At 38.9% G+C, this 288358-nt stretch overlaps 1 protein-coding gene and 1 long non-coding RNA gene across 8 annotated transcripts; one reads left to right on the forward strand and one right to left on the reverse strand.

Moving 5' to 3' along the window:
• The first annotated feature begins 9287 nt into the window (after positions 1–9287).
• Positions 9288–169239, forward strand: FAM110B (family with sequence similarity 110 member B). 6 transcript variants are annotated; one of them, XM_081265799.1, is made up of 6 exons: positions 9288–9573; positions 77096–77145; positions 99234–99340; positions 105651–105738; positions 109010–109124; positions 164518–169239. In XM_081265799.1, exon 6 carries the CDS (start codon positions 164861–164863, stop codon positions 165965–165967), a length of 1107 nt encoding a protein of 368 aa, XP_081121925.1. In that variant the 5' UTR covers positions 9288–9573; positions 77096–77145; positions 99234–99340; positions 105651–105738; positions 109010–109124; positions 164518–164860; the 3' UTR covers positions 165968–169239. The 6 variants fall into 6 exon arrangements, with proteins under 6 accessions (XP_081121925.1, XP_081121924.1, XP_081121923.1 ...); XM_081265798.1 differs by lacking the exon at positions 109010–109124; XM_081265797.1 differs by lacking the exon at positions 99234–99340.
• LOC308633264 lies at positions 90120–100291 on the reverse strand. 2 transcript variants are annotated; one of them, XR_014018737.1, is made up of 4 exons: positions 100182–100291; positions 97354–97521; positions 92666–92767; positions 90120–90186 (listed from the first exon to the last, which is right to left on the reverse strand). It is a non-coding gene; the product is annotated as an uncharacterized lncRNA (long non-coding RNA). The 2 variants fall into 2 exon arrangements; XR_014018736.1 differs by lacking the exon at positions 92666–92767.
• Positions 169240–288358: the final 119119 nt, after the last annotated feature.

Genomic DNA, 288358 nt, shown 5'->3' on the forward strand with positions numbered 1-288358 from the left:
TGAGTAAACAAAACAAGTCGGTCTCATTGAACTACCCCTCAACAGATTGATTTGTGCCAATTTGGGGAATGGAAGAATGATCACAGATAAGGTAAAAAAAAAAAAAAAAAGCATACTTGACTAGCTGTGTGATTACAGTTCAACTGGGAAAGCTATTGTACTAAGTGCAGATAAGATGTGAATGATGAGATGCATGAGTGAAAACACTGAAAATGAGAGATTTGGTGACAGAATGCAAGAGGGTGGCATGCGTGGGTGAATGAGCTAAAATTCACATCTGTACCAAGAGCATTCGACATTTTGTTAAAATTTCCCTGTAATTCGCAGGTGATTTCCACAAACGTCAGAAATACTTTGCTCATCTTTAACATTAATACCAGATGACTGAAAACCAGAAATTCCTACCTGAAATCCCTCACCAAACATTTACAAGTCATATCATACACGTTACACAGAGTGGAGGAAAATATACACATCAAACCCCAAGATATACAAGTCTGTGCACCTACTTTAAATGTATTGTAAATAGAGGGAAATGGCTATTATGTGTTGGTACCATCTGTGGCTCAGAGACCTAATATTCCCTCCTTGTCCTTTTCTCCTTGTTTTCTCTGCTTGTTATCTATTTTACTCATTAGCATCTCCGCTATACGATGGTGGAAAGGAGGAGAAAAGTTTAAGTTAGTTCATTTATTTTCCTGGCCACTAATAATCACAACTGGTTTAATATTTGATTAGGAAGAGGTCTGAATAAAATTAGAAAATTGAGTTATTTATGTCACCTCTGCTTTTTGAGTCCAGAGCAAATGAGAACCAGTGAGCTCCGCTCCAAAGAAATGGAGTATAGTCCTATTAAGTTCGCACTCTAATGTTCCAAGTTCACCTCACTGTGAATAGTTTAAAGACATTCCACGTATTTTGTACCATATTTCACACTGTCTACAAGAATATGGAAGGAATGTATGTTAAACCAATATTCCACATATGATATTAGCAAATTCTAACAGCATAATCTTTTCCAAATATTTTAAAATCTGAAAGTAGGTAGATGTCTTGACCCAAATAAAAATAAGAGCTCACATATTTATTTCATATAAGTGGATACAGCATCATGGTTCTCAAGTATAGATCAATTTTATGTCTGGAAAGGACCTGAACAGCTTCAAATCCTCTCTGCATAATGACCATGCTGTACAGTGTAGGCCCCTCCCTACTTACTGATTCCATATCCAGGCATGCAACCAACTGCAGATCAAAAATATTTGGAAAAAAAGATTGCATCTGTACTGATCATATACAGACTTTTTTTCCTTTCCATCATTCCCTAAACTGTATAATATAACAACTGTTTACATAGCATTTCCATTATATTGGGCATTATAAATATTCCAGAGATGATTTAAAGTCTACAGGAGGATGTGCATATGTTACACATCATTTTATATAAGGAACCAGAGATCTGAGAATTTGGGGATCTGTGGAGGGTCCTGGAACCAATCCAGGGACCAAATGATTACTGTAGGTAACTATTTGGCAATCAAGAGTCCCACAGGAAATCTTTTTATTCTGTTCAGTGTCAATAACAGAATAGGAAAATCGATTCAGTTCAGTTCAATTAAACAGACAGTATCTGTGTTTTCTTCAGAGTCTTGGCTTCTGGGGGGGGGTTGTCCTTGTTATTCCCTGATATTGATCAGCTCCAGCTCCCCCATCTCTGTGTTAGTGACACTGCTGCCTTTACATTTGCTCTAAGGGTAACAGTTTCCTGTACCTGTCAAAATCTAGGTTGACTCACCTTTCAGTTTTTGATTTTTCAATTTCTGTAGCACTTTTGTATATAGAGCCCTTTATTAGATTCCTTGTTTTGCACTAGTCCCTGACTCATGCATTTGGGAGTACTAATACTTCAGTTATTAACAAGTTGTAGTGATAAGCATTGGGGGCGTAGATGTGTTAGTCAGCCTTTTGTCACTGTAACTAAAATACACAACAAGAAGGAAAAGATTAATTTGGGTCATGGTGGGCCAACTTCATTGCTGTGGACCTAACGTGAGGCAGAACATCATGGCAGAAGAGAACATCATGCTCAACTCGTGGTGGTCAGGAAGCAGAGAGAGAAGAAAGGGCTACAGAGAAAGTGCAGCCTTCCAGGTCTAGCTCCCCAGGGACCCACCTCCTCCAGGCACGTCCCACTTGCCACCCAGTTAGTCCATTCAAACTAGGAGGATTGATTGGGTTACAGCTCTCATAATGCAATCATTTCACCTTTGAATATGCCTGCATTAACATAGGAGTTTGGGGTAGGGGAATACCCTGCATCCAAACCATAACACTAAGAGATAAACTGGTGGAGTGTTGTGAGCAAGATATGCCATCAACATAGACCAGACACATTTGTGTCATTCCACAATGTCGGCCATTATTGAATAATAGTGAATTCACAAACTGCATCGATTCACTGAATACTGGATATTTGGTTCACTTGCTAGCCATGGCAGGAAATCACAGGTTCTTTTATTCCATTTTAGTCTTAATTACTAATATCTATGCCACTCAAATCATACATAATGCTTTACACAATTGTGTGTGTGTGTGTAACACATATTACAGAAAAGCTAAGAAAGGTTCACAGTAGCCAGAGAATTTCAAGAGGCCTCACTGAGAGCAGTCAGAGAACAAACAGAAATCCAAAAGGACACTTCAGGTAGTCAGATTATGAACCAGCTAAAGAACTTGTTCTGGGCACAGAATTTATTCTAGGCCAGGTCTAGTTGGCAGGCAGTTTTGAAGTGGGCTGCATCAAGCAGGGAGATGGAACTGAACTGAAACCCTGGGGAAAGAGTAAGGAGTTCACTCCCTATCCGCCTGGTGATACACTTACTGTATGATCTGATAAGATGATGGACTGGTATGTGCCACAGTACGACTATCTTAGGTGCTCTTCCTTTTATGTGTTTCAGGTAAGGATTTGCATCATTCAGTGGCCTGGTGTGTTTGATAAACCTGTGGGCCTGGTTTCTCTCATATGGGTTTGATATCTCCCTGCATCCATGTGCTTCTGATTCAATTCAGTAAGTTCAAAAGTAGTTGTTTTTTATTAGTTGTTTTATTTATTATTTATTTATGAATATGTGCCTTATTATTGTGCTATGTAGCTGAGGTTTATTTTTGTTGATAAATTCTGTAACTCAGGAATTCTGTAACATGGAATAACTAGAAACATAGCCTACTCTCCACAGTATAGTATCTGTTTTCAGTGATTTATTTTTATTTTAGACTCTGTTGTAGTCTGTCATTTACACAAATACAGTAAAATACTGCATCCTAGCAATGTCAAATTGCTATAAAAGTTTCTAAACAGTCTTTCACTTTCTAAACTCATGTTGTCCTAAAGCATTCAAATAGTTCATAGGCCCTTCCAGTCCACAGATGGCTCCTGAGTTGCACTAGTCTAGCAGAGAGCTAGGGAAAATGGAAAACAAAACAAAACAGAAAAACAAATGAAACCAAACCCCCAAAATAAACAACTAGCCTCAAGATCAAAAATACAGGAGGAAGTTGGAGTGGAATTCCAGAGTCATGGGTGAATCAGTGGTATAGTCAGCCTCCCGGATCCGTGTGTTCTGCATTCTGGGATTCAACCAACCATAGATCAAAAACATTCAGGAAAAGAAATTATATCTCTACTTAACATGTATAAACTTTTTCTTATCATCATTCCTTATAGTACATTAGAACAACTATTTACATAGGATTTACATTATATTAAGTATTTTGAAAAAATGTGGAGATGACTTAAAATATATGGAAGGATGTACTTAAGTTATGTGCAAATACTATGCTGCTGTATATAAGGGACTTGAGCATCTGTGGAGTGTGGTATCTGTGGAGGGTCCTGGAACCAATCCCTGATGGACACTAGGGGATGACTGTATTTGGAGACATCACATGGACAGATGGAAACCGACTGGGGACAGAATGTCAACAGGCACCATAATTTGGTCAATGGCAGGCAAGCAGGTATTCTGTGAAGAAGAAATAAGGATGGCAGGCAAAGATTTCAGAAGGAGGAGGAAGAAGCACAGGCTCAAAAGCATGCCATATGGGCCCATGAAGAGAGGCTCCTAGCCCTGTATACTTTCCAGGGACACTTAGTTCAGTATGCTCTGATCAAAGCAGATACAGAAATAAATTATACTTTTTAGAAAAAACTATAATCACAATAAGTAGCATAAAGGGGTTGGAATAATTGTTTTGGATAATTTTCTGTTACAGAAAATACTGCCATCATTGATGATACCAACAACTATACAAGAGAAGTTTTTGCCATGATAAAAATGTTTTTATCTTGGCCATCCAGAAGGACAGTTATTGGCTATTGAGCACTTTGAAAAGTAAGTATGTGACTGAGAAAAATTTTAATTTATCAGCATTTAAAATTCAAAAAAATTACTGGGTGCTGTAGCATACACCTGCAATCCCGGCAGCTTGGGAGGCTGTCACAAGCAATTATCATTGGCACAGTCTGAGGCGCAGTTAGATTCAATCAAACCTATTTTATTGATGCTCATCACACTTCAGACACTCATCCTAATCCTAAATCCTGAAACTACACCTAAGGGTGCCAGGTGCTCACCTGTGACTTGTCTTAAGTCCAGGTCGCTGGAAATCTATCCTGGCCAGGGGAGTCTTGTGTAGTGGGGACATCAGCAACAGAGATCTCAGTCTTTCTGTCCAGCTCCTGTTAGTCCCATCTCCCCCCAGAAGTATGGGTTTTAAGTCCTAGTTCAGTTATGCTTACAGCTGATAACTGGGTAAGGTCTGGGGTGTATGCCCCAGGTGCAGACTCTTACATCACTAACTTAAGTCTAAGTTTTGCAGTTTATCTAAGTTCTGTAGTTCACATTACACTTATATCACATTACACATTACAACAGGCACACTGCTATAGTCATTTACTCATTCACTCAACACACACACTAATTAATAGAATCAACAGTGAATAATCCTATAATATTTCTGGTACTCACATCAGAGGCTGAAGCAGGAAGATCACAAGCTCAAAGCCAGCCTCAGCAACTGAGAAAAGGCTTTAAGAAACTTGGCAAAACCCTGTCTCAAAAAATAAAAAAGGTCTGGGATGTGGCTCAATGGTTAAGGCCTCCATGTTCAATAGCTGGTACAAAAAAATAATGTTTTTAAAAAACTAATTAAAAGAATTATTTTTTTGGGGGTGGGTGGGTGCTAGGAATTGAACCCAGGACCTCGTGGATGCTAGGCAAACACTCTACCATTGAAACACATCCCCAGAGAGAAGATGGGAGTGGAGGGGAAGGGAGGGGAGGGGGGGATAGTAGAAGATAGGAAAGGGAGCAAAATACAACATACACTAGTATGGCAGTATGTAAAAAAGTGGATGTGTAACCGATGTGAATCTGCAATATGTATACGGGGTAAAAATGGGAGTTCATAATCCGTTTGAATCAAGTGTATGAAATATGATACGTCAAGAGCTTTGTAATGTTTTGAACAACTAATAAAAAAAGGAAAAAAAATAAAAATGCAGAACTCTTATTTTGAAATTCTAAAAAAAAAGAAATTTAAATGAAACTCAATGATTCTGAATGCCCTCAAAGTTTAATCCATTTTAAATTTAAATAGTCTCCCATGGGTAGTGATTATCTCCTTGGATGGATGTTGTGTGATTCATACGCAAGTTTTGTTTAGAGTAAAAGATATATAGGCTTTGGGGGTCTCTTGGACCAGCCTTTCAATCTTTTAATACTAACTCTGTGCCCCTGGATATTTTACTCAACTTCTCTGGGTCTGAATTTCTTGTTCATAAAATGAACATCATAATATTTATGTTCAGGGCCCTTGTGAAAACTAAAAATGAAGCATGTGAATTGTCTAGCACAGACTAAGGATTTAATAAATGGCAGCCATTAGTAGTAAATGGTATAGATCAGTATTCATGAAGATAACTTAGTTATTTGGCTTCCTCTGATCCTCAGCCTGACCGATTGCAGTAAACTGTGAAACAAGCAACAGGAGATAACCCCCAGGGGCTGTTGCTAAGGGTGGAGTGGCCTCTGGGTCTAGTCACTGACAAAGCTTCCCAGTTAGCAATTCTCTTATCAGCCTTACTGTGAGCTGTCTTTTTTCCTTCAGTGTGATTGCTTCTAGCAAATCCTCCTACTCCTATGCATTCCTCTCCTTACTGCTTTTTCTATAACCATGGAAGAACCGGAGGCTGTAAGGGAAAAAGACAAATGGAGATTGTTCAATCAATAACTTTAATTTTACATACAATTCTAAGTAAATGGAGCCATCTGAGGACTGAGGGTTTCTTAAGTCTTTTTTTCTGTGGGAAGAAGAGCACAGATTGCCAGAGCTTGTTTACCTTAACCCTGACCAATTGCTGCAATCTCTTGGGACAAGTTTTTTTTTTTTTAAATATAAATGCCTATTCCTCCTCCCCCAACCTGGAGACCTGACCCTGTTGGAACACTCCAGGTGATTCTGTACTGTTTGAAAATCAGTACATGATTCCAGGGGGGTTGTTCTGGACAGACAGGGCTATATGACCTCTAGTTTACTTAGAGATCTTGTACCATGCTTGGGCAAGCAAACAGCTCAGACAATACAGGGATCCAATCCATAAGCTTTGGGGGAAATCTGAATGTTTTGGCTGAAATTCCCCCTGGGGAATCAGAGCCAATCATTGGAGCAAGTGCCACTCAGAACTGGGCTCAGAACCAGAATGTATTTTTTCTTTCCTTTTCCTCTTAAGCTGCCCTGTCATGATTCCAGAGATGGTTCACTTCTTTGTATTCTCCTTTTGTGGAGCTCATATCTGTTTATGATGAATTATTATTCAGTTCATGAGCTTTTATACATTTGAAATTTCACTAGTGGTTGACACACTAGGTACTTACCCAATTAGAGAAAGACTCCTAAAAACTTTTATCTCCTATCTTTTCAATATCACATTTTCTCATAAGAAACAACTCCAGCAATTAGATTATGACTAATACATTATCTTCATGTCCTTCAGCCCATTCCCACAGGAGGACTAGGGCCACTATTCACAGTGACCTGTGAGTAATGTCTAATTAACATACTGGTTAGTGTATGGATGATTGTTTGGGTACTAATCAACTACTATTATATACTTTTAGAGAAAAAAAAATCTCTGTGAGACAAAAGAATTCCAAGCATAGGCCAATGGCCCACTTCTGAACAATTCTTAGCACAAGAAAATTCCAGTAGAAAACAATTTAATTTCAAGAGTGCCTTGAAGTTTTGTCTATAAAAGAAAAACTATACAATATCAGCAAAGAATGGGGATTATAACAGCAAGTTTTGTTGGAATAACTGACAGGACAGAATTTTACTGGGATGTTCTGGTTTAAGTATCTTACTGTTTTCTCTCTGGTTCTGTAACTGCATTTTTATTGACTTTGGTTTGGAAGAGGGCAATATGGGGATATTAAACCCACGCTGGACAGTAATAATGACCTAAATGAGAACCTTAATCCTATTAAAAAGTAGGGCTTCTTGATATATACTTTATCAAGAAGTAACTTAGGTAATAAAAAGCTAGAACTCATTGGCTACATTAGTGACCCTCAAAGAATGGATCATAGGGGAATCTTTTTTTTTTTAATTTTAAAAGTGAATATTTCGAATGAAGTCTACCCCCAAATAGTATGAGGAAGAAATAAAATGTATTGGTGTACTTCTGCAGAAGTCAAAGAATTTTGATTGGTTTGGAAGATGGCTGCCTGGAGAGGGGTCACTGATGTCATCAAGACTTCTGCCTTTATCACACAAGGAGCCTTCTTTCTGGTTTGGCTTGGTTCTCTAGTAGGTTACCTGAGCTACAGAGGGCTTATAAGGCATGATCTCAGGTACTGCCATATCAGTCAGGAAAAAGGACCGCATTCTTCCTAATTAGATTATGTGTCCTCCCCTTTTCCCATCTCTGTATCCAGAGGATGTGATATAATTTAATTGGCAGGTCTGGGTCACATGCCACTGAAATGGCAGGGAGATTTGTGTTTTGGTCTTACCCCAAGGAGGAAGCAATTCCCAGCAGGAAGGAGTTGGGGCAAAGAAGTTTCTTTTAATAGTTGACTTTGGAGGGAGTAAAGCTGGTTACATTTGCTATGGCAATGATGGAAAATAACTTCATTCCATTGTGACATGAACTTTGAACTTCTGGAGTAAATGGAGACCACAACATAATCTGGGATCACCAGGAATGTATTAGTATGACAAAGGGAAGTGCCATATAAAGCTCAGAATCACATCACTATTTAAAATGGCACTCTTGTAAACAACCAAAATTTAATACAGAGTTTTATTTATTTGTTACTTCCTGAGTTTTATTTATCTGTTAATTTCTGAACTGGAATGAAACAACAGCCACCTGACTTAAGTACATACAGGTAGATGGCTTTTCTGAAAAAAATGAGATGAATGTCACCATATTTCACATACACTAAAGGTGAGAAAAAATCTTTTCTGAATATTATTGAGAAGAAATCATATTTGGTGAATCCTTACCTTGTTCAGATTCAATCATTTTGATGAACATGGAATTCATCTTTTAGAGTTCCCAGGAGCAAAAGCAAAACTAAGTGAGTCAGTTTAGCTTTCCCAAAACAACTCTGTCCCCCAGAGAAAACCAACCATGTTATTAAGCAAATAATAAAAACTAAATATATTAAGCCAATAATACGTTGAGATGAATATGATGCGCCCCTCCCCCCTCACATTGACTTAACTTTGAAACATCAGCTGGTCCACACTCCAGAGGCAGTACCTCACCTTTGAGATTTTTCTAAATTCTTTATTATTTTCTCCAAATACTTACTTAATACTAAAACACCCATCTGAGTCTGTGAAAGATAGGAAAAAGATCAAGAGTCTCTGGACTAGCTGATGAAGTTATGACATCTGCAACCAGGCTCTAGTCGCCAGTAGTGACTGGTCTGAACTGGAGCGGCAAGCTCAGATCCAGGGGATCCTTCATCAGGGTAGGAGCTGGTGGGCAGGTGCTGGTTTGGCAAGGAGGAGGATGGGATGGGGGATAGGGGAAGTAGGAGTCGGGATGGAAGTGGGCGGGGAGAAACAGGAACAGGAGTGGGGGTGCGGGAGGGGGTGGGGACCAGGCAGGTGGGGTTGGGGCGGGACGGGGGCGGAGCGCTCTGGGGGCGTGCACGCTCGCTCAGGGACACGCGCTCTGGGCCACAGCAACTAGCTCCAAGTTCCCTCCCTCGCTCTCCAGCAAAGCCTGCCTGAGCCCTCCCACTCTGTGCAGAGCGAACGGTCGCTGCAGTCGCCTGACTAACCCTCCCCGGCCGCTAGTGCAGGGCCCGCTCCGCAGCCCGCTCCGTCCCGTTGCCCCGCGGCGGCGGCGGCGGCGGCGGCGGCTAGAATTCGGCGGCCCAGCAGCTCGCGCTCCGCCCGCCTTCCCTTGCGGGTCCCGACTCTCCCTCCTCATCTCTCTCGGGGTCCTGGAGCCGAGCTCGGCCCGCACCTCCCGGGGCCGGTAGCGCGGCCGAGGTAAGACTGGGCCGTGGGTGACTGCTGGGGGGACTGCCGGTCGGAGTCCGGGATTCGGGTCCCGCGGCCCCTGCCGCGCGGCGACTGCGGACAATGCCCAAGCCTCCGCGGCCGGGCGGCGCGCGCGAAGTGGGTGTGCGCCGGTGCCTCCGCGCCTTGCGTGGGGCGGTCTACCCCGGCCTGGGGGCCTCCATGGTCCAGTGGACCCTGGTGTCGCTCCGGGCCGCCTGGAGAGGCGCTCTGCCACTGCCCGTATGGCGCCCCCTCTGCGCTGGGCTGCTCGTCCTGGGCTAGGTGAGGAGGCCGGGCACGGCGCCGGGGCCCGGCAGCGGCCGAGTGGAGTCTGGCCGCGCTGCGAAACCGAGGTGGGCTAGGAAAGCGCGCCCGCCTGCAGCTTGCTGCTCGGGGAGTGGTCCTCAGGGACGGGACCTCCCTCGACCCCCCCCCCCCCACTCCATGCTTGGTGGCCCATTTTCGTGCTAAATAAATACTTTCAGAGTATCAGTACGTCCTGATCCCTGGCTGGGAGTTTTTTCAAGAAATGCAGATCCCGAGGCTCTGAAAGTTTTATTTTTGATTACCCTTCCTGTCCCTCCCGTGGTCTCAATTGTCTCTACTTTCTTTGAAAGCATGCAGATTGGAAATTGAATTAAATTCTCCTAGCCTCACTCGTGCGCCCATAACCCAGCGGAGCACATAACTTGGCAACAAAGCCGCGTGCAGGCTGTGGGAAGCCCGGGTGCCCGCCTGCCCAGCCTGGGTGTCCCCCCCTTTTGTTACAACAGGAGCCGCACACTGTAAACGGCAGTGACAGGTTACCCCCCAGCCCTCCAGACTGGCTGGTGAAGAAGGAAATGAGAGATAACTTTGCTGTGTGCTTAAATTACTCTGGAAAGTGGAAAGAAAACACCTGGTGCCCGGATTTTTAACCCTTTCAGGTTGTTGTTCCGATTCACAACAAAAATGAGCAGGCTTTCTTTCCTGCCTGAAATTCAGGCGAACTCTGGGTTTTCCTCACAGCCAAGTTCCGTCCTGTGCAAAATCTGGCACACATCTGTGACAACATTATATGGCTGGCCTTGTGAGGACTGCTAACGAGTCTGTTTTTGCAAAGAGGAATATGATAGTAGAATCAGCATTTTTGCAGTATGAGTAGTATGACTTCCATTTTCTTCATTTCCCCTGTTACTGTGGGGAGATATTTATTTAGCGTTTCCTTCCTACTTTACTCTTAGAGTCATTCCCCAGGAAGATACCTGGGGTGATTTTTTGTTGTCCTCATTTTGTGACTTTGAGACCCCTGGCCACTCAAATGAGTTACTAAGCGTAGTTATTTTAACACAAAGATGTTTAGGGTGAACCGGAATTCTTTAATGATCGATCGTATCTCATTGATTTAACTTATAGGTATTGGTATTGTGATAAATTGTATATCATAAAATCAGTCACTGAGTGAACACAGAGGTGACGATGCTTTCTGAACCTGATAATCCGTCAAGGGCCTTCTCACAGTGCCTGGTACATAGTGCTAGTGTCAGCTTGTATTATTTTTGTTTTTAAAAATCATGGTCCATTTTAGGCGCTCAGTTAATTTTAGTTCAGTATTGAATTATTGTTTTGCTTAATATTGACAAGCTGGTCTGTGTATTCTTAATGCCCGGTGTGGGTTAATTTGGTGCCTCTTATGTATCCCACCATAAGGATAAGACAACAGTTCTGAACTCTGTCATATCCTGGTTCATTTCATAATGAGAATTGCTTATGCTTAAAGGGTCTAATTGTCCAAGCAGAGGTCTAGACATTTCAGAAAATCTGGGGCTCTGAACCCTATCCCCAAGTCATCCTTTTTATTTTATTTTTTTTCTGTCTAGCTTTAGAATAACATTTCCAATTCCTAATTGAAAGAACAGTGTTGGTGTAAGCAGTTAGGTAACTTCCACTCTTAGAAGATGATAAAAGATAAATATGTTTACTATATAAACATCTACCATCGCATGTAATTTCTTATTTGTTCTTTAAAATCTTCAGAGCTGCATTTATATTATAGTCTAAATAGCTAAGAAAAATTAAAACTATTTACTTGCTGCTTGTCAATAACTGAGACAGTGTTTATAATTTAGATATTTTATAAGATATCTTATTTTGAGCTCTGTCCCACCACTTGACTTTGAAGTGACATCTTATTCGTTCCTAAATAACTTATGTAGCAAAACCAGTGCTTTGCATTAACTCTCAGGGTCCCGCAGAACCTAAGCTGCTGTAGGCACAGTGGTATGGCAGTAGGTGGTGCTGTGGATAATGCTGGTGGCCCCCATACAGGTAAGTGGAATTGGAGGGATTAATTGACTAATTCCATTGCTTGTCCCTGCCTTTTACTACATAGATATCATCCTGTTTTTTTTTTTTTTAATAAAATCTTTTTTTAAAGTTTGCTTTTTGTAGTTTCAGCTTTTTAAGATACTTCCTTGCCCTAGTTATTTCTTTCTGCAAGCCATAGTATTCTAGGTTTTAGAATAAACGTTGCTTGTTAAAATTAGACAACTGTACCCTTATTTTTATTTTGCCATCCTTGCTAACCTGAACTCACTCCCTACACACACTTAAACTTTTAACAGAGAGAGACTAATAAATTAATTTAAGAAAACAACTTCCTAGGGTTATTTCCTTTCTCCCGCTCCCCTTCCTGATTTTTTTCTTGGTTCCTGATGTGAGGCAATGGGAATTGATGTTCAGGATGAAGACTGTGAAACTTTGCAAAGTCATGACTCATCTGAAAAAAAAATATATTAATTCTACGCAGTGCAAGACACTAAGTTTAGAAAATGGATATGTACACTCAGAAAAGGGGTTTTCTAGTTAATAATAAGTTACCCTCAACGGCTGGGTCTGTCTGGGAACTGCACATCGCTGTAGGCAGTTAAGGCATCTCCAGGCAGCTGACAATGGGTTTGTTCTCTTTACCCCGCCAAAGCCTAGCAGTTACTGTTATCTGCTTAAGTGGCTTGTCTGAGTCACATAGCTCAGAAGTAGCAGGGTGTATTTGTCTCCGGAGCCCAAGGATCTCTCCACCGAAACATGAGGAATAGTTTCTGCCTTGTACACTCAGCTGCTGGAAGTATCTGCCGCCTTCTTTTGGGGTTTGGCATCAACAGTGTTCTGGGTAGCATTTGTTCATCAAAGGGTCCCAAGTAGGAGAAATGAAGCTGTTTTTATTTTCAGAGGAAACCTCAAAAGATTTTAGCCTACCTTGTTTAAAGGTTGTTTGTTTTTGGAGAGCTGAAGGAAGAATGGCCTAGTTTATCTTCTTTCAACTGTGTGAAGGCCAATAAAAATGGCTTAGATGTTGAAGTCAGGCATTACCTTGTGGTTCCTGGCTTTGTTGCTCAGGTGGTCTAGGAGCAGTCAGAGCTCTCCTCCACCCAGTAACTAACTTTCCTTTGGGTCAGAGAAGGCTTATTCATTAGGTTTAGTGAATAAACCATACCACTGTGCCTTAAGTACATCAGAAGGGATTATGATGAAGCCTTCCATCAAATCTCCCTTCTATATTGTCTTTTAAATTTTTTTTTTTAATTTTACACTTTAGGCAGAGCCTAATTTTTCAAAAAATGCTGGCATTTTTTGAGTTGAAAACTTTTTAGAAATACTAAAGCAGTGATATTTGAAAATCGTTAAGAAGAGCAAGCAAATTGTATCCAAAGTGTTTCTCCAAGAAGCTAAATGCAGCATTGATTCTAGACTTTGGGAGGGAAAGTAATGGGGTAATTTCTATGGACAATTTTGGAAATAGTTGTAGGAAATTTAGTTTTTCATTGTAGGTAATTATCATCATCCAAATGAGCGGCTGCAGATAATTAAGATAAAGGCCAAGATTCTCCACTGCTCCAGAATCATTTTTCTTCTTCTTTTTAGACATCCTGGGTTTGTTTCTGAATGACCCTTTTGTAATATAAAATTAATGAATCTGAATCATGCATATGAGGAAAAGGGACTAAGAGGGACTTTATGTTTTTAACATTTTGGAGTTTGTCTCACAAGGAGAATCACCTAAGATCCTCCATTCAGAGACATATGAGACTTGGTTTTGATTTTGGTCATTATATTCTTTAAGGAAATCTTAGTAAATGAAGCAGATCCCTTGCTTTTTCTAGACTGGTTGGTGATAAAAATAATGAATGTGAATGATTAAGCAATTTTAGACAAATACTAAAACTGGGATTTTGAACATTGTAAATACTTTAGAGACAAGTTCAAAGGTCAATACCTAAGTAAAAGGAAGGTGAATGTCATTTGGCAGACGGACTTCTGCAAGAATTAATTGAATTATGCAGTACATTTTATGCATCAAGCCAAGATCAATGGGCTTTGAAATTGCAGTTCCAGATAAGGACTTTGAAAGTTCAGATCACAAGCATGTGGGAATTTTTGAGTGCTTATGTTGTAATTCAAGGCATTTTTTTCCCATCATAACCCCCTGGAAATTTGTTTCATCTTTTTTTTTTTTTAAGGAGAAATTACAGATATTCTTCAAAATGATCATTCTTGCCAGTAATTTATTTTTGTCCTATTAACAGAAACTTAATATAAGAAAGTAATTATGCAAAAGAATGTGGTTTAGTCATTTCTTCTATTACGATGGTTCTATTAAAAAGAAATTTATGAAGGGCTTATTGAGTGTCAGGTACTTTGTATAAATAGTAGCCAGGGAAGATATAGTCCTTACTTCTTTGGGGCTTTATAGTGTAAAGTGGGAATGTAGATAATTAATTATATGAATAAATAAAAAGCTAATTTAAATCAGTAATAAGTGCAGACAAGAATGGGAGCCATTTTCCCCTTTGAGCTGGGTAGTCTGGGGAGGCTTAATGGAGGACTTTAGAGCTAAGAGTGAATTAAAAAGAAGGCAACATTTGGAAGGTCTCAGGGCATAAAATGTGGCTTATGCAAAGGCCCTGTGGCAGGCAGAATCTGTTTTTGTGAGGAACAAAAGATAGCAGCAAAGCAACCAGGTCAGCAGGGCCTTGTAGGCCATGGTGGAGTGGGGTGGAGATTTTCAGTTTATTCTAAATGCAGTGGAAACTACTAGAAGATATGATTCAAGGAAGACCAGGCCTTAATTTACAGATTTGGAAACACTGTGTGTGTGGAGAACAAATCGTTGGGGAATAGTGGCATCAGGGAGCCAGATAGGAAGCTGTTGCGTCGATCAGTGCCAGTTGGCCTGGGATAACGCAGAGGACATAGAAGGATCTCACTGAATGCAGGATTTTGAATTTCTCCTTACCTAACACACCATTGCTGTTAGGTGTGTCATCAATTTCTAGACCACAGAGAATAAAACACATGCCAATTAACTGTGATGCATGACCCATTGTGATATGAATCCTGATTTTAGGTAATAAAACTAAAAATTAGGTGTGTTTTGTAGTCGGTGATAGATGGCATATTCTGGACTTGAAGCTGAGAGGTCTTGCTCATTTGTATTTTATTTCTGTTGTACTTGACTGATGACAAGTTGAATCCAGTGTTTGGAAGAACTGTAGGGAGGAAGCTCCGGTATTGTAGAAAGACCTATCTGTGGATTGGAAGCTTGGTCATGGTCATGGGGATCCCAGGCCAAAAATGTAGTTGTAGGCCAGCAGATGGCCAAGTAGTTTCCTGTGGGACAGAGAGATATGTCCTGCAGTTGAATCTGTCTGGGTGAACAGACCAGTTCTGGGTAAAGTTGAGCAAGTTATACAGGCTTCTGAACTTCAGTTTGATGGTTTGCAAAATGGGGACGGCTGGACTGCCTATTTTCTAGAAACGTTAGGGGCTTAAGTGAGATGATACTTGCAAAATGTGGAGCACCGTATCCAGGTTGTTGCTGTTACCTGTTTCTGTCTCACGAGTTTCCTATGTTGTTCCATCTGTCTCACTCTCACCATGTAGGTCACATGTCAAAAGTTATTGTTTTAGACTTGGCTGGGACTGCCAAAGCTAGAGCTCCCCTTCCCCAGCTACTCCTCTGTTCCCTGTTGTCCTGTCTTATTCTCAGCCCTCATCACTAACTGAAATGGACTAATTTGTTTTTATGTGGGCAGTACCTTTCCCAAGTTGAAAGGTGCCCTGGCATGTCTGCCGCTGTATCTGCAGGGTCTCCCTGGCCAGCTGAGTTGCATGGCTGAACAGATGGTTGCTGAGTGGCAGGTGATGCTGCCGCTGCTGGTTACGAAGACTCTGCCTTCTAGGATCCTGAACACACCTGGAAGGCCTACTCTCAGGCAGTGATCTTGTCTCAACTTTGTTTTTGAGCTATGATATGACTGACTTTCCAGTTGAGCTGTATATATCCGAGGTCTAGCCAGGCAGGTTCTAAATAGTTCTTTTGAGGAAGGGGTTGGAGGAGAGGAAGCATGAGTTTCCTGGGGGTAGTAGGACATGCTTATGTATTTTGGTGTGGCTTTCCAGAAAAAAGTCACTTGCTTGGTCTTGAAGCTGAATGTTACCTGAGGCTTTGCTAATGCCTGAGATGCTGTGTACAGGTACCCAACTCGTATGAAAACCACAGGAGTACATGACAGAGAAACGCATCCTTTGTAAAAGAGCCCAGTGCTTGTTAAACTGCCCTGGATACCCCAGAAGTCAGAAGGACTACGTTCTCCCAGCACTGAAATTGGGGCTTGTGTTAGCCAGCTTCTCATCACCATGACCAAGATACCTGACAAGAGCAACTTAGTGGATTAAAAATTTATTTTGGCCTATAGCTTCAGAGATTTCAGCCATAGCTGCCCAACTCTGTTCCTTGGGGTTTGAAGTGATGTAGAACCTCATGGTAGGAGGGAATGGCAGAGGAATGCTGCTCAGCTCATGGCAGCCAGGAAGCAGACAGAAAAGAACCAGGGACAACATATAGTCCCCAAGAAAATGCTCCCAGAGACCTAATTCATCCAACCATTCCCCTACCTATCCACATTTTCTATTACCTTCTAGTATTCCATTCAGCTCTCAGTGAATTAATCCATTTATGAGGTTTAAGCCCTCATAATCCAGTCACTTTCCAGAAAGCCTTACCTCTCAATATTGCTGCTCTAGAGATCAAGTTTTCAGCATGATTCTTTGGGGACATTCCAGATCTAAAGCATAATGGGCTGTAGCTAGTAGCCTGATAGACCCTCAACTGGTGCTCTTGACTGTGGATTATTTCCCTGGTTTCTGCTAAGATGTTACTTATGATACTGCATCTCATTGTGATGTCTGTTTGGTGCATTGATTTTGATGCTATCTGTATTTTTCAAGAAGAAATCCTGTTCATTTTAAAGAAAGAATGTTTGTGTATTGTTTTCTAGGCTTTTAATTTTTCCACAATGTTTACTTATTTACTAGTCTTTGTGTGAAGTTTAGTAAATAAAATGCAAAAAAGTTATTGAACTTTTACATAGGTACTCCATAATCAAAGATGTTTATCTACATTTATTCACTATACATGTGCAAACATATTAGTCAGTTTTGTTTCCCTGGCTTCTGGGGGCGGGGGCACAATTGACATTCTTGGTCAAAAATAGAGAGTTGGAAATTGAGCACTTGGCAGTAACAGGAAATAACATTGAATCCTGATAGCAGTTCTGTGTTTTGTCCACATAATTAGAACAGGTGAATTAGGAAGTTCACTGACTATAAATTGGGGATTTAAAAAAAAAAATCCTTTTATTTTCTCTGTTATGGTTTGGATATGAGGTGTTCCCTTCCAAAGCTCCTGTGTTAATGCAGGGATGTTTGGAGGTGACATGGTTAGATTATTAGAGCTGTAACCTAATAGTCCAACCTAATTTGCATGGATGGATGGGGTGGTAACTGTAGGCAGGTGGGGTGTGGCTGGAGTAGGTGGGTTGCTGGGGGATTGCTCTGGAAGGGTCATCTTCGCTGTGGGCCAGTCCCCTTCCATCTCTCTGCTTCCTGACCCAACCATGAGTGGAGCAGCCTTCTTCCCATGTACCTGTCCACCATGATGTTCTGCTTTACCTTGGGCCCAGAGCTATGGTGTAGGCCAACCATGGACTGAAGTCTCTGAAACCATGAGCCAAAATAAACTTTACCTCCTTTAAGATGTTCTTGTTGGATACTTTGGTTATAGCGATGCAAAGCTAACCCTCTATCCCTGGCCTGTGCTCTTTCAAATGATCATTAATTGGGATGTTGTGACTTTTCCGAATCAGATGTTTTTCTTCCTAATAGATTTTCTTCTTGTTTAGTGATGATGATTGAAGGGAGGAAATCATTGTGTTGCTTCTTAATAAGACAGGCCATGGGTTCTCTTCACAGTTTCTGTTGGCAGCCACATGAGCCAGATGTGCTTATTATAAAATGTGTTTATTATAAATATATATATAAATAATATAAAATGGGCTTATTTTAAAATAAACCATTTAAACCATTTTATAATATTATGGCCAAAGTGAACCCCATCTTTAAGAGGATAGACTGACTGAATTCTGTTCTTTAATCCACTGAAGAATTTATTTTCTTTTAGTTCTTGGTTGTATATTTATATTTTTTGTTCTTAGAAGGAGAGAGTATTACTGCTGTGTGGATGTGTGTATTTTTAGGTAGCTGAAATATTCTTTTAGGTAGAGAAGATTGGGAGATTAGTTCTAAATGAATTTTTCTTAGAAGTGTTGGGAATCCCCTGCATGACACCAAACAGTGTGTGTGTGTGTGTGTGTGTGTGTGTGTGTGTGTGTGTGTCTCCAGAGTTTAGTATTGAGCATCACAGTGGCCACATTTTTCTAGTTGAAAGTGATTCTATCATCACAGTGTGTCATGTGTTTCAATTCATGTGGACTGATTTGCTTCTCTGATTTCTCTTACAGATATTTTTCCTTCCAGAACTTACCAGCACAGGGCTGAATAATATTGGTTGTCAATACCCTATTGCCATTTCCATAAGCCTTTTCCAGTATAATTTTGCTATAAAGCAGCCTGCTGTTCAGAATCTGAGTTAGTGCTAAAGAAATTATATCATAGGCCCTTTTAGTTAAGCTTATTAACACACCATTAAATGTCTTTGAAATATGTAAGCATCTTCATCTTACTTTGGATTTTTAATTTTATCTCATAACATTGATATACATGCCTTGTGTTAGGACAGAACCAATGGGATATACACATTTAGAAAGGATTTATAATAAGGAGACATCTCACATGATCAAGGGAGCTGAGAACCCCCATGATCTGCTGTTGAAACCTGGGGACTCAGGATAGGCAATAGTGTAAGTTTCAGTCTAAGATCAGAAAAACAGATTTCTAAGCAGTTAGGGTGGAAGAAAGAAAGAATTCAACTATCTCCTACCTTTTGGTTCTGTTTAGGCCTGCACCTGTTCGATAATGTCCACCCACACTGGAGAGGGCATCTGCTTTATTCAACCACCAATTCGGTGCTAATATCCTCTAGAAACACTCACAGCCACAGCCAGAAATAGTGGTTAACCCAAATATCTGGGCACCCCATAGAGCATTCAAATTGACACATTGCATTAAGCTGTTTGCAAATCATTTATAAAAAGTACCATTTGTCCATTTAAATGAACTGCCTCCCAGAGTGTTGAGGCCAGACCCCCTTCTCCACGTCCTGCTTCCCCATGAAGCCTTTCTGGGTGATGCTAGCAGCACTTCCTTCGTCGATTCAACCTATCGCTGCCTTTTGTGGCATGTTCTTGGTTTTGCGTGTGTCTCTTCTGTGAGCCAGTAAGTTCATCGTGGAGGGAGACGGTTTCTGTGTCTTTCCATGACAAACTTTGTCTATAGGCAGAGGAGTAACGCCATTGATGCCTCACTCCTTCCCACTCCCTGTGTCTGCAGAACGCAAGGAGATGGCTTTCACGCCATGAGCAGCTCTTTCTCTGCAAGGACTAAGTGTCCCTTTTTAGTTTTTCCTCAACATAACTGTGAGTCTAAACTCATAGTGGTTACTTTGTACAAGTCTCTGAATTTAGTTTTTATTCTTATTCAATCTCACATTTCAGTTGGGTGGGGGACTGCTTTGAAACTCTAAAATGTACATTTTCTGACATCACCAGAAGGTAGCTGTTTGACTTGGTGATAGACACTGTTTATTACCTTACATGGTGAATATCAGGAAGAAACTATGCTGTACTTTTTTTTTTTCAAACACACTTGGTTATTCACAACTGATTTTTCCCCTATTACCTCATATAAATAGTCGTAATAAAAAGATCATATTATTATTGAAGCAAAACTTACATAGTGCTTGCATTTCCCTGACAGTATTTCCCTGTTTCCAGTGCTTGACTGATATTCCTTGTATTTGCACGAGGACTCCATTATCTTGTTGTTGAAATAGTTGATGGATTTATGCTTATCAAATGAAATGGTAGCTTTGCTCTCTGAGACATTCAGCTTTAGGATGGAAGGAGCTGAGTAGTGGCATGGATGTAAAACTTCCTTGTTTTTGTAAGAGTTCACTTTTAGATTCACTTGTTTAGGGGTCTGGGCTTTCCTGTGACCCCCTCCCCCCATCTGTTCCTCTTAGGGTCCGGAGTTTCAGTCTGAAATTTACTTTGGGAGCAGCTAGGTACAGGGCCCAGGGGAACATTAGTCATGGGTGGCCATGTGACCAGGTGGAGTAGCCACAGCAAAGTCAAGTAGGTGGACTATAGGTCTTCATCCAATCCTGGGGAAGAGTCTACCTAGAAACCTGACCTCCTAAGGTGAGATTGCTGGGTCCAGGTGTACATTGAGCTAACTAATCTTGTCAAGGACATTTCACTCTTAGGACATAAACTCTGTGTTTGGTTTGACTCCCTTCCCCCACCCAGAACTAATGCTCACATTTCAGGCAGCTGATATGGTCTTCGGTGCTGTTGCTACATGCTGCCACCTCTTCCAGTCAGGGAATATTTGGAGGCCTGTTCTGTGCTGGGCGCCATACTGCTATCTGGCAGGGTGACATCAAGTCTTCGCTTGTCCTGCACTGCCTGGCTGCCTTTCTCTTCAACTTCAGCCATCTCTTTGGTGTCAAGCTCCTTTGGTTCTGAACCCCAGGTTGCTGGCAGGTATAAAAGCATTGAAGTGACCCCCCACCCAGTGCTTCTGACCTTGTGCATCCTCTGAACTATCTGGTTGCCTTGTAAAGAGATGGTGTTAGAGCCCTGTTAACATTGTTGAAATTGTCCATATGCCTTGGGAATAAGATCGCACGTGACCCAGTGTTGCCTACCACACATGTACCATGCAGCAATAATGGAGTTAAAATGTTTTGATTATTGGGGGGAAATGAGGTTTTATAGCATTTTCTTTTCACAGTTTTTTTTTTTTTTTTTGGCTGGGAGGGGTGGGTGGGTGTCTCTCCCTACTCTCTGCTGTGATCAGAATGTTGTGTCTTTCCAAAATTCATAAGGTGAAACCTAATCTCAAAGATGTTATTAGGACATGGGGCCTTCGGGAGGTGATTAATGAAGGAGGCCAGAGAGAGATCCCTCCACCCTCCACCATGTGAAGACACAGTGAGAAGGTCCCAGCTGAACAAGGAAGTGGTCCCCTTTGAGACAGCAGGTCTGAAGATGCCTAGATCTTAGACTACCAGCCTCTAAAACTGTGAGAAATAGCTTTTCTGTTGCTCAAAAACTACCCTGTTTTTTGGTGTTTTGTAACAGTGGCCTGAATGGATTAAGGTACCCCCTTTGGGGGAAGAATATAATAATACAAACAGAATGTTGTTAGAAAGGTCTTTCTGCAACATTTTGATATGCAAAGTAACAATTTTTTTTTCTGCCAAGGAGAGGGTAAATTCCCCAAACCAAAAATAGAAGATATAGTCACAAGCAAGATAACTTTTGTCTGTGCTCAGAGATTTATAGTAGGTTAGTTGCAGCTCGATGGTCTCTGAAGCCACGGTGTAGGAGACATGGAAAGCTTGCCTTGGAAATGAATGAATTCTTCCCCACCTCTGAGCTGGGGCTAACAGGAGGCATGCATCCTGTGAACTGGAGGCCCCCACCCTGGAGGCAGAGGCCAGGCCCATGTTCCTCAGATTGTATTTCTGCCAGTTCATGCTTAGCAGCTCATCAAAACCTGAGACCCCTTTGACGTCCCCTCTTCCTCAGTTTCCCCTTTTTTTGACCCTGAAATGTCTCCTGCCTGTTCCTCCCTGTATTCCTGGTTCACCCTTCACCTTGGCTTTCTTTCCTTTCCCTCTGATCTCCCTGCCTCTACTCTACCTGCTTCTAGGATGAGCTGAGACAGCCTGTTACATTCCTCAGCTTCTGAAAGCCACCCTGACCATTGTCTCCAGAACAGAGCCCTTCCAGGTCCTTTCTGGCTGTCCTGGGTGGCCCCAGCCCTCTGTCTGGAAGTCTCCCTATGTTCACACCTGCTCTTCCCTTAGTTTGAAGTACCATTTGCTGCTTCTCTGTTTTTCCCTCCCTGGTCACCCTAAAATCCTTTATTTGCCTCTTCTCTAGTTATTCTTCCTGACCTTCTTTGGTCTGGGCGAAAAGAACAAAAGGATCTATCACATCTTCATGATGCTCAAGTAACTTGACCACAAAGATATAAAGTATATCTCTGCCTGGCCACTAGGCTGGGACACTCAATGGGGTTGTCAGTCCTATTTGAGTCAGCAGAGTCTGGGTGTCTGTTTCAGTCTTCCCCCTCTTCGCTGCTCTGAGAGAAGTCTGTGTCTGGAGGTAGAGGTGAATAATCATTTCTCTCAAGTACTAAAGGAGTTTGCGAATGCAGTTGACGAACCCACTGTTGATAATTCCCCGAGAGACTGTGAAGAATACTAGAGTTGCCCCAGTGAAAGTGAATGCCCTGATTGTTCAGAAGGGACCCAGAAATCCTGCAACCTGTGCTGTCCACTATGGTGGTGGCGGAGTCCTAGAAATGAGATTGGCCTGATTAGAAATGCCCTGTAAATGTAAAAAACACACTGGATTTTGAACATTTAGCTTGTAAAAAAGAATGTCAAATAGCTCATTTGATGATTTTTATATCAATTACATGTTGAAATGATAATATTTTGGGTTTATTGGGTTAAAGTAAACATTTTGTTGACATTAATGTCAACTGTTTCTTCTTACTTTTCATATGGCTACAAGAACACTTGAGAACATGTATGGTTCACATGTGTGGCTTGCATTGTATTTCCTTGGGACACTTCCATTCTAACTCTGTAATTCCTTGACTCTGTTTCATCTCCTTGGCAGCATTCTGAAACATACTGCTAAGCAGATGGCTGTGTACTGGTAAAAGAGAAAGTAGTAGTAACTCAAAGCAAGAATAGTTCCAGTAAGAATAAGTCATGCCAAGCTGATTTCATATTTTTTTTCTTCTTTTCATAAGATTACTGGGCTTCAAGATGAGAACAGTTTGGTAGCTTTGGATTTGGATTTCTGTAGTACATCTGAAATGTTTCCTCTGATTAGCTTGAGGACAGTTTAGAGAACAGAGAGTAGTGGTTGGTAGTGTGATTGTATTCGTTGCTAGAGAAACTCACTTCTCAGAATATTGAGTATTGATTGTTGTGTCAGGAACAGCTTGGATGCTCCTGAGCTTCCCATGGAACTTGTGAAGGAACGTTAACCAGTCTCATTCCTGAGGAGGTGAAGTTTGGTCTAAAACAGGATTATGCCCCAGGAACCATACTCTGCTGAGTGGTCTGGAGTTCTCTCATTGAGCACATTTCTTGGGCAAGTGTGTGGCCAGGTGCTATGTGAGGTGGTGAGAATAAAGATGAATAAGATATGGTCCTGAACCTCAAAATTTTGTCTAGGGAGAAAAAAACCACTTAAATAAACTCACACTCCTCTTTGTAGATAGCTCTGATAGAGGCATGTGTGCTACGGGGCCACAGAAGGGATGTCACTGCCAACTCTGCAGGTTTGCTGACAAGATTCCACTTGGTCCTCATTTCTAACTCTTTCCTCAAAGAATGGCTTTGTATTAATTGGCCTAAAACTAAAATCATCATCTTTAAGATTCATGTTCAATAATTATTATGTATAGCAAATTATATGAATTTTTTTTTAATTACAGGAAAGTTTGTTAATATCTGTTTTGCTTTGAAAAATTTCCAAGGCAGAATCATCCCGACCATCTATTTGGGGAAATTTACTGGGCTCCAATACTGGAGTGACCTTGAAAATATTATTTCTCCAAAGAACATTCTGACTTTGCCCACGAGGTACCTCTTTGGCCCCATCTCTATAGAAGTGAATAATTCTTTATTTTGATTAGGTGTTTTCAACTTTAGATAAAAGTTAGGAACCTACTGGCTGTTAATCTAAGGTCTGTTTGTTCTGGAAGATTCTTTCAAGGGTTTATGTAGCCCACAGCTTTGCTTCTATCAACTTTGATCTTTCAAGTACTCAGTAAGTGACTCTCAGCAACCTCTAGGGGGGAAACAGTTATCCCAGACCCTCTGAGAGTCCCATCCTGACTGAGCAACCCTTACATCATGGGCTCCTCCTTAGTTAAAGGGTATCCCAGAGATGGCCACAGGACATCTCTCACTGTGTTTGGAGCAGATATTATGTGGCTCCTCATGTATTTTTTCCATGTGGCTGGGCTTTATTTGCCAACAAAGATTTAAATATCTATCAAAAATGTGCAAGACAAACAATTTGTTTAAAACTATAAATAGTAAACTTCAGGCAAAGTCCAGACACAAATGTAGCAGTGATTTTTCTTCTCTGTCTTGACCTCTGAATGCTTAAATTTTCTCTGTGCCCTGAAATTTTAATTTTCTGTTTTCTTCTGATTTTACTTGCTTATTTCTCTTGAAGGCATTGCATGTATTTTTGTAAAAGAAGGCAGTGCTTAAAGTAGAATTAGAAGCTTTTGTAATGTTATTTTTGGTCTCAAGTTTGGTTCTGATCAAACTCTTTATACCAGGAGGTATATGACACTTGCATATTAAATGTTTCAATCAAAGATGGTGTGTGTGTGTGTGTGTGTGTGTGTGTGTGTGTGTGTAGAAAAGAAAAAACATGACCTCAATATTTTTTGTATCATATATATATTCAAAATGAAAAGTTTTCAGTCCTATGGAAAAATATAATTTCACAGCACTGAATGTTCTCTTTTGGGTAGAAAAATATAAAATGGGACTTGGTGCTGATTCTGGAGGTGAACATGGCTTGCTTTGGGCTGGTTGGGGTGAGCAGTGTGTGGCAGCCATGGACCTGTTGGTTCCCGTGCTCATAGAGGGTTCCTGGAGGACATTTGGGATTATTCCATGTCTTTCTCAGAACAATCCTTCAGGATTGGTATTATTGATGGAGCATCCCTAACCCCAAAATCTGAAATGCTCTAAAGTCTGAATTTTTTATAAATATACCCACTCAAAAAGTTTGAGATTTTATTTGGAGCATTTGAATTTTCAGTTTCCAAACTAGAAATGCTCAACTGGTAAAGTCCATGCACATATTCTAAAATCTGAAAAAGTCTCTGAAATCTGAGACTTTTGGTCACAAGCATTTTGGATATAGGATACGCAGTCTGTACTGTGGTCCCACAATAGTATCAGGGACTTTGGGGCAAGGAGGTGCGATGGAGTCTTCAGGTCATTTCAGGAGTGGCACCAGTGGTAGTGGACATGTGTTGGGTGGCGTCTTCCCTTTCCTGGGGTCAAAGGTCTCATTCATCTGAACATGGCTTGGTGGAGTGGGCATTCCAACAAGCTCACCTTCCCAGCTGGTGCCTCCCTGTCTGGGATGGAGCTCAGATCCCTGGCTTACATTCTGCCTGAGCTGGCCCTTCTACCATCTCTCCCCATGAGTCTGGGAGGGGCTGACGAAGACCCCCAGGTGGGATTTTTTAACAGGTGTCCTCAGTTTAAAAGGTTGTGTTTGTAATTCGTGTTCTGTCTCTGGAATGGAGCCAGCTGGGCTTTACTTACCAATAAAGATTTCTCACCATCTGGAACTAGATGGTAAATAATTGACTCGACAGAATCTTTACTCTAAGTGGTTCACTGGTGGAATATCATAGCAAGAAAGGGCTCCCAGCCTGGCACATACTGGGGCTGAATCAATAGTTGTTTCCTGTATCAAAAAGGCCTTTGTAGGATAGAGGTATCAGTGAATCATGTGTGTTCCCATTGCTGAGCCAACATCCATGAGGAAAAGTGGTAGGAGGTCAGATTTTGACCTCATGTAAGATTGTGGGTGTCCCAGACCAGATGGGCTGCCCTGTTATAAAGGGGACTATATTGTTACCGGTGGGCTTAAGGATCCAGTGAAGCTGTCAGTCATCTTTCTTTCCTACATGCCCAGAGTCTGGTTTGTCCTGACACCTGCCAACCTCACCTATACCCTACCTTTGCTGTTCTATTTTTAGCACCACATTTTGTACTTACACTTTGGGTTTATTTCATCATGCCTTAGAGCCTGCGAGTCTGCTCCACGGTAGACTTAACAAAATCTATTCAGGCTCCTCTCAAGGGCACAGTGTTAGAAAATAAGGTCACTTCTCCCTTTAACACTGAAATAAACTGATAAACGCTTGTAAGCAGAACACAGGAGGAATGCAGTCCTCGCCTTCCGTTCTGGAATATCTCTTTCTGAGCTGTGAATGTGACGGGGACATGGGCCTCCTGTGAGCAGGGCTTGCCAGTGCATTAAAATCCTGACATCTGCCTGTGGGAAGAGTTATGGTTTTGCCTTCCATTCTCTCTGTCTTGGAAAAGGCTGAAGCCAAATGAGAACTGTCAGGGCTTCATTGGCATAACAGATCCGCTCTTTGTCCAGAGGCCCTTTCAGGTGACCTGCTTTAGTGGTCTTGTTGACCCATGCAGAACACTTGGGTTTCCATAGCTTCTGAGATCTCCTGTCATGCATGAGGTTGGTGGAACATCCAAGGGTGCTCCCTGGTGATGCTCAGGCACAGGTCACTTTGGGAACCTTGAACCATGTGCTTTATACACTGTAGCTCAGCAGAGTCTCCCACCAGGAGGGCTGTTCAAATACAGATTATCAGTCTGCCAGAATTTCTAATTCAGGAGGTCTAGGGAAGGTCTGGGGTTTTTATTTATCATGGGTTTCCTGGTAATGTTGAGCTGGCCTGACCTATATGTCTCTCACTTAAGTGGTACATAGATCTGAGACTCCAGGTATGGTCAGCTGTGGGATTCTGAGCAGGAGGGAGGGTGGTGAAGGTGGATGTCTGTAGAGAAAAAGCTGCAAAGGGCAGAAAGGACCAGTGGAGTCCTCCAGAGAAGATGGTCTGCGATGACATAGGCTTTAACTTTCTCATTGAGAACCTCCAGTGCTGTCCTGAATTTTTAATTTTTTTTCTAATATTTATTTTTTAGTTTTCGGGGGACACAACATCTTTATATTATTTTTATGTGGTGCTGAGGATCGAACCCAGCCCTGCGCATGCCAGGTGAGCGTGTTACTGCTTGAGCCACATCCCCAGCCCCTGAATTTTTCTTAAGTTTTAATATAACTCTTCTGTTTGGTAAGTGACATATATTTATGTTTTTCCCCAACCACTTTGTACTTGCTTGTAGTATTAGATTTCCATATTTAAAATATCAGTTCAGTTATGATTTGCATTTGGGGAATCATTTATTGAACATGTTAGACACTTGAACAAACCTATGATCTTCACTTTTTATTTTAGAAGAAACTATTTTTTGTAGTGTATTTTGCCATAATAAAGTATTTTAAAATATAATGGTTGTAATTGTTTTTTATTAACATCAAAACTTAAGTCCTTGTAATTCTACTTACTTCTTCCGTATCGATCCAAGATGGCAGGCCAGAGGGAGGCAGCATTCTGTGTTGCTCCGTGACCCAGGTCTCAATTAGTAGGAATACTGCTGTGCTGAGAGTGACAGAGGACCTCTCCACAGCTGATCCCACGCAGGAATCATGGTCGCCGTGCCACGCAGGCTCTGAGCCTCAGCTTTAGAAAAGGACTCATGACTACTCACCCATGCAAGTCTCAAGGGTGCCTTAGCAGGACCACTGGCATCAGCACTGGTGCGGAATTCCCAGACACCACCCCCGTGAAGGATACCCAGCCACTCCGCAAGTACAGGAACTCCAGCTGCCCCTCCCATGTGGACCCCCATCTACTAACATGGGACTCCCCCAGTCACCTCCATGTTGGGACTCGGCAGCTAGTGCTATAGTCCCCTACTCACAGTAGCCTGCCTGCACCTGGGGACATCACAGGCTCTGTGATGTAGTCAGAAAGCTGACCACTGCAACACAGAGCTCATCTCTGAACACATCACACAACACCATCGCCCAGCTGCCCCCACCCCTGACTGACACCCCAACCCTGAAAGAGCAGCGTCTATCTTGTGTCACCATCTTTAGTCCGGCCAACTACCAGGAACACCAGATAGCCAGGTACCCCTAGTTTTCTAATTCCCCCCAATCCCCAGCAGCCGCCAACTCCACAGAGTGACTGCCCAATTCAAAACAGCCCCCCACACCATGACAGGTACACAGCCACTCATGTGCAATACACAAGACTCCCCAGAGAACAGTTCCTGATTATGAAATAGAAAGAGGGTAAAGGACATGCACTTTAGAAACTAAGGTAGAGGGCAGGAACTCTGAGGTCTACAGGTGATCTGAGGAGATAAGACCTGGCACCCACTGCACAGGAGCAGACCCCAAAAGAGATCTTTAAGGTGCAGTCTCCCGATGGGACTTGCGGGTGCCATACCCCACTTCCATGTACCTTGCACCCAATACCAACCCTCACAACCTCATAACCCCCGACCATCCTGAGGGTGGAAATACTAAGAACAGACAACATCACCTATTGGATGAGAAGGGAAGCAGGAAAGATACTGATCTCTACCCAAAACAACCCTTGTTTCTTTCTTGAGATTTTTTTTTCTTTCTTCTTCCTCTTTCTTCTCCTGCCTTCACATCCCCAACATATGTGAAACCAAGTACTTTGCATGAATTAGGATATTGAGAACTGAGATGAATGAATAGTATATTACAGTTATATTGTATATTCTTTTGTTTCTTATTTTGTTTTTTATCTCCAAATTTTTCTATTTTAACATTTTTATTTTTCTTAATATGTGTGTGTGTGTGTGTGTGTTTTATGTACTCTACTGTCTTCCCTCTTACTTGTCTACCCAAAATTACTACCCCTCTATTCTGCTGCTACTAACCTTCTTCTTTAAATTTCTCTTTCACACTTCCTAAGATATAATAACACTATATCTTCATCTCATACCTCCTCACCATATCTTCCTATATCTCACCTCAGGTTCTTTGTCCACCATCAGAAACGGTGAACCCTTTTACAAGTTTGATGATTATATTGTATATAATAATTGAATTCACCATTTCTGTACATTGTGACCAAACTGTAAAAGGTCTTAATAACAACTATTTGTTTTTAGGTGATATTTTGTTTATATTGAGATCTGTTTACATTGTCTTTCCCCTCAAAGGTGAGGTATTAGAACCCTACAGGGGCACTATAGGGTCAAAATGGTAATGCTTCAGATCCATAGAGCTAGAAGGGAAGACCCATGAGCAATATGAAAAGACAAGGGAAGAATGTGTCCCAACAAATCAAGATACCACATTATTAGAATCCATGGCCAGCACAGCAGATGAAATTACAGAGAAAGAGTTCAGGATGTACATAATCAAAATGTTCTGTGACTTAAAGGATGATATAAGGAAGAAAATACAGGCAGCAAATGATCATTTCAACAAAGAGCTACATAAGCAAATACAGGAAGCAAAAGATTACTTCATTAGGGAGATGAGGGTTCTAAAGGAAAACTGAACAGAAATCCTTGAAATGAAAGAAACAATAAACCAAATTAAAAGCTCAATTGAAAGCATTACCAACAGATTAGACCACTTGGAAGACAGGACCTCAGACAATGAAGACAAAATATATAATCTTGAAAAGAATGTAGACCACACAGTGAAAATGGTAAGAAACCATGAGCAGAACATTCAAGAAATATGGGATAGCATAAAAACACCATATTTAAGAAATTTATTAGGATAGAGGAAGGCATAGAGTTTCAAACCAAAGGAATGGACAATATATTCAATGAAATAACATCAGAAAATTTTCCAAACATGAAGAAAAAATTGGAAAAACAAATTCAAGAGGCTTACAGGATGCCAAATGTTCAAAACCACAACAGATCCACACCAAGGAACATTATAATGAAAATGCCTAACATGCATAATAAGGAGAGAATATTAAAAGCCATGAGAGAAAGGAATCATATCACATATAGGGGAAAACTAATTAGGTTATATGCAGATTTTTCAACCCAGACCCTGAAAGCTAGAACATACTAGAACAACATATATCAAGCTCTGAAAGAAAATGGATGCCAACCAAGAATTTTGAATTCAGCAAAATTAAGCTTTAGATTTCATAATGAAATAAAAACCTTCCATGATAAACAAAAGTTAAAAGAATTTACACCTAGAAAACCTGTACTACAGAACATCCTTGGCAAAATATTCTATGAAGAGGAAATGAGAATCAGCAGAGGGAGGCATTACACTAAATGAAAAGCGAATCAAAGGAAAAACCAAGTCAAGTTAAATAACAAGTTAAACAAAAATGACTGGGAATACAAATCATGTCTCAATAATAACTCTGAATGTTAATGGCCTAAACTCACCAGTCAAAAGACATAGGCTAGCTGCTTGGATCAAAATAAATAAATAAACAAACAAACAAACAAATAAATAAATAAATAAACCAACCAACCAACCAACCAACCAACCAACCAACCAATAATATGCTGCTTCCAAGAGACTCATAGGAAAAGACATATACAGACTTGAAGGTGAAAGATTGGGAAAAATCACACCAATCACAAGGACTGCAGAAGGAAGCAGGGGTTTCTACCATATGAAATAAAGTAGACTTTAAGCTAAAGTTAATCAAAAGGGACAAAGAAGGACATCTCATACTCTCAAGGGAACGACACACCAATAAGACATAACAATTATAAATATATATACCCCAATCAATGGAGCGTGTATGTTCATCAGATAAATTCTTCTCAAATTCAAGAGTCAAGTTGACCACAAAACAATAATTCTGGGTGACTTTAACCCACATCTTTCACCATTGGATAAATCTTCCAAACAAAAGTAGAACAAAGCAGCCATACAACACAGTAATACGATCAATAACTTAGACTTAATTGACATATATAGAATATTTTCTTCTAACACATGAATACACTTTCTTCTCAGCAGAACATGGATCCTTCTCTAAAATAGACCATATATTATGCCACAAAGCAACTCTTAACAAATACAAAAAAGTAGAGATACTACCCTGTATTCTATCAGATCACAATGGAATGAAATTAGAACTCAATGATAAATGATAAAATAAAAAGTACTTCATCTGGAGACTAAATAATATGTTACTGAATGAACATTGGGTTGCAAAAGACATCAAAGAGGAGATTAAGAAATTCTTAAGAGGTAAATGAGAACACAGATACAACATATCAAAATCTCTGGGACGCTATGGATGCAATACTAAGAGGAAAGTACATTGCATGGAGTTCATTTCTTAAAAGAAGAAAAAGTCAACAAATAAATAACCCAACACTACATCCCAAAACTCTAGAAAAAGAAGAACAAATCAACACCAAAAGCAGTAGAAGACTGGGAATAATTAAAATCAGAGATGAACAATGAGATTGAAACAAAAGAAACAATTGAAAAAAATTTGACAAAACAAAAAGTTGGTTCTTTGAAAAAATAAATAAAATTGAAGACCCTTAGTCATGTTAACAAAGAGAAGGAGAGAGAAAACTCGAATCACTGATGTGTTGAAAAAGGAAATATCACAACAGATATTACAGAAATACAGAAGCTAATTAGAAATTATTTTAAAAACTTGTATTCTAATAAAATAGAGAATATCGAAGGCATTGATAAATTTTTAGAGGCATATGAGTTGCTCAAATTGAATCAGGATGATATGCACAATTTAAACAGATCATTTTTAAGCAATGAAATAGAAGACACCATTAGAAGCCTACCAACAAAGAAAAGCCCAAGACCAGATAGATATACAGCTAAGTTCTACAAGATTAATAAAGAAGAACTAATATGTATACTCTAAACATTATTTTATGAAATATAAAAAGAGGGAGGACTTCCAAAGTCATTCTATGAGGCCAATATCACCCTGATTCCAAAACCAGGCAAAGACGTCAAAGAAAGAGAATTTCAGACCAATATCGCGAATGAACATAGATGCAAAAATTCTCAATAGAATTCTGGAAAATCAAATGCAAAAATACATCAAAGAGATAGTGTATCACGCTCAAGTGGGGTTCATCCCAGGGATGCAAGATTGGTTCAATATATGGAAATCAATAAACATAATTGGTCACATCAATAGACTTAAAGAATCACATGATCAACTCAATTAATGCAGAAAAAGCATTCAACAAATACAGGACTCATACATGTTCAAAACACTAGAAAAACTAGGGATAACAGGAAGATCTCTCAACATCATAAAGGCCATCTATGGTAAACCCATATCATTCTAAATGGCGAAAAATTGAAAGCATTCCCTCTAAAAACTAGAACAAGACAGGGATGCCCTGTTTCACCACTTCTATTTAACATAGTTTTTGAAACACTGGCCAGAGCAATTAGACAGATGAAAGAAATTAAAGGGTATGGATAGGAAAAGAAGAACTCAAAATTAGCACTATTTGCTGACGATATGATTCTATACCTAGAAGAACCAAAAAATTTCACCAGAAAACTTCTAGAACTAGTAAATGAATTCAGCAAAGTAGCAAGAAAAATAACCAGCACCCATAAATCAAAAGCATTTCTGTATATCAGTGACAAATCCTCTGAAAGGGAAATGAGGAAAAACTACCCCATTGACATTAGCCTTAAAAAAAAACAAAACAAAACAAAAAAACCAAAACTTGGGAATCAACCTAACAAAAGAGGTGAAAGACCTGTACAACAAAAACTACAGAATGCCAAAGAACGAAATTAAAGAAGACCTTAGAAGATGGAAAGATCTCCCTTGTTCTTGGATAGGCAAGAATTGATATTTTCAAAATGACCATACTACCAAAAGCACTATACAAATTTATTGTAATTCCAATCAAAATTCCAGTGACATTCCTCATAGGAATAGAAAAGGCAGTAATGAAATTCATCTGGAAACATAAGAGACCCAGAATAGCTAAAGCAATTCTTAGCAAGAAGAGTGAAGCAGGTGGCATCACTATACTGACCTCAAACTATATTACAGAGCAGTAGTAACAAAAACAGCATGGTATTGGTACCAAAATAGTCTGGTAGACCAATGATACACAGTAGAGGACACAGAGACTAACCCATGTAATTTCATTTATCTTATATCAGACAAAGGCGCCAAAAATACATTGGAGAAAAGATAGCCTCTTCAACAAATGGTTCTAGGAAAACTGGAAATCCATATGCAACAAAATGAAGTTAAGTCCCTCTCTCTTGCCATGCAGAAAACTCAACTAAGTGGATCAAAGACCTAGGAATTAAACCAGAGACACTGCACCTATTAGAAGAAAAGTAGGCCCAAATCTCCATCATATAGAATTAGACCCCAGCTTCCTTAATAAGACTCCTATAGTGTAAGAATTAAACTCAAGAATCAATAAATGAGATGGATTGAAACTAAATAACTTCTTCTCAGCAAAAGAAACAATCAGTGAGGTAAATAGAGAGCCTACAAAATGGGAGCAAATTTTAACCACTTGTGCTTCAGATATAGCACTAATCTCTAGTGTATATAAAGAACTCGAAAAGCTAAACACCAAAAAATTAAATAGCCCAATCAATACAGGGGCCAAGGATCTGAACAGACACTTCTCAGAAGATGATATCCAATCAGTCAACAAATATATGAAAAAAATGTTCAACATCTCTAGCAATTAGAGAAATGCAAACCAAAACTACTCTAAGATTTCATCTCCAGTCAGAATGGCAGCTATTAAGAACACAAACAACAATAAGTGTTGGCAAGGATGTGGGGAGAAAGGTACACTCATACATTGCTGGTGGGACTGCAAAATGGTGCAGCCAATATGGAAAGCAGTATGGAGATTCCTTGGAAAACTGGGAATGGAACCACCATTTGACCCAGCTATCCCTCTCCTCAGACTATACCCAAAGAACTTAAAAACAGCATACTACAGAGACACAGCCACATCAATGTTTACAGCAGCACAATTCACAGTAGATAAACTGTGGAAGCAAGCTAAATGCCCTTCAGTAGGTGAATGGATAAAAAAATGTGGCATATATACACAATGGGATATTACTCAGCAGTAAAAGAGAATAAAACTATGTCATTTGTAGGTAAATAGATGGAGTTGGAGAATATAATGCTAAGTGAAGTTAGCCAATTCCAAAAAACCAAATGCCAAATGTTTTCTCTGGTATAAGGGGGCTGATTCATAGTGGGGTTGGGAGGGGGAGCTTGGGAGGATAAGAGAAACTCTAGATAGGGCAAAGGGGTGAGAGGGAAAGGGAGGTGGCATGGGGGTAGGAAAGATGGTGGAATTAATGGATATCATTACCTTAAGTACATGTATGAAGATACGAATGGTGTGAATATACTTTATATACAAACTGTGATATGAAAACTTGTGCCATATATGTGTAATATAAATTGTAATGCATTCTGCTGCCATGTATAACAAATTATTATAAAAAATAAATTTTATCAAATAATATTCTTTTCTTAGAATTTTAATGTTTTTTGCTGATCAATTGATGTTTTTTGTTTTTGCATAGCTTCCATGATTTTTGTTTTAAGGTATATTATATGGAAACATTGGAATATTTTTCTTATTTCTATAGAAATGGATATAGGTAAGGATGATGTTGATTTAGTTTGGAGGAATATAATGAAGATGATTTCTAAATTTAGCCTTAGGCCATTAAGTAATAATGCCTTCCATGAACTAAAACATGATTTTTAGAAATTATAAGGATTTCAAGTGAAATCTAGTGCAATATATATATTCTAATAATTTATAGAAGTCCTATTTGGAAACAAATTGAACTCCTTGAGTTTTGAATTGTTTCTTTTTATGTTGTTCCTTCTATTTTATAATTTGATTATATAGTTGACCCATTTAATCTGAATCTCTCTCAAAACAAAAACTAGCTGGAGTATCTTTTAATGAATTTTAGCCTTTGAGAAATCGGATGTCTCTCTTTGTAAGTGTGGCTGGAGGGAAATAGAACATGTGTTCTCTATGCTGCTTTGATGATTTGTTAAATCTATGATAGATAAGAGTTTATTCTGGGCAAAAAGAAAACTAGGAATTTAATTAAAATCTGCATTACTTATTGTTCCATTAGAAATGATCCCCAAACTTAGCCATTCAAATGCTATCAGTTTCCTTATCTTTTTTTTTTCCTTATCTCATCTTTATGTGAGAATTCAGGGCATCTTCCCTGGAAATGGTCTTTGTGGAGGTTGCTGCCAAGGTCTTGCTAGGTTTGTGGTCATTGGGCATCTGGGCAGGCTGTGGCTCCACATCCAGGGTGACTCATTGAGGTGGCTGGAGAGTTGCTGCTGGTTATGGGATCAGGTGAGCTTGGTTCCTTCCCGTCTTGAACCTGGGGGTAGTGCTTGAATGGTCTCCAGTACAGGCCACAGTCTTGATCAGGGATATCTTTCCTAATGTCCCAGGCCAGTTAAGCTATCTGATTCCACAGATTGAGCAAGTTTTTCCTGAAGTGCCTGGAAAGGCTTCAGGTATTGCCCATAGCATTCAGTGCCACGTGGGAGCTCAGAAGCCACCAGGGAGAGGGTTGAGCCCAGGGGAAGACATTGTAGGAGGCAGCCTGCACATAGCCAAAGTTGAAGAAGGAGAGTGTCCAGAAAGGCTTTCCTGAAGACCAGAGCTTAGCTGAGTCAGATCCACCTACCTTGTAAGGGAAGTTAGTGTTATCTAGGTGGACACCAGGGCTGGGAGTAGGGATGAAGGAAAGACACCCAAGGGAGGAAATTCTTGGAGACAGGTCAAATCAAGGGACTGAGGCATGAAACAGCATGGCATAGCTGGAGAACTTGAACGCTAAGACTGGCAGTCAGGTGAAGCATTTGATTCATTTGGGCAAAGAAAAGAGGGACAGAGAAACCTAGTGTGGCAGGTATTTTGGACTTCATCCTGGGAAGTCCTACTTTCAGCTGTGCATATTGCCCTCCATGCATATTTTTCTCATTCCTTCAACAAAGATTTGAGCGTCTTCCTGGTTTAAGACATCATACTGCTTTAACAGATCCTGCTAGATGGATGTTTCTGCATATCCTAGATGAGAGATGTTGAGGAATTTTCAGTGACTTGCACAAGATCATGTGGTCATTGAATAGCAGGACTGAGTTTTGACCTACATTCGTGTGGAAACCTGAAAGTACAATTAATGTGCAAGTGAGTGTTTCATAAGGATCACTGGAACACATATTTAAAGAAAAGATTTTAGGGCCCCACCTTAGACTTATTTATGGCTGACAGGTGCTTCCAGTGCTGTTTCCTATGGGCAAAGCTGAGAGCTTTGCATTTGGCTTGAACTTGGCATCAATCAATGAGGGTGGAGGAGTTGGGTTTTTCCGTATGGGCTGAGGTGCATGAAGACCAAAGGATGGAAAACTCTGAGGCCATTACAATTATTTTCTTTTTTTGTTGTGTAACGTTGGGGCTCAAACTCAGGGCTTGTGCAAGCACTCTACCACTGGGTTGTTCCCTCAGCCCCATATTCTCTTTAAAGAGATTCTTAGAGCATCCCAAAAATAAATTGTGAAGGAAGAGACCTATAAGCCTCAGTATCTTGGAAATCAACAATTTGGACTTTGATCTTTCATTTGATTTCATAGTTAGTATTTGTTTTGATTTGGTATTTCATAGGTAAGCTGAAAGGTGCTAATGAGTTATTTAATAGTGGTACTGGAACCCAAAGCTGAAAAATACTTGAATAAAAGAGCTCAGATAAGTAATAATGTCCTAGGGTTCCTTAGTACTGGAGAAAGAACATCAAGAATAGAATTACTAAGAACTACTCAAAAAGTGTACTTTGTTTTTTCAAGGTTGCTTTGTATTTCATAATGTACTGTTCTAAACTCCTTACATATGATTTTCAAAATCATTTTATCTTGAACTACAAAATGTTCAACTTCTATGTTCATTTTATTGGCTATAGAAAATGAAGAAAATAATGTGCATGCTAGTCATTCTTATGTTTTCATTATGCCTAATAAATGTACTTAAAATTTTCATATCTTTATTCTTTTTTTAATCTACTTGCTCTTTCAATTATTGAGTACAGAGTGCTAAAAATCTCTACCTCTGCAGATTTGTCTGTTTCTCTTTAGTTCTGCATTTTCCGTTGTTTTGTCATTTAGTCAGAGGTCCTAAAATGACGTACACAGGTTTAGAACTCCTTTGTCTTTGTGAAGAATTGCCTCTTCTGTTTTTATGTAATTTTCCTTCCTTATCTCTGGGACTCCTTCTTGTCTTAAAGCCTATCTAATATGATATTAGTATTGCCACACCAGATTTCTTAAGATGAGTGCATACACACACACACACACACACACACACACATACACACACACACACAACCATTCTCTTTTTTGCTTACCTCATCCTTGTGTTAAAATGTGTCTTTTATGATAGCATATAAGCTTTTAGTTAGGTGTTGTTATTTTACCCACTCTTGCCAAACTCTGTTTTAATTGAGGCATTTAGTACATTTACATTTAGTGTAATTGACGTAGATATTATTACATGTTGATATGGTTGACTTTCATATCTGTTGTTTTCTTATTTGTATCTTATTTGTCTGGTCTGTTTGTTCCTTTCTTTCTGCCACATTTTGGACTGATTAAGTGTTTACTGATTGATCTAGGGATTATAAAAAGATATGTAGATATTATATACAGATATAGAATCACCATTTAAATTGAATTTATACTGTCATACTTTGCATTCAATGTAAGTATCCCACAATTGTGTATTTCCATTTATTCTCCTCTTGTCCTTTATACTATCATTATATATATTCTGTATGTGTTAGAAATCTTACATTAATTCTTTGCTTTATAGCAAATAATTTCTGTGCTGTTTATTCCTTCTTATAGATCTGGGATTTTCTGCTTGGTATTATTTTCCTCCATCCTGAAGAACTTCCTCTATCACTTCTAGGTTATCAGCTCCTCCACCCCACCCCCCTTTGCGTACTTTTAATATGTTGTTCTGTTCTGGCCTCCCTGATGAGAAGTTGGCTGTCATCATTTTCTTTATTCCCCTGTACATAAAGCCTTCTCTTTTTTCATTTTATTAAAAAAAAAAAAAAAAACACTTGTGTTTTATTTTCAGAAGTTAGGCTCCAATAGGTGAGTTTTTTCTTTGTATTTATCTACTTGAAATTCTTTGAGCTTCTTAGTTAGTGGGTGGAAGTTTTTCAAATCTTATCTATTCCATCCATATTTCTTCAAATATTTTAAATTCAAATCTAAATTCAAATAATTTTACTATTATAGTTCTTCCTTTTCTGGGTAGTCATTCAAATTTTTATTGTTTGATGTTATGTTGCAAATCATTTGATACTTCATTTTTACCTGTCTTTAATTTGGAAAGTTAAGTTTACTGGTATCTCTCTCCCTGTAGTATCTGCTTAGCAAACCCATTCAGGGAATTTTTTATTTCAAATATTGTTACTTTTAGTCTTAGATTTTATTGAGTTTTATTTTAGTTTCCATTTCTACCCTAAACTATTTCATTTCTTCTCCCAGTAGATCCATATTTTCCAATAAATTCTCTAACATATTTGTTATGGTTGTTTTAAACTCCTTAATTACTAATCTCATTAACTGAGTCATCTGCAATTCTGTGCTTATTGAGTATGTTCACTCTTAATTATGGATCATATTTTACTGTTTATATGTTTTGTAATTATTTTTACTATGTTCCTGTATATAGTAGAGACTACACACACACACGCGCGCGCGTGCACACACACACACACACACACACTCTATATAATAATGTTTTGTTTCATCTCAACAGTACAAGCTCTTTCTTAATGGAGATTAGGGTAAGGGGCTGCACATTCGGATTCCTAAGAGTTAAGCTAAGGTTCAAGTTGTACTTTTAATTATATTTACTTCACGTAATGAGGCTTTTAAAAATTATTTGTCAATATTTCAGCTGGAAGAGGGCTGAACTATAATTTTTGATCTTTTGATTGAACCATGATGAGATTATATGGGTCACATAATTTCTCTCAGATCTCTAACCTACCCACAGTTTGTGGCAGGTGGGATAGATCAGAAAGCTTATTAGTAAACGTAATATGCTTTGGTATTTGTTGTTCTTTCAGATTGTAGGCCAGCCTTCCTGTTCATAACCATCCTGTAAGGGCTGTCTGTTGCCTCAAATGTGGGCTCCATCCTCTGGTACAGTCAGTCATCTGATGTGGTTTTCAGCTCTCTGAGGGAGGACTTGTTTCTTGTTGTGGTCCTCAATACTTCTTTGCTTGACCCATAGGAAGGTACATTTTTATTTGTGCCAATGAAATTACTTATAACAATGAGATTTGAGACCGTTCATCTGCTCCTTATTCTTATTGCATATGGAAGTCTCACATGCATTTTTAAAGTATGTGCCCCAAAAGTATGAAGTGGCAGTGAATTCTCTTCCCTTCCAAATTCTGGGAATTTGGGCTTCACTAGTGGAACACACTGGCTGATGATCAGTGCCCAATTGCGTATGTGACATTCTTCTAATCTTTATTTTATCCAGGTCTAAAATCTGTGATATCTGTGCTAATTTAATGAGCCACTACTGGTGAAAGATCCTTGCCAACAGTATTGAATATCTAAAAGGGAATAAAAAGTAAAACCAGACATTCTTCTTTGGGCTTGTCTTGAAACACTGATTTTAGTTATGAAACCTCCCAATCACATGGAGCAGGTCAGAAAACATGAAAAAGATAAATATATATAATTGATTAGTATTACTACTACAAGTGGTTGCAATGTATTTGATTATTTACTGGTGGTAAGTAAATTATTTCATATTTAGAACAACCCTGAGTAGAAATGAGATTTTAGTTTGGGGTTGACTACAAAATGTATACCTTTGCACACTAAACTCTAAAAGCCACCTTGATCAGCAGTGTTTTATTCAGTATCTACTGTGAGTGTTGATTTGAGAGTGGAGCATGATAAATATGAAAGAATTCAAAGACTCTGTTTGTGAAACATGTAATATAGTTGGGGAAGTAAGGCTTACACAAAACAGCTAAAGAATGCTACAAAGGATCATATGACAAATTCTAGAGTTTTATAGAGTGAGTTGTATTTTTTTAATCATGCAATTTAGTATAGGCTGAGCATCTCTAATCCAAAAAGTCTAAATGCTGCAAAATCTGAAACCTTTTAAGTGCCAAAATATTGTCAAAAGTCTGATGCTTCAGTGTGTGCAGACTTCATTTCATGCACAAGAATTATTCAAATTATATAAAATTATCTTCAGGCTATGTGTATAAGGTAATGTGAAACATAATGAAATTTGTGTTAAGAGTTTTTTCCCATACCGAGGAATCTCATTGTCTATATGCAGATATTCTCAAATCTGAAAAGAAAAATCTGAAATCTGAAACACTTCTGATGTCAATCATTTCAGATAAGGGGTTTTCATCCTTTGCTATCATTAAGATAGCAAAATTGCCTTTAATGTAATGAAGGCATTAGTTTGAAATCTGCTCAGTCTCTTTCTTGGCCATTTACTTGTATCAATGTTGACTTCCTTAAAGCCCTTAAAGACAGGGTATATACGACAGATGTTAAATGTGGAACCTCAACTTTCAGTGAAACGCTGTCCTTAACCTATGTTACAGATGTACCTTGTAGCCCAGCTCACATACTTCTCTTGCTGGTTCTGCCATTGAGGGGTTCTGGGGTGCACCAGTGAACAGCCTTCTAGGGTGCTATCGATGCTGTCAGACTATTGTTTTTATAAATGCAATCCTTTATATTTAGCCTGCCCATTCTCAGGGGCTTTGTTGGTGATATGTAGCTGGCTCTATCCTGAAGGTTCATTGCCCCCTGGACACACACTAAAGTATGGAGAAAGCGAGGGGACATTGTGCTGAGTGAAATAAACCAGCCACAAAAGAACAAACACTACATGATGACACCTAGACCAAATACTGAGTAGTCAGTGGTGACAGAAAGTAGAATAGTGGTGGCCAGGGCAGGGGGAAGAGGAAGGGAAGATTTGTTCACTGGGTACAGAGGTTTTTTTCAAGATGTGAAGAGGGTTCTGGAGATTGATGGTGGTGATGTGAGTGTACTTAATGGCACTGAATGGCACACTTAAAAATGTTGAAGATGACAAATATTACGCAATGTGTATTTATCACACTTAAAAAAAATATGATAGATTTCCATGTCTCAAAATCTATGTCTAAGTTTTTAACAGGAAAAGAGAAGAGTCCAGCAGATTTTATTCCATTTTGCTCACATTGTGCAAATTCTGGTGTTGATGTTGGCGTAATTCTACACTTGCTTATTAGTGTGATGAACAGCTTTTCTTAGGGAAAGCCAAGAGTAGAGATTCTCCTGCCTGCCATCGTTGCCACCTGTTCTGGAAAGCACTGAGGAGGTCTCCAGTTATTCTCCTAAAACACACAAGCCAGGCTCAGGCTGTTAGTGCTTAGTCTCTTAAGAAACAGAAAATCAGTGTGGGAAAGCTGAGCCCTCCTGCACGAGGAGTACCGGAGCCTGTGTGTCTTTCAGACAGCTTGGGTGATCCCAGTTCCTGGCCCAGATTTTGAATTTACTGTGGAGATTAATTTTTGTGCAGTGCTTGGAACCCAACTCAGGCTACTGAGCTTCACCCCTGCCCCTAATCTTATAAGGGGAGGAGGGGAAGGGATACTTGCATTTCATCAGAATTCTCTCTTAAGTGGTATTTGACGGGATGGAAAGTTGCCAATTTATAATCATGGAAAACAGAAATTTGTTGACAGAATTTCTTGGTATGATACTCTATGGTTCCTTAAATATTATAAAACCTTTAATTTTTTTCCAGTGACACAATGATTGATTTAATAAGTAGTCATTTAAAAATAATCATTTAAAGATCAGCCTTGAAAATACCATTGCCTTATGCCTTAGGCAATTGTGAGTTCCTTATTTCTGTGTTTTTTGAAAGGAATATTTCCTATAATTTAAGTTAAAAAGGAATTTTTGCATGTGAACATTTTATTAACTACAAAACACATGTTTTCTTCAATAGTTTCTGCTGGATAAAGAAGTACAGTGACTTTGAAAAACTGTGCTGACCATAAAGAAAATATCTGTTAGTGCATTTGGATGTTGGAAATCTCTAGGGTTATAAAATTTAAATATTTTTAAGGAATGTGGCTCCTTCTTTCTTCCCAGAATGGCATGGTCATCCCACAACTATTTCAAAGTCACTCTTGCTTACGTTCTATATCAGGATCTAAGTGCCAATTGATCCTGGCAGTTTGGCAGTGAACTTTATATAAACTCTAGGTTTTCTTTATGATTCTATTAACCTTTTCTAAATGAGTTATTATTTCCAGCTACTGACTCATAATCTTTGAAACCTTAAGGAATGACAAAATTATTAATTGAATCATCTCCAGCTAATAATGTGCTAGTTTTAAAATCGAAGATTTGTATAATAAGATGTGTGTTCTGAGTACCACTTTTAGGAGTGTTAAAAAATTAATGTTTGAGATATGTAACACTCTTTTTAAAAAATATGTTCTTTGCAAACAGGTGCATTTATTCTAATTTGCAGCCAAGTGCATTTATCCTAAAAAAAAATAATAATAAGTGAGGCTGATAGTGTAGTAAGCACTTTACAGGCTTCCCTGTCATGCTGTTTTTAGAAATTTCTGTCTTGGACAAAAGATTTCTTAGACCATATGTGAGTTTGCTAAGTGTTGTTTAAAGAGAATCAGTGAACAAAAGTGATGGGCTACATCTGAGTAAATTTAATGAAACTTCTCAGTGTGCTTTTTCTTTTTTTAATACAACCCAGAGGTTGTATTTACAGGGGTCTATGTCAGCTCAGTATAAATAAATTAATTATTAGGAGACTTACAGGGCTTCTTTTAAAGGTGCTTTTGCAGCATGTGGGGAATGTTACAGTGAGGTGATTATGGTCTTTTTAATTTGAACCTCAAGAACATGTCTTTCATTATACAATCCTGCCTTTCTTGGAAAGATGAGGAAATTTTCCAGATGGCTCTGAAATTAATGATCCATAATCAAAAGGGGGATAGAAACGACTTCTCTGTGCATAGCATTTTTAGTTATGTTCTTTTGTCAGAATACCTTTCTCCAAACTAGGAATTATTTTCATTTGTTGATGAAAAAGCCAGTTGACTGTTAGACTTGTCCAAGGCTTGTAAGTAGTAACAGAGGCCAGTATTGAGTCTCAACTCTGCTTTATTCAATACCACTGGGGAGCAGTCAGCTGGCATTCAGGGAGATAGTGTCCTGTGTGGATTGCTTTGCCAAGTCCTTCTAACACATTGACATCTAGTTGTCACAGAGACCCTTGGAGGTAAGGACTTTCAGTATCTTCATGTTATAGACCAAGAGACTGGGCCTTCAAGAGGTTATGCAAGTTATTCAAGGTCACATAGTGCCATAGAAACAGGATTCAACCCAGAAGACTTCAGAATGCCCAAGAGTGTTCATCTGGTGACCATTTTGGCTCCTATACTGTATCCCCACCACAGTTGCCTGGCGAGTACTTACCTTGTATTATCTGTAGCCTCAAGATAACAGTATTTGCAGGGGCTTACTCTGTACCTGTTGCACAACCAACATTGGTAAAAGTATGGCTAACTGTGCTGTCTTGGAATCCCTGACTCATTTATAAATTTCTATGAAGTGTCATATCCAGAACGAAATCCCAGGGATTGAGATAACCAGGCAGAGGCTCATGGGTTAGCAGGGTGATACAGCTGTACCTAATCTTTAGATGTGGGGGAATGTTTTCATGGAGATAAGGTGCCAGGTTATACAAAGGAGGAAGGGGTAAAAGTTTGGAATGCTTCTCAAAGATGGGATTGTCTGAAGGAAGGATGAATGAACTGAGCTCACACCAGGACACCCAAGAGGTGTTTCAAACAGCAGATGGCATGTGCGCAGCATGAAGGCAAGAAAAATGCAGCCTGATAAGCGAGCTTTGCAATGGTTGTGAATAGCTGGGACACAGCACCGGAGGGGCAGTGGCTCATGAGGTTAGATCCATAGGCAACCTGGTCTGTCATCCAGGAGGTATTTTTACATCAATCCCGGAGGTGAAGAAGAGCCCTGGAAGAGTGTTAGGATTGTGGACAGGGGCAAGGAGGGCTGCCACGTGGAGGTTGAAAGCCTGGATGTTGGGAGGTGAGTTGTGAGGATGGTAATGATCCAGGAACCACATCAAAGGTTAAATATTAGTATCCTAACTAAATTTGTAGCTGCTGCCAGGTCTCTGTGCTTTATAAGGCTGTCCATCCAAATGTGAGATTGTCCAATTGCTGGAACACCATATTGCTTCTCTATAACGCCTACTGCTCAGAACCATGTGGCAGTCTACCTTCCACTCTGCGGCCCTTCCCTAGAGGATTTAAATATTTCTAGGTCCCCTAATATATGCACATGTTTCAGTTTGTCAAGATCTGGTAGTTCTCAGCACTCCTATCAGCTGGGAATGTCTAGTAGGTACAGATTCATGCATCCTCTTTGGTATTTAGTAGTAGAGAAATGGTGACACTATAAAAGATTCAGGCACCTTTTGTTGGTGTTAGATGGGGGACTTGTGAGTTCATCGAGATCACACTAGAATATCACCATTACTCCCTAAATAAATCGATTAGATCAAATCATAGTACTGCTTATATAGATTTGACTGGAACTCCCCACTTCTGATAGTTCAGCCTACAATTTCACTGATAGTTACGTTATTATTAATAGCCGAGGGACAAACTCAAAACTTTTACATCTTTTTCACATATTAGTAATTTTTAACTTCTACCACAGATGGCAGGGCTTGTTTTTTCATATATGATGGACTTTGTGTAGGTAAGAACTTTCTTATTCAATCTTGGTGTCTTTTTCCAACTAGTATCGTAACCACCATGTGGTAGCCCTGCAAAAATATTTGTTATGTGAACACAGTTGTATTATTTTTTGACTGAAATTTGACATGAATACTATAAAATCATTGCTGCAATTTAGCTATTTAGACAGGAAGCTGTTGTGCAACATTTTAACCATTTTCAACCTTGAATCACCTATAATTTTGATAAATTTGTCTATAGTCTTACATTATAAATAAGTGTGTCCAGTGAACTCAAGGACAAAGCCTTATGGGTGCTAAGAGGTGTTTCCCACTTAAGTGTTTATTTTTTGGGGAGGTGGGAGTTCCTGGGGATTGAATTTGGGGGCACTAGGCCACTGAGCCACATCCTCAGCCCCGTTTTGCATTTTATTTAGAGACCGGGTCTCCATGAGTTGTTTAGCGCCTCACTTTTGCCAAGTCTGGCTTTGAACTCGCATCCTCCTGTCTCAGTCTCCCGAGCCACTAGGATTACAGGCATGAGCCACCGCTCCTGGCACACTTAGCGTATTTTTAAAAGTAGTGTTGGACTTGATTACTAATCTGGCTCACATTTCTTAAAGTATTCACACTTGTTTTCTTCCAACTCATTTCTTCGGCAGTCTTCTGTTTCCCATATGTTACCCTCCACAGATTATCAGTAGTTTTAGGAAGTTTATCCTCTTACATTGAAGAAACTAATCCTAAACTAAGTATTCTTAGGCCACTTTTGGGAAATCTTTTATAAGGCTACAATCCATGGGAAGTAGCATTGTGGAATAGTTTCATTTCGCAGTAAGCAGCATTATTTGTTGGTTCTTTTTTGGTGGTCTCTGGGTATTTAGCCACCACTGATTGCTGGAATCCTCATTGAATATTTGGATATGTTGAATACCATACACTGAAAGACTTCTAGGTCTTAATGATGAAGTTACAAAGTTTTCATGTTAGATTATGGAGGCATTGAGGTTAATTTTAAACCACATTTGTATATATAATTAAATTTACTGATTTTCAATGTATAGCTCAATGAATTTTCTTTTTAAAAAAATATTAGTTGTTGATGGACCTTTATTTATTTATATGTGGTGCTGAGAATCGAACCCAGTACCTCACACATGCTAGGCAAGTGCTCTACCACTGAGCCACAATCCCAGCCCCAGCTCAATGAATTTTCACAAGTATGTGCAGTTACGTACCCTCTGCTACAACGTGAGCACGTCCTCTTTTAAGCCTGTTTCCAGTCATTCCCGACCCCACGCGGATCCTGACATTCCTTGATCTGCTTCAGTTGCTGCTATTTTGCTTTCCTTCTGATTTCATGTAAAAAAATAAAAAATTTAGTCCTTTGTATTTGGGTTCTTTCCCATAGGTAGTGCTCTTTAGATTCATTTATATTGTTGTATGTTTCAATAATTGTTCCCTTGTATTGCTGAGTAGTATTTCCATAATTTGGTTATGCATTCAACAGTTGATGGACATTCGGGTTCTTGTAAGTTTGGGACTTTGTTTTTAACAAGGCTGCTGTTAACATTTTCTTACAAGTCTATGTGTGGAACCTGTGTGTCTAAATTCTCTTGGGTTTATGCCTAGGAGTAGAACTGCTGGATCATATGGTAAACATGTGTTTTAGTAGATGAGTAACTGCCAAATGGTGTTTCAGTATGAGAATCCCTTGTAAAAACTTAGAATTTTCAGAGTTTAAATTCATTCATTCTAGTTGTAATGGTATCTAAATGTAATGGTATGTAAATAAATCCTCATTAAGGATTTATTTTACTTTTTTTTTTCCTGACTAATTATGTTGAAAATCTCATTCTGTGCTTGCATGGTGTTTATTTTTCTTGTTAAAAATGTGTATCGAAATCTTGTTTCCCCCACCTTAATATGGTTGTTTGACACTGAGTTTTACTGTTATTAGTGACTTTATATAAAGACATATAAGGAAGTTATCATTGTTCCTTTGTGTCTGTGGGGTATTGGTTTCAGGAATCCCCTTGGATACAAAAATCTGAGCATGCTCAGATCCCTTATATAAAATTGCACAGTATTTACATGGAACCTATGCACATCTTCTAATACATTTGAAATCATTTCTAAGTGATTTTTAATACTGGTATGCTGTAAATATTATGTAAGTAGTTTTTAATGCTGTCTTGGTTTAGATCTGTACACATTCAGTAAAGATGCAAATTTATTTCCTGAATATTTTTGATCTGCGGCTGGGTGCATCTACAGATGGGAAATCTGCAAATTTTCCATCATGACTGAATTTAATTGCTTTCATAGTTTTAAGAAAGAGACCATCCTTAATGGATATATTGTTTCTTGAGCTGTTTTTGCTTTGGTGGGCAGGTGTAGAGGGGTTCTTCTGTCACCCACTGGCCTGTTTTAGCTTGTCTGACCTTGCTTCCTTACTTCTACTCCTTAACTCATTGGAATCTGTCAATTCATAGTCCCTGGGAAAACCACCTGTGGATTTATTAACTACAGCCTCTCTTGAACACACCCTCACACGTGCACACTCATCCCACACAAACTAGAGCCACTGGGAGGTCCTCCCCAGCCCTCCTCATTCAATGAATCTGCAGAGGGCAGTGCACCCTCTCTTGCTGTTTGGATCCCGCATACCAGCACTGTGCCGTATAAATAATGGAGTAGTCAAGTACCCATGATAGTAAACTCCTTACTGCGAAATCGAGTGCCTTGAGTGAGTTCCAGTTTTACAGAATACAGGTCCTGTCTGATGTGATGGATCTAATACTAAGTCATTTTGAAATTCTTAGTTTAAAAACTGCTTTGACTATAGAATAACTTCTTTTTGCTTCATACCTGTCTGTAAAATTTACTGAAAAATGGATTGTAGAAAACTTATTTTGATTTGACTGTAAATAAGAGAGGAAAATTGTGTTTTTTAGAGTAACCATATCTATGTTAGACAGCCCAGGAGTATCCCAGATTTTATTGCAAATTTCTCATGGGCCTTAATCACTTATTAAGCTTTATCAGTGGAGTGAAAGATACAGTCTGCTCTTGAAAATTTTAAAAAGTGGTTTATATTGAAATAAAGTTGAGTTGACTCATCTAATGATGTTTGTGCTAGGTAAAGTCATTTTTTTGTTGTTTTATGTTAAAATAGGTGAAAATTTAAGCTCTTAAGAAGTTATTTATGGAAATTAAAGATCAGCTATGACCTAATAGAGCACGGAATTTAATCGCTTTCATAGTTTTTAGAAAGAGATCATCTTTAATGGATATTTGTTTCCTGAGTTGTTTTTCCTTTGGGGGGGCAGGTGTAGAGGGGTTCAATAGAATCTAGGAAATCATGTGACAGTACTTCACCACTCTGGGGTTTCACTTCTTCATCTGTGAAATTAACCAGCTGGAGTATATGACCATAAGGTTCCTAAGTCTTAAGCATATTTACTTTGAATTATTTTTATTAGGAATGGTTTTAGTTTCACATGACAATCTTGAAGATAAATCCAAACTTGAATTTCTTCATTTGTAGTATTTTTCCCATTGCAATCATAATTGCATGATTTCTCTAGCTCTTCATTACTTTCCCTCTTAAAAAATGTGAGAAAGAAAAGGCAAAAATAATGATAAAGATTAAAAAGAATTTTTGATTCAAGTTTTGTTCGAAATGAAATACTGGTTGCAAAATATTACAGTATAAAAACATTTTCTTTGTTTTGGTGGGCCACAGTGAATTTAAATGGGCTTAAACATACATTAAAATGCTGCTAGGGGCTGGAGTTGTAGCTCAGTGGCAGAGCACTTGCCTAGAGTGTGTGAGGCACTGGGTTCGATCCTCAATACTACATAAATAAATAAAATAAAGGCATGCTGTCCATTTACAACTATACAAAATTTTTTTTTTAAAAAAATGCTGCTAAAGTAGTATTAAAATTATATGATCCTTTTTTAGTTAGAATTTCTGAAATCCCATCCACTGTATTTCAGCAGGCAAATAAAGACTTAAATTGCATATCCAGAAGCAACCAAAAAAGAGACATGGAACTCGGTGTCTCTATTTCTGTTTTAATCTAATACTAGATATGGTTCTGTGTTATTGTTGAGCATTGTTAGGCAATGGAACGCAAAGTAAGGATGTGTTTTGAAAGTTTTATGGGTGAAGAGTGGGAAGTATTAGCCAGGCTTTCTCTCTTATTTCTCTAAAGCTATAAAAAATCTAGGTCAAGATTTCCATCCTTACTAATACACTTCAGACGTGCCATTCATTACACATGGCTCCAGAGCGGAGTTAATGATGTTTGGGAATCTGGCCTAGATCTGAATGAAGTGGTTCTTTGCCATCATCTGTCACAGTCCCAAGCATGTCCTTAAAAATATTTTTTCTATTGGTTACTCCTCTAACCGTGCAAAACATACAGTGAATCTCAATAAAGAAGATATCTACGGCAGCCAGAACATTTTCCTTCCCTGTCTGCTAGCTCCCACTTTCAAGTAAACAAAGATTCAGTCATTCTCGCTGATGGCATCCAACAAAAGCAGATGCGAGAGAGGAGAAGGCAGTGGAAATCTCCACCAGAGTCTTTTTCTCTGAGTTGCCAGATGTCCAGATAACATTACTTTCATGATTCCGCCAAGTGTCTCCAAATACAGTTAACAGCAGTTACGCATCCAACAGACCTGGGGAAGGGACGTTCCTCAAGGTGCCTCTGTTTCTCATGTCCTTTTTAAAATGGAGCCGTATTCTTTCTGGGCTCTTGACATGCTTGCTCAGTGTACATTTTTTTCCCCTTTCTGAATACAGAATATTGTGTACTCAAAATTTGGGGTGGTGTAGTTTTCTAAATCTGTCCTCCATGCAGGAAGAAAGCACCCCAAGGACAAACAGGATTGTGTTCCTGTTTGTGAGCTGAGGTCAGGATTGCATTTGGAGGGCAGATCAGCTCCAGTACTTGTCTCGTAATATTTTCTTCTTTGGCAACATGAACCAAGTTCCTAAAGTACAAATCTCTGTTCCCTTCCTCAATTTTGCTGTGGTTTGTCAGGAGGCTTCATTTCCTGCCTGATTCTATGGGCTGGGAGGGCTGACAAGTTTGGTTGGGGCATGTTGGGATTGGAAGGATGCAGAGCCAGGGTCTTTGGGCTCAAGCAATCCACTGTCTCTCCTCTGGGCTGTTTTCCGTTCAGTACACAAAGAAAGCCTATCCCATAGTTGATTTTTGTTTTCTTCTGCAACCAATTTAAAGTTTACTAGACCAGCTAAATTAGAAAAGGGCTTTGAACCCAACTTTTCCCTCGTTGTATTAGGAAACCTACTGTTATTCCATGAAAATTGGTTTCCTTTTAATGCTACTTTTAAATCACTTTTATTCTTCAGCATAATTTTTAATCCAAGTAAACATAACACTATGGTTTTTTTTGATAGTCTTTCTAATTTTTTTTTTGCCTTTTCCATTTTGATTGACTTTTCCTTCCCTTTTTCTCCTTCTGTCTCCTGACCTCCTTCCCTCTGCTTTGCTTCCTTCTTTCCATTTTCGTTCGGCACACATTTGTGAAGTCTGTGCCGGGCCACACCCACTTGACCCTTCGCACGCTGGCAGGCATGGGCAAGATTGGCAGAAATTGCCTCTGTGAACACAGCTGTCCTCATTCCTGTGCCTGCTGGGGGGACAGTGCTGCTGCCATTGGTGTGGTTGAGAGGCATGTCCTAGCACCTGCCCTGTTGCCCCCACTATCCCTGTTGGCCCTCAGATATATACTTCCCCCCCAGCTGAGTTTGCCTGGGTATTTGACTGCAGTGACTTTTTCTGAGAATTCTAAACCCTCTTTCGGGTTACATTTAAATTCCCTAATTTGGAATGTTAGAATCAAAATTACTGAAGGAATTAGTAAAGAAGCAACAGTGTACTGTTTCCCAACTAGTGAACATGGGACTGTTCCCACTGGACGCAAAACCAGGTATGTTTTTCCCAAACACTAACATATGTTGCAACAAAATTAATTGTTGCAGATACAGAACAGAGAACATCACTATCTACTTGAAAGCCATTTTCCAGAGAAAGTATTGATTATAGATTTATGTGTATATATCTTAATTATTATTCTTTTCATGCATATATAGTATTAATAAACATGTTTGGTCTACAATGAATGTTTTTATCCTGTGAATGACACATATTTGGGGTAAAGGTGATCTCACAGTTTTTGCTAAATATTGTGCTGTATTCTTGTTCTTGACCCTTGCTAGCTTAAATGGTAATTTTGGGGAGTTTTGGGCCACTGACTTGGGTTATTTTGATTGTGTATTTTTTTTTTTTTACAGCTGTCCTTTATCTGCTGTTTTACTTTCCAAGGTTTCAGTTACCTGTGGTCATCTGCATTTGGAAAATAGTAGATGGAAAATTCTAGAAGTAAACCATTCTAAAGTTTTAAATCATATGCTATTCTGAGGGAGACTTGAACACATGAACTGTGTTACTGTAACAGTTGATTTCTGATAACTGAGAAGGCTGCTAAGGGACTGACAGTGCATCTGTGATGGACAAAGGGATGGTTCACCTCTGGGAAGGGATGGTGGGTCAGTGCAAGATGTCACACTCCACTCAAAATGGCTTTCCAGTGATTAACAGAGAAGTGGTCAACAGTAGCCTAACCCTACATCACAGTGCCCACTCATTCACCTCGCTTCATTGTGTCATCTCATATCAGCATAAGAGGGGGAGAATTGTGTACAATAAGAGAGAGAGAGAGAGGCCAACCATACATATGTAACTTTTATTCATATATTGCTATAACTGTTCTATTTTATTATTAGTGGTTGTAAAACTCTTGCTGTGTCTAATTTATAGGTTCAGACTTTACCACAGGTACGTGTGTATAGGAAAAAGCATGGCGTGAATAGGGTTCTCTACTCTCTTCAGGTTCAGAATTCCTCTGGGGGCCTGGGAACATCTTTAGGGGGACTACTGTCGTCAGCTCACATGGAGGATGCCGACTTCCCCTTGCACTAATGCATTCCTTGTTCCAGGGCTCCCCAGAGAACCTGGACTTGGGGGTTGCTCAGTCACAGTGAGTACCCTCGTCCTGGGTGCTGGGCAGGAGGGGTGAGCTGCCCAGCTGTGGTGCTCTACTCCCATGTGGCTCTGGAGTTGCTGGTTTCATTCCTCGCAGGGCTTCTGTCTGTCCTTAGGTCAGCCGTGTAGGTTACCCAAGCCATTGCCAGCACAGTGGTTTCCTTCTGCAGCAAACTGCAGAACAGTGCATTTGAACCTATTATACATGCAGGAAGTATGGTTTACTCTAATTAGGATCCCATTCCTGTGGTTGTACGTGATGTGGAGATTCCCTATGGTGTATTCATGTATGAACATAAGAAGGTCATGTCTGATTCATTCTGCTGTCTCTCCTATTCCTAATCCTGTTCCTGTCCCATTCCTACACCCCCCATTCCCCTTTGTCTAATCCAGTGAATGTCTACCCTGTCATCTCCCTTCTTCTTCTTCTTCTTTCTTTTTTTAATTATTCATTTTTTAAAAAAAACCTTTATTTTATTTATTTATTTTTATGTGGTGCTGAGGCTCAAACCCAGTGCCTCGGACGTGCTGGGCGAGCGCTCTACTGCTGAGCCACAACCCCAACCCCGCACCTCTCTTCTTTTATTCAACCTCCATCTTTTCTCCCTTTTAGCCTTTATTAATCTCCTCATATGCCCTTATAATTGATCCCCTCATCACACGGTTTTCCCCAGCACACCCAGAAACAGTGTTGGCCTGATTTCAGAATTTCATATTTGTCTGGGTCCCTGCTATGTCCCCTCCTGAGGCAGTGTCTGCCTTCACCAGCTTAGCTACCACAGACCTACTATGGTCCAAGTACAGACTTGTCCTTAGTAACCAAGTGACAGATGACTGTTGAGTGGACATGTGAGCTCTTTATTCTGGGATACTCACACTTCAGCCAGTCAGAAGCATTGTCCTTTGGTTCATTTTTCCAGGGACCATTGAGCTGTGCCAGTTTTGTGGTAGGACTTATGTTTTCCTGTGGTGAGTTTCTGCAGGGAAACCTGGGGGAGGGTGACCAAGCCAGATATATCAGTTGACTGGTGGGTTGAGGACTGGCTCTGCCCAGACCAACCCTGACCCTTGGCCATCTGCAGTCGTAGCTCTTCTCATAGATGGGACTGAGGAGCCATGGTTCTTACCATAGTGGATGAGAGTGTGGGCTCTGGTGTTGAGGAGGACCTGGGTTAGTGCCCAAGCTTTGTCATAACACATGTGGCCCTGGGAAGGCTGTTGACTCTCTTTTTACCCAGTCTTTCATCAGTCTAATCAGGATAATAACAGTGCTCATATCACAGGATTCTTGTGAGAACAAAGTGAGTTAGTTGCTCCATGGCCTGGCACATGGGAAATGTTTACTCTAGTTTGAGAATTTCTAATCTGAAAATCTAAAATGCTCCAAAATCTGAAACTTTTTGAGCAGTGATGTGATGCCAACAAGTGAAAAAATTCTGTACCTAACCTTATGTCACAGGCACAAGCAGGCACACTAAAAATATTGTACAAACTTACCTGCAGGCTATGTGTGTAAGGGGTATATGAAACATAAATGAATTTCATGTTTAATCTTGAGTCCCATCCCCAAGATATCTCATTATGGAAAGCAGATAGACCAAGAAACAAAACGAGAACCCCAAATCCAAAATACTTCTAGGCCCAAGTATTTCTGATAAGGGATACTCAACCTGTACATGTTCATAGTTTTATTACTATGATCTTCTACAGTACAGATGATAAAACCTACTTTGTAAATGTCACTCTGAGCAATGAATGAGTTGGTGTGTACAGAACATCTTGTATCATGCATAAAGTGCACACTATAGAAATGAGAGCTCTCTTTGTTAATGGTAAAATAATAATAGCTTCATTAAAACACGTGTTCATAGGACAGATATTGTGACCCTGCATGCTGGCTAATATCTAAAAGTGTTAGAGAAGGATGGCTACACATTCAGTAATCATTAGTTTATTAAATTATTATCTATTTTGTTTGCAAATGTTTATAAAAGTTTTGGTTATGATTGACTTGGAGTGAATAGTCAAGTTACATACTCATAAAATCCTTTTATTCTTACAAATGCCCATATTTTAAATATAAAAGAAAACATATTCTTGGGTTTTTATGAAATTTTAAAACCAACTAAATAAATATAGATCTTGAATAACATTAGACTACATGATCCTACACATCTTTGGTTATACTATATATGTGTAATTATTTTGGTCTGATTAGATGATGTCTTTTGTTCTTCTTAAATGTGAAGTATACTAAAGTATACTAAAGTATCATCCCCATTATAAGGTTGTTCCAAAACTTATAAGAAGGGAAACGAACTGAAACCTAATGACATTCGAATCTTCTATACCTAAATTAAATGAGGCTTATTTAAAAACGTTGGCATTCTTTCCTCTGTCTTTGAACCAGAAACACATTTGAGTCCTTGGCGTATTAGGGAATTTTCTCACCACTTGTTTCACACATTTGCTTTGTGTCATTTGAAGCAAATGACATTACATGTCTTAAAAATGTCTTTTAGGGCTGGAGATAGAGCTCAGAAGTAGAGTATGCTTAGCATACATGCAACCCTGGGTTCAATCCTCAGGACCACCAAGAAAAAAAATATTTTAAAGAAAAGAGTATAAAATTGTATAATTCCCTGTGAGTCACCTTAGCAAGTGAATATGTCCAAGCCTTTCTGGTAGTGGAGACCTGTCTTGTTATCAGTGCCCTGCGTCTGGCATCGGGCTTGTGGAGTGCTGAGCAGATGGGAACTGAATTGACATCGCAGCAAGGGAATTGGGCAAGTGAAAACCCATTTGCTAGAATGCTGAGAACATGATGAGTTTTCAAATTTGCCTTTAGTATTACTGCGATAACAGTTTAAACCACAAAGAAAGACATTGCAGGCAAGCACCCTGTGTTGGTGAATGCAGTTAGCCTAGTTCTTTGTTGTATCCTGTTTAGGATTCTGATGGGCTGGAGTCCCTGCTTTCCTTCTGCCTTCTCTGCCTGCTCCCCTCCTTCCTTCTTTTGCCCCCTTAACCTCCCTCCTGCTTTCTTATAATTGAAACCTTAAACAAAGAACCCTGCTCTTGCAGTGCTTCAGTGGCATGAGCCTCTTCAGAGGAGGTCCTGATAAAATTCCACCTCGAAGCAGCATCCAGCCTTGAGTCATGATGCCACTTCCCCACGTTTCTGCTATTGTTGTGGCTTGTATTCTGGAAGGCCCCTTACATGTCCTGCAGGGGAGGCTGCAGTCAGCCACTCTGGGAGTCCAGGGTGGCACATCTCTGCTACAGACTTCAGTCCACTTCTCTGAGTGGTTTCATCAGTGCCTTTGCTACATCCTCTCTCAGCTAATTAGGGAAGAATTCATTCTGCCTCTATTAGCATCACTAAATTCTGGCAGAGAACAGTATTGTGGTTGAATTTCCGCAAGTCTGTTTGCATTGCACGGGAAAGGACTAGGCTTAGCCAGGGATTTTCTGGTCTGTTTGAAATCAAGATTTATGATCTTACTTGATAGTGCTCATTCCTCATGGTGGAAACCTAAAACTGAGCTTGCTAAGATGTGTTCTTTTTCCCCAACAAGAGACACCAGCCCCTATTTGTTATGATTTTATGAAATAAATTTTCACAACTTTAAAATGTGTACTTTATTACATGACTGCAGGCAGGTTACGGTTTGTTCTGAGATTCAGCCAGTAAGAACAATATGGCTAACTTATGAAAATCTCTAGAAGTGCCAGGTAAAAGTTTCTGCAAACTGGGGGGTAGTTGAGTTGCTGCTGGGATTGGAGTAGATTAACCAAAAGGACGCTCACCCCAACACACTCCCATAAATTAACCTTTGATTTCAGTTCTCATTAAGTTTATCTCCTTATTTGTTTTTTGGTATTGATCTGACATGAGTTTCATCAAAGAGCAGACTATGTAAGCATGAATACATTTTAATAGGTAGTAGGACACAGTTCTTAAAATCCTTCAAATGCTAAGAATTTAAATTATTTTCTCTTCAAGTGCTAAGTGCACTACTTTTTTTGAATTTCTGTAATACAAACATTGATTTTCAAGACTGAGTTTCTCTGATTGATATCCAGTCTTACTTTCATTACTGTGATCCCCTCTTATCCACAGGAAACCTGTTCTAAGATGCCCAGTGGATGCCTGAAGTGGCAAATAGTAAGGAACCCTATATTTACTATGTTTTTTCATATATATATATATATATCTGTCTACCTCTGATGGAGTTTAATTTATAAACTGGGTACACTAAGAGATTTACAACAATAATAGAACAATTATACCAATACACTGTAATGAAAGTTTGCACTTTGGGGCCATTTTTAAGTAAAAAAGGGTTACTTGAATATAAGCGTTGTGATACCCTGACAGTCCATCCGATAACTGAGACAACTTCTAAATGATGAAAATGAGTGACAATAGGTGGGTAGTGTATACAACATGTATACGCTGGGCAAAAGGAAGATTCACTTCCCAGGTGGAATGGAGCGGGATGGCATGAGATTTCATTTCACTACTCTGAATGGCATGCAGTTTAAAACTTAGGGATAGCTTATTTCTAGAATTTTCCATTTATATTTTCAGACCATGGTTGAGTATTGGTAATTGAAATTGTGTAAAGTAAAATCGCAAAAAAAGGAGGACTACTGTATGATTATTGTTAACCTTATTTCACAATTTGGTTGAAGGAGAAAAACAGCTGATGATATGTTTTGATTTTTCAGGGTTTTGAGGCCATTGAATTTTTAATAGGCCTTTCATATATTAATGGCATGAAGGTACAAGTATGTTAAATTTTTAAAAATATAGTCTATAATCTAGGCTGATTAACCTTCTACAAATCCTGCTGTGTATCATAAATGAAATCTTACATGGAATTCTTTTTTAAAAACATACCTTCATTTTTTTTTTCCGGATGTTTGTACACAAATGTATAATTTTGCTTGCCTTTTCCAAAAAGAAATGCTTTTATTTTACTGATTTAAAATGTTTTCAATTTAAGTTGCACACATAATGATCAAGTTCTGTTTTAACAAGGAGTATTCTTTGCAATCTGTTCAATTTTTTAGTGGTGTCTCCTTTCAGTGAGTACTGTCCTTGGCTAGATTTTCTGACTTGTTTCCTCAGTTAATTAGAATTGGAAAACAGAATTGTCGTCAGGACCACCAGACCTCCCTGTCTTGAGTTTTCCCTCTGTCCCTCTACCCACTGCAGTATGCATTTCATCTCAGGCTGCTCTTCTTTCTTTGGAGCCTGTCAGCTGAGCAGATTGGCATCACCACAGCATGACTGAGGCGCGGACTGTCTGCGGTTGAAATGCAGGACGCGGCAGACCAAATGAATTCTAGATTGTTCTGCTGAGTAGCTTGCCCAGTTTTTGTGTCTTAACCTTCAAAAGGTACTCCTTGGAGGATAATTGCACCTGTTGAAAAATCATGCCAGCTTTGTCTCCCTGAATGATTGATTGCTGGTGACACAGAAATGCATTGTAGCATCTTCACTTAAATATTAAATCTTGGGTGTTAGTCACTTTGGATCAGGTAACAAAGCTGCCATCTTTTCTGGCCATCAGCCCTGGGACCATTGTCAATGACTGCTCTCTGCTCAGAGCTGCCATATTTTGCATATAGAGATGTTCCAGATTTAACACAAATGCCTTGATTTTACAGTAGAGAAAATTGAGATCATTTTGTAGTTGTCTTTTTTTTAAACATCTTTATAAGAATGCAGCAAGGATAACTTTTTCTACATTTATTCCTTTAAAATTTTTTATTGATGTATTATGATTATACATAATAGTGAGATTTGTTGTTACCTATTCATACATGCATACTACATAACAAGATAATTTGGTGTTAATTTCATTCCCTAGTACCCTTCCTCCTCCCTCCTTCTGGTTCCCTTCCTCTATTTTACTGGTATTCTTAGTATAGGAATTCTTCATGCAATGAATGTAGCTATGAAAAGTAACAAATGCATCAAATCATATTAGAAGTGATCAGCCCTTATATTACCCATAATGGTAGGAAATAGATTTGCTTCATCCAGATGTGCACAGAGCTTGGCTTTCAGGAGTTTCCTAAAGAGCCATGTGTTTGTGTTTGCCCATCCTGTGGCTCACATAACTGATATACTGGATATCTGCATCACCATGCTGAGAAGACATGGCTCTTATCTTTGAGAAGCTTATAGGTAATCTGCTGAAGTTGCTATCTAATCTTATAGTTCTATAAATTTAGCATTCAACTGGGATAACTGGGATTTTTTTGTTTGTTTGTTTGTTTGGACAGAAAGCCCCTGAGGGAGCTGTTTTACTCAGCTTTTTTGCTGCTGTGATGAAAAAAAAACCTGACCAGAACAACTGTAGAAGAGGAAAAGTTTATTTAAGGGCTCATAGTTTCAGAGGTCTCTGTCCATAGACAGCTAGCTCCATTCCTAGGGGCTCCAGGTGAGGCAGAACATCATGTAGGAAGAGTGTGACAGAGGGAAGCAGCTCACATGGTGATCAGAAAGCAGAGAGAGAGAGTGTCTCCACTCTCCAGATGCAAAATATATACCCCATAGCAAGCTCCCAATGAACCACTTTCTCTAGCCACACCCCACCTGCCTCCAGTTATCACTCATTCCCATCTGGGATTATTTCACTGATTAGGTTAAGGCTATTATGCAATAATTTCTTCTCTAAACCTTCTTGCATTGAGCTTTAGGGGGACATCACATCTAAACCATAACAGGAGCCTTGGAGAGCATGTCGGAACTGCCAGAGCCTTTGAAATGGCATTCCTGTGGATTGTCCCGAGATCTTATGGGGGCAGTTCTGCTTGGTGATGGCTGCTTTGCTTGGGATGAGGTTGGGGTGACCTGGCTGGGCTGTCTCTCCTGGGCCATCCTCATTCTGAGAGCCTTCTTGTATTTGGGTTCTGCTAACAATGTAAAGAGCTATTTTAGATCAGCCTGAGTCTGACACAAACACAGAGTCCCATTGCCTAAGTGATATAATTTTCAGTCCACATTGGACGAGGCTGAGGCACCCTGAAGCACCCTCTGGTTATAGCCAGGGCCCAGAAAGTCTTTGTCTGTTCTCTTTTCCTTCCCTTTGAATTTCTCCTCACCGATGCAGAGATAGTCTTATCATTGCGGATCCACTGACTTTACATAATCTTGAAATTTTATTCCTTCTTACTTCTCTCACAATTAAATATAATATTCATTTCATAAGTTATTTCTTTTAATAGCCAGGCTAGGTGCCAGACCTGTTTGGAGGGTTGAAAGTGCTGCAGGGATTTCAGAGCTGTGTTTCTGGTTTGACCTCTGATGGTGCCTCGGGTCTCCAGAGGGAGGGCGTCTCCTCCTTTGAAGGTCACCTTGAAGGTCACCTCCTTGACATATTATATATACCCACTCCAGCTCTCCTTGGTTAAACCTGTCTGCCCTCTTTGTTTATTTTTGTGCAAAATATTTACCTTTTCCTACTTTGCACAAATAATTCTGTTCCCAAACCAAATTTGTCTGCATTTTGTGACTATTTATTGGACACAGACAAGCAAAAATAGCTTGCTCTAAATACTCCATTTTGCTGATATGTGAAGTATAGTCATGAAAAGGGGATGGTGATGGTGGCCCTGGGAACATTGGGCTTGTGTGCATGGCAGCAACTCTCTGAGAGGATGATTTATGGCTCTTGGACCATTGTCATCTTGTCACTATCACAACCATAGAGACCAGGTGCTCCTGGATGGTGTCCTCCTAGATTTGTCCCGGAAGAAGAGGGAATCCAAAATCTACTATCAGTGACCATCCAACAAATTACAAAGACTGCCTACACTAGATGCTTTTAGTTGTAGGGAATATGCTTGCTTCCATGCAATTCCAGAAGCATGTTCTTCTCCCTTTACAAATGCTTATATTAGAAACTTTAAAACTAGCTTTTAACTTGAAAACCCAGAGACTTATGTTAAGTGGAAAATGAATTACAAGAAGGCAGCACCAACATTTTTTTCTTTATTTAAAAACCCGTTTTTTTAAATGAAGCTGAAAATGTCTACTTAGGTTACTTTTTCTTTATGTGCTACCCTTATTTCAACAACCTTGTCGGCATATATATGTTGGTTTATTGCTCAAATATATTGTAGCAATGAATGCACCTGTGGGGTTTTTTCCCCCTTTGAAGTGCATTTAGAAGAGGAATATCTTAAATGCTCAGGCACAACAAGGTAACATAACCACATGAATGCAAGTTGAGAGGAAGTGTTCATTCCAATGAGAAATTTCACCTCTCTGTTAAATCTAAAATGTGAAGACATTTCCTATTTTTCCCCTAAAGTCCACATTTATCCAAATTTGAAACACCCTATCATGCTTATGTATCACCAGTGGGTGGTCCTTTCAATTAATTGGTGGTGGTGTTTCAGCCAACATGTTAGCAAATGTTCCCTGTCTCCCCCTCCCACATTTTAATTTGTCATTATTCTGTGGCTTCTGCCTGTTTGGGTAAGCCCCAGTCTGAGAAAATCAGAACAGATGGGAGTCTTGTTGCCAGGTAGGGAAAACGATGAGGGCATCATTCTGGATGTTGAAATTCATTCACGATGGTAGCCACCAGCTGCCATCACTCTGACCTTGATGTTTTGTGCTATCCTAGTTGGCACATGAAGATTTGGGGTGAGCAGCATTTCCAGCTGTTAACCAATTAGTATGTCAGGACTTTTCCTAAACTAGCATATGTGTCTCCATTCCCTTGGTTTTAACTATAGGACTTGATAATCCTACAGTGACCTGTCCAATGGAAGGTTGACAGACAGCTAACTTTAGCAGCTCAGGAAGCAGTACTAAGAATTGAAATTGTTTTCTTTGTCTCACCTGGGGAATGGAGCTGGCTGTATATAGACTGAGACATCTGAAACTGAAGTCTTGTATGAAATTAGCAGGAGTCTAGCTTGACTTTTCAGTGGGATTTGGTCTTATGTTATGTCAACTCCCCAAGCCTCGGTTTCCTATAATTTGCTAGGGAGAGGCTGGATTAAAATAGAGTATGGTTTCTTTGTTTCCATCAGACATCATTTTTGATTTGACTTCTATAATCAGGCCCCTAAGTTAGAACAAATAATGCTATTGGACTGAAAACTCGGGTTTCTTCTTTTTCAGAGAATGCATACTGTATCTAATGAACTGTATCAATTGCATTTATGATAAAGAAATTCTAAAATCACAGATGTTAATTAATTTTAAAAATAGAACATATGAATGTTTATTAAGCTGTTGAGATCCAGGGCTGGGAGTGCTTCTTCCTGATCTTTCTGGCTCAACCCAATAATAATGAGAATTGGGGTTGCAGTGTCAGCATCATGCAGAGATGATATTGTGGCACCTGTTTGCCCTGTGGCTGCTCTTTGCACAGATTGTCTTATGAAGCGTATCTGTTTGTAATCCAGTCAAACCTCTCGTTTACCTGTGTGGATTTTACTGTTGCCCAGTGAGATCATCCCATCTCATTTCCTAAGAGAGGAATTAGCTGGGCAGTTGATTTTAAGAGGCAGTGTGCACCGTTTGGGTACAACCAGACAATGCGTACGCTGCTGTCTTGTGGGTACGCTGCACTTTTCTAGAATGCTAAGTGTGGGTCTGAGAGAAGCTTGAATTGTTGCATACATATATTTACTTTTTTCTTTTTCTTTCTTTTTTTTTTTTTTAGAAAACATATTTCCTGTGTCTGTTATTCTGTTTTGTATTAACTAAAAACTACTATCTGCATCAAAACCAATTAACAAATTTCTTGGGGATCCTTGTATAAGATTGGAATAGATAAAAAAAAAAAAAAAGCATCTGCCAGTTAACAGGCAGGGACTATTTCTGATTTCTAGCTGTCCCACTTCATGCTGTGGAAATGGGCCTGGTCCCCTCCAGCCCAGGAAACATTGCATCTTCATAACACATTCTTCTCCCCTGGGGCACCAGGAACCCGGCGCTGTTTGCACTGCAGTGAATGAGATGATGTTCTGAGGTATGAGAGCAGTGCACCAGGGATTGGCTGATATTTAAAGAACATAATTGATAGCAGTTGCACCCCACCAGGACAGGATGAAAGAGCCTCTGGACACTTACTCTCTCCTGGGACTGAAGTCCAGCTATGGCTGATTATGTACCATGGAGTTGTTTGCCCACTGGGTCTGTCTTCCCAAGAGGAGAGGCCGCCAATCAGCATCAGCAGGTGGCAGCTATGCAGCAGCCAGCCCCTGCTTGGTGTGGGGAAGGCCACATCACTAGGGGATGCACTCAGGGGTATAAGCTGTGCTTTTTGAATTAAGTATTACTCCAAGCATGCCTTTGCCTTTGACGGAAAGTTGTGGTCTCGTGACACTTTCCTGCAAATAAGGAGCTTTTTATTTTTTTCATTCTGGAGTAAATCACTGAGCAATTCTTTATCCATTACAAGTCAGTTAATCTCTTTTGGCTTTAATTTATTTAACAATATTAATACCAAATCTAAAAACTTACATAGTAATCACTATTACAAGGTCATGTTCTAGCTGTTTTCTATATATTATCTCATTTCATCCAGCACAACAGTACTGAATCTTAGGGAGGGTAAACCAGTATGCCCAATATCACACAGGTACTAAATTGTGACAGGACTTGGATCCAGTTGTCTTGGCTCTAGGATTCTCTTTCTTTACTGTTCTGCTATACTTCCTGTCTTTCTGAAAAATTAATATAATATTACCTGATTCTTTTGCATTTGTTTTGATTGGATGAATAGACATTTATCCTATTATGGGAGGTGTTTGAACCAATGAATGTCAATACTGTTTCTAATACTTACATGTGTTTGGGGTCTTGCATAAAATTTCTTGTCTGTGTTTCTTAGGAATTACTTGTTTTGTTTGTTTGTTTTTCAGGCAAGGTAGTAGTCTTTTTCTTTTTTTAATATTTTGTTTTTAGTTGTAGATGGACACAATACTTCATTTTTATGTGGTGCTGAGGATCGAACCCAGTGCCTCACCTGTGCCAGGCAAGTGCTCCATGACTTCCCACAGCAGCATGAGTTCATACCTAGACATCTGTGCTGCTCAGAGATGACACACGCCTTTATACGAGTGAATTGTGGAGTCCTAGAGATGTTACTCACAAAGACTACCAGTGTCATGACACTTGAGAGATTGCGCAGTATTCACCGTTCATAAACTTCTTGACTTCCTTATTTAGATAACTTCTGTTCATAGGCAGAAACATTAGAAGATTATACTTGTGAGGATAATTCATGCTTTATAAGCTCACCTCAGTGTACCAATGATATCTTTTAGTTAAAAATGTCTGAATGAAAAAAATAATCGTATGGTATTATGTACCACACTTCTCTGTGTTAAAATGCCCACGTAAAAGCAACTACCATGTAAATAAAGAAGCTTTCAAAGTTGCAACAGAACCATCAAATAAATATCTGTACTGATTTCTAATGATAGGTAGACATTAGTTGGCCAGACATTATTCTCAACAAAATAATCAGCTTAGTAGTTTTACAAATCATAGACTTCCACAATAAAATAATAAAAGCCAATTTTAGATATTTCAGCCATCATTTACCTTCAAACCTTGCCCATCCTTCAGATTTTAGGGACTCAAGGGTACTGTTTAATCAAGTACTAGTTGTTAACGTCAAGTGGGAAATTCTCATGAGACAAGGTAAAAATACTTTATGGATGAAGAGAAAGAGCTCTTGAACTGTTTCATCAACTAATGTGCTCAGTATTAAATTGGGTATGTATGTAGAATTTATGAGGTTTAGTTTTTGGAAATAATGGCTAGTTGGCTGAAAATTTTTAAAAACCTCTATTTAGGTAGTTTTGCTTAGTTAAAAGTCAAAGCTTAATAGTGTTAGAGAGTCACTTTTTAAATTAGTTAAATGAATTGTAATGTGACTGTAAGATGATGTTTTGTGAATCTGTGCAATCAGGTTAATTTGTTTTTTTAATGTTAAAACTTTCTATTTTAGGTTTTCTTTTTAAATTTTTATTCTTTTTAGTTATACAAGATAGTAGAATGTATTTTGACATATCATACATACGTGAAGTATAACTTCCTGTTCTTGTGGTTACACATGATGGGGAGTTACACTGATCGTATATTCATATATGAACATAAGAAAGTTATGTCTGATTCCTACTACTGCCTTTCCCATTCCCATCTCCTCTCCCTTCCCTTCATTACTCTTTTTCTAATCCAATCAACTTCTTTTCTTCCCTCCCCACCCCATTGTGTGTCAGCATCTGCATATCCGAGAGAATATTCAGCCTTTGTTTTTTGGGGGTTGGCTTTCACTTAGCATGATAGTCTCCAGCTCCTTCCATTTTCTAGCAAAAGCCATAATTTCATTCTTCTTTATGGCTGAGTAATACTTTAGTGCGCATATGAACCACATTTTCTGTATCCATTCATCTGTTGAAGGGCAGGTAAGGTGGTTCCATAGCTTAGCTATTGTGAATTGAGCTGTTATAAACATTGATATGTTGTCACACTGATTAAGGGGCTGCAGAAGCACTGGACCTCATATGTGTGGTCTTGGATCCCAGTCTCTTAATGCTCAAAGCATTGCAGACTGTGTCAGCAGGAATCCAGGCCACACAGCTGGGAGTCCAGTTTCTCTAGTGTAGTAACCACACTCCCCTGCTGCTGCATCTTTGTCTCTTCAGTTAAACTAGTAGAACTGGAGCTGGAGTTGTGGCTCAGTGGTAGAGCGCTTGCCTAGCATGTGTGAGGCACTGGGTTTGATTCTCAGTACTGCATATAAATAAATGAACAAAATAAAGGCCCATCAATGTCGAAATGTATTTTTAAAAAATAATAAAAAATAAACTAGTAGAACTGACCATTTAATCATCTTGAGGGCAGGAAATTTTGTGTAATTAGTGACTTTGCTGTCTCTGGATTGTGGTCCATAGTAGGTGTTCAGTGAATATTCCCAGTGTGAATGACCTGAGCTGTTGACTGATCTGATTGCATGCTGTGTACTCAGGAGGGATAGCTCTTCCACATTTTTATGAACAGCCTTCCTGCATGTGATACCTTTTGATGAAACAAGCCTATTTTACCTTGTGCCTTGAAGCCGCTGAACCCTGAATTCTCACAGCTAGGTCTATTTGTTGACTACAACTGTTTAAGTTTTATTGGTCAACTAGAATTCAAGGACTGGATTGGAGGTATAGCTCAATGAACACTGGCGTAGCATTTGAAAGGCATTGGGTTGCATCCCCAGTACTGCCACAAAGAAAATTAAGGACCATTAGTCATCTGTGAAAACTACTCTAGTTTTAGTCATAAACCATGGGATATTTTCATCTTATAAGCTATATTAAGATTGTAATACCTGAATACAGAGGTCAGGCATTCATTCCTTCAAGGAGCATATCATAGTCTGTAAGGCTGCTATAGCAAAATACCTTAGACTAGTAAATGATACACCACAGGAATTTATTGCTGACAGTTCTGGAAGCTGAGATGACAAAGATGGATGAACCACAGATTCTGGGACTGGTAAGGACTTGTTCCTCATAGTGGAACCTTCTGTGTGTCCTCACAAAGCAGAATGAGAAAGATAGCCCAGGCTTCTTTCATAAGGGCTCTGATCCCTTGTGGTTAGAGACCTAATCACTCCCCAAAGGCCCTATTTTCTAATACCATCACCCTGACCATCAGATTTCCACCTGAGATTTGGGAGCCATACAAATACCCAGATTACATCAGAGAAATTATCCTTTTTTCAGCTAAGAGCATTTTATTAACATAAGAAAAGTAAGGGCTAGGGTTGTGGCTCAGTGGTAGGATGCTCACTTAACATGTGGGAGGCCCTGGCTTCAATCCTTAGTACCACATAAAAATAAATAAAATAAAGGTATTGTGTCCAACTACAACTGAAAAATGAATATTAAAAAAAAGGAAAAGTAGTGGCCAAGGTAGCATATCAGATTAGCTATGATTGAATTCTCATATTTTTTGCAAATTCAAAACCAACCTTACTATAGTTAGTAAGATACGCTTGTAGACTTTGGAATAAAATCATAATAATTCACTCTTCTAAGACTTCTAGGTTGTCAGAAATCTTTTGTACATTTTGTGGACACTGTGAAAAGTGCCCATTTTACAGATGAGGTGTTATGGTTTGGACATGAAATGTCCCTCAAAAACTCCTGTGTTAACATGGGAGATGAGATGATCAGATCATGAGAGCTATAATCTAATCAATGGGCTGATATATTTGCTGGATTAATGAATGGAGTAACTGAGTGGTCACTCTAGGCAGGTGGGACCTGGCTAGAGGAGGGGGTCACTGGTGGTGTGCCCTGGAAGGATTTGTCTTCTCCACACCATGGGCCCGCCCCACCCCCTTCCTGATTACCAGGAGATGAGCAGCTTTCCTGGCTATCCATTTCCGCCATGATGTCTTTACCCATCTCAGGCCCAGAGCAGTGGAGTCAGCTGTTGACTGAATTTCTGAAACCATGAACACACAGGTACTTTTCTTCCTCTAAGTTGTTCCTGTCAGTTATTTTGGTCCCAGAAATGAAAACTTGGCTAACATACAAGGACATTGAGTCACGGAGTGGTTATAAAGAGCCAGATGTTAAACTGTCACATATAAAACTCAAGACTCATGATTTCATGTACTATATCCTTTCCACTATACTATGTATATCCAGAATTCTCCTTACATACAGCATGGTCATCCATTAACACAATCTTGAGATGACCAGAAAAATCTTAGGACCATAAATGTACCTGAATATAAAATTTCCTTTTTGCCAGTTCAACTTTGGAAACTCACTTAGAGCGGGGATCCAAAGAAAGATATTTGCATGCATAACTTAACCCAGAAATGGCAGCATTTCTTAATCTTCATCTTGTATCACCTGCTCATTACTGACTTTCGTGAGAAGAGTGATTGATGTGACGTAAGGCATTAGTGGCCCAGTACTCTGTCTTCAGTCCTGAAGTAGACTGTGCCATTCTGCTGATGATGGTGATGGCTGTGGGGGGAGAGGGTCACCATTTACTATGAAATCATGGTCCAATTGTGCAGTATTTGGTGACTTTACAAATATTGGAAAGAACTTGCACATCGTACATAGGTTCTTAAGGTCTCGTGTCTCAAACTGAGGTACATGACAGATTTCTAGAGTTGTTGTTGACATCTGTCATGGTAACACACTTTCAAAGCAAAAAGTGTTGGGTGGGAAGAGTTATGAAGAGAAAATATCAGTAATGGTAGGTGCATTTCCAAACAATACTGAAATAATATCCTAAGAGTGAACCTCATTAAGCAGAAAATGGAAACTCAGTACATTTCTTTTGTTTGCAACAGTGAAGACTGTACAAGTATGAGATACTCTATAATTTTTAGAAACAGTGAAGTAGAATTTTAAGCCACTTCACAATTCTTAGGCGGGATGAGCTAGTCACGGAGCCCCAGCCTATATGTAGAATAGATGTGGATACTAAGTACCTGAAGCTTTGGGTCTGTGGTTTGTGTTTGGTGAGGATGTGTGTAGTCAAAGTTTGGAGTTATGGGATTTTTTTTTTTTCAGGAACTGTAGCTATACGTGAACTATGCCTGAAATATGCCAATTTTGTCTCCTCTGGGAATTATGTGATGGTCTCTTCCTGTTCTTATATCCCTCATCAGCAACTTCCCTGAATGCCACACTGGGCAGGGCTGTAGTTCTAGTCACTGATACTCAGTGGATGACCAGAGACACTGTGGACTTCGTTGGACTGTGATTAATTGTCCTCTTTTCTCTTACCCGCTTCTCTTGTGTTCCGTGTGTGTGTTTGTGTGTGTGTGAGTGCTTGTGTGTGTATACCTGCCATAGTACTTATTATCAAATAACAATAGAAGAAGTCTATCTTTGTGCATATTATGCTTGTTTTGGTAAATGATTTAATTTATTATAAACATGAGGGTTTTTTCCTGGGCTCTTAAAAAGTACAGAAGAATATTGAGCTTTTAGGGTTTTTAAAAATATTTTCTTCTTGTAGAAATGAAATGAGTGCGCTCGGTGACCAATATGTGAATTATGGAAAAAAAACCCCATAAGATTAATGTCAAAGTAGGACTTAATTTAAATATTAGCTTCTTTCACTGTCTTCCAACTTCTCCAGAAGTTACTAGCACGAAAGCTTCATTTTTCACATTCCTGGTGTTATGTGTGTGCTGAGGAAACTCAGTGCTAATTCTAAATACTTGCTTTATTATTCTCAAACCCTGCGGAAACTGTAGGGTTTGTAAGCATACTTCAGCATAGTAGAAGGCAGTCCTTGGCGCTATATCCTTCAGCTCACAGTACTTTGCAGTGCCCCCTCCCACCCCACAACTTAATCCCTTTCAGAAGCATCTGCAAACGTTTTTAGGAAAATCATCTATTCATACTGTGAAGATAAAAATAGAAGCCTTGACTGTTCCTTCAGCACAGGTTTTACGGGGTTCCTTTGGTGTGCTGAATCTTCTTCTATTTAAAAGGAATATTACTATCGACCTCCCCATGGTAGTACTTGGAATTTCTGATTCTGGACACCTTCACCCCCACAGGGGAGTTTCCCTTTATTGGATAGGGACATCCAGGTTCCAACCCCTTCCTGCCTCTCCTTCTTACCAGGTCTCAAGGGGTCCTAATCTATCCCTGCCTTCCTTCCCTCTGCCCTCCCTCCAGTTTAAACTAAGAACATAAAACTTGTCATCTTAAGTATCTATCTAAATTATTTCTAAGTGTATGTATAGTTCTTGGTGCTGATTTGTTTTTGTTTTATGTCAGTCTTTTTTTGGGGGTGGGGGGGATGGGGTCTCTGTGTTTTTCACTGGCCTCACATTGGTGACCTCAAGTGATCCTCTTGCCCCAGCCTCACTATAGGTGGGACTAAAGGAACACACACTGCACCTAGCTTATGTTCTTACCTTTTAATTATTTTTGTGTTTATCTGCCACGATTTTGTATATGGTTATGAACCACTGAAGGGTTTGGGCCAAGATTGTCACTTTTTTTCTGCATTGGATCAGTGCATTCATCACCTGGCTGTTACTTCCAAGCCTGATGTTTTTGCATTCCTGACTTTGTCTAGAAAACAGCAGATGTTAAACGTCTGATGCTGAGTTTATTTCTTTTAGGAATAATTTTCAGCTGTGGATTTAAAGACGGTTTGTGTGAGGAATCAATGTCTCAGCCTTTTAAAAAATAAATGCCTTAAAATAAGACACAGATGATTATGAGGAAAATTCTCACTGGGGGAAAAAATTATTGTAAAATAATAGAAATTAGGATTTTTTATTTCCTTTCAGCAAAACTAGTGTGATCAATACTATATGTGTATGCCTATGCTTGTTTTTTTCCTAAACCGTAACATTGAACACTTTGTATTAATCATTCTGTCTTCTCAAGACTATAGTTATTGTCAAGTGTGGTGAAGCATGCCTGTAATCAGTGACTTGGGAGGCTGAGGCAGGAGGATAGAAAGTTCAAAGCCAGCCTCAGCAACTTAATGAAGCCCTGTCACAAAATAAAATACAAAAGGGACTAAGGAACTGGGGATGTGGCTCAGTGGTTAAGTGGCCCTTGGTTCAATCCCCAGTACCAAAAAAAAAAAAAAAAAGAAAAAAAAATGCAGTTATTGTCATTTCACATTGCTTGGTCAAGAGTGAAAGTCTTGGTGCATTTGATTTATGTCCAGAATGCTCATGTGCTATACTCTGTGAGGAATTAGATTGGTTTTGATACAACTTTCTTTTTGGAAACTTTAGAAATTAAGTGAGTAAAATAGTGTCCTTTGCAAACATAGACAAAATTTCATGGTATCCAGATACGAAATTTACTAGTAACCGATTAAGAAACTGTCATTTGCTTTCCATATTTAAGCAGCTAATGGATAGAAATACTCCTTGACAGCTAGTTTTCTTCTTTAAAAAATGTAGTTTGATTGTTGGGCATGTACAAGTGTCAGAACTGCTCTTTATTAGGTCAGATATTTTATTATATTCTTGGATGGATGGATGGATGAAGATAAACACTTTCTGAATTAGCCTCTTCCTACCATTACATATAATTCCCATGCTACATTGAATCTTAAACGGTACACATACCACTAATGTTGTACTGATTTAAATTGCTTGTTTCAATTCCTAATAGGTTTGATTTTCTCTATCTTTTAATAAAATGTGCCTAGAGAGCAGGGACTTGCTCACTTACCTGTATTTTGTAAATGCCTGCTATGGAATAGACAGGGAACAAGGATCCACAAATGGAATAATTGTAAGCTTGCTTACAGAAAAATTATATTCAGAATATTTATATTTTAGTAGGTAATGTGTACTCGCAAAAAAGCAGTGGAGAAAAACCATCCGCTGATGCTTTTTCTTATAATAATCTGTGGATTTTTATTAGCATTCGAAACAATTTTTCTTCTATTACAAACGATCTTGTATCTATAGTGGATAATCAGTTAATATTTTGATGAATAAAAGATAAACACTTTTCTGGATTCACCTCATGGAAACGTGAGTAAATTATGTTTTTAATATTCTTATCATTGATATTAACATTAATCAAATATCACAGAAGGGCAGATTCCCATTTTAATATCTCTGAGAAAAGTGATTTATACATTATGGTCTTTAAAACAGTGTATTAGGAAAAACGGAAACAAACCAGTCACTGTCATAACAGATTCCATTTTCTCCTTTTCCCCAGATTTCGTAGTTCTATAGGAAGGATGGACTTTTCCTCCAAGGCCTCTTATGCATTTCTTTCTTTTCCGCCTGTTAGTTGGGTGTTCACAGACAGTGCTGTGCTTTTGGGATAACAGTATTTTTGTAAGAACAGGGGGTAGGTCTATAGGAAGCATGTCAGTTTTCTGTTACTGTATAACAAAATTCCACAGCAACATCCAGTTCCCTGAGTTGGGACCTCACGTGGTTCAGCTGGGTCCTTCCTGGAGTCTAACACTCAAGGTGCTGGCCAGCCTGTGTTCTCAGGTGAGGCCCCGGGGAAGAATCTAAGCTCATTCCAGTTTTTGGAAGGGCCTCAGTCCCTGTTTCCTGGCTGTTGGCTAGGGACTGATTTTAATTTCTAGAAGCTTTTAGAAGGCATTTGCAATTTTATGCCATATGGATCATCTTGGGAATATTGTAGCCAGTAGGAATATGCCTTGTCAAATCCTTCAGGTATGTTTAGTTTCTCTTCTGTGATGAGCCAGGGAAAATTCTGTTTTAAAGGGTCAGAGGATTAAGGTAGGCCCATCTAGATAATCTTTCTATCTGAAGTCCAGTGGGCTGTATAATATCTTAAAAATGACTATAAAATTAGAGTTCCTGATATTTACCATTGTGGGGAGGTGGGTGGTGATCCTGGGGCCATTTTTAGAATTCTCCCTCAGTTCAGTTAGGCTGCTCGGGAAATGCCAGATTGACCCCGATGCTTACACAGTCACATGTTGCTGAATGACAGGACTTTTCTGTGAACTGCATTGATAGGTGATTCTGTCGTGCGAGCATGACAGAGTGTGCCTACCCAAAGCCAAATGGTACAGGTCAATCACATGACATGGCCTCTTGATGCAGTCAGGTGACACAGTAAATAGGAGATATATGAGGCTGCTGCTGGCATAACACTGCATATTGAAAAACTTTGTTTTTTTCAATAAGTAGTACACTCAAATAATGATGAAAAGTGTAGTTAGTAAATACATAAACCACCAGCAGGGTCATTTGTTATCACGGTCAAGAATTACATACTGTACATAATTGTGTGCCAGCCTTTTTGATGACTGGCAGCATAGTATGTTATTCACATTGGCATCACACAAGCATTGACTTGACAAGGGCTGCGAGGTCACTGGTGGATAGGCATTTTTCAGGTCTGTTTTCAGATATGTGTTCATGATTGATCAAAATGGCGTTATGTGGCACATGACCATAACACCATTACTTTGAGTTGATGAAGACTGGGTGTTCCAGATTTTTTTTTTTTTTTTACTTCTTAAACTTTGTTTTTATGGCGAAGAGAAGCAGTTCTATCCTTCACACATGGAGATGTTATTACATTTTCAATGGTAGGGCTGAGAATTTGATGTTTGTGATTTTCATTTATTGTTCTGTATCCTTCATCCACTCACCCCCAGGGTAGTGGTGGCCCCATGAGGCCTGGAGTCAACTATGCAGTCTTGCAATTAACATAGAAACCCAATTGATCCAGGCTAAGGGCTTAACCTAGGTCAACAACTTGACAATGAGGGTCATGGAAGAGAAATGAACTTGACAAGCTGGGCCGCGGGGGAGCCACTCTGAGTTGATGATCAAAGGAGAGTGACTTGCCAAAATCATCGTTTTTGGCAGATTAACCTGGAAATTATGTGGATGCTGAGAGTGGAGAGGCCAGACACAGGAACTGTCAAGCAGTTCAGAAATGAATGTTCATTTGTCAGTGACAAGGGAGATTTAGAAACATATTCTGCTCCTGAATTATATTAATAGCAGTAGTTTTGTTGAAATGGAACGAGAAAGCATAAACAAGACACAAAAGAAAAACCAGGCTGTTTTTCAGGACCTGCCATAGCTAGGGTTGTCTCCTCATCTTTGGGTACTTTTGGGGGGACCACGTAAGTGTTCACCAGGTATGTTGTCAGGTAAATCATCAGTTTATTATAGAACTTGCTTTTACAACTAGGTTTATGAGTATTTAAGGGATTATACATTTGTGGTTTTTAAAATCACTTGAAAAAAGTTGTTAACCAGAGGCACGTAAGTTAAAATGCATCTCAGATAACATGTTTTATAAGGAGTCATGTTTTATGTTCATGGCTCTTGGTCTAGCATTCTCCTCCACCTCTTGCAAAGAAGCAGCATTCCTTTAAATGAGATGGATAGTGGATCCGTAATATTGATTCCTCCAGTGATAGATGTTCATTGTTTCTGAAATTCATACTTCTCTCTGTTGGAATTACAAATGATCTTTCTTTTTTTCACATACTTGTGGTTTTTCTTGGAGTCAGTATTCAAAGAAAGTTGGGCACACACTTCCTATTCCTTCAACTGTTCGACCAAAGAATTTTTAAAATAATAAAAAAAAATCAACAAAAAAATTATCTGTAAGCCTGGGAAACAGAGAGTGAATACATCTGTTTTTACATAAGTCCTAAAATGCTGGTTTTCCAAATATGCCATGTGGAGTTCTCACCACATAGTTGGGTAAAATTTTCCATGTTTTCAATGGAACTTGACGTGAAAATAAAACTGTATGTCTTTGTTACCATGGGAAGGATAACATCTAATTTCATCTTGTGTGACTAAACAAAGTTCTGATGCAATGTGGTTAACTGTAAATAAAGGGCATAGGAATTTGCAATTTAGCAGCAGAGATGCTGAAGTCCTGATGATTTTAAGGCAGCTGATATAGTAAATAATGCACTGGTTCGAGTTTACATGTATTCTTAGCTCACTCTGAGCCAGGCACTGTTCTGGAGACTGGAGATATAGCAGAAAATAGAGAGACAGTCGGTTCTGTCCTCCTGACACTTAGACATTAGTGAGATGAAATGGAGAACACAGAAGAAAAGTACATAAAGCATTTAGTTTTTCAAATGGTAAAAAGTGTGATAGAGGAAAATAAAGCAGGAACAGGGATGGATGTATGTATTACAGGATGTGTGGGGGGTGGCAGCTTTAGAGAGGCTGCAGGGCAGTGTTCTAGATAGCTCTTGTTTGAGGTGAGCGGGCCAGGCCTTCCAGCATGGTGAAGATGTGGGGCTATCACTCTGTGACTCGCTAACTTTCTGGTGGACCCCATCTCAGCAGCCAGAATAGAGATTCTGCTGCTGGCTTTCAAGAAGTGAGCTGCCACATTTAACAGGGTCTATGAGAAGCCACAGAGCCGGGGACTGTGAGCAGCTTCTGGGATCTGAAAAGTGGGCCTCGGTCTCTCAGCCACAGGGAGCTTGATTTTTTTTTTTTTTCCAAGTGTACCGACTCCAGACCTTCAGAAAGGAAGGTGGCCCAGATGACACCTTGATCAGATGACCTAACTAAGCCATGCCTGGACCTCAGCCTATGGAGACTATGAAATAATAAATGGTGTTGGTTTAGGCTGCAGAGTTTGTTATATCACAGAAAACCAACACACTTGGGGTCAGGGAAGTATTCACTAGGGATGGGATGTTTGGGACAGGGCAGGAAGGAGGTGAGTCCTGTAGACAGAGGCAAAGTCCCTGGGGCAGAGGGTGGCTGGCATGTGCAGCCAGAGCAGCCAGGTGGGAGATGCTTATGTTTTAAGGAGTTGGGGTGATATCATGCCGCTGGTGGTTAGGTCAGAGTTTACTGGGAGCCACAGTGGAAAGGGCCATTGAGCCATTGGAGGTTTCTACTTTTGCTTAAAGGTGGTGGGAAGTCATCTGGGAGTGACATGGTTCGACCTCAGTTTTAATAGGCTATCCCGAGGTTGCTATGCTGAGAAGACTGTGGAGCTGCTAGGGTCTTCAAGAGGGCACAGGCAAAGAGATCACAGGGATAGCATCTTGGACCAATGTCTAGCTGTATAGGTGGTGAGGAATGTTCAAGTTCCATAAATTCATTGAAAATTGAGTGTATAGGATTTAATAACAACCTGTGTCTATGATGGGACTGAAAGAGGAAGGTAAGAGATGACTTCAGGATCTCTGTCCAAAGCAACCGGTAGGAGAGGAGTATGGTAGTGTGGGGAGGTGGAGGGCTCAGGAGCTCAGTTTGACATGCTGTTGACATTGTGTGGAGCCTTTGTGTTCGGCGTTGGTTGTACCAGTCTGGAGTTCAGGGGAAAGGATGGACTGGAGGTGTAAATGAGGGAGTTGGTATTGTGTCCCAAGCCACACGGGTCCCTAAGGCTGCCCATATAGAAAGGCAAAAAGAGGGTTAAGACCAGAGCCTTGGTACCTCAGTAAAATATTTTAATTATTTTGTGTCAATATTTTTTTTTGATTTATTATAAGCTTTTGTTCAATATTTGACCTCACTTAAATTATTTTTTCTATTACTTTCTGGAACTTTAGCTCACTTGAACAATTTTTTTTTCTGCTTTTGTTCAGTATATCTTGTTATATGTTGTAAATTGGGAGTTGAGGGCATGAAATCTCCTGATAGGAAAATTCTAGCATAACTAGGAGTAGTTGGCACCCACAAGACCAGATCCCATTTTCTTCTAGGAAAATTCTAGCCTAACTAATTGAGGTTGGCACCTACATGACCAGATCCCCTTTTCCTGAGAACAAATAGAGGTATGAGTCTGAAGTTTCCTTTCATCCCCAGTTGAACAAGAGCCAACACAAGTTTTATATACAGTGTCCCTTGGAAGGCTGAGGATGTAGCTGAGTGGTAGAGTGCTTGTGTACCACGTGTGAGGCCTTGGGTTAGCTCTAAGTACCTCAAAAAGAAAAGAAAAAGAATATAGTGTCCCTCAGAACCTATAATAGAGTGGCTCCAGGACTTCCTGAACATACCAAAATCCATCAAGCATCAAATCCGTTGTTCAAAATGACAAAGTGTTTGCATATAGTCTACAAGCATCTCTAGATGTTCTATAATACCTAATACAATATGGATACTGTGCAAGTAATTTTATATTGTATTGTTCAAGGAATGATGCCATGGAGGAAAAAAGTCTGTACATGTTGAAATTGAAAAAAAAAAAATATTTTTGATCTGAGTTTGGTTGAGTCCAGGGGTAGGGAACCCATGGGTACAGAGGACTGATTGTATTTTACCCTGGGCCTCAACTTCATTAGTGAGAAATAGGTCAACAATCACTGTGGCTTTTCAGAAGGAGAGTTATAGAATTCCCATTATAGTTTGCTACATTTCCTCAGATACACACAACTAAACAAGTAAACAAAAGAGTAGGAGGGTAGACTACGAGTTTAGCAGGTAGAGCAAGATGGAGGATGCAGAATAAAGGAGGAGGTGAGAATATGCTTTCTGGATCCCTGGTAATCTACACTGACTGAGAAGCCCTGGGACCAGTATATTTGAAGGTGGATTTTCGATGGGAATGGGGAGACCCATGTCCTTCAAAAGCGAAAAGCTTCTACGTGTAGGTAGATGTATTTTTATAGAAGTAACCCCTTTAGTTCATCAGTTCTTTTGGGGGGCTACTTATATATTTACTCATGTGTCTTAAACATTATTTCATAACACTTTTGCAGTCCTTTTTTCTGTCCATTTTTCTATGCAGCATTACCAGGTGGGCTATTTGATTTAGTATTCAATTACTATGGATGACAACTAATTCTCCAAGTGGTACCTTTTTTTTTGAAAAGAATCAAACAGAAGGTGAGAGAAAATATTTGGGAACTCAGATAGTTATTTATACCCTCTCATTCCAGAAAGGACTCCAAGCAGCAGCCTTTGGGATCTTGGGTTTCCAGGAGTTTGCCTACTGTAATGAGGTCAGCAGCCCAAGGCAGCCATACTGGCTTTGCCATCCAGGACTGTTAAAAGCAGGGTCAGAGGGTAGCAGGGTGTCAGTGTATGCACTGACATACTAAAAACTGCAGTATTAAAAGTCCAGAGCAGCTACCTGCTGGACCTCCCGGGATGCAGCATTTGCTCAGATCTGACTAGTCCATGTGTAGTGCTTGGGGTCTTGTTTGATGTCTCTCTGACCAAGTTTTATTTTTGCTTCAACACTTGTAATGAAGTATTAATTTCATTGTGAATTTATATAGTAAACCCAGGAATCCTTCATATTCATTTATATGTATTATAGGGAGCTATCATCTTTCATTATAAATTTGTGAGGGTGGCTCTGTAATGCACTTCAAAATTGCAAGTGCTGAAGATCATTTTATAGCATAATTGAAAAATACAAACTCCAATCCATACTCTGGCTTTTTAATTAGTAATATTAGGAAGACATATGGTCAAATGTGAGCAGATTACAGCGTGGATTCGTACTCCCCCTCTGCCTTTTCCTGTGACTCTTGTTTTAACTGACTTTATTTGAATAGGTTTGCTGTATTTTAGGTGATGCAGTGTCTTTTTTGCCTTTTTCTTTTCTCTTTCCCATTTGGGCTTATGCTCCTTCATGATATTTAAATAGTTACCATTGCTGGTCCGATGATTACATTTTAATTAGTGTTCCTTTAGCTTGTGAATACGCATTCTTTTGTGTCATTTGAGAAGGACACATTGTGCTTTTTCTCTGCTCCCTGTACTGTTTTGTGTGTTTTTCCAAGCATGGTATTTTCAGTGGTCTTTTGAAGTTGAGTGAATCAATTGTGCTCTTAAGTGACAGAGTGATTTTTTTTTTTTCTTTTCAGGGTGCATAGGACCTGTTAAGAATCAAACCTGGTCAAATGAATCACCTCTTGTAAGTAGCTCACTTTGTTGAGACATCTCATATCACACGTGAAACGTACTCCAGCAGTGATCAGCATTAACACCTGTTAATGGGCACTGTACAAGAAAAGATGGTGTATTGGTCAGCTTTATGTCACTGGGACCAAAATGACTGACAAGAACAACTTAGAGGCAGAACATCATCTTAGAAAGGCATGGCAGAGAAAGGCTGCTTATCTTAGGGCAACTAGAAAAAAGAGATGGGAAGAAGCCAAGGACAAATTCCTTCCATGACCTGCTTCCTCCAACCATGCCCCACCTGCCCACAGTTACCACCCATTGACCCATTAAAATTAGTAATCCATCAAGTGGATTAGTCCACTGATTTAGGCTACAGCTCTCACAATCAAATCTTTTCATCTCTAAACATTCCTGCATTGTCTAACATGAACTTTTCAGGAGACAACCTCATATCCAAATTCTAAGAGATAGACACCCTCAAATCTTACATTTTTTGATGAAAACTGGCAACTTCCAGAAACTCAGAAACTTTGACCACATCTACAATTATAATTTGCTTATTTTTGGTTCTTTTTGGCTTTGAAGTTTCAATTTGCAGTATATATTAGAGACTAGATTCTATACATTATTTTAGTTTAGTCTAGATGAGGGGTTACGGACTATTGCCTTTGGGGGACAAATCCAGCTCATTGTTTCATAAATAAAGTTTTATTGGCACATGACAAGATACTGATTCATGTGTCGATTATGGCTGTTTTCACACTGTAGTGTCCTGCAAGACAGAAGGTATTTACTCTTTGGTCTTTTATAGAAAAGTTTGCCAACTGCTAGTATAGAATATTTAACTCTTTTAAGCTAGAAATTTTGTCATTAATTTTGGAATAATTGATACTTACAGCTTTTTTGTCAAGAAGAGTCTGTCTAGAAGTTAGGTAATGGTTTAAAAAATTAAAATTTAGGTGTTAATTTGCTTTCTGGTACCATTGCAATTTCTACAATTTATTAAAGTGTGTTTAACTTACAAAACATAATGTGGAGAAATGTTAAATTGCCGCAGTCTTGGCTGGGCACAGAATCACGAGCCAGTCAAGCAGGAACAAAACTTTATTTTGAAAAAGCCGCCGCAGGCAAGCCAAACCCGGTCCTCCCACGCGGGCGTCTGCCGGAACCCGCGCCTCCCGGAGCCAGGGTCCCGGACCTTCCCCGGAATTTCCTCCTACTATCTTTCCCCAACCAATGGGAACTCTCCAGCAGTCCGGTAACTTGAGTCCTGTAGCAAGCCAAGGTGAACAGCAGGAGCCCAATTTGCATATGAATGTAAATCTTAGCATAAAAATACCTCAGTGGCTAGTTGGCGTCACTTTACAACCAAAGGTGCCATTTATATTTTGTTTGTGGCTCCTAGCATCTGCCCCCTTCTGTTTAATTAAGCAACAAGCAATGTGGCTATGGACCGTGCCTGGTAGGTTGTCCAATTTAACATATGGTTCTTACCCGTCATGGGAGAACTGACCTTTAGGCGTCAGCTTCCTGTCTTAGGTTGAATCCATTGTAATCAGATCAACCCGTCACTGACTACCGGTCCAGCATTCAGCCATGCTTGTGGATAGGCCTATGCACCAGTGGGGGGGGTGAGGTTCTTGCCTCACCTCTGTTGGCCCCCAAATTTTGCCTTGGTGCCAGTGGGGGGGTGAGGTTCTTTGCCTCACCTCTGTTGGCCCCCAAATTTTAGACCATCACTAGTAGAAGGGAGGAGGATACAGAAATGCCACGACATTAAGCCAATTGATGGCTCCTTGGAAAAATTGCGTCACTGGTGACACCATCAGCAAAGATATGCCAGTATTACCACAATAAACATGGGGTGAGCTGGCAAGGAAATTGCATCACTGGTGACACCATCAGCAAAGATATGCCAGCAGTACCACAATTCGGTGCACCAGATGATATTTCACAATGTATGCAACTGATATATAGTCCAGGCAAGTTCTGGAAGCAGTTCAAATTGGAGGAGTCTATCAATGTGTCCATTTCCTCCCAAAGTAAATCAAGTCCTTGATAGCATTACTTGTTGAGTTATATTCATTGATGCATCAGTTTATACAGTTTACTGTGATTGCTATCATAGAAGCTGTAGTTTGGTTTTATCTTAGTCTTCACCGGCACTGGGATGGAGATGGGAATTCTGGCAATGATGCTAAAGAGACATTATCCTGAACAGAATTATTAAATATAATAAAAAGGAAAGGTGAAAGTAAACAAACAGATCTGTTAAACTCCTTTAAAAACAATCCTTAACAGCTGTTTACCAAATTTAAATTAGCAAACAAACAGATCTGTTAACCATCTTTAAAAACAATCATTAACAGCTGTTCACCTAATTTAAATTAAACCATATAAATCACGTGAATAAAGAAAAAATTCGGATCCATTTTTTCATGAGCGCTCCTCATATAAGAAATATGGACATACATACATACAGACATACAACACAAAACAGAAGTGTGCACACAACATACAACACATAAGACAATAGTAAATAAAGGCCTTGTAACTATACCTAGGTGAAATCTCCATTGCAATGTTTAAAAACTCCACAGTCAAAAAATAAAACACAGTCAAAAAATAAAACTGATCAGAAAAACATTAACCTAGGTTTGTATGAGCTCAAAAAATAAATAAATAAATAAAATAAAATAAAATAGAACTTTATGGTGTGGGAAAAATGCAATAATAAAATAGATATTGAAAAAAAAAAAAAACACCTTGGTTAATCACTGCCGCAGATGTAAGAATAGCCAAGCTGGAGCTCTGGATGTCAGCTGTTATGAATTTGAGTCAAATCATCTTCTTTTTCTGTAGAAATTGTTTTAGTTAATCTCTCTGGAATCCAAATCGGTTGTTGTTCATCCTGTGGGAAAACACAGACAGCACCCCGATTCCATACTATGACTGGATCGGGGCCTTTCCATTGTCCTGTTAGAATATCTTTCCAAAGTACCTTAGGCTTATGTACATTTTTGGGGTACAAGTGTCTTTCCGCAGCACTAAGTCCCGATGAATCTAAATTTAAAAAGTTTAGAGTAAAAAGGGTTATTTTAAGTTTATCTTTGGGGGATATATACCCCTTTCCAATTCCCTCCTTTTGTTTTAATAAGTACATTTTAATAGTTTGATGAGCTCTTTCAACTATGCCTTGTCCTTGTGGATTGTATGGAATTCCTGTTATGTGAGTAATACCAAATGATGAGCAAAATTGTTTAAAAGAGGTGGAAGTATAACCAGGACCGTTGTCCGTTTTTAACTGTTTTGGAACACCCACAGTGGCAAAATTTTGTAAGCAATGAGCTATAACATCTTTAGTTTTTTCTCCGGCATGAAGGGAGCCCATCAAAAATCCGGAAGAGGTATCAACTGTAACATGTAAATATTTTAATTTTCCAAATTCTGGCAAGTGTGTGACGTCCATCTGTCAAATATGGTTAGGTATCAGTCCTCTAGGATTGACTCCAAGATTAACTTGTGGTAAAAATGTCACACAATTTTGACATTGTTTTATTATATGTCTGGCTTGTTCTTTAGTTATTTTAAAACGTTTTTGTAAAGTATTAGCATTGACATGGAACCTTTTATGAAAATTTATAGCTTCTTCTATTGTGGAGAAAATATGTATGTCATGTGTAGATTTATCTGCTAGTTCATTGCCCATACTAAGGGCTCCAGGCAATCCTGTATGTGCCCTGATATGACCTATAAAGAATGGATCTTTTCGGTCCCAGATTAGACTTTGTATAGCAGAAAACAAAGAGAAAACAGTAGAAGAAGGTGAAATCCTACCAGCATCTTCAAGGGATATTATAGCATTAACTACATACTGACTATCAGAAAATAAATTAAATACAGAATCTTTAAACATCATAAAAGCTTGTAATACTGCATTAAGCTCTACCTTTTGAGCTGATTGTTTGGGAACTAAAAATGTAAAAGTTTGATCAGGAGTAACTACTGCTGCTGTACCATTGTTTGACCCATCAGTGAATATATTTGGAGCATTTATGATAGGGGTTTTTCTTGTCATTTTTGGAAAAACTACAGGATGCTTAGACCAAAAAGACAACAAAGGATTAGATGGTAAGTGATTATCAAATGAAACACTAGTTTTACACATGATTATTGCCCAAGTATTTAACTCATTAGCTAACTCATCAATTTGATCCATAGTATATGGAGTGATAATTTTATTGGGAGAAATCCCAAATACTCCCTTAGCTGCTTTTATTCCTTTGAGTATTAATTGTCCTACAGCCTCAGGATATCTAGTAAGAATAGTGTTAGGAGAATAAGATAAATGTATCCACAATAATGGACCTTCCTGCCAAAATACTCCTGTAGGAATATTTTTTGTTGGTAGTACAATAAATAATAAAGGCAAACTTATATCAATTCTATCCAAATGCATATTTTCCATATACGTTTCAATGATTTTTAATGTTTTTCTTGCTTCAGGCGTTAACATGCGGGGTGAATTTGGATCTGATGGACCTTTTAGAATATCAAATAAAGGTCCTAACTCTCCTGTTGGTATGCCTAGATAAGGCCTTATCCAATTTATGTCTCCCAATAACTTTTGAAAGTCATTAAGTGATTTGAGTTGATCTACTCGTATTTGAATTTTTGGTGGACGGACCATGGTTGAGGATAATAGAACTCCTAAATAATTAATTGGAAGATTTAATTGTACTTTATCTATTGCTATCTCTAGATTATAATTTTTCAATAAGTTTGTAAGTGTGGCATAACATTCTAGTAATGTGTTTTTATCTTTATGTGCCAATAACACATCATCCATATAGTGAAATATTTGTAGTTCAGGATTTTGGTTTCTAAGTGGCTGGATTGCTTTATTAACATAAATTTGACACATAGTTGGGCTGTTAGCCATCCCTTGAGGGAGTACTTTCCATTCATATCTCTGATCAGGACCTTCATGATTCAGTGCAGGGATAGTAAATGCAAAATGTGGACTATCCTCGGGATGAATTGGAATTGAAAAGAAACAATCTTTAATATCTATAGCTAAAACATGCCAGGTTTTTGGTAAAGCAGACAATTGAGGAATCCCTGATTGAGCAGGTCCCATAATAACCATCTCATTATTAATGGCTCTTAAATCTTGTAATAATCTCCATTTACCAGATTTCTTTTTAATGACAAAAATGGGAGTATTATGGGGAGATACGGAAGGTTGTATATGTCCTTCCGCTAATTGTTGTCTGACCAAGTCATGGGCTACTTGTATCTTTTCTTTAGTCAGGGGCCACTGAGGAACCCACACTGGTCTTTCTGATTTCCAAGTAATTTTGATTGTCTCAGTGGCCCTTTCTGAAAACCCAATTCGTGTCTATTTATTTCTTGATCTATTTGAATAGGTGCTGTTATACCTTGTTCTTGTTCTCTTAATCTTTTTTCTTTCCTAAAGCCTTGTTTAGCCCTAGTAGTGGGCGCATTAGGATTGATGTTATTTGTTAATGTCAATCCTAATTGATCTAGGACATCTCGTCCCCATAAATTTACGGGAAGATGATCCAATACATAGGGCTGTATAGTTCCTTCACATCCTTCAGGATCCCTCCAATCTAATACCATAGCACTTCTATGGGGATTAGTCGCCACTCCTAGGCCTCGAAGCGTTTGAGTGGCTTGTTGTAATGGCCAATGTTTTGGCCATTCTTGACGAGAGATGACACTAAGGTCAGCTCCTGTGTCCAGCAGCCCATTAAAGTTATGTCCTTGTATATTTAATTTTAGCATTGGGCGAGAATCTAAATTCAAAGACAGCATAGCCCAATCTACACCTGTGGAGCCTAATCCCTTGGAACCTCTTTCTACATTACGACTGGAAAATTTATCATGCAGGCTGGGTATTATTAATAACTGTGCTATTCTATCTCCTGGTGAAATTACTGATATACCTCTTGGAGAACTAGCTATAATTTTTATTTCACCCTCATAATCGGGATCAATTACCCCAGGACTTATCGTAAGTCCTTTTAGTGTAGAAGAACTGCGTCCCAATAATAAGCCTACTGTTCCCTGGGGAAGAGGTCCTTTTACTCCTGTGGGAATGATTTGAACTCCCATCTCTGGAGTTAGTACTGCTCTGGCAGAGGAGCAGATGTCCAGCCCTGCGCTCCCTCTAGTTTGTCTGATGAGGGATTTAATGGATAATGCGTCCTGGGCACTACCTTGATGGTGCTGTTGGGTTCCTCCATTGCCCCATATATTTGTGGTTTTGGGCCCCGGGGCATTGGGCCCTCTAGTCCGTTTTTTGGCAACGGAGCCTGATACCTTTCTCCATGATATCGTGGGTAAACACTTGGTCTTTGTCCGTTTTTTGATAACGGAATACCCTCTATGGTGGTTTGAGAACGGCATTCATTAGCCCAATGTTTCCCTCTATGGCATCGTGGGCAAATACCCGGTATTCTATTCCTTTGATACCCCGCTTTGTTAAACCCTCCTCTTATGGGGCAACTCCTTTTAAAATGTCCTGTTTGATTACAATTATAGCATGTTTTTGGCCTGGCATCTAAAGCCTGTTGTACTGCTGCTAAGACTTGCCCTTGTTCATTAATGTCTCTACATAATTTAATATATGTGTTTAAATCTTCATGTCTCCATGGTCTAATGACCTCTCTGCAGCAACGATTTGCTTGGTCATAAGCCAGTTGTTTTATAAATGGCATTACCTGTTCTGTATTACCAAATATCCTAGAGGCTGACTGAATAAGTCTATCTACAAATTCAGCGTAAGGTTCATTAGTTCCTTGTATTACCTTAGATAATTGACCTTGTAAGTCTCCATGCCCCTGTAAAGTTTTCCATGCCCTAACTGCATCTACAGCAATCTGTGCGTATACGCCAGGGTCATATTCAATTTGCTGTCTTTGACCCTCATAAGGTCCCTTCCCCAAAAGCATTTCTATATTTCTTTGAGGATAACCAGCTTCTGCATTTCGCCTAGCTGTCTCCATGCAAAATTCCTCATTGGCAACTTTCCATAATAAATATTGTCCTCCGTTTAGCACAGATCGACACATGTTAGCCCAATCTGCTGGTGTCATGTCCAAGTTGGTAACAGATTCGACCATGCTTATTGTGAAGGGAGCTTGCGGCCCATAGGTCGTTACAGCCTCCTTTAATTGCTTTATTGTTTTGAAATCTAAAGCACGGTGAATTCGTTGCCCTCCTGCCTGCTCAAGTACAGGGCATGCTAATCTTTGGGGTCCTGCCTCAGAATTCCGTCCATCAACTACGGGAGTTGAGGGCCGCTCAGCGGTAGATGGAGCTGTTGGTTGAATTACGCCCTCTGGTGATAGAACGGAGTTAGTAGCAACCTCCTGTTGTAATTCTCCACCTGATGGCTGCTTTTCCTCTAAGCTTGGTTTCTTTAAATTTTCCTCTGTCTGACTAGCTTGAGAGACCTTCTCTTTTGCTTGACCTAGCGTTTTTTCTACCATAGTCTGGACCTCTAACAATTTACTTAGCAGTTTTTCGGTTTGTTTTTTACTGGATTCTAATCTACTATAAAGGTAACGTAACCCAATAAGATAGGATAAAACAAAGCCAAAACAGAATGAAACAAAAACGGAACAGACAATGGTTGTATCAATTTTCTCTTTCTCAGGGCCGAATAACTTCAAACCTTGAGCCAACCATTTTTTCCAGTTCGCCTGAGAAAATTCTAGGGCTAGGGAGCTTGAAATAAAAACAAAATAAATCAAAACAAGAACACATTGTTTTTCTAAATGTTCACCCATTCTGTCGCCTTCCCTCAGGGGCGAGCAGTTTTACTCACCTCTAAGTTTCAGGCGTTCCCCGTACGGGCCACCAAATGCCGCAGTCTTGGCTGGGCACAGAATCACGAGCCAGTCAAGCAGGAACAAAACTTTATTTTGAAAAAGCCGCCGCAGGCAAGCCAAACCCGGTCCTCCCACGCGGGCGTCTGCCGGAACCCACGCGGGCGTCTGCCGGAACCCGCGCCTCCCGGAGCCAGGGTCCCGGACCTTCCCCGGAATTTCCTCCTACTATCTTTCCCCAACCAATGGGAACTCTCCAGCAGTCCGGTAACTTGAGTCCTGTAGCAAGCCAAGGTGAACAGCAGGAGCCCAATTTGCATATGAATGTAAATCTTAGCATAAAAATACCTCAGTGGCTAGTTGGCGTCACTTTACAACCAAAGGTGCCATTTATATTTTGTTTGTGGCTCCTAGCATTAAATAAGAAGTATCAAGAAGAATACATGAAATTTTATGTGAACCTAAGTATTCGGTTGCATTTTCTTAGAGCTAGATAATATTTAAAACGAAAACATTCATGAGGTCATAATTCACTTGTCTGCTGAGGCCTCCCTTATAAATTGCCCAGGGTGACATGTTTACAGCCTAAAGCGAAGGTTGGATTTGCTTTGACTAAAGTTAGATGAGAGCTTACATTTGCTCAGGCTCATGTGTATGTGTTTGTGTGTGTGTGAACATTTTGTTTTTTGATGGGTTAATTAAATTTTCATATAGATGCATAGTTTATTTGAACTGATGCTCTGTTCTCTGTGGGCTTTTGGTGGTTAACATGCATTCCAATGTCATTATGACAGCCCACCCATCCAGGTCTTCCAGCCCCACTCCAAGTATCATTACAGGAGTATTGTCATGCAGTCTGGAACCCTGACTGTGAACTCTTCTGTGTCCTCTCCTTTCTCTCCTCCTGGTCTTGGACTTTAGGGGCTAAGGTAGAACCCAAGGCTCAGAGTAAGGAAGCCTGCATTTTTAGTGGGAATGAGCGGCTTTTCTTCCCTAAAGCTGGTAAATGAGGGTGACAGAATCCAATTACTCCTTGATTTATTTACATCATGTGGTCAAGGGCAAGTTCATTGCCATGAAAACGCACTTGGCTGATGTCCCTGCCATGTGGCCTAGCTGTGGGCAGTCTGGAGGGCTCTGCTCCTCTCTGTGGGCTCTGGTGGTGGGTCCCTGCTCCACTTGGCCAGAGTACTGGGTGGGTGAGCTCACAGGTCCCCTCAGGCAGCTTCTTCTCTGGGGCAGACTGCTGAGGGGGCTCTTGGTAGAGGGACCTGAGCAAAGCTAGATTCACACACCCCACACATACAGGGCATGTTTGGGCATCTAAGTGTAATATTTTTGGCAGAGCCACTCTAATTCCTGGACACTGGGAAATTAGTCTGTAGTTTATTTTCTTAAGCTGTATGACTTAATGATTTTTCTCATTTTTTAATTTTATTTTTTCTTATTTTTTAAATTTTTCTTAAGGGTCCATACTCTCTAAAACAAACTGTTTTAAATCAGTATGCCCCCTTTCATGCCCCTCAAGCTCTTCCTGTTAAGACCCTGAAAAGGTCTTGTAGCTCAGAAGCAGTGCTGTGGCTTCTTGGTTCACAGCTGTTTCTTTGGGTTCACTGCCCGCGTGCCCTCTGTTCTATTTACTGTTTGGTGGCTGGAGAAATTAGTGATCTCTCCATCACTTTCCTCCACCATAAAATGGCGAGAGTAGAGTCTGCTTCCTGGGACTGTTGCAGGGATTGAATGGTTAGTGCCCTTGTAGCACTGGGTCAGCACTTTTTGGAAAGTATTCCCTGGGGCTCCCTATTCCCGGGTCTTATGTGGGGCTTGTGTTGCATTTGCTCCTCTTTCACTCAGGGGTGATGCCCACTGTCTGCTTTGAATTGTCCTATGTAATGTCCTTGGAAAAGTTTACCCACAGGGAAGTTGTTTTGTCACTGACGTGTTCTAGAATCCTCAGCAGGTGGCTTTTTTATTGTTTTAAAAATTCTCCACAGGGAAGACAACCCCTCAGTTGCAAGGGGCACAGCTCTTACCTCTCCTCTCCTCTCCTTTTGAAGCTGTGAAGTAGATATTGTGAAGTGTCATGTCAAGTGTTTGTATTGATGAGGAAACTGGGTCTCAATGAAGTTAAGCAATTTAAACTAAATTCATATAGCTACTAGGAAACACAACAGAGATTTGAATCCAAGGCTATTTTTTTTTTGGTTGGTTTTTTTTTGGGGGGGTGGGGGTGGGTACTGAGGATTGAACCCAGGGGTACTTAACCACTGAGCCACACCTCCAGCTCCTTTTATTTTTTTTTGTTTTGACAAGGTCTCACTAAATTGCTTAGGGCCTCACCAAGTTATTGATACTAGACTGGAATTTGTGATCCTCTTGCCCAGCCTCCCAAGTCACTGGGATTACAGGTGTGCATCCCCATACCTGGAACCAATATTCTTTTAAAAGTGTTCTTTTAACCTCAAGAAACTTAGCTGTGAGTTAAGGAATGATATAGGAATCAACAAGAGAAATACTGATGCAGAAATAAACAAACAAACAAATAAAAAAATCGAAAAAGTAAATAAATAAATGAATAAGTGAATGAATAAATGAATAAATAAATAAGTGGGTGAGTGAATAAATAAATAAATCGGCACACATGTATTATTGAATATATTTTATTTGTATAAAATACACATTAATTCCTTCCTGAAAACTGCTTTATTACAAACATGAGACAAATAAAAGAAAATTGGCCATTCAGAAGCTAAGCAGTTAAAATATTAATTGAAAACAATAAAGAAACAAAAACAATAAAGAAATCTATCTTAAATGGATTTTAACAGTGATAGATTTTATAATATAGCCTACATATGAATAGGTAAAAGTATTCTTAGATATTCATAAAGTAATCTTAATAAAAAGGCACGTTATGACACTGTTTCATTGACTTTAACTGTCATAAGTGCATGTGGGATTGAGAGTCATCATCTGTTTACAGATACATAGGATGCGAATAATACATAGTTGCTTAGGGCCTCGACAAGTAATTGATGCTAGACTGGAACTTGTGAACTTAAAATAATTTATTGAAACGATCAGATCAGGAATAAAACCTTTTGTAAAACTTTATAACCATACTATATTGGTAATTTTTAACAGAATAGAAGGTTTTTGAGATAAAATTCACTGATATTAAGTGTACAGTTGGGCTGGGGCTGGAGCTGGGGCTCAATGGTAGGGCATTTGCCTCACACATGTGAGGCACTGGGTTCAATCCTCAGCACCACATAACAACAAATAAATAAAGATAATGTGTCCATCTACAACTAAAAATATTTTTTAAAAAATAAACAAGTTCTGATAAATGTGGACACTTAGATAATAAATAACCTTTATATAGATACAGAACATTTGGGCTAGGGGTGTGGCTCAGTGGTAGAGTACTTGCCTAATACACATGAGGCACTGGGTTTGGTCCTCAACACCACATAAAAACAAATAAATAAAATAAAGGTATTGTGTCCATCTACGACTAAAAAAAATTTTTTTTTAAGAGAGAGAGAATTTTTTTAATATTTATTTTTTAATTTTCAGCGGACACAACATCTTTGTTTGTTTGTGGTGCTGAGGATCGAACCCAGGCCACACGCATGCCAGGCGAGCGCGCTACCGCTTGAGCCACATCCCCAGCCCAGAAAAATTTTTTTAATTAAAAAAGAAAAGATCTAGAACATTTGCATCACCCCAGAAAATTCTATATTTCAGCTTTCCAGTTAATTCCCACTTTTCCAGCTCTGGAAGGCATCATTGTCCTGATTTCATTCTTCCTGAATCAGTTGTTATGTTTTTAAAATTTATATGAGTGCAATCCTTCAGCAATGGCTCTTTGTGCTGGTTCCTTTTATTCAGTACCATGTCTTTAACTTTTGTCTTCCTTGTCATATCTGGAGATCATTCCCTTTCATTGATAGTAGTATTTATTCCACTGTGTGCATACACCGCAGTTCATTTATCTCTTTTCCAGTTAGTGTTTGTATTGTGCATTTTGAATGAAGTTGCTGTAAATTTTGCTGAATAAGTCTTTTCGGACATATATTTCCATATATCTTGAGTAATATCAGTGAGTGGAATTGCTGGGTCAGAGGATAAATGTTTCAGTAACTTTATAGAAACTTCCAAGCTTTCTCTTAGCAGTGCTGGAGGGTTCCAGTTGTTCCATATCCTCTCCAACAATGAAAATTTCTTCATTTTCAGCGATTTGAGTGACTATGAAGTGTCATTGAAGTTTTGATTTTCATTTCTTTGATACCTAAGGATGCTAAGTGCCTTTTCATGTGCTTGCAGATCATTTATTTCTTCTTTGTGAAAAGTGTTCAAGTTTTTTTGTTGTTGTTCTTTTTGTGAAGTTGGAGTTTATCCTTTTTTATAGGCTTTTTTTTTTTTTCCTGGCTAAATCTTTTTTCAGGTTTATGTATTAGATCTGTTGCCCCACAGTTACTATCTTGCTTTTTCAATTAAGTGTCATTTGACAAGCAGACATTTTTAATTATTTAAAGACCAATTTATTGATTATTTTATAGAGATCTTTTGGGGTATTTCAGAAAATGTCTACACTGCAAGGTTGCTCTTCGTATTCTAAATTTTTGTTTTCTAAATTCTGCATAATTTTTGTTTTTGACTTCTATGTGTGTGATCTATCTCAGATTGATATTTTTGCAAAGTAGGCGTCCAAGTCTACGGTTTTTTTTCCAAAAGGATATTCAATTGTTCCATCTTCATTTGTTGAAAACGCTTTCCATGTTTTTTTTTGTTTGTTTTTTTTTTTCAGTCGTCTGAGTGTATTTGTCAAAATCAATGGTATGTATGTGGCTCTGTTCCTAGACTCTCATCTGGTTTGGGTCTGTTGGGTCTTATTAACACTACAATGTTAGGATGACAGTGCCTTTGTGGAACAAGCTTCACTGACCTTCTCGGGGAGGAGGATACTTTCTTATCAGTGTGACTGCAGATCACCATCCATCTGGCTTCCTCACAGTGGCTCACATTTCCACAAAGTGCAGGACATCACTAATACATGATTCCAACATTGAATTTTACAGGTGGAATGTGTTATGCAGTTGGATGACTTCAGTTTGTTCAGATAAAAAAAAAAAAAAAAACTGGTGCAGTGCATTCCATTTCACTGCGATTTAGGTCAGAGAATTATGCTGAAAAGAAATATGTCTGAAGACATGAGTGAGCACAATCTACAGAGCATCTCCAAACTAGTAAATCAAAAAGGAAGATAGATTAACTGAAATTCCAACTAATTTCACATGACTGAGGCCAACCCATATTTTAAATAACAGTGCTTTGGTGTTGCTTTTTTCTTCATTGCCGGTAGAGTTTTTTCTTTTTTCCTTTCCTGTAAAATACATCCTCCCAAAAGGTACACAGCATAGAGTATATTTCTGGAGAACAGAATTATTTTGCAAAAAGAAGAAAGATGTAGAAGAAATTCTATATAAGTTTTATTAGTGAAAATGAAGACATTTTCAGAAGAAGGACAATTACAAATAAAAAAAGATCATCCTGCTGTGTCCTGGGGAATGAGGACCTGTCCATCAGTGCAGGCTCTGCCTCTGTGGCATCTCAGGGACTAGGTGGAACATTCATTCTCTTTAACTGGACCACCCATCAGGAATATGGGGAAGCAAGGCCTATAAGATTTTTCACCCCAAAGAAGCCAGGATCTACTCTGAATTGTATGGATGAGCTGCACCCATTGTAGACAAAGTGAAATTAACTAATGCTTTGGTTTGGCTCTGGAAAGTCCACTGAAGACTCAAGTATTAAAACCTTGTTCCTATGTGGATGTGTAACCGATGTGATTCTGCAATCTGAATACGGGGTAAAAATGGGAGTTCATAACCCACTTGAATCTAAAGTAAGAAATATGATATGTCAAGAGCTTTGTAATGTTGTGAACAACCAATAAAAAAATAAAAAAAATAATCAAACTAAAAAAAAAAGAATTGCTACAGAATCTTCAAGTAATTAATAAAATGGAATATAATATGCTGTACAATACAAAACAAACAAACAAACAAAAAAAAAAAACCTTGTTCCTAAGCTTGGTGGTCTTGGCAAATGGTGGAAACCTTTAGGAGTTGGGGCCTAGGGAGAGGTCTTGGGTCATTATCCTTGAAATGGATAATGAGATCCCAACCTCTTCCTTTGTTTGTTCCTTTCCTGGCTGTCATAAGGTGATAAATTGGCCTCCACTTCAACTGCTTGTGCCACAAGATGCTGTGTCACCACAGACCCACGGCAGTGGAACCAATTGGTCACGCACTGAAATCTCCAAAACTGTGAGCCACATGAAGCTGACTAACACAGCCAGGAACACTGATATCCCCAGTGTCATCTCCTCAGTGTGACAGGATACTAAGTACCACCTTTGTAAAGTCTATCCTTGTTTGTGTTTTTAACAATAGAAATAAATCTGAATTCATGCTTACCCTTTGTGGGGAGGATACTGAAAACTAGAAAACCTTCTTTAGTCTGCAAATTTTGCAGAATGCCATCAAGATATTGGGTGGGGAGTTCCTGTCACTGCCCTCTAGACTCTTGTAGTTCTTTTCCACTAATCTGTTAGGATTCTGGGTCATTTATTTCTATTACAGAACATTTCTGGGACATTAATTTAAGAGACTTCTGTATAATTGAGTACAGCAACTGCTTGTGTAGGCTTGACTCAAACTTTATGATAAAAAAACATTCATCATATTCCTTTCCATGTAAGAGGAATTTAAGCTCTCCTCTTCATGAAAAGACCTGTCTGCAATGGAATTAGAATAGCTTCTCCCCAAATGGGAGCACTGACTTGGCAAAGATCATGAGCAGTCATTCAAGAGGAATGCAATTGAATAATTGAAATTTAAATGAGCTTGTAATCTGACTTTGAAAATAAAGGAAAAGAGATACCCAAGAAAGTTTCTTCCAGGTGAAGAAATATCCTTCCAGACACTTCCAGTTTCAAGGCTAATATCATACACATGGTGAAAGTAATATAGCAATAAAACTTATCTTTCCATGTGCTTGTTCTCCCCGATACACTGATAGCTGTGCTTAGAAAAGGTGCCCTACATAGGGAAAACTCACGTCTTCAAAAACGACTTTCAAATATCACCAGAGATTTACAGTCTGTTCTAACAATGTTTGGAGCAATTGCCTTTTTTTATGTTGTGTCCATAAAGCATATATTATTAACCCAAGGAAGATCCCTAAATAAGTGACACAGATTTCCTTCTTTATTTAGAAACTATTCTGAGGTTCATACTTTCAAAGGATCCTTTCTCTTTGAATAACTTCTTCCTCATTCTCCAAGGACACGATATTATTCTTGTTAAAAACACCAAGTGATAAATGTTACAGGTGATTCACGTTCCCAAAATGAAAACATTCCTATGGTTATTGTCACTGCCTTTAATAGAATTATAAATAGAATTATATGATAAGAATTGTTTCTTTGCTGTAGAAGAACACAGAATTGCCATATATATTATTACTTGTAAATAGAGAAAAAATAAGGAATCTAAATAAAGTCACAATTTTGGAAAAAAAAAAAACGTAAAATGAAACTGGTGGCTGATTATTTTCAGTGGAAAAAAGATGCCTAGGCTTTACAGGTAATTCTGTACTTACCTGATACAGATGGAGCAGAGCTCAATTTGCTTGAAGGCAGATTTCTGTTAAATAATTGCCATTTGCTCATTATTTCTATTGTAGAATTTTAAAAATTGATCTCTAGATATAATAAAATTAACCATAAAACATATATATGTAAAGGGAAATATCTTTCTGATATTTGAAACCTGTTGAACCATAATGTATTAATGACACTGAGTTATGATTCACAAGATTTTTAAAACTGTGGAAGGAAGACTATATATTCATTATAGGTTGACAGTGCTGAAATATGATTCCTTTGCTTTCCTTACTTTAAACTCAGTTCCCATCACGCCAGTAACAAACCATAAAGCTTCAAAATGTGCCAAGATTCCAGTCCATCTTGAATCATACTAATGTTTCTAACTTTATATCCAAAGAAATTATTTTCTATTTTCTCTATCACTTAAACTTACTGGCTTCTTTCCAGACACTTAAATCTACAGATATTCCAAGTGTATTAGAATATCTTTAGATAAAAAGACAGGGTTGTCCAAATAACTAAAGGATGACATATCTGAGGCTTATTTAGCAATGAGCCCTTGCACCAGTGCCAACAGAGGCTTGTCCTAATGTCTGATAATAATTAGCAAATTGGCCGACAATTCCAAGCTGAGCTTTTGGTTTCCAACCTACTAGTGGTTTGACTGATGGCTGGGAATGGTTGGCCCATCAAAATCCTGTTTGCAAGAGCTGACACTTACATAGGGGTTAACAAAGCCAAGCTGCACTGTGTAGGCTGGCAGCAGGCCAGAGCAGGGCATGAGGCTGCAAGAATCTCTAGGCCTGAGACTTTGAAAGGCTACTTATTAAAAACTTGCCACCTGCAAGCTGGTGTTGTAGCTCTGTGGTAGAGCACATGCTTAGCATTCATGGAGCCCCAGTTTCCATACCTACCACCAGAAGGAGGGAAAAAAAATGTCACCTACAGTTTTTATTTCTTTGATTAGAAGTGAAGGAAAAAGTTATGAAGTTTTTATAAATAACTTATGCTCAATGTTAGTAATAACAGAGTAGAAAAATGAAACAGTTTTGACAAATTAGCCATCATTACCATGCAGAGATAAAACCTATTCACCTTTTCTATGTATGTATTCACAGACATATATTTATATATGTATGTATATGCAGATAATTTTTAAAAAATAGGAGTCCTACTATATACATCGATATATGACTGTCTCCTAGTATTCATATTTCCATTGAATAAGTATTTGTCTATAATATCACTTAAATAATTTTAATGTTCACTTAGTTTTATTTATATATTATCATAATTATCAACTGATTATTGGTGAAGGTTAAAAATTTATTTCCTATACAAAGAAAACTATGGTAAAGACGTTTTTCTGGTTTTTTGTTTGTTTTTGCATGCAGCCTGAATCATTTCTCTAAGATGATTTCCCGAATGACTAGGGCTAAAAGTATGCACATCTGTAAAATTTTTTAAAAGTTTTTTCCCCAGTTTGGCCCAGGATAAAAAAATTACACTTATGTTCCCAAACTTCTAAATATATGATTAAATTATTAGCAGAATAACTGTTCTTATCTGGATTGTGCTAAGGGTTTGATTATTGTATATTTATAGTGCATACTTCTTTTTCTGAGAGGAGTCAATTTTTCTGACAATATTATTATTTGGCCTGAATATTTCCCTTTTCCCAGTGGCCATCAGGAGAGCTTTGATGAGGTCTAGGAAGTGGTTGGCACCCCATAAGTGCTCTCTCTGTCTAATAACTCATTTAAGTCACATAAGTCATTAATTCACAGAATTCATGCTAGAGAGATGAGAAGATGGAAGCATAAGATGTTAAGCAGTTTACCCTAGGTTACCATCTAGAAAGAAGCTAGACTGGGATAAAAATGTAATTAGATAGAAGGAGAGAAGAATATGGTGATTCTATTCTAGCAATGTAATTTCTCCCAAGGAATATCATTGAATATACAACCTGTGAAGTTTTGATATGACCCTTTTCAAGACAACCATCCTGTAGCCTCTGTTAACTTAGAACTTTCAAAAAAGACCTTAGATGAATTTCATAACAAATGATGCTCTTTAATTACATATTTGTTTTGATACGGGTCTAGTCATTCAAACTTCCTCATGTTAAACATAATTATGCACACTTATGTCATGCATACTTGAAGTTTCCCATGAAGCTTTTTCTTAAAATAGCAGCATGTATTACTCATGAAAGATTATATGCTGTGATTGTGGGCAAGAAGTACAGAAATGCATTCAAGAGCTGGCGCTGATGCTATGGGGTTATTTAAAGTGAGAGGAACCTTCATGTAACTGAAATGTTTGGGTATTGCACTTTTGGATGCAGAGCTAAAATTTAGGGCATTTGCTCATGTATTCTATTTCATTATCCTGTGGTCAATATAGAAAGTCCAACACTAGGTTCTGTAGAGAAGACAAGAGATTTTCCATGAAGTCAGTGCTTTCATATCCTAGAAGATGTGTGATAGTTTAGATATGAGGTGTCCCTCAAAAGCTCACATGTGAGACAGTACAAGAGTTTAGAGATGAAGTGATTGGGTTATGGGAGCATTAACATAATCAGTGAATTAATACCTTGTTAGGGATTAACTGAGTGGTAACTGAAGGCAAGTAGGGTGTGTCTCAAGGGGGAGGTGGGCATTGGGAATATGCCTTTGGGGTATGTTTTGTGACTGGTGAGTGGAATCTCTCTCTTCTTCCTGATCATATTCTGAGTTGCTTTCTTCTACCATACTCTTCCACCATGATTTCACTTTGAGCCCAGAGGAATGTAAGCTGCCATCTGTGGACTAAGACCTCTGAAACCATGAGCTTCAAAGTAAACATTTCCCCCTCTAATTAATTGTTCTTGTCCGTTCTTTTAGTCATAGCAGTGAAAAAGCTGACTAAACCAAAATGCCTCTTAACTTCCAAAAACATGATAGGATTTGCGGACAGAGGGAAGCTAAAAGCTCAGTATAACTCCTACAATCCAATTCAGAACTCTTATTAGATAATAGTGTTTACTTATTATTATATGGCCTTGCCTTATTAGATTATTGTATCAATTGTGATTTTATTACATTAAAATTATTTCATAATCTCTATTATGCCGTTGGGATGATTAATTTTATGTGTGTGTGTACAAACAAACGTGATGTCAGTGAAAAGAGGAACCAAGTAGGCTCCAGGTATGCACATCTGTAAAACTTTTAAGAATTGTACCAACTAACAGCCTGACTACTTTTAGATGTAGTGCTGAGGTTCTCAGACAGCCCAAGGTAGCCAGGGCTTCTGTACCTTCGTATGATTGCAACCACAGCTGTTTGGAGCAGGCCTCTGAGAAACAGAGGCCTCCTGAACCTGCTAGCTTCTTCTTCAATTCACAGCCCCTCCCTGCCACCTCCTTCCCCACCCTCCCATTTCTCTTCTCCAGTTCTGTTAAAATGAAAAAAAGGCTAGTCTTTGAGAGGGCATTGTAAGATGCATAACTGGCTTCTAACCCCTACTCCCCAGTGCTGGTGTGCTTGGGTAGCCCAACAGGGTGATTGTTCAAACATGATCATCCTTCCCAGCTCATGGATTTCCAGGAAGCTACAAGAACACACCCATGTGGTGCAGTGCACTGGTACCCAAGGGCTTTCTGAGGACCTGCTTGGGCTGTGGGGTCCACCTCTGGTGAGCAGTGTGGGATACTGGGTACCTGTGAAAGGAATAGGGAGCCAAAGCCATGCCTGGCGTTGGGGGAAGCTGGAGTGATTTCTAGCAGTCTGTCCAGTCTTTCACAGCCCAAGCATGTTACAACTGGGCTGAGCACCCAGCATGGGAGGCTCTCCAAAAAGAAGAAAAGCTGCTGTTTGGGTGGTAAGAACAGAAAAGGAAGGGCTGGACACTTGCCCACTGATTGTCCTATTTCTGGTAGCCTGAGAGCCTTTCTCAGTCCAGGTGTCTTTTCTCCTCCGTGGCTGGGGGTGTTCTGTGAGCTGGGGGAGCTGGTTCTTAGTCTGTCTGCTAAGCTCCAATTCCTGGGATGGAAATGCTCTTCATTTGGGTCTCACCCCATGCTTGCTGTAAGCTGGGACCCTGGCTCATCCTGGACCAGGGGTCAGCTGCTGGTCTCTCCTCCTGCCTCCTGCAGAGCTGGGGGTGCAGAACAGGACTTGAGCCCCCACCCCACAACATGGCATGTGGAGACACAGCATCCTGAGTGACTGGCTTGTGACTTGGCCTCCCTCTTGATGCCAGGTGCTGTTCATCAGAGAAGAAACTACACTCTTAGCCCTCTCTCAACAAGATAAGGAGTTTGAACAATCTGAAACCAACTAACAGCCTGAATATTCTGATTGCAAAGATAACTCTGAGTCCTGTTTTTTTTCCCCTCTTTCCTTTTGTGGGGGTGGATACCAGAAGCACTTAACCACTGAGCCAACCCCAGTCCTTTTTATATTTTATTTTGAGACACGGCTCCCTAAGTTGCTTAGGGTCTCACTAAGTTCCTGAGGCTGGTTTTGACCTTTTGATTTCCTGCCTCAGCCTCCTGAGGCGGTGGAAATACCCATGCTTACCTTGAGCCCTGGTTTTTAAAGTCATCATTTTTAGTATTTGAGCCCTAATTTTTTCTTCCTAAGGGAAGAAAACTAAGAGAATTCCTCATGGAAATTCTCCAAACCTAGCCACTTACTTTTTCTGTCTGCATTCTCCCAGGTTGGGAGAATCCTAACAGAACTTGAGGAAATCCATGCATCAGGGCAGATGGTATCTGTGGAGAGGCTTCTCCTCGCCTTATGCAGCAAGTATAAAATGTATATGTTCTCATCCTCTGCGCCAGGCAGGCAGGGTACAGTTTCATCTGGGAAGATAATGGGAATCTATCACTAGGAAGAAGGAGATCTTGAAGGAATCAGTTGGATTAGAGACTGGACTTCCAAAGGAAGCCACCCTTTCCCTCCTCTTGCATATGCTGTTGGGTCACCTCCCTCCAACTTCATCCTCTGGTCCCAGTGGCCTCTCTGTGACCTTCATAACTCAAAGCTCACTACCCACAGGCCAAAGGAAGCAGGAAAGCCCACCTTCAGCCCAGTTCTACCCTCTGCCCCACTCAAGTGCCTTTACGGCATCTGGCAGTGCACTGCAATTTACCCACCCAGTCATTATTGGTTATTTTTGCTAATAATCATTTAATGAGCATCTCACCCTCTACGAGTCAAAATGCTTTGCTTCCCCCTAGCAGTATTTTCAAGGTGCAGCACAAATCCTTGCCTCCAGTAGGTGCCCCTGACTGCTATTGATGGAGTGAAGGAATGATTTTCAGCATCATGATAGCTGACTGAAGTTCAAAGACAGGATTCCCAAGATTGTGTGTGTGTGTGTGTGTGTGTGTGTGTGTGTGTGTGTGTGTAGTGTGTAGGCTCTTCTAGCAGAGTGGCCATAAGAGAGCACCAGTGAACTGTTCCTTTTCAAACCAAACATTGAATCAGAATATATTGGAGGATGAGATGTAAGGACATTTGCTCCCTTCCTCTGAAAGTGTCTGTTTAGTGTCTTATATAAAACAAGCATGAAACAAATTAATCAAACAGCTTTTTAGTGCCTATTTTGAGCTAGCAGTCTGTTAAATGAAGAGGAAGGCAGAAGCTGTTAGATGTTTCCTAGATAAATGCCTGGAAGTGTTACTAGTCGGGATCCCTACAGCCTCCAGGGAGTCCTGCCTCAGGCCAAATCGCTGAACCTGGTACCTCTAGAAGTTTTCCCTCCTGATAGTGGTGATTGTGCTTTGATAATCCACACTCGTGATGCTTCCTGTAGCCCATGTGGCAGTTGCTTTCTCTGACAGACTTGTCTCCATCCTGTTGTCCTGAGTTGGTGTGTGTGTCTGCATTCCTATAGTTTTTCAGTCTCAAATGTGTGGGCTGTGAGTGTCTGTGCTTTCCCTTGAAGTTCATGGGTCATATCACTCTTTTCACTGATTAAAATCCCAACGAGTTTTTGATACACAAAGATGGAAGGATGAACTGCCTCTAGGTCAATATTCATTTTCCACGGCTACCGACTTCTCCCTAGGAATATTTGGTTTCTTAGAGCAAATCATGATGCGTGGGGAGCAGGCCAGCTTTTTGTAAAAGGTTTCAGCTGACAGTCAAAAGAAAACAGACCTATCTGTAGGTGAGAGATTTGCATTTCATCATTGGATTAAAACTGGATTGGGAGGACATACCAGTGTCTAGTAATTATGAAAAATAAATTGAACAGATTAACAGATTCACTTCGTATCAGCCCAGATGGACAGATAATTCTGTAGAACATAGAAGGAGAAAAAAATGACCGTGTGGGAAAACAAATAGATAAACAAATTGCATTGCCAAAAGTTGCACTTGACTAGCTGACTTCTCTCCCTTTTTTACATAAATTTGTCATTTAGAGTTTAACCCACTTCTCCTTACAGACATTTCCATTTTATATTCCACGCCAAACCTTTTTGAAATGTATATAATTTAGTCTGTACTATCAATCATTAATGAAATATAATTACATGTCTATCCTTTCCTGGATATTTCTTTTAAGATCTGTTCGTGTAGAATCAAGAGAAATTAGTGACTATTACATATCCGAGCAGGAGCAGGGGAAATGACTTGCCCTGCTACCATGACTACCAGGGATGGTCCTGTGTGGTAAATCAAGCCTACCATTAGCTTGTCACCATTTATGACTTCTGAGTGGTGTTTCTGACCAAACTGGACAACTGAGAAGCATTCAAACATTTTGTCTGAGTATTGCAACACTGGAAAGGAAGTTAGACAATGTGGAGTTGTGAGAAGACCACTCTTAGGAAAAATTGCTGAATTCAGAACTCGGAATCAAACCACCCTGTGCAAAGTGCTCAGAGCTCATTGACAGTAGTCCTTCCAGTCAGCTCCAGACATAGAGGTGTCCACTCACTTGCCCAAGGTCACATAGTGATCGAGTGAGTGGAGGATCTGCAACTTAAACCCAAGAAGTCTGGTTATTAGAAAGCATGCTTTCCCCCTCTGCATCAAACTGTCCCTTATAGTATTTGGCTTCTAGAACTAGTTTTTCCATTAAATTGTACAGTGGAAAAATCCTTTTGTTGTTGGTGGTGGTCTTTTTCAGTGACTCCTGAGATCCATTTCCATCCTTTGCAGCTCCAAATTATTATTAGTCACTGTAGTCAAGATTATGATTTTTTGACACCCGATTAGCATTTTTCCACCTTGGATGGAAATATGCATGCTATTTTAAACTATATTGAAGAGAGATTAATTACCACTTTATAACACTTAAGTCACACGTTGCTAATCAGGATAAATAAGGTGAGACTTGGATTTTATGGCACTTTCACTATTATTTTCGTCATATTGATTTGGTGATTTATTCTTCAGTGCTGGAATCGGTTAGTTAAGCAAAAGTGAGCAGGAAGTCCTGCACATTGATTTAACCACTCTTTGTTTCTCTAGATTGGGGGGAAAGTAATGCAATTTAAAAATTGCTTACAGTTTAGAAGGTGACACATTCATCCTGAAAATGACAGGAAATCAAGATGTTTTTGTCTGTGGGGTTTAATTATTAAAATTTAATTTGCTCCTATGCTTTGCTTCAGTAGCTCTGTGCTAGCAAACTAGCTATAATTAGATTAGCAGCCTGCTAAGCGCTGGTGACAGCCTGTGCCTCAGAGAGCATGTGCTGGATTCTGCATGTGCCTCATCCTCATTGGTGGTTGGTGTTGCTGCTCGCCCGTTCGATAGGTTTCCACAGTAATCTTTATGCTGCATTAGAGACATAGATACAGAGGTACTGTACTGTGTTCTTACAACGGCAAGGTGCTGGGCTGGTAATCTTAAAGAAGGAGTAAGGCACGGAAGAGCAGGCGTTCCCCTTTGTTGTAGAGCATCAGTGGTTAAGGACCTCCAGCTGCAGGAGGTCATCGAGCAAGTCGCAGTTCATGGTAATTACTCTGAGTCTTTCTCTCTTATGAAAAACACAGCCATGCATGAAATGAGGCATGTTCGTCATGCCATGTATTTAATTTGATCTTGCTTTGTTGATACTGTGTGTACTCCTGCATTCCATACAAAAAAAAAATACATTCTCTGCAGAAGGCTTGCCTGGTAAACAGCCACCCTGTTCACAAAAGACTGTTGTTTTTACCTGGATTCAAGGGTGCATGTGCTTGGGAGTGATTCTTATTGGTCCTCTTCTGTTTTGGAAAGCCCGATGCTGCATGGATTCAGGTGTCTTTGTGGGTGGGTTTCAGGACTCAGTGGACTTTGTTTGCATTGAGTCCAGACTCTCCTGAACAATGAGTGATCAAGGAAAATTTAGTGAAACAATTTAATTAGGACAGGGCAGTGACGCTCCTGATTCGATGCTGGGTCTCAGCAGAAGTAATGTGCTATTGTTTCTTCAAAGATGCGTGCAGCCTTCATTTTGGATGGTTTTCTTTGTCTCACCTTTTGTAGTTTTCATGAAGCTTTTTTTAATACAGGAAATGTTAACATACCTCATTCTGCCAAAATATATGTGGGTATGTATTCAGCTGTACCTGAAGGAGAAATTTTTGACTCCTGGCTTTGTTTAAGAGAGACGCTGTTTTTGGAGTTGACGTGTCGTCTCATGGGAAGGTGGGGTCCTTGCCACTTACTTTGATGACTGTCTGACAGTATTTTTTATTTCTGTTAATGGTTACCTGGATTATTTTCCAAATTGGACAATAATCTTAAATTCTTTGAATAAAGGTGGTGCATTCTGAAGGAAAAATATTTTAAGCCCGCAAGGCTGAGGTTCAAAAATACAAACAAATGCAATGTGAGTTGGTGCTTCTCAGTGTACCTCCTATTTTATGCCCCGAGGACATAGTCTTCAAACTCCAAAATTAATGTCCTCCCCCTATCAGACTGTGGAGTCCACAGAAACTTGGGCACTGACTCACCAGTCACAGGGCTGGCGGGCTGCCACCATGCGTCTGCTCTCAGTGGAGAGTCCTCCTGGCTTCCGAAAGCCTTCAGGAATTATTTCCAAGCTCCTGAAAAGCCAAGCATTGCCACTTAATATTTTGTGAAGATAACTGCTCTGATCTAGAGCTGTATCTTGGTTGGAGGGATTCAGTTTATTCTTGGGCAGAGGAAGACTTGAGATCGATCACTCACTATGCCTCACCACTGCACTCCCTCGTCCGTTCTGGGGTAAAAAAAAAACATCAGCCAGAGTCTTGAAAACTCAGATGATAGTGTTAAGGGGGAAAAGCAAGGAATATTATCAAAGTCTGTTATGGGCTGTCATGGAGTAAGATGCATAATAAGAAAGTTTGGTGGCTGTTGATGGCCATACAAGGTCTCTATGACTTGAACTGGTCAGTGGCTTCTTAGGCACCTTGGTTGGTGAAATGAACAGGAGAACAGTCTTTCCACTTTGTATTCCATCCCCTGGACACAAACCAGGCCTCGTTCCCCTGACAGACTGAGCATACCCCTAGTGAGAACACAGGTTCTGCTGGAACAGCTTTTCTTGTCCTCAAAGTCCAGACTCCTCCACTGTGTCACTGCATCGTTCTTTGCCTAACAGTGTCCCTCCGGTGATTGTGGGAAAACACCTTTCTGCCTTTTGACACTTGGGCTCCATCCCTTGTTTTGGGAAAGATCAATTGATGCAATTCTGTAATATCCTTTCTCCTCCTTTTTCAGTTTCCCAAAGTACTTCCTAAATTGTCTGGGTCTTGCAGAGTTTCAAAGAAATAAGCTACTGTAAGAGTAGATTCTGTTGTCCTTTCTTTTAGCCATTGCTGAAACATTGGGTGAACATAAACATCTTATAGCCTTCCTTTTGTGAGTGGAGCCACTGTATCATTGAACTAGGTGGGAAACAGGTCTCACCGAGGTCCGTTCTCAAGGCTGTGCCTTAAGGAATTTTTGTGTCTGAGGGACTTCTTAAAAATTTACATATAAATTATGTAATTCACAGACATGCCTATATCCTGAACTATATGACATCCCAAAGGACCTTTTAATCTGATCCAAAGGAGCATTTTAATAACAGGACTGTTATTAATGATTTTGCAGAGTAACCAAAATAGGCACATTTATCTTCAGATGAATCACAGTTATTTTTTTTTCTTACTGAATTAAGGGAAATCCTTATATATTCCTAAGACAAGAAAATAAAAATAAATTTCTTGACACTTTATAGTTTTGTTCTTTCCCCTTCTTCTAATTTCATAAACCATTACTGATGAGAAAATGACATTTCTCATGCAGCAAAAAAAATAGATCTAACAGCCTGAACATAAACATTTAATATTTTTAAAAATTTATGCCTTTTCTGTCATACAATACTTCTTTTTCTCCTAGGGGCTTCTAATCACAGCAGACCAGATAATCAGTTTAAAATGGAAACTCATCCTATATAGAATGTGATGTGCCACAAAGCAATAGGTTCAAGAGGGTCTGAAAAATAATTGTAAAAAGATGAGTAGTGGACTGTACAAGCTGTTGGAGATGGGTCCTAGTGGCTTCGTGGCTGGCTACTGGTTATGATCTGAGAGAGATCTGTCATTAGCAATTGATGAGTATTTTAGTGTTGACCCTCCTGAAGTTATCTGATGACTAGAAAAATATTTAAAAGGATAGTAGGTCCCTCATCTGAATGTAGTCTTTTTATTCTTTCATTATTTTATTCTGTAATTATGGGGACCTGCTATGAGCGAGGCTACGAGTTCAGCTTTATTGAGAGAAGATAGAAGGCACACTCCTATCCTGCAAGAAGCACTTAGCAGGAAAGACAGCTAAATAATTAATAACAGGGGGAGGAGGAGCAGACATAGGCACCTGGTTTGGTGATAGCAAGGTATGATGAGCAGACTTTTAGAAAGAGAATGGGAGCTGGGGCAGGGTGGTGCACACCTGTAATCCCAGCAGCTCAGGAGGCTGAGACAGGAGGATCTCGAGTTCAAAGCCAGCCTCAGCAAAAGCAAGGCAGTGAGCAACTCAGTGAGAGCATATCTCTAAAATACAAAATAGGGCTGAGGATTTGGCTCGGTGGCCAAGTGCCCCTCAGTTCAATCCCCAGTCCCACCCCCCACAATAAAAAGAGGATGGGGGTGGGTACCAGAGAAGACTTCAGGAGGAGCGAGACGGGATTTCTTACCATCTTGACACCACACCCACTTCTGTTAATGTTCAGCAGAGGCTGGATCTGTCGCACACTTTGAAGTGTCACCATGTCATCTTATGTCAGATATATAATAAAGGCAAAGAACCATTTATTTTCTTCCCCTTACTAATTTTTCTCAGAATCCACATAAGATTGTTGTCTGGAGATGTTTTTATGTTTGATATATTTACATGCCTGAGATTTGAAAATTCTAAAAAAAAAAAATGGTACCAATAATTTAGAAATGCATCTTAGAGGAATAACAGAACATTTTCATGACTGCTGCCCTCCAAGTACTTTGATGATTACTTTTGGAACTGTTTGCTTTGCCAAGAATTAAGGTTTTTCTCTTAGACGCCTGTAGGCCCTTGAAAGTCAATTATTTCGATGAATGTGCTTATTAAATGCAAGCTGGACTTGGATTATAGCATTTTACCCCATCACTTCTGATTTTTGTATACATTTAGAAAATAATTTACAGAAAGTTTTAGATAGTTTCTTACCTATTGAATTTGGGTATCTTTTAAATCTTGCCAAATTTGGGAGGCGGAGTCCACTTTAAGGGTCACTCATCTTCACTAGTTCTTGCCACCAGTAAAATCTCTGCATGAGAAGAGTGTGTTTCCACTTCCACGGGACCTGCAGTCAGGGAACCTTCCTAAATCTCTCCTGCTTCACCCTCTCCTCCTTCTCCATACTTAACTCTGTGGAGCTTTGCTTTCCCAGGTCCTCACTCGCCCAGCTGGATGAGTTAGCAGGATTCCTCCAGCCTGCCCCCCAGCCACTGGCTTCAGCTGTCAGCAGCTCTCTGACCCTCCTGACCTCTACAAACAGCACCCTCCTGTAGTCCTCCTGTCTCTGATGGCTCCTTCCCAGGCTCCTCCTTTGCTGCTGCCTTCTAAGTAGACCCTTGCCAAGAGCTGGCTTTCACCAGCTTCCTGTCCACACCACCTGTTTTCCACTAGTTTCTCATCCACAGCCACACGGTACCCACCATCCTCCTCTCACTCCTTGACAACCAGGCTGGTCTGCCTCAGGGCCCTGGCTGGTCCTCTTCCTGGAATGTGCTTCCCCCAAAGCCCATGGCCTATTCCCACACTGCCTTCAGGATTTTATGGGAAATGGAGCCACGTCAGTCAGTGGGACATTCTGAGGTCATATCTATTGTTTTTATTTTATTTTTTTCAGTCTCTACTTTCTGGAATATAAATTCCATGAGATCAGAGATTTTTTTTTTTTTTGCCTTAACCCCCAGAGCTTTGAAAAATACCTGATCCATAGGAAATGGCTCAGTCAGTGTTCATTGAACGAATGAAGGAAGGAACACATGATTTCTGACATCTGAGTGCTAGAGTACTCTTGTAGCAATCAAGATCTCTGCCCAAGCCAAATGATTATTGGTGAGTGCCTCACCTGGAGGGCCTTAGTCTCCCGCCCTGTAGATGGAAGGTGAGTACAGTTCAGTCCTATGGCCCTCTAAAATGCTAACACTCTTATCAGTTCCAGAAATGAGGTAATGTCCTACAAAATGTTACTTATGGGACTGCTCACAACTCGTTACTACATTTTTCTTTTTATATAATTGCTATCTATAGTTAAACAAAAGGAGCAATTGAAATGAGCCAATGCTTACGTTCTAGATGAAATATGTACAAGCTAATGCGTTTGGGTTTACTGACATCTGCTACCTGTTTTTTTAAAAATGAATTAGCCAATTTTTAATGGGATTTTTATTTTCTGTTCTAAATGCATTTAATAGTCTGCCTATTTTTGTCAAATAAAAAAAAGAACATTTATCTTCTTTGCCTGTGTTTTTAGTTATTTCCTGCTACAGAGAGCACTTGGAGAAAGGAAGTCTTCCTAGGACCTCTGCCTACCGCCTATAAAATACTCATTTCTGTTTTAGGTAAGTGTATTGCTTTGCTTTGATACATACTGAGCAGAAGGTATTGATTTCTTTCTGAAAACTCATGTCATTATTATATTAAGACAAAGACTCTGAGGTTTTTCAGATATTTTGCTATCTGGAAAAAAAATAAAGAAACCAAAACAAAACATACATACAGGAATCCCAAACTTTGAGGTCCCTGCCAGTAACAAAATACTATGATGGATTTGCTTTTCCAAGGCTTTCTGTGTATCTGTTAGTAGTTACAGTTTGTTCAATGCATTGTAGTATGTAGTACGCAATCCCCTTTTGTGTGCGTGGATTTAAAGACAGCTTTAAAAATGAACATCCTCACACTTAAATAGGTGCACTATCTGTGGTGAGGAAATGAGATGGTGGAGCGCAGTCAGCAGCAACAGCACTGTGAATTAGTAGGGGGAGAGGTGGAATGGAGAGGGCAGAACCTGGATACCCACCCAATGGATGAGACAGACAGGGCAGGACAGGTGTACTGGGCTGGCCAGGCAGGGAGACCTGGAAATGGATAAGGTACTTTTCCCCATGACCACCCATTCCTAGAATTCCTTTTCGGTCTCTAATCAATCAAGACATACCAGAAATATCCTCTCCAGGTCTCTTCCTATGGCCAGGCCCCCTTTTTTTATAGAGAAGCTGAAGAGGTGGATGAACAGTGTGGTCAAGGTACAGGTGGTTTCCCCCTCTTATGGAGGGATCCAGAGCTCAGTACCACCACATGAGGTGGTTGGGAAAGCTTAGGAAAATGGTAAAGAGCAGTTCTCATGAGAAGAGTCTCAACCTGGATGGCCACACTTGATGAACAGCCTTCCTCTGGCCGCCTTTCCAGCATCCATGAGCACCTGCGTGTAATGCACCCTTGCTTACAGTAGGCCATGCATTTTCTAATTTATTTTTATTGTGTTTTGCAGAATATTGCTTAGGTAGATGTTATTACTTTCCAAGAACTTCAGAATCTGGCAGAACTTAGGCTGCCGAATAAAAATCGCCCTATCCCAGGTGGAATTCTGCAGTCTGTGGAAAGAGAAGAATTAAAAAAAAAAAAAAAGCCAACAACACACCTCAGTACTATTCCTTAAAATCCATCACTCTTAACACCACCTTCCTTATCTCCTTATCCCAGACCTGGGTTCTGTAGTGAAAGCCTGGGGCTCCTATTGGTTGGGAGGAACTGTGTCTTCTATCTGTAGTCCTAGTAGAGCTGAAGTTATTGACTTGCACCTGAGCACAGGTGGATTTAATGGAGAGTACTTTCCAACAGGGCCTTAATTCTCACTCTGTATCACTCTAGGGATCCTACCCATCTCAGTAGGTACACAAAGGAGGGGTTTCTTATGACATAGGCCTACTAGTGCTAACCCTGGAAATTGGAGCAAACTAGGACTTGTGGGGTCCTTTTCGTGATTCCATCTCTCCCCCTTGTTTGGACATGACTGCATGGTGTACATGCTCACCAGGGGGCTTCTGACAGCAGCTGAATTTGCGACCCTGGTGACCAGGAAAGAAGCTGAGTAGATCTGGAGGTAACCTCATCTCTGCCACTCACTAACCTTGCAGATGGATGGGACCTGGTTGCTGTGGTTTTGAAAGCCATTGTTTTCCATATACCAAATGAGAATACCAGCAAGCCTGTAGGGATGTTTGGAAGGTGTTTAGATATCGCCTGGTTCAGCATAGACCCAGGAGGAATGGAGTCCTATCCCCTCTCACTGTCTAGAGATGACAGTTACCTTTATGGGCTTCAGTAACCTTTGAGTTTTATTCATATTATTATTATTTAGCTAAATCCTGTGACAGGAAGGAATGTGACCCATGAGTGCAATGTCTGTACTGTAGACACTAAATCTTAGCCCTTCTAAGTCTCACATAATGTGAGATCAGAGTGTACTGATAACAGAGTATTCTTGAACATGATATGGAAACAGGTTTTCAAGTGTTCTATGGAATATTGTGAAAAGCATAGTTTTTCTCTCACCATATCCCGTTGTTTGTAATCTTTCAGGTTATTACTGAATTTAAATTTCATTAAAACTTTTGTTCTTTTTTTAGTTTCTAAATTACAGATAAGCAGCCTTATGTGTGAATATGTATCAATAGCATCATTAGCATTTTTTACTACTCTCAATAGTGCATTTAAGATCATGTTGCTTTTAGAGTAGAAGCTGGGTCTTTTAAAAAAAAAGTGGTCCCTTGTTTAAGGAAACTAAAAAGGAAAATGGAGACATGAAATAAAACGATCTTGTAGTGTTCCTTTTGTGAAATTCTTTTGAGTGTAATCATCTTAAAACATGACACCTCCTGAGCATGTGTCATTTTTAAATTAGTATATAAACAGAAAAATCTATGCTTCATTCATGTCATTGCCATTTCAGGAAATCAGCTCGAGGGTTCCCTTTGTTTGTAGTTTCTTATTATCTTAATCAGACTTAACTAATAAAGTTGGTTTCTCCCCTTAAAAGGAAACTTTTTCAAAATGTCTCTAAGGACAGGTTTTTGCTCTTCCAGGGTGCTAGAGGCCTGAAAAATTGCTGGGAGCCAAAACAATCCTTGCACTTTTTTTTTCTTTTTCATCTTAAATGGTCCTAACCAAAAATATGCTCTAGTTTTCCCCAAAATATCTTTTTTGTTTTTTTCCAGTTCCATGTTTTCATCTTCCTTTTACACAAGCACCTCTGGCTTTTGCCTCTTCCCAGGTGAGCCCTTCACCAGGAGAATGACTCAGAGCTCAGGTTTCCCTGCACAGTCAGGTGGGGCTTCTCTGAGGCTGACTCAGCTGACCTTGAAGGAGGTCTGCTGGGGAACAAGGGAAAGTTGGAATGGTAAGGAAACCTGCCTGCAGTGCGGCTCACCCAGCCAGGCCTCTCACTGGGCTTCCACAAGACAGGGAGACAAGAGCGTACTCACTGGGAAAAGTAGCTAGGACTTTAGAATTTTCATTGTCCTTGATCACAGAAATTATCTAGGCTTCTGTAACACTAGTCGAGTTAACTCTAAACGAAAATGCTCCTCTTATCAGAAAGAAAGCATAATTCCAATTTTGAGGCTTTAACACACATTTATTAAGAAGTTTAAGAACTATTGATTACAGTTTATCTTGTTATGTTACCAAAGAAGTTTTTGACATATGAGGATATTTTCATTTCATCAAGTGAAAGACAGATTGTATGCTACTATGTGTACCTAGTTGTTGTTGTTTTTAATTATGAATGGCTATTACCATGTGGCCATAGTAGTCACTGATTTTCTTATAAAGATTGACAGAAAGGATCATCTGCAGCTGAGCCCTGGGTCTGTGGAGGACAGCTCTGTGAGCACTGTGCTAGAGGAAGCACATGCCTCCTGGGCAGTCTGCTTGCCCTACAGAAAAGGTATTAGAATCTTCATTGTGTAGGGGAGGTATATGGGACTATTAGTCAGCTTTCTATCACTATAACAGGTTGCCTGAGATAATTAGATTATAGAGAAAACGTTTATTTTGGCTCATAGTTTTAGAGGATCTAGTCCATGATTGGGTAGACCCATTGTTTCAGACCTCTGATGAGGGAGTGTATGGTACAGAATATTTCTTACCTTGTGGCTAAGAAGCCAAAGAGAAGAGGAAGGAGCTGGGTTCTTGCAGTCCTCTTAAAGGGCACAACCTGAAGATCTATAGATATCTCACTAGGCCCCACCTCCAAAAGGTCTAGTCACCTCCCAGAAGCAGCACCCAAGGGACTGAGCCTTTGACACATAGATCTTTGGGGGACATTCAACATCCAAACTATAACAGGGATCAAAGAGGATAAACCTCAAACCAAAGGGTAACCATAGGATTAAACAAAAATCCTCCCACAGCTCTTCCATCAAAGAGACCTGCACACCAGTTGATTTCCTTACAGTGTGGATCCTAGGTTCAGGGTGAAGGTTGACCGTGGGAAGCTGGGCAGCAGAGCAGGTAGAATCAGAAGGTTACCAGGAAACATGGTAGGAGGATGTTAGAAAAGTTGAAGTCTCTATTACTAAGGAAAGGGACCAAACAGTCAAGAAATGAGGGAAGGAGAACACAGGTCAGAGAGAGGAGGACAGGTATGTTGGTTGTGGTTGTGCCAAGAGGGAAACTAGAACTTGAAGGGCTTCCCTTCTTCTTTCCAACCCATACACGTCTGCTGCTCTCTCCAGGGGTGGACTGAGGGAGAGAGGCGTGATGCTCCTGGGACTGCATGATCCGTGAGTGTTGTAGGGTCCTTTCTCTGCTGACCTCTCTCTTCCAGAGCATATGAAGTATATTAAGTGTTCAGTTCTGTTAGATTTTAATGAATCTGGATCTAAAGATGCAGCAGCAGTGAAAAAACCCCTACTCTGAATTTCTTTTCTCCTCTTCAGCAAGGGAAGAGGAGATATGCCTGGTCTCTTGGTAGTTGCATGTGCTCACTCCAAGTTTCATACAGTACAGGTTTATCTTTGTCCGGAATACTTATCTCTTCAGTCCCTTAGGTCTAACTCTTTATAGGACATGGTTAAAACCAATCCCTTTATCCTCCTCAGTCAGAGAGACTGGAGTTAGTGGGAAAACCTTCCTCTGGAAGGCAGTCTCACTGAGTGACTCTTCTTCATATGGCTATCCATTCTGGAAGCAGACCCTGCTGACCCTTCCTCTGAGCTATCCTGCATTGGGGTAACCACCTCTTCCTCTCTGACCAACCCCATCACTGACTTAGCCCTATGCCAGGCTTCTGCTTTGTGTTTTGCTCTGAATCCATCCAAAGACGGTGTCTTAGCTTATGAGAGCTTATGGACTGCTTCCATCTAGGTATCCTTTATCAGTTTCTTTTTTCGTAAAGTCCAAAAGTTCCTTTGAGGCACATCTCAAAAGTTACTCCTTCTGGTTAAAAAAAAAATTGTAGCACAATACAAGAATTTTTATCATTAACTTTTTCATTCAGCAAATTCATAAATTTTTTATAATGTAATGTATACATGTGTATTAGTCAGCTTTCCATCACTATACTGAAGTACCTCAGACAGACCTTTTATGAAGTAAAGAAGGTTTTATTGAGATCACAGTTTTACAGGTTCAAAGGTATGGCACCTGCATCAGCTCAGTTCTGATGAGGGCAGCAGAAGGCAGCACATCATGGTGGCAATGTGTGCAGGAACAGTAGTGTCTCAAATCAGAGCAGAAGGAAAGAGGACAGGCAGGGCCCATAGTCACCTTTGAGGACTTACTTCCAATCACCTAAGGACTTCTCTAAGGCCCCACTTCCTAAAGCTCCACAGCACCCCCTAATAGTGCCACCCTGGCACCAAGCCCTTCATATGGATGGACCTTTAAGGGGCACCCAGCATCCAGACCACGTATATTTCTAAGTGGTCTTGAAATTATTCTTGCTTCCTTTAACCATTTATATAATTTGTCTCAAATCATATGGTAAATTCATTTCAAATTCTTCTTGTGAAACAAAGAACCTAGGCTCTTCCATGTCAGAGAGCATGAGCATGTAAGCAGAGACTTATCACAGGTTCTGCGTGGTGCCCTGCAAGAACAGGGCTTCAGTTTTAAATCCTAAAGATTTTGGATCCTTGTGCACTATCAGCACTGCCCTGTCAACTGATGAGCTTCCCGAAGAGGAATGAAGCAGTTTTACCAACCCAGGAAAAGGCTTTCTGGAGAATAAAAATTTCATTTCAACACTACAGAGTGGGAAGTTAATGTGCATTCTTAAATGTCCATAGTAGAGTCTTATTGGACATGTAAGAAACGCAGCAGGGAGATAACAGCACGTCCTCTAGAAGTCACACAGACCCACTGGCAGCAAGAAGTGCCACAGGTAGAAATTACTTCAATTCCACTGCCCAGTAAACCTACTGTGGATTTCCTTTTCAGTGTGTAGTCCACATATTCCGACATCTCATTCATTCAAAATCTACATAGTATTACGGCACCACAAACAGACATACATGCAATCTACATTGCATGCACTAAGAGTCCCTTCTGGTGGTGAGTACCTAGTGCTGTGCACTTTTCAGTCTATAAGTACATAAAGCACACATGTCACAATCTGATTTGTGTTGCAGTAAATGTCGTCTGCCCCTTTCTGGTAAAGACAAGCAAGTTGAGGGTAGGGATTTTATGTTTTAGCTCTGCATCTTTAAAATTCAGCACAGAATCTTAGCACACTAAAAAGGAATTCAAATTGTTTCTAGAATTTAAAGGAACCAATGCTTTAAATTTAAATTGTGTATGTTTCTTGTCTACTTTTTTGGTTACTGCCTCCCTCATGTGCTGACAGCAGCATCTTCTGGTGCCAATTGCAGCAGGATGTGGGGCAGACAGGCCAACTTCATGATTTCACCAAAAGAGGGAGACCCAGTTCACCAGAGGAGGAAGGAAGGAGAAAATTAAGTTGAAAATCACAGAGAGAGAAAAAAACAGAAAGAAAATAAAATGGATTATTTGAGGCTGTGTCTATTGAGGTATAGATATGAGGGCTATAGTTAATAACAGTGTGTTGTATCTAGAAATTTTGCTAAATGAGTAGATTTGAGCTCTTCTTGCCACAGGAGGGAAAAATGCATAACTATGTGAGATAATGGACACATTTATTTTTTTCTATTACAGTGGTCATTTTACTATCTATATGTATTTTATATTATCACATTGTATACCTTAAATATACCCAATAAAATTTATTTAAAAATAAATTAAAAGGATTATAAAACTTGGATTTGAACTTTCAACTAGTCCAAATAAGGAGTAATCGAGGCATATTAGTTTCTCAACAGGCTCTTTGAAGGGCTGGAGATCTAGTCTAGCGATTGATCACTTTCCTAGCATGTGCAAGGACCTAGGTTTGGTCCCCAGCACTGGGGTGGGGTGGAGCAGTGGGTTACCTTGAATCCAATCTCCTCAAGATTTAAAATATGATTTTGTTTACAGAACTCAGTTCACATACAATTGCTTGTCCTCTAAGGACTCAAAGTTCTCAACATTCAAAGACACTATTATTTGTGATTGGTCCCATCACCTTCATTTTGCAATTTTGAGGGAGGCACCAAAGCCAGTAAAGAATGTGGAGTGCTGGCCTTCCTCACCTGGGCTTCCAGTTGTATGTGTGTTAATCCAGTCAAAGAGAGATTAGGATACCTAGTAGCATGATGGAATTCTGGCTCAGGGGTACAGTGCTTGCACAGTGTGTATGAATGAGCTGCTGGGTTTAACCCTGAGCATTACAAAAAAACAGCAAATGGATACAAACAAAAGAACTAGTCACCTAAGGGGAAAAGACAGAGCTGCATTCTCTCTCTCTCTCTCTCTCTCTCTCTCTTTTTCTCTCATGTTTTCTGACATTGGACATTGAATACATTGAATACAGGGACACTTTAACCCTGAGCCCTTTCTATTTTTTTTTTTTAAAGATAGGGTCTCATTAAATTTCCCAGGCTAGTCTTGAACTTGTGATTCTCCTGCCTCAACCTCCCACGTCATTGGGATTACAGTTATGCTAGTTTCATTTGTAGTTTAACATTTCATGCCAGGTTTTTAAGAGGAAAAGAAAAAAGTAACTCTTTTGTAGGGGACTGACAACCCTATGTTTAATCAGTGGGAGAATCTTAAGAGATTGAAAATGCTTATAGATTGAATTGACCACTGGTGTGTGAACCCCAAAAATGCACATGTGGAACTCAGGCCTAAAAATGCTGCATGTTCATTTCTATAAGGAATCCTTTCAGAATATTTACCAAGCATTTTGAGACTATGTTCATGTCTTCCCCTGCAGATGTCTGTTTTTTTCCTACCTTGAAGCTTCCGCAGGCCATGTCCCTGTTATATAAGGTGCTGCACTCTGCTTTTGTGTGCAGCTCATCCCTGCTGCAGTCCTTGGGCACTGGCCTATGGCACACAGAGCATCGCCCACTCTAGGGTGTTCCTCCTCTGTGTGCAGTGGTTGCTTTCTTAACCAAAGCTTCAGCCCCTCTAAGGCAGTTTGCAGGAGTGTTAGGCCAAAGCAAACTGCTTCATTTGGAGCCATTATTTTTAGGAGTCTTTGGTTACTAAGCATTTGATTAAGAGATGGTAAGTACGATAAAGAAAAACCGTATGAATGTGTCACTGTAAATCACTCATTAAGAAGCAGGAAATTAAGAGATCACTTGAAAACATTTTATGCCAAATCAATGGCATTTTAGGGTTTGTCATTGTACCTTCATAATTACACTTGACATTATACATGTTTGCAATGTGTCTTATTAATTTTAAACAACAGCTGTGTTTCAGAGCATTTTTATGATCACTAGACATTTGCATCTTATCAGTATCTTATTTTTAAGGCTATTGAAACCTGGCTTTGAAGTGCTATCTGAAGTGTTCTTGTGCCTCAAACTAATAAGTCATCTTTTTATTGGCATTTGGCCCGTACATAAGTAGGACCACTGTGTTTCCTAGGATGTTCCACTGAAAGTGCTACTTTTTTTTTCTAAATTTGCTGAAATATGTAAAGTACTTTACAAACTGCCACCTTTTGTTGTTTGTTTCCAGTCTCTTGACTTATCAATGACACTTGGTGATTTTCCCTGAAAAGACAGTAGAATGTTCATCAACTATCAGCTCCATAGAGTAATGACTTACAAGGTGTTGCACACGTAGAGGATTGTGGAGCTTCACTGGAAGCTTCCAGGGGTCATCATGCTAGACAGCCCTCCTCCACGGGCATCATCTCCCTTCATCCTCACAACAGGTAGTTGTTGGGATGTAACAAGTGATCATGAGGCAAGAGTCAAGATTCGAGCTCACCTTGTCTGCCTGTAGATAGCTCCTCCTGCCAAAGCATGCATGACGGTTTCAGGTACCATGAGCTTTACAGATTTTGGAGGGAAACAGTATCTTTCTGTTTAATTTGCTTCTTGAAAGAACATATTTCTATAAGCAGATTAGATTTACTGGATTTCTCTGAGCAAAAAGGATGAGATAATAGAAACCTAAGAAGGGTGACTTCTCAAAGTTGCATGGGTCATAACTGGAAAAGCCAGGCTTCTGACTGGTTCCCCTCCTCCTACATCACAGCTGCAAAACGAGACATTTCTTGGGACCAGCACCTCATTGGCTCTGAAGTATAATAAATAAATTAAACCTCTATCAGTGATGTTCAAACTCTGAAATAGTAGGGGTCTCACAGTTGACAGGGATTAAGATTTAGGGCTCTTCTTCACCCTCCACCTGTGTGTACAGCTTAAAAAAAAAAAAGACTTTGAAAATCAAGTTCTTATCATGTTCCATGCTCTAGTCTTTAGGGGCAGTGCCAGTTTCAAAAATCAATGAAACTAATATAACATGAGCATATTGTCAATGAGGAAATGTGATGTGGCTTCAAAATTAATTTGCAGCTTTCTAAAAATATAACAGTGGGTTGAGGCCAGGCAACTCTCTTAGAAATAAAACTTTTTGTTCGCCTTCAGACAGTGTCTCATTAAGTTGCTTAGGGCCTCTCTTAATTGCTGAGTCTTCCCTGGAACTTTCCATCCTTCTCCTTCAACCCCCTGAGTTGCTGGGATTACAGGTGTGTATTACCTTGCCCGACATAAAACTTCTTAATACCTAGCCTAGTTCCCTGTACCTACTTCAAGCCCTTGACTAGCTTAGGAGAGGCCCAGTAAATTTGATAGAATGGAATTAAGTCAAAAAGTAAATTTTATTATTATGATATGTATTTTAAGTAATGCCCAGAACATCAAAATTTACTTACTTTCACACCTGTTCTAATACACTAAGATTATAAATATTTCACAGTTAATTTTAAAGGTGAATCATAACTTTAGTTTCTCCATTAAATCTCACTTTATTACATGCATGTGTATATTCATTGAGTCTATATAAGACAAAGACTCTTCCCCAGTCCCTCCCTAGTTGTCTACATCGTTTTATTGATTGGTTGAATTCCCAGTTTCAAGTGATATTTAAAGTCATATATCTAGTTTAGCATTCCTGCAATAAAATTGCATTTCTAGACAGGATTCTCCATCTTCCCTAGATAAATTCTGAATTCTTCTTTCTTTCTGTACTACCTTGTCTGTGATCTCTTCATTCTTGGAAGAGATGGAGTACAGAGATGGTTTATGTTTCTTTTTATGGGATGCTATTAATATGAACACTTCCTGTAATAAACCAAATTATATTCCCCTCATTCCCAACCTTCAGAAAAATTCATGATTCTCGATTGATGGGGCACACTAGAATTGGGGTGGGAGTTATCAGGAAGCTGAACACTGCCTCAGAGTTATGCCTTTATTCTCACGTCAGAAGAATTCTTCGTGTGAGAGAAGCAGGATGGAACTGAGGTGATATTTTTGTCCCAAACCCATCAAAGACGGACTTTTTATTTCTAATACTAGCATTTTGATCAGAGAGTTTACAAGGTGAATCCCATGCATATCAACTGGCTGCCTCATAAATGGGATCCCTTGTCAATCTGTGGCATTTTCACTTGTTAAACAGTTTTATTTCTCATGTACATAAATACTGCCTTTGACAGGATAAGAGACTAGTGCCATGAATATTCCTTTAGCAGCGGTACAAACTCTGCAGTAAAGCTTTGAAGTTTTAGGACGGCAATCAAATAGTCCAACAAAGGACAGGAGAAGCTAAAATAAAAACCTTCACAGGTGAGTGGTTTTGTTTCACATCAACTGTGGGGTCTTAATTCTGCCTATCACTCTCACCTTCTTTGCATCATCCACACGAAGCCAAGAAGGTTAGTGTATGAGGATCATAAAGTATTTTGTCACCTGAAGATCATCTGTGGCTAAACTATAATTTCTGCAGTTCCGAGAAAACTGGAGCTATCGACGTTTTGCTTTGGGTGTCTATAGGTAGGTGTTTAATGTTTTGAATTTGGTTGCTGCTGTCCTCAGTGTAGTCCTTAAAGCAGGGTGTCCTCATCCTCACCAATTTAATTTTGTGGCCTAATTTACTTGTAAGCACCTTCTTAGGGTTTTGCTTTGGCACAAAAAGCTGTAATAGAATATGAGCTCAAAGTCCTTACCTTCTACTACTCAAAGTGCTTTCCCTTGCCACTCTTTTCTTCTATTAACAGCCATATTTTGCTATGTGATTATTTGATTCAGTATGACAAATAGATTAAGACCAAAATAAGGATCAAAATCATTATGGCAATTGAAGATACTCCCTGAGGGGACAGAGGGAGTCTGTAAATATCCTAATTTTATAATGATATGATACAAGATTTTGAGAAATTGTTATTATGTAGAGGCATTGGTGATGTTTTACTTCTGAGTATTTACTATAAAAGTTTACATAGCACCTGTTTGTTTTTAGAGCATAAGGTTGTTCTTCAAAAGACAGCATTTCAAGGGATGAAGGTGTAGCTTGGGGTAGGACAGTAGCATATGTGAGGCCCTGGGTTCCATCACAGCACCACACACACACACACACACACACACACACACACACACACAAAAGTAGAAGAAGAAAAACAATCAAAATTATTTTTAAAAACCTAACTATCACCATTATAGCATCACTAAGAAAATTGTGCCATTCACACACATGTAATATGGTTTCTGCCCTTCTCACGCATTATCAAGATTCAGTAGCAGACCTCCAGGTAACTAATTTTATTCTGAATGAAGCCTAATAAGCTTGTATCTGTACACGCTTCCTAGAGATCCTCTCAACACCTCTTTTATCTCATTTATAAAGATTGACTGTGAGTTTTTCCCCACAAGGCCTAGTAGAGGACACTCATTTTTAGTGTTAATGACATTAACAATATTAATATAGCAGTTAACACTTACTGGGCGCTCGCTATGCGCTTCGTTGTCTTTAAGCATTTACCTGGATGTTCCCACTTAATCCTCACAAAATTCGCTGTGTATAAATGAGGACACTGCAGCACCCTCCAATGCTGCAGGGCTGCCTTTTCCTGACACGTGCAATGCACTGTCAGCGTGGCTGTTCCCTTGCCCCTCATCAAGGGGACTGTCTACTAATTGGGCACTTTATTTGACCAGCTAATGTCTCTAGTGGGTGAGTGTTAATGCTATTCCAAAAGGCGAACACCATAAGAGAAGGGCATTTTCACGTTCACCTCTCCATCAAGAGTTGTATTTCAAACAAAATAGAGTGAAAACATTTCTTTGAAAGCAGCATGACCAGGGATGACTCCCCACTCCAGGATTTCCACGTACCCCACTTCATGTTTCAAAGCATCCTTTGCATTTCTGTCCATCTGGCAAGGAGCATCTCGCTCACCCAAAAGTGAAGGGCTCCTTGTCATCATGTGGGCATTTACCACAACTCACCCTTCCCTTTGGGGCTGCAGAAGCCCCAGCTGGATGGCAGCCACTTACTGCAACACAGTTACACAAAGGGGATTGACAGTGTCGAGCCTTTTGGCCACACCCTTCCTCTGTCTCAAGATTCATCATCAGAATTTTATGATCAGGTTGACTGTGATTCACAGCATGGATTAAATAAAATCCATGGATGACCTTGTTACCACCATGTCTCCATCAGGAAATGTTTCACATTTCTTGTGGTCATTGACTAAATGACAGGGGGAAAAAAATGTAACCTTAGGCAACTTTTATACATTAGTACCAAATGCCCCATCCAATACTCTTATAAAAATAAAGCTCTACCACAAATCATCATAGATACCCTAAACACTCGAAACGTGGAGATCTCTTCTTCCTGTGTGGTCTCTAGGTTATGTGGAATGTGTGAAATGATCTCTCCATGCCCAAGCAGCCTCTTCCCATGGAAACAACTTACTCGTTTCTAAACCTTTCTGGCTAGTTCCAAGAGTATTAACTCTATACTAATTCTAAAGAAATAAAAATAAGCCTAAGATTAATATCTAGCTTTTCGATACTTATGATCCTTGAAAAATACATGTCAAATTACAAGTTGACCTATGTGGATGGTGGATATTTCATATTACTAATATTAATACTAACCTGAGCAGAATAACCACTGCTAGGAAACTCAGATTCTGTGGCTGCTCCTTGAGGCTTGCTTTTGCCTGTCACAGTTTGTGCTTGGCATTAGATTAATCTGGGGGAATATAATTTTGTCTGTCTATACTTCATTGCTTATGTAATTTGTGTCTTTAAATGTCAGCATCCTTATGGAGTCACGCTGTATTTTTCATGCCTACCGTTCCTGCTCAGACAGGAGACATAATTGTTCACTTTTTCCCATTGACAGTAGCTTCCATATGCAGTATCTCTATTCCAGCTAATTTCTTAATTGGAAACTGGGAATAACAGTTCATAGTATATACAAAAATATTCAAGGTTAAATAGCAATAAATTGTTATTACTGAAATACTTAAATGTAATTTTTAAAAAATTATACTTAATACAGTTTAAAAAATTAAATGCTGAACTAATCGAAGTATTTAAATATATCTTTGAAACTGAGGGAAAGTCAGTTTGTTTCTTCAGTGTATTGGTACTTAATACATAATTAGGCTCTGATCTCTCTTGTACCTACTAGGCAGATTTAGTACTCTCATATACTACATTAATTTGCAGCATTTATTGTAATTTAGTATTCATGTTGTTCAGATTAATTTCTTGATGGTACTCTGTGACATTCTCATTTAATCAAGGCATGTCCATGTTACCAGTCTGTAAGACAGCCATGATTCTAAATAGCAGACAGTATCTCCTGGTATACCATTGTTTGGACCTCTTGGTACCTCTCCTCCAGAAGCCAAATTCTCTGCATGTGGCCAGAGCACAGACTTCATTTGGTCACCTGAAGACTCTAAAGAGTATTTGGGGCTGTAGTGTTTGGCAACTTACGTTTCTAAAACTTAAAAGGTTCTCGGTCCCTGTATCTAAAACTTGAAAGTTTTAGAGTATAAATGCTGCTCTGAGTTATCTTCCAGAGCACGACATCCTACTTCTCCTTTCCTTCAACAATGCTAACTTATTCACCAACACACTTTTCATACATAGATAAGAAAGTAGTTTCCATAAGTCTCATCTGTTAATGGATTTTATACTATTTCTTCGTATGTAGTTCCTTTTATGCAGCATATGATATTACTTGTCAGTGGCCTTCATGAGGGTTCTATGTTGTATGTGGTCCAGTTTCATTTAAAAATTTGTATCACAGTGAACCTTGTTTTCTAAGTCTATTCAGTGATTTGTAAGTAGATCTTGTGTTTGGATCAAAATACAAATCAAACACAATTTTTTGTAGATGCATATAATAAATAAAGTCTTGAACATTTATTCTATGGCACGCTCTACTAAGCAAGTCCGATCATTCTCATAGTTGGAGCATCCACTTATGTCTAATGATACTATCTTAACCTCATTTGAAGAATCAATTAATTGTTTTTAAACTCATGCCAATGGTTGTTATTTCCAGATGGCAGAGAAATCTTTGAACATCTTAACCTTTGCATTAAATGGTAATTTCATTTTAATAAAAAAATAGCTCTTTGTTTTCTTTCATAATCATGGTGACCATAATGCTTATTTAATCAAAATAAGCCAAACTATATATTAATCAAAGCTGTATCAATTTTCTAATCCAGATAAACTGATTTTCTCCAGAGTATAATATTTTCCATTTTCCAAGAATCAGCTTCTTGATGCTGTACTACACTATGATTTAATCATGGTAGGTTGATGTCAACAGCCAGTAAGACAGACATTATTCAAAATAGCATATGGCATTTCCTGACTCACCTATTCTTTTCTTGTTTTTTTTTTTTTAAACCTCTTGGTACCTATTTCCTTGAAATTACAGGTCTATGCTTGTAGCCATTAGGCTTTAGTAACTGTCTTTAGTTGTAGTCTCAAGGCACAGACTTTGTTTACTCTCAAAGGGAGACAGGAAAGCAGTAAGTGCAGCTATAGCATTGGCCAGTTTATATTTCCGCTATTTAAAAGGTGCTCAGGAATAGGGCGATAGCTCAGTGCTAAGAGCACCTGCTTAGCAGTCGTGAGACCCTGGGTTTGATCTCCAGCACTGCTAAGTAAATAAAGGTGGGAAAGAAGTGCAGAGGCCCTACTTGAACAAAGGAAATCTTCAGTGTGAATGCACTTTTAGTTCTTTCCCAGACCTCAACATCTTACTTTTCCTTTTATACAACAGTGCTGAATTTCATAACACTTCTTCATCAACACTTTTCAAGAATGTGTTTACATGAAAGCACAGAGAAGTTGTTAAGAGACCCAAACTGTAAATAAATTTGCCACTGCGTCAGTGGAATTCAGAGTGAGTCATCCTGCCTCAGTTGCAAAAATAGCAGTTCTGATTGACAGAACTTGGAAAAGAAGACTTACAATTCGGTTTGAGAGCCAAAAATTGGGAAATTACTAATCCATAGCATACCACTTTCTTGTGTAATTTGATTTTAATGCTGGAGGGCTTACCATTGTGTTTATATAATTGGATGTTGAGTAAAATTACATGTTCCTCAAGTCTGACTTTTTCTTCAAATTTTATCTGTATCAGCAGATTAAGAATATATTTTTAAGCTAGGCCTACTTGTCCACCCCTATAATCCCAGAAAGTGAGGAGACTGAGGCTGGAGATTTGCAAGTTCTAGGCCAATCTTGGCAATGTATCAAGAACATGTCTGAAGCAGGGCGTGGTGGTGCACACCCGTAATACCAGCAGCTCCGAAGTCTGAGGCAGGAGGATAGTGAATTCAAAGCCAGCCTCAGCAAAAGCGAGGCACTAAGCAACTCAGTGAGATTCTGTTTCTAATAAAATATTTTTTTAAAAAAGGGCTGGGGATGTGGCTCAGTGGTTAAAAACTACTGGGTTCAATCCCTAGTACGAAAAACAAAAACCAAGGCATGTCTTAGAATAAAAAGAATAAAAAGAACTGGGGATGTAGCTTAGTGAGAAATCACCACTCCTGGGTTCAGTTCCCCAGTACAGCAATATGTGTGTGTGTGTGTGTGTGTGTGTACATATATACAAACATATTATGTATACGTGTGTATTGTGCATATACATATAAATATATATGCATATATGAAAAACTACCATTGATTTGATGGTATGCTTCCTAACTGGAAGGGACTTTTATTTGGACCAGCATTACAAGCTGATTGCATTTACTGCAATAAATATACAGTACAGATAGGCATATGCAGTGAGCTCAGTGAATGTAATATAGAGAGAATTGCATGATTTTAATAGTCAAACATCCGTGTTCTTTCGCAGACACCAATCTTGATAATAAATTCCTAGATAGTAAGCTTTACCCCCTTCCAGGAAATCCAAAGGTATAAAAATAAGTCCTAATAGTTCTACATTTTCAGCACAAACTATTTTCACCCTTAGCTGTCCATAGGCTATATGTGAAGATGACTGTAAGGGTTCAAGGAAACTTCTTGTCCTTCAAAGTCCAGCTGTGGTATCACCACTTTTAGACAGTTTTATCTTTTCCCACCTCTCCCAGCCCCAAAATGTTGGTTTTGTGCCTTTCCTTAGAATTCTTCAGTGCTCTCTCCCTGACTCTTTCATTGTGCTGTAAAGCAATTGTCTGGCTGCCTTGCATGGCTAGAGCAAGGTCTGACAGAAGCTGGAGCTGTCTGATTCTTTGACTCATTTCTGACTGCCATGAGATTCCTCCATGTGTGTTTGTTAAGTGAGTGAATGAAAAATGAGGAAGAGCACTTGTCTTTTTTTTTGCGTTGGACTGGAACCCAGGTCTCACTCATGCCGGGCAAGCTCTCTACCACTGAACCATACCCCCAGCCCCATCCAGAATGTTAGCTTGTGCTTCTCAATTTCATTCTTTTATTTTCTTGTGGCACTAGCCTTTCAAGGTTTACCTGCTAATTTAAGATAAAAATTGATTGGATAAGGTGTCTCTTGGTGTAGTGTGAGATGAAATCATGGTAGGAAGGGATACTCTTGTTCTACTTGTTCTCCAAAAATTGCAACAAAATCTTTACAATCTGATGTGCCCCTGGTTTTAAAGAAGTTTAATGAAGAGAGTTGCAGAGCACCTGAGAGTAGGCAAGATTCCAAAACTAAGTAGAAAATCATCAAGTGAAACTACAAATAAAAAATGAAATATAAATATGTCTTTTTCCATATGAACCATTTTCTTCCTTACCCTTTTGGTACCTGAGGATGATGAAGGGAAAGGCTGGGGTGTAGAGTGGAACTGGATTAAAGAATGGTTGTTGTAGATTTTTTTAAGTAAAGTAAAAGGAACTGCTTGGGATCTTCTGTGTTATAAGTCAGTATTTTCACTACTTTGAAATAATTGCTTTCTACAATTTTTCTACTAATAATTGATAGGTATTTTCAAAAAGTCATTATACTGTTTTTCCCAAAATATTATTTAAATATTTGAAATTGTTTTTATTTCTATGCAGATATAAGCAATCAGAATAAAATTACATCGTTTAAAGTAATATTCTGAAACGATTCTTAGATGACATGGCTCAGTGGTTTCTTTTTTTTTTTTTTTAAAGAGAGAGGGGGAGAGAGAGAGAGAGAGAGAGAGAGAGAGAGAGAGAGAGAGAGAGAGAGAGAGAATTTTAATATTTATTTTTTAGTTATCGGCGGACACAACATCTTTGTTTGTATGTGGTGCTGAGGATCGAACTCGGGCCACATGCATGCCAGGCGAGCACGCTACCACTTGAGCCACATCCCCAGCCCTCAGTGGTTTCTTAAAGGATAGAAAACCATCCTTATTTTTTAGTTTGTTTTATTTTATTTATTTTTTAGCAGCCTTGAGGTTTAAACCCAGGGATGCTCTACCACTGAGCTACATCCCATCCCTTTTTATTTTGACACAGAATCTTGCTAAATTGCCCAGGCTGCCCTTGAACTTGTGATTCTCCTCACTCCATCTCCCAAGTAACTAAGATTGTGTGCTCCACCAAGCCTGGCTAAAACAAAAAACAAAAAACAAAAACAAACAAAACACTGTCAATGGAGAAAACCAAAAGCCTGTCTTTTGATGTTTGTATCAGTCATATCATATTATTGACACATAATAAGTGGTGGAGTTCTATACCAGCAGTTCTTACAGAGAAAAAAAAAAAAAAGTCTTTTCCATTGCCTGTTCTAGGAGGTGAGAGCTTGGATGGGTAACCTTTAAGTGCTCAGACCAGGAGTTGTTCCCAGAAAGTTGACTAGGTGACTTTGGGGACTTGGTAGTTTATATGACTTTTGTTATTTTACTAAAATTGCTTTGGGCTCCCTGTTACTTAAGTTGGGGAACAAGATCTGGAACCAATGTCCCTGGGTTCCTTAATGACTCTACTGCCTATTGATGAGAAGGATGACCTTGGCAGGAAAGCTGATTGACTTATATCTCAGTTTCCCCATGGTTTTGTGTCTCAACTGAGACAATGGATATAAAACATGTAGTGTCTGCTGTAGTTTTGTTTGTCCATTTTTTATTGCATTTAAAAGGATGGCTGAATTATTTTTCAGAATGTTTTTTCATGTTTTCTATGTTCAGATGCCTTTTCCAACTCTGAACATTTTTATGCCTAGCTTGGAAATTTAATTATTTTTGCCTGCACAACCAAAATATTCTGTTGTAGCCCATTGACTTAGAAATGTCTAGTGGAGTTGAATTCCACCTAATCATTACTTTGCTTTACATGGTTCCAATCTGCATGAATTTCCATGACCATGCTTTAGTTCAATCAAATCAGTTCCCCAACACCACAGTTCAGATTTCAGTTACCATCATAAAACTGTAATTGCACAAAGTATGACCCTCTTGGTTAGGTCTACATTCTACAAATCAGTACATAAAGAGCAGGCGCTCAACTGATCAATGGCTGATTACGGCACTTCTTTCCAAGTCTGTCAGTGATGGATCTGTTCTCATCATTCGGTTCACACATATTCATGAAGGGGTGTAGTTATTTTAACTCATGTTCTCACAGCGATAACCCATGAATTGTTACAAACATGAATAATCTTTTTTAGCAGACTGTGGGGAGGTTTACACTGTCAGGGTTCTAGATCTTGTTTCTAGAGATTCTTGACATGTGGAAGAAACTTAACAAAGGTATACTAAGGAATGTGACTTTGACAACAAAGATGAAGATATCCCAGGGCAAATGATGCCATCAGCAGAATTCACATTAAAGGAATCCTCAGAGTCAGATATTTGTGACATTTTTAAAGGTTTGTGTGTGTGCAAGTTGGGGGTTGTTTTTGTTTTTTTTGTTTGTTTGTTTTTTGGTACTAGGAATTGAACCTGGGGCACTTAACCACTAAGTCACATCCCAAGCCCTTTTTTTATATTTTATTTAGAGACAGGGTCTCACTGAGTTGCTTAGGGCCTTGCCAAGTTGCTAAGCATGGCTTTGAATTAGGAATCCTCCTGACTTAGTCTAGCAAGGAGCTGGGATTACAGGTGTGTGCCATCACACCTGGCCAGAGTTTTAAAGTTTTGACAGAAGTTTTTCAAGGTTGAAGAACAATTATAAGTTTTACTATTAAGTACAAATTGCATGGCTTTAGTTTATACAGTTATTTTTATAGCCATAACCTTGCAAAATAGGGATTATCCGAAGTGAAAAAATAGTCATATCCTATTGCTATTTGGATTTTGCATTACTGAAAAATTAATTTACACATTCTCTTTAATATTATTTGTATTTTCAAACAATTCCCATTGGTATCTGTGCATGATTGATGCCAGGACTCCCTTGAACACCAAAACCCTCTGATGCTCCAGTTCTCAATATGAAATGGCATTGTATTTACATGTAGCCTACACATATTCTCCTGTATACTCTAAATCTAGATCCCTTAGAATACCTAATATAATGTAAATGCTGTGTAAATAGTTGTTATCTGTATTGTTGAGGGATTATTGAGGTGGGGAGTTAGTGGGGAGGAGTTGGTGGGGGAGAGTCTGTACCTGTTCAATACAAACACTATTTTTTCCCAACATTTTTGATCCACACATGGTTGGACCCATGGATATAGAACCTACAGATAAGAAAGGCTGTTTGTAATCATTGACAAAAGTTTGACTTATAGTATTTCTTTGATCTTCTAATATTTGTTATTTTTAATTTTCAAATATCCCCAAATTATGTATTCAGAGACTCATTTGGGTGGTACCTTTTAGTGGAATATTGTTATAATGCAAAAGTTTATCTTGCTCTTCTCATTTTAAAAACCAAGATTTCACTAGTATGCCTCATAGGCAAATAGCCAATTTATTACATTATCCAGAGCAAATATTAGTGACAGTTTTACTCTCTTGGGGAAGTGAGAAATGTAATTTCCCTTGCTGGTTTAAGTAAACAAGTTGTGAGGGTTCATGGTGTATTTTGTAACATGCATGCAGAATGTTTTGATTTTTTTTAATTCTAAAATAATTAAAACTTGTATCATTCAGCCTTATAATGCATACCTATAATTTAAAACCTCAGAGTTGGTTGGTTTTGAAAGACATTAGTATAATGAATAATGCAAAGAGCCTCTGGATTATTTTTAATGCATCAGATCCTGTACTATGGTCTGTGTAAGAGAAAGGAGACTTGTTTATAGTTTGAGAGACTGGTGTCTGGGAGACTGGTCTCGGAGCCCCCCAGCAAGCCCAAAGTGGATACCACATCTTTATGCTGTGTTCTGTGGGGCCTCATACAACAACATGCTTGGTTACATAGAGTCATGAGAAGCCTTGTTTGAGGCAGTGTTTGTGCTTTTAAAGATTGATTTAATCACATTCAGGGAATGCATCTGATTTAAACATAGCTCGGAGTAAATCTGAGAGTGGGAACTTGGATTCTGCACTGTTTTTCCCAATTTTACTGAAGGAATTTCCTGAGCTTACATGGAGTAAGGCAAGTAGTTGACTTTATTCTTTGTCTACATGAAGTTGTATATATTTGTTCATATAACATGTTTTATCATATTCATCATCTTTATTGCCTCCAAATGAAAAAAACCCTCAAAGTTCTTATTTCAAAATATGTTGGTCTGCTTCTGGGAGGAAGATTACTGTGAGGGATAAGAGAGCAGCAGGAAAATGCAAGTGAGAGTGAAGAAAGGAGTCAGGATTGTGGACTTTTGAAGCTTCTTTGCTAATTCTCAGATTCAGATTGTTAACTTCCTTCTACAATCAAGGTCAGTTTCAGGAACAGGAAAAACAGGCGAGCTAGGAGCTGAACCAGCACCGTCCTGGACAGAGCTTCAGAAGGGTTGTAGGTGCCCAGAAGGACAGCTGATGTCACTTCCTGACAGGCTTGAACCTCAGTCCTGACCTAAATAGGCACATGGAGCAGCCTAGGCTCTGGCTTGAATCCCATGTGGAATTTTTTGGCATATTCAGGGCAATGGGAGTCTTAGAATCTTGCTGCTTCTGCCCCGGAGTCATAGAGCAGTCCGCTGTGGGTTTCCTGGCCTGGCATCCTCTGTTTCTAGTGCCTCCACGTGCAAGAAAACATGGAGCTCTAGATGATTCCAGGAACAGGGTGCAGTCTGCTATAGGCCTGTGGCTGTAGCTCCAGCTCTTCTCACCTCATCCAACAGCGATGATCCCCACCCTTCTGGGTCTGGCTTTTTATGGGTCCCAGATTCACTCCAACGATTCCATCTGCCCAGAGTGCCTGTGCCTTCTCCCACTTCACCATTTAGTGAGCCACAGTTGTCTCTCCCACCCTTCCCAGGAACTTCATTATTTCTTTACCTAGGTTTGGGAAGTAACTCACCCTTAGTACCTTCTCTTTGTGGGGTGCCCACTGTGTACAAGTCACTTGCAAGAAAGACGTCAGCTCAACCAACAAGGCTGTTCAACCCTATTGCAGATTTTAAGAGGAGAGGAAACAATTACATGCTCAGCATGTAGCTAGTAGCAAATAGTAGAATCTGTATGGAAACCCTTTTTCTCATTTACCTTTTTTATAGCGTATCACATATTGCTTTATTTTTGTCTGCCTGCTTTATTTTACCTTCCCCACCAGACTGTGAAATCCTCTGTGACTTATCTCTTCCCTTCCACCCTGCCCCAAACATCTGGCCTCAGGCTTGTTCTACAGCCCTTGTTCCATAAATAAGTGTTTATGGGAGGACCAAATGAGTGAGGGAATCAAAGTTTGGACCGGTTACCAAGTAGCTTCAGAGGAAGAAAGAGGCAGCAAGACAGACTAAAATCCAGTTTGGCAAATTTAACATAATACTTGCAGTAATAATCTTTTGCCATACAAATTTGGCCATCGTGAGAGTCTTTGTAAATAGGACTCATAAAAGACCCCAGGGCTTAATTTACTTAGTGGCCCTTCTTAGAGAAAGGCACAGTACCTATTTCTAATAATGTCACTGAAATATGACAATTTCAGTTTCAACAGCGTTAGTCCCACACAGGTACCTTTCTGGTTGTATACCAGGCCGCGTGCCAAGGCAATTTGGGAAGGAGGGCTTGTTGGCATTTGAAGTGGCTGGTTGCTGTGCTCCATTGCCACAATTGGAGGAAGATGGACAGGGAAATGAGGTCAGGGATTCTGTGCAGTGGCCAAGTGCCTGGGACACCCATGGGGAACCCAAAGGGCCAGCGGGCATTCCCAGTGCTATCAGAAATGCAGAAGGTTGTAACATCGCCAAAACCATTGCCTCCTGTGGTTTTTGACCCTTAGACTAAATAACACACTGCTCACTGTTGGGCTACTAACATGCTTTTGTGTACAACTAATTCATTAAGGGAATGAGTCAGGCCTGGAGAGGACAGTTGACTATGGCTTACTCAGTTTGCTTTTCTGTTTTTTCTTTTGCACGATTCTGGGGATGAAACCCAGGGTCTGGCACGTGCTACACAAGTCTCTGCCACTGAGCTACACCCTCAGTGCTCACTCTGCATTTTCAAAAGCTGCAGTGAGTGACTTAGGATAGGGCCAAATGGAAAATTTGGAACATCATGCCCTCTGTTTCCTGTGATGGTTCCCTCTGTCCCATTAGTGTCTATAAAACAACATAGCTGACAGAATTCCCTAAAAAATTGAGCATAGATCCCCACAAATAGAAGTTTCCATTCCAAAGGAGTCATCTGTGATTTTGGAGCTAATGGGAATTCAATCTGCTGTCTCATTTTAGTATATTTTTAAAAAATATTTGGACTGTTCAAAATTATTTATATAAGAAACCCTCCAAGGTAGATGATTCTATTATCGTATTCATTTGTTTTGGCAGGGAAGGGGTATGGGGAAGAATATATTTACCAATCTAACTTGCCCCAAACCCAGAAGTATTAATAAATGCTATGATTAGAAAAGGGAGAAAGAAATCAATGTTTATACAGAGAAGAACTTACTTTATGGCATTATTATGCATTTTAAATTGTAGAGAGAAAAAGGAAACCAGTTGGGATGATTAAAATTTAAATTTCTTCTTCAGAGAATCGATGACAGATTTAAATGGCTCAGATGGTATATGTGGTAGGATGATAGCTGAAAATATTAAGCAGTGTTACACTGATTTATGTATAATGAAAATTTAATTTGGTTTTAAGTAAAACATTTCAAGGATACTTTAGCTTGTTTTCTTTTTCCTACTTCTTTGTTTTGTTGTAAATTGACAATTTATAATTGTATAAACTTATGGGACACAAAGTAATGTTGTGATTTATTAATACATTGTGGAATAATTAAATCAAGTTAACATACCCACTACTTCAGGTACTTGAATGGCTATTTGTGGTGAGATCATTTGAAATTTACAGTTATTATCAATTTTTAAATGTACAAGGTATTTTAATACTTGCTATATTCACTGTACTGTGCAAAAGAACAAAATTTTTTTTTAAATACATATTCTTCTAGTCTGAGATTTAGAGCCTTAACTAAGGATTCTTTTTATTCTGGAAAACTCATTTTAAAACTTGATATGATCATTTGTCTGGTATGCAGGAGACCCTGGGTTCAATCCCCAGTACAACTAAACAAAACAAAAACCCACCTTGACTTCAATTGTCTTGATGGCCCAAGTTTTGCTCTTCTTTTTTTCTTTCAAATGCAGAACCATAGAGGCAGAAAATTACATGAAAGCAATCACTTTTTTTTTTTTTTTGGAGAAAATTTCTACAGAAAGTCAATTATATATTAGGCACATAACTTGTTATTTGAACAACAATGTTGAATTGTGCCAAACACGTTACACAGGTAAACAAGTCGTGTCATTACCCACTAATGTGAGTAGCCATAGCGGTGCTATAGGAGAATAGATTGCAGATTATAGTAAAACAAGCTAAAACCTTCTAGGTTTTATTTTAGAATTCTGCTTTTCTAGAAACACCCTGATTCCATATGGCACACCGGAAATCTAGAAAGTAGACATCAAAAATGTTCATGTTTAACGTAGTGATTAATAGCCACAAATTATCAATAATTAGAGACATGAAACCACCTTTAAGGGAATTGGTCCTCGGTTGGATAAAAATCTGTGGGTGCTCAATCCCTTAAATGAATTGTCAGATTATTTTTATGTTATTTACACACATCCTCCTGTATAGTCTATATACTTTATCCTTGATAAGTCATCTCTAGATTTCTTCTCATACCTAACACAGTGTAAATGATGTGGAAATAAGTTGTTTTAACTGTATTGCTTAGAGAATAATAACAAGAAAAAAGTCAGTACATGTTCAATACAGATGCAGTTTTCAAATATTTTCTATCTGCAGTTCGTTGAACCCACAGATACTAAGGACTGGCCATATATTAACTACTTTTTATAAAGATTCCACCAGAAATACTGATTTCAACTGTTTCAGTCTTTAAATACACAATAAGTGAGTGAAATTACATAGGCTTCTCTTTTTGGGGTCTCCCAAATGTGTGCCCAGCCCCTCACTCTCTCACAACAGGAAGCAACTGAGGGGGGAAGCAATTGATGAGGAAGCGCTGGGTTCTTTCACCCATTCACCCCACAGCTGGTCTGTGACTGGCATTATGCCAGGCACTTTGTGTGGCTCATTTAAAAGACACAAGTGTAGTAAACTCACTTGGGGATATTCATAGTTAGGCTTAGTTATACTTCAAACCAAACACCATTGGTTAAAAAATATAATCTTGTTTGGGTTCTTAGAACAATTTAAAATTATAACAACATCAGAGTTTAAAATTAGTATCTTCACATAAACAGCTTACTCGTTTTTTACAAGTACATTCTAACTCATTTTGGGGGGGTGGGTAATTGTGAATATCAGCTTGTATAAAGTGAGACTTCCAATGTCTGAATTATCACAATCTGTATCTTCAGCATTTCTGTATAGCATTAGTAAAAACTCCTGTTTGCAGCTAAACTCACCTGGGTGGTGATGTAACTTTTTCAGAGTGTGAAATGGTGCTGCTGGTCCACTGGGCCAGGCCCCTGGGTTTTCCTAGTGAGTTTGAAGCCCTAACCTGTTCTCATGCCCCAACCTAATTCTGTCCTATTTCAGATGAAAGCTGGTTGCCATTAAACCTGTGAGCAATTTCCAGTAATGTGTCCCTAACAGCAATGCCAAGTGAAATAATATCTGCCTTCATGATTTTGATGGATCTTTAAAAGTCTTCTACAAAATCAATGTCTTAGCCCCTTTGAGCTGCTATAACAAAAATACCATAGTCTTGAGTAGCTTCAACAACAGCAATTTATTTCTCACAATTTATTGCTGGAGGGTGGGAAGTTGAACATCCAAGATGCCAGCAGGTTTGGCATCTAGTAAAATCCCACTGCTTGATTCATACACGGACATATTTTTACTATCTCCTCACAATGTGAGAGAAGAACTCTGCTTCTTATAAGGGCACTAGTCTCATTCATGAGACTAGAGCTGCCCTCATGATCTAATCACCTTCCAAAGGTTTCATTTCTGAGTACCATTGCTTTGGTGATGAGGTCTTAACCTGTGAATTTTAGGGGAACACTTTCAGACCATAGCATAAAAAAAAACCCTGTTTGGGAGTGTTTCATTAATAAGTATCTACTGGCCACGGATCTTTAGTGGCATTCCGTAGGTTTTCATATCTGTAATTGCTTTAGATTCAGGTCCTAACTAATACTTCATAAAACAGAGAAACAGTGTAAATGCAAAGGAGAGTAAGTGACTCCTCATTGTTAGGTGAGGTTTAGAAAGCCACAGACTCGCTGATGGCCACTTGTCCTTTACTTTGGTAGAGTCCTCAAAACTGTGCTGCTGTTGGTTATCATCTGCACATTTAACATGTTTGATCTAGCCTGACCTCTGGGACTTTAATGAGCATGCTCTGGCCCTTAAGAAGAGAAAGACCCACTAATAACAAAAAGGCCAGTATTTATACAGGTAGACTGTATTTTCTAGTATTTTTCTGTGATGTGAGATGGAAGCAAAAGTTCTGATAGATTCCCTTTATTACTGTACCCTGTGTCCCAGGAAGAGATTTATTAATCTGAGATAATTACTTGTATAATACTATAAGTCTATTTGCTTTATACTAGATAGTCATTTATAATGGTAATGAGTAACAAATTAGTTATTTCCATAAATTCTCAGAATTCTTTAAAAGCTATAGTTAGATATAACACGCAAAAATGTATATCAGCATTCTCAAGTGTGTTCATTCCAATCTTGTGGCCTCCATCACCCTAGCCAGCCTCGCAGAGCTTTCTGTTCTTGATAATGCTACTCTAAAGTTCATCTCTTTGGAACCCTGGGCATGGCCCAACGCTGGACTCAACCATCAAAACAAGATCTGCTTCTTAGTTACCTAAATGGTTGTGGGGGGCCTTTGATATATAGTAGTCACCTCTTATGCACAGAGGATATATTCCAAGAACCACACTAGACATCTGAACCCCTGGATAGTAGCAAACCCTATACATAAGGTGTCTTTTCTTCTACATACATACCTATGATAAAGTTTAATTTATAAATAAGGCACAGTAAAAGATAACAGTAGCTAATATTAAAGTAGAATAATTAGAAGACTATAAGGCGTCTATAATTAATAGTAAAATAGAAGAATTATAAAATTATACTGTAATAAAAGTCACTTAAAACGTAGGAGTTGTTTATTTCTGCCGTTTTTCACTTAACAGTTTCAGACTGCTGTTGACCACAGTTAAGGGAATATTGCCATGGTTGCTGGCATGGAGGTGAGAGGCCAAACCACTAGGTGAAGTTGGATGTGTTCAGTAAGGGTGAACTATTATTAGTCCGAGCCAGGCACTATTCTTAAATGTTTGCCATGTGTTCATACGTTGAACTTCACCCTGACTTCACCTCCTAGGAAATGAGTTATATTTTTATCCATGTTATAGATGAGCACACTGAGACACAGAGAATTTAAGTAACTGCTGAAGGATATGCAGCTTGTCATGGAGACGTGATATTTAAACCCAGCAGGTTCATCTCAGTTTCGTGCTGTGTTGCCTCTGATAATGGGCAGTGTGGGAGATGGACTGAAATCAGCCTCTCGAAAAGCCTGGTGTTTTGGGGCCACCTGCTCCTCTCTTATTGGCAAGTTGGTTGGTTTTATTGTTTGCTGATTTTTTTTTTTGTAATTTGTAAGTGGATCACTATAAATTCTTGACAGATCTTGACAGATTGCTCAGAATCTGTGACTCATCCCATTTTCTAAAATACTCTTGCTTACCTGCCTGTGCCATCCTCATTCCCCACACTGCGCAGTCCTAAAGACTACTTTCCTGATTCATTTTCCATTTTCTTCAGAATGACAAAAAGGAATTTCCTTTGTATGTATTTTGTCTAAATAAAGAATGATATTAGTATACTATTTTGTTAGAAAATAAATTCTGTGACGAGTACATGTATCTTTATGCACAAACATACACATTAACTCAAAGCAGAGCTAGGGTCCCATCAAAATATGTAACAGCTTTGAGGGACTTGCCCATCTCTGACCCTTGTTTTTCAGGTCAGTACTGTGCGGCAGATCACTGGTGATGCATTTTTCAAATGTATTGGAAAGTGTATTGCACTGAACATAATTTAGATTGGGGAAAAAACTTTATTCCTGATAAAAAGTAGTGTTGACAGGCAGAATAGCATAGTAATTATGGGGTTTGAAAGTCCAAAAGGTCTGGATAAGAATCCTAGCTCATCCACTGAGCTGCACTTTTTACTTCTTGCAGGTTGATTCACTTATTTGACAGAATTTGTTCATCAGGTACTGTTGTAGGCCCTACAAATACAGAAAAGAAAAAAAAAAAAGCAGAGCAAGACTGTTCAAAGGAACTGACATTCTATGGGAGATGGTAAATAAGTAGATGCATGATGATACTATTGACTTCATCTTTCATTTCCCCAGAAATTATGTGTTTTCTCCACCACTGTCATGATTACAACCTCTTTAATCATTGCATTAGCTTGTTAACTGGCCTGTTTCTAGGCAGACCTCCTGTTCTCAATAAACCAGCCAGACAACTCTTCCTAACTCATATGTCGTACTCCTCTCTGGAATCAGAACTGCACAGTAGAGTTCCAGGTTGCATGGAGCTGGACACAGTGCTTATAGAAATTATATGGTCAAGCTCATTATCTCTGTACCTCTTCTCCCAACACCACCACACCTCTGCACTTGTCTTTCTAAACATCTCTGTGATTATTACCCTTTTCCTCCTTCAAAACTGTGCTCAGATGCCCCCTTTCCCTGCTTGGCTTGTGGAGCAGCACCTAAATATGGAAGAAGCTGGCTTACTTGTTCCACATACAAATGCACAACCCTGAAATGCAGACCCACTGCAGTCCACAATATTTCTCAAGTTCCATTAGCCTATCAGTAGAAGGTGAAGGGGGTCGTCTTCTTCATTGACATTTAAATTTAGATGTCAAGACAGTAAGAGAATCCAGAGATTATGAACAAATGAACCATTCACTTTTTAGAAAGAGGTAAGAAGATAAGTTAATTACCTTATTTGTTCTTGTCCAGAGTATATTCCATTTCAGTCTAACAACTGTCAGTTCCAGAGGTAGGAGGAAGAACAAATGGTAGAACATTAGCAGTGGTTTGTTAACTCAAAACCTTCTCAAGCTTCTCCTTAATGGGAGTTACTCGGCGTTTGGGGGCTGCTTCTGGGGTTCCAGCCTAGGTATTTCCTCAAGACCTAAAGAAAAACAACTGAGAAGGCCAGGCAGTACGTCTCTCAGGACCTCTTGGGATGGCTGAAAGCAAAGAGTCTCTTTTGTGGCAGGTTTATTTTGTAGTATTTTTGTACAACTCTGTCCAGAATCCCTTAAGCAGGAGCCCTGGGTAGGGGGCAATCAATTGCAGGTAAACCAATTATGGAATCTAAGTGAAGTAGTGTATCTGAGTCTAATAAAGCAGAAGACAAGCTGAGTTACCCTAAAGGGTTGATGGATTCAATGTGATACTTTCTTGGTGACTGCTGGATGTAGTTACAAGAACAAAGAGGACTTGGTTCAAGGGTACTCCCCGGTGGGATGATCTGGGAGTCAATATTCAGGAAAGAGAGAAAATGTAGAAAGGGGAAAGCTGCAGAGATCTCAGCACAGTTATTCTATAGACGCACAGAGCCAAGAGTAGGGGTGGCACATTTGGGGGCGGCCTTAACCTCTCAGGACTTCAATTTCTTCCTTGACCAAATGGTGATCATGAGAAGCATTGATTCCAGAGCCAGCTTGCCCGGTTCAACTTTAGCTCTTCCTCTTGATAGAAAAGATAGAGAGAGCATTGTCATGGGGACATTTTTGAACATTCTTAACATTCTGGGACTTCAGTTTCTTCATTTGGAAAATGAGGGGTATTTGTAACCCCTACTTCATAGAATCATTGCAGGAATTATCATGTTAGTATTTCTAAGAAGTCCTCTATTGTTCTGGTGCATAGTAAGCAATGTCCATTTTTTTAAATAATCCTGTAGTATGTACCGAATGACTATGCATATTAATAAACATAGTCTTGTTTTATAACCAGAGAGCATCTTTGTAATTTCCTTATTTAATTCGCATTATAATTAATAGACTAGAGACATAGGTTCTTTTATCCTCTTTCAGCAAATTAAGAGACAAAATATATTTTAGGTACTTAAAACTTAGGTTCAAATGCAGGACAGCGTTTTCAAAAAGCATCTGTCTCTATAAATAATTACACACCATGGTGAAATATCTCACCCTCCAAAAATTATCAGAAAGATAGTTCTGGAGTAAGATCTTTGCATGTGGAAAAGATAGGTCCTCTGTGCACAAATGTCATTAGTGTTATATTTTAAGAGTAATTATCCGATTGTCATTAATCCCTTTATTGATAATAATACCATTTCTATAACCCCAAGGGACTTAATTCAGTCTTCCTCTTTCCTCTCTCCACCAACCTTCTTTGGTGACATCATTTTCACACATTTGATGAATGAGTGCATTCTGTCCTGGAAGTGCCTATCCCTGATAGGCAGCCATATAGATTGATACAGCCATAAAGCCAGCATCAGTCAAGTCTTGAGAGCTTCAACCAGTGATCCAGGCTGGATCACTCAGTAGCAGCAAAAATCATCTTACTTCCATTAAGAGAGAACCCTCACTCAACACCTTCAATATGTGATCATCCTCAATATGTCATCAAATTCCTCATTCCCATTCTTGGTTATCTGATCACCCTGACCTGCCTTCAGAGAGAATCCTAATAGGTCTTCTGAACCCAAATCTCCCCATCCCTGATGTTTCCACTCAGCGATTTTTAATCTACTGTCCTCAACCCTATGTAACCCTGGGTCCATGCAGTATTCAGAATGGAATTCAGTTCTAAATAGAAGTCCTTTCCCCAATAGATCCTAAATAAAACCTGGTCTGTAGCTCTATTTGGGGGCAGGGGTGGGGGAAGGACTGCACGTATATCTGCCAGAGATCTCTGCAGACATATTGATGATGGGTGTGGAAACCAGCTACATCCCAGAGTACTCAGATAGATTTCAAACACTTTTCCCATTTGACACTGGCCACCTTGTTTTTGCTTGAGATGGTGGAGACTAGCTTTCAGGTCAGGGTATTTATCAGAAAATTAGTAGTGGGAAATTTAGTTTCTTTGTGCTGGCTTTAATAGAAAGCTTTATCCATCATGGTTACTTGTAAGCAGGGGCTTCTTATGGGGACTGTAGCTGTGCTTATGACTGTGACCATGACCATGACCATGACCGTGGTACTTCCAGAGAGGGTGCACTAAGGAGGATATTTACATTCCCATTCCGCACACTCAACTATTCAGTTGCAAAGCAGCAGGGCTTGGTAGGAGTGTCAGTTGTGGATATCTTTCAGGTTAAAAACTCCCCAGATTTCATTTTGAACCACAAAAGTACTGTGTCGAAACTGTCTCTTTTTAAAAGTGGATCCAACTTCAGATTCAGTGTGGTGCAACCTAGAGAAAACTGTTACCTTTGCTGCACTAAAACAAATAACAATCATCATGATGATAAATGTAAAGAACCACTCAACCATATTTATGCTCCTAGCCCTCTGAGACCCATGGTCTCTCAGGTAGATTTTCATTTTAACCTTGCCTGCAGGCATTATTCTTACCTATTACTTTAAACATTCATAATTAATATTTTGCTTCTGGACAGTGAGGATAATGGTATCCTTTAGAAGCCAAAAAAAAAAAAAAAATGACCACAATTTTAAGGGCTCCTTCCCTTGCCTGCTAACTCAGGGTGGCTGGAGTGAAATTTGGGATGAAGCCAGTCGAAGCTGGCAGCATTGCAAGAAAATATGAGTGTGTGTACTTAACTCTTCTTTCTTCTAACTTGTGTTCTCTTAATTGGAGGTGGGGGAAGTTTTAGCTTTTGTCACTGTGACCAAGATGCCTGAGCAACTTAAGAGAAAGAGAGATGTATTTTGGCTCAAGTCTTCAGAGGTTTCAGTTAATGCGAGCTGGTTCCCATTGCACCGGGCCAGAGGTGACGCAGAACATCATGAAGGAAGGGCATGGCGGAGGAGAATTGCTCAGCTCATTGCAGCTGGGGAGCAGAGAGAGGGCAGGAAAGGAAGGGGCTTGGGAAACAATAAACCCTTCCAGGGCCCAGCCTCAGTGACCTACTTCTTCCAACTGTGTCCCACCGTGCAGTAGTCCATTCTGCTAACAGTGGATTAATCCACACTTGGTGGATTAATCTACTGAAGAGATCAGAGCCCTCTAGATCCAATCACTTCCTAAAGACCCACCTCTGAACACATGAAATTTGAGGAGGGGACATAAGAGATTCAAACTATTAACAGGGAATGTCTTATTTCCTGCTACTAAAATACATGCCTTAATCAGGGTAATTAATTTTAAAACAACAGATATTTATTGTTCACAATTCTAGAGACTGAGAAGCCCAAGATAAGGGGGTCAGGAGATGTGATGTCTGGTGAAGGCTTTCTGCTTCATAGGTGGCCCTTTGTAACTCTGTCCTTATGTGGCAGAGGGGCAAACATACTCTCTAAGCCTCTTTTCTAAAGGCATTAGTCTCATCTTCTGAAGGTGAAGGCCTCTTGACCTAATCATCTCCTTAGGATCCCACTTGTTAATACTATTGTGTTGGTGTTAGGTTTCAACATGTGAATTTGGTAGGGGGTCAGGAGGGGGAACACAAACATTTAGACAATAGCAGAGGGGATAATGATATGCAAATTTCCTATTGTGACAAAAGATCTGACATTCCAAATAATTCATTTCTCCTTGGCAAGATTCTTGGAAATTACTTTAAATATAGTCTTCCTTTATTTATTTATTTATTTATTTATTTATTTATTTATTTATTTATTTTTGGCCACTCAGTCTTCTTTGAAATTGTCACAGAACATATCCAGACCACACTGCTGTGGCTTGTCCCACTGCCCCAACTATAAGCACCTTCAGGGATGCACTGCTTCCTAGGCTGGCCCCCAGAAGGAGGTAGGAATGGCTCTGGATGCTCCAGTCCTTTGGTACTACCTGTGCCTGGCATCCTGCCAAGAGCTTTGTGCACAGTATGTCAGTTTGACTTCTTGGCAACCGGGAAAGGTGGGTTATCATCATCATTCATTGATTATAAGGAAAATCAAAGACTAAGATTTGTGTAAATAACCTGCTTCGGGGACCCACAGCCAATAAGCAGCAGAGTCCAGAGTGAAGCCAAGGTCTGTCTGATTTCAAAGTCATAGTTTCCATCAATATTTGAGCTGTGACTGTTAAACAAATGAACAACACAGCCCACATCCCAAGCAGGAGTCCCTGACTCGGTGATACCAAGGGCACCTTCCACAAGGGCATGTGGTTTCTGACTAGAGTAAGTCTGGAGGTAAGGCACATGACCAGAGCGTATTTAAAGAAGATAGCCGAACAACATTTGCACATAAATATTTTATCATTAGATCAGATTCCCTGTGTACAGAATGCTGCTTCCTTATTGAGATTGCTTTGGGAAATCAGCTTTATGTGTCACGTTTTCATCTTCCTGAGCTAGTTTTTCTAGTCTGAATTGTCCTGTAGACGATATAATAGTGAAGAATAATGGGGGATGTAGGAATAAGCCAGTAACTCCACTGATACCCATTGCCTACCAGGAGAAATTCCAGGCAGAGCACCTCAGGAAATGCCTCTGGTATTTCAACAGATGAACATCTTTCTCTGTAATTTATTTTTGTATTGGAACATGAGCTTGCAGATTGCTGGATCCCATCCCAGAAGTGGCTGCCCCTCCAGTGCAGATAAGGATAAGGGTTCCAGAGCTCCAAGGGTGGGACGATCAGCCGTATCATTGCGGTTTTGATTTATTACCCAAGAGCTGTGTTACAAAGCAGCTTGAATTTTTAGTACATGCCTCTGGGATCCATGAAATTTCCAAGGTGAAGAAACAGAAAATGGCATAACTGGGCTAAATCTAAGATCCAAAGAACAAGTAATAGTTATTGAAAAACCCCTTGATAGGGGGTAGTGGAATCAGAATCTGCTGAGGCCCAGGTCCTCCCTGGCCAGACAGCACCCACATGAGATCGGAGCTTGTGGACTAGTAATATAGAAGGACCCCCATGAGAAGTATAATTTTAGGGTCGCCCAACATGAAGCTGCTCCAAGGACACAGGAGTAACATAATTCTTCTTTCTAGTTAACTCTATTCAGTCATTTCAACATCCGTGAACATACAGGGGTGAATAACAGACACCCAAGGTCCTTGTGGAGCCTGCTTACCTTCTAGGCCAGGAGACAGACAGTTAACAGATGATTTCAGATGGTGGCAAGTTTATACAGAAAAGTCAGCACTGCACTGCGGTAGGACAGGAGCCTTGGGCTGTCAGGAGGTGCCACCCGAGCAGAGGCCAGGATGAGGGAAGCCATCTCCTCTGCCGTTCTCCTTCCTCTACGTGGAGACACACTGGATGCATCTAAAGTTGTCTCCCTGATACAAAGACTGCCTTTGATGTAGTCTCATGTGGGTCTGAGTAGTCTCACAAGTTCATCAAAGTAAGGAAAAGTGTTTTGAGTGTCAGTATTAACTTCCCAGATTTCAAGTGTTGATCTGACAATGCTTCATTTATAAGGTTTGAAATCCAAAAAGTAGAATGTGTACTGCATTGCAAAGCCTGTAGTCATGTTTAACTTCTGTTTGTTATCCCCTTGAATTTTCTCACAAATGTACCGGCAAGCAGAAATGATGCAAAATTTGCAGTCCTTGTAATTAGTTGACTTTTTCAATTAAACACTGACAGTGTGACACACCCATACATTCTACAGAGGGGACTATGTCCTTAACTCCTTTCTTGTAGAAAGCATCCATTTTCATAGTTGATGCCTCCTCTTCTATGTTTTGCCTCGTTTTCTAATATACCCAGCGTCTGTTTACCCCCCAAGTGGTCCATCCTTTCCGCCATATGCCTCTGAGTAACATTTCACATATACTCATACATAATTCTTCTTGTAGCTCTATTCCTGGGTCATTTCTGGGCCAGTTCTCTCAGCTGCTTAGCAGCTGCTCTTCTGAGTGGGTCCCCACTTTTCTTGGAGAGCAAATCTTTTTCTTTCCAGGTTTATATTCTCTCGTCTTACTGAGGCACGTCCTCTGTAAGCCTCCTTGGTGAAAGCAGGAGGTGTATTTTTGAATGCCTGCCTGGCTACCAGCGTCTTCATTCTGTTCTGGTGCTTGAAGGATTATCTAACATAAAACCGTATATTGAGAATATTTTCCCCTTCAAAAAGAAATTATTTCCCATAATTTTGAAGACATCAAGTGTTGCTCTTAAATACAGTTTCATTCTGATTCCAGTGTGTGCCTGCATGTTTTCCTTTCTAGAAGCCTTTTAAAGATCTCTTTATCCCTGAAAAGATGCCCTGAAATCGTCCAGTGACCTGCCTTACTATGGATATTTGTTTCTTTATTCCTTGGATTGATAATCTAGTTCTAGATACCTGGGACCTGGGTCTTTCTGTCTGACTAATATTTTACTGTTATCTCTTAAACACCTTTTTTCCCTTCAACATTTTTTTCTCTTATCTACAAAAACTGAAGATTTTATTTCTTGAATATTGGACCTACCAGATGGATCCTTTAATTTTCATCATCCGGTCTTTCTTGTTTTCTAACTTTTGTCATTTTATTCTACTTTCTGACAGACTTCCTTAATTTTTCTTCAACTCCTTCTATTGGGTCTTTTTATTTTAAGTATATTAAATTTCCAAAGCTATTTTTACCTTTTTATGTTTTTTTTTTTTTTTCCAAGAGCATTTGGTTTTTATTTTAGAGCTGCAATAGGTTCAGTCATTTCTCTTAACAATTTTCCTAGGTCTTTTGATGTTCTCTTCAAATGTCCTTTGAATATCTGTATCTCCTTTTCCTGAAGGTCCTTTCTTCTGTTTGATTATCTGGGCCTCTGGCTTTCATGTTAGAGGCTCCGCAGCCCATTAACACTTAAAAGGGAGTTTCTGAGCATCTGTCGGGGTCTCCTTGTATGGAGGTGGGAATGTTGGTGGTGGCATGCACAGTGCAAGATCATATGGCGAGCCAACTCTTTCAGTTTGTTACCCCTAATATCAGTAGGTGCCCCCACCCCTGAACCATATCTTCCCAGGGCAAATCAGTCTCTTCAGAAGGACAAAAATTCCTTCCTGGAAGGTCCTGTGGCCTACTCCTGGCTTTGTGAGAACTGAATAGAGGGGTAGCTGAAGGTCCCCCCACTCTGCAGGTATCCTTTACTTGAGTTCTTCTTTCATTTTGCTCCTGCCACCTGAGAAATCTGGTTGCTAGCACAGGTGCTGTGGGTGTTTGTCCCACCGCCATGCCGGGGTCCGGGTCTCCAGCCTCCTGCTGCAGAATCTGTGCCACGCAAGCTCCATATTTTCAACCTCCCTTGCTCCCAGGTCCTGCCTCTTCAAGGTGTTGGTGCCAAGCAAGTGGACCAACTTTGCATTTGGCTCTTTCTCAGACTCTTAGTAGTCTGTGACTCCCACTGTCCTCTTAAGTTATTTACATCTCACTCATCCACTTCTTATCTCCCTTGATCTTTCTGCCCTATTTATTATTATATTCTCATTTTAACAGAGTTTTGGGAATGGAAAGGGACCAATAAATGAAGTCATGCTACCATGTATACCCAAAGTAACATTTGAGTCTTTTTAAAAATCACTTTGTGTGTATGTGTGTATACATTCATGCATATGTAGATATACATGTATATTTATATATTTCATAGAATTCAATTGATAACAATCAGGCTCTTTAGCTAATATTCTATATGAAGCTACAATCTTTGGAACCCTTTGTCAAAAAATGCTGCATGCTATTCACGAGCATGGGATGGTAAAGATCGTCTACACTGATAGAAATTATAAATCATTCAGTTCATCATGGCTTCTGCTTTATAAATAGCAATTGAGAAGGAATTTGTCAGTCATGCCAGACTTGTTTGCGTAGCTGTCCTGATTATAGATTCTGAGATATGGTTTCTCGCAATGCAGACTTTCTTTGGAAGACAGAATAAAAGCAGATTTCTAAGTTAATTAAGACTGTTTGTGACAGAGATTCAATTTTGTTCTATTTATATAGAAAATGTGTTTTTCTGATTTTTTTTTTTTTTTTTTGGAATTGAGAAGAGGCTTACATGTGTGTAAGAAGAAAGGTTTTCTTAATTTTTTGTCTTCTTTCATATCTCTGCTCATCTGACTTACCTTGTCCTCCTTTCCTTATTTCAGTTTCTTATTGGAGGGAGTCCCTGGTTATCTAATCAGCCTGTAGAGGTGACAGGAGCCTTCTTCTATTGTTCACTGGGTTAAATAATTGGGATTGACCTTTATTCTCCCAATTAGAGAACATGGACACTGGAGTCTTGACTTCTGGATTCATTGGGGTTCACATTCACCCCACAGTAAACTGTTTCTCTGGATGGGTCTCCCAAAGCCCCTTGTTACTAGGAAATTTGTGAAACCTTCAGCTTCCTTAATAGCATAGCACAGTAGACCGTGGCTCAGAGGCTCCATCCTTGAGCTGTACCATCTACTAGTAATATTTCAGTCTCAAAGCTGAACAGATTTAACAGGCCAGTGGTGAACAGAGATGGGGATCCCATGTTACCCTGAACACATAGCTCTTTCCATTTTCATTATCTTTGTTTACACTTCTTAAACCCCACACCTGAGCGTAATGTGTGAAGGGAGGTAGAAGGTTAGGAAGATGCATCCTAAACTTGCCTGGTGACTTTTTGAGATTTGTTATAAGAAATAGCAAAAACTTTTTTTAAAAAACTTTTTTTTTCCTTTCGTGCATCCGACTTCCATGTTTAAATGGAGCTTAATCTTCTAATGTATTCATTGTTTTAAAATGTTACCAATCACTTTCAAACGTCTGTATTAAAATGGGTATTTAAAATACAGAATTAATGAAGGAGATTTGGAAATGTCAAAAATGATACTGCTGACTTTTCTTCTTCTAAATACATTACAAAAATACTGGGGAATTTGAAAAAGAAAAAGTTTTTCATTCCTTTTAAGTTTGGCAGATAAAGAAGTCTACTAAGAAGTCTGCCCAAAGTTATTTTTCTTTGATGCTGACTTTTAAAAATTTATTATCAAAACACAACTTTTAAATAAAGCACTTCAGCTTGAAATCAGAAATCTGTAATTATTCTACTTGGATTATATGGAATTATTATGAAAAATATTACTGAGAAGTTATTTCAAAGAATGCTACCAATGTATTAAATTTCTTTTTCTTTCTAATCTCATCTTCTCATATTTTTTCAGCTTTGTATCCTCATAGGCATGAGTAATTTCATATAATTGTGCCTTTGCCTTCAGCACTATTTAAGTAAGATATTTCAATCTATGCCATATTCTGAACTATAATAAAGGGAAAATTACTTTTCCTAACAAAAAGGTTTCATTTTAGAATTTTGGAGCATTTTAGGAAATACAGTCCCATCTTTTTAATTTTGAGGCAAATTTTTGGCCTCAGTGGCAAATTTACCATTTTTTTTTTTTCCTATGCACCACACTTTTGATGTTCTGTAAATCCTTCATGGAGCCAGGCATGGTGATGCACACCTGTAACCCCAGCGGCATGGAGGCTCAGGCAGGAAGATTGCAGGTTCAAAGCCAGCCTCCGTAATTTAGCAAGGCCCTAAGCAATTTAGTGATATCCTGTGGATGTGACTCAGTAATAAAACTCCTCCCCTGAGTCTGATAACCAGTGAAGAAAGAAAGAAAGGGAGTAGGGGGCAATCCCTCATCAAACCTGAGGTCCTGAAAGTTTTCCTGTTATATCCTAAAAATTCCATAATTTTATGTTTTACAATTGAATTTATCATCTTTTCTGAGTTAGTTCTTATATAAGGTGTGAGATAGAAGGTTTGAGTTCCAGATTCTTGTTTTGGCCTATGGATATCCATTTCCCACAGTACCATTTTGTGGAGGCTTCCCTTGTTGAACTGCTTTTGCACCTGTGTTAAAACAAGCTGGCAGTCCTTGTGTAGGGACAATTTCTGGGTTCTCTGTTTTATTCCATAGATCCGTTTGTCTATCTTCCACCATTTCACAGTCTCAATTACTATAGCTGTAAAGTCTTGAAATTCAATAGAGAGATTCCACTCATTTTTCCTTTTTAGAATTTAATTATTATAGTTCATTTGAAGCTTTTCTATATAAGTTTAGAATAATCATGTACATGTTTGCAAATAACTGAAGGGAAGTTTTACTTGATATAGTCTTCTTTCTCTTTTATTCACTTAGCCTGATTTTTTCTACCAGCTTCTTTGTTTTCTATCTTGTCTGACATGACTGTATACATATAAAATTCTCAAGAGATCTATAAAAGTTTATATTTCAAAAAAGTCCTTGAAGCACTTAAAAGTGATTCAGCAAAGTCATAGGATATAAGATCAAAGGCAATTGTATTTCCTTTTTTTTATTTCTCCCTTTTGGTACCAGGTATTGAACCCGGGGTGCTTCACCACTGAGCCACATCCCCAGCCCATTTTTATTGTGAGACAAGGTCTCACTAAATTGTTTACAGCTTCAGTAAGTTGCTGAGGCTGGATTTGAACTTGCAGTTCTCCTGCCTCAGCCTTCCGAGCCATTGGGATTGCAGGCATGCACCATCTGGTTCCTCCATGTGCTTTTTATAAAGATGAATTGGCCAGGGGAATATTCCCCCCACAATACCTTCAGGTCTTGCAATTAGAAACAAGTGTTGCTATAAAAATTCTGAGTACACCTTTAGTATGCTGGGCTCTGTGCTAAACCCTTGCTGCCTCTGTGTCTTGTAACCTTCACAGTCATTTTATGAAGGGGGTGCTACTATTCTTTCCATATAACAGATGGGAAAGTGGAAGCGCATAGAGAATTTCCTTGTTCAAGGTCACAGAGCTAGAAGATTGGAATAGGATTCAAATGTAATCAATGTGAGCCCAACCTCTGCTCTGCTCTCAGAGGTCTGTGCCTCCCCACGTGACCACTAGAGGGTCTTGAAATCTTCCTTGGTGTCACAGCAAATGCTCTAAGAAAAAACTGGTTTTTGGAAATTCATTTTAATCCATATATTATTTCATTGCCTAGTGCCCCCAAGGCACCATTTTGCGTATTTTCCTTTTGTTATAAAATCCTACTTCTGACTGGAAAGCTGAACCCAAAGATTATATTAACTGGTCCAGTGAATAAGGGAACTTCAGATAGATACGTTTTAGAAAAAAATAATAATAACGTTTTTAAAAAAGAACTTTGATTTAAAAAGCCCTTCCCATCTGTCAAGAGAAGGATGACTGTGGACGTATTTGTCTTTTGCCCTGCAACAGACTTTGAAATGACACATCACTTTTCTTAGGTGTCAGGGGAAGTAGGTCACTTTGTACTGTTTATCATAATGTTTGAAAAAGCTGGCATTGAAAAATGAGAAGTTGAATATTGAATGGTTCTTTGTCCAAAGACTAGAAATGGACTACTGAAATAACTTTCTGAGATAGACAATAACTTGTTTATACATTCTTTTATCCATTGTCTCCCTAGGATAAATTTCATTTGGATGGCCAATTGTGGCTTCATAAAAGGAGAAATCGACTCTTTGTAGGCTCACTAACTTAATTTACTTAAATGTTTTTCTAGATGTAAACACAGGAAGGCTCAGCCTCCTTGCATTCTAGAAATAACACTTGGAGTGATGCAGAATGCCTGAGTAAGTCAAATGGATGATTGTATAAAAGCCTCCATCTATCTTTAAAGCTATTATACTGAAGAGAAGAATCCAATACCTTCCCTCTAGTAGCCAATAAAGAAAGAAGAATGTCACAGAAGAGTTCGATCCCCTCTAAGCTAATGGAGGGAAATTACATGAACCCAGAACTTCCCCTTGGAGATGCAGGCATGGTGTCCAGTGGTCTCCTGTGGCATCTCAGTTTGGAGCCAGTGGCCTCCTGACTCAGGTGTACCAGGTCTGGACCGTAGGATTCAATGACTTGATTACTAACCTGCAGTTGCTGGCTAAATGTTTTCTAACAGATTTGTGATAGCATGATCTCAAAAGTAAGCTGATCCATTAGTTGCAAATATAACGTAACATTTTAGCATCACTGATTATAGAACTATCCAGCTCTTGATGACTGCCTCTGACCTCCAGGCATCACCATCCCCTTTGTTGCCCCTTAAGATCAACCCTTAGTCCAAGTAATGACTCCTACTGTAAAATAAGGTAGTTTCAGAATCTTGGTACCAGTTAAAATGCTGTGTGCATTCTGTAGATAGGTGGCGTACCAGGGCATGAGATTGAGGTCCATGGAGCATGTCAACAGTGGCACAGATCTGTGACAGTGAGGACAGTGAGGAAGGAAAGGCACACAGCTCTCCAGGGGTCTCTCTTGGTAAGTGATAAAACCTCTTGCTGGTCCTTCCTTCCCCTCTCTCTCATCCACCCCACTTCCTTTAGACTTTCCTCTTCTTCACTATTTCTCCTTGGACTTCCAAAAACAGTTTGCCAGTTTTTAAATATATTCTATTGCAGTTATTCTTTTCTTTTTCTTTTTTTTCCTGGTACTGGGGATTGGACTCAGGGGTGCTTAACCACTGAGCAACATCCTCAGCTCTTTCTTATATTTTTATTTAGAGAAGGAGGTCTTGCCAAGTTGCTCAGGCTGGCTTTGAACGCAGGATCCTTCTGCCTTTGCCTCTCAAGCCTCTGGGATTATAGGCATGCGCCACTGTGCCTGGCTGCGGTTATTCTTTTTATGCTCAACTCTTATCTCACTTTGTCTTTAAAATGTTCTGTGTCTTCAAGGTTTCCTCTGTCTTCATAGTCCTTTCTTCCTGCTTTTAAAATAGTGAATTCCGTTTAGGCAGTGAAAAAGATTTCAAAGAATCTTAGAATGTATTGGAAGGGAACTTGACGTTCTTCTGCCACATTTTCCCACTCATTACAGGAGTTCCTTCTAAAATTTCCTGGACAGACTGCAAGCCTAACTTCTCTGCAGGAACCTTTTTTTCTCAGAGGGGTTTAAAAAAAAAAAAAAAAAAAAGCTCACTTTTTTTTTTTTAACAACGTACTTCCAATTCTAGATAGTTTTTAATTATTTAAAAATTATTCTATTCATCCGTAAATGGCCTCTGAAGTCTTGCTGCTTATCTGATGGCATTTTCTCCAGTTCATTAAAAAGAACAATGTTTAGCCAGGCGCAGTGGCCCACACCTGTAGTCCCAGTGACTCCAGAGGCTGAGGCAAAAGGATCACAAATTGCAGACCAGTCTGGGCAACTTAGCAAGACCCTGTCTCAAAAGACTGATTAAGTGGTCCTACAAGTGAGACACTGTGCAGTAGGCTTTTGTAAAAGGGCTAAGAATTGTGGCTCAGTGGTGGAGGGCCTCAGGGTTCAATCTCCAGTATTAGGAAAAGAAAGAAAAAAGAGAGAGAAACAACAACATTTTAATTTGCATTGTCCCCTGGGCTAAAATGAGTCTTAGCATCATCTCATTGTACAGGTTAGAAACTTAAAGTTTAAAGAGATGATTATTCAATGTCACATGGTGGTAAATATTAGAGCCAGGAGAGGAACTCATTGTCTGAACCCCAGACCTTTATGCATAAGCCTGCCCAGCCCCTTCTTATGGACATAGTCTGCATTTTCCCTTAGGATCCAACTACGGAATCTCACCACCTCTCTAAATCGTGCACTCTGTTCCCTGGAGTGTGTCTGAATGCCCAAATACTCCAGGAGGGCAGGGAATTAATGTCTGTTCCATTCTCATCAGAGTCTCCAGCCCCTGGCATAGTACCTGGCATGAATTGTCACCTTGTCAAATGACTGAGTCTCTTCCATAGGTATCATATTCTCCAATTTCATAGAGATAAACTTTAAATTTGCAGAAGCAATACTTTCTTCCTCTGTCTTGTAGCCTATCAAATGATCCTTTACTAGGTGATTTACTTTTGGCAGAAGAGACTTCTAGCAAATGCAAAGTTGCAGCCTCCAGTCACTCGTAGGTTTTGCCTCTGTGACAGTTTATAATCTGCACTGGAAGGTAGCCACCGCCTTGATGGCATCTCGGAACATCCCCACCGCAACACCACTGTCTCTTTTCTTCTTTGGGCCTCAGCCATGTGTTCCCTGCCCTGTGCCCACCTTGGTACTCCCAAGGGGTCAGGGTACGCACATGCCTCACCCCACAGCAGAGCTTCTCCTTAGCTTTCCTTTCGAGACACTTTCATTTATGAAGGTCTCCTCTGATGTCACAGGACAATAGGAAAAAATCCCATCCCAACTTCTGACACCTGTAACCCATTGTTCTCATCCTGTATTAAAATGTTCGGCTCCTGTTTTGCCCTGTTCAGTGCGTGAATGAGGTCTGTCTCACATCATGTACGTTTTTCTTTCCACTGTATTGTTCCCATCAGTGCGTGCATATGTCATTTCTTTGTTTTTAGTTATAGTTGGACACAATGCCTTTATTTTATTTTTTCATTTTTATGTGGTGCTGAAGATCGAACCCAGCACCATGCACGTGCCAGGTGAGCACTCTGCCGCTGAGGCCCCAGCTCCAGCCCCCGCATATGTCATTTCTCTCCTCCTGAAATAAACGACCCCTCTTGAATGCTTACCAGCTTCCAGCTACTCCTTCATCTCAGATTTGAGAAGTGAGGTTTCTGTGATCACCCACCACCTCTTGTTTCTTCCCATCCTCTCCCACACCAGTCACTCCAAAACTCTTCTTAACAGTAATTTCTACCTCAGCAAGAACTAGCTCAACTTTTCTACTCGGTGTCTAATGCTTGCCATGCTGCCTCTTGATTTGCTATTGCCATATATTATTCATTTTGTTCCCTGCTTGGCTTATAAAAGATGCTCAATAAACACTTCTGGAGTGAACAGATTCATTACTGGTCTTCGCCTGCCTTCTCCTTCTCCTATCTCTATAAACTTGGATAAGTGTGTCCCTTTCAGGGACGTTCCTCCGAGGGCAGAACTGTGGGAACTTGTCTCTTTTGTACTGAGTGGGTCTTTGTGGTCTGATAAGAGATGGGCTGAGGCTTGATAAAAATAGTTCAATTTGGCCTAATCAGGTCATGACTGGATTGTTATTTTCCTTTTGCTCAGAAGACATTCCAATTTCCTTAGCAAAATATTAGAATGTTTGTTTTCTACTGACCAGGTTGTTGTGAGGTTTGAGAGCCCCATGGGAGAATCTCACTGAAGAGCTTTTATTGTCACTTCCTCATATGGGGATTATTGGGCCTGTTTTTGTATATTATGAATGCCTCTGCTCTTCCAGTTCTCAGGACATCCTCCTGCCTCTGCCTCCCCTCACTAGTTATCAATCCTCTGGCGAAGGAAGAACTGCTGACTGGCTGCTTCCCGCAGTGGGTGCACACACTGGCTCTACCCTGGCTGGAGGAGGTTTTGCTGTGAAAGAAGCCTGATATCAGAGGGGCTGGAGCGGGTGAGGAGGGTGCCCACTGGCCACATCCTTTCCTCCCTTTCCTGCTGACTGATGTGCAAAGCTGGGCCCTCTCTCCTTGCAGTCAGGATGTTTCTATGACTGTCCAGAGAAGTGTAAGGACTTGAGTACAGGCTCCCTGAGGTGGGCAACCAGCCCCGCAGCTCAGTAACTTTGGACACACCACTTTCCAAGTGTCACTGCCCTATCTGTTAAATGAGACTGAAAATATATGGAGGGCGGGACTGGTAAATATGAGGTGTCTAGAATTCAAAGCTTGAGAATACCATGAGGCACTGCACATCAGCAGGCTACCACAAGCAAAATTAATCTCATTTTTTGTCATTGTTAAAACACAACAGAAAACTCTTCACTTCTCAATCAACAACAGCAGCAAAATGTAAAAAGACGGAGGAACCAATAAACTATTCTAAAAGCCAGATTTCTGTTTCACTCTGGGGAGTCATTTTTTTCTTTAGTAAACCGGAATGAGAAGCTTAAAAGTTAATCAAGACAGAGGCAGATAGTGTCATTTTAATGTGGCAGCACGAGGAATGAATGGTGACAAGAGTGCATTCTGCTTTAATGCATACTGAATGCAGTGTTTTGGGATCCAGTTAAGGATTGGTTTGTCCTGCCAGCAACATCTGCAGTTTTTTATTTTAAATATTTATCAGATTACTTTTAACGTAGGTTTTAGATAATCATAATCCTGAGGGAGCCGCCTAAGTGAGCTTGTGCTTTTATGTATTTATTTTTTTCCTTTTGGCAGCAGGAGTAGAGAGGAATGAAGGAAGCCAAGCCATCTTGCTAATATAGTAAATGAGAGTTGGTTTTTTGTTTTGTTTTGTTTTCTTATTTATCTGGAGGCAGACACAACCCCAATGAATGTACATCAGGGGAGAATCCCTCCAGCAGGTTCAGAACTTCTGCATTTCACCAGTCCTGACAGCAAGAGCCAGGTAACTGCCTTGCCATGTCCCTAGTTGGGGAGAAGGGTTATGAGTACTACTTGCTCATTCATAAGGACAGTGAGGGAAGTGCCTAGGAGGAGAGTCAGGATACAAAGCAATAAGTCAGAAAAGCTCCCCAGTGGTTTTGGCTCTGGTGACTTTCTATAGCTTGGAAGACTCAAAGAGGGCAGGGGTTTGCAGGGAAGGAGCAGAATGTGGAGCCAGGACAGCAGGATGGAGGAGCACACCTGCAGCTGCAGAACCCCTGGGGTCCCTTATATCCCCACACTCTCCTTCCCTCCCAAGGCCATACCTGCCTCCAGGTTCAGCTAAACCAAAGGACACCCTGCTGCCTTCTGCTTTTTTCTATCCAGCTCAGAAGCAGAGCTGGAAGGGGCCTGGGTAAGGTAGAATGAACTTATTAGTCATTCGTGAGCTTCTTGTCACTTGGACCCCAAAATAGTATTTCAAGTGCAAATTGTGGCGAAGCCATTTCTTATACCATTCAAGGCTTGAAAATAATTTTATTGGTGTGTTAAGTGCTAAAGATATTAAAATAATGTGCTGCAAAAAAAGAGGTGCCTGTCATTTTATATATACAATTTTGAAGATTATTATTTATTCCACAGTTCTGTCTGAATCCTTACAAATGAAAAAAAAATGGAAACTGTTTGTCTGAGTGCACTTGAAGCTGAGAACTAGTTGTTCCAATGTCTGCTTTACCAAGAGCTCTTCAGGAGATGGGGAATAATTCTAGGTGTTCCTTGACAAATGACATCAAATGTATTCGGTATTTTTTAAGTGAACCTACTGGTTCTGCTGTACAATTCTGCCTTGCATTAGTATTTCTTTGCACCTTATTTGTGTTTTAGGCACAGAGCAATGCTAATGTGTTTGTTAAGTTTTGAGTAAACAATTCCCACATATTTGCCTGCAATTTGTACCATCATCTCCAGCCAGAGCGCCGGGAATATTTTGAGTATTGTGTCAAATTTATGAGCAATCTTAACTCCCCTTCCCAAATTTTTTTATCTGGCATTTATTGGGCCTTTATACTATAAAAGAGTGCACTAGGTATTCCACCAAGTAGTCATCATTTTAGTTCAGCTCTGGACATTGTAGTAAGTGCCTACTATGTGCACAGTTGAAGGTTTCATAGAAATAACGACAAAAACTTGGGATTGCTGCTCTCCAAATGCCCTATGCAGTAAGGTAGAATGCAACTACAGTCTTCCATTGCCTATACTGCTTTTTATATAGTCTTAAATGGTTGTCCTTTAAGTTCTGCCAACTTTGATAGATCTGCAGTTAGCTGTGGAAAGAAAGGAAATTCAAAATGTAAGGAACACAGTTTATAAACATATTGTCCCCTCTACTTGTACATTTAAGCTATTAACAAGTGGCATGGTTATTTGATTTAACAAATGTATATAGAATTATTTTTCCTCCTTCACTTTCTGCAGGAAGCGGGTGCTAAACAGTGAATGGCCAAAAGAGTACATTTCAGAACTACAATACAATTAGTGGGGGTCCTTGAGACATATGGCTTATACACATAGCATTTTTAAAATACATTCCCTGCCACTGGGGCCTAGACAACAACTCTCATAGTGTGTTCAGACCTCTGTCTCCTCATCTTTAAAGTGAGGCTATTAACCCCTGATTTATTAGTATAGTTTAGTCTCCAATTTCCTGTGGTTCACCTTAGGTTTTGTTATTGTCATTATTATTTTACTTTTTGGTGGCACAAAAGTGGTATGCATTCAGAAGTGGTAGGCATTCAGTAGTCCTTTGTTTCTTCTTCTTCTTCTTTTTCTTACTGTTTTGCCCTTTTTTTTTAAAATTTGTTCTAATTGGTTATACATGACAGTAGGATGCATTTTGACACATTGCACACTTGTGGAGCACAACTTCTCCTTCCTCTGGCTGTACACAGTGCAGAGTCACACTGATAGTTCAATTGTACTTTGAATTTGGAATTATCTTTTCCTGGGCTAGCAATATGCAGGACAATCCTGTTTGGTGATGCTGGGCAGTGACATCAAGCTGCACCGCCCAGTCCAGCCACACAATCACCATGGGACACAAACTGCACCCTAAAGGGCACTGTGTTGCTAAGCTAGGATGGCTCAGTAGGTCAGGTGGATTAATGATATTTTCAACTCATGATGGGTTTATCAGGACAGAATCCCATTATGAGAGGAAGAGCATCTGTATTAAAGGGATTGAATTTTAAAGCACGTGAAAGGCATTAGGTCAGTTCTAGGATACCATATGTACCCTAATAAGAAATGGTCATTATTAAAGATCATTTTTGTAGAAATCTGTCTAATATACTTTCAGCAGATTTGGCTCACCCCCCTCCTTCCCCGCCAAAATGTTACTTTACATTTTCTCCCTTCAAGTTTAAATGTTTCATGATTTTGTTCTAGCACATATTTTAATATGTATTTCAGAGTAAATGTTATCCTTTGCCCAAAGGCTGTTCAATAGAAATTAATTTTTTTTCAGAAATAAATATTCGGAGTATCTGTATTGCCACCGTAATCTTTCTTGTTATATGTGATATAGTTGCCTCAGGATACAAGTTTACACAGTTTTAGGAAAAAGCAGTAATACACAATACGCAGATACTTGAAATTGATGTTGGTGGAAGAACTAGATGTGGGCCCCATTTAGCCCTGGATTGTGGTCTGGTCTTTGTGCCATGCACCAGCACTCACCTCTGGTTATTGCAGGGCATCAGACCACCTCCTAGGCAGGAGGGTAAGAGAATGACTTCGAACTCCCAGCACAGTGCTTAGGATCTCCAAGAATTGCTCCTAGAGTTTCTCATCATTAAGCTCATTTGAGTTATTGCTGCAGCTAGCAGCTATTCCCAGTCCACCCAACAAAGGTACCAGCCAAGTCTCAGACCCAGGATAACTAGGTAAATCCTGTGAATAGAATGAACTCATCTGTAGAAAAGGACAGTGGTCCCTTGAATTCCACATTCACAGTTTGGTCTTTGTCTTGCACATTATCACATCTGAACATAGAGCTACATAAAGTTCTGTTCAGGAGAGGAAAAAACTGGGGCAATGAGATCATTTTGTGTTAGTTTGAATAATACAGGTGGTCTGATTGGATTTTCATTAGGAATTCCAGTAGCCCTGCTTTTTTAATTACTTGTAGTAATCTTCACCATCATATTTTGAAATGACTTTTGGCAGCGGCTGCACACAGCTTCGATTTCTGTAATTCCAGGTAACTGGCAGGGCTCCCCCACATCGATACAGGTTGGTGGCCTTGTAACAATGCATTCCTTACCATAGACAAGGAAGAAATTTGGCCCAGAAATGTGATTTTTGTGTGTGTGTTTGTTATTTTATTTTAATCATCATAAGTAGGAGGAAAGCTTTTAAGAGAACCCGTTACATTTTTTATAATGGATTTACTTACAAATGAAAGTAAAGCATGTGAACAGGCTTTCTGAATGACCTTGGAGAATGATGTTAACCTAAAGAACCCATCAGGGATTGAGATCTGACCTCCTGTTTTTCTCCTACCAACTTGTGATTCGATTTCATTTTTAATAGTGGCTTTATTGTTTACTCTAACCCATTTTGCTCACATAACCGTTCGCTTTGAAATTTGAAACCACATATTTTCTTTGGAACTCTTATAAAAATGGGGTCACACCAGTGACCTTTTAGCCAGAAACTGCGCAGTCAACCCATTTTGGCAGGAATAGCACAGGCTCTATCACTTGAGAGTAATGGAATCATTTGAAGACAAAAAGATCATTCAGTTATCGTAAAGCTTGAAATCTAATGATAGTGATTATCAGCGCCAAGTCGTGGACACCAGAGACAGCAGTTAATAAAAGCTCAAATTTACTGAACAACCCCCATGCTGAGGTCCACGTTGAGCATTTGCCATGTGTTCTCACAGAACTGGTGTACCAACCCTGTGAGCTACAGGAAACATGCTTATCAGTGCTGCATAAAGAAAGAAACCAAGGTACATGAGCTTGAATAGCCTGCCCAGGGTCTTAAAGCTGCAAGTGACCAAGCCAGGGAGGCAGTGCAGTTGACCCTGGAGGCAACTCAGGGTTGCAGCCACAGGACAGTCCTCAGAAGCCAAGATGCCAACTCCAAGTCAACAGGCAAGCAGGCAGAAAACTAGAGGCTATTGTGTGGACCCATTTTATTTCCTGGTCTAGATTCATTCAGGATTAAGTAGAAAGTGTATTTTTCCCCCATGACCTAAGAATTCTTCTCTCTATCCCTGGGTAACATTTCAGGAAGGACTGCTTGGCTTTGCAGTTCTTAAATAATTTAGAATCCTCAGATCAGTTTCAGGTATGGAAGAGTTCTGCCAATGTCAAGATCAAAACTCCAACCTCACATCCAAGTTAAATTAGCTTCTCCCGCTCCCTGTGCTTCCTGAGTCATCTTGGAAACCTCTGTGAAGGAGGGGACTTAGTCAACCTTGTTTGTCCCTCTTCTCTCTCTTCATCTTCTCTCCCACTCATTATTAGGTGTCTCTTCCAACTTCTCACAGGCAGGCCTTGTGTGGGTGTTATATGCAAGGTTTAGGTAGAGTGTAAAACAGAAAGTGACAATCTCCTGTCCTCGACTCTTGCTTCTGAGTCTGATGTTCCCTGGGTGTGGTGCATTTCAGGGAGGATTTCTCTTTGGGAGCCTGTGGGTTCCCTGGAGGAAGGGAAATTGTTCCTCTCCCCTAATTGGTAGGTAGTGAGCCTTCCTCTCATGCAGGTCTTCAGGATGGCATCCCCCTACTGGCTTCCTTTGGGGACGTTCCTGTGATGACAACTCAGGCCACTGGTCCACTGATACCAGAGGGCCCGTGAACCCCTCCCCCTGTCGCACTTGGAAGTGCAGCTTCCACTGCCCACGTGTTGGCTGGATAGTCCAGGACATACTGTGCCTTCGAACACTCAGACTCCAGAGCTAAGCTGTTCTCCATACTCCTGAGCACCAAAAGATCGGTATCCATCTCCCTGACTGGTCCTGCCATTATAAAACCCCACCTGGTGCTGTTCTAAGGCTTAATTGTTCTGGAAAGTAGGCTGTCTTTACCCACCTGACTTCATGCAAGAACTTTGTGGGTAGCAAACTGGACCAGGTCCCATGTTAGATATGCTGGATCCATACATACCCAATTATGTCCAAATAATTTTCCCACAAGGATCAGAATACCTGTGCACGTTTTGTGCTGGTGTACTATGCCTCAGAGCGCCATGTGGGGGCAGTCAGGGTAGACATTGCTCTGTCCATATGGGTAAAACTTTAGAAGGTAAAAAAAAGTTGGCCTCCCTAGCACCTGTCTCTACACTCATCCCAACATTTGCTTCCCATCATCTGGAACGTGTGTCAAAGGTGGGGGGATGATTTGCCCTTCTTGTGGGAAATTAAAATATCTGACTAAAATAATACAATGGAAACCTAAGGCTAGAGGAATGTTTTATTAACATTGAAAGACCTACTCTAACCAACTGAAATAATAAGCCTAAAAAAAAAAAAAACAACTGGAATACTGTAATTAAAGTTAGAATGTTATTAGGAAAAGTCCGTGGTTTGAAAAAATATACAGAGCGATCGTATTGCTGGCGAGATTATTTTATTTTACTTATAGCTAGGCACTGATGGCTGATGACTGATGGCAACACTTAGGTCCTCCGAAAGAAGATTCAGCCATCAGAATTACAGATGGTGAGGGACTCACTAATGGAGATAAGAAAGACGACAACATATCATTCAGTAATTGGAAAAGTACAGGTCCTGAAAGGGTGGTAGTTTTGACTTGACATTTCCAGACAATTGACCTTCTGATTTCTTTTCTGCACAGTTTATAGTGTGCAAATTCATTTTTTTGTGATACACTCGTCTTATTCCGCTATTTTCATTTTTTCTACTCTCCTTTACTTTTGCCTTCTTTACAAATTATTCTCACAGTATAAAATGGATTAATAAAGGTAATGGGCTGGAAAGGGGAAGAGGTTGAAAAGCCTGGCATACCTTATTAATTGAAATGGATAAATTAGGAAGTGGAATAGTATCCCTTCCTTTAACTCACAGAAATGATGCTCATTTTGTAAATACACTTTAAATGTATAAGCATAGTACTATTAACTATTCGTGATACATGTCAAAGGGGACACATTTCATGAAGTCCTATTGGTTAGAAGCTTCCCCAGCAGAGAGAAGGGCAGATGTCAATGACTCCAGCTGGTTTGGAGGGCTGTCCTGGTTTTGTTTGGTTTGTGCCTGGGGGTGGGGGTGGGGGTGGGGAGGGACAAAGAATTAGGGGGAAGAGGACCCTGTGTACTTCCCACAGTTTGCTTCATAAAAGTGAAACCAGAAGCCCAGACCATTCTCAGCACAGACCTCCTCACCCTCACATTCTGTCTCCAAGATCAGCAACTCATACTCCTCTTACAACCATCCATCTTCTCTTCATCCCAGAGACACCCTCTGGAAGGGGCTGATGTGAATGAAAAGTGTTTGCTTGCTCTAATTTAACCCCATCAAAAACCCTAAAGAGGGAAGTACAGTTGTCTCTTGTTATCCACAGGGATTTGGTTCCTGGATGCCTCCAGGATACCAAAATCCATGATGTTTAAGTCCCTTATATAAAATGGTCTAGTATTTGCATAAACATACGTATATCCTTCTGTATCTTTTAAATCATCTCTAGAGTAATTATAATACATAATGTGAATACTGTGTGACCTTCTGATTTCTCAGGGAATACTGACAAGAAAAACAAATTTGCTCATTTTAGCACAGGTCCTCACCGCATGGCCCAGGAACAAGAGGCTTAGAGGGGCCAAGGAGGTGTAAAGTGGAGGAGGCTACATCAGGGATCACACTTCTGCATTCGACAGGTTTCAGAAAGAGAATCCTGGCATGTAGCAAACTCATATTTTATTTTGGAAAATTTTTGAAAAAAAAAAAAAATTTCAAATATTTTCCACCCACACTTGATTGAATCTTCAGATTTGGGATGACAGACGAGGACAGCTAAGTAGTATTTCTAGTCTTCCCATTTTCCAGATGGGGAGTCTGAGGCACAGAAAGATGACGCAACTTGCCCGAGGCTATTCACCCATTACTGGGTAGAGCCAGGATTCCAATCTATGGGCAGAGCCACACTGGGAGACACTCAGAGCCCAGTGGCTACCTCCCTCCTGTGAACAGCTTTGGCCCCCGCCTTCTGTAGTCACACTTGCTGTCCTCTCTTCCTGTCCCCACACTAGGTGGGCATTTCAAAATGTGACCCTGTCTCTAATATCTAATATCACTAATACTTAACATTTAGTGCCTTCCATTAAAATTCAAGCCTCCTGCCCCTCTCTCCCCACAGCCATTTTCTCCCTCTTGTTCTCAGCACTTGCATTGGCCACGGGGTCTTTTAAGTTTTTTTGAATATATCATGAACTTAATTAAGGGCTGCCTTGATGACTGATGCCCTTGCCTTCTGCCTTTGTTAGAGTTTGTACCCTCCGCACCACCCCTTCCATTTTCAAGTCTTTTACAATAATCCCATTACATTTATCATCTTCATTCTTCAATTAATATTCACCAGGTGTATTTTCCAAAATTGTGACTTTTCTAGTTCTTTTACATACCATACACATAGTTGTTTCAGTTAATAAGTTCTGATTGGTCAATTGATCACAGCCTGCATTCAGTAAGTAGTCTTACATTTTGAGTACATTTCTCTTATATCAATGAACTCAAAAGTTTACACTGTTGTGGAAACCAATCTGACTTCTGTTCTTAAATGTGAAAAGCTAAGGATGTAGATGTGGAGAGTGAGCCCTAGTCGTATTGGAATCTCATGCCTAAAGTTGTAAAGATAGACGTTACTGGCCAAATGATATTTGTTATACTCTTTGTGTGTACAAATATGTAACAACAGATTTATGCACGACTACAATGCACCAATAAAAATATGCGAAAAGTCAAAAAGACAGAAATAATTGGGGAAAAGAAACTTGGGAGAGCCGAAGTACAAAATGTAACCAGAGATACTCTGACCAAAAAGACAATATGTATATATAGATATGGGTAGACAGATATTTGTTTCAGAGCCCATTTTTATATGCATTTTAAAACTTTTGTGGTCTAACATGTGGGAAACTAAAGGAATCTGTTATTCTAGAATCTCATTAACTTCAAAGGTAAATTGCTTTTTTTTCTGTGTACCCCAAAACCTTCCAGCTCACCAGATTTCAAGGCATTTGTTTTTGTAGATAAGGAAATCAAGACGATAGGTGACTTAGAGTTGAATTAGTCAGGCTTGCTCTTTAAAGCAGTCTCACCCTTTGCTCTGCCATACCACACAGGAGAATTGACCCATTTTCACATACTTAGAAACCTCCGTGGGTGTGCTCATTTCCCACGGTCCTTGCTCTAACTTCATTGGCTTTCTTTCCTACTTAAAAACTTAGAAACTAATTTTCTTTTCACTTACAAAAAGCACTATATAAAGGAGAAGTAACAAAACAGCAGACCAGTTTTGGCCCACAGTGTTTTTCAGTACTGAATTTTAAAACCAGGAGAGTTTATTCAGCACTCTGGATTTGCTTCCGAGCAACAGTGAGCCACGTTCCCATGACAGCCCTTAGCTGGGGTCCCCTTTACTCATGCCAGGCGCTCAAGTTCCCATCATCTGCCTGACCTTACGGGCATCAAGGATTACAGGCACTGCCTGGATTATGGGATCATCAGCTTTAACATTTTTCAAATAATGTGCATGGAGGATCATTTTCTATCCCTGAACACCTCCAGGGTTGCAAATGTTTCCCAGTGTTTCACATCAGCTGAGGGTCCTGGTCTCTGCCTACCTGCCTCTGTAAGCATTGAGCAAATCGGAAATTAGAAGAATTCAGTTTAAAAAACTTCAGATGGCTCTTTTGGTAAATAGACTCCTAGCTCTTGTAAGAGACGAGAAGACTTTGCCCATTCCCTCTGTGCTTGAGGCATTTCAGTTCTAATAGGGTGCTTGCCAGTCTGGGCATGGGCTTCCTCTCCTTTCCCCTTGCTACTCCAAGGCAACAGTGTCTCTTGGGATCTGGTAAAACGTGCAGAATTTAGGATTTCACCCAAATCCATTGAATCAGACTTTGCATTTTCAGATCCCTGGGCCAGGCATGTTGAAGTTTAAGAAGTACCACTGGAAGGAGTAGTGAGAGATACCATTTCTCCTCCTCATCCTGTGCCTCTGTCCCAGGCTAGCCTTTGGTGGCATCAACTCTCCCACCAAGACCAGGACTCATGTGACACCCTCCAGCCCCACCATCATCCCCAGGCCAGATGGCCCTGATCCAACAGGCCATTTTGTGTCTCTGCTTCACCAAGATTCTTCCCCCAATCTTTTTTATCCTTCAATGACATTTCCAAATGGATATTATTCATTGAGGTAGAATGTAGCCAGCGTGGTTTGTGAGTAGAAGTTTCTCCCTCCCTGGGGCTTGTGTTCTGTCTCCTGCACCAGAAGACAGGAATCAAACAGTGCTACCTAGGGGACTGGTTCAGTGGTAGAGCATGTGTTTGGCATGCACTAGACCTGGGATTCTGTCTTGAGCACCATGGGAAGCAGGACTATATAGTTACTTTTGTTTATGGAATTTTATGAGCCCAGATCAAATTTTCTTTCCCCAAAACAACATGAAGCCCCTCTGATCCAGCAGTGGACTCAACCGCTCCCATCAATACCCAGCCACATGGGGGTGGGGGGGTAGGGAAGTACTGTGTAAGACAGTCTGAGGTCAGGTACTACATATGCTAAGGCATTCATTCATGGAGTTCATAAATACCCATCTGTGTACCCACTGGGTCATCCACATTTGACTGGCCTTCTCTAATATACCTGATCTACACCAGGTCCTTTCTTTCTATAGAGTCTGTACTGCAAAACTCAGAATAATTTTTCCAGGCTTATACATCTCTGTCCTGCCAACATTGTTCTCCCATTAAGAGTAAAAGAACAGAAGCTAAGGATTAGGCATGTTAAGAGAAAAAGCAACTCAAGACCTTTATTCTTTTGAAGTAGATTTGGTTTGATGGCATTTAGAGAAGAAAACTTTATGTAATGGTTATTATTATGTGATAGCACCAAAAGTTTCTACATATTTTTCTTTTGTACTTGAACCTTCCAATAAGATGTTTTTCCATTGCTGTGTTAAAAATTATTAAGGAAATTGGCAGTGGCAGAGGAAGAAAAGAGAGGAGTGGGAACAAAAAGGAAATGAAGTGTGAAGTGGTTACAAATAATTGCTATTTCAAACATAACCCTTTCACACTGGTCTTATGTCTAGTAATTGCTTCCTAAGCTTGGTGGCTGTGGGACGACATGGAGGGAGCCATCCCAGGGGTATCAGTCTCATGAATAAAGAAAGTAATGTGAGAGAGAGACAAGGGGGTTTGGAAGGAATGCTTCTAGTAGATAGACTGGTATTCCTCAGCCTTGTGAGTTGAGAGTAATGATTTTTATTTAATGTTGCAAGGGGGTACTGAAACCCACCTTAACAGTTAGACAGACAGGCATGCAAGAAAGCCTGGCCTGTTGATGATTGGGGCTTGTGGTCCTAGTAGGATGGAATTAGAAAAGATGATGGTAAGAAAAGAACAGTCTGGCAAGAGCTTCAGTGCCTGTGGATGTTATTTTATAGCCACAAATCAATCATTATTCAAAGAGTGTTTCTACAAGAATAGCAAAGGCAGGAACCATAGAAAAGCCCATTCACCAGTATTCCAATGTGCCATTTTGAAATTGGAAATAACTCCCATATCTCAGCTGCTTAAGGCCACGTGGATTTTAGAATTTGAAAGGATTGTAATAATTTCATCCAACCAAAACATGCCTCAAGAGAAGGGACATAAGCTCTGTCTCCCACCACCCACTAAACCACATTGGCATATGCTAAAAGTTGACTTGGTCCTTGGCACAAAGCTGATGGGTCCCCATCTCTGGCCCTGCTTCACTCTGCCCCTAAAGCTTTCGGCACTGTCCCCTCTGAAGGCATTTTGGAAGCTCCAAAGGTAATCAGTGGTTACAGTACTATAGGGGTAGAAAATACACTGATCCCTCTCCTGCCCATCATAAGGGTCATGGCTGATAATACCCCCATACAAAAGACAGGTTAACAAGAGAAAAACCTAACAAACTATTTGACCATAATTTTATGTGGCACTGGAGACTTGAAATTGAAGAAGCAAGGACTCAGGGTGAACTGTTGTATTTTATGCTTAGGTTAGATGAAGTGAAGCACAGGCAGCCACACAGAAACATGATTGGACAAAAAGGGTATGATGTAATAGTAACAGGCTAGGTAGGCCCAGCAAGGCCTGTCTGTTCAGATATTTCCTGGCCTCTCTATGTAGCATTTCCCATCTGGAATTAGGGTCTTAAGACCTATCATCAAGCAGGTAGCTCAAATAATTTCGTTATGACTACTGTTATTCAGGCAGAGTTATAGTAAGATTTTGAGATTTTATGGTTGCTTGAGGAAAAAGGGGTTCTGGGGTTCTGGTCTCTATAACCTGCCTTGGGAAGAATTCTAATTTTTAATGACTTGACTTGGAGAAGGATGAAGAGTGAGAAACAATACAGAAGGTCAGAGAGACTGTTACTTCTGAGGCCTTCATTAGGGTATCTTCTTCTGAGTCCCAACATGACATGCTGCCAAGCAGATGCATGGCCTGTGCTGCAGACAACTCTCTCCCAAGTGTCCTGGGTGTGATCTGCAGGGTTGCCTCCCAGCCCAGGCTTTGCTGCCTGCCTCTAGTCCCCTGGGCTCAAGGGTAGGGGATTAAGATTGTGTTTTCATCCCCAGGAGGACCCCAGAGTCACCTTACCAGTGCAGTGGACTCAGGGTGGTAGATGAGACCCAGAAACTCTGTCAAGGAATTTGGGTCCCTCTGGCAGTTTTATCCAAAATATACATTCAAGAAAACAATCTCATTTAATCTTCATGGGAGGTGGTGGTTTTTAAAATTAAATTGAGGTATCAAAATAGAACTGCACAATTAAAGGAAATCATTATGTAGGAATTGCCTTGGGGTTTCTCAAATATTGCATAGGAAAATATTTTTATTAGAACAAATCCCTTTGCAGATTACTAAAATTGTCTCCAATAAAACATGATGGATTCTATTTACAGATGAAGAGTTTCAGAAGATTATGGAGCTCCTGTCTTCATGTTCTTACTGAAAGGCAATTTTAGAGCAATATCACCTTATGTATTTTTTTTTTTAAATCTAGTTCTTTGACATGTTAGTTGAATAGACTGCTTTCTTAATATTCCTAATTATAACCAAAGATGCTGATAAGGTCGTTAACTAGTTGCTTTGGGATGCCTGATGATTGGCAAATGGTTTATGGCTGCGGCAATAGGAAATGAGAATTGTCCCAGGGGTCAATGTTACATTGTATTGTATATGTGAAATAGAAAGCTCATAAAGTTGTGTCAGCAGTATTAAAAAGTCTCAGATTGTAGTGAGTTTTTTTGTTCTGGTTTGATTTTCATTTTTGGTTTTGCTAATCGAGTTTTTCAGAAAGCCATGTATAAGCCCTGTGAATGCTTAAAGTCTTGTATAAATTTTCTATACCTTAAACTAAATTATTTAGGAATGATTGACATTTTAAGATTTCAAGTATTCTAGGGGATTTGAGAATACATATGCCACAAAGAAATTTTTGACTTCTGCTCATTAAAGTGTGAGAAATTATGGAGCATTAATAGTCATTCTCAAAATTTTTAATACCAGAAATTAAGCTTGGGTTTGACAAGATGAACTTCGTACACATTTTTGAGTTCAGGAAAATGTTTGTCAAATGTATTGATTGCCCAAGTAAGGTAACTGACACAGTTGCCTTTTTCTTCAACTTTTTTTTTTTTTAATTTCCTGCCAATTCCATTTCTCGCCCATCTTTTCAGTTTCTGAAGAGTTAAAGAAGTGATTGTCTCAAGTGTTACAGATCAGTCACAAGTTTTGCTTCATTGCAAAAGAGATATATTATAAACGACCCATATTGCAACCTAAAGCAGATAAGGAATTCTTAGGAAGCCAAAAGCATTTAATGAGCTGGGGAACAGAACCGGGCTTGGCTGAACCCTCCCCTTCTCCATTCACTAGTATTTCCTGGGTTTTGCGCTAAGTAATGCCGACCGGGCGTGTTCAGGAGGCGGTCCTCACCAATGGGGAGGCAGCTCGAAGAGTTCGCGCGTGGGAAACCTCAGCCCCTTTTTCTTTCTTGTAAACCCCCGCATCTGGCCGCCCGTGCGCGTCGGCGCAGACTCGGATGCTGTCCGTTTCATCCTCCCGGTGCGGTTAACCGGGAATTGCCTCCGTGGAGCCGGCTTAAGGGGGGACCCTCAGGCTGGCGGGCCGGCGGGGGCGGAGGCGCTGCGGGGTTCCTCTGTTGCTAGAGCCGTGATGTCACCCGCCCCTCCTAACCCGCGGTTGGTTGTTTTGTGTTTCAGCTCTGCCTGCAGTTGAGCACAAAGACCTGGAGGAGACTCCCACAGCCTTCAGGGAGAAGAAAGGAGGCAGCGACTCCGATTAAAAGGAACTTGTGGCTTGTGGCCTTTTTGTTGTTGTTGTTGTGCAGGGGCCTCCTGGAAGGGGAGGAAAAGTGCATTAAAGCCACATTGGCGGTTAATGAGCTGTGAGATGAGGCGCTGCTGTCGCTGCTGCTGCTGCTGCTGACACTGATTCCACGATCCCTCTGCTGCCCTTTGTGCTTCATGTACATGTGTCTATTCAGGCCGGCCGGAGGCGCCCAGAAGAGAATCCACCACGGCTGCCGGGGAAAGACCGCCCACCATGCCCACGGAGACGCTACAGACAGGTAGCATGGTGAAGCCGGTCAGTCCCGCGGGCACCTTCACGTCGGCCGTGCCCCTGCGCATCCTGAACAAAGGGCCAGACTACTTCCGCAGGCAGGCCGAACCCAACCCCAAGAGGCTGAGCGCCGTGGAGAGGTTGGAAGCCGACAAGGCCAAGTATGTCAAGAGCCAGGAGGTGATCAATGCCAAGCAGGAGCCCGTGAAGCCGGCCGTGCTGGCCAAGCCCCCCGTGTGCCCGGCAGCCAAGCGCGCGCTGGGCAGCCCCACTCTCAAGGTGTTCGGCAACCACGCCAAAACCGAGAGCGGGGTGCAGCGCGAGAACCTCAAGCTTGAGATCCTGAAGAACATCATCAACAGCTCCGAGGGCTCCAGCTCGGGCTCGGGACACAAGCACAGCTCCCGAAACTGGACGCCACACCGGTCCGATGCCACCACCGACCTGCACCGGCACTCGTTCGCCGAGTCCCTGAAGGTCTACCCCACGCCAGGCCGCGGCAGCCCACAGGAAAGCAGTTCGCACGTGAGCAGGAGACTGCTGGAACAGTCGGCCGAGTCCTTCCTCCACGTCTCGCACAGCTCCTCGGACATCCGCAAGGTGACCAGCGTGAAGCCCCTCAAAGCAATCCCCTGCAGTAGCTCTGCCCCTCCTCTGCCTCCCAAGCCCAAGGTCGCCGCCATGAAGTCACCTGAAGCAGATCCCGTGGAACCAGCTTGTGGCGTCAGCCGAAGACCCTCCCTCCAGCGGTCTAAGTCGGACTTGAGTGACAGGTATTTCCGAGTGGATGCAGACGTGGAGAGGTTCTTCAACTACTGTGGACTGGACCCCGAAGAGCTGGAAAACCTCGGCATGGAAAACTTTGCAAGGGCTAATTCTGACATCATCTCCCTCAACTTCCGCAGCGCAAGCATGATCAGCTCAGACTGTGAACAGTCTCAGGACAGTAACAGTGACCTTAGAAATGATGACAGTGCCAATGACCGGGTGCCCTATGGCATTTCTGCCATCGAAAGAAACGCTAGGATCATCAAGTGGTTATATAGCATCAAACAAGCTAGAGAGTCGCAGAAGGTGTCCCACGTGTAAGAGACACTGTGCGTGGAAAGGAGGGAGGGGCGGGTCTGTCTGTGCATACGCAGTTGTGAAGGTCGTGAGGTCTCCTTGAAGTGTTGTGAGCTTCTCCACTCTTTGTGTTGCTTGTTGTGCAATGTTTTCAAGTTGCATGCCTGTCAACATGGCGACTGGCCTGCCTTCCTCCTCACCATCGCTGCAGAGCCTGCCTGGACACCCATCTGCCAAAAGTTTCAGGCCAGAATCTACTTAGGGCTTTGCTCTCTAGCAAAACTGTTTACACACACATACGCGCACACACACACACACACAAAATGGTATACGATTTCTTCAATATTTATGTGGTTCTTGTGTTTTTATATCCCGCGCTATTGTGTCTTAATTAAAAGTTTTATCAACTGGCTTTTAAGTTGAGAGCAGAATGTTTTTGAAATAAAAAGCCACTTTGCCTACATGTGAGACCATAACAGTGAGCAAATCAATGAGTTTTGCTACCAAACAGATAGTGACTGACTGAAAATAGAACCAGGCTGGGTTTTCTGTGGAATACAGTGGTTAGCCTGATGTTAGTCGTTTACATGTTGAAATTTCCGCTTGCCACTTAGTGGAGCCGTCAGTAGGTCATCAGTGCTACTTTGTGATTCCGAGTCAGTGTGTCCATGTTAATGGTTCTGTGTAATACTGACCCCAAGGAAGACAATCAGATATGACCAAGGATGGTTAAATCTAGGAGTTTGGAGATTTGGGGGTTTTGTTGATGTTGTTTAGATTGGAATACTTCAGAAATGTCTAGTATTTATCTTTCAACAGGTATGACCACCCTAAAGCTGAATGCCTTTATTAAAAAATTGTTTTATGTTCTGGGTTTTTGTTGTTGTTTTGGTTAAGAACTACTAATTTCATGCTGTTTCTCTTCCTCCCTTTGTTGCTGTTTTACTTGGGGGAGAGGAGAGGAACTTGTGTAGGTTGAGCTATCTGAAGACATGAACAAAAAAACGGAAATACCAGCCATATCAGTATAAAGCCTCCCATTCAAAAGTGAATACATTTGATGACTGAACCATATCTGAGCAATGTGATTCTGTTGTCTTGCAATATGTTATTCTCCCAGGCTGTGGATCTTTGTTACAGTTCTAGGAAACTGTCGAAACCCAATCCTCTGTAATTTTTCCACCCTATGGTCTCTAGTGCTGCCTCACCTGGTCCCCTTTTCCCCTAATAACCTGTCCTCCAGGTGGTATAGTTAGCTGTCAACCAGCTAACGGTTTGGTGTGGTAGCAGAGAAGTAACCTTGTGGTGGTCTGTCATTGCTCTGATCATGCTCAGAAGTTCTCAGCTGCAGCACCCTAGACTTCATCAGCTACTGGGAAACTTTCTGGTGTAAATGCTGTAAGACTTTGTACATACTTCACTTGTTATGAAATCTTTAAGAAAAAGGAAAAAAAAGTTCCACTAATAAATAGCTCTCTGGTGCAGGCACTAATGGTGGTCGGTTGTTTCTTTGTTCTTTCTTTTTCTCCCTCTATGAATGACTGGACCAGGAGGGCATTGTGGATAGATAGTCTTGAAGAAACATTCCATTAAATTGTTTTCACCATATCTCAACTATTCTGAACAGCAGCACCCTTCATTGTAGCTGTAGCAGCATGTTTTTGCAAAAAAAAAAAAAAAAAAAAAAAAGTTACATCAAGATCCCTGAATTATGCTGCTGCCTCTTTCCTTAATTCACACTTCTTTTATTTTTATCTTTTCTTTAAACATCAGGATTTTCACATCTTCCACAAGACTCTTCAGTTGTAAATATTCATGAGTTCTTACTGTGGAGGCATACCTTTAAAATGGCTAGCCCTGTTTTTGTTGGTACCAGCCCAACATCCACTATGCAGGTTCATGCATTTCTCCACTCATTCCCCTTTTAATATGTCACTTCTTGAGTGACTCCCTTTTTGGGCATCATTGTTGCCACTAGACTTCCATGACCAATAACACAGTCTCTCCCTTGAGGAATTTCAATCCTCACATTTAGCACTCCTTTTAGTGGGTGTGCCTCATCTCTTATTATTTGAATTTCAAATTTTCAATGAGTATTTATTGGATCAAAGAATTTGAAGATAAACATTTCTTCCAAGGTTCCACACAACTTGCAAATATAAACGAAAGCAAAATTTAAAATGTAATTTTCAGAAACAAATGGTAAGTATTTCCAATTAGTGTTGATTAAAAAAAAGCACTTTTGGTTTCTTGACTCATTGTACCGGTTTTGAATTCTCTCTGATTGTCTTTCCAGAAGAAACATTAAAATGTTTCTAAAGAATCCAGCTATGAATGTTGGTGATACAGTGCACTCAAGGTTATAGAATAAAAATAAGTTTTCTTAAAAGAAAATTCTAACAATAAAAGTTTCCTTCCCTCACCATTTATCTAGAAATGTGGCCTTTTAAAAAACACTTGGCTTAGTATTTGCATATCTATCTCCTTTTAGAGCTACTGAAATACTAAAAATAGATGTTATTTTCCTAAGGAAACCATTTTGGGGGAGATGAGCACTTCTTACCTAATTTAATATCACTGCTTATGCTATTTTAATCCAGGATTGTATTTGAATCTTACTGTCTTTCAATAACAATGTGTGATCTGTATTCAGACAGGTCTATAAATCTTCCCACTATAATTCAGTCTAATCCTCTGTGGCCTTATTTGTACAATAGACAACTGTTAGGCTTTTAGTTCCTAAGAAAGATGAGAGCTCATTATTTTCTTTTTGTTCTTAAAGTTTCTATAGAGGATGGTTTCAAATGCTTAATATTAAATTCTAAGAATGAGACATTTCCTAATTGTGAAGTGCTTATTCTTCTAGCTCATGAAAGTATTATGGTTCATGCACACATGTGTATACGATTGTAGTATTGGTATAAATATAGTTTCATCATATAGTCCACGTTTTTTCCTATACAATGCAGCATTAAATGTGATTGCACTAAATGGCTCTGGATACTAGCTGCTGCTTTCTGAATTCTACCAAATCCTAACACCATCTTTCCATATCTGTCCCCTCTGTCATTGCCTTAATTCAGGCTTTCACCATCTCTTATTTGGTCTGCTGTTGCTAGAACTTTCTAAGTGGAAGTCCCCCTTACTACCCTCCCAACCAGTCTCTTCCTCATCCCATCTCATGCCACAGATAACAAAATGAATTCTGGTCACATCACTCCTCTGTAAAAAAAAAAAAAAACAAAAAAAAAAACCCTCTGCTTGAATAAGTTGCTGATACGATAAATCCTTAACTTCTCAACAGAACAGAGAATGAATCACCCAGCCAAGCCCTAAGGCTCTGACCAAAGGGAAGTGTCCCAAATAAGAACATATTACCATTGCATTTATGATCTATGATATTTAAAAAAAAATCCCAAAAGCCAGAAACTTAAAACCATAATCATTGGTGATCCCAGTATGCAAAGATCAGGAACCCTGGCGTGGCTTAGCCAAGTTGTCTCATGAGGCAGAGACCAGAGGCAGCGGGGCCTGCATCATGTTTTGTGGGCTGAAGGACACTCCCTCAAAGGTGGTTCCCATGATGTTAACAAGACTCCTCCATTCCTCACAATATGTACCTCTCCCTAGGTGTTACCTGGGAGTCCCTTTTAACATCTGGTTCTCCCAGAGAGAAGAGCCAAGGAGAAAGCCACAGTGCCTTTTACAATCCAGCGTCCTGAGTCACATACCTCTGTCACATTCAGCTCATTAGAGTGGTTCACCAAATACAGCCCACACAGGGAAGGGAGCGAAGCCCCATATTTTAGAGAGAGGTATCAAAGAACTGATGAACGTTATTTTGAAACCTCTACTGCTGTTGAGGTTTAGTAGCTTATCATTCCGTGAGAAATGCTTTCTCCTTCTTCCTTGACCTCAAAGACACTTGCTCTTTCAAGACCACACAGCAATCATTCAGTCAGAATTTTTGGAGCTTCTATGTTGTCTTATCTTGTTAGCTTGTAATTTTTGTCACGGTCATGCCAACCTAAATGATGCCTTTGTATGAAATTTTAAAATGCATATCTCCCTCATAATATTTTATTCCCTGCAAGGGAAAAAAAAATCCTGTTGTAATAAACATAAATCCCCTGAGTGATGTGAACCACAGTCCTGGAATTGGACAACATGCAACAAGCAGCCCAGAGTATACAACAAATGCTTCAATGTTTAATAAATAAGTGTTTACTGATTTTAATTTTTTTTATTTGGTTTGGTGGTTGTTTACCTTGGGTTCAGTATCCCTTATCCAAAAATGCTTAGGACCAGAAATATTTCAAATTTGGGTGTTTTTTTTTTCAGATGTTGGAACATTTGCAAAGACTTTACTGGTTGAACATCCCTAATCAAAAACTATGACATCTGTAATATTCCATAGTCTGAAACTTTTGGAGCTTCATGTTGGTTTCAGATTTGGTAGCATTTCAGATTTTTTAATTAGAATGCTCAGCCTGAATGACATTTATGCCCTGAACTAAACTATAAATCTTACCACAAAGATCCCTAAGTAGTAGGGCTGTCCCCATTTTATAAGTAAAGACACTAAGAAACTCAGTTCCATGGAGATTAAGCCCCTTAACCAGGATCTCAGAGGAAGTAAATGTTGAAATGAGACTTGAACTCATCTCTGCAATTCCAGCTCTGCCCTTCCCACAACCCTGTTCAAGATCAGGGGAGACAGAGTTTCTTCTTAAAAACATAAGGGTCCTTAAATTCATCTTGATAATTTTACCTGCCACCAGGGTATGTAAGCATGTCTCAAACAGTCAAAATTTCAGCAACTTCATCCTTACTTAGATAGTAGCCCATAAATTTAGAAAAAGACTTCAACTGCTCCATTATGAGTAACATACAACCCACTGAGTTCAACGGAACAAGGCTGTTGGAATGGCATTCTTCCTGTTTTGAGTGTGCCATATTTTAAAGTGGCATCCTGTCTTTTTGGATCAAGGACATTTCGAAGTGTAAGCCATAGAGATAAATGTCTGGCCACAATTCAACCATCAGGAAACACATTTTTGACTATTTGATGAATCAGTATCACTCTGTTCTCTCCCATCCTTGAGGGTGTACTTAGTGTTCTGACCAGCAGATACATCAGGGAAGGATTAAAGAGGTTAAGGGTGCTCCAGTTAAAACAGAGTAGATTGTTACTCAGAAAAGAAGACTGATCTCACCGCCATTTTGAAAATGTCACACCTGACTCATGTACTGAGTGGCCCATAAAATTACAGGGAGGTCTGCCTATTTCTTCAGTGGTCTGAAGACACTACACCACGAAGTGGCAGCAGTTGTGTGCCTTTGCACATGTCACCTACACAAAGCTTTCTCTTCTGTGTTCAGGTCATTCCCTGCTTGCTTTGGCAAAAACCCAGTAGAAGGAAAAGCCAGAGCAAGATGGGTCTCAGAAACCCCTTCCTCTTAATATCTGAGACCCATCCGCCTCAAAGTTGGCCTCTGTTCCCTCACTCATGGAATAGGGAAAGCCTTCTTTGTAAGTGTTCTCTTTGCCTGGGGGTTTTGTGATGGCACAAACTAGTTTAGGAGCATTAGGATATCATGGGAAGAACATGAAAATTCTGGGTTTTTATTGTTGTGGCAAGTTGGAGGCAGATGAGGTCTGAGGCCACTTAACTGAATGGCATTTCATGCACTAGCCTCTAGGGAGTTAGTTGGGGAAGGAAATGAAGTCTCCAGAAGGATATTTCTTGAATGAAAAGGAGCTCCAGAAAGTTGAGTCTCATTAACTTTTCAGGTTGACAGAAGCTGACAGAATGGAACGTGGCCAGGACCACACCAAGCATAGACCTTTGAGGATAAAAAAAAATGATACAGTCTTTTACTAGGTGAGCTTCCATTCAGCCCACAGTCCTGAAAACAATTGCCACTAAGTCTTGGACATTATGTGAAGCCCTTTGTCATAGTGTCTCATTTTCTTCTCACAAGAACTTGAGAAGTGATTTGCAGTCCATCTTACTGATGAGGAAGGGGGATCGAGCTACTTGCCAAACCACACATCCAATAAAAAGAAAAGGTGGAACACAAACACAAATTTAATAAAACATCCTAACACTCTTTCTATATATAGAAAAATGAATTTTCATTATCTAGCATGGCTCTTTGCAGGAAGTTTGCATTGCAAATGTCTCTCGGAAGTGTAAAACACTATTACACATATTAATTTGTAATCCTTCCACACAATGAGTCACTTAAAACTATTCATCCCGTATGATCAAGGCAAAAACCAAAGTTTCTGGGTCCTTCTGGAAAGGACATTAGTAATCCACTGTCCCTCTCCAGCTCATTGTACAGGATAAAACAAAACCAGAGAAGTGAGATTATATGATTCCCCCCTCCAGGGTGTAGAGCAGGGGGACCAACAGTTGCAGCTGGAACAGAGGACATTCTGCTGCTCTGACCTCATGAAGGAGCTAGGATCAGGGAACCATGATCCTAGGTTAAAATTTCCATCATGCAGAAATAGAAGCAACTTGGTCCACATATACTGTATGACAGATGGCCATCCACTTACAGTGGTTGAAAACCCTTACCATAGTGTGAAAGTAATAAGCATCCATTAGAAATCCTTCTTTGAATTTGCTCCTTTTCCCAGGCTAGCAACCTGCGATAGGATACTCTCTGCAGGGGGTAGGCAATGGCAGCCAGCTGTAGCTCCCACTCAGCAACACAATCACTAAAGGAAGCAATGGATGCTCTACAGCATGCTGCCAGGTTGAGCTAGGATACTTGGTAGATTAGTGTACTCAATGAACTTTTGAACTTAACATTTTTTTCCAACATATGATGGGCTTATCAGAACATAACACCATCATAAGTCATAGAGCATCTGCATATCTATGCAATGAATGTTCCTTGTCTCAAAAATGAATCAGATTCTTAAACTTTGATTCAGAGTTTGCTTTTTTGCTGTTAAGACACATTAACTATTTTTATTTAATCCCAGCAGATATGAAATATTTGATAAAGATGAAGAAATCTCTCCAAGGAAGTTTGGGCAATTTTGGAAACCATGACCACTAGTTTCGTGATCTTTTCATAACTCCACTTTCCATAGGTGATCTTCAAGAACCTTGGAACCATTTTCTAGGACTGATTCCCCTGCCTGGGAGACCCTGTGGCATCTACTCCCTAAGCCCTTCATTCTCTCTATTCTCGCTGTGCTGCTGGAACGTTGCCCTATAAAATATAAGAACCTCCAGATTCTTCTAGGCCTACTCCCCAGACTCCAGGATCCTGATGCTCATCCCTAATAGACCATTTCCCCCTAGATATTCATTGATCCTGTTACTGACATCATCCTAGATGTCACTTAAGTTGCCATCTCAATGGGCTCTTCCTGCCACAAAAGAAAGCAGATTCCTTGTATTAATCTCCAACCTCTGCTTATCTCCCTCTCTACAGTCTGAAGTTATATTATTCATTAAGTCATCCTCTATCTTGGTCACCTTCAACCTCTTTGCCTAGCTCAGTACCTGATATGGGGCTGATGAGCACATGTATCTTTGGTATGAATGAATGAATGAATGAATCCAAACCAAACTCCTCACTAACTCCCACCTCACAGCAACAGAACCTCTAACAACTCCTCCTTCCTCCTCTCCTGTCTCTATCGCATGGCAACTGGCCATGGCTTTTGATTGCCTACTTGAGAAATGAACAAAACAGTGTGGTTAAGGTAATGGGAGTTCAGAATGTGGACCTCTCTGTACAAATAGATTTTTACCAGCAAGTATTTCTCACTCCTTGTGCAACTCCTTTAAAAGGAGGGCAATTCCCGTTTGTTGTGTACCTTAGCCCAAAGCAGAGGGAAACTGCTGAGAATGAGAGGGAGTACAAAAATTACTGCTGAGATCTTGATTTGAATCCCTTATATTGGTCCCAAAGACCAATGAGTAGCAGACCCCTTTTCTTTGCCAAAATGTAAAATTATATATCCTTTATATGAAAACACATCCTCCAGATAGCACAACTGAATGCTAACCATTGAAGCCCTCCTGGCAGGCTGTCATCAAGGCTGATCTGGTTCAGAAACTACTCCCCATTTTGCCCTTTCAGTATGTGCACACTGACCTCTCAACCACGGGTTCACCCTTGTTCTTTGGAAATTCTGCTAACCGGGGGTAAAGCAAGCCATGCGTGAATGCAATCGCTCCCTCAACGGAATAAAACTGCAGTGGTGGCTCATAATTGATAACATCTGGAAGTTCAATTAGATGGAGGGAAAATGGGAGGGAGACCTCTCATTACACTAGCTCCTAAAATGCTTAGGTTAGCATGTTTCACCTTCTTATAGGTAAATAAGCTTGAAATTTTCTGGGATTTCTAGGCATGCATGACCTTTTCCAGTTGTTCTGTCCTTTTCATAATAGATGAGCTATAGCAGTCAGGTGAGTTATTTGAGTGCATCACAAGCCCAGCCTGGCACACAGTGGCTTCAGATGTTTCAGTTATATTGCTTTTCTCTTTTGAGTTCTAGCCTATCTTTAAGGACATGAGGTACTGAGTGTTTTATTTTGGTGGAGAACAGTGAACCGCTCACTTAGTAACTTCATGGGCGTGTGGCTATTTCACTAGAGGCTATTCTTATTTTCCCCCAGTCAGTTGACAGCTGCCCATGGATTAGGAATGTGAGACCAGTGTCTGTGGCTGCAGAAAAATTGCTCCATTTGCTTTGGACAAAGGCTTGATGTATTTTATCCATGTTTCAAATTTCTCAGAGCATCTCAGTATCCAAGCATCTGGTGTAAAACCGACCCCCTCCCTGAAGACCCCTTTGCTCTGAGTTTATAGAGTTGCTTCCATCTGCTGAGAATTCTTTGGTGTAAAGAACCTATGAATTGAGATCTGCATGGCATTTTGGATTCCCAAATGTTCTCAGCATTTAATTCACCACCTGATGCCTTTAAAATCCAGTTGAATAGTTGAAATGGATTTTTGTACTTTTTGCACTTAAATGGTTATAGGTGTGCACATGTTGGATTTCTTACGGAATTTATTCCAGACAAATGTGCTGAGGTTCACATTACACTATGGTTATTTCTAAAATTAAAATCATTATAATTTTTTTCAGGGGTGGTGTTGGGGGTCTGTTTAGTGGATCTGACCAGCAGTAGTATGGATGATTTCAAGTTAAAAAGGAAATACAAAGCTTCTTGTTTCTTGACCGTTTATTTGCTCTTAACCCTCTTTTGCTGATGATTGGATTGCTTTTTCACTCATTCAGGTTTAGAGGAAAAGAAAGAAAACAATGCCAAGCGAGTGCCTTGCCTGGTGAGAAGACGAGACAGCTGTCGCTCCCGTGTGGCTCTGTTTTGCTTTCTCTTTCTGTCCACGTACATGTGCCCACTGGAAGGTCACCTCTCTGGAAACAGGCACTGTTTTTCCCAATACTCTACCACAAAGCTAGTGCATTGCTTGGTGTGTACTGGGTACAGAGAGAACCCAGGATCACTCTGAGATTCCTCATCTTGGGATAGAAATCAGGAGGTGTCTATGGGGTGGCCTCCCATCACAGACACCCCAAGCATGCCTGCAGTTTCTTCTCCCCATTAGACTTCTCTATTTCATTTCCCTTTCACCAGTATCAGGCATGGCTCCAGGTCCTGAAAATACAACAGTGAGCCCACTAGGAATGCTGGGTCCTTGCAAGAAAAGAGATAAAGTAGGGTAAATAAGTCAGATGTGTGGAATGTCTGAGGATGACTTACTTGTGCTTAGGAAAAAACAAGAATAAGACGGGAAAGAGATGGGAGGTGGCCTTACTCAGAACATCATTGAGTAAAGACTGAAGCAAGTGGGGGAGGAAGTATTTGGGAAAAGCCAGCCAGGCTCTGCACATGACATACGCCACAGGTATACCAGAAGGGCTGAAGAGGGAGGGCTGATCAAGTAGAGCCTGTTGCCTATTTAGCAATAAGAGTCTGAGATCCGGGGAGACCCAGTGTTTCATAATCAAATGTGATTGAGGGGAAATCCAGGTTAAAAATGATTTTAAGCAGATTACCTGATATCATCACTGGACAATTTTAATCTCTGAGAGGTAATTTTAGTGCAAACCATTTCCTAACTATTTGAGTTGGAAACCATTTGAAGGGGAAATTTCAGGAACTCGTTTCTCTAAATCATAGAAATCAACTGAGGGCCTAGGGAGTGGGTAACTAATTGGGCCCACAGCATAAAAAAATATAGCAAACAGACACAGTCTTCATCATGTTCATCCAAAAGTAATAACTTGTATTATATATGATATAGACATACTATATGTGCACATTTAATATACATACACTATATATACATCATTCATAGGTCATTATATGTATATTATGTACATATGTGTGTGTATTTGTGTGTCCTGAGTGGACTCTGAAAAGTTTGTCCCCCTGCTAAGCTTAGAGCTCAGTTTTAGTGGCAAGTTGGAGAAAGCAGTAGCCACCAGCCCCATCTGAAGAATAAACACAACTAAAACAAAACAGTGGGTACCAGTAAACAGTCCTGGACTGGAGTCTCTCAGCTAGAGAAATCAGGAACCTCAACTGGAATCCACCAGAGAGCTGGGGAATTTTCTTAAGAGCTACAAAGTCCCATTTCCCAAGCCAGCTAGTGCCATCAGCTTGCTGCACCTGGGAAATACAGAGTCTCCCCAACCTTTTCGTGCCCTCCCCTCCTGCCAAAAGGCTGCAACAAAAGGCGTGAGACCCAACTTGATTTGAGGATTTGATTCCCAGCTCCTCCTCAGTAACTCATTTGAAATCCCTGAGCTTCCCTTTGGTCACCTGTGAAATGGAACTGCCATTGCTTGCTTCTCAGCTATGAGGATTAATCTTTTGGGGAGGGTTAATCTGTATACACAGTGGGGCTTAGTATCTCCTTCATCCTTGCTGTCACAAGGGGCATTTCAAGAGGTCAGCAGAATGCATTGTCATCATATAAAGGACCTGAGCTTCAGAGAGTGACTAGCCCTGGGAACACTTCTTTTATTTATTGAAGTAAGAATTACTACTGCAGGCCAGGCATGTCCTGGGTTTTGTAGAGCATCAGAAGTTAGGTTAATAGGGGAGAGAGATGGCACCACTCCAGTGACATCCCACCACCTGGAGCTCCCTGCCTTTCCTCTATTCAGTTCCAGCTCAAATCCTAGAAAACCCAATTGAACTACCTCCTGTCCAAGCCCTCCTGTCCCTGTGCACCCCCCACATAGTAACCTCCCTCCTGTGTTTGCTCTTGACCATTATTCGTTGTAAAGAACATTCCCAATAAATCGGACAGCCTGGTGGCATGTCTTCCATTGTTTTTTAATTGTTGCCAAAATTCACTGTTTAAATATTACATTATTCTGTTTAACTTTTCCCTCTGAGAAGGCAGTGGGAAAACCCACCCATCTAAATATTCCTACTGTGGCTTCATCTGGGGAACCCCTCTTCCCCAGCTGCCTCATCTTTAAAGTTAATGACAATTTATTTTTGCAACATTTTCAGTTTGGTTTTTTTTTTTTTAATTATAAAAATTAACTGTATTCTAAAAATTGTTTTGGTTCCAATGGGGTGTACAGGCGGGTAGACTTATGCAGTTAATTAAAGACTCAGATAGACAATCCATGCTCTGAATTGTGAATTTCTGTCCCTTTCATCCTGGATGCCCATAGTCAACTACCATTTAAAGCCATTAAGGTTTCCATTGTGTTTCACTTTTACAGGAACAAGAATATTGGTGAACTTAGAAAAAGGGTAAGGTTAAGAGGGATGGGAACCAAGGAAAAGAGAAGTTCCTTTAAATTTTTGTACAATCAGCCCTCCTCTGTGTCCATGGGTTCCTCATCTGGGAAAAAACAAAACTTGGATTGAAAATACTTTTTTAAAAATTGCCTCTGTGTTGACATTTATTTCCTACCATTCTGGAAGCTGGGACATCCAAAATCAGGGTGCTGATAGGTTGCTTCTGGTGAGTGCTTCCTTCCTGAGTTAGAGATGACTGCCTTCTTGCTATGCCTGGATGTGTCTCTTGTCACTTCCTCTTTTCATATGAACACTAATCCCCACATCAGAGCCCCACCCTCAAGTCCTCATTTAAACCTTCTCACTTCCTGCAGACTCCACCTTCAAATGCCATCCCACTGGTGATGAGGGATTTAAACAGAAGCATTTTGAGTGAATAAAAACACCTTTGTCCCACAGGCAGCTTCCTGGAAAACAGCCCAAGAGTGGAGACAGAGTGTCCTGAGTCATTTACATTATGTCTCCTACACCAGGCCTAGAGAGGTGAAGGAGCTGTGAGATCCCCAGTAACAAATGGGATTAAAGAATGCTCTACAGACTGGGGTTGTGGCTCAGGGTAGAGCACTCCCCTAGCACGTAGGAGGCCCTGGGTTCCATCCTCAGCACCACATTAAAAATAAATAAAATAAAGGTATTGTGTCCAATTACAACTAAAAAATAAATATTAAAAAATAAAAGAATGCTCTAGATCCTAGTGGAAAGTGAACACTTTGGAAGATTGTGAAGGGTTGAGACCAATAGGGTTTTTAGGTTTTCTGTGTGAATGTCTCTCTCCAGATGTGCATGTTTGCATGGGAGGGGTGTGTATGTGTGTGTTGTGTGTATGCACACTTCTATAAAAGTCTTGCTCTAGATTTTAGGGATTTGAAAGTGTGAACAGAGGCAACAGGAGTCTGCTATGTGTTTTTTATTTTTTATTTTTGCCACTTCTTATTCATAGTAAAGTGTAATAGAAAAAGAAAATAGAAGATATAAAGGAGACAAAGGGAAGGACACTTTGTTGTAAAATCCTTGTGCTGAAGTTCCCTGTACTTTCACTCCCAGAGACACTGTTCCTCCCAGACCTCTCACACTCTAAGCCAGTCTTCCCCAAGGCTGTTTCTTTCAAATCTCTGGGAAACCTACAAATCTCCACTCACACTCTTAAAGTTATTGGAAATTCACTCACTTTTGCCCTATGCACTGTTAATCATCCCAATAATGCATGTCCTTGTAGAATAGACTGAGCAAAGGGAGATGCGAGACCTATAATTTACAGTGATTTCCCAACATTATCAGATAACTGATCAGATAATGGAGAAGATATCCACCCCAAGAATTGCCACATCACCATAAACTTGTGACCACCAGACTGATGTCATCTCCACATACCTTTGCATGCCCAACCTTTCACAAAATTTCCTTTAAAAAGAAGAGTCTGAGATCCTGAAAGAGAGCCCTTGCATTCTCCCTTGGGGACATACTTACTTTCCTAAATAAATTTCTGTTTTGGTCTCTATCTGATACAATTTGAAATTCCTTTCTGTGACATTTGTCAAGGACCCTATCATCCTGAGTGAGGTTCTCCCCACCAGGACGTCCTTGAACCCTCTCAGGTGACAATCTGGTGCATTTTAAGCACACTGATTTATTTCCATCTGCAGACCTTGTAGATAAAATTGATATTTCTGTACATAATACATGAGGTTGCCAGGCACAGTGGTGCATGGCTATAATCCCAGAGACTCAGGAAGCAGGAGGTTCACAAGTTTGAGGGCAGCCTCAGCAACTTAATGAGACTTTCAGTAATTTAGTGAAATCTTGTCTCAAAAATAAAAAATAAATAAAATGGTTGGGGATGTAGCTCAGTGATAAAGCACCCCTGGGCTCAATCCCCAGTACCAAAACAAACAAATAAAAACAACAACAATGAAAAAACAAGAAAAAAAACAAGCAAACAACAACAAAAAAGAAAACACAAGGTTGGATCTAAACCATGCAAGCAACCTATGGCAGCTGTAGATTTCCTCCGTGGACGGTGTCCTATATACCAAAGAGTTACATTCCTGCAAAAACAATGAAAATTTCTCCAAAGAGAACATTGTGTACTTCACAAGTTGCTTCTTTTAAATGACAAAAGTTTTTCCATTTGATAAAGGAGAGTGTTTTCCTGACCATGCCCAGGTAACATAGGGTGGGACACCCCTGCTTCTTGCTACAGAACACAGGGGAAAGTCTCTTCTATAGGCAAGATGACTAAGCGAGTGTGAACAGAGATATCTGCCTAGAAATTTTAGGGGCATTCATAGCAGGGAGGACAGGCTAAGGATACTTTCATAACTGTTTAGCCAGTTCCAGTAACCATCCTAGCACAGATTTTTAATTTTGTTTTTGTCTTTTGATTGACAAGTGCTCAGGGTATGTGAGCCTCTGACAGCTATTCTTCTCTTTTAAAACAAATGCCTAAATGCTTTGTCAAGCAAAGATGTTGCTGATTGGGTCTGTTGGCTCTGAGTGTGACAACATCCAGGGGTACCCAACAGAATGGATACAGCCAGCTACAGAGGATACCAGGCTCCTTGCCCATGAGCTCTGTCTGCACAGCCAGTAAAAGGGAGGTACAAATAAGAAGCCTGCATACCAATGTCCCTTTCTCATCAAATATTTCTGTGCCATTTCTTATGAGGAAATTAGAAACTGCCTGTTGTCAACCACATTAATTTCAGATATTCCTCTTCAACCTCAGAAATCATGCTGTGGACACTGTTGGCTTTGTCTCTCTAGTACCCACCACCCTCCTCTCCTGGAAACAACACCCCTAATTTCCTTGAGGTACTGAGGCTACCCCCCACCACTTCCCCTCTTGCTGTCCAGCTCTCTCTGGCTCCACCACTGGCTGAGGGTGGCCCTGTGACTCAGACAGGGACAATTATAATGACCCTCTTCCGGGGCCATATGCCTGATCAGTCCATTCTGAGAGGAGCTGGGGAGAAGGGTTAGTCAAACAAGTGGTGGGAAGTGATGCTGGAACTCCCAGGGCCAACAGAGTGCAGCCATGCAGGATGAAGCCCACTGTCCACTCAAGGTCATTTGTTCAACTTTCAGTTCTATAAGAAAAAAAAAATCTTCCCCTACCCTTTTCATTAGTCAATTTGAATTGTTTTTCTGTCATTTTCAACAACAACAACAAAATATCCTACCTGAAGCCCTACCTGCAGTCAAAGTCTGTTAAAGACAATGGATAACTGGGCAGAACTAACCTATTTCTTAGATTCATGTCCTCCTTGGAACTTTGTTCAATAAGACTTCATTGGTGGCTTCATCAGGGCTCAAGGAAGCCTATCAACAGAAGTATGAAGAACCATTTGGACAAAGACCACCCACTTAGCCACTCTCAGTCAAGGTCTCCCTCCACCAGGAGGCTAATTGCCCTCCATAAACCATGTGCGCTTTAAAACATAAGCTATTTTATTTTTACTATGCAAGTAAAGCATAGTAGTTACTTAAAAACTGGGGGGAAAACTGATGATTAAAAATAAAATAATGTGTTTTCTCCTTAATCCTCTCTTGTATGCACAGGTGAAGATGTTGCTCATTATTGTCCATCTGCCCATTGCACTATAGATTCACAATCAGGGCTCTGTCTCCTTTATTATCATAATTGCAAGTCCTAGCACTGCACCTGCCTCATAATGGGCATAAGAATCAATAAAAATATAGAGTGAATGAATTAATTAATTAATGCACCATGATGCAATACTTCCAAAGTCCCCTTGAAAATCATATTTATAAGGCATTCAGAGATTGTTGAGACTACTCTCAGGTAAAGGCAAAAATCTACTGATTCCTATGTGCCTGCTCAGGTACACTATGTTGGGCACACCTCATGCTAGATATAAGAAGTTCAAGTTCTGAACAGCAGCTGGCTTTGAGGTCTGACCTGCAATTTTCTCATGGCTCACAGATTTACTAGTCTCTGAGCTTCAGTAAATATTAGAAGCAATTACACCATATACTAGGTTCTGTTCCCCAGAGATCTCCAACCTTAATTCTTTTACCCACCCAAGGAACCAAAGCTTGACTGAGTGGTGACTTCCATAGTCCTCATCCTGGGACCAAGAAGCATCCTGAGTGTGAACTTGAACTCAGTGAACTTGAGCCTTGTCCTGGTCTGGACCTCAAGAAGGATACATTGCACTCTGGATGGAGCATCCTCCAATAAAGCAATCTGATCCATTTTGAAATCCAGTTTAGAAATTAGGTCCAACAAAAGGAGAATACCACGAGGGATCAAATCTTGCTTTTAGGTTAGAATAAGACACAATTATAGAGTGAATGATGCATTGATCATTCTCATGCAGTTTTTCCTGACTGTATCTTAGGAACCATCCTGAAAACAGAACTCCAGAATATTTTAAGAAATGACGCCTCTCTGTGAATGCATACATCATCCCCCACAGTAACTGCTCTGAGGGTAAGCTTCATTTAGATGGATGAACTTCAGCAAGCTTATTGAAAAATATATGTCCTTATAGTGATATCATACAGCTGCAGTCATTTCAGAAATATCCAGTCATCTTAGTTTGGGAACATGTAAAGTCCTATTTATAGCCGGTTGTTTCTCTCTTACTGTCTCATGGATTTATGGTCAACAAAACATCAGTAAAACATATCTAATGTGTTTGGGGTTTATCTTGCCCCTTGCCTAATCAGTTTCAAGTGACAAAGAGAATACAAGGAACAATTTTAAAATATCTGCTTTTATGAGAAGTCTAACCATAATCACTAAAAATTAGGAACAAATATATTCTTCAACTTTTATATTTGTCAGCTTTTGAAAGTTATCACTTGAACCTAAATTCAAATTCTGGCTCTTGAAATTATTTTTTTGAAACTAAAGCAGAGTTTAAACAATATGTTAGTTTTCTTTTGATACGGTATGAAATTACACCAAAAGCTATGTTAATAAACACTACATTAAAAAAAACATATATGATATGATACTATGTATACTAGTTGCATTCTATATTAGGCCATATTATATTATTCTAATAGTTGGTATTTTATGCTACATTAATGAAAATCATCAAATATACTCAGTCTCTAAATAAGAAATAAAATAACAATGGGAACCAGCACTGAATACCTGTGTATCCTTAGGATCTGAGGATCCCTTGGGCACGATCATTCTTGGCCCTTTCAGAGACCTTGAGAGAGAAGTAGTATAATATACCACTTAGGATATTATTAGGGTAAAACTCATGGGTGAGGTCTAAACCCTCCACTGAGAAACACAAACTTATTTTTTCTGGCAGGGCCTGTCTGTGACGAGGGGTCAAAGTCATGCGATGTTTCCCCCTAGAAAGGCCAAGGTGATTGATGGTATCCCTCCATGCGGACAGAAATCTGGGCACAGTGGCCATCAGTTCTGTGAGGACACCTGACGGCAGAGGTAGGTGGTAGGAAGGGTGTTGGAGGGAAGCCCTACACAACAGGCTCACTGAATAAGAAGTGGGCAATACTGATGGTCTACCTGAGGGACATCACTGTCAGCATCTGCCCCTGGGGTGGAGAGTACCTTGCATGGAATCTCCTAGCCCCTAAGCATTCCAGCCTTCTTCTACAAGCCTCAGATTTAATACTATCTATGGCCATTAAAAAGCTTTCCCTGACACTCTAGTCTACAAGATCTATTTTGGCAGATGTGGCACATTTTTAAGGACTTGCTCTCCTGTTGATTGACTTATCTGTGCCCGTATTCAGTAAGCTTTCTGGAGAGAGAGACCTTGGGGTCTGGCCCCCTGCATACCCAGTGCTTCACCACAGTCCCTAAGACATAGCTTAGAGTTAATAATAAATATCTGCAGAAGGAATAAGCTACATAAGTTCCTAAGGCAAAGTCTCTGTCTTATTCACTGTTAAATTAATAGAATTTAGACGACTAATGAATGCGCAAGGAATGATGGGGTTAGAATCTCACATTTTTGCCACCAACATGGTGATAATACATTCCGACAAGCATTATCAATGGTTGCTAAAATTCATGAACATATATTTGATGAGGAACAGGGATGTGCATACATCCTCAAAGAATCCTCCTCCACACTCAAATTGCTAGTTAATTATAAAGGGACAATCAGGAACCTTATCCTGGAGAAACCTGAGGGATGCTACTGTAACTCATAAACCCCATTGGGTAACACTACCAAGGTTGGGACAAGTCAACATCAAGTGTCTCCTGGGGTGAAGCACAAAAAGGGGGCAAACCTAGTGGTATAGGAACCCTATGATACAGGAAGGGCTCTGTTCCTGTATAACAAATGAGGAAGCAGAGTCAGCGAAATCAGATGACTTGCCCAAAATCATTGCTAGAAAGTGTCAGAGCTGAACTTCTAATCAGGACTTCCAGCTCCACCCTAAGTCTGCCTCCACTTCCTGCTGCTTCTCCCTGGGCCTCGAATTCACAAGAAAGAGCTCCACCCAGAGGAGGGAGGTCTAGTGGTGAGTGCAAAAGACTTCCAGACTCAATCTCCAGTCCTGCTTATGGGAACACTGAGAGGGATCCTCACACCCCTGGTCCTCACCTGTAAGTGACAGATGTTAGAATAGATCTCTCTGAGCTTCCTGCTGCTTCCATGAGCCTTGAAAGTAAATCTGTCTTATCTAGACCTTGTTTCACAGACTTGGCAACTATTCATTTACAATATGATCTGAAAATTCGCTATGTTTTGATTTACTTCAGAATCAGGATAACTATAATGTCTTAGACTTGAGACAAGAACAAAGAAAGGAAAAATCACACTCCATTAAGAAAACCTTCCCATAAAGTAAAACTCCCAGAATTCCCTAACCTGCCACATACCCAATAGGTCTTTCACTCACTCAATCCTTCATTTAATCTTTTCTTTAAACCATAATTTCCAAAGTCACATCTCTATTTTTTAAAAATCTTCATTATATAAAAATTCTTTAGGGATCTGAAACCTATATCTTTACTGGCTGAACTAAACAATAAAAGAACACTGCCCAGATCCTGAAAAGAGTTTTTGTTTAAATGCCTTCATTCTGCGAATATTTAATGAACACCTACTATGTGCAAGGCATGTTCTGGAATGTTAATAAAGTTTTGTGTAGGACATGAATCAGGGAGGATAGAAGATGGGTAGGCTTTGTGCATGTGGAGATGGAGGTTAGGAGCTGTACAAGTAAGTGCAAGGGCTGGGGCTTGTATAAAGAGCCCCTAGTATACAGTCCCATCGCCTGTCAGAGTGTGTGAATTTCACCAGAGGGCCAACATACAGTGAGGTGGCCAAGGGTTAAAGAATTTGAACTCTGCCATGCAGCTATTTAGGATTCCTTGAGTAATAAAACAAACATTTAGAAACTTTTATAGTGAGTTGACATGGCTGAGATATCCAAGCATATAATCAGCGAATTTGTCTCACTAAGCAGAGTGGAGATAAAAAGCAAACACACTGGTCTGGACATGAGCTGGCACCCTGGCTAGGCATCAGCAAGCAGCAGCGTCTGCTGGGAGGACAGCTCAGGATATGCTGGGCTGGTCCAGGAAGTGTAGTCCTGAGCACTGCACAGGGATGAGACCACTGAGGCTTAGAAACTGCATGAAGATGGCAGCGTAAGTATGGGGTCCAGGAACGGGATTCTTGATAACCTCTGAATTCCCCCATAGGCCCTTCTGCCATGGGCTTGGAAGAGCCTAGGTGTGTTCTGAGGATCTCACCCCAGACAGCCAGCAGCACCAGTAACAAGTTGCCCCAGAACTCTAAATCAGATGGAGCTTGATGGGTCAAATATTCAGGATCTGGTACAATAGTTTGAGGCTCTGACAGGTGATCAGGTGGTCTTATCCCCACTCAAATCCCCTTGCTCTCTGCATATAACTATGGGACATTTTTAGGCCTCCTGGGAGATGATCATGTCCATGGTCTCTTGTCTATCAACAACAGCAACAGCAACAACAAAATAAACAACAGACAGGAAACAAGCTGATCATTTCCTCAAGGCTAGTTGTAACAGCTATATGTCAGGAACAGGAAGGAACCTGAATTTTGGTGGTTTATTCTCAACATGCTTTGGGAGCCAGCCATGTTCCTGCAGCCTGGGAGGGAGGACTGAATGTGGTCCTTGAAGAGCTCACTCTTCGTGGGAAGACACACAGGCCAACCAACTTGTGCAACCCAATGGGATAGTCCCTACGAGAAGGTTCACCCTAACTCCTTCCCATCCCCCACTGCAAGTCTGTTCCCCTTGGCTACTTGAGATACCTGGTGACAATGATGATAGTGTTCATCTATTAAGTTTTATATCATGCCACAGTCTGAATTAAACACTTTATATCCACTATCTGTTTATTTGCCATCAGAACTATCTGGCCCAAGTACCTTATTATTCCCTTCAATTTACAGGTGTAAAAGTAAAGGGCTCAGAGGATGTAAAAACCTATCAAGGATCACAGATTTAATAAATGGAAAACCAGCCATGAATGAATGAAATCATCCAGAATACACCAAATGCCTGATTTCAAAGCCCAAACTCTTAACCCTACCTACCTTGTCTTTGATTTAGTACTTTGGGCTTACTTGTTTAGTGACGGGTGGGGGGGGGGACTGATAATTTTGCCTTAATTTAGCAGCTTACAAATGGAGAGCACATAGTAGGTAATTCTGGTAGAACAGATGATAGGTCAACAGATATCTACTTCCTCCATCTCAACTTGATTCCAAAGGTGTGAACTTCCCCATGCTATTGATGTGAATGTGGCCGTGTGTCTTTTTCAGCCAATAGAATGAGGGCAGCAGAGCTGATTCACTGGCTCCGATAGCAAGGCAGTGCATGTTTCTGCATGCTGCTCTGTGCGTCTGCAAGAGCCATGAAAAGAAACCTGGGCATCCAGTGATCTAAGGAAGATGAAATATGAATGGAGCAGACCTGGACCAATTTCATAGCTGAGAACCAAGCTCAGCAAAACCAACCTGGATCAGCCAACATCAACCTAACTAACAGACATTTGCATAGGAAATAAAAGCTTATTATATGTCCCTGGACCTTTTAAAATTGCAATTGTTTGCTTCGCAGAAATACTGGATTAGCAAAATGTTCAATACATTTTTGATAAATAATGAATCTGTTGCCATGGGAGCACAGAAAAAGGTACCTGACTTGGTAGGTGAGGAAAGAAGGAGTCCTTGTAAAGAGCTCCCTTTTGAGTTATTTACATAAGTTTCCCATGAATGGATCCCCAATGCTTAAGCCACTGTATAGCACCTAACAATTAACATCAACTTGATGAATAAATATCAAAAAAATTAGATTAATGTGGAACAATGTGTTTGAACTAGAAAATACTTTTTAATTTAAAGTATTAAATGTATTAATGCTAAAAACTAACAACTTGAAAGCATTAATGTCCCTCAAATTTTATAATAATTCAATTTCTCAAGTCTGAAACTACAGCCCTCCCTTTGTCCCTAGATAACCATTGATCTTATTGATTTTAGCCCATGCTAAAAATGCAGTCCTTCTTTTCTTTCTCTTTCAAAACGTGGATGTTCACTCAGTACAGCATACAGCTCTCCTTTGCTGCAGCAGCTCAAAGAAGAAGCGACAAAATTCCATGAGAGACAATTCGCCTAGGATTGCCATTAGGAAAGCAAGCCAGCGGTACCGGCAGACTTCCAAGAAAGAGTGTTCTCAAAAGACACTAGCTGGATTTTTGCAAATGCAAGAGGTTTAAATAAACATCTCTATTTTTGCATGCTTATCAAGACTAAACCTCTGAACCTGTCACATGCACAAAGATCTAAAGCAAGAGAATAAGACAGAAATAGCTCATGAATAAAAATTATATTTATCTGTAAATGTCCCCCTTGCTACTAGTAGCTTCCCACAGAAAAAGGACAGACAATATTTTGAATGTATCAGTCAAAACCTTCAGCATAGTGGATAATACATAGAACAAAGTACATTGTATGTGATATGCCCTTAACATACACAAATCTTAAAATGTAGTAGGTTTGTATGTTGTTGAATACCTAGAGTATGGACTTTTTATTTTAAAGAATACATTTCTATTTGATTTCCATGAATATTTGATGTAAACATATTCCTGGATTTTCGATTTGTCTGCTGCATAAGCAGGTGGCTAATAGTATAATAATATGAAACTTATTAAAACATCTGAATCCTGGGCCATTTGGTTTATCTTGAATAGCAAGTTAAGTATTAAAATATTTTAAATTAAAGTGCATAACTCTTGCCACTTTGATTAGATGCTTAAATTCTGTTCCCAGATTAACTAATGAAATCACAAATCATGGAAGTTCAGAAATAAGGATGACAGGGACTTTTAAAAAACTAATTTATTCTTAAAGATGAAAAAAGTAAAAAAAAAGTGTTATGCCAACCCCTTTTACCCTGATTATTTATATAACACACATTATAAAGAAATCTTGTTTTTCTCTATGCCTCTAAAAATGTACTAATTTCATTGTGTATTAAATAAGTTTGCCTGTTGCTTCCAAAAATCTGGGTATGTACAAATTCTACGGGTCTTGCTTACTTTGATGAGTGGATATTCTCTTTCTGTTCTTCTTCTATATTTTTATTAATTCATTTCTTCCAATGGCTTCCCACTTTGTTTGACAAAGATACTGCAGATTAATGTCCTGTTACCTTCAGTGACTTTTCCTCAGGTGATGCTACACTCTACTTGCTCCCTTGGACAGGCTCAGTGTGAATCAGGAAACTCTTCCCCCTGCTTAAGGACTTGGCTCCTGATGTTTTGGGCCAGAATGTCCTCTTCTGCAGGCTCATGTCTGCTGAGGAATCCCTAATGTTAAAAGCACCATCAAGTGAGCAAGCCCCCTTCCTTTGAGACCCTATTCTCCTCGGCTACCTTGTCTTATTTTCTCTGTCCAAAGCCAAACTTGGATGAATGGCTACATTCTCTGCTTTTGCTTTCTGTCCCTTGCACTTCCCAACGCAATAAAATCAACTTCTGATACTTTGAGATCACTGAATATACCCATGTCAGGGTACCAATGGCGCCCTCCTTGCCAGATGCAGTGGGCATTTGTAGCCCCCTCATCTTCCTCCATTGGTAGCAGCATTTAGTATCCAAATATTTCTTGCTTCCTGGACCACCTTACTCCTTGCTTGCATTGGTTGGCTCCACATTCTCCTGCTTCCCTGGCCACTCCTTCTCAGAGTTCTTCGCCCTCTCCTACCAAACCTCCAGAAATGGTGGTGTGCTTCAAAGCTTTCTATGGAGCTTATTTTTTTACTTTTTTTTTTTTATATTATCATTCAACCTTATCTATATGCTGATGTCTTACAGATTTGTATCTCCCCCTCTAACATCTCACCCAGCCTATAGACTTCAAAACCCCCTCTCTTTTTGTTATCTCAACTTGTTAAATGGAAAAACAAAAATGCAACACACTAACAATAGCAAATCTGGATTCAATATCCCAATATATTCCTCCACCCTTGCCCAACTCCCCAGTTTTCCTTATCTCAGTAGTTGGTATGGCCATTCACCTTGCAATTCAAGTCACATTTTAGAAATTTTCTGTCCCTTTCTTTTCACTATCTCTACTTCAGATCACTAAATCAGCCTCATTAATTTTACTTTCAAACTATTTAACACATCTGTTTATTTCCCTTCACCCCCGCAGTTACCACCCTCCACAAGACCAGTGGTTCTCCAAGTAAGCCCTCTAGGCCAGCAGCATCCATGTTACCTGAAAAATTGATAAAAATACAAATTCTGAAAACCTCAGTAATTCTGGGGCCAGAGATCAATAATCTGTGTTTTAACAAAGACTCCTGGTGATTCTGATGAAGCCCAGGGGATTAATCTTTATTCATTCCTGAATCTTACTATCCTACGAATGAAAATCTTCTAATGGCTACAAATTAGGCTCTTTTTAAAAATCACAGCATATTACATTCCACATGTTCTGGTCCCTTCTGACATCTCTGATAATATTTCACAGTTCATCATCTATCCACCCCAGTGTTCCAGTCTCATAGGCCTTTGCTGGGCCTTGCAAATGTCAAACTTATATCTACTTCTGTGACTTACATTGAATGTTCATGATTCCTGAAATTCTTTTTGCCAAATCCTCCCATATAAGACTACTTCTTGTCATTCAGCTTTCAACTGAAATGTTAAGTTCACGAGGCATCTCCCCTGACCTCCATATCTGTACCCCACAACATTTTCTATTGTATAATCCTGTTCTTTTGTTCTTAGCATTTATCACAACTTGAAATTATATTATTTATTGGTTTACTTGGTTGGTTGTCTCTCCCAGTAGAATTTAAGCTTTCAGCAGAGGAAGGACTTTATCTGTCTCTTTCATTATTCTCTTGCCAGTACCTGGAACAGCACCTGACACATATCTATTTGTTGCCTGAATGAAGACCTGGGGTTCTAGGCTAACTTACATCCATCTTTTTGACTTGTGCAAATGTGTAAATTCTCCCTCTGCCTCATATTTTAGCAGGCATTAAATGTTTTATTATGTTTATACTAAATGACTATCAGAAAAGGTGTTTTTAAAAAGGAGGAAGGAAAGATGAAGAAGAAGAAGAGAATAAAGGAGAGAATAAAAAATACAGAAAATAGAACAGGAGAAAGAGAAGGATCACATGTGATCATACAAGCCAGAAATAATCAGATTTCTTGTATTATTACATTTTATATAAAAACTTCCCTTCCTCACTCTTAAAAATGAAGTTATATTGAATTCTTAAAAATCCTAATTTCATGGATGTTTTATAACCATCTTTCCATTTGCATTCATTTCAGGTTCTTATTTGCAAACAACAGAAGTTGACTCTGGTTGAAATTAGCAGAAAATAAATTTATTCAAAGGATGTGGAGGGCAGGAGAATCAAGGTTCAAGCTTCTCAGCCCAAAATAGCACCTGAAAATGATACCCCAGAATTGGAAACTATGAATATAGCTATTGCCACTCATGTAACCCATCACCAGATTGGATTTTTTTTTGCATCACTAACTTTCAATTCCATACATGAGTGACAAGGCCTCTGTTATGTGCACACACCTCTGCTGCAAGCAACTATCTGACATTTTCAGCTTTTATACTTGAAGCTAAGTTGGGCCACATAAGATAAAGCATTTCACAAATGCAGTTCCTCAGATATGCTGCATGACCTAAAAGACAAATTTATACCACAGCTCACTATTTACACACACATACACACACACAGCAATTAAAATACAATATATAATTCAATTAACCCTCTTACAACTGAAAATATGCTCACTACTTCCCCCAGAATCAACCCAAATTGTCAGTAGTTACTATAGCCATCATGGTCCATAATTCAAAATTATCTCCATTTCTTTCTTTAGGGCTGTCCGAATCCTGTCTTTTTACTCTGCAACCTGTGGTCTAATGGCTCCACTAATGGTTAATAACATGAATATGTACACATATATACATAGACCCATGTACATAAATACATACAAATGGATAAAGGGAGAAGAAAAAAGAATAAATATGCATGAAATGCAAGAAATAAAAATGCAGTTACATGTCACTTCTCATTCCTCACCATCCAGTCCTTTTATTTTCAAGTGGCATTTTGTGGAGTGAGGGGAACCTTTGTTTCTAAGGGCCGTGTTCTCTTGGTACTTCTTTATAGGTTTTGTGTAGTTTATCAGGAACCAGTATATATCTCCTTTCTACCTCTATCGTTTTTCAGCAATATTATTTTGCCTAGTTTTTGCAATATTATTTTGACCACTCCAGGAAACAACATAACCCTATTTTCTTATCTGTTTGCCTAGAGAATAGAGTTGGAAATAGCCAGACAACCCTCTTAACAGGACCAGTGACATAATATGTAAAACAAAAATGTAGGACCCTTGTTTAAAATGTACAAAGAATTTCAAGATGGCAAGAATGGAACGTTAAACCAAGCTTAGAACCCTTCTAATCCTGGAGCCCTGTTGAGCTGGCTCTTAGTTTTGAATTCAGTGTGACTGGTGAAAGTATTTTGCATCCTATAGATTTTATTGCTGAATGAATATATATTCCATTCTCCAAGGTCATCTTCCAGTGTGCCATTCACACTCCCCTATCAAGAAGTCAGATCTGTTTCTTCCCCTTGAACCCTGAGAAAACATCTGTCATTACTTTGAACAACATATGCTTCTTTCTATCTCCCATTCTGCTCTGCAATCCTCACTTCACACACTCTGGGACCTCTGGGCTGTCAAGTAAGAAGTCCAGTTACCCTGAAATTGCTGTGTTGGAAAGATCATGTGAAGAGACTGCAGATGTTTCTGCTTCCAGCTGTTCTGGTTGTCTCAGAAGAGGCATCTTGTGAATATAGAAGCCATGGGAGATGACCCAGCTTCAGCTATAAACTGACTACAATCTCATGAGAAAAAACAAGCTAGACCACTTGGTACACTCAAGTTTCTTATTCAAATAAATCACGACGGATAATAAATTATAATTACTGTTTTAAGCCGTTAAGTGTTGTTTTTTCTAGAGCAATAGATAACCAAGTCAGGTTCCTTGAGCAATAACATCTCCAACTAGCAGAACCCAAGTCTTGGGTGTGGGACACAGGAAGTTATGCAACAGGATCATTAAGTATAATAGTGAAAGATCCCATTTTCCCTTACATCCATTGGTTCCCAGACCATTTTAATTCTATTTATGGGGAAAAAAGCACCATACACTAGGGATGGTTTCAGATGGAATGCTGGATCCAATAAATTAGCACCATAAATTTGCAAGTGTGGTTTTCTAGTTAAAGCTATAACTGAAATGTCAATACAGAGAGTGATCAAGTCGTTTATCATCCAAAACAGGACATTTTAAGAGAAAAAAAGGAGCATATCCAATAATTACACTAAAACAAGAGGCATAAATTAAGGTTATCCTAGGTAGACCAAGATTCTTAGTCATCCTATCAATACAATGCTTGAGGGTGATGGAATATATAGTTAGACCATTGAGTCAGTCTCGTGAATACCAATCATCGTCTTACATCTATTGGTGTAGAGAAAGTTTATTGGCCAAAATAATAACAAATGGTGGGATACCATGACAAAGAATCAAATATTCAGCAAATCTGTGATCCTTATTGGCACAATCAGGGCATAAAAAGCAACTTCAAATACATAGTAACTGTCAATATGCCACTGGGGACAAATTGCTACACTTCTAGGAGGAAAACACCAACCAACACTGACCAGACAGACTGGACCACTCAAGAGGTGGCCCTTTATTGAGTCTCACAGCAACCACTGCCACTACTGTTTAGCAGCCAGATAACCATAGTGCTCAGTAAATGATGGCTCGTAATTACAATTTCAATATCTGTTAGGGTAAGCTCCTACCTTTCTTTTATGTAAACATTCTCCACCTACTGAGTATTTGTTATTTAAAATGAACTTTAGAATTCTTTTCCAATTTCCAAAAATCCCCTAAGGGATTCTGATTAAAATTCCATTATGTTTAGAAATTAGTTTGGGACTTAATAAGGGCTACAAGGGAAAGGTCCATACTTAGACATGCAAAGTAGTAAAGATCATCTTAGAACAATTCCCCACTGGCTTATTTCATATTCAACATATTTAAAGGTCGCAGAATAGGTCCCTGTGCAAGCATTTTGAAGTTGATGATTTTCAAATATCGCATGGAATTAGAAAAAAAAAAAGCTAGTTTTCTTCAATGGCTTGTGGCATTTGCTCATAGAAATAATTCTAAAAAGAATATATTATAATAATCTACAGTTACTTAAAAGAATTAGGTATTTCAATGTGTCAAACACATTCAATCCTGGGAAATATAATCAAATCTATGGACTTTGGAGAATTCTAGAAAAAAAAAATCTTCAAAAGGTTCCCTTTGAAATATGCCTTATATTCTAAATGTGTTGCTTTTCTGGTGTGCCAGCTGTATTGACATGGCCACAATTCCTTTTCTGATGGAAGAATTGATAAGCAACATTTTTCTGCTTAACAAAAGAAGTAAAATGTAAACAAAAGATTTTCGCCTTTTTTTTTTTTGCAGAGTGGAAGGAAATGATATTTTTTTAAAAAAATACAAAGTCCTTGAACATCAAAAATTAGGTAGTAATAATTACAGAGACATGAAGACTCATCTTTCTTGCTTACTTTCTTAGGGCAACTTAATAATTAGGTGAATTTATAGATCTTATTATTATATTATCATCTAGAATAGTTAATGTTAAAATTCATGGTTCTTGCTTTCCCATCTTAGAAATCACTGATGCTAAACTAAGCAATGAACAAATGCACATAAGTGTATTTGTATATATGGGATTTGCTATATCTGCCTTTATTGGTATAAAAAATTCTACCAAAAAAAAATTTACTGTGTAGGCCTTTATCCCTGTGAGTCCTTGAGCCTCTTGAGGAATAATCTTTCTTGAACTTCAACTATAAGGAGATAATGACCCAGAAGTAAAAGTTAACAAACAAGGTTTAAGATTATATGGCTATATAAATATTAAAACAGAAACATCCAATTTAAAAACAAAATTCTCTAATATTTGTTGAACAGAAGATGTGTAGTGAAACACACTGTTCCCTTTCATTTAACATTTTATTGAGGTACATCATATATTCAGTAAGGTCCATATATCTTGCTTTATGAATTGTAATATTTGTGTACACCATGAATACCCTCTCCAGCTCAAGTGGCAAGCTATTTCCGGCAAGCCAGACAGCTGTCTCTCGCTCCTTCTAGCCAATATCCTCACAACCAAAGACCACCACTGTTCATTTCTATCACTATTGATTAGTTTTGCCTGCTGTTGAACTTCTGATCAGTGAAACACTATATAAATATAGTACATGCATTTTTCTGATTAACTTATTTCATTAAACACTGTGAGATTCATCCATGTATTGCCTATAACACCATTTTATTTCTACAATTGAAGACAGTAAAAAAAAGTGAGTTTAGAGAAAAATAAAGACACAGTTAAAATGTGATAGTTAAGCATTTGTCTAAGTTCTGGATCCCCAAGTGAAAAACATTTTATTATTTCCTTTCTGTGCACAGTTCTCACATTCCCAGAATGTTCCTACATAGACCCTCCTGAGTTTCAAACCAGACAGGTTGGATACATAAGAGTAAGGAAGAGAGGCTACAGTATAGGTCCTCCTACAGGACTAGAACAATGAAACAAATTTGCAAAGGTTATAAAAATATCAATGTCATTGCTGGCTACAGTATGGGGAATGAGCCAACTAATCACAATTAGTTGATTATAAATTGATACTCTATTTCTTGAGGACAATTTGTCAGACAAACTAAGACTTTAAGCATCTTTATACTCTAGTTCAGTAATCTCATGTCCAGGGATTTATTTCAAGAAATTAATAATGAAGACAATTATATACAAAAAATCTATTATCACATTTTTATAATAGCAAAAAAATTAAAAATTTGTAACTAGAGAATTGTTTAATGAATACTATATAACCACATGATAGAATTTGATATATCCATTTTTAAATTATTTTTAAAAGAATACTTAATAGCATGAGAAAATCATATAAAATAATTGCAGGAGGAACATATAAACAACTAACTGTAGCAGATGTCATAAACTGTTCTCTGTCTGACTTGCATAAAAGTTCATCTTCCAGGGTCACTGATGGTCTTTCTGCAGAACACAGTGTGATCCCCGGTGTTTGTGCTGATCAAATCCAGTAAACAGAAAGTGGCAACTTATCTGGTCCCACAGGGTCCCATGTAGGGTACCAATGAGCCAGGACGTAAACTTTAAAAATATAGAGAGACCTGCCACATTGCAAAATTTTGAGAGCTGTAATGGTTTGGATAAGTCATGATAAAGGTCAACATATTTTATCTCATATTATTGCCACTTGGATATGGAGGCAACGTGTACCACCCTTGGAACTACTGCTCCGATCCACTTATGAGATGACTTGGACATCTGCCAGTTGTAAGTGGGGTTCACATAAGGGGGTTCTCTTTTCTAGATCTGTGACCTACTACTCCAGCCATATGTCCCAGCAAACCCAACAGTGCTAAAGTATCTGTTGTGAGAGAGTCCCCCAAATGAAGAGTTGCAGCCCTGGCACTCTGAAGTAAGCCCCCCCGCCCTTCTGCAGCAAAACACTAGGGGGATGGCAGCTTCCATGGGTTGGCTACCAGACCCTAAGAGAGACTGAGCATTGGGATGTGAAATGACAGTGTGACCCATGTGCCCATCATGGGCTGAGATTAGTCACAAAAGCTGGAAGCATTCTTTTGTGTTATAGAAATAGTCCGATGGGGGTTCTTTTCAGAGGAGTCCAGAGACACAAGGGAGATACATAAATATATTGCCTCTTTTAGCTCATGCCTGCAACCTGAGGACAGAGGGAGGGCAGGAAAAAAACCTAAGGTTTGACAAATGGCAGCATTCACGTAACCCGCCTTATCAAAACATGTCATTTATGTTCAAGGAGTGATTTTTGTATACAGACTAGGTTCAAAGATAGGAGTGTAGCTCACACATTGCTGGTGGGACTGCAAATTGGTGCAAGCACTTTGGAAAGCAGTATGGAGATGCCCTAGAAAACCTGGAATGGAACCAACACATTTGACCTAGTTATGCCACTCCTTGCTATATCCCAAAGGACTTAAAATCAGCATACTATAAGTGACACAGACACAGCAATGTTTACAGCAGCTCAATTCATGATAGCTAAACTATGGAACCGACCTAGGTGCCCTTCAACAGATGAATGGATAAAGAAAATGTGGTATATATACACAATGGAAACATTTTACTCAGCATTAAAAGAATGAAATTATGATATTTATCAGTAAAAGAATGGAACTGGAGATTATCATGCTAAGTGAAATAAACCAATCCCAAAACACCAAAGGCTGAAAGTTCTCTCTGATATGCAGATGCTGACTCACAATAGGCAGCAGTTGGGGGAAGGTTGGCCAGATTGAACAGGGTAGAGTGGGAAGAAGGGAGTGGGAGTGGGAATGACAAAGACAGTAGAATGAATCAGACTAATTCCTATGTTCATATATGAATAAATGACTAGTATAACTCCACATCATATACAGCCATAAAAATCAAGTTATACTCCAAGTACGTATGATATGTCTAAATACATTCTATTGTCATGTATAACTAAAAAGAACAAATGAAAAATTTGAAAAAGAAAAGATAAGAGTGTAGGCTAATCTCTCAAAATTGTATGCATCACAGGAAAATAGTATCATTCTATGATTCAGAACGATGAAAGTATGTTTTTATTTGTTATAGTCAGTTTATTTGACTGGAATTAATGAATAAAACTTATGATTTAGCTAGTAAACTATCACTAAAATTCTCACATCAATTTTTTCTTATTTCTTTTCTTTTTTTTTTTTTTTGGTACTAGGGATTGAACCTAGGGGCACTTAACCACTGAGCCACATCCTCAGCCCTTCTAAATATTTGATTTAGTTAGAGACAAGGTCTCACTGAGTTACTTAGGGTCTCACTAAGTTGCTGAGGTTGGTTTTAAACTCACGATCCTCCTGCCGCAGCCTCCCAAGCCATTGGGATAATAGGCATGTGCCACCATGCCAGGTTTCAAGTCAATTTTTAATGAACTTCAATATATTATATGTGTGCATATTGGAATATATGGAATATATGTGTGTGTTCATTCTTGATAATTTTCTGTAATAGGATAAAGGTTAATATAGTATAATTATAATTAAAAGTTAATATAGTATTCTGTATAGTATAAGACACATAATTCACTGTTCATCTATGTATATCTAACACTGGATAAATAATACTACTTTTTCTGGTATATTTTAGTTCTTCCAGGGAGTATTTTGGGGACACATTTGTTTTTGTCCTTAATCAGGGATGTTCTGACTTTAGGTACTCATGCAGTTCAAGATAGTTTGTTTGCATTCAGTGACCAAAAGCAAAAGGTGACCTTGTGACTGAATTCTGCAGTGCTAGAGGCTGTTCTCAACATACATAATTTGAATTTTTCATTTACACAGCTGGTTCTGTTTGCTCTGAGGTATTATTACAAAAAAGGATTCAAGAAGCACATGTGTTACACAGAAGCTCAAGGCTCTTTAAACATTTTATCTTTTAAATCTTGAACTACAGTTGGCTTCTTCAAAGTTCAGGTTTGTACTTACTCCTAGAATTAAAATTCTTTTTTTAAAAATGGAAGCCACAGAAGAAAATCACTGGGAATAAAATTTGTCTCCCAAAGTCTGCTAAATAATTTTAAGTGGAACTAAAGTAGTTGGTATAATTTCCCTAAGTAATTCTAAAAAGATACGTTAAATACACAAGTAAAATAATTACATACTTGCTAGATTTCTATTTGTTTCAACAGTAATTCATGTTGGTTCTAACTCTTATCCAGGCTCCTGATTCAACAAGTAAAACAAAAGGGCTCTTTGAGTTTTTTCCTGTCTTTTAATATTAAGAGCCTTATCTTTGAATATTTAGCCTTATGTTCTTCTGCGAATGGCTCTTAAAAATAGTATCCATTATGAAGCTGTTAGAAGAAGAAATATTGTGATGGAACCATAAAAAGATAACACAGAATTCATCCTGTGGAGTAGTTCATATTAATCTCAAGACTAAAAGCCACTGAAAAGTGGGATGTTCTGAGGTAATAAATCACCTCTATGGGTATATTTTAATCTATATTCATTTTAGAAAAATGAGGTGCATTGTTTATAAAACTACTCTTTCTACCCCTGAAGCACAGTTGATTACCTACCCATGGAAACAACAGAACATAGAACTTCAGCAACTTCAGTAACGTGCATCAACATTAAATGCGGTAAATGATTTTTTTCCCTTCTGACCCTAGTCATTCTTATTTGTCTACTTGTCACATCCTAGTTTGGTGGAAGGGGGAAAGGAAGAAAAAAGGAAGATGATTTGTGTCAGGAGAATGGCAGGACTAAGAACATGAAGGCAGAAGAGCATGGAGCACATACTTGCTTTGGTTTGATGGCCCAGGAGCTTGGAATTGGCTGAGGTTTAGTTACTTCATTACAAGGGCATACTTACAAGTTGCTAAAACAGAGGCCACTTTGGGCCAAATATTACCACTCAAGTACAGAGGCTGATTTAGAACAAATTTACTTCAGTTTAACAAGAGAAAGGACTTTGCTTTGTAGGCAATAGAGGGAGGTTATTGAAAGAATATACTTTTAAATAGGCCTTTAGTATAAATAATGACTAGTTGAGTAAGATTATTCTACTATCCATTTGCTCTTTTCTTCAACAAATATGCAACGTGTGCATCCTAAATGAGAGTGTCACAAGGAGATCTTTGCATGGTCTTCTCTCTAACTCCAATGAGACCACACAGGGTAAGTGTGAGAAGCAAGATAATGAGGGTAGTAAGGAACTATTTTCAGCCATCCAGAGGTAAAATTAAGCTAAGGTAGTGACCGTAGGAGGGAATGGAGTATAGCTGGGCTCAGTTTGAGATATAAACCCTTGGGAAATTGACAGAAATTGAAAAATAATTTCATGTGAAAGAGAGAGAAGGACTTTTTTTTAAAGTTCTCAATAATTTGGTAAATTGGAGATGCCATTAACATGAACAACTGTATGATGGGTGCAGTTCTAAGGAGGTAAGATTGAGATAAAGTGTTTGGAGGTCTTATGAGATAAAGAAGAGGGTCTAGAGTTAGAACAGGAAATTATTGCTGTGTTTTAGCAGTGTGTCCATCTAATTAATCATCCAAACAGGACAGTTTGGGGATTGGCCAGAACACTGTTAAGAACAGCACCAGGACTACAACTATAAATGGTAGCTGTCTCAGGATGAGTGGTGACCCTAAGCCATAATCACCCATGTCATATCATAATTATCTTTGTTAAGACAGTACAAAATAGTTAAGAGAGGACAGAGTAGGGAGGGGGCAGAGCATGCATGGCCATAGCCACCCATAAGATAATCCATTCCACAGTGGGTCAGGAGAAATTGTGTTAGGATACATGCTAGTAAGCTTTCCAAAGATGGATAAGAGGCTCTAGGAAATCCTGAGTTAAATGAGCCATTTATTTTTAAAAATGTATTTTGTATTTATTGTTTTGCCACTCACAAAAAAAAAGCATAGAGCAGAAGAAGAGAAAAATAGGTAAGTATAGTGCCTTTTTTCATTTTTGTACATTTTGTCAAGTGTACATTAGGGGTGGGTGAACCCTGGTCTGAGTTCTTGACGCAGCATTGAGGGCACGTAGATGGGACAGGTCAAATGTGGAAATGCCTGGACTGGACACACTTTTTTTTATCATTATTGTTTTAAATTTTTGGTACTGGGGATTGAACTCAGGGGCACTCAACCACTTAGCCACATCCCCAACACTTTTTCGTATTTTACTTAGAGACAGGATCTCACTGAGTTGCTTAGCACTTTGCTTTTGCTGAGGCTGCCTTTGAACTCCCCATCCTCCTGCCTCAGCCTCTGGAGCCACTGGGATTACAGAAGCGTGCCACCATACCCAGCTGGACATGCTTTTAATATGACAGGTATGACCTGCAGAGGAGGAACTGTGTTCATGAAATATTAAGGATCCATAAGAATATGCTCCTTCATGGGAATCACTCATCTCATGCTTGAGTCTCATTTGCCAGATATGTGTTAGAAGAGATGTTGAGATGTTAAGTGAGGGAGGTGCTGAAAGAAATAGCATGTCTAGAAAATATCGATTGAGACATAACAGATGTTAACTGAAGGTTCTTTTGATTTTAATCCTTTAAAAATGAAGTCATTTTGGAAAGTCTTACCATGATACATTGGAATTGGGTCATACTAATTCACAACAGCTGATTGTTAAGTTTCAAAATTTTTAAAATTTATTGGTATACATGGCCTTTACTAAAAATGACCTATTATTACACAATATTACCTTGTGGTATTATACTAAAATGTGTAAATATTTAAAGGTCAACAATTTATTTATTTTTCTTTTTTTATTGGTTGTTCAAAACATTACAAAGCTCTTGACATATCATATTTCATACATTAGATTCAAGTGGGTGATGAACTCCCATTTTTACCTCAAATACAGATTGCAGAATCACATTGGTTACATATCCACATTTTTACATAATGCCATATTAGTAACTGTTGTATTCTGCTACCTTTCCTCTCCTCTACTATCCCCCCTCCCCTCCCCTCCCATCTTCTCTCTCTACCCCATCTACTGTAATTCATTTCCCTCCATGTTTATTTTCCCATTCCCCTCACAACCTCTTATATGTAATTTTGTATAACAATGAGGGTCTCCCTCCATTTCCATGCAATTTCCCTTTTCTCTCCCTTTCCCTCCCACCTCATGTCTCTGTTTAATGTTAATCTTTTCTTCCTGCTCTTCCTCCCTGCTCTGTTCTTAGTTGCTCTCATTATATCAAAGAAGACATTTGGTATTTGTTTTTTAGGGATTGGCTAGCTTCACTAAGCATAATCTGCTCTAGTGCCATCCATTTCCCTGCAAATTCCATGATTTTGTCATTTTTTAGTGCTGCGTAATACTCCATGGTGTATAAATGCCACATTTTTTTATCCATTCATCTATTGAAGGGCATCTGGGTTGGTTCCACAGTCTAGCAATTGTGAATTGTGCTGCTATGAACATCGATGTGGTATTATCCCTGTAGTACGCTCTTTTAAGGTCTTCAGGGAATAGTCCGAGAAGGGCAATAGCTGGGTCAAATGGTGCTTCCATTCCCAGCTTTCCCAGGAATCTCCATACTGCTTTTCAAATTGGCCGCACCAGTTTGCAGTCCCACCAGCAACGTACAAGAGTACCCTTTTCCCCACATCCTCCCCAGCACTTGTTGTTGTTTGACTTCATAATGGCTGCCAATCTTACTGGAGTGAGATGGTATCTTAGGGTGGTTTTGATTTGCATTTCTCTGACTGCTAGAGATGGTGAGCATTTTTTCATGTACTTGTTGATTGATTGTATATCCTCCTCTGAGAAGTGTCTGTTCAGGTCCTTGGCCCATTTGTTGATTGGGTTATTTGTTATCTTATTGTCTAATTTTTTGAGTACTTTGTATACTCTAGATATTAGGGCTCTATCTGAAGTGTGAGGAGTAAAAATTTGTTCCCATGATGTAGGCTCCCTATTTACCTCTCTTATTGTTTCTCTTGCTGTGAAAAAAATTTTAGTTTAAGTAAGTCCCATTTGTTGATTCTTGTTATTAACTCTTGTGCTATGGGTGTCCTATTAAGGAATTTGGAGCCCAACCCCACAATATGTAGATCAGAGCCAACTTTTTTAATATCAGATGCAGAGTCTCTGATTTGATATCTAGCTCCTTGATCCACGTTGAGTTAACTTTTGTGCATGGTGAGAGGAGGGGATTCAGTTTCATTTTGTTGCATATGGATTTCCAGTTTTCCCAACACCATTTGTTGAAGATGCTATCCTTTCTCCATTGCATGTTTTTAGCACCTTTTATCAAATATAAGATAGTTGTAGCTTTGTGGATTAGTCTCTGTGTCCTCTATTCTGTACCATTGGTCCACCTGCCTGTTCTGGTACCAGTACCATGCTGTTTTTATTACTATTGCTCTGCAATATAGTTTGAAATCTGGTATCGCTATACCACCTGATTCACACTTCCTGCTTAGAATTGTTTTTGCTATTCTGGGTCTTTATTTTTCCATATGAATTTCATGATTGCTTTATCTATTTCTACAAGAAATGCCATTGGGATTTTGATTGGCATTGCATTAAACCTATAGAGAACTTTCAGTAATATCACCATTTTGATGATGTTAGTTCTGCCTATCCATGAACAAGGTATATTTTTCCATCTTCTAAGATCCTCTTCTATTTCTTTCTTTAGGGTTCTGTAGTTTTCATTGTATAGGTCTTTCTCCTCTTTTGTTAGGTTGATTCGCAAGTATTTTATTTTTTTGAGGATATTGTGAATGGAGTGTTTTTCCTCATTTCCGTTTCAGAAGTTTTGTCGCTGATATACAGAAATGCCTTTGGTTTATGTGTGTTGATTTTATATCCTGCCACTTTGCTGAATTCATTTATTAGTTCTAGTAGTTTTTTTGTAGACCCTTTTGGGTCTTCTAGGTATAGAATCATGTCATCCGCAAATAGTGATAATTTAAGTTCTTCTTTTCCAATATTTATGCCTTTAATTTCTTTCGTTTGTCTAATTGCTCTGGCCAGTGTTTCGAGAACTACATTGAATAGAAGTGGTGATAGGGGGCATCCCTGTCTTGTTCCAGATTTTAGAGGGAATGCCTTCAATTTTTCTCCATTCAGAATGATGCTAGCCTGAGGCTTGGCATAGATAGCTTTTACAATGTCGAGGTAAGTTCCTGTTATCCCTAGTTTTTCTAATGTTTTGAACATAAAGGGATGCTGTACTTTGTCAAATGCTTTTTCTGCGTCTATCGAGATGATCATATGGTTCTTATCTTTAAGTCTATAGATGTGGTGAATAACATTTATTGATTTCCGTATATTGAACCATCCTTGCATCCCAGGGATGAATCCTACTTGATCATGGTGCACAATTTTTTTGATGTGCCTTTGTATCCGATTCACCAGAATTTTATTGAGGATTTTTGCATCTAGGTTCATTAGAGATATTGGTCTGTAGTTTTCTTTCTTTGAGTTGTCTTTGTCTGGTTTCGGAATCAGGGTGATGTTGGCCTCATAGAATGAATTTGGAAGAGCTCCCTCTTTTTCTATTTCCTGAAATAACTTGAAAAGTATTGGTATTAATTCTTCTTTAAAGGTTTTGTGGAACTCTGCTGTATACACATCCGGTCCTGGGCTTTTCTTGGTTGGAAGTCTTTTGATTGCTTCTTCTATTTCATCTATTGATATTGGTCTGTTTAAGTTGTGAGTTTCCTCCTGACTCAGTCTGGGCAAATCATATGACTTAAGGAATTTATCGATGTCTTCACTTTCTTCTATTTTATTGGAATATAGGTTTTCAAAATAATTTCTAATTGTTTTCTGTATTTCTGAAGCGTCTGTTGTAATATTGCCTTTTTCATCCCGTATGTTAGTAATTTGAGTTCTCTCTCTTCTTCTCTTCGTTAGTATGGCTAGGGGTCTGTCGATCTTATTTATTTTTTCAAAGAACCAACTTTTTGTTTTGTTAATTTTTTCAATAGTTTCTTTTGTTTCAATTTCATTGATTTCTGCTCTGATTTTAATTAATTCTTGCCTTCTGCTACATTTGCTATTGTTTTGCTCTTCCTTTTCTAGGGCTTTGAGATGAAGTGTGAGCTCATTTATTTTTTGGTTTTTCCTTTTTTTGAGGAATGACCTCCAGGCGATGAATTTCCCTCTTAAAACTGCTTTCATTGTGTCCCATAGATTCTGATATGTTGTGTCTGTATTTTCATTTATTTCTAAGAATTTTTTGATTTCCTCCTTTATGTCTTCTGTAACCCATTGATCATTCAGTAACGTATTGTTCATTGTCCATGTGATGTAGGATTTTTCCTTCCTTTTTTTATCATTGATTTCCAGTTTCATTCCATTATCATCTGACAAAGTGCATGGTATTATCTCAACCCCTTTATATTTACTGAGGGTTGCCCTATGGCATAATATATGATCTATTTTTGAGAAGGTTCCATATGCTGCTGAGAAAAAAGTATATCCATTTGATGATGGTTGATATATTCTATATATGTCAGTTAAGTCTAGGTTATTGATTGTGATTTTGAGGTCAATAGTTTCTTTATTCAACTTTTGTTTGGATGATCTGTCCAATGGTGAGAGAGGTGTGTTGAAGTCACCCATGATTATCGTGTTGTGGTCTATTTGATTCTTGAACTTGAGGAGAGTTTGTTTTATGAACGTCGCAGCGCCATTATTTGGTGCATAAATATTGATAATTGTTATGTCTTGTTGGTGAATGGTTCCTTTTAACAGTATATAATGTCCTTCCTTATCCCTTTTGATTAACTTAGTCTTGAAGTTAATTTTATTCGATATGAGAATGGCCACCCCTTGTTGCTTACGAGGACCGTGTGCTTGGTATATTTTTTCCCAACCTTTTACCTTGAGCCTGTGTATTTCTTTTCCAATCAGGTGTGTCTCCTGGAGGCAGCATATTGTTGGATTTGTTGTTTTAATCCATGTTACCAGCCTATGTCGCTTTATTGGAGAGTTTAAGCCATTAACGTTTAGAGTTACTATTGATATATGGTTTGTACTTCCTGCCATGTTTGATTATTTATCTCTTTTTTTCCCTAGTTTAGTTTGTTTCTCCATGATTAGCTTTCCCCCCGTCCTCTGTCTTTACCGAGGCACTTCCCGCTGATGGTTTTGGTTATTGTTTTCCATTTCTTCCTCGTGTAGAGTTTTGCTCAATACGCTTTGCAATGCTGATTTTCTGGCTACAAATTCTTTTAGCTTTTGTTTATCATGAAAGATTTTTATTTCATTGTCGTATCTGAAGCTTAATATTGCTGGATACAGAATTCTTGGTTGCCATCCATTGTCTTTCAGTGTTTGAAATATGTTGTTCCAGGATCTTCTCGCTTTCAGCGTCTGTGATGAAAAATCCGTTGTCAACCTTATTGGTTTACCCCTGAATGTAATCTGCCTCCTTTCTCTTGTAGCTTTTAATATTTTCTCTTTGTTCTGTATATTGGATATCTTCATAACAATGTGTCTTGGCGTTGGTCTATTGTGATTTTGTGTGCTCAGTGTCCTGTATGCATGTACAATTTGTATATCTGTTTCCTTTTTTATTTCTGGAAAGTTTTCTGTAATTATTTCCTTCAGCAAGTTACTCATTCCCTTGGCATGAATCTCTGTGCCTTCCTCTATCCCGATGACTCGTAAGTTTGGTTTTTTTAAGTTATCCCAAATCTCTTGGATGTTTTTCTCGTGATTTTTGTGATTTTTTACCAGCCTATCTGAGTTGGCTAGACTCTTTTCAAGATGCTATATTTTGTCTTCATTATCTGACGTTCTGGCTTCTACTTGCTCCACTCTGTTAGTGATCCTCTCGATTGAGTTTTTAATTTGGTTTATCGTTTCCTTCATTTCTGGAATTATTGTTTGATTTTTTTTATAATCTCTATCTCCTGATAAAGATGCTTAACTTCTTCTTTTATCTGTTTATGTAATTCATTTTCAAAGTGATCTTTAAGGTTCCTTTCCATCTGTCTAAGGTGTTCCTTGAGTTCTTTATATGGCCATTTTTCTGATGACTCCAGGTCCTCCTGAATATTTATGCTGTCTTTCATTGTTTGTACTCCTTTTCTTCCTTGCTTTTTTATGCTCATGATACTTCTTGTTCTGTTTGACTGCTGAGTTACTGTTTACTCTTATAAATTTATTTGATGCTTGGGAGGAGAGGTATTAGAAGGGAAGGGAAGAAGTCACTAAAGAGAGTGAGTGTAGGCAGGTGGAATTCAAGAGAGGGGGAATAAGAAAATTGAAAAGAAATGAAAAGACTAAAGAAAAAAGTGAAAAGAAAGAAAGAAAAAACGAAAAAATAAAAATTTAAAACAAACAAAAAAAATTATAATGATAATAAAAAATGGAAATTGAAGTTTAAAAAATAATAGTAATAATAATAGAATAGAAAGAATTAAAAAATTGAAACCATTAATAAGAAAGTTAAAGAACAACAACAACATCATCTACAAAAAGTGAGAATAAAAAAAATAAAAAAAATAGTAATAATAATCATTAAAAAAATAATAATAATAATAAATGCAGTCATAGAGCTCGATTAACTTCTTTTCCAGTAGGTGGAGCTATGGCCACTGGGCCAGGCTTCTCCTCTTGATAGGTGGGAACCAATCACTGTGCCTCAGCTCTTCTTCCCAGACTGTGCGGGTCTCCAGTCCTGAGTGCCTAGGTCCTTCTCTTGCGGTTCCTCAATCCAGGCCCCACTCCCCTGTGACGCTCACCACATTACTGGCTACATGCCGGGTCTGCTGCTCCTGGGAGCCCTGTTTCCATGGATGCCTGGGCACACCCTTTCTGTTTGCCTCCCTCAGACCCTAAGTTTGTAGGGCTTGGGGCTGAGGACCCCCAGCAAATTTGTTTGCCCTCAGGTAGCAACTCCCCTGGTAGCTGGTGCAAGGGACCTCTGTTTTCAGCAGAGGGATACCCTGGGTCTGACTATCGTGCTCAGTTGGCTTTAACCTCTGTGAGTTCAGGTGGGCCGACTAGTTATTTCAGCGGGATCATTAGTGCTGAGTCACGAGAAGCAGGCGAACCAGAACTAGAATGCAGCCCAATCCGGGCTCGGTGTGTTCTGAGAGGGGCAGACTGTTTGCCTGGGATCCCCTTCAGCTCAACATTGCCTAGTGGTCCTGAGCGAACAGTATTTTGACAGTTTACTTCTCCCTATGCTTGCGCAGCTGAAGGGGTTAGAGACTCTCTCCTCATCCGCCACCATGTTGGATCACTTAGATTTTAAATTGTCACTCATCAGCTGTTTCATTTAACTCGGCAGCTCACTCGAGCAGTGAAGAGTCTGCTCTATGGTGCTCTGCGGGAGGCAGCGGCGGCGGCGGCGGCGGTGGCGGTGGCGCGGTGGCGGCTCAGCTGTGGCCTTCGGGACCCCCGGGGAGGGGGTGCAGGCTGGGGGAGGGGAGGCAGCGCCTCGGGGCCGCGCGGGCCAGTACCGGACAGGCGGGAGAGCGGGCGGGGTGGGGGAAAGAAATTGAGCTCTAGATTTAGGGACTGAGCGTGGGAGGAGAGACAGCTGGGGAGCACCAAAGCGGAAAGGTGGAGAAGAGAAGGGGAAGGGGCCGAGGGAGCCGAGCAGCTGGGGCTGCAGCCTTACTGCTTGCGCTGAGGTCGTGATGGACTCCCTCCACCTTGGCTGGAGTCGTGGCGGATTCACTCAGGCCCCTTTCTTGACACGGTGCTGGGTCTTTGTCGACAGTTCTCCTTTAATGATCTTTACTTCATCTTTTAAGATGCGGCATCGTGGAGCACGGAGCGGCTTACTCACTTCCCGCCGCCATCTTCTCCCATCTGGTTCTTATCTTTAAGTCTATTGATGTGGTGAATAACATTTATTGATTTCCGTATATTGAACCATCCTTGCATCCCAGGGATGAATCCTACTTGATCATGGTGCACAATTTTTTTGATGTGCCTTTGTATCTGATTCGCCAAAATTTTATTGAGGATTTTTGCATCTAGGTTCATCAGAGATATTGGTTTGTAGTTTTCTTTCTTTGAGGTGTCTTTGTCTGGTTTCGGATTCAGGGTGATGTTGGCCTCATAGAATGAATTTGGCAGAGCTCCCTCTTTTTCTATTTCCTGAAATAACTTGAAAAGTATTGGTATTAATTCTTCTTTAAAGGTTTTGTAAAACTCCGCTGTATACCCATCCGGTCCTAGGCTTTTCTTGGTTGGTAGTCTTTTGATTGCTTCTTCTATTTCATCCATTGATATTGGTCTGTTCAAATTGTGTGTATCCTCCTGACTCAGTCTGGGCAAATCATATGACTTAAGAAATTTATTGATGTCTTCACTATCTTCTATTTTATTGGAATATAGGTTTTCAAAATAATTTCTAATTGTCTTCTGTATTTCTATAGCATCTGTTGTGATATTGCCTTTTTCATCCTGTATGTTAGTAATTTGAGTTCTCTCTCTTCTTCTCTTCATTAGCGTGGCTAAGGGTCTGTCGATCTTATTTATTTTTTCAAAGAACCAACTTTTAGTTTTGTTAATTTTTTCAATAGTTTCTTTTGTTTCAATTTTGTTGATTTCCGCTCTGATTTTAATTATTTCTTGCCTTCTGCTACATTTGCTATTGTTTTGCTCTTCCTTTTCTAGGGCTTTGAGATGACGTGTGAGCTCATTTATTTTTTGGTTTTTCCTTTTTTGAGGAATGACCTCCAGGTGATGAATTTCCATCTTAAAACTGCTTTCATTGTGTCCCATAGATTCCGATATGTTGTGTCTGTATTTTCATTTACCTCTAAGAATTTTTTGATTTCCTCCTTTATGTATTCTGTAACCCCTTGATCATTCAGTAACATATTGTTCATTTTCCATGTGATGTAGGATTTTTCCTTCCTTCTTTTATCATTGATTTCCAGTTTCATTCCATTATGATCAGATAAAATGCAAGGTATTATCTCCACCCCTTTATATTTGCTGAGGGTTGCCCTATGGCATAATATATGGTCTATTTTTGAGAAGGATCCATGTGTTGCTGAGAAAAAAAGTATATCCACTTGATGATGGTTGATATATTCTATATATGTCAGTTAAGTCTAGGTTATTGATTGTGATATTGAGTTCTATAGTTGCTTTATTCAACTTTTGTTTGGAGGATCTGTCCAATGGTGAGAGAGGTGTGTTGAAGTCACCCATAATTATTGTGTTGTGGTCTATTTGATTCTTGAACTTGAGGAGAATTTGTTTTATGAACGTCGTAGCACCATTATTTGGTGCATAAATATTGATAATTGTTATGTCTTGTTGATGAATGGTTCCTTTTAACAGTATATAATGTCCTTCCTTATCCCTTTTGATTAACTTAGTCTTGAAGTCGATTTTATTCGATATGAAGATGGCCACCCCTGCTTGCTTACGAGGACCGTATGCGTGGTATATTTTTTCCCAACCTTTCACCTTCAGCCTGTGTATGTCTTTTCCAATTAGATGTGTCTCCTAGAGGCAACATATTGTTGGATTTGTTTTTTTAATCCATGTTACCAGCCTATGTCACTTTATTGGAGAGTTTAAGCCATTAACATTTAGAGTTACTATTGATATATGGTTTGTACTGCCAGCCATGTTTGATTATTTATCTTTTTTTAAAATTTAGTTTGTTTCTCCATGATTAGCTTTCCCCCGCCCTCTGTCATTACTGAGGCACTTCCCACTGATGGTTTTGGTTGTTGTTTTTCATTTATTCCTCATGTAGTGTTTTGCTCAAGATGCTTTGCAATGCTGGTTTTCTGGCTGCAAATTCTTTTAGCTTTTGTTTATCATGAAAGATTTTTATTTCGTTGTCGTACCTGAAGCTCAATTTTGCTGGATACAGAATTCTTGTTTGGCATCCATTGTCTTTCAGTGTTTGAAATACGTTGTTCCAGGATCTTCTTACTTTCAGCGTCTGTGATGAAAAATCCATTGTTAACCTTATTGGTTTACCCCTGAATGTAATCTGCCTCCTTTCTCTTGTAGCTTTTAATATTTTCTCTTTGTTCTGTATATTGGATATCTTCATAACAATGTGTCTTGGTGTTGGTCTACTGTGATTTTGTGTGCTCAGTGTCTTGTATGCATCTACAATTTGTATATCCGTTTCCTTTTTTATTTCTGGAAAATTTTCTGTAATTATTTCATTCAGCAGGTTACTCATTCCCTTGGTTTGAATCTCTGTTCCTTCCTCTATCCCAATGACTCGTAAGTTTGGTTTTTTTCTGTTATCCCATATCTCTTGGATGTTTTTCTCGTGATTTTTTACCAGCCTTTCTGAGTTGGCTAGACTCTTTTCAAGATGATATATTTTGTCTTCATTATCTGACCTTCTGGCTTCTACCTGCTCCACTCTGTTAGTGATACTCTCAATTGAGTTTTTAATTTGGTTTATCGTTTCCTTCATTTCTAGAATTATTGTTTGATTTTTTTTATAATATCTATCTCCTGATAAAGATTCTTAACTTCTTCTTTTATCTGTTTATGTAATTCATTCTCAATGTGTTCTTTCACTGTTTGGATTTGCTGTCTCGTAACCTCTTTAAGGTTCCATTCCATCTGTCTAAGGTGTTCCTTGAGTTCTTTATATGACCATTTTTCTGATGACTCTAGGTCCTCCTGAGTATTTAGGCTGTCCTTCATTGTTTCTACTCCCTTTCTTCCTTGCTTTTTTGTGCTGCTCATGTTACTTCTTGTTCTGTTTGACTGCTGAGTTACTGTTTACTCTTATAAATTTATTTGATGCTTGGGAGGAAAGATATTAGAAGGGAAGGGAAGAAGTCACTAAAGAAAATGAGAGTAGGCAGGTAGAATTCAAGGAAGGGGGAATAAGAAAATTGAAAAGAAATAAAAAGACAAAAGAAAAATATATAAAATAAAGAAAAAGAAATTTTTTTTAAAAAATAATAATGATAATAAAAAAATGAAAATTAAAATTAAAAAAATAATAATAATAAAATAAAAAATTTTTAAAAAGTTAAAAACATTTAAAAAAAGAGTTAAAGAACAACAACGACAAAATGAAATGAAAATGAAAGGAAAAAAAAACTAATTAAGAAAAAAAATAATAATAAATGCAGTCATAGAGTTAGATTAACTTCTCTTCCAGTAGGTGGAGCTGTGCCCACTGGGCCAAGCTTCTCCTCTCAATAGGTGGGAACCAATCACTGTGCAGCAGCTCTTCCTCCCAGACTGGGCGGGTCTCCAATCCTGAGTGCCTAGGGCCTTCTCTTGTGTTTCCTCAAGCCAGGCCCTGCTCACCTGTGACGCTCACCACAATATTGGCTACACGCCAGGTCTGCCGCTCCTGGGAGCCCTGTTTTCATGAACGCCTGGGCACACTCTCCCTGTTTGCCTCCCTCAGACCCTAAGTTTGTAGAGCTTGGGGCTGAGATTCCTTAGCATATTTGCTTGCCCTCCGGTAGGCACGCCCCTGGTAGCTGGTGCATGGTACCTCAGTTGTCAGCACTGGTGGGAGGGGTAGCTGGGAGTTTCGCGCCTCGAGTCCCGCGCCACTTCTGATTCCCTCGGTCTGCCTATCGCACTCACGGGAGAGCTGGGATGGGCCCTTACGGGAGAGCTGGGAGGGGCCCTTAAGTTTTCCCCGCTGTGTGGAGAGGGATGGCTAGGGAATTACACACCTGCTGCCGATGGTTTCAATGAAATTATCTCCTCCGCCTGTGATGTCAGTTCTCTGCCATGGTGGTATCCCATGCAAATGGTGACAGTTCATTCCCTCTGCTGGGTGACCAATGCAACAGGTGGGTCCTGACTGTCTCTCCCAAGCCCCATTTCAATCCTGAGACCACTGCCTATGAAGGCTCGGTTGGCTTTTACCTCTGTAAGTTCAGAGGGGCCGACCAGTTATGTCAGCGGGATCGTTAGTGCTGAGTCACGAGAAGCAGGCGAACCGGAGCTTCAATGCAGCCGATCTGGGCTTGGTGTGTGTTCCGAGAGGCCCAAACTGTTCGCCCCAGATCCACATCAGCACAGCATTGCCTAGTGATCCTAAGCAAACAGCATTTAGACAGTTTACGACTCCCTATGCCTTCGCAGCTGAAGAGGTCAGAGACTTGATCTCTCCGCGCCCACCGCCATGTTGAAGGTCAACAATTTATAATGCCTTTAATTTATTTTACTGTACTACATGCTAGAGATGTTCTTTAGTTTTATTTGTTTCCCCCATGATAGAAATACTACTCAATGGTGGCTCTTATACATCTCTTTCCAATTCCACAACCTATAATGTCAGGGGTGGTTGTCTGAAATAGCTATGGCAAGTGTATTTACATCACAGATACAGGTAAACCTACCAAACCAGATCAATCTCCCTCCATCAACCCCAAGAGCTTGTCATATTTAAGTATTTAGGTGGATAGTAACTTTCACTTTATGTTTTATAATTATAATACTGTAATGATAATTTTAAAATGTTTCTATAGGATCCCCATAAAAAAAATAAACTCTCAAGTTTGACGGCACTATGTTAGTATTCACTGTCAAAAACAAATATTTCAAAACTACCAAACCAATTGCTTTAACTGAGAGCATTTTTTAAACTGGTATTTCTTTGAGAAATTTCCACTTCAGTCATCATACATCCAGACATCCAGATATAAAAAAGAAAATTCTAACAAGGAGACTACAATTCATTAGAGAATGTGAATTTTATTCCATATTTCTGGATTATAGGCAATAAAATTTCAATTTTCCAGGAACTGGTGTCTTTCTAAATTAATTGTACATTCACAGATGTACTTTGCTCTTCTTACATTCTGGGTTTTATTTTTGCACTTCTGTTTACTACCTATCACCTTGGTGATTCTTTTTCCTGATAAAAGCATGCTGACAGAGAGAGCTTATGTAAAACCTGAATTAGTTTGTTTCCAAACACAGTAGTTTTGCCATGACATGTTAATGTGCCAGAGCTAAAAGAATTCATTATTAAATTTTCCTAACTAATGAATGTGGACCAGATTTGAATAGCAGCGGCCCTGGTAACATCACCCTCAGGAGAGTAAAACCAAGACCGGCTGCCTTGCTTCACGTGAAATCTGAAGGAATTGCTAATCGGCTGTTTTGGGTTACAGCCTTACAATGGTCTTTTTGTTGGTCAGTTTTATATGTCAGTGCAGATTTTGCTGAGTCTCCTTTATCAGACTGGATAATCTGTCAATGGCTGACACAGGTGGACTTGATTTTCTCTTCCTTCTACCTGTAGTTAGAGGTATAGAGGAGAGTCCTGTGCCTAACAGGTCCGTTTTAATAAATATATTTTAAAATTGGTTTTACTATATCAGTACTCAGAAGATCAAGAGCAAAGTGATTTATGTGGTCTAGAATTATTTAAGAAGAAAATGTAATTGAATATAACATTAAATATACTTATTATTTATAGTTGTCAGTCTAGGCCATCTATGGAAACTAACAAGAAGACATGATTATAATGACTCTTCTAAGCTATCTTGCATCCTGTTAACCATGTGGGCAATTATTTATTATTATTATTATTATTACTACAAATACTGCTATTGTGGTTACAGTGGTAGGGGTCAAATCTAGGGCTTGAACATGCACAGGACTTTACCACTGAGCTACCTACCAGCCCCCATGTGGGCACTTTTAAGAGGCCACCCATGTGAAGAGGTCCACATCTAAGTTCCCAGAAGATCTATTCTAGTCTAATTTAAGCTCTAACTAAGGCTCATAGTTCTGGCTGTCTCAGCAGATTGTGCAAACTTTGGACCTCCTTTTACCCTGACAACAGGCTCATTGACATGATGTAAAGTCGAAATTACAGCGGGGGTTTATTTTAAAGTGCACAGTAAAAACAGGAGCACAATTTAAACATGGAGATTGATTGAATCTTCACTTTATTTTCCAAAAGTATTCTCAGTGAGAGCTAAAAAATGTTTGGCCACACTTTAAGACACAAAGTCATTATCTTACTAAGGTAGTCAGTAATATATATTTATGAAGTACAAGCCCTGGGTGGAGGAATTTTTTCTACGTAATAAATTATCCAAAATCATCTCAGTGATAAATGAGTTATATGGATGCATACTTTTCTGAATAGATGATAGGTAGATAGACAGATATTGGCAGACATAACTGACACCCTTTCTCTCTCTTTACCCTTTTCCTATTCCTTATGAGATCTAGCATCATGGAGTCTGTCAACTTCTCACTGTGCCCACTTAATAAATTCAAATGTGTAATGCAGGGTTCCCTATTAAGTCCTGAACCACAAAACATATGGCCACTTCCCCAGGATAGACTTTCCAGATAAAGAATCCATGGCTGCCTCATAGAAGTTTAGGTCAGCTTTGGGCGCCAATTTCTGGTTTCTCTTTTAATCCTATAGCTCTCCCAGGAAGAGTCTTTGCATTAGACATTGTTTTGATTAAAGCCTCCTGGAAAGAGCATCTTATTTAAATACAGCGCATATGGAGGCACTTAGCAATCCCCCTCGCCCAGGGACGTGTTGTCAGTAAATCAGTCTCCTTCTATTGTAAAGTCCATTTCATGTTGCTGAGGGAAAAGCAGGCTTGCATCATTAGTCATCTAGAATATATGTTTCAACTTGGAAAGCATCAAAATGTATCTCTGAAGACAATCTGAGGCTACTTCTGCAAATTACACAAGGGCTTTCTGAGTCTGGAAATTAGATTTAAAAAAATATTTTTGCACACATCTGTACTCCCATGTTTAAGTAAATAGAAGCAGGAGAGCAGTTATTTCATATACAATCACAGAGCCAAGAATGAGGGAGGGTCCCATCGGATGAGAACAATTGGGAAAAAATTAGAAAAATATAATTCTGCAAACAAAATATGATAAAACCTACAACCTAGCATTTTTTTTCCTCTTTGATTTTGATGGTGAGGATATAAAATTATACATTCAATAATGAATTTGACTTCCATGCAACTGAAAATAGAAGTGAACTTAGCATCTGTTTTGATTGACGTGAGAAGTGTGTTCCTGTTTATTTAACTCTGAGTTACCATTATTTTGATATTGAGTTAATAGAGAGGGAAAAGACATACCATCATCTTGTCAAGCTAAGCAGTGAAAGAGATCTGATTTCCTACTGGGAAATTATAAACATATCTTTCCTCCTGTTGGGATAAAATCAGAACTGTAGTTCATTTCCTGTTGGGGGTATGCTGGCTGTCTCTATAATACTGTAAGATTAGAAGCAGTGAGATTGTACATGAGAGTTATAAGGGTGAAAAAAATATCTGTAGGAAAAATGCAAAGGGCAGTCTAGAGTAGAGGAATAGGAGATAATCAAATGCACATGTGGGTACTTTAATTGTATTTTGAGAGTGAATTATTTAATGTGCCTAATTAGCAAGTGTTTTTGTTCAGAGGGTTCATTTTTTCCCCTCATGTGAATATGTCACTTTTTCTTTATTGTAGCTCAGTGAGTGTTTTTGGAAGGACAATTCAATTGAACTTGTACAGTGAAACTATGGGTTTACATTTTTGTTGTTAAATGCAGTTTCATGTCTATTAGAAATGAAGAGTATTCAGAATTTCTGAGCTTTCCAGGACCAAGTCTGATCTGCAGGGTCCTTCTGTGAAGGGAAATCTACCACTATGAATTAGAATTCAATGGGACTTCGCAGTTCTATGGGCGATTTTCACTTCCTTGAGGCATATTTGAGAGAAAATATTCATTCTTGCATAAAAGCGGAGTGTTTGATCACCACATGGACCTGGGATAATTAACAGAATTAAATCTCTCAGATGATAACAAAATACGTCCCAAGTGATTACCATTTTCCCGATGGTTCTCTATGGCGCAGGTCAGTTCACTGAATCTTCGACAACTCTTCTATTTTCCTTCCAAACAAGCTCTGTTCAAGTCCCCCAGGCTACAGAAATAATAAAGGAAGGGGTGTGTGCTATATCCTCAGTGGCAAAGTATAAAAAAAGAGAGAGAGAGAGAGAAATGTGAAGATGTAATGAACCCTAACAGAACACCAACCAGTCTTCATTTCAGCTTTCCACAGAGTGGGGTCATTCGTTTCCCTATTGATATTTACGTTTGCACCAAGTTCATTCTTCTCCTTATAATAATTAAAAGGACATGAAATTTAATATAAGCAATTTTATTTATTCTTTGAGAAAATTGTTAGGGGTGGGACTGTAGCTCAGTGTCCCCCAAAAGCTTTTCTATTAATGCAGGAATACTTAGAGTGCTTGCCTCATATGTGTGAGGCTCTGGGTTCAATCCTCAAAACCACCTAAAAATAAATAAATAAAGCCATTGTGTCCATCTACAACTAAAAAGTATTTTCAAAAAATCGATAGGCACTATTCTACATATTAGGCACTATTTGAGGGCTCAGGACACAGAGGTGAATTAGACAAAGTCAACAGCCTCATGGGGTTTACATTCTAGGGAGGATCTGAACAGTATGAAATAAATATGCAATGTCAGGCCCACAGTGGTAAAAATGCTCCAAAGAAAGAACATAGAGGCGACTTGGCAGAGGAGAGGTGATCAAGAAAGACTTCTCTGAGAATGTGACGTTTGAGTATGGACTGCTTGCTAACCATGGTAAGATAGCAAGCCAGAAGGAGCAGCTCAAGCTAAGGGAGTAGCTAGAAAGAATCTTGAAGTGAAAGGAGCAGTAAACCTGCTACTGAAGCTAAGATGGAGCAAGTGATGTCAACTTTAAGATGAAAACAGAAAGACCTAATTCAGCCTGAGATTGCAGCAAGTGGTAGGGTGATGGATGCTTGCCTAGCATGCACGAGATCCTGGGATTGATCCCCAGGAATGGAAAAAAAAAAAAGGTCAGATTCAGATCAAGAAGGGGCATTCTAGATCATGAGGAGGACTACAGGTCTATTCTCAGCATAATAGGAGGTCACTGGGCCATTTACAGTGTAGAAATGACATAAGCAGGTTTATAATTAAAATAAAATCCCTATAATTGCTATAGGAAGAACAGAATGTGGGCTGGGATGAGAGAGACCCAGGGCAAGAGTTAGGCAAAGAAGTTCAGGCCAGAGATGATGGCAGAGACTTAGATCAGAAGATACAGGCAGATATCCACCTGGGATAGTATTATAATTTGGATATGAAGTGTCCCCCAACAGCTTTTCTATTAATGCAGGAATATTTGGAGGTGAAATTATTGGAGTCATTTCTTTCCCTATTGATATTTATCACACATATGAGGCAATATGGAGCTGTAGCATAATCAATCAGTCTGTCCTAGTTTTAAGTGGACTAACTGGGTGGTTTCTATGGCAATGGTGAGTGACTGGAAGACAGGTCACTGGTCACCGGGGGGTGCTCTTGGGGATTACATCTTGTCCTTCTGGCTCCTCCTCCTTCTCTCTCTCCCTGATTCCTGGCCACCATGAACATAGAAGCATCCCTCTTCCACACTCTTCCGCCATGATGTTCTCCCTCATCTCAGTCCTAGAGCAGGGGAATTGGCCAACCATGAACTGAACCTCTGAAAATGTGAGCCAAAGTAAACTTTTCCTCCTCTAAGTTGTTCTTGTACAATGTTTTGGTCACAGTGATGAAAAGCTGAACCATACAGAACTGTTTGAGTGGAAGAACTGGTAATAGTTCCTCTTGGATGTTATAAAAGGGATAAATAGTAGGGATGAGGATATTCGGAGAATTGCAACTAGAAGAATAAAGTTACTATTTACAGAAACAGGAAAGAACGGGCACGCAGTATGTTTTGGAAGGAGTTTCATGTGCCCTGTTAGATGTGAGATGCCTATTAAAGAAGTAGAAGTTCAGAGAAATGGTCTGGGCTGCAGATATAGGATTTGGTAAATAGAAGGATGTCAGAAGTGGGCAACTCCCTGTAGGGAGCTGGCATAAAGAAGAGGCCTGCTGAACCCTGAGGGATTCTGTAATTTAGAAGAGGAAGAGCCAACCATGAAGACTGAGATGGCCTAGGGAGGTAAGAAGAGCACTGTGTTCTAAAAGCCTAAAGAAGGAAGTTTCCAGAGGACAAGAGGAATCACGATATCTTATGCTCCTCAGAGGCTCATTACCATGACCTTGTGACCTTGACCTTGTTTGCTGTAGGGAGGCCTAGGTAAAGTCAGTGGATTGAGCTGAGAATAAAGATAAGGATGGACAAAGTATCTGTAGTCTGTGCTTTTTATATGGATGGCTTCAAGGCAACAGAGAACTGGGGCTGTGGTAAATAGTCGTAATGGGTCTTTCTCTGACACAAGCTGGGAATTCCTTGATAATGAGGACCGAGTCTCATTTATCTTGATGTACGTCTAGACTAAGGTCTCACACCACTTCAAGGATTACTGAGCTGAACTAAGTCTCCATTGCTTCATATTCAATAGCTCTTGCCTAAGTGGAGTTGAGGGGAATATAATGCAATTAGCAATACGCCTATTGCTCGATGGCATACCTAATAATAGAGTGAGGATAATATGCTCAAACTCCTAAACATAGCTTTGTGAATATCACAAACTCAAATAACTAAGGAAATTTTTAAAAAGGGGGAGAGCTCCACTAGATTCAAGGCAATTCTAACTTCTTCAATGTGAGTTTTTTCCAACTTGCTTATCATTTATTTCCCAAGATGCTTCCTCATCATAGAGTATACGAACATAATACAAAAGCATTTTTTGAGGCAAATATTAGAAAATGCCAGAGCTAGTGTCTCACTTAGAAGAGCAGTCCAAAATAAAGGTAGAAAATGATATTGCACTCAGATAGCCAACTGTTGATGTCACTCTTGGTCCTTCAGGTATTGTGATTTCTGTATGTTAATCTCATTCACCTGCTTACATGGAAGTCACACCATTTTACCATTGTATGAAGAGAATATTTTAGCAGATTTTATTGTTTCATCTTCCTCTACACATTGCCTAACATAACTTGATAGCCATGCCCTGTTTCAGTAGTGTATTTAGCCACTGCATAAGACATAACATCCCAAATGAATTCCACATTGTATTCTTCTTAGTTGAATTTAAAATATCCCGAAACCCTCAGCACTATGGAACTGATGAAACACAACTCTTGTCTCGAAGTCCTAAGATGCAGATTATATCTTGAAAGCTGTATTTAATAAGGAAAACAATGAGAAATTGATTATTTATATATCAAAAATGAAAATGATCCTCAAGTTACCTGCAGGGATGGAAAGAACCATGTGCCCAAACATCACACTAAAATCATATGTGTTGTGTTTGATATCAAGGGTGTTTCCTTCCCAAGCTCTGGGACATGACATTTACATTTACACTGTAATGGTGGCAGAACTCTTACCTCTGTGGCCCATGTATATGCAAAGGTGTTTCCTCAGCAAGGACGCTTAGCTTCCAACTGTGTAACTCAGGATCTCCTCACAATGACAGTAGTAACTCTTGGCACTTACATAACAGTCCCATGTACTTCAAAAGATTTATTGATGTGAATCAGTTTGTCTCTGCTGCATTTCCATGGATCAGGTCTTGTTTAATTTTATAGCTGTGGGTATCACTGATCAGGAACACGTTGTTCTGACTTCCCAGGGGAAAGAGAAGAGAAGGGGGGGGGGGGAGAGAGAGAGAGAGAGAGATATTACTCAGTGGAAATCCCACCATGTGGTCACATCAGTTGGAGGTTTGTTTATTATTGAACAGATTTGTGTAAAAGTTAATGAGTTATCAAACTCCTACAGAAGGTACTGAGTCATTCTGAAATAATCACTTATCCACTGGTAAAAATATGACATTGGTTAATTGTCTGTCACCTGTGACCCTCCAGGGCCTTTCACCAAGGAGACCTTCTAAAGACAAAACAGCCACTTTGCTCTGAGAGGGCTCAGCCTTGACTTGTTTTCATCAGCCCCTTTATTCTCTCTGACCCTGCTATAAATGGGAGAGTTTGTAAAATTTAGGTAAGGAAAAGTGAGGATGTTTTGGACTGCCTGACAAGTGAATGGAAATGAGTCACCAAGGCAGACGGAGAATCACCTTCATTCACTCTGCACTACCTGAACTGTGTTGGCTGTGATCCTAGAAAGCAGGTGTGACGGCTAATTTAAATGTCCACTTGGAGTGTGTTTTGGATGAGATTAAGATTTAAATCAGTAAAGTCTGAGTAACAAGATGTGCCTCCAGAATGTGGGTGGTCCTCATCCTATCAGTTGAAAACTTAATAGAACAAAAAGACACCCCCCCCCCCGACAGGGAGAGGGAATTCTCCAACTGATGCATTTCTGTTTAACCCACACCTTCAGCTCTCCTGGGTCTCTAGCCTGTCACCCCACACTTGGATTTGGACTTGCTGGTTTGCCTAATTGCAGAAGCTGAATTCTTTTATTTATTTGTTTATTGTATTATAAAGATCAAACAAGAATCTTACTGATTGTGTTTCTCTGGAGAGCTCTAACCAATAGAGTAGGATTCATCTACTGGTTGTTCATTTGTACCAGTTGTTCATAAATACATTTATGGGACCCTGGACTTTATATATATTGGTCTCTAAGATGAGTCCAAAGAATGACCTGCCAGCAGGTATTCTTCTCCATCCTTATTTTGACTTACTTGCTACTCTGAATCTTTTTTTACAACCCAGTGAAGGAGCAGACCCGGATGACCATGATTTTCAGACCACCCCACCTCCCTGGCTACAGTTTATTGGACCAGAGATTAATAACTGAAGAATAGGGTTGCTAGTCCTTAGGCTTGATGGAGCCAAATAGATATTTGCTCTTAAAGATTTGAACTAAGTTACTCAGCACTAAAAAAGAATAAGATCATGTCATTTGCAGGGAAATGGATGGCATTAGAGCAGATTATGCTAAGTGAAGTTAGCCAATCCCTCCAAAACAAATGCCAAATGTTTTCTCTGATATAAGGGGGGTGACTCAAAGTGGGGTAGGGAGGGAGAGCAAGGGAGGGAAATTACCTCTAGATAGGGAATAGGGGTGAGAGGGAATGGGAGGGAGAAGGGGAATAGCAAGGATGGTGGAAGGAGATGGTCATCATTATACAAAATACATGTATGAAGATGTGAATTTGGTGTCAACATACCTTATATACAGAGATATGTAAATGGTAGTATAAAGGTGTATTAAGAATTGTATGCAAAATAAGAGAGCTCACGTATAATGGCATAATTTGGTGTGAACATACTTTATATACAGTTACAAAAAATTGTGCTGTGAATGGATAATTATGAATGTAATGCATTCCACTATTGTCATGTATGTAAGAAATAAAAGGATGCATTGAAACTGGTAGGGTAGACATTAATAAAGCAAGCACCTTTGAAAAGATCTGCTGTCATCTTCGAAACAGAAGTAATCAAAGAAGACACAGAACCTGAAGAGGGAGGAAGAGCAGACATGGCCTGCGGTGAGCTACGGTGGAAAGGGCCTCAACTGGTACGAGGAGAATGACTCATTTCCGTGTGCTAGGGTTGAATATGGTGTGCCTCTCCAGAACTCATGTTGGAGTGTAGTCCCTCTTGTGAGGAAGGATTAAGAGGTAGATATTTAATATCACTGGGAGAGTCAGAGGTGGGGCCCTCGGGAGGTGATTAGTGAAGGGAAAACGAGGAACAAGAGACAGGTAAAGGAAAGATGGAGACCAGGCAGAGATACAAACGAGAGTTTATTTGTCAGAGCTGACAAAGGCCATCTCTCTAGAGCTGAGAGAAGCAAAACAGGCTTGGATTCTGGCTGGGACTTTTTAAGGGCAGGCTCAGGAATCAGAGCCGGGCAGGTCTTAAGGCAGGCAGCTAGGGGTTGGGTTGGTATGAGGGAGTGGTGAGCCTTTCTCAGAAAGGAACTTTTTCCTTCAATGGCGGCTGTCACTGAAGATGGCCATCCTGATGCTAAGCAAGGGCCTTATAAATAGAAGGAGATAATTGCCACAGGGTGGGTTCCCTGTAGATTGAATGTTAATGGCTTTATAAGAAGAGAGAATGACATACATGCACACACCTTGCCTCTCACCAGGTGATGCCTTGCACCACTTTGGGACTCTGTCACCAAGAAGGCCATCAGCAGATGTGGTCCCTCAATCTTGAACCAGAACTGTGAGCCAAAATAAACCTCTTTTCCTTCTAACTTACCCAGTCTGTGGTATTATGTTTTTAGCAATAGAAAATGGATTAATACACTGTGCTAAGAACTACTGTGGCTAAGAAATATACTATGCTCTGAAGACACTGAGAAAGGTCTACACCCACCAACACACTGTTAATCTAGCTTTGGACTCCAGTGATACCAGCATCTGACCTTGGGTAAACCCTTCCCCAGGCTGGAACCTCCTTATCTATATAATAAAAGGCTTAACTTTTGTGCATGAAGTTCTAGAGAATTCTGTTCTTTAAGGTGGTCATGTGAAATAGGGCTGGTTTAAGGGTGGTCTCCTTGATTTTATTAGGCTCTGTATTCTATCAGTCTCTGGTCATATAAAATAGAGATTGTTTAAGACTGGGCTTTTCTTTAATTTTATTAGGCTCTGTATTATATCAGTCTCATCTGTGGCAATAATGGAATTGTTTTCCTGAGAGAGATGATTTTTTTAACTTTTTCTTTTTTTTCTCTCTCTCTTATCAGGAAGTCCTTTGTTAAAAAGTCTTACAGAGAAGTTCAATCAAATAAAGCAGATGAAAGCCCAGAGGATCTGGTTAGAGGGACTGGGATGGGAATTTCATGCCTATGACCTTTCCCAATATCCTCTGTCCCCTGGACCCCACATCGAAAGCTCTGTAGACTCTGGTTGGAATGCCTTTGCTCCTGAAAAACAGCCAAGATGAATTAGAAAATGGAAGAGTGAAATAAAATTTTAAAACTGCAGGGGCAGCTGGGGACCAGCAGGAGTTTAGAGACAGGCAATCTGAAAGTGTTTCCTGCCGTGGTGAGGTGAACTCTAGCAAGGAGAAGAGAGGCAAGAGCCTCCAAGGGCAGAGGCTGAGAGGCAGCTGCAAAATTGAGGCCAGAGGTCAAGGTCTGCTAGGAGGGAAAAAATAGCAGGAGGGAACAAAGTTGCACCATGTGGTGTTCCTGTGTCACCAGCTTCCATTGACCTAAGAGAAAATAAAGTGAAGGAAACAGGACACTTTTCAAATAGGGTTAGGAAATTTAAAAGGAGACTTTTTAATAGGGTTCTATAATTATCTAGAAAAAGGAAAACTTAGAAGGAATTCTTCCTGTACATTTGCTGGGAAAGATCCCATTGGGTAAGATTTGAACGAAAACCCAGAGCTGAGGACATCAACAGAAACGGTGGGCTAAGGGTCCCCAAAACTTCTCTTCCCCATAAAAACAATGAAAATACTTGCGAAAATGATCTGGACACCGGAAGAATTTTCAGGAGGCAGGTTTTTTGACTGTAGGGTCCAGAGAGGCTATCACCTAAAACATTCTCTGGATGAAGAATCTAGAAGTTCTTTGAACTTTATACCCAGTGAGAGGAGGGGCTTGAAGATTTACATGACAAGTGTTTTTGTGCTTTTTTTTTTAAGATAGAGGTTTTGCAAGTTATTTTTTTCCTGCAAACTTGGCATTTACAAAAAAAAAAAAAAAAAAAAAAACCACAATGCCCTCTGAAGAAGTTTTTGCTGATATTCTGTGTGAAAAGCTTTCTGAGGAGATTCAGAACTTACATGTTACAAACATGGTGGTCTTTCTTCTTATGATACTTCTTAATTATGATAAGGGTCTTCTGGGTGGTGTTCCTGGTCTACTTCATTCCCTATCCCTCTTCTCCCCCGCTGACCTCCAAGGTAATCTTGAAAACCCACAGCTGTAAATCATGGGAAATCCAGCATCCCCTACAGACACAAAAGGAGGCAAAATGGAGCTACTAGAGTTTGTTAAGTCCCACTCTAAGAGAATTATCATTTCTTGACCATCCCTGGAATGCCCACTTGCAAAGTTACCTTTGTTTGACCTGACCCAGAATGCACCCAGTACAAACAACTGATTCCCTCTTGGGCATTTGTTAAAAACAATCAGAGGCAATTGAATAGTGTGTCTTGCTGCCTAAAGCAGAAAATAACAGTTGGAGCAAACAAAAGCCTGCCTTAAATGATTAAAAAGAAAATCTGGGGCCTGAGAGCTCCCCATGGGGTCTTTGAAAGTCTGTGCTATATTCTGCAGATCTGTGGACCTCTTGCCTGTGGAGAGCAGGGATGGCCCCAAGCTCTCACCTTGGATTAACCTTGAGATTTTGCATAAGCAAGAAGGGAAACTAAGGCAGGGTGGAAATCACCTGGCTGAGTGTTGAAGGCACTCCCCAGCACATATGCAGAGCCTGCAGTGATGATTGGGAAGATTACTGATTTCAGGTGGTAATTGAAATCTCTACTCATAATGAACAAGTGAATATATGAACCAAACAGAGACTCAGTGGCCCCATGACACAGAGACTGCAAACTTTACAGAATTAGCCCAGAAAAGTCACTAAAAAAAAATAGCCAAAACCCAGAGAAGTGAGGAGAACCTAATTTCCAGAGTTGTCACATTATATTATTTAAATTCCATAGTTTCAACAACAACAAAAAATATTAGACTGGCAAAGAAAAGAAAGTATGACCCATAGGTGAGGGAGGAAAATTAATCAATAGGAATCATCCATGAGGAAGTCAGACATAGGAAACTGAAAAATCTTTATATCAGCTCATGAACTAAAGGAAATAATGTCTAAGGAAATGAAGTAAGAGAACAAAATTTTACCAAATAGAGAATTTCAATTAATAGAAATTATGAAAAAGAATCAGAGATTTTGTAGTCGAAAGCATAATATCTGAAATTTTAAAATGTACTAGAGGATTTCAACAGCAGATTTCAGCAGATAGAGAAAGAATCAGTGAACTGAAAGAAAGGCCAATTTGAGATTTTACATCCTGAGGAACAAGAAGGAAAACGATTGAAGAAAAATACACAGATCAACAGAGAACTGAGGGACACCAGTAGGCATATCAACATGTGCATAATGAGTCCAGGAAAAGAGAGGAAAGAGGAAGATGCAGAAAGAATATTTAAAGAAATAAAGACAGTGTGGGTTTCCCACATCCTTGTCAACACTTAATTGTCTGTATTATTGATAATTGCCATGCTGACAGGAGTGAGATTAAATCTTAGTTTTGATTTGCATTTCCCTAATTACTAGAGATGTTGAACACTTTTTCAAATATTTGTTGATTGATTGTATTTATTCTTCTGTAAAGCCCATTTATTGATTGGATTATTTGTTTTGTTGATGTTAAGTTTTTTTGAGTTATTTATATATCCTGGAGATTAGTGCTCTATCTGAGGTGCACATAGTGAAGATTTTCTCCCATTTTGTTGGCTCTCTCTTCACGTTATTGTTTTCTTTGCTGAGAATAAGCTTTTTAGTTTAGATCCATCCCATTTATTGATTCTTGATTTTACTTCTTATGCTTTAGGAGTCTTATTAAGGTAGTCAGAAAACTTGTAATAGAACCACCATTTAACCCAGTTATCCCACTCTTTGATATATACCTAAAGGACTTAAAATCAGCATACCACAGTGATGCAGCCACATCAATGTTTATAGCCACTCAATTCCCAATAGCTAAACTATGGAACCAACCTAGGTGCCCTTCAACAGATGAATGGATAAAGAAAATGTGGTATGTATACAAAATGGAATATTACTCAGCCATAAAAAATGAAATTGTGGCATTTGCAAGTAAATGGATGGAGCTGGAGAATATCATATTAAGAGAAATAAGCAAATCCCCCAAAATGAAAGGCTGAATGTTTTCTCTTATATGCTGAAGCTAATGCACAATAAGGGGAGGGGGCTAGGGAAGAATATAGGTACTTCAGATTAAGCAAAGGGTAGTGAAGTGGGGGATGGAGATAGGAAGGATAGTAGAATGAATCTGACATTATTACCCTATGGGCATATATGACTACACAAACTGGTGTGATTCTATATCATGTACAACCAGAAGAATGAGAAGTTATACTCCATTTATGTATGATGTGTCAAAGTGCGTTATACTGTCATGTATAACTAATTAGAACAAATAAAGACCAAAAAAAGCTTTTCAAATTTGATGAAAGCCATCAATCAATGTACCCAAAGTCGCAATAATCTCCAATAATAATCAATGCAAAGGTCTCTATCAAAACATGGAGATTTCTAGACCTCTCACTTGATAATAGGTACATCAATGAGATAGATGATCAATACAGAAATAGAGGACCAGAATAAAATTATAAACCAGCTAAACATGCTGAACACCTACAAAACACTCCATCTAACATTGACAGAATGACATTCTTCTCAGATGCACAAGGAGCATTCTCCAAGGTAGATTGTACACTGGGCTACAAAGCAAGCCTCAATAAATTTAAGATTGAAATTGTACTGAGTTTCTTCTCTATGATGGAATGAAGCTAGAAATCAAAAGCCCGACATACTAATGAAAACTGGAAAATCCATCAGTGTACAGATATTAGGCAACTCACTCTTAAACAATCAGAGGGTCGGAAACGGTCCTGATTAAAACTGGAAAATACTTAGAGACAAAGGAAAACAAAAATATCAGGCATCCAAATTTGTGAGATGCCACAAAAGTGGTTCTCAGAGGGAAATTTATGCTTAAACATATATATTAAAGAGAAAGAAAGCTCTCAAATTAATACCCTAAGTTTATACCTTAAGGAAACAGCAAGAAAGAGAAAGAAATCCCTAACTAGCAGAAGGAAGGAAGGAATATAAAGTGGAGATAAAGAGAGTGTGGGATAGAAAAAATACAGAGAGAACACACCAAACCAAAAGCTGCTTTTTTGACAAGATTGACAAGATTGCTAGAACAATAGCTAGACTGACCAAAGAAAAAAGAGAGAAGACTCAAACTACAAATCTGAGGAATGAAGACGGGAACATCACCACTGACTGCACAGAAATAAAAGGGATTCTGAGGAGAAACTGTGAACTGTGGAATTGCCAACAGATTAGATACCTACATAAAATAGACAAATTCCTTGAGATACTGTAGAGATTGGCTTGATATACCTAGGAAAATCGCAAAAAGTGCAAGTAGATTTATACCAAGAGATTGAACTGGTCATTTAAATAACTCACAAAAGAATTCAAGCACTAAATAGCTTCAGGGGTGAATCCTACCAGGTATTCAAAGAAGAATTAACATTGATTCTTCACAAACTTTTCCCCAAAGTAGAAAAAGAAGGAATATTTCCTATCTCCTTCTATGAGACCGACATTCTCCTGATACCAAAAGCTGACAAAAATAATTCATGAAAAACCACAGGCTGTTAATTCTTAAGGGATATAAAACTTCTCAACAAAATACTAACAAACTGAACTGAAATATTGTATTAAAAATAATAAATAACACATGATGACTAATTGATATTTATCCCTGGAATGCCCGGATGGGTCATTCAATCGACGTTAACGTATCATCTTATCAGAATGAAGGATGATCTCTTCAACATATAAAGAAACCATTTGACAAAATTCAATACCCTTCATGAGAAAATATGCAACTGAGGTTTGAAAGAAATTTGCTCATCATGGTAAAGGGCTCCCATGGAACAGAAATTGCTCACATGATGCTTATTAGTGAAATACAGAATGTTGTTCCACAAGATCCAAAAAAATTGTAAGGGGGTCTACTCTTCCTGTTTCTTTTTACATTGTACTAGAGGCTATAGCTAGGGAAATTTGGCAAAGAAAAATAAAGAGGCATCCAAGTTGTAAAGGAAAAAACAGAACCATTTTTTTTTCCAGAAGACTTGATTTTTATACTTAGAAAATCCTCATAAATCCCCCCCCCCAAATCTCTTAGAGCTAATAAAAGAGTTCAGCCATCTTTCAGGATTCAAGATCAATACACAAAAATCAATTGTACTTTACATACTAGCAATGATCAGTCTGAGAATAAAGAAAGCAATCCATTTATGATAGCATCAAAAAGAATAAAATATTTAGAACTGATTTAACAAAAGATGGGCACCAGTTTTTCACTCCAACTTGGAAAAAAATCATTGCAATTAATGATCTTAAGTAGAAATGCATCTACACCCATTGATTAGAAGAGTTAATGTTGTTAGTAAGGCAATACTCCTACTGAACTATGGATAGAAGTTCATCCCTATCAAAATGTCAATTGGCTTTCTTTTGTTTTCTTCTTCTTTTCTTTCTTTTTCCCCCCTCCAGAAATGGACAATTTGCTCCCTAACTCATGGGAACATGAGACCAGAATATGTAGCCAAAATAATCAAGAAAAAAGAAGAACAAAGTTGCAGTTTCTATACTTTCTATATTCCAAATTAACTGCAAAGCTATATTAATTAAGACAATGAGGTACTGACATAAGATTAGACATGTAGATCAATGGAATAAAATGTAGAGTCTAGAATGAAACCCACATGTTTGTGATGAACTATTCTCAATGAGGAAGCTGAAACAATTCAATGCGGGAAGTTTTGCTGGTACAGTTGGAGAATGTCCATGTACATGCTAAGGGGTGAAGCTGGGGCCCTTCCTCACACCAATACAAAATTAATTAAAAGTGGATCAAAGACCTAAAAGGTAAGAGCTATAAATATAAACTCTTAGAGAAAAAATACATGTATATCTTTGTGACCTGAGGAAACAGTTTCGTAAATGAGATACCAAAAGCACAAGAAGCCAAGGAAATATGGATGAATTATATTTCACTAAAATTTAAAAATTTATGCAAAACAGAAAAGTCACAGAATGGAAGAAAATCTTTACAAATGCGTGTTGGATAGGAACTGTTATCTAGAACTTACAAGGAACTCTTATAACTCCATAATGAAAAGACAAGCCAATTAAAAAATGGACTAATGATCTCAATAAATGTTTCTGTAAAGATTTACAAATGACCAATAAGCACATAAAAAGATGGTCAGTGTCATCACTCACTAGAGAAATGTAAAAACAATAATAATAAGATACTAGTTCACATCTACTAGAATGGCCATAATAAAAAAGACAAGGAGTAACAAATGTTAATGAGGATGTGATGATATAAAATGATGTAGGCACTTTGGAAAATAGACTTGCAGTGCTCATATAGTTAAATATAGAGTTTTAAATTTCCTAACCATTTCATTCCTAGATGTTACTCAAAAATTAAAAACATATGTTCACACAAACATTCGCATATGAAACTCTACAAAACAGAATTACTTATAAACAAAACATGGAAATACCCAAGCTCTCCATCCACTGATGAATGGAAAAACAGAATGCAGTATATGCATAGATGGAATGTTATTCAGTCATAAAAAAGAATGAAGTACCAATTCATATTACAATGTCAATGAACTTTGAAAACATTATAAGTGACAAGGAGACCACACATTTATGATACTGTTTACATGAAATGTCTAGAATGGGCAAATCCATATAGGTAGAGAGAAAGATTACTGGTTGCCAAGGGTTGACACAGAGAAGGGAGTGTGTACTGATTATTAATGGGCCTAGAGTTTATTATGGGAATGATGAAAATGTTCTGGAATTACCTACTAGTGATTGTTGCACAACTTTTAGAATACCCTAAAAGTAATGGAAGTGTACATGTTAAGGGATAAAATGTATGGTGTATACATTTTGCCTAAATTTTTTAAAAATCAAGGAAACTATATTGGTCTCCTCACTTAAATGGCCTGAGCCAATATATATACAATTTATATACATATATTTGTATATGTATATATGTGTATATGTGTATACATGTATATTATTGTATACATATATTAAATACATACACACACACTCAGTTAATGTGATGATTATTTTTATGTGTCCTCTTGATTGTGTTAAGGAATACCCAGATAGTTGGTAAAATAATATTTCTGGGTTTATCTGTAAGGTGTTTCTGAAAGGAATTAGCGTTTGAGTCAGTAGACCAAGTAAAGAAGTATAAATAGGCATCACCAAGGGGCTAAGGGCTCAGATAAAACAAAAGATAGGCTTGATCTCTAGTCTACAGCTGGGAAATCCATCTTCTCCTGACGTTGGAGTCAGTTCGTGGGATTTGAGACTCCAGAACTTTTATTAATGGACTCCCATGTCCTTAGGCCTTGACCCTGGACTAAGAGCTAGACCCTTGCTCCTCTGATTCTCAGGCCTTAGTACACCACCAGCTTTCTATTTTCTAAAACTTGCAAAATTGACCATGTCTGCTGGGGACTTTGTGATGATGGTACCAAGAAAAGCAATAAAAAGATAATTTTACTTTAAATTAAAAATTAAATGGCTGTATTGTGAAATATACCTTGAAAATACTATGCTTTGTGTTCTAATAATCTCAAAGATGATGCAAACTGGTGGAAACAGGAATTAAGAAATTATACTGTGAAAAGGGGAAGAAAAGAACAGACATATTTTTAAAAGCAAAAGAAAATTATTTATGCATCCTATACAACATTTTACCTTGCTTCATCTTTAATTGTATTATAAAGCCTTTTTCCATATCAGGAATGTTGGCATTTCCTAGGCCAGAAAATTTAATAATTCCACCAACAATTTGGTATAATTTGTCCAAAGAGCCAAAGGAAGTGGTACAAGTGAGCTCTTGTCAGAAGCCTGGAAGGAGCTGAGGAAAGGTAATGTTTTTCTCCAACTTGATTCTTTTCTAGAATTCTCTAACACGGTGGCCTCTGTTGCAGGCCTGGCCAGGTAATGCAGATCTACCAACAACCTGCTTCCTGCATGTGGGAGCTAGAATGATAGCAACATAATAAGAGGGAATGGAAAGAAAACAAGTGGCATTTGAGGTTATTGTGACAGAACACAGAGAAAGACAGAGAGAGGGAAAAAAATATAAGAAGAGGAAATTAAAATAAGTGCGAAAACAGGAATGCAAAACAGACTTTAGTATCCAGGAAGACCAAGTGCCATATGTTTAAATATTTAAAAGTTCTAAATCGGGCTAACAAATATTTATTTATTCTGGCCTCCTATTTTGACAAGGATGCCTTCATAAACAAGGTTAGGCCAGATTTAGAATTACTGCAATAAGATTCGCCCCATGGGAGAATCCGTCGGCCTGCAGCCGGGCTCCGTCTCTGTCCTCTGATTTATTCCCATATGCAAAAGGATCCTGTACGTCCCTCTAGGTATTTCAGACCAAATGGTCCACACTCCTGCAAACCACAGCCCAAAGCCATCCCCCACCGTGTATGTTCTGTCTGCCCTTAGGAGCACCACCTCAGGGAAGAGACCTGTGCAGATTCTGGAAGTGGGGTTGAGCAGGGAATTCATAGGTTCCAGTTACCTTCATGTGGTTTAGGAAGTTCTGCAAGGGGCACAGGGTCTGAACTGGCACATCTCCTTCTCATAGATTCCTTGCTCCAGAGGAGGGCCAGGGTGAGGCTCTCTGAAGCAGAGAGCTCAGGACAGAGATTCTTCTAGTAAGAGTCAAAGAATGGAGTTGACAAGAGTTAGCCTCAGGCATAAACCTCTTCTAAAATGGGGGGGAGTAGACCAGGAGGCGAGATAGATAGATAGATAGATAGATAGATAGATAGATAGATAGATAGATAGATAGATTGATAGATAAGTGAAGACAGAGTTGGTTTGCCACACAGCAACTTGGGATTCAATAAAAAGGCTACAATTAAAAACTTCCTCTAAAAAAGAAAGACTATTAGAAAGCTGAGAACAAGTCAAAGGGGCACAAATGAAGGAGAGGAGACTGTTCCAGACACCATTGCAGAAAAATTAATTCATCATACTCAGGAGTATCATCAAAATGCAGCTGAATTCAAAACTGGGTGGTAAAGGTGTAAAATATGGGAAAAAAAAGAGATTTGGCAAATGGAATTGTGTTAGATATTTTTGGTGTAGTCCAAAAATCATTTATCACTTAGAAGATTAGATTTATTTATGCTATAGCATAAGAAATAAATGTATGTCATTTTGCTGTGATATTCATTCCTCCCGTTCCAATACGGGCATACCAGAACAATTCTCTTTTGCATAATCCAAAATCCTGAAGAATATAAAGTGATTCTTGTCAGCAGTGCTTAGCTGTAAAATGCCTCCACTTAGAATCAAGATTTTCCCATTTAGGTGTAGCAGAAGGGTCTGTCTTATTTAGAAAATGACACCTGCTGTTAAGGGAAGATTTCTTTCATAAGAAGACATTTATTAAGCTAGTTTTGTTAATAAAGTATGATAAGCTATTCTTTTATATTTAATTGTTACTTATATGTTTCTTTATTTTAAATCTTAAACTCTGTTGAATTTAATGCCAATATACATTTACTTTGGGAATAGTGATTTAACTTACTACTAACTTAATTGATAACAAAGTGAAAAAAATGATAAGATAAAATTTGTACACAAAAGCAGAGACAAGAACATTTCCTCTTTTTATTGCAGCTGGTTATTCCACATGACAAGAAAAATTAAACTGGGATTTAGAGACTTTTTCTTATATTAAGTAGAATACTTTTACAATTTTACTTTAATTACCTTCAGATTTTTGTTTGTTGTCTAAATTAATGAATGGACTTTTGTCTCCCATTTATTATTGTCATATCTCTTGAGTAAAACTGCTTTCTTCATGTCAGATATAATTTAAGCAAAAAAGAAACTTCCAGAAAAATTCTAATTATATTTTTTTAGATTTTTTTGGTGCAATGACATTCAGAGGGTACCCAATTTAATAATCTACCTTAGATTAAATTTTAAATGTTGAGAAATGCTACAGGGTAATTCAGGCCTCTCATTTTTTCCTATTTTGCCTGTCTGTGAACACTAACCGTGTACTGTGGTACCAGATTTGGTTAGCACTTTTCAATAGAAACAAAGGAGCTGATGGCATTACAGATGTATTAATGTCTGATGTGAACAGATAGGTTGTCACTAGGTCTTGGAAAGTTTCCAAATGTTTGCCCTTTATTGCCAGGTTTATAAAAAACCACAGCTAATACATTCTCAGCACTTTTACACCTATCATATACCTTTTGAGCTTGTTACATCTATTAACATACATAATCGTCACAACCATCCTATGAGGTAGGTATATTATGATCCCCATTTTAACACTGAGAAAACTGAGGTACAGAGAAGTTACATATCTGTCAGAAGGAAGATTTGAACCTCACTGATCTGGATCCATCTCCCACGCCTCTAACTCTAGTTCATCTAAGAAACTAACATTACAATTAATTTGTCCACTTTTGAAAAATCTACTTTTTCCCATAATCTAAAAGTCATTACTTGTATGGAAAGAGACAATCCAGTCTTGAAATAAAGTTACTAAGGTACATAACTATAAACTGAGTGTCTCAAAATATTTTCTTTTCTTTTTTGCTTTCAAATTTAAAATGTGTTTATAAATGTACTAACTTTAATATTTGTGTAGGAACTAAGCAAGTGTTATAACTAGTCCACTTGCATGAAATCACCTTTATATTATGTAAGTATACACACACACTTTGAAGTAAGGCTATGTAATTTAATTGTTGGAATTTATTTACCCCAGTACATTGTATTGCTGCAAAAATTATTAAAATTCCTTCTTCTATAATGCTGAGAACATAAACCTGAAAAGGCTTCCTTTATCTAACTCTATCCTCATCCCAATTTCTTTTACTACCAGAGGAGAGGAGAAGAAGAGTAAAAAGGAGAAGAGCAGTGGTCATTCACCTTGGTTGCAAGAGAGTCCACTGATCCCTCAGTGGAGGGCACGAAGTCACTCTAATTAATATTTAAAATTACATACAAGAGGAAGTAAGGGGAAAGGGAAAAATAATACAAGGGGGAGAAATGAATTACAGTAGAGGGGGTAGAGAGAGAAGAGGGGAGGGGAGGGGAGGGGAGGGGGGATAGTAGAGGATAGGAAAGGCAGCAGAATACAACAGACACTAGTATGGCAATATGTAAATCAATGGAAATGTAACTGATGTGACTCTGCAATCTGTATACGGGGTAAAAATGGGAGTTCATAACCCACTTGAATCAAAGTGTGAAATATGATATATCAAGAACTATGTAATGTTTTGAACAACCAACAATAAAAAAAATAAAAAAGAATAAAATAAAATGGCACTTTCTGATGGGGTCTCCTGGAGAGGGATTGTCAAGGGGAGCAGTTTCTACATAAATCTGGACAACTTGGAGTTTATATATTCAAGGCCAGAAACTCAGCAGTCATACTTACCAGCTTTTTCTGGGTCACGTAAGCAATAGAAGCTTAAGGTTGCTCCTGATTTGCATGGATCTTGGTGTCCTGAATGAATGTCATACTCCAGGAAGTTGAGAGATGCAGATTTAAATACTTGATGCAGTGCTGTGGCTATCTGCTGCCTCTCCTGTCTTGTTTTGCAACAATTTGGGAAAGAAGGTTCTATCCCACCTGGGTGCTCCATTATACCTGCTCTTTGGTTAGCACTTTTCAATAGAAACATGGTGTTCGTTGTGATGTCCTGCTGTCATGTTTCTTGGATGATGGCATTCTCCTTCCATTTCATGGAAGAATGTAAATTCTTCCATGAAATGTGTGCCTTAGTAAATTACAATGATGGATTTCACTTCACTGCTTAATTAAAAAAAAAAAATTCACGCATGCATGCACAAACACACACACACACACACACACACACACACACACACCACAATTATAAGGTAAAGAGGAAAGCCACTTTGAAGGATTTGAATATTTGGAAACAGCTATTTATGCAAAGCACATTTTCTTAAGGGAGAGTAAATCAAGAGCATCCTGTCAAATTCAAAGACAAGAAAGCTTCTCTAATGGTATTTTGTCTCCTCCAGAGTATTTGGGAAACAGAACAGAAAGCAGTGATCCCTGAATCAATAGATGAATAGGAAGCAAGCAGTGTGATTACAGTGTGTTGCATGTAGAAAAATGCCATGTCCCTATTACCCCTTGAAAAATAATTAAGGGTGGAACCAAAAGATCCAGGCAAACTTCAAGTTGTTTATAAACTTTTTTTTTTCTTTTAACTGACCAGTGGCACCTCTCCAGTGATTTTTTAAAAAAAAGTCTTATCTAGGAGAGGAGACTAATACTCAGTACAATATCTTACCTGAGATTTAATTAAATAGTCTATTATGTGACGGTCTTTCTGTTTAGCTTTTAGGCAATTATTGGCAATAGCAATAGAAAGCCATCTAGCAATAGGGTCCATAAGAAACCACACTGGGGAGTCTGTGTCTTGGCTTGGCTTGGTTTGTACTAAGAGCAGGTTTGACTGCTTCATCCACATTACTACAGAGCAAACAACACATTGTAGATCTTGGGGAAGGGGGAGATCCATTGTCTAGACATCTTAGAGTTTATAGTTACATTTGAAACAATATTAAATAATTTGATCAACAACAATAATCTATGAAAAAAATTGCATCATAAAATTAAAGAAATTCCAGTTCCTCTCACATTAAGTCAGGTAACACAAGAGACACAGCTAGCCTGGCATTGGGGGAACAATGCTCAATCAGTGTGTCTTCTCTAAGAATCAGGTTAAAACTGTTTCTGAAGTCAGAATGTCCAATTGAGCAGTAAGTAGAATGTGTCTCATTGATCTTTATTGCCTGTGTCTCCAGAAGCATCAGCAAGGATTAAGGGTCATGTTTTATTGAACTAATTGGAACATTTGATCTTAAAAATTTCTATTGTTTTTCACTACGCCAACCTCCAGTGCTTTGAAATAGTGGTACAGATTCAGTCTTGAGGCACAACGTCTGTGTTGACTGCCATAAAGCACCATGAGGGGTGGGACCCAAATCGTAGCCCTCCTGGGATTACTATGCCTTCTAAAATCAGAACTCTATTTTCATCTATTACACACACAATATTCCCTGGTGAAATGCCATTGTGGGATGTGTTAAGACAAGTGTAATATTCTGAATGTCATGCTCCAGGAAGTTGAGAGATGCAGATTTAAATACTTGATGCAGTGCTGTGGCTATCTGTTGCCTCTTTGTTTTGCAACAATTTGGGAAAGAAGGTTCTACACCATTGTATCTGTTTCTTTTTCTTTTCTTTTGTGAATTTTTTTTTTTTTTTTTTTTTTAGTGATGAGCATTAAAATTAAACTGTGGGCTCTCTGCACGACAGGCAAATGTTCTACCATTAAACTATACCTGTGCGTAATGAATGAATGAATCAATTACAAATGAGACCTTTAAAGAGGAAACCTACTAACTGATGAGACCTCTTCCCTGTACCCCTGTGAAACTTCTACCAAAACAAAAAGGTGGTGTGGGACTTGAAAAAAATCAAAGTAACAAAGTAACAGAAAGTTGTTACACTACAATCTTAAAGAGAACAAAGGCAAAACTATATTTCCTTCTTCTCTGCTAAACAGTGCCTTTGTAAAAGTAGTCTATGACTCTTTTTGTTTCCAACCATAGCTTTGTTTAAGAAGTTCTTGGGCCCAAAACAATGTTTATTTATAAAGGTTAAAAATGTTTAAAAATAGGGTACATATTAGCACAGCTCTGTTTGTTGGAAATATAATGCGAGACACATTTGTCTTTCAAATTTTCTGGTAGCCATATTTTAGAAAGAAAAGAGTAAAACTACTTTAAATCAAATTATATATATATATATATATATATATATATATATATATATATATATATATAAAATATATATAATATACATATTATATATGTTATATATAATATATATTAACCAAATATATTGAAAATATCATCTCAACATCTTATCAACATACAATATTATTGAAATATTATATATTCTTTCTTTTTCACACAAGTGTTTGAAATCTGGAGTGTACTTTATGCTTACAGTATATTTAAAATTGGCCTTGTCTCAGTCCTCAGTCCAGATGCCTATAGCCACAAGTAACTACTGCTCGTGTAACTCTCACGACAGACAGCACAGGATTGGCAGAAAGTTGGGTCCTGTATGTGGAATCAGGCCATTCTCTGTCCAGAACCTGCATGCTTATTTGCTATGTGGCTATATAAGCAAGTGACTTAACTTCTGTTTTGTGTAAAATGGAGGGAATAACTTCTAACTCCGAGTTTCTTTTTTCTATGGTGCCTGTCGTGTGGCCATACCCAATAAAAGGCTGCTAGTATTGGAGCACAGTACATTATTACTACAGTGCCCCTATTATTATTCAGTTAAAAGTAATGATGCTAATGTTGGAATATCTGCTATATTCCTAATAAAGTAAAAACATGCACAAGACCCCTGCTGGGCTGTGCAGAGGTTTAGGCCTCATGGCAAAGTTTAGACATTGAAGCACATTACTGCCTTCATTTATGTTTTGAAACATGTATAGTTATGTACTGCCTCACTACATTTTAGCCAATTATGGACTGTACATACTGGGGTGGTCTTCTAAAATTTTTGTGGAGCTGAGAAATTCCTATCTGCTGGTGAATAATAGCCATCTAAATTCACAGCACAACACACTCCCCATGTGTTCCTGGTGACACTTGTATAAACAAACCTACTGCACTGTCAGTCATGGAATTATGTAGAGTATATAATGTGTGACGATGATGATAAATGCTTATGTCACTGGCTTATGTATTCCCTATGCTATACTTATCATCATTATTTTAGGGTGTGTTCCATCTACTTACAAAAAGAAAGTTTACTGTAAAGTAGTATGCAATGTTATGCTGGTAATAGCAGCATCCATCTCTTGTTTACCCAGTTTCTTTTTTATGTCTTATTTTTTTAATTGGTGCATTATAGTTTTATATAAAAGTGGAGTTTGTTATGATATGTTCACACCTGCACGCGACATAGTTTGGTTAATGTTATTCTTCTGGCCTCTCCTTTATTACCTCTCTGTGCCTTATTTCCCTTCCTGGACTCCACTGATCTTTCAGATAAAAGATAACTCATTTAAAATTCCTTATTTCTCGGGGGATGGGGATATAGCTCAGTTGGTAGAGTGCTTGCTTTGCATGCACAAAGCTCTAGGTTCAATCCCTGGCACTGCCAAAAAAAGAAAAAGAAAAAAAGATCCTTATTTCTCTCTAGCTTCTGAATATAAGAGAAAACATGACTAGGCACCGTGGCCCATGCCTGTAATCTCAGTGGCTCTGGGGGCTGAGGCAGGAGAATCATGAATTCAAAGCCATCCTCAGCAGGTTGGTGAGGCCCTAAGCAACTCAAAAAGACCCTGTCTTTAAATAAAACATATTTCACTCTTCTTTATGGCTGAGTAAAACTCCATTGTATCACATCTCTTGATTGCATCAAGAAGTCATGGCAAGCCATCAAGCTGTACCATCTAGGTGTGTAGAAGTGCATGTTATGACATTCACATGACAAACTCACCTAATGACACACTTCTCTGACTGTGTCCCTGCCATTAAGTGATATGTGACGGTGAATCATTCAGACTGGAGTTTGGACTTTACTGAACCAGACCTGGGAAACTTTGAGTGGGAAGCCTTTTGGCTTTAAAGCATGCTGTCCCCTTAATGAGAAAGATCAAGCATCCTATCCAGTATTCTAGAGGGACTATTTATATTGTTGGAAACTTACTGAGGATCTAATGCCTGTGCTCAGCCAAGTAAAATGAATGAATTCCCAGAGCCCTCAGATATCACTGACTCAATTACACTTTCTAGGGCTTTAATACTCTCGTTTAATGTTTTGGAAAAATTTATTGCCCTTGCTTGAGTCCCAAAGAATGGTTAATGGTTACTGGCTCCCTAGAGGATACTATCAGTCTCAAGTCTAGGACTCAATAGCTTGATCATGTTGTTGATGATAAAGATGTTTATTGAGCCCTTTGGTACACACCTTGCTATTATGGATTCTCCTTCACTCCAACTATCTCTGATTTAAATCTGCATTCCAAAACTGAATGGTTCAGGTTTTACTGTTTGTTTACATAGTGAAATTGCATTTAATCAAGACATCTGCATCTTGACTAATCATCAGTTTTCGAAGGATCAAAAAGAGGCAGCCAAAGCAAGTCCTAGCAGTTCATCTTTCTAGCACCAATTGACTACCTACAGGAGAGACCGTGGTAAACATGCAGTCAGTAACATAGGGAGATGTTTGAAGTCACTACCCTGAAAGCTTTTTTTAAAAAATCACATATGGCAAAGTCTTTTCTCAAGACTTTGCTTTTGCATGTGCAAGCATGGAGCAGGACCCCTTAGTGATGAAAACTATCATTTCCCTTTTTATTTTCCCAGCTCTGTGATGGGAAATTAAAACCTGTATAGAAATCTGAACAGACTTGCAATGACTGAAGGATCCTCTTTGGTTTTCACTACTCAGCAGCAAAGGTAACACATTCTGAGCATGTAAAATACTTCAGCTGAGCTGATGCTTTTCATAAAGAGTCATTCACAGCCAAAACCAATATCAATATCTTGACCCATATTAGCAACACAGAGGAGGGTTTTAAGGTTCATTTAAATAACACTTGGCACCAAAGTGCAATGCCTCACTTGTTTTGAGTGAGGGGAGATTGACATTGATTTGGCAGGTGAGTAAGTGCTCTTCACATTCTCATACTGAGGGGGACATTGGCTGTGAAACATTCATGGCTGAAGTCTGTCTTGACATAAAGTAGTCACACTCAAACCAGAAAATCACTTCTGTCTGAGATGGATAGAAGAAATCTATTTCATCGCTCTGCACATTCTGTGGCAATATGCTGAGCACAGACAGGATATTCTATAAATCCGCATCCTTGTCTGGGGTAAAAGCATTTCATCACTTTTGAAACTGCAGGGTTAGGGGTTTTCTGGTCTTAAAGCCACAATACCTCCTTATAAATCAGTATGGCAAGGCTGCCCCACATATCTCGTTCTTGTTTATCAAGAAACCACAGCAAACACCTTGCAACTTCTTGACTGTTTGCAATGCACTCAAAACAGTGAAAACCCCACAGAGATCTATGTTGCTGCTCAGTTTATAGGTTCTGGTGAAAAGAGTATTTAAGCATAAATTTGCAAGATTGAAAAATTTCTCTCATGACTGCCTCCCTGATGGATCTGTAGGGGAATTCAGTTTGGGAATGAAGAGACATTCTTGAAGAAACTTTATGACAAGCAGTGGGGAAAATGGGATGGTCTGAGATATCCCTGCATGTGGAATAAACCTCAAGGAAAAAAAGCTCAAAGATACGACTTCTATTTCTGGTTCTACACACCATTCACCCAAGTACAAAATGCTTGTTAGTGATGAAAACTATCATTTCCCTTTTTCTTTTCCCACTCTGTGATGGGAAATTAAAACCTGTACAGAAATGCTTGTCAAATTATTAAGGATAATTACTAATTAAGATGATTGTAAAAGACTACGATTGTGAAATTAGCTATAGAAACTTCTAGAAGTAATAAGATAAGGAAACAAAGCCACACTAAAAATAGAGCAGATTTCTCCAAAATATAGACTTTAAATTTCCATGTAATGTGTTTTATTTCCATTCTTATGTGTGTAGGTTTGGGAACAAGCTCAAGGTATATGGCTTTTAAAATACACAAAATAGGATGAGAGTAAGCTGAAGCTTATAGGATACAAAGACTTGTTCATAGAAGGTTAAACTATCTGCTCTATTCAGTACCTGATCCTAAAGGGCATTGTAGCCAAATTCCCAATGACATAGCAGATGTCCTTGTCTCTAGAACTGGATAAACATCCATCCTGCCAGAGGTCCTTGGAGAATCTGATGAGTAAGCATAATTCTTTAGAAATCATCCTTGATGCTCTTGGTGAAAGGCAGGAATGTGATACCTTCTAGGTGTGATCCTGCAGTGGCTCTTGGCATTCAGGCTCTTGGTGTCAGAACATCCTCAAAGGGACTTAACACTTCTGATGCTTCATTTCCCAGGGATCCACTGGGAATATCTGAGAAGAAAGTGGATATGGTACTGATGGCAATTGAAAAAATGTTCTAGTGTGAAGTAATGCTTATCATTTGGGCAAATGGAATTTATTTTTGGATATGCTCTGAGACAGGTCAATAATATGCATGGAGGAAATTCAAATCTATATATTCTATGCCATTTTGAACTCATTTGGATCATAGCCAAAAGAAGTTCTTAGAGTTTTTAGGTGACATACAGTTCCTAAGTTATGATTAATGACCCATGCACATTTTGCAAAAACAAGGGTTACTCCCGGCATATTCTGGAGAAAATTCAATTACAGGATAGAAATATTGTCTCTTCCATTTTCCTCTGGAGGTAAAAATATGTACATGTTTCTTTTCTTTTTTTTTTGTGCCATTTCTTTTTGTGTACTTCTAGATAATCTTGAAATCCTTCAAAATTCTAATTTTATTTACAAAGTTTTCTACTTAGATCATATATAGTAAACCTTTTCCTGGGGGAAAGAACTAAATAAATAATTAAAATAAAAAACTCATTGTTGTTTGTTATGGTTTAGATGTGAGGTATCCCCCAAAAGCTCCTGTGTGAGACAATGCAAGAAGGTTTAGAGGAGAAATGATTGGGTTCTGAGAGCCTTGACCCAATCAGTGCATTAATGGCATGATGGGATTAACTGGGTGGTGGCTGTAGGCAGATAGGGTGTGGCTGGGGGAACTGGGTAACTGGGGGCATGCCTTTAGGGTATATATTTTGCATCTGGTGAGTAGAGTCTCTCTCTGCTTCCTGATCATCATATGAGCTGCTTCCTTCCGCCACACTCTTCTGCCGTGATATTCTGCCTCACCTCCATCCCCAAGGAATGAGCTGGCTGTCTATGGACTAAGACCTCTGAAACCATGAGCCCCCGAATAAACTTTTCTTTTTCTAAAATTGTTCTTATCAGGTATTTTGGTCACAGCAACGAAAAAGCTAACTAAAACAATATTATAATTAATCTCCACTTCTTTCGACTTATGAACTGAATCCTGTCTAATTTCTGTCAAAGTTCTTCCATATCTTGATAATATTGTTCTGCATTTATCCCAAGGATAAGTTTAAGTCACAGATTCTTTTCCTTAGTGGTTGTATTAAATAGAGAAGCCACCACGTAAAAGCTCTTATAAAGCTTCATGTGATCTGTAAGGGCTCAAAAAGTGGCTTATTTCTACTTTCAATTTGATTTGAGAACAATTTCAAAGTCAGTATGCAAAATCATTTCTCTAGAATCAGGGAAAGTGAATTCCAATGAACCTAGACTTTCCAGTCTGGTGTCAAGAAGTTTACAAAATTGTAGGTGCAACCCCACAGCCACCTGCCACCAGTTTGCCATGGAATAGCTAAGTCCTATTACTATGTCACCTTACAATGTATAGTATCTCATATCTCTACTTTGTACCAAATAATGAACCATTTCAGTGAAGTATAAAGTTTGAAATTAACTTTTCTCTGCAAATTATCTTATAAGAAATAAATAGCCCCTCTTCATTGAGACAGATAAATTATAACAGCAAGCTACTCAACCCCATCGCCAACCACAATGGACAACATCCTGGGAGAGCATATGAGCCCACATCTTTTTAAGCTCTTTATATGTGCAGCTTGTTTATTTTTCTATTTTCATCCCCATTTTACAGCTAAGGAAACTGAAGCATTGAGAGGTTAAAAGTCTTATCCAAGGTCACACCATAAGTAAATAACAGAACCAGGATTTAAACCCAATTTAAATAAAAATACCAAATGAAAAATAGCATCTGGTACATAATTCAGTGTTGGTTTTTAAAATACCTGGTACTGGGAACTTACACATAAGAGTAATCAAATTTCTCTTGCAAGCATTCTTTGTGCAAGGATTTGCATATCCCTAGATGAACTTCATTTTAATGTAAATATATATGTGCATGTGTGTGTGCGTTTGTCTGAGGATGAAGTCAAGAGCATTTGTTAAATCTTCAAAGGAACTCAAGACAATAACCCAATAATAAGCTTCTGCTAGGACTCAATGGCTCACTCCATGCACCTTTCTAAATCCTGCATGATGAACAATTTATGTTCAGCAAGGTAAAGTTAAGAAATGTACCTATTTTAGTAATTTAGTGATTTCCCTGATCTCCTAAATATGAAAGATTGGCTGAGATGCCAGTGAGCCACGACTTGAGTTGTATTGAATGACATCTGACCATTCTGTAACCAAGAAAGCTGTTGTAATCCAGTTTCACTGGATTTGCAGTCAGTCAGTAAAACTTCCTAATGTGACAAGAGTTTGGTCAGTATTGTACATTCTCATTCTTCCTACATCCACATGGTTATTTTAGTCAAAGTTTACAGAGTCTATATGGAGGACATAATCAGGTACCATTTGAAATCAAAATCCTCACTGGAGATATTTAAAATCACTTTTGATGTGCTGAATGCTACTGGGGAAGGCAGTTGTTGCAAGTCAGGTTATTGAGAAGCAGATAGTGAGAGGAAATGTGGCGTGCTGGATACTTTTTGAGAATCATCATCTGTGGACAGGGGAAAGAAGTAGAATTGTGCAGAAGATTTAAAATTGTGATACAGGCACAGCAAGGCCTCAGCTAATCTAGCAAAAAAAAAAAAAAAAAAAAAACCTCTGAGGCACCTATGCCCCTGCAGAGTTGACCGACTTGGGAATGAACTGCCAGGACTGTTATACCCCTGCCTTGATCAGTCCTGAGATTGGCAGAGCATTGGGAAAGGCCATTCTGCAGCCGAGCTAAACTCTGCAGGAGCTGATGGCAGAAGATTGTCTGCTTCTGCTGATAACTGGGGCACAAGTGTTTTCCCTGGGTAATCTGGATGGTACTTTTCTGTGTCCACCTTAGTCCATGCCTTGCACTAACAGACTTCTGTGCTTCATAGCCACTTAGGAAGCAGTTCCTTCAGACTTTGGAGAAACGAAGTCTGCTGCATAAACTATAGTCACTGCCACCAGCCTCAGGGCTGGAGCTGATACGCACCATTCTCCCCTCACTATCTATCTAGTACTATCTAGACTCCCCTCACTATCCACTAGTACATTATTCTTGATAGCTTACTTCGTGGCAGGATCAAGACTCTCATTCCTGAGAGACTCAATCCCCTCAACCCCCATGCCCTATGGCCATTGCTGCTGTACCCCATCCGTCTCCAAGTTCAGCAATAGAGTAATGGATGCACCCAACTGGGTAACTTGGATTTCGAGCATCTTCCTCTCTTCCTATTATGTAACTGGTCTTCTCTTCTCCTGGTGATCAGGGTCAGTGACCTCTTCTTGCCTATTGGTCCCTTGACATAAGAAGTCTGAAGTAACCAGGAAGCAGGAACAAATTATAGCTCATTGGAACACTTACAATGTCCCTAGATAGAAATAATCCACCTTTAAGAATCAAGACCTCTAAATTTCCATAACCTAACAAATTCCCTGAGTGGATCACTGGAAATGGTGCAGGGTCAATGCTCCTTCTACCTCTGGTTTTCAAGCCCATGTGTTCTTCCTATTGCTGACATGGTGCCACATACAGGTTTGGATGTATAATGTGTTCTGCGCTCACCTTAAGGTGACACTTCAGCTGTAAGTCCAGCAGGTGTTTCAACATAATGTCATGCCAGCCACCTTTGGGGCACACAGTGCATGAGGGAGACCATGATTCCCACGGGCTTATTCCCACATACCTTGGTTCCCTTGTTTCAATCCATGTTACATGGAAACCTGTATGTGATAGTTTAGATATAAAATGTGTCCTAAAAGCTCATGTGTGAGACAATGCAAGAACGTTCAGAGGTGAAATAATTAGACTGTGAAAGTTGTAAGCTAATCAGAGGATTAATCCACTGATAGGGATTCACTGGGTGGTAACTATAGGCAGATAAGATATGGCTGCAGGAGGTAGGTCATAGTGGTGTTTCTTTGGGATTTTTTTTCCCTGGATGAGCAGAGCTCTCTTGTCCTTGCTATCATGTTCTGGGCTTTGCTTTCCCCTGCCAAGCCCTTCTGCCATGATGTTCTGACTCACCTTGAGCTGTGGAATCAGCTGTCTGTAGACTGAGACATTTGAAACCATGAGTCAAAATAAACTTTTCCTCCTCCATGTTTTTCTTATTTGCTATTTCTATCCCAGTGATGGAAAAGCTGACTTAAACACTTTGCACGTGGACCAACAGTCTGGAACCATTGTCCTTACCATTCTTACTTCCCTCTAACTTAACACCGTATTACCTAGTTCAAGTAGAACACACTTGAATACTATCCGGCTCACCTGAAAAGTGAATAATCTAAATAGAAAACATGTTGTTTTTAAGTCTCAAACGAATGAATTTTAAATATATGAATGAGAGGATATGATCATAGGAAACTGGACAATTCAGTAACACCTGTAACCTTGGATTGCATGTCTCCAAAATCATCAAAAAGGCATGATATCACAATTGAAAACGAATGACAAAGATGTGCTTCAGCAATCAGTCCAGAGTTGCGAAGTCAGAAGGCATACATCTGCTTCTGTTTCCAATCCACCACAGTTTAAATTGAGGTCTGTGGAAGAGAAGTCACTTACCACTGTGGCAAGATCAAGAAGAGGAACTTACATCTGGATTCACAGCTTATTACCCAGATGCCATCTATTCTACCTTTCCGTTCATATTCATCTGTCTTCAACAGCAAAAAAACTTACATTCCACTTTGGGACTTGATCACTGATCCTCTTGATGTGTTTTTCTCACAACTAGTTTTATTTTCATCATGGTTAAGAATGGGAGTGTGCTTCCCTATCCCATGTTGTATTCTTTTTCTTCTGAGCACTCAACAGAGCACATTTCTAACTGTATGGCAGTTGGGTGAACCATGAAAACATGACTTCTGTCCAACAAAATGGGATGGATCCCATTTCTAGCACTGGTCCATAAGATCCTACAACTCTAAATCTTTGGATTTTTTTTAGTAAATTCTATTTATTAATACATTTTTATTTTTATTAACTATGACACCATTCTGTATATAGTTCTCCAAAATTTATTCATCTTATAATTGAAAGTTTGTTCCCTTTGATCAATATACCTCATTTTGCCCATCCTACAGCCCTTGGCAACTATCATTCTATTCTTTATTTACATGCATTTGACTTCTTTAGATTCTACATATAAGTGAGATCACGCAATATTTGCCTTCCTGTCTTTGGCTAAATTCAATAAGTGTGATGTTCTCTACGTTTATCCACAATATTGCAAATGGGAGTGTCTCATTTTTAAGGCTGGATAATATTCTAGTGTATGTGCATATACATATACATATGTATATATGCATATACAGTATAATTTTTCTATTTATCTATTGGTGGACACTTAGGGTATTTCTCTAACTTGGTCATTATGAATAATTTTACAATGAACAGAGGAATGTAGATATCTCTTCATGATACTGATCTCATTTTCTTTGGATATGTAATTGCTGAATCATATGATGTTTCAATTTTTAATCTTTTGAGAAAATTCCATACTCTTTTCCAAATTACTCTGCCAATTTGCATTCCTACCTACAGCACACAAGCATTGTCTTTTATCCATACTATCACCAACTCTTATCTCTTACCTTTTTGATAATAGCCATCCTAATAGGTGTGAGGTGATATGTTATTGTGGTTTTCATTTTTATTTTTCTGATGATTAGTCAAACTACCTTCTGTACCTTTTCATTGGCCATTTGTCTGTTCAAGTCTTTCACCTGTTTTAAAAACTTAAATATATTTTATGTGCTTTATTTTAAGACTTCATTCTTTCTCCTTCATTTGTCTCCATCCCTGCGGCACAAGCAAAGAAAGAATATATTGTAAACTACAATTTGTTCATCATGTTTCTACATCTCATGAAGTTATGATTAATTAGAAAATTTATAGATCTATGCTGATCCTTTTAAAAATTGAAGATCATCAATATTTCTCCATAAAATATTGTAGGAATAAATACACTTATTTAGTACATGTTCTTCGCTCAGAAACACAAGGGACTAAGTGGTTACAACTGTTACCATGTGCTCATAGTCGTAGAAGTCAGAAGTCAGTTGTGCAATAAAACATAAATACATAAGAATAGGATGTGGCTTAGTGATAGAGTGCTTGCCTAGCATGCATGAGGCTCTGGGTTCAATCCCAAGTACACAAAAAATTCAAATATATAGATTAGCCTAAAAGTAATATTGCATGACATATCATTTTAGCTGTAACTGTGGGTATAAGATGCTTTGTATTTTATTTTGAAATAGACTTAAATACTTAAATTAATAATGACTGATCATGTGAACAAATGGAACTACAAACTAGATTTTTGAGTTTATAAGCAAGTCAAACTAAATTTGACTATTAGAAATTGTAAGCAAGTATTAACAACTGATGCTTAGACTTCTTCATTATCCTCACAGAAAATTCTTTTCACGCTTTTTATTATTTTTATTTTTTAATTTGTTATTTTTAGTCAAATCTTTGGATCATGATATAATTAAGAAATAAAATTTTCTGTTAAGACTTTGAGACTTGGAATTGTTTGTATAGTAATTAGCCTTCTCTCATTAATATTCATATTCCAAAGGCACACTCATACATTGCTGGTGGGACTTCAAATTGGTACAATCACTATAGAAAGCAGTATGGAGATTCCTTAGAAAACTTGGAATGGAACCACTATTTGACCCAGCTATCCCACTTGGTCTATATCCAAAGCACAGTATAGTGATACAGTCATATCAATGTTAATAAGCAGCTCAATTCACAATAGCCAAGCTGTGGAATCAACCTAGATGCCCTTTAATAGATGATAAAGAAACTGTGGTATATATACACAATGAAATATTACTTAGCATTAAAAGAGAATAAAATTATGGCATTTGCAGGTAAATGGATAGAGTTGGAAAATATCCTGCTAATGAAAATCCAATCCTCGCTAAAACAAAGGCTGAATATTCTGATAAGTGGATGCTGATCCATGTTGGAGGAGGGGTGTTCGAAGAATGAAGAAACTTTGATTGGGCAGAGGGGAGGGAGGAGTGAGGAGCGGGCATAGGGGCAGAAAAGATGGTGGAATGAGATGGACACCATTTCCCTAGGTATATGTACGACTGCACATATGGTGCAACTCAACATCGTATACAAACAAAAAAATCAAAAGTTGTGCTCCAATTGTGTGCAATGTATTGAAATGCATTGTACTGCCAAGTGTAACTAATTAGAACAAATAAAAATATTCATATTCCAAATATCTTTACAATAACATCTCTACTTATGCTTCTCCCTCAAGATCAAGATCAGGTAGTCAGCCAGGTATGGTGGCACACCTGTAATTCTAGCTACTTCGGAGGCTGAGATGGGAGCATCACAAATTTGAGACCAGTTTGGGCAATTTAATGAGACCCTGTTTAAAAAAAAATGACAGGTTTTCCAGAATCAAAAGTTCTTTTATGTGCCTTCTGAAATAGGGGAAAGTGCTTGATAGAAAGACTAAAACAGAAAAACAGACTTGCCATTTCAAACAAACCATTAGATATGAGGAGTAGCACTGAAATTTTCACTTAGAACGGTCTTAGGGAAGGGCAAACCCATTGAAGCAGGGCTGGGGTCCTTGTCTGAAAGTTTGGATACACATTTTTAAAGCCTCCTTATTTGGGATGGCTTGGCTAGAAATGTCTTTGATATTAATCACTTGTCCCACCTCAAGAGTAAGACTTTTGGTTTACTCCAAAAAAAAGATATGGTATCTTTTATAATTAAAATATTCTGGCAAAGAGCTTTTCATTTATCTAACAGATAGTATTGGTTGCCTTAATAATGTACAGGAAGACATACTTTAGTATATTATGGATAGAGAGCAAATGGCCATAAGCTTATCAATATCCATGAAAATTTTACCATAAAAATTTCATACCATTTGACCTAATTACTCCAATTTGTGGGGTTTATATATGGAAATAAATATTGCAATTATTTACAAACATGCATGCAAGGAATTTTGAGTATTATTTCACTGGCAAAACAAAAAAAAATAGCTTAAAAAGACATAACTTAAATTCTTATTTCTAGGAGAATGAATGAATGTATTATGAAACATCTCTTAAGAATTTTACTCAGCAATTAAGAAAAATGGGTTGGAATATTGACCTGAAGTAACATCTATGGTGAAAAGAAAAGCCATCTATGTAATAACAAGTATTATAGCATCTCATTTTGTAAAATCAAAAACAAGTAAAATTCCAGCAGCCATGAGTCTGCAAAGAAAATGGAATAAAGAAAGTGTAAAAGAGCTAACTCTATTGTCAGTATACTTAGTGGGATTAAATAGAGACTGGGGGACAATATTAGCATTTTTTCCCACACATTCTAGTATTTTGCTTTAAGAAGTCATGCTTTCTACTCTGTAAAGAGTTACCAAGATGGAGGGCTACTCCAGCATGGGTTTGGGTCTTAGTCCTACTTTTCCAGTTACTGCTCATGGAACCATGGAAAAGATAGTTTGGTTCCCTTAGTTCCACTTTCTTCCATTGAAAATGGAGAAAACTATAGAACTGACCTAAGGTTTCTGTGAGCTTTAATCATTAAATAAGTCTGTAAAGCACTTAGCACAGTGCTTGGCACATGTTTGGACTTATACAGTAAAAGCTCTGTGAGTAATTTCTCTTAAAATGAAAAACTGTCAAGGGCCTCTTTGTATTTCTTTCCTAAAGCACTGTGATAATCAGAAAATTGGGATGTCTCTGTGTGAGAAATAGAAAGTCTGGTGGTCCATTTTCAGAATATAGTAATCAGCTATAATTGGATCCAATTGTAGCCATCCCTTCCCTCTGCCCGCCCTATTTTTAAAATTAGCCAATTGCATAGGTGGTACCCCTGAGTCCTCCAATCAGGGTGAAGGGCAGCACTGTTTAGGTATATGAACCGGTGGACTAACCTCCTAGGCATGCCTTCCAGCCAGGTTCAGATAGCACTCCCCTCTGGCAGAAGTAAGTTTGACTTGCCCACCCACTTATGAACACGTTTGATTCTAACAGCTCCTCACTATTTCTAACATCTGCATTTGTCGATCATGTTCTATATGTTTCCTTTTCCCTTACCTGCTTAGTATGAGTGTCATTACCTCTCTGACAAGGGCCAAAAGCCACTGCTACCTGATACAGAGAAGAGATGCCTTGGCAACACAAAGTCACTCTTCCTGGAACAAAACTTATCCTGGCGCCCCCAGAGGCCCAGCGTTCAGTATATTTATTTCAATGCATATTAATCAAAGGTACATTGGAAAGTAAAATTGCTTATGAGTCCTCAAAATGTAAGCAAATACAAGAAAAAAATAAGAAATTCAGTCTATTCTTTGGTGCCCATAGCATGGCATCAATCCATTTGTCCCCGAGTCTCAGATAGAAAGAAACAACAAACACAAAAGAAAATAAATGTCAAACAGTTTCATAGCTTGCATCACAAATATATAATTCTAGGAAAGTATGATATCTTCTAATGGGACATAGTTGACATAGAATGATTTGTATTTTACTGCAGTCTTTCTAAATTCACAATCATTGGGCAACATTATATTTCTCTAATAATGTCCATTCAGGTCCTACTGATTTTCCTTCACTCTGAACTTGACCTTTGTTTAATGGAAACTGAAGCTAGTTTTTGTCAATATAGAAAGTACAACAATGATATATCCAGTGAAAGGAAGCAGCTTGAATTTAGCAGGCTGCAGAGTTGTGTTGCCAAACCTTCCAGCTATAGAAAACCATCCTGAATGCTGAACCTGGAATTGGAGTTTCGGCTCAAAAGTTATAAGGTTCACCTGTGTTCCTGATGAGGCCATTTTCCAGTTTACTAAGAATCACCTGATCCTGGGCCTACAACAAAACCAGAATTAAGGCCATAATCTAAATGGTCCAAATTGCATTTTAAGGAATTTCAATAATTAAATAAAGGAAATAAAAAGAAAGCCCCTATCTACCTTACCAGAGACATTTTGAAGGCACATGAAATAATGACCCTGAAGGTTTTAAATCATGTGGGAGGCAAAAAGCTCTTGATCTAAAGTATGAATCCAATTTATCTTATTTGTAATCATTACAATGTTTACATGGTAATTATATCTTAGCTATGTTGGCCATTGCAGTGACTGTTCTGAATTTATGTATTCATTTTCCCTGTATCTTCATGCTCTATTATAATATTCCATGTAACATGTTCATATACTCATTATTTAAAAGATATTTGTAAGTGCTATCACATGCAAGGCATTAGTCTAATAAAAGTCAATTACCTGCACTTTAGAAGTTTACATTCTAGTGAGGATGCTAGATAATAAATAAGTAAAAATAAAAGCATATCAGATGATGGCAAATTCCAGAGAGAAAAGTCAAGCAAGAAAGGGACCTTGGAAGTATTGGGATGGGGAGAGTGAATTTAGACCAAATGTTAAGGAAAGCCTTTATTGGGGATGTGTCATTTGAGTTAAGATCTGAAGGGGAAAAGCATCAGATATGGGGTTGTGGCTCAGTGGTAGAGTGCTTGCCTTGCATGTATGAGGCACTGGGTTCGATCCTCAGCACCACATATAAATAAACAAAGGTATTGTGTCTATCTACAACTAAAATTTTTTAAAAAATTAAAGTATTAGGTATGATGTTACAGGAGAAGATGCTTCCAGAGAGGTGAAATGACAAATGAGGGAAAAGCATGAATGGAAAGGGGAGGAATTGCAAGTGGGCCATAGCAGGAGTGGAGCAGGACAGAGTGACAAGAGAGGAAGCCAGAGAGTTTATCTGGGTCATGAAAAGCTGTCATTTAATGGGAAACCACCTCAGGGGAAGGGCATTATATAATAGGACACTCTGGCAGTCCTGTGGATGATGGCCACAGGGAACCATTGAGGAAGTCACTGCAGTGATCCAGGTTTAGAACCAAAGTGGCAGGACCCAAAGTGTTAGCAAGAAAGCTGGTGAGAAATTTCGGGATTCCAAGTTTATTTTGAAGTGTGAACCAAAGCATGGGCTGATAGATTAGAAGTGACATATGAGATATGAGAGAAGGGGATGAGTTGAAAAAGAGGCCAAAGATTTTGACAGGAGCAACTGGAAAGTTGGTAAGGGAGTTAAAGAAGTGGACTTGTGGTGAAATGCAGGAGTTCACATCTGGACAGGTTACATTTGAAACACAGATCAGCCACCTGAAAGATAGCTGAGTAAGCAGTTGAGTATCCAAGTTTAGAAGGCAAGGAAAGGTCTGGAACATAGGTATAATTTGGGAGTCATTGGACTCAGGTATTATTTTAAAGCCATGAGACCAGATGAGATCTCAAAGAAAGAACACCCTGGAGCACCCTGTCCTTACTAGACAAGAAGTAGAACCAGGACCCAAGACAGAACAGGCAGGAAAACCAGAGCTGTGTCATGTCCTGAGAACCAAATGAAGAGAGTCCAGGAGGACTGGCCATTTCATTTAGCAAAGCAGAATTCACTGGAAATATTGAGGAGCAGTTTTCATGGCATGATAGAGGCCAAATAGGTTCAAGACAGAATGAGGGGATACAAAATTGGAGACAACTGTTTTGAGGAATTTGCTAGGAAGAAAAGTATAGTAGTTGGAGGGAAGTAAGATTAGAAGAGTCTTCTTTTTCTACAGTGGGGAAAATAATCATAGGTTTGTGAACTGTTAAGAGTCCTGTGATTATAGCGGCACAATTCACAATAGCTAGACTGTGGAACCAACCTAGATGCCCTTCAATAGATGAATGGATAAAAAAAATGTGGCATCTATACACAATGGAGTATTATGCAGCACTAAGAAATGACAAAATCATAGAATTTGCAGGGAAATGGATGGCATTAGAGAAGATTATGCTAAGTGAAGCTAGCCAAGCCCTAAAAAACAAATGCCAAATGTCTTCTTTGATATAAAGAGAGCAACTAAGAACAGAACAGGAAGGAAGAGCATGAGGAAAAGACTAACAGTAAACAAAGACGAATGGGGGGAGAGAAAGGGAGAGAGAAGGGAAAGCATATGGAAATGGTAGGAGACCTTCAATGATACACAAAATTATAAGAGGTTATGAGGGGCAAGGGGGAGGGGGGGAAAAGGGGAGAGAATTGAACAACAGCAGAGGAGGTAGAGAGGGAAGATGGGAGGGGACGGGAGGGGAGGGGGGATAGTAGGGGATAGGAAAGGTAGCAGAATACAACATTCACTAATATGCCATTATGTAATAATGTGAGTATGTAACAGATGTAATTCTGCAATCTGTATTTGGGGTAAAAATGGGAGTTCAAAACCCAATTGAGTCTAATGTATGAAAGATGATATATCATGAGCTCTGTAATGTTTTGAACAATCAATAAAAAAAAACCCAAAAATAAATAAATAATTTTAAAAATGCACAAAAAAAAAAGAGTCCTGTGATTACTGTAGCAAATTACCACAAACTGGGTGACTAAATGTAAGAGAAATCTATTCTCTCATAGTTCTGGAGATAAAAAGTCCAAAATCAAGGTGTCATCTGTGTTATGCTCCCCCCAGAGTTCCTGCTCCCTCCAGAGTCTATAGTGGGCAATCTGTTTTGTTGATTCTTCCAGCTTCAGGTGGCTGCTAGAATTTCTCAGCTTCTGGCTACATCATTACTCCATCACAACAATCTCTTCCTCTGCCATCAAATTGTGTCCTCCTCTGCTGCGTGTCTCCAATATCCCTCTGCCCCTCTCTTAAAAAGATATATATGTCTGCATTTAGGGCCCAATTGGATAACCCAAGATAAGCTCTCCATACCAATACATTTTTTTCAGTACTAGGGATGGAATCCACATGTGCCCTGCTGCTGAAGTGTCCCTACACCTTTGTAGTCTTAATTTTCAGACATTTTCTTGCTAATTTGCTGAGGTTCTAAATTGCTGGCCTTGAACTTGTATTTCTCCTACCTCAGACTCCTGAGTAGTTGGGATTTTAAGCATGTGGCATCCTAAGATTCTTAATCACATCTACAACAATTCTTTTTCTAAATAAGATAACACAGGTTCTTGGGATTAGGATGTGGACATCTCTTTGTGAATATAATGGTCAATATGAACAGTCAACTTGATTGGATTAAGAGATGCCAAAGATTAAGAGGCTTCTGGATGTGTTAATGAAGGTATATCTGGGAATGATTGGCATGTGGGATAGCTAACTTCAGTGGAAAAACTCCCTGAACATGCTCAGCACCATCCAATAGTTTGGAGACTTGGATGGAATAAAAATTGGAAGAACAAGGAAGCAAGCTTGATTCTTCTTGAATGGGTTCTTGATTGTTGCTGCGATCACTTAAGGATCTCAGACTCTTGCTCCTTCATTCTTCCAAAGTAGACTCTGCCAATGATTCTCTAGGGAGTTTACAGAAGCCTGGAGTCTTGGACTAGGGTAGCACAATTGTTCCTCTTGTTCTAAGGCTTCAGCATCTTGGACTGAGTGGCTACTGGTTTCTCCAGCTCTCCAGCCTGCAGACAGCCATTGTGGACTATCCAGCTTCTGGTTGTATCAGCCAATCTAATAAATCCCCTCTTTATAATCATACTTCCTATTGTTTCTGTTCCTCTAGAGAACCCTGACTAATATAAGGAGCCATATTAATCCACTATCTGAACATATGACAGTGATCCATCCAACAGAAAGGGTAAAACTGATAATGCAGGAGTAGGATTAGTGAAACAAAGTCCTTGAATAGGTAGAAGGGATTGGATCTAGTGGATGAAATGAAGGTTTACTTTCCTAGGAGCATGGACATTTTATCCTAGTATCATTAACAACATAATTTTATTTTTCTTGTTTCAGAAGGATTAATCCAAAATCAGTATATGCTATGGATTTTACACCTCTTTATCCCCTATTGCTGCTTAACACATTTGGCTGTCTTAAACCACACACATTTATCATCTCACTGTGTCTGTCAGTCAAGAGTCTGAGCACAACCAGGCTGAGTTCTCTGCTTCGGGGTCTCCCCTGCTGCAATCCAGTTGTTGGTGGACTGTGGGTTTATCAGAGGCTGACTGGAAGACCTGCTTCCAAGCTCCCTCAAGTTGTTGGCAGAATTAGTTTTCTTGAGGCTTCAGGGTTGAGGCCTTCAGGTTTTTGCTGAAGGCCACTTTCAGTTCTGAGAATCCATTCATAGTTCCTTGGCACTGGGCTTCTCCAACATGGAGCTCAACTCGTGTCTGCAAGAAAGGACAATCTAATGTATGTTGAAATCCCATTACCATTGCCATAAAACATAACTCATTCACAGAAAAAACAGTTCCACCACTTTTGTCACATTCTGTTACTTTGAGCAAGTCACAGATGCTGCCCACCATGCTCCGGAAGAGGGATTCTGCCAAAACGTGAATACCAAGATGTGGAGTTCACTGGGGTCTGCCTGCCACATTAATAATCAAGGTTGGAATTGGGTAAAAGTACCAGATCAATAGATTTGGTTTACTCTCATTTTTTTGTTTGTTTTTATCATTGAAAAGGAAAATAGACAAGGTAAACTTTTATCTAGTCCTTAAGGCTAAAAGTAGGACTTTGCTTTTATATAATTTGGGAGTGAAGTTAAAACAGAAAATGAAACAAGAAACGAGAAAGAGCTAGTTTGAATATTCAAATGATATTTTTAAAATATCAACTTGCTTCTAACCCAAAAGAGTGTGTTTAGTTCATTTTTCTTATTCGAATCATATACCCAAGGATTCGTGTTCTAAATAATCTAACCACATTGATACGATAACATAGCACTAGATTTTGTGGACAGGGTGTTATGCCATCTTTATTAACTGGTATTGTAGTCAAATTGTTTTCTCAAAGCCTCAGTTTCCTTATCTGAAAATGGTAATAATAAAGTTTTCTATCCCTTGGCATTTGGGGGAGGATTAAGTCAGATAATTCCTTTGTGATAATCAATCATGGTTTGGTAGATACAAAGGGCTCCATAAATGTTGACTATTATGTTTATTATTTTATTCTGACTCAGTTCAGGGCCAGAATTTGACTCCCTCATAAACAAAACAAAACAAAACAACAACAACAACAACAAAAATGTACAATAAGTTCCCCCCACTCCCAATTGGTTTTTCAATTTAGCTTGCATTTAATGGTTGTATTACCTTCTGAGTACTTCTCCTATAAAATGATATAGCTACCTAGTGGTTAAAATGGAAGGTTGTGAATTTTGCCTGGTTTTGAGTTGTTGCTCCAATTAAAACCGTGCAAGTTTGGAGAGGTTAAACTTCAGTGGCTCAGTTAACCTCCATGTAGCTCCCTTCACTGTAAATTGATGATTATTGTGCTATTCCCCTCATAGGGTATGGTTAAGATTAGATGAGATAATTCATGTCAAGCAATTAATCCAGTGCTCATCAAAAAGTAAGTTTTCAATATGCAAATGCCAGAAGCAGCAGAATATTCCAATGACTAATCACCAAGGGTTCAGAAACACTAATGGGAAAAATATTACCCATATTAATATCTGAAGAAGGTATTAATTAGTTACTTATGACTATGAGGCAAGTCAATATTATAGTTCAATTTTGTGATTAAGGACTAATAAAAGAGTATTTTGGATTTCAGGACCAACACATTTAAAAAAAAAATTAGAGCCAGGAGAAAGTTTTATTTTGCTAAGCAAGAAAAAAGTTTTCTAGAACCAAAAATATATGAAAGACATAATCATAATTTAGAGGTCAGTCTTTCAAACGGAATGAATTTAGCTTACTGAAAACACATTTATTTTTTCAAGGGCTACTGGAAACTTTATCTTAGACCAGTGCTGCCTGCAAACCAGTGATTAGAAAATACGGGGCCATAACAAATTTAATTGTGAGAGTCAGAATACAGTTGATAAACAAATTCATTGAGAGAACTTCACTTTCCCACTCTGTTCTTGAAAACAGGGTCAATGCACCGTAGTGGCAACTAGAAGCCTTAAGTCACTGGGGAAAATGGTCCTATGTAAATCCTGAATCTCCTTGCTCATAATTATAATTACCAAGCTTACCTTTTATATTCTTTTGCCATAGAAAGACATAGTTGTCTTTAAAATTTTCCTGATGAATAATCCCAATATGTTATTTCTCATTTTCTTATCCCTTTCCCTTTTCATCATCTTTTAACTGATTTAACCTTTGCATAATGAATTCCTCAACTCAACTATATCTGAAGTTTCCAACTCAAGGATTAACATTTGAAAATATGAAGTTGACAGATTTTTAGTTTAAGTACTGGGGATGGAATCCATGGGCACTTTATTACTGAACTACATCCCAGATCCTTTTTATTTTACTTTCTTTATTATTTTATTCTCTTCATTTATTTACTTATGTATTGGCCTTTTAATTTTTTTTATTTTGAGACCGGGTCTCACTATGTTGCCTAAGCTGGCCTTGAATTTACAACCTTCCTGCCTCAGCCTTCCAGGAGGCTGGGATTATAGATGTGCACCACAGCACCCAGTACAGAGCATCCCATTTTAAATGTGTTTCTGGCAGTTTCAGAAAGTTAAAGGAACCTGGATTACATTTAATACTGTTTTTTCAAAACCCCCTTTCCTCACAGAGGTGTGCTTTTTAAAGAATTTTTAGCGATAAGTAATGATAACTTTAAAGTTGATTTTATATACATATCGCTATGTATATAAAATCAACTTTATCACAGGCCTTAGCATTTTACAATTTGACCAAAAACAAAGACAGATTTCTGTGTAAGCACTTTTCTTTCACCTCATTTTGTACATAAGGAGCCAGATTCTTAAACAGGATACAAGTTGAGTATCCCTTATTAGAAATTCTTGGGGCCAAAGTGTTTTGGATTTTAAGCTTTTATTTATTTATTGGATTTTGGGAAATTTGAACATTTAAAATGATAATTTTTTTCAGATTTTGGAATATTCATATATACATTATGAGATCTCTTGGAGAAGGGGTCCAAGTCTAAACAGGGGATTAATTTGTGTTTCAGATACAACTTTCAGATATAGCCTAAAGGTGATTTGGTACAATAACATCTGCATTCTGACTATAAGTTCAGAGGTCAAGAATTGAATTTTCCACCTTAATATCATGTCAATGCTCAAAATGTTTCAGGTTTTGGTACATTTCATATTTTTTTGGATTAGGGATGCTCAATCTGTATCTGAGAGCCAGTACAGGCCAAATAAAGAGAGAAAAATGAAAATGCTAGCTTTTATTAATGTGAGATGGGAAATGGGTTGAAGGCTTAAATGACTCCATATCACACAGAGGAGACTCATGTCACTCTGAGGTTTTTTCCTGAGCCAGGCCATTTCTTTAGACTTTTTTTCTTCATTGTCATCTTTTAAAAATTTTTTTTTTTCATGGAAAATTGGGGCTTTTGTGAAAAGGAGGAAATGTCATCTTACAAAGAAAATCTCATTATGAGAGTGAAGATTAGAGGTCTCTACCCTCAAAGAGGAATGCACCACGTTTAACTAGTTCTATTTTCAAAATTCTTCATCCAAATTTAAGAGGAAAATGTACAACAATAGCACAAAGGTAAAGTTGCAGGAAGGGGAATTAAAAAGAGGACCTTTCAGAACTTCAGTCCTTAAACTCAGGCAGGGTCTGCAACTGGGCAATCTTCGGGCAAAGACAGCTATTCTTAAGAATTAAAAACTGAAGAATGAGTCCCTATAAGATCCATTTTGTGTCTTGGGAGAAAGGCTTCCACCTCTCCTTGGTTTCCTTCAGCAATCTAAGAATACCAGGGAAGAACCTCCAATAGACTGTTGATATTCCAAATCCAACCAGAAGAAAAGGCAAAAACTGTAGTGGAATAATGGATAAAAACAAAAGAGGAAATGTTCAGGAGCAGCTTTTTCAATTTATTTTGTAGGTTGTTTTCATTAAAAAGATAGGGAAATGTAACTGTGACTTAGTCTTTGCCCTAAAAAATGTTACCAAAAAATAACCTTATCATTATTTTTACATTTTTTTCTCTTTTCTTTTTAGCTTTCACTTCATAATGGGCAGGCTTCAGCTACAGATTAGGTTTATCAAAATAGATAGGAAGCCACTTCTGATTTCAGGTCTGACATGGATTAAGTTTAGAAGCCATTGTTCTTGTCCCTTAACAAAAGAAAAAGTAGAAGCCATTGCTCCCATCTTTAACATGCACACACAAAAAAGAAGGACTTTTCTTGGACCCAACAGAGAACTGGGATTGCAAAACCAACCTGGAAAGGCAGTAGAATCCAGGGATCTGTGTATCTGCAACAGAAGCCACAGAACATTTAAGTAGCAAGAGTGACACATTCTTGGAGGTTGAGAATGGACTAGTGTGACAGTGAAAAATTCTGGGGGTTGCAGTCTTGTGTGTTTGGGGGAGGGTGTTTACTCTGTTCCCTTTAACTCCAAGAACTCCACCAGGTTCTTGTGAGAAAGAGCCAATAAAGATGCTCTGGAGTCTTTAATACAGAGAGGGGAAGAGCAGTCATTATGAACTAAGTCAGGAAGCTTCTCTACAACAAAGCCTTCTCTTTGGCAGCTGTGTCTAACAGTGGCTGCTGCTGTGTAAATTGTCCCTTGCAAAGGGTCCTCCCATCTCTTTGCCCAGCGTTCTGAATTCTAAAGAGAAGCTGTGCCTGAGTGATGAAGATAATATGTTAACTGCTAAATAAAGTATCTTTAGATGTACAGAACCCAGAACATTTGGTGACCTTCAAATTGCACCAGAATATGTAATGCCTTTTCTTATTCTTTAATTCTGTGCATCAGCTATCACAAAGCATACAAATTACTGTGATGTTTAATTTTCAGAAAAGTAATTTCTGTCTAAAGAACTGCAGGAACCAGCCTCAGGAGATCATAGTCCATTGGGTGTTCCAGCCAGAGGGGAAACAAACAACAACAACAAAAAAAATGAGGGAGATACACATCCTGTATGGTGAAGACACTGCCCAGCCTGTAGTCTTCCTACCCATCGTTCCCAGCACTTCCTTTCAGTCCCTATAAGATCCATTTTGTGTCTTGAGTTCCCCAATATGGAACTTTGAGGATAACAGTCCCTTCCATCTTTCAGGTGCTGTCTTTTGAATAAAATGGCTTCCATCTCACTGACTCTCCAAGTATTGGCTTTTGAGTGGTGAATGACCAGACCTATGTTTGATCCTCAATTCTAGCTACTTCTAGTTTTCCTGTCTACCTAAAGGGGAGAGTGGATTTAAAAAGTTAAGAAACATTTGTGAAGATATTATCCCTTACACATAGGCTCACTGAAAATTTGAGATTTAATCATAAATGTAGAGAATATTCCCTTTTCTCCATACCTTACCATATTTCAGGGCCCCAGGATTGAAATGGTGGATTACACCTGAGAGAGCTACAAAGTGTTGACTATCTATGAGAAGCCCAAAGACAGCAAGAGAGAAAAATGCATGAGCCGTAGAATAACTTAAAGCTTTTTGCATGTATGCATGCAACAAACATATGATATGACACTACACCATGTATAACCATAGAAATGTGAAGTTGTGCTGCAATTGTGTACCACGAATCAAAATGCATTCTGCTATCATATATACCTAATTAAAATAAATAAATTGATTTAAAAAAAGAAACATTTTAAGTACAAAGACTCTGATAGGCTTAAAATAAAGGGATAGAGAAAAATGTGAGACATGCTATTTTTAGACAAATGCAATAGCTATGTTAATTTCAGAATGAGCAGACTTCAGAACAACGAAAGGATTAGAAATAGAAATGGACATTATGTAATTACAAAGAGCTCAATTCTCCAAGGAGATATAGAGTCCTAAATCTATATGCACTTGCATTAGATGGTATCCTCCAGGTAAAGAGATCTCGTCATTTATAAACTAGTTGACGCCAATTTGGAAACTATATAAATATATATTTCTATAATATATAATACATATATCATATATATTATTTAATACATGTAAAGAAAATTATTATAGATATTAGTTTACAGAATTATGGAAACTAAGTCCCCTCCCTCTGGTATTACAACCTTGAGGCAGTCATCAAGAATGCAAATAATAATAAATGCTAGACAGGATGTGAAGAAAAGGAACACTTTTACACTGTTGGTGGGTCAGTAAATTAGTACAATTGCTATGGAAATCAGTAGGGAGGCTCCTTAAAAGATTAAGCATTGGACCACCATATAACCCAAGTATAAACTTCTCAGCATTTACCCTGAAGAATTAAAGTCATCTCACTGCAGTGATACATGTATAGCCATGCTTATAGCAGCACAATTCAAAACTGCCAAACTGTGAAACCAACCTAGGAGCCATTGATGGATGAATGGATAAAGAAAATGTGGTATATATACATAAAAGAGTTTTATTCAGCCATAAAGAAAAATGAAATTGTGGAATTTTCAGGAAAATGGATGGAACTACAGACCATTGAGATAAGTGAAATAAGTCAAAATCAGAGGGTTAAGGTCTTATGTTTTCTCTCATATCTGGAAGCTAGAGAGGAAAAAGGAAAACAGAGGCGGGGGTGGATCTCCTAAAAATATCAAAGAAAGATCAGTAGAGAAAAGGGGCCGAAGAGTAAGAGATGGGGGCGGGCGGGGATGCTGGGGTGTGATATTGGCCATATTATATTGTTATATTGTGTGAATGTATGAACATGTAACAACAAATCCCCTCAATATGTACAGCTATAGTATACCAACAAAAAATGTAGAAAAAATAATAAGTTGCCTGAGGAGAGAGGGAAAGGTAAGTGGGTTCAATAGATAAAGCATGGGGGAGATTTAGATTGATGAAATACTCAGTATGATATTGTAATGATAGAGACACGACTATATATTTTTTCAAAATGAATAGAATTTACATAATAAAGAGTGAACCTTAAAAAATAGGCAAAATTTAAGAAAATAATTTAGGAGATTAGGGATTCCAAGATGGAATATAGAATGTGACAAAAAAATAAATATCTTTTAAAAATAAAGAACAAAACACAAGCAAAGTGTCTTCATAGAACTGTACTTTAGTTGGCAATCTGGTTACTCCCCACAGGTTGTGGACTTAACAATTCTGATGCTGCTATATATGTATAGTGGAGCTATGTAACTAAATGTTTTCTTAATGGATAATAGGAGCCATGTTCTCACTGATGGAGTGGGGATTGATAGATAAACAAAAAGACTGGGATGATTCTTGTGGGAATGGATTAGAGTTGTAGACATTTGTACAAACATATGTCTAGTTTAGTGTAAGTACATATGTTTACATATAGAAATAGTTATGGAGATGTGTGTATAAACAGGTTCGTATACACAGGTGCATTTCCTTTTTCCGATAGCTGAGAAGGTCTGGAGGAAATGATACCTCCATAGCCAACTAAAATACCTGTGCTATGTAATACCATGCTCCAATAAAAGGAAATAGTACTTCTGGAAGAAATGCTGATTCTAGGACTCTGACAAAAACACAGGATGAGCCTGGAGCATCTTGTAGTGACTTATAGTAAGGAAGTATTTTTAAAAATCCCACAAAAATGGGGTGTGTCAAAGGCATCTAGGAACTCACTGAGACAGTTTCCCATGGCCAAAGCTAGAATAAGTTGAGCAACAAAATAAATCAAATAGTATTATTAGGTAGTAACTCCAATCACAACTCTTGTACTGATATAAATAATTTAGTAAATAAATGAGAGGGGGAAACATGCAAATCTGCTGTACATAAGAATCACAAATAATTTTTGTAAAAACTTTGCCCTCCAAGAGAGGGAGCTTTATCCCCCTTGAGCACTGTCTGAGCAGAGCAGTGTCAAAGTGGGGAGAAGGATAACTGTACTGTAGAGAAAACTGACAAATACGACCAGAGCCAAGTGACCAAAGTCAACATAGGCTGTGATGATGGTGTGTATCTGTAGTGTCATATGCTGAACATGGCACGTTAGCCCTGTGGTCTTCCCCCAAATATATATAACGCTAGTGTGATCATGATAAAAGTCATCAGGAAATTCCTAAATGAGGGACAGTCTACAAAATACCTCTACCAGTAGATAGGGTAGAGAGAGAAGATGGGAGGGGAGGGAGGATAGTAGAGGATAGGAAAGGTAGCAGAATACAACAGTCACTAATATGGCATTATGTAAAAATGTGATGTGTAACCGATGTGATTCTGCAATCTGTATTTGGGGTAAAAAAGGGAGTTCATAACCCACTTGATTCTAATGTATGAAATATGATATGTCAAGAGCTTTGTAATGTTGTGAACAACCAATAAAAAAATATGTTTTAATGATGGGTGCAAAAAATTGTGTGTTTTCTCCAAACATTACAACTGATCAATTTTTACTGAATAAAAGATTAAAAGCTTGCTTTAAAAAAAATTATTGGAATAGATGGAGGGTTGTCTGGACATATTCTGTATTTTAAATTTTCTTTTTTTTGTAAAGAAAGTTCATCTAACACATAGACAAAAGGTTTTCTGCAATAGATTCTTTTGGGCTACCCAGACTCTAGATATTAATTGTCTGGTAAGAAGGCTATGAAAAAAAAAAAAAAGACTCCTCAAAACTGTCAAAGTCACTAAAAACAAGGGAATTCTGAGAAGCTGTCACAGAGAAGAACCTAAAGAGACAAAGACAACCAACTTTAACCCGGTGTCCCACATGGAGTCCTAAGATCGGAAGGAGATGGGTAGAAACTAAGGAAATCCAAATTCAGTATAGACCTTCGTTAAAAACAATGTGTCAACACTGATCGTTTAATTATGATGAATGAATTCAATAATATAAAGCTAATGATAACAGGGGAAATGGTATGTCAGGTATACAGAACTCTGTACCAGCTTCCCCATTTTTTCTGTATATTGAAAACTATTATAATAAAATAATATTTATTTTAAAAGTAGGTATAAGATAAAAGGATTAAGCTTTTCTTTCCTCTTTTAAGCTTTAGATGCATCATCAAATGTGATATTAAGATTCACTGGGAGCTAAATTTGAGATCCAAGTTGGTGAACTTCCTTGTTAAAAACGGAGCCCTGGTGAAGCCACTCTACCAACTGATACTCACCTGCGGGAACTCATCAATTAATCTCATCCATAGAAATTTATTGTTCTAGAAGAAAGTGAGGACCTATATCCTAAAGGATATGAAAAGAGATGAAATTTGGGATCATGTAGCAAAAGACAGTTAATAAGAAGTCATTCCCCAATTCTAGATTTATATAGTTTGATGCAAAGGATCAATATGTCTCTAAAGAGACAAGAAAAAATGTTAATATTTAAAGAATGTAATTATTAAATCCATGTTTTCAAGTCAATTGTGGGTCCCAACACCAGCCCTTATCTTCTGGGAATTATAAAGATAGTTTCTGGAAAGATCTAATTTTTAATTCAGAAGTAGAAGCTGCTGGAGGGAAACAGATAACATCCATGTGGAGACTGTATAACTATAAATCTTTCAAGTAATATTTTTAAGCATTTTTTATTCTTTTTATTTTAAACATTCCAGAAATCTTATTGCTGGTATATCTCCAGTCAAATAGTACCTGACATCTTTTTAAATCATTTTAGGACTATGTACAAATCTGAATTTAGCCTTTACATTTATTACCTCTTGTCTTTAAAAAGAGCAATTAGATCAATATGTCTTGCTTCACTCTTCATGTTTCATAACAACACAGCTCAAGAATTCACTTGAGCTAAAAAAAAAGAAAGTAAAATTCTTATCAAATTAGATGAAAGCAAATAATATTACATGCACTGATCCCCTTGAAGGTCTCTGCTTTCTTTAGAGAGATTCTTAAAATATTTTTGTTTGCTCTTCAATTATTTCATCTCTCTCTCTCTCTCTATCTCTATCTCTATCTCTCTCTCTGCCTTTGACCAAAATGATCACAAATTCAACATACTATGAAAAATGAATTAAATGCAAAAACTAAAAGCAACCACACTGATTTGCAAATGTTAACTCCCTTGGGTTCTGAGACTTGGAAGTTTAGATAACCCTAAAACAAAATTAGGTCTCAAAAATTGGCTCCTGATGATTGGGAAATGTCAGAACAGGAAGTGGTTACAGGACTCTCACACCTCTACTCTTTTCATATTGCTGTCTGCTAACTTGAGATAATCTGGCTATGACCAAGCCATCAAATCAACTCTATGTTAAGAAAAAGTACTCTAAGGACCTCAAATCATAACTCACAGAACAGTTTCTTTGTATCCTCTCCCCTCCCTAAGAATTTCTTTCATTTCCTCTAGTTCCAATCAGCAGTGAGTTACTCAGTCTTCTCTGGGGTTTCATTTATTCTGTAGTGTAAAGAAGTCCATGATTCTATGTGAAAATGAATATAATTTAATACTCTGTTATTAACCTAGATCTATAAAAAACATGTCTTTCATTTTTTTCATATATTAGAATTAAAAGTTAATTCTGAGAAAGAACAAATGTTGGAAAGAGAGAGAGATATAAAGAGAGGGAGAGAAAGAAAGATGGAAAGAAGGAGAGAAAAAAGGAAGAGAGAGGTGGGTAGAGAGGGGTGGGTTTTAAAATGACAACCAAGGTTTGAGCTAGGGGAGCTTCCCTTTTTTCTTTCATAGCACTGCAAGACAGTTCAGGGACTATACTTAGCCCTGCCAATTTGCTGTTGGAAAATAAATATCGTTCTTTTCAAATCTGCATGAAAATCCAAGTCATTTATTTTCTTTATTTTCTTCAGATTCACAGGAATAAGTTATGCTGGTTTTCTTTCTTTGAAGTTAATATTCAAGGCTTTCCTTTTTACCTCCTCAGCGTTTTCCATGAACCCACTCTGTGTTGGTATCTTTAGGAGTTAAGCACGAAGCAACGGAGACGTACTAAACACATTGATTACCAAGTAAAATGGTTTCCCTGGCAACCATGACCCAATGAAAGCTCTGAGAACTGCCTTCCTTTCACACATGAATTTTTTTTCTAATGATTTCAGGCATCACAGATGGCAGAAACAGACACAAAAGTACCTGTTCCAAATGTGTTGTTATAAAAATAAAGCTGATTCAGTAAGAGATGTTCTGAAATTTCTGTGGTTAGCTAATTGTAGTGTAATTTTGAAATGAATCCATCCCTATGTGCCTTATAGTATGTGGATGAATTTGTTTTCTATTGTTGCATATATCATAAATCACCACCAAATAAGTGGCTTACGAAAAGTGGATTATATCATTGATCTGCCAATCAAAAATCTGATGGAGGTATCACTGGAATAAAATCAAGGGTCTCTAGGACACACACCTTTATAAATGCTAGGAGAGAGAAGCTTCCCTTGCTCTTCTTGCTTTCTAGGAGCTGTTGGTGTTCCTTGACTCATGGCTCCCTTGTTCTCCTTTTTAAGCTAACAACAGCACGTCTCTCAGATCCTTCCTCCATTATCACATCACAGCTGGTAAAGGTTCTTGCTTTTAGAGTCTCTTCTGACTTCCTTGGACCCATCTGAATAATCTAGAATAATTGCCACTTCACAGGTCTCTACCATTAATCATATCTGCAATGTCTCTTTGACCATGTAAGGTGATATATTCACATTGAAAAAGATCATGCCATGGATATCTTTGAAGGCTCATCATTCTGCATACCCACTGAGTGAACTGTGCAGCATGTTTATAAGAAAAAAAAGGTGATTTTCAAAACATTGTGCCTGCAGTATAGTGTACACTTTTAAACTGCTTCTTTTAAGTTGGTGATTATTTCAAGTTGATCTAGACCAGAGATAGACAAACTTCCTGTATAGAGATAGACCCTCTATATATTTGGCTTGGTAACAATTCAGTCTCTACTACAATTACTCTGCTCTACCACTGTAGTGTGAACACAGCCATTAACAGTACTCTAACAAATGAGCATTGAAGATACATTAGCAAATGAAACAGGCCCAGATGATATTTGGCTTATGGGTCATTGTTTACTGTTATCTGACTTGTAAACTAGAGATCTGAAAGTGGGGTTTTTATACAATATAAGCATTCTCTTGCTCAGGGAGAAGTCTACAATTACTCAGAGAACAGAGTTTACCTAAAAGGTGCTAAGCATAATTGGATAAATGACACATTTTCATCAAAAGATAATAATATTTGATCTATATGATCTGTAATGTTGAATGATTATTTAACCTCTAGAAGTATCATCTTTAAAAACTACAGTTCTTTGGCAATGGCAAAGTACTTTGTGTTCCACTACTTCTTGCAGATAATGATGATAAACTCTAGACAGTTTTATTTTTTTAAGTTATCAAACTTCTATATGTAGACAGTGTTGATGAATCTAAAGCATGCAGAAACTGGGAAGGAATGCATCCACGAAAGAAGACAACTGTGCAGCATAAAAAAAATCATGCTTAGCTGGGTGCAGTGGTGCATCCCTGTAATCCCATCTACTGGGAAGGCTGAGGTAGGAGGATCATAAATTTGAGTCCAGCCTGGGCAACATAGCAAGACCCTGTCTCAAAATTTAAAGATGAAGCAGGTAGATCAGTTCCCCAGCACACACACACTAGTGCTTATGTGAATTTTTGCTTAAAGTTACATCCCAGTCTGTGTGGCAAGAAGCAGAAGAACAAAAACCAAAACCTGGTCTCATTGACTAGAGAGAGAGAGAGAGTATGGATTTGTAGGATTCTAGAGAATACAGAAAATTAATGGTAAATCCTAGAAACTAGGGTCTTACAGAAGGGGAACTCATGAAACTCTCAAAAAGTCTGTCTACTCTTTGTATGTTCTAGAGACAGATACACCAAAGTTCCCAGTGAAAAGCCACAGCTGTGAAGTAGGAAGAACTGCACATTTTTATTTCTGTCCATTCCAGAAGAGTTAATTTGGGGGGTTTGATTCCAATGAAGTTAACTTCTTACTACAATAAAAATTTAGTTATAAGAGAAGGACAAAAGAATCCAGAGTTGCTATCTTAGTAATACATGATTCATTAAAAAATGATTGGCATATTGGAGATCGTGAGAAAAAATGGCAGTGAGCTTAAACAGGAAAAGAGGAAAAGAACTATTTAAAAAAAATTTTTAAGTTGTTGATGGATCTTTAATTTATTTATATGCCATCTGAGAATTGAACCCAGTGCCTCACACATGTTAGGCAAGTGCTCTACCATTGAGTTACAACCCCAGCCCAGAAAAGAACTATTGAAAAACATGTGAACAAAGCCTTGTGCTACAATGTCAAATTGATTAGAATACGTGCAACTGGAGTCCCGGAAGGAAAGAGGAAAGAAAATGGGGCAAAACAGAATTTGAAAAAATAACGACCACCAGGTTTTCAAATGTAGTGAAACAACATAATATTAAATCCTAGGAAACTCTTCCAACATAAAGTGAAAAAAAGAAAGGGAGAGAGGGAGAAATATTCAACACCTCATGGTTAAACTGCTGAACACTGAAGAGTAAATAGGAAATCTAGAATCAGCCATAGAAAAATGACTTAATTCTAATTAAGGGAATAATGATGTAATGATGGCTGATTTCCCAAAGGAAATAGTGATCTCCAGAGTTATCTGATGAAAATACAAACACTACCAATGGAATAAAATAATTTTCAGATAAAAGAAAGGCAAGAGAAATTTTAACCGAAAACTATGAGAAATAAATACTAAGAGTGGTTCTTGCAGAAAAGCCTGTGCACAATTGTAATACCAAAGCAAGGTACCACATCTTGGTTTCTGATAAGCATTGGTCAGTGAAAGAAGCCAGAGATTCTTGGAGAAAAATCTGATTTTAGGATTGGCAGGGAAACTGCAAGATGAAAATGGAAGACTTTGTGTCTAAAAATAAGTGTGATGGTCAGTTTTATGTGTAGACTCAGCTAGGCTTTCCCCCACCAGTCACTCAATCAAATTCTCATCTAGGTGTTGCAGTGAAGGTGCTGTGAAGATGTGATGAGCATCTACAACTGACACTGAGTTGACACTGAGAGATATCCTGGACAGTTCAATCAGCTAAAATGCCTTAAGAGCGGAAATAAGATTTTCACAAAGAGGAAGACATTCTCAGTGGGACACCTGACACACACACACAATTAGAATCTAATCACAAGGAAGTAGCCAAACCCCAAACGAGGAGCATTTTATTAACTATAAAGGCTTATTCTCCTTAAAATTGGCAGTGTCCATAAAGGGGTGAGGGGAAACAAAGGTGGAACACTGTTTTGGGTTAAAGGAGTTTAATCAGCATGACAACAAGGTATAGTTTGAAATACTGGGTTGGATTCTGATTGAGAAATTAAAATTAGTGGTAAAGACTGTATTGGATGATGACAAAATTTGACTCTGAGCAAATAGTAGTGAATCCCAATATTTAAAATTGTATGGTAGTTAGGTAAGATAACATCCTTGTTGTTGTTAGGAAATACATTCTGAAGTATTAAGGAGTAAATGTTGATTACCCTCAAAAGATCCAGGAAATATACACATAAAATAAATATTTTATGGGAGAATGATATATTAAATGGGGCAAAATATGAACGATTGGTGAATATAAGTGAAGGGATAAGGGAATCTTAAGACTATTCTTGCACCCTGTCTGAAAGTTTTAAAGCATTTCATAGTAAAAAGTTACCAAAACATGACAAACTTAGAAAACCTGTATGTGGCCAAGATTACATTTTATAGTAATAACCACATGCATATAAAGAAAACAAAAGAATTCAGGCATGATTTCCACTGAAAAGCAATCAGTAAATAAAACTCAACCACCAAGACGAAGTTGGTTTTTATATTCTGCTTCTTTCCTATAGAAAGTTAACTAAAACTGGAGATCAGAGTTTTGTTTCCTGACAATAAAACTTTGTTACTTGTCTTTTTTCCTTTTCTCTCTTCTTTTCAACATTCCTTTTCTTATCTGAAATCCTTCAAATCATTGGTTCCAACTATGTCACTTTCTACAAATTCCTTCGCAGTTAAATAATTATGTATTTTTAGAAATGTCAACAGAAGGTAATCAAATATTTATCATACTTAAGGGTAGAATATTCGATATGGGAAAATGGCCTTTTCGACTGATTCCCTTATTTTCCCGAGTGGCTTTGGATACTGTAGACTAAATAATTTTGGAAGGATTTCTCATTTCAAATTAGTTAATAGAAAAAAAAATTAGTTAGTAGATGATAGAAGGCTTATTTTATTTACAAAAGGGCATTATAATTGGACTTTGAGAAAGTAAAAAAAAAAGTATGATTATATTGCTGTGTTGTTGAATTGGAGAAGAGGGGGATGGACTTAAATTTATAATGTGATTTGAACTTCTCCCATTTGTAGAGACCTCTATTATGGAAATCAATGGGTTGTATGTGGTTTTTGTTTACTTCTCCCCCCAACCCTGAGTTCTCCAATCCCAAATAATTTTTTTTCCAAAGCTGCAATTACTGAGATTACAAATAATGTGAACCATTGCAGCTGGTCCTGGTCCTGGCATATTTCCAATACATAATTACCTGTCGTGTGCACTAATTCCTGCCGTGATTAAGCCCCCTTATTCATAGTAGGGTCTGACAGCTCTATTGTTTAAAATGTCACCCATTAATAGAGCAGGCATGGGCTTGTCTCTACTCTAACTAGTTTCCTTGCATATTTTCCATGTCAGTTTCAGTTAAGCTGTTGTACTGTATATTTGACAAGTGATCACTTTTCCTGGAGCCTGGTATTGTCAATAAAAGACTAATGATACGTGAGACCACAGCTTAGTTAGATATAAACATGGATTTGAACAAAGCCTTCCAAAAAACATTGGAAAGAGAATTTAATGGGCTCCAGACTAAGAGTAGACACAGAATTGTTTTGGTTTCTTTTACGATAAAAGAGCAGTACTTAAATAGTACAATAATATTTTCCCTTGTTTTGGGAAAATAACTTTATGACTGACTCTGAAAAAATGCCATTTAAAAATATATGTGTAAGATATCTTCAGTATATTGCTGATAATGAAGGGGATTGTTCTTTAAATATTTTTATTCTTGTTCTAAAACTCCACTCAAAATATTAAGTGTGGGAAATCTTGTGAAATGGCTATCAGAATCCACTTCAACTGAAAAGGGAACCCTAAAACCTTCCAGAGGTGACCTTGAATAATGGTAAATTATAAATGCTTATTCTGTTGTTTGAACTGAAAATTTTGTGTGATACTAAAAAGCTCCATTGAGAAAAATTGGCACAGTCCTAAAGTGACCCAGAAAGAATAAGGAAGGCTTTGTGTTAGTGCTTAAGTTCCATCTCCCAACTATATCGTATTCAAATTCATGCATGCTTTGCTAATATCTTTCACCTGCTACTGTTTGTGTTTGTGGTTGCAACTAATTCCTCTAGTTCCTAACAAAATAGCCACCTCGTTCTCTTTCTTGAACCCACAAAGACTACATGGTTATGTCCGCCCTCACTCCATGTCTGGTGTTTGCCTAAAATTTGATCAAAGACCACAGCACATTACCATGATTGTGCAGGCAGTCATCGAAGACTCCCGTTCCCAGATCCATCTTCAAAGATAGATGATAAGTAGATAGATAGATAGATGATGGCGAATAGAAGGCTAGATGATAGATAGATAGATAGATAGATAGATAGATAGATAGATAGAAAGAAAGAAAGAAGATAGAGGCATAAAGACTCCCATCTCTGACATCTCTAACCTGCATTAAGAAGGACACTTCTGGTTCTGGACTCAAGACCTTCACTTGCTTGTATTTTATCACCAAGCCCTAACCTTCGCTTTACAAAATTTTATCTCTGTCTGAATATATTGAAAGGCCAGACAAAAATATATCAACCCAACCAAAAGAAGATAAAAGATACACATTTAAAAATTACTGTTGAGCTAGGAATGTCAGTAGTAAGGCACTTGCCTAGCATGACCAAGGTTCTGGGCTCAGTCCCTAGTGCCACAAAATAAAAGCATAAAAATATACTGTCTTGGTTACCTTGGAGCCAACTTTCTAGCGATCTAAAAAGTGAAATACTCAAAGAAGGCCTCTGGCAGTCTTAAAAGTTACATTCTGAAAAAAAAAAATGAATACCTTGGGGAAAAGATTTAGAGAGTAAAGAGTCCTAAACTTGTTTGCAGAATTCAGCTCTTTGATCTGTAAACTTTAAAGCTGTTTGACCCATTTGTACTTTCACTCCAAGAAGTGCCTTGTTATGATTTGGATGTGAGGTGTCCTCCAAAAGCTCCTGTCAATGCAGGAATGTTCAGAGGTAAATTTATTGAATTGTGAGAGCTGTAAACGAATCCATCCATCCTAGTTTAAATGGACTGACTGGGTGGTAACTGTAGGCAGATGGGACATGGCTAGAAGAGGTGGATCACTACGGATGTGCTCTGGAAGTGTTCTTCTCCTTGCAGACATTTTCCCTAGGTCTCTGCTTCCTGGCCTCCGTGTCCTGAGCAATTTCCCTTTGCCACACCCTTTCACCATGATGTTCTGCCTCACCTGAGGCCCAGAGCTCAACATAGACTATTGGCTGAACATGGACTATAACTCTGAAACCATGAGTACAAGTGAAATTTTCTTTATCTAAATTGTTCTTGTTGGGGCTTTTAATCACAGCAATGAAAAGCTAACTAAAATACTGTGTATACAAATGGGTGTGGAGATAGCCAAGTATCAAGCCAATGCATTCTGAGGGGGTTCTGTCCCAGACAAAATTTTCTTCTTCTTACTCCTCTAAACCCCAGCATACCACCAATGGACAATTTCAGTGAGCACAGATAAATTTCATCACATGTAGAAATCAGGCAAATTGTGGCACTAGAACAAATTGGTACTTAGACTCTACCATGTTTCTAAAAATAACAACAGTACAATTGCCCCTGAAACTGCTTGTTAAAATGTCTAAAGCTATTCCAAAAATAATAGTCAAGAATGTTATTGAATTATCAATTATTTTTTAAAGCCACCTGTTAATTAACATAGAGCCTCCCTTGTTGAGAGTTGGTTGCAGAGTTATTTTCTGTCACAGATGTAACTCATGTTTATGCAATTTCTGACAAAAAAAATGCACACAGATTTAATTTTGTAAATCATATGACATTTTAAGATATTTGGGGAGATTTCTACCTAGGAAAAGAGTCCTTGAAAACAAGGAGCAAGAATGCAATATTCTAAACAAAAATCGCCTACTTTATTTGCTCAATAGTTTTAATATCTACTCTTTAGTATTTCTTTAAAAAAATTTTTTTTTAATTTGCTTTAATTAGTTACACATGGCAGTACAATGACCTTGACATACCATACATTTGGATTAGATGGGATATAATTTCTCATTTTTCTGAGTGTACAGGTTGCAAAATCACATTGGTCATGCAGTCACCTATATACCCACAGCAATAATAATGTCTATTTTATTCTTCTGTCCTTCCTTTCCCTGCTTCTACTCCCCTCCTCTCCCATCACTTCTCTCTACCCAATCTAAGGTGACACACTTCTTTTTTTTCCCTCTCACATCGTCATACATGTATTTTGTATAACCCTGAGGGTCTCCTTCCACCATCCATGCAATTCCCCTTCTCCCTCCCTTTCCCTCCCACCTCTCTTCCCTATCTAGAGGCAATCTCCTTCTCATGCTCTTCCTCCCTACCCCATTTTGAGTCACCCCCCCTTATATCAGAGAAGACATCCGGCATTTGTTTTTTAGGGATTGGCTAACTTCACTTAGCATAATCTGCTCTAATGCCATCCATTTCCCTGCAAATGCCATGATTTTGTTATTTTTTAGTGCTGAGTAAGATTCCACTGTGTATAAATGCCACATTTTTTTTAATCCATTCATCCATTGAAGGGCAGCTAGATTGGCTCCACAGTCTAGCTATTGTGAATTGTGCTACTATAAACATTGATGTGGCTGTGTCCCTGTAGTATGCTGTTTTTAGATCTTTTGGGTACAGTCTGAGAAGAGGAATAGCTGGGTCAAATTGTTGTTCCATTCCCAGCTTTCCAAGGAGTCTCCATACTGCTTTCCAAAATGGCTGCACCAATTTGCAGTCCCACCAGCAATGTATGAATGTACCTTTTTCCCTAGTATTTCTTAATGCTAGTTACACCTACGAAGACTAGCATAACCTTGTAAGGATGCATGCATTCACAGCATCTGTGTATAATGTAGTCACTTACTAGAATTTCATGATACAGTGCCAATTTAGATATGTTCCAAGTCAGGTCGTATTTTCCCAACTAAATATGCTATGTATGCAAATTGTAGAAGTCTAATACAGCTTGAGGCAGTATAAATATCTTTAAGAGCATGTGGCTCTGGAATAAGGCAGAGATATGTTTGCTTCCCACTTCTTTCAGTAGCCTGGGGAATATTGTGGATACGTGCTAAAATTCAGTCTTTTCAACTGCAAAATAGGGGAGGGGGGAATAAAAATAGTCCTATTCTTAGAGACTTATGGCATATAAAATAACTTTGCACAAGGAAAATTGATCAAGACAATAAAGATATTGTGTCTGTCAGTCCTTGTAAAGATAACACTGTGTGACAATTTTGAAATCCCCAAAACTTAGAAAAACAAAAGTTTATTCATTACTTAGATTAGAGGTAAGGAGCTGCTTGACTGTCACTCTGTGTTGCTGAGACTATGCTGCAGGTAGCAGGTGAACAGTGGGTATGCTCTACCTGTTTACAGGTTATTCAAAGAGCCAGGCTAGAATGGTGGCTGATATTTGGTATATGTTGTTTCCATAGGAGAGGGTAGAAGCTTGAGTAGCGATGGAAATACCAACTACCTAAATATTGTGTGCCAACTGTCACTCTGGCACATCTTATGTGAGTCCTATGTTCAAGTACAAAGTCAATGCTGCAGGGATATATCTTCCCTATCAAGAGAAAGTCAAGTCACATGGTGAAGGATATGGATATTTTATTAAATGGGAAGAGCTAGAGTTTGTGAAAATAATACAATTTAACTAAGATACCAAGTGATAAAAAATACTTGATGTTGTTAGATTAGTCCTGGGCAATCAATATATGTCTGTCAGTCTTTCTGTTGCATTGTCCAGATTTCTATACCTGGCCTCATTTCAGAGGAAGCCTTGGTAGATGCTACACCAGAGCTTTGTTTCTGCAGAAAATCAATTCAGGACCCAGGTCTGTGTTTAGAGCTGATTCTGTCTAAGTGGGGTTCACCCTCACTTCAGACCCCTCCTGTGCATGCCTTTGTTTCGGTCTCCAGCACCTCTGCACTTGTGCTTCCTGTGTTTCGCAGTCCTCTCACTACCTATCTGCATGCTTGAAGGTAGATGAGGAAAGAGAGAGTGGAAAGTTTGCAGACTGAAATTCACACCACGTCTAAGTAGAGCAGGCTTGAAATCAGAGTGCTTAGTGTCAAGACCTGGCATAACCCATTATCATCTGTGTGAACTGGTTGTTTACCTGCCTGTCAATCAGTGTCCTCCTCTGTAAGTGGAGCATGATTGTAGTATGCCCTGTGGTGTGGGTGAAGGTTAGATGACTCGGTTCATACAAAGTGCTGGAACAATGCTTGATACATAGCAAATGCTCAGTAAATCTTGCTATTTTTTTAACAGATTTAGGTTGATGTATAGTTGATGTGTGGGTGTATAAAATCTATCTATATCTATATCTCTATATAAAATACACATACATTATATATGTGTAGATACACACACACACACACACACACTCAGAAAATCATACTCTCACAGAGAGAAAGGCCAAGATGAGATGCTTTTTGCTTGTATTGCTGCAGTGTTTCCTGAGCCACATTTTATCTTAATGAGCCAAGCAGCAAATGCAACTTGGAAGGTGCATACAGATGGTCCTTCTGCTGTTGGTACAGATGGCTTCTCTACAGTCTTCTGGTGGAGACCTTCTGGGTTCACCTTGAATTATACAGAATGCTCTTGGCACTACAATGACCTGAGGGGACACCTAGAGTTTTCCAAACCCTCTCTGATTTAGCCAGGTGCATGGTGCAACCACACTTATAGGCTGAGTGTCACCCTCCCTTCCGTATCCTGCATGCTCCATCCTTGGATGGATTAGCTTAATGCCCTCCCATCATTTTTTTAAGTGTCTACCACCCACTTGATTCCACTGCAATATTCTGAAATGATTGTCTTTAACTGACTTATAAAAACAGAAGGGAACAATGGGGATATTTATGAGGTTGTTATAAAAAGTGAGCATTTGAAATTGTTGATTACTTTTTGTTATTTATAAAAAGCTCATTTTGGGCTGGGGATGTGGCTCAAGCGGATCCTCAGCACCACATACAAACAAAGATGTGTCTGCCGAAAACTAAAAAATAAATATAAAAAAACTCTCTCTCTCTCTCTCTCTCTCTCTCTCTCTCTCTCTCTCTCTCTAAAAAAAAGCTCATTTTAATGCATTCACTCAGAATGAAATAGTTTTCCAATGGAAAGGCCACATATTAAATTGATTTATAAAGCTGTGCATCAATATTACCTGAATAATGTCAATAGTCATTAGATTATTCACAGCTTATATTCAGATATAGAAATAGACATATTGCCACAAATGAGACGGAATACACAGGGTAGCTAGCTGCATAGCATACTAGCAAAAAGTATAAGTCTCAGAAGAATTCAGAAATGAGTATAAATTCTGCAGCCGCACTTTTAAAAATTTTCTTTGCTTATTTTTTGACACACACCAGTTTCTTTCTTTTTGGATTTTGTTTTTTTAATATTTGAAGACCTAACTAAAATGAATCAATATGATGGATACCTGTTGGCCATACTCTCAGCTCTCTAACATATGGTCTTTTTTTCTTATTTGATCACAGTGCTAATGGTACTCCCTTACCAAAGCAACAATGATTCCTTGCTATCATTTATATGTACTCCAAATGTAAGTTTTTCCAGAAATCTTAAAAATATCTTTTTCCTGTGGGTTTATTCAAATCACAATTGAAATAGATACCACACATTAAATTTGTTGGTTGCATCTTTTGAATGTCTTAAAATTTTTATTGAATTCACAAGCAGTAACATTCACTCTTTTTGTTGTGTAGTTCTGAGTTTTGACAAATGCATAAATTTCTATGACCAAAAGTATAAGATAGTACCATCATGACAAAAAAGTCCCTCTTGCTGCCCCATTGAACAGAAACCCTGTCTCCAACAGCTACGGAGCAATTGTCTATCCCTATAATTTTGCCCTTGTCAGTATATAGTACATTTTTGAGTGCATTCCATTGTTTAGGTATATCATAATTTTTTCTTATATTGATCAGCTGAAAGACATTTAGACTGTTTCCAAGTTTTTTAGAGAGGGGAAATATAAGTAAAGTATAAGTAAAGCTGCTATAATTCCTTACATATAGGTTTTCATGTACATATTTTCATTTCTCTTGGGTAAGTTCCTAAGAATAGGATTACTGAATCATAGAAGAGCATGTTTAAATTTTTAAGAAATGGACAAATTAATTTCTAAAGTGACTATATCTTTTTTCATTCCCTCCTGAAATGTGTTCCAAATATCCTTCTTACTCACTAGGATTTTGTGTAATCACTATTATTATACCCATTCTGACATGTTAGTATAGTGCTCTGTCATCGTATCTTAATTTCCATATTACTCACAATTAATAATGTTAAGGATATTTTTATATGCTCATTTGCCTACTATATTTTCCTTGGTGAAATGTCTTTTCCAATAATTTTTAGTGGGATGATTTTCTCCATATTGTTGAGTTTTAAATGTACTTTATATATTCTAGATGTACACACTCTGTCAGATAGTGATTCACATACATTTTCTCCCAGTCTGTAGCTTTTACTCTTCTTACTTTCTTAAGAATATCTTTCACAGAGCCAAGAACTCTCATTTAAATGATGTACAAGTTATCAAGTTTTTTATTTGATGCATCGTGTTTTTGGTGTCATATCTAAGAACACTTTGTCTAACCCAGAGTCACAATGATTTCCCCTCTATTGTTGTAAAAGTTTTATAACTTTACATTTTCCATTTAGGTCTATGATCCATCTGTGACCTTTTTGAGTAAATTTTTGTACAAGCTCCAAGATTTTTGTATAATTCCAGGTTTACATTTACGTATAATGAATGTCCTATTGTCTTAGCACAGATTGTTGGAAAGCCTATCCTCCCTGGTGAAATGCCTTGGAATCCTTGTAAAAATCAATTACCCACATTGTGTGAATATATTTCTGGACTCTGTTCTGCTCCATTGATCTGAACTTTATCCTTTCACCAACCACAATTTCAATTACTGTAGTTTTATAGTACGTCTTCAAATAAGACAGTGAGTCCTCAAACTTGGCTCTTTTTTTCAAAATTGTTTTGGCTATTCCAATACCTTTGACTTTCTATATAAAATTTAGACTCACCTTGAAAATATATAAAATGATTCCTTTTGAAATTTTTGACTGGAATTAAATTAACTCTATAGATCCTTTTGGGGAGAACTGGCATGCTAAATGATGTTATTTCTTTCAATATATAAATATATTATATCTCTTCATTTATTTAAATTTTTTTCTTTCATCACCACTTTGCAGTTTCAGCATACAAATAGGGTATGTGTTTTAATGTTGTTTTTTGGCATTCTGATAAATAATACTGATTTTTCAATTTCAATTTTCATTTATTTCAGCTAATATATAGAAACATAATTGATTAAGGTTGTACTGTATATATTCTGTGATCTACTAAATTCAATTACTAATTCTAGGAGTTTTTTTAATCCCTAAAGATTTTGTGGGATTTACTCTGAAGACAATCACATTATCTTTACATTTGTGTATGTCTTTCTTTTTCTTGCTTTATTGTGTTATGTCTTTTCTTTTTCTTGCTTTATTGCATTGTATTGGGCTTTCAGTATGATGTGAATAGGAGTAGCAGGAGAAAACATTTTTTCCTTGCTCTTTGCCTTGGGGAGAAAGCACTCAAGTTATTCATTGTTGTCCTCTGGAGACTGTTAGTCTTTTAACAGAAAAACATTCCAATTAGGTCAAACAAAGTTGTAGCTTGCCTTGGGTAAGTGGTGGTTTCAAGATTAATTCAGTTTTCAAAGTCCTTACTGTGCTACCTGGGTCTTCCCAGCATGTGTACCATGCAAGGGTGAGTCTGGAATTCAGGCAGTGGTTTCTCTGAGTTCCATTCTGGAACTTTTTGCTATGTGTCTTTGGTCCATTCTTCACACATAGCTCAGGGGTGACCCTGGGACATCAGTTCATACTCAAAGCTCGCCAGCTTTCTGAAATCTGAGCTTTCTTCTATAATTTCCAGTCCCCACCCTCTCTTTTCCATTCCCCAGAGTTTAGCTTCCTACTGATGTGCAAGTTCTACCTGACTGGAGCTGTCCCTGTTACATGTCATTTTTCAAGTGTTGACTTTTTTCCCTAATCTACCTGTCATTTACTTTGTGGGATATTCCGGTAGTCGTTTCTTGAATTCTGACCAGTTGATGTTATCAGTGGTAGGAATGGGTTGTTATCAGCTTAGGCTATCTTGGTCAACACTAGAAGTTACCTCCTTTGATATAGAAAGTCCTTCCTGTATTTTTCACTGACCCCTTTGACTCTTGGGTGAAATGGGATCAATTGGCCTGTACTGTGTCCCACAGTCTGGGTTTATTTGCTTCTACATATTGTTATTCAATATTCTTTTATCATTACATTTTCAGTAAACTGGACATTCACTCCAATGGCTTCTATGACTGCACCCATGGACAAGTTTCTTCCAAGTTTTTGGGCCTCAGTTTCTTTTCCTGAAGGTGTAATAGGAGTGGTTACGGAATAGACTTGTTGAGGATTAAATTAAATGTTACACCTAGATAGTCTAGCAATCTTTCTAAAATAGTCATAAAAATATTTATAGCTATGTATCTACATATAAATATTTTAAAAGTAAGAGAAGAAAAAACCTGCATATGCATGGCTTAACCAAATAGAGGGTTTTATTTTACTTAAGTTACTAGAGGTCTACAAGCCCACAGTCCAGGTGAGTGGAACTGCCTAAGTATGTCTTGCAGGATCCAGCATCCTCAGCTTCTTACTCTGTCACTCTTTATTTAAACTACCCCCTATGTCTTGGCCTCTAGGTAGTTTATTTCTTCACTGCAGGCTAAGGCTTGTTAGCTCAAGAGCCTACCAGTGCCAAGCTTGAATTTTTACAATTACTTTTAAAATAGCCCAAGTGAGCATATTTTTCATCCTTGTAGAACTTTACCACACATCTGTTAGCCATAGATGAGAGCCTGTTGGTAATGAGAGCCAAAGCTGCTATGGCCTTTTGGAACAATCTGATCCAGAGAGTTGCAACTGGGTGATAGCACATAGATACATAAGCCTTCTTTCTAATCCCTTTCTCTCCTGGAAATGTCTTTGCCTTCCATCGATTCTGTATGCCAGTCCTCTCGCTGTGAGCTTCTGAGTAGTGTCACATTATAAGAGCTTCCCTTTCTAGGCAACCCTGTCCCAGGGATGCCCAATAAGGCTGGTAGCATATTACTGTCTCTGTGGATTTTTTTACTTTGATCAGCTCCCCAATCCCTCAAATGCCCACACACTCTTAGGGTATGGCTTTCATTCCCTTGTGTAAAGCACGGCTGCTTCTCTTTCTAGCTTCATCCCTTATTCCAGAACAAAATGTGCAAGGGTTATGCAAAGGAAAAGCATTATGTGAATATGTCCCCATTTTATCAGAAAACAGAAGTTCTCCAAAAGTTCCCTATTAGATGTAAATAGGTTCATTTGTTATCTCATTATCCAAAATGGCAAAAAAGCCAGGAATGGTGGCACAGGCCTGAAATTCCAGTGATTTTGGAGGGTAGGGCAGGAGGATTACAAGTTCAAGTTTAACCTGGGAAATTTAACAGGATCCTGTCTCAAAATAAAATATAAAAAGGGATGATAATGTAGCTCTGTGGTAGAATGCTCCTGGGTTCAGTCCCTAGTACTGGCAGGGGGGGGAGCAAGAAAAAGATAAAAAAACACAGCTAAAAATGGCAAAAAAAAAAAAAGGCTGGACTTGTGGCTCAGTGGTAAAGATTCGTCTAACATGAGCGGAGCACTGGGTTCGATCCTCAGTACCACATAAAAATAAATAAAATAAGGTATTGTGTCCAACTACAACTAAAAAAAAAATTTAAAAATGGCAAAAGAGTCTGTAGAGGTGAATATTTAAGCCAGGAACTTTCATGCCCTGAACATAATCGGTTTTCTGTAAGAGGCAAATGGTATTACACAGAAAATACATTAATATGTGAATGACAATATATAATAGAAAAACTGAATTTTTTTCTGCTAGTGTTACATCTTCTCATAATGGCATCATTGCGTTTGTAGAAAATGGGGCAAAATCATAAATGTTAGCAAATAAGCAAATATAATGTTTTTCTCTCTCATCTTTCTCCATATTTTGCTCATCTTGTGTAGCTATGTTGAAGGCAGCAAAAAGAGCCCTAGCCTGAACTTAAACTATTCACTACCACTGGGATTCAAGTGAACAGAAGGTGCCCACATTTAAGATTCAACATTCAAATGGACTTCAGTATGGAAGTCTTTCTTTAAAAAGTGACAATCATTTCTCTTGGGTTTCTGAGATTAATACCCCCAGGTCTCCAGTGAAGTGGAATAAAAATTCCATGATGTTCTCTAGAGAGACATTTTTCGTATATCTGGTCTGATTAGTGAAGAGCCTATTTCAAGTCACTTCATTAATATTTTTACTGTCTATAATGTAATTCCATGTGAATTCATTGGTTTTTACTACATGAAATTTAATACCTTTTGAATAGTTTATACATTATTAATTGAGTGTGACCTTTTACATTTAAATACTTTTGCTACAAATCATCATTTGAGTTATGAAAATAAACAGTAAACAAAAACAGGTCTTTGTTTCACCAAATATGTTGTGTAAGGGTGTTTTTTTTAAGCTTAATTCACCAAATTCAAGTGAATTTGATGAAATTTGATAACTCTATGCAATTGTGTAGTTTCAAGATATAAATTTCTTTCTCACTCCAGTGTTTTCCTCTGTCTCTTTTGCAATTCTCATCTCTTCCCCCACTCAACCACATATAGTCATACAGTTTTGCTTTTCCTGAAACTTAATATCTATGGAATCCACCATTACTTAGCCTTTTGTGTTTAACAATTTCACTTAGCAAAATGTTTTTGATATTCATTTATGTTTTTTTGTATATTAATATTTAGTTGTTCCACACTACTGGTCATACCACACTTCATTTATCTTTTCATCAGTAAATGGATATTTGTTGTGCTCACAGTATTCTTGCTATGAATAATTTCCCTATGAACATTTGTATACCTATTTTTGTGAGAACGTATAATTTGATTTATTTTAGGTAATGTCTAGTTGTGGAATTGCTGAATTTGATAGAAAATTTATGTTGAAATTTATAAGATATTGTCACAACAGTTTTCTGTAAGAGCTGAATCATTTTTGCATTCCCACCAGCAATGTGTGAGTTGTAATTGCTCTACATCCTCACCAACACTTGGTATTGTCAGATTTTTCAACTTCTGAAATTCTAATGGGTGTACAGTGGAATCTCGTTGATTTTAAGTTACATTTCTCAAATGACTAGTGAGGTTGAATATATTTTCTCGTGCTTTTTGGTCATTGATATATCATCTTTTAAAAATGTCTTCAATTTTTTGGTCTATTTTCTGTTCCATTGTCTGTCTTTTTATTGAATTGTGTGAATTCTTGACATATTCTGGACACAAGTCCTTTGTCAAATATATGTTTTACAATTACTCCTTCCGAATCTGATCATGGTTTGTTTTTTCCTTAATTTCAAAAGAAAATTATTTTAATCTTTAATGAAATCCACTACAATTTTTCTTATGTTACAGTTTGTTTTTTATACCTATTTAATAATGATTTGCCTAACAAATTTAGTTCTTACATTAAGGCATGTGATCTATTTTGAGTTAATTTGAATGGGTGATTTGATTCAACAGGCAATGATTATTTCCCTCCCTACATATATTATTCCAACAATAATGTTTTCAAAGATTATCCTTTGTTTATTGAATTCAACACTTTTGCCAAAGAAGAAGAAAGGCCAAAGGAAGAGGAGAAAGGAAATAAAGAAAATAAAAAATAGGAAAAATTAATCACATGAAATGAATCTATTTTTGGACTTGCGATTTTTTTTCTCATGTATCTACATTCCTCACCTTAAACATTAAAGCTAGAAATGCAGTCACACTGTCTAAGTTACTATAAATATATGGTAAGATTTGAAATCAAGTGATTTGAATTCTACAGTTTTTTTTCTGAAATTGTGTTGGTAATTTGGGATATTTTTCCTTTCCGTACATCTTGCCCAAGTACCGCAGGGGCAGAGGGAATGGGTTCCCCTCGGTGGAATGGGCTGGCTGAAAATGCTAAGGGAAATAAAATGTTGAGAAAAAACACAGAACCAAGAAAGTAGTTTCAAAAGCAGTGGGGTTGTGGAGGGTGGAGAGACAGGCAAGCTGACCTGACTGACTGAGCTTCTAGACAAAATGGAGCCTGTGCCTGCTATATTTATACCAGGAAACATCAGAACAGATTCTATAGAATGTTCTTTTCCAAAAAGATGTTAACGTTGGGATGTTCAGTTCTCAATGGGTTATGCCCATCTCCAGAGCTACTATGAAGGAGCTTCCCACCAGAACAGAGGGAAAGGTCATGTGCACTGGGCAATCTATCTCCCTGGGAGAGCCATGGAAAATTCCCAATGCCAGGCCTCTCTCTCCCTGGCTCCCATGCAGAGAGAAGATCCTCGTGTATTTCATGGATGGCTTCCTGCACATATATGTTGAGAATTAGCTTACCCATCTCTTTAAAAGCAGTCACTTAAGACTTTAATTAGAATTTTATTCAATCTACTAATCAAGGAGGGAAGGATTCCCATCTTAACAATATTGACTATCAGTTCAGGAAAATGGTGTGCCTCTTCATTGATTAGTTTTCAGAGTAAAGGTTTAAATACCTCCATTAAATTTATTCTTGTATATAGCATCAATATATTTGGTGCAATTATAAATGGAGGTGCATTTTTAAAAGTTTAATTTCCAATTGTGCTAGTACATAGAAATTCAATTATTTATATATATTGACCTGGTATTCTGAATGCTTGCTAAATTCACTTCTTCGTTTTCATAGGGATTTTTTTTAAGTAGATTGCCTGTCATCAGTGAATAAGTAGATTTCTACTGTTTCCTTCCAACATGTATACATTTTATCATTTTTTGCTTTTTTAAAAATTTCTGGACAAGTTCTCAACTACAATGTCAAATATAATGCTGAGAATTAAAATCTTTGCCTTCATGCCAAATTAGAAAGTAGTAAGCCTTTGCCACTGAGTCTGAGGTCTACTGGCAACAAATTATTAAAAATTTCCTTTATCTGAAAATGTCTTTGGCCTCATTTAAAAAATATATAGTGTGGGGGAATACAGAATAAGTAGATAACTTGGGACTTGCCTATAAAGACATTTTAATCCTGTTAATAAAATAAGGAGTGCCTAACTGAAAAGGCATTGTGCTTTCTGTGTTTTTCTCCTGGGTAATAGGCCCTTTCACCTCACCCTACCTCTTGTTTGAATAGAAATTTTATTTTCATACTTTAACACTTCAAATATCTTGTGTTCTATGAAATCATCCTTGATTATCTTGAAAAGTGTTTGCTGCTCTGCCCATTGTGTTAGCAAAAAAAGAGGTTATTTTCTTAGTCTCTATTTTAATATAACATATTAAATCTCCCCAAAATCTTAAATCTCAAGAAAGGCAGAAATCATAAGCAAGATGATGAAGGTGTTTTAAGTGAGAGCATATATTATCTGAACATTTCTTTTTACTTTTGTATCCATTTAACCTCCACTTAGAATTTCAGCATGTAATTCTTTTTCTTGTGTTTGTTGATCCAATTATGTGACTCAATGCTGAGGAGTTTTTTCATGAGATTTCCCATTGCTTTTTCTATGAAGTCCTTGATTGAAGATCTGTTGCATTCTTTCACCTTTCCAGTATTCACATAGATGGACCTCTCTTCCCTTCTTCTAGGTAGTACTAGATAGTGCATTTGGTCCTTTGTCCATGACAATTCTAAAAAACAGAATGCTCAGTATAAGTTTAAAAGTCTTCAGGAGCTAATCAGGTTATCTCCTGATTAGCTCAGTGTCTGGCCCTGGTACCAAGTGTTAGGCTACTCAAAGAGGTCTGAGAGAATATCAGTATTGCTCTAGTTTGCATCTGAAATGTTCTCCAAAGGCCCGTGAGGTGAAGTCTTGGTCCTCAGGTAGGGCCTATTGGGAAGTTATGGAAACTTTAAGAAGTGGGACTTTAGTGGGAGTTCTTTAGGTTTGGGAATGCATTTCATTAAAGGGAAATGTGGGACTCCACTTCCTTCCTTTTTATATTTCTGTCTTTATTTACTTTTATTTGCTTCTGACTATGAAGTGAGCAGCTTTTCTCTACCATGTAGTTTCTACCATGATGTGCTTTCCAAAGACCCCAAAGCAATGGACCAATCAATCATGGAGTGAAATTCCACTACTGTAAGCCAAAATAAATTTTTTTTTAATTTATCTCAGGTATTTGTTATAGTGACAGAAAACTGATTGACCCAAGCATACTACTGCTCTGGGACTTTCATTCTTAAAAGATATTGTTACTGGATGCAGAATTCTAACATGACAGCTGTTTTTATTTGAGCATTTTCAAAAGTTAATTTCCCTTTTTTCTGTCACTTACAGTTTCTGATGAGAAAATAACTTTTAATCATTGTTGTTTCTCTATTTCACTCTTCAAGGTTTATTCTTTATCTTTGTCATTCCGCAATTTTACAATTATGTTTCTTAGCCTTGACTTGTTTGTGTTCATTATGATTGTTGCTTGTGTAGCATTGTGTATCTAAATATTTCCTATGAAATCTGGAAAATATTCAGCTATTATTCTTTGAAAAAATTTTATGGGCAAAGTATCTAAATAGACACTTCTCAAAAGAAGCACCAATGGCCAATAAATATATGAAAAAGATGCTTAATATCTTTAGCCATCACATAAAAGCAAATAAAAACTACCTTGATATTCCATCTCTTCCCAGTTACAACTAATGTTTTCAGAAGCATCCTGGAGACTATGTAGAGAAGCATCAGTGGGAATAGTACACCCACAGTGTAAAACAGTTTGAAATTTTCTTAAAAAACTAAAAATAGAACTACCATATGATCTAATTATGCCACTGTTGCATATATAATGGAATGATACTCCATTGTGTATGTATGTGTGTATTACATATTTTGTATATATATATATATATTTATATATATTACATATTTTATATATATAAAATATGTAATACACACACAATGGAGTATCATTCAACCATAAAGAAGAATAATATCCTGACATTTACAGGAAAATGGATGGAAATATGGAAGACATCATGTTAAGAGACAGAAGTCAAATCAAAAAATAAAAGTATTCTTTATTTTCTCTCATGCATAGGAATTAAAAAAGAAAAAAAGAAAGATGACTGGAAATAGCAAATGAATTATTGGGAATCTAAGGGGGCTGGGAAGTACAAGAAGAGAGGGAAGGTAGAGAAACAGTAGGAGGAGGTGCAGACATGATCAACATATAATATATGCAGGCGTGGAAATGTCACATGAAACTCATTAGTCTATACAATTAATACATGTTAATAAAGTAATATAAAAATATTTTGCCCTATTCCCACTCTCTTCTCCTTCTGACATCCTCATTATATGTATGCTTGATCATTTTATCAAGTCTAACGGGAATCAGTTAATTTTTCAAAATCTCTGGTTTTCATCTTGGATAATGACTATTGCTCTATTGCTCTTTGAGTTCTTGAATTTGCTTTCTCTTTCTTCTGCTATGTCTATTTGACTATTAAGTTTATCCAGTAAAATTTTTTTTATTGTAGTTGTAATTTTCAGTTCTATGAGTTCCATTTCTTCATTTTATAGTTTTTATTTCTCAGCTGAGATTTCCCATTCTCTGCTGAGATTTTTATTCACTGAAAACATGTTCTGTTTTATTTTGTTGGCTATTTTATTATAATGGCTGTTTTAATATCCTTATTTTTCAGTTCCAACATCTGCTTCATCTCTAGTTTAGACAAAATTCATCTTCTTTCTCTTGATAAGATGCTCCAGTTTCTTGGATAGTAGTATGTTGGATAATTCTTAATTATACCTTAGTCATTATAGATGTTAATAGATACTGGATAATGTTATTTTTCTCTCATAAAGCTTTGTTGTTGTTGTTATTAACAGGTAATTTTCTTTTTTAATATTTATTTTTTTAATTGTACGTGGACACACAAATTATTTCAATTTGATGTGGTGCTATCGAATCCAGTGCCTCACGCTTGCTAGGCAAACGCTCTACCACTGATTCACAACCCCAGCCCCATAATTTTCTTGTTTGAAATTGAACAACAAATTTATTTTTGTCAGTTTCAATTCAGTTCAGTTCCACCTCAAGGTGGAAGCACATAATAACAATAATAATAACCACCACCATTTATTGATTGCTTACATTTAATGATGATTAAGGTACATTTCCATCCCTGTTTTATACCTGAAGAAATTAAGGCAGGAAAATTAATAACTTGACCTAGGTCACAAAGGGGTCTGGGAACTTACAGGGAATCCAAGCCCCACAAGGCCTGCCTGGTCTTGCTCCTCAGCACTTAGCTTTGAAGGAGTGTCCCAGCATGATGACAAGAAGTAGAATAAAATGGGAAAATTAATGATGGCTTATAGAGGAAGCTAAAAGCAAGCCCTCAGAATGCTACCAACAGTTACAGGGAGCAAAGGACCATCCAGAATCTTCTCAATCTACTCTAGAGAGGAGGTGCAAATATCACAGAAAGAGGCCTATGGTTGGGGTACAAAGTGAGGAACCTCAGAACTTGGGGCCCTGTGGCATGCACAGTTACCATGGACCTGTTGCAAGATCAGACTGAGCAGAGGGGAACAGCCACCCTTCAGCAGACTCCAGAGGATGTCCAGAAAATGCAGCAGTTTGCACAGAGGACCCCCCTGGCCCTCCTTCTGCTTTTACTGTAAACTCTGCCTGTGCTCAGACACCATCAGCATCAGAATAAAGGGACAATATTGAGAGACCATAAAGAGTTCTGAAGTGTTGAGTTGCCAGAATATTCCCAAGATATTTTGAAATTAAAAGTGACATGTTAGGTAATAAGTTTAAAAGATTTCTCCCCCTCCCCATTCCCAGTTGATATGGAAATTTGAAAGTAAAATGAAGTTATAGAAAATTAGACAATTAGCTTTCAATTTTTTTGCAGATCTGAATGTTAGCATGCACATTTTAACCCTCTTCTGTCACATCAGTAAACAGACTACTGCAATATCGTGTGTTAGGTGGCCCGTGGAGTATTATCAGGTCTTCTGAGAAGACACTACATCTTTGAGGGGCACAGAGCAGTAGTGAAACCCGAGAGGGTGCTGGGTACAAGGAGAGGGGATTCCTGACCTTGTTTTCAAGTCTGTTTAGAGGACA

This window comes from Spermophilus citellus (assembly GCF_964194105.1).
Source record: "Spermophilus citellus genome assembly, chromosome: 14".
In the NCBI taxonomy this organism is placed as follows: domain Eukaryota; kingdom Metazoa; phylum Chordata; class Mammalia; order Rodentia; family Sciuridae; genus Spermophilus; species Spermophilus citellus.

Bases quoted from the DNA above. Each gene is read 5' to 3' on its own strand.
- FAM110B (XM_081265799.1), top strand. From the start codon at position 164,861: ATGCCCACGGAGACGCTACAGACAGGTAGCATGGTGAAGCCGGTCAGT.